General features: G+C 40.5%; 9 protein-coding genes and 1 long non-coding RNA gene across 30 annotated transcripts in view; 4 read left to right on the top strand and 6 right to left on the bottom strand.

Moving 5' to 3' along the window:
- brsk2a (BR serine/threonine kinase 2a) overlaps nucleotides 1-120,290 on the bottom strand; it is a 175,184-nt gene extending 54,894 nt beyond the window's left edge. For 3 of the 11 annotated variants that reach the window (XM_026176445.1, XM_026176443.1, XM_026176444.1), the window contains exons 1-3: nucleotides 119,854-120,289; nucleotides 20,790-20,884; nucleotides 4,830-4,915 (exon numbers count right to left, since the gene is read on the bottom strand). In XM_026176445.1, coding sequence (XP_026032230.1) covers nucleotides 4,830-4,915; nucleotides 20,790-20,884; nucleotides 119,854-119,947 — 275 coding nt within the window. In that variant the 5' untranslated portion in view covers nucleotides 119,948-120,289. Of the gene's footprint in view, nucleotides 1-4,829; nucleotides 4,916-20,789; nucleotides 20,885-119,853 lie in introns of all 11 variants that reach the window. The other 8 variants (XM_026176448.1, XM_026176449.1, XM_026176451.1 and 5 more) reach the window with 6 other exon arrangements.
- A 20,566-nt stretch (nucleotides 120,291-140,856) lies between these two features.
- ldha (lactate dehydrogenase A4) lies at nucleotides 140,857-147,312 on the top strand. 2 transcript variants are annotated; one of them, XM_026176438.1, is made up of 8 exons: nucleotides 140,857-140,984; nucleotides 143,158-143,283; nucleotides 143,516-143,633; nucleotides 143,742-143,915; nucleotides 144,013-144,186; nucleotides 144,275-144,392; nucleotides 145,853-145,976; nucleotides 146,092-147,312. In XM_026176438.1, the coding sequence occupies exons 2-8, from the start codon at nucleotides 143,158-143,160 to the stop codon at nucleotides 146,254-146,256; spliced, it is 999 nt and encodes a 332-aa protein (XP_026032223.1). In that variant the 5' UTR covers nucleotides 140,857-140,984; the 3' UTR covers nucleotides 146,257-147,312. The 2 variants fall into 2 exon arrangements, with proteins under 2 accessions (XP_026032223.1, XP_026032222.1); XM_026176437.1 differs by lacking the exon at nucleotides 140,857-140,984 and adding an exon at nucleotides 141,042-141,163 and having other exon boundaries at nucleotides 146,092-147,310.
- Nucleotides 147,313-147,916: 604 nt separating this feature from the next.
- tsg101a (tumor susceptibility 101a) lies at nucleotides 147,917-154,642 on the bottom strand. The gene is made up of 10 exons (XM_026176436.1): nucleotides 154,227-154,642; nucleotides 152,942-153,029; nucleotides 152,789-152,854; nucleotides 152,150-152,313; nucleotides 151,777-151,903; nucleotides 151,447-151,504; nucleotides 151,124-151,218; nucleotides 149,472-149,674; nucleotides 149,101-149,340; nucleotides 147,917-149,003 (listed from the first exon to the last, which is right to left on the bottom strand). Exons 1-10 carry the CDS (start codon nucleotides 154,266-154,268, stop codon nucleotides 148,914-148,916), a joined length of 1,173 nt encoding a protein of 390 aa, XP_026032221.1. The 5' UTR covers nucleotides 154,269-154,642; the 3' UTR covers nucleotides 147,917-148,913.
- Nucleotides 154,643-157,217: 2,575 nt separating this feature from the next.
- Nucleotides 157,218-158,626, bottom strand: LOC113027041 (tumor susceptibility gene 101 protein). The gene is made up of 6 exons (XM_026176439.1): nucleotides 158,508-158,626; nucleotides 158,304-158,388; nucleotides 158,141-158,206; nucleotides 157,860-158,023; nucleotides 157,616-157,718; nucleotides 157,218-157,436 (listed from the first exon to the last, which is right to left on the bottom strand). The coding sequence occupies exons 1-6, from the start codon at nucleotides 158,547-158,549 to the stop codon at nucleotides 157,318-157,320; spliced, it is 579 nt and encodes a 192-aa protein (XP_026032224.1). The 5' UTR covers nucleotides 158,550-158,626; the 3' UTR covers nucleotides 157,218-157,317.
- Nucleotides 158,627-163,448: 4,822 nt separating this feature from the next.
- Nucleotides 163,449-178,844, bottom strand: LOC113027038 (GTPase HRas). 3 transcript variants are annotated; one of them, XM_026176433.1, is made up of 6 exons: nucleotides 178,512-178,844; nucleotides 168,388-168,544; nucleotides 167,429-167,607; nucleotides 165,899-166,058; nucleotides 165,089-165,213; nucleotides 163,449-164,111 (listed from the first exon to the last, which is right to left on the bottom strand). In XM_026176433.1, exons 2-5 carry the CDS (start codon nucleotides 168,496-168,498, stop codon nucleotides 165,094-165,096), a joined length of 570 nt encoding a protein of 189 aa, XP_026032218.1. In that variant the 5' UTR covers nucleotides 168,499-168,544; nucleotides 178,512-178,844; the 3' UTR covers nucleotides 163,449-164,111; nucleotides 165,089-165,093. The 3 variants fall into 3 exon arrangements, with proteins under 3 accessions (XP_026032218.1, XP_026032219.1, XP_026032220.1); XM_026176434.1 differs by having other exon boundaries at nucleotides 168,388-168,541; XM_026176435.1 differs by lacking the exon at nucleotides 178,512-178,844 and adding an exon at nucleotides 168,670-168,950.
- A 1,840-nt stretch (nucleotides 178,845-180,684) lies between these two features.
- On the top strand, nucleotides 180,685-190,293 carry lrrc56 (leucine rich repeat containing 56). 3 transcript variants are annotated; one of them, XM_026176431.1, is made up of 13 exons: nucleotides 180,685-180,810; nucleotides 181,005-181,177; nucleotides 181,615-181,702; nucleotides 183,462-183,522; nucleotides 185,516-185,546; nucleotides 186,058-186,255; nucleotides 187,451-187,625; nucleotides 187,713-187,943; nucleotides 188,144-188,211; nucleotides 188,801-188,943; nucleotides 189,213-189,418; nucleotides 189,571-189,886; nucleotides 190,053-190,293. In XM_026176431.1, exons 2-13 carry the CDS (start codon nucleotides 181,013-181,015, stop codon nucleotides 190,213-190,215), a joined length of 1,845 nt encoding a protein of 614 aa, XP_026032216.1. In that variant the 5' UTR covers nucleotides 180,685-180,810; nucleotides 181,005-181,012; the 3' UTR covers nucleotides 190,216-190,293. The 3 variants fall into 3 exon arrangements, with proteins under 3 accessions (XP_026032216.1, XP_026032214.1, XP_026032215.1); XM_026176429.1 differs by having other exon boundaries at nucleotides 185,516-185,612; XM_026176430.1 differs by having other exon boundaries at nucleotides 180,696-180,753; nucleotides 185,516-185,612.
- Nucleotides 190,294-203,763: 13,470 nt separating this feature from the next.
- Nucleotides 203,764-242,757, top strand: rassf7a (Ras association domain family member 7a). 4 transcript variants are annotated; one of them, XM_026176427.1, is made up of 7 exons: nucleotides 206,796-206,911; nucleotides 209,406-209,532; nucleotides 237,170-237,367; nucleotides 238,068-238,996; nucleotides 240,588-240,747; nucleotides 240,818-240,946; nucleotides 242,594-242,757. In XM_026176427.1, the coding sequence occupies exons 3-7, from the start codon at nucleotides 237,265-237,267 to the stop codon at nucleotides 242,623-242,625; spliced, it is 1,353 nt and encodes a 450-aa protein (XP_026032212.1). In that variant the 5' UTR covers nucleotides 206,796-206,911; nucleotides 209,406-209,532; nucleotides 237,170-237,264; the 3' UTR covers nucleotides 242,626-242,757. The 4 variants fall into 4 exon arrangements, with proteins under 4 accessions (XP_026032210.1, XP_026032213.1, XP_026032212.1 ...); XM_026176425.1 differs by lacking the exons at nucleotides 206,796-206,911; nucleotides 209,406-209,532 and adding an exon at nucleotides 203,764-203,895; XM_026176428.1 differs by lacking the exons at nucleotides 206,796-206,911; nucleotides 209,406-209,532 and adding an exon at nucleotides 203,765-203,895 and having other exon boundaries at nucleotides 240,839-240,946.
- Nucleotides 242,758-244,583: 1,826 nt separating this feature from the next.
- Nucleotides 244,584-245,881, bottom strand: LOC113027035 (uncharacterized). The gene is made up of 2 exons (XR_003272981.1): nucleotides 245,684-245,881; nucleotides 244,584-245,290 (listed from the first exon to the last, which is right to left on the bottom strand). It is a non-coding gene; the product is annotated as an uncharacterized LOC113027035 (long non-coding RNA).
- A 7,024-nt stretch (nucleotides 245,882-252,905) lies between these two features.
- Nucleotides 252,906-276,151, top strand: phrf1 (PHD and ring finger domains 1). Of its 2 annotated transcripts, none has more exons than XM_026176423.1 (19): nucleotides 252,906-253,010; nucleotides 253,745-253,867; nucleotides 253,987-254,112; nucleotides 256,649-256,851; nucleotides 258,356-258,439; nucleotides 258,537-258,670; nucleotides 260,701-260,792; nucleotides 261,077-261,240; nucleotides 261,755-261,887; nucleotides 262,013-262,128; nucleotides 262,257-262,450; nucleotides 263,317-263,439; nucleotides 267,558-267,712; nucleotides 269,303-271,217; nucleotides 271,323-272,506; nucleotides 272,880-272,956; nucleotides 273,440-273,589; nucleotides 274,367-274,495; nucleotides 274,626-276,151. In XM_026176423.1, the coding sequence occupies exons 2-19, from the start codon at nucleotides 253,780-253,782 to the stop codon at nucleotides 274,791-274,793; spliced, it is 5,235 nt and encodes a 1,744-aa protein (XP_026032208.1). In that variant the 5' UTR covers nucleotides 252,906-253,010; nucleotides 253,745-253,779; the 3' UTR covers nucleotides 274,794-276,151. The 2 variants fall into 2 exon arrangements, with proteins under 2 accessions (XP_026032208.1, XP_026032207.1); XM_026176422.1 differs by having other exon boundaries at nucleotides 261,077-261,255.
- Nucleotides 276,152-277,908: 1,757 nt separating this feature from the next.
- Nucleotides 277,909-282,787, bottom strand: irf7 (interferon regulatory factor 7). Of its 2 annotated transcripts, none has more exons than XM_026176420.1 (10): nucleotides 282,493-282,787; nucleotides 282,129-282,282; nucleotides 281,389-281,560; nucleotides 281,195-281,295; nucleotides 281,032-281,083; nucleotides 280,831-280,947; nucleotides 280,646-280,719; nucleotides 280,094-280,295; nucleotides 279,370-279,485; nucleotides 277,909-278,486 (listed from the first exon to the last, which is right to left on the bottom strand). In XM_026176420.1, exons 1-10 carry the CDS (start codon nucleotides 282,555-282,557, stop codon nucleotides 278,298-278,300), a joined length of 1,242 nt encoding a protein of 413 aa, XP_026032205.1. In that variant the 5' UTR covers nucleotides 282,558-282,787; the 3' UTR covers nucleotides 277,909-278,297. The 2 variants fall into 2 exon arrangements, with proteins under 2 accessions (XP_026032205.1, XP_026032204.1); XM_026176419.1 differs by having other exon boundaries at nucleotides 280,529-280,719; nucleotides 282,493-282,785.
- Between the last annotated feature and the right edge of the window lie 5,571 nt (nucleotides 282,788-288,358).

The following is a 288,358-nucleotide window of genomic DNA, read 5'->3' as shown; positions in this document are numbered from 1 at the left end:
CTATATCATGCTGATTAATCTTTTTTATAATTCTTTGGCGATCTATTGTCCATCTACTTAGTTTCATAGCGCGCACACACACACACACACACACACACACACACACACACACACACACACACACACACTCCTTGCCATCACTTCATCATTTCATGCGGCCCTTCGTCAGGTGGCCTTTGAGTCTGTGTGGCCAAGCATTCTGTCATCCTGACTGTGTGGCCATGCTCTGCAGCTCAAAGGGGAGAGGGAGGAGATGAATCTTCACTGACCCATGCCTGCAGCTGCGTCTGTGGATTGAAAGCAAGGAGTGCCCCGGCCCTGCTCCGATCTCAACTGCTCATATATCCTGTACTCAAACTCACTCCATCTTCACTAGGACAAAGTGAAATCCAGACTGATAGTAAAATATTCTGTCTCTGCCCTTCTGGATATTAGGGTGCACATGGGTCTCTTTCATTTTATTAACATATGGCGTCTCAAACTGTAACTAGTGACAGCGCATGTGCTCATTGAACAGCCCTCAGTCCAAAGGCAAAACCTTTGTTGGAAAAGCCTCGGCAGCTTTGGCAAAAATAACAACCAGTCCAAACACAAGTGAGTGATCACAAATTACAAAAACACATACATTTTGCATGCAGAATAAGGATGGCTACAAATTTAATTTCTCTGTGAGGTAAGTTTTCTGGTCTGTGACTTAAAATACTGGCGTTCAGGCAGGATGCTCCACTGAGTTTACCCTAAAAAAAGATACATTTTTGTTACTGCTGTAATTCCTCCGATTATTCTGTTTTAAATTTGTATTTGTCTCTGAAAAAATAGCTTTATTATGATGCAAGAATCAGGATTTCCCTTTCAGATTTAATATTATATCTAAGCTAAAGTATTCAAGGTTTAGGAAAATTCTACTACTACTATTAACTCTTATAGACATACAGTTGTGGTCAGAAGCTTTCAGCGAAGACCAAAAGAACTGTAGACTTACACAAGTTGGGAAGGTCTCTTGGAGCTATTTGGAAACAACTGTAGATTCCAAGATCAACAGTTCAAACAATTGTATGCAAGTACAAGTTATTCAGAAGTGTCACAACTGAATAACTTGTACTTGTCTGGAAGCCCTAAACTGACAACCTCAGATGAGAGGAAACTGGTTAGGATGTTCAGAAACAACCGAGGAACCCCCAAGGCTCAAGCCTGCCAAGAACCGGAAACAACAGTGTCACACGGTGAACAGAGTTTTACATAGCCATAGACTGTGAGGGTGCTAACCAAGATAAAAGCCCCTGTCCCAAAATCCACACCCCTGGGCTCGACCAATATTAGCAGCTGCCCACATGTATAAGCAAAATGTCTTCAAGAAAAAAGATTTATTGTCAGATATGGCTGTGTAGGTTCTCAGTCATCTAGGTCACGTTAGTCTAAGGAGCTTGGAAAGAAAGCGACTGAACTTTTTCTTGAAGTTTCTTGAAGATGTTTTAGCTCTTATCCAAGAAGCTTCTCCAATTCTAAAGTTCTAAATTTCTAGAACTATATAAAAGTTCTAAATCTAAATTTTACTGTCAAACAAAACAAAAAACGAGCTGTTTGACCACAATGACAAGCAGTATGTTTAGAGGAGTAAAGGTGGGGCCTTCAAACCTAACCAAACTATATCAGCTGTCAAGCATGGTAGTGGAATCATCATGTTATGGAGCTGTTTTGCTATGAGTGATACTTGTAGATTGCTCAAAATTGATAGAAAAATTAGGATTTTTTTTCAGCTTCATATCAAGAAAATACCTGGTCCTTGTCCTCTTTAATCTCAGTGATGCCATTGCTTACAACATCCCCTACAATGCCTGCACTTCTGTGCTGGCACTACACTGGTTCAAAAATAGACCATTCTGTGTCAGCTTTGGAAACAATTCTTCTTCCACAGCTACACTTTATTGTGGGGTACCTCAGGGTTCCGTCTTAGGTCCCAACCTGTTCTTACAACTTCTTCTTTGGTCAGAAATCTTGGTGTGATATTTGAATCTGGCTTTAAGATAAGCAAATTAACTCAGTGGTTAAAAATAGCTTTTTCCTTCTCTGATTCAGCTCAGCCCAAAATACTGCTGCTAGGCTGCTCAAAGGCACCTCAAAAAGAAATCATATTAATCTGTTTAAGCTATTCTCCACTTATTGCCAGTGAAGTTTAGAAGTGATTTCAAGATCCTCTGATCTTGCTCTGTAAAGTTGTCTGTAAAGCTCTTCTTGACCTGCCTCCTGCAGCATCCTACGGGACTGCACACACCCAGGACACGGGGTGTTTAAGCTGCTGCCGTCTGGCAGGAGGTTCAGGCTGCTGAGGTCCCGAACAAATAGACTCAAGGACAGCTTTTACAACAGGGCAATAGCCCTGATCAATGTAAATAGCTGACCTGACTGGATACCTCCCTGGACTTTTTAGGGGGAGGTAACAATGTTTAAAACGATAACAATAATATTTATATTTATAACAAGGTGCAATAATAATTAATGTGCAATAATAACAGTGTGCAATACACATACACTTATTCTTCTTTTTTATACTAAGTTAATATACTGTGTTGTGTTGTTTGTTACGTTGTGATGTGTCATATCGTGTCGTGTTGTGTTATATGTAGTGCCGACGTAGGACAGTTTTTCCAATTTCATTGTACTACTGTACTATGTATGACTGTGCAATGACAATAAAGAGTTATCTTATCTTATCTTTTTACATGTCCAACCTCTTACACAGCTACTTGACTTCTTGTTTTCTCCAGTCAGCTGATCACATGCTTCTGACTGTCTGCTACTCTGGATTTTAAATCATAGGAGTGTTAGCAATGTAGAACAGCATTTCCCTCACAGTGAAGTCTGCTCCTTCCACTGAGTATTTTAAAACTAAACCTAAACTTATTAGGAATTTGAGTTTGTCTGATTTACTCATTGTGTCGCCTATGCTTTTTTTCAGCCATGACTGTATATGTTTAGCACCTGCTAGCATACGTTTACTTATTTCTGTTCTCTTTGCCTATTTACTTCTATCAAATATGTGGTACAGCACTTTGGTCAATATAAGTTGGGTTTTTTGGTTTTTACCTTATAAATAAATTAGAGTTTGAGAGCTAGATGGTGGAAACTCAAAGATACATCAAAACTGGTTTTGGAATGAATAAAGCAAGCTAGCGTTAAGCTTCTGGAATAGCTTTCTCAAAGCCCAGACTTCAACTTCATTGAAAATTTATGAACTGTTCTTAAAAGGCAGGTCTGTGCCAGGAAACCAAGCACTTTAAATGAACTCTACCAATTCTATCTACAAGAGTGGTCAAATATCCAGCCAGAATTATGCTACAAGCTTGTTGATGACTACCAAAAACATCTGATTAAGGTGCGATTTGCTAAGGGCCTTTTAACCAAACCTTAGTGGGGGTGTATGCAAATATTTGACCTGTATTTATAATTTTGTCCCCGTGTGGAGGGAATAAATATTTTCTAACTTGTGGACCAAATTCTTGTTTTTTAAAGTCATTAAAAATCTATGCTGTGCAATTATTCCACAACAGCTCAAAGAAATCACTGAAAATGATATTACCATGACATTCATGCCCATGATAAGTGTATGTAAATTTCTTACAACAACAGTAGATCTTGCACTCCTTGATTGATTGCTTAAGGATTCACAACAACAAACTTAATAAGATCAATACATCTTAGGCTAAAAAAAAAATTTAAAAAAAAATCATACACTATCTGATTTGTAAGAAATTTTGCATTTCCTAGTTGAGGCTACTTGAAGAATTTCTCTGATATAGTTTGTTTCTTTTACCAAAATTCCTCTCAGGCTCCTTTAAATTCTCCATCACCTCTTGTACACACCCGCAACACCAGTTTAAACAGCTTGTGCCAGCAGAATAATAAGTATTTCAAGCTCTGGGTCTGCAAGCTGCAAACATGCTGTATATCTATCAATTACTGGCTTTCAGGTGGAGATATCGCACTAAGAATCAGAAACATTAAGAGAAAAATTACATCACTTGTGCAAAGCTCAGAGTGTATTCAAGTCACTTGTGGTGCAAAATGTCTTTTGTGACGCTACTAGTGACAGTCTGTCAGAAGTCATGAAGCAATGTGCACAAAATGTGATTATATAATATATATATAATCCAATTATAGGATGAATCATAATATTTTGCAGTTCCTATCATCTTAAAAGATGACATGTACAGCACTGCATGTCCAATCCTATTTGCTTTGTAAGCTAAAAATGAAAACTAATTGAATTTATTTGGCAAACAGTCCACTATAGATCAAGAGGTCTACTATGAACAACTGATGGGGCTGTCACTCACCACTGCTAAAGCAAGCTGATAAATGTATGAGTGTCTGCATGAGTGTGCGTGCAGTGTTTGTGTGTGTATGTGCAGCTGCTGCAGCAGGCTCTTCGTGGCTAATGTTTCTTAATGCCATGGTGTTGCCTCTGATAAGCACGTCATGGTGTTTACATTACGAAGGCTTCCTCGCCCTATTAGCAGTCCCCTAGCGTGCACAACTAAATTAAATGCTTCATGCCAATACTAATGGAGCATCTATCCCTCTAAGGCTGTAGTTGTTGGCCTGCAATCATAATACACCAATCACAACTGCTCTGCAGACCACCACAATGATTTGTGGCATTTTAACAACTGTTCTGGTGTCCAAAACAGCAGCTGACTGTAAGAATATCTCATAGTCACAAAAGTTGCTACACAAATTTCCTTCTTCTTTTATTGTGTTTGCATTACAATTATGATTTTGTATATTTCACACACATCAAATGTGGACCAAAATCAGCTGGTGATACTTACAAGTATTTTTTATTTTCGTAGACATCGTGTAGCTTTAAAACATGTGGGTGTTCTATGAGCTTCAGAATAGCTATTTCTCGCTCCACCTGTAAGAAAGAAAAAGAAGGAAGAAGAAATTAGTAAAAAGAGTTTTGATTACTGCGTCATCAATGTTGCTACATTCCTAAAAAGACTCCACACGAAGAATATAATGGGGCCTATTAAAAAATAAATATTCCCTTCTTTCTCTTTTTTAAACCTTAGTACCAAAGTAGTGTAGTACTTTGTTTTAGGTGCAAAGCACTCAATAACCCTAAAAACATCCCCTGATGAGGCACTGCTGAAAGGGTTTCCACCAGTCTGTAACAGTCGTACAAACCAACTGCAGGCAAAACAATTCAGCACCTGGAGTCTTCTACTATGAAGTCAAGCTGCTGTAATAGATGCAAATACATCTTTTGGCATAGTCTTTTCAGCATGTGAGCACTAATGGTGCTTTTCCAGATGTCTCAGCCGACAATTCCATAGGCAACCGAATTGTCAGAGTCAATTTTTTTCCAAAAATAGTTTTGAAATATTGCTTGTTGACACAGAACTTCTTTCCAGTTTGCTTCAGTCTGTTTTAAGCTTTGTCTCAAAGTGTTCCAGAGCCAATTTAGTGATTTCCATGACAGAATCACATCTGCTTTTAATGCAGTGTCATCTGAGTGCCCAAAGATCACAAGCATCCAAAAGTGATTTTCAGTATTGGTTCTTTCTGCTGGTTCTTGAAACATCTGATATGTTTTTTATATTGTGAATAAAAATGGGTTTATGCGATTTGTAAATCATTACATTCTTTTCTATTTTACACACACAACTTTTTGGAATAAGTAAACTAAGGAAAGGACCTGACTGTTACTTTCTAGTGAGAGAACGGACAAAGATAAGCTTTGATCAGACTCTGAGCTGGTTAGCTTCCCAGCCAGTAATAACTGCTATCTCATGTTTGCTTCAAAAACAGATGGAAAACAGGTTGCATATGCCTTATCTTACACATTCTCTTCCAAAACAAGCCTTGAAAACACTGTAACATTTCATAATCCATTGGTTTTCCTGACGTGAACACAAGTCTGTTTGTTTCGATAAGAAATGTGAGGAATTCCACATTTGAACACTGTCCACGGACTGGCTCTTACCCACAGTCAACAACACAAAGCATAGGTCAATATGGGTCAAAATGTGCACTCAGGTACATGAACATTGCCCACAAGAGGCTTCTTTACACTCGAGTTATTGACTGTACTGTAAATATAAACACTACTGTGTCCAGAAGAAACAGACAGCTGAGACAACTAAAGTCCCTTTTGTTTAATTTTGTGTACAGAGCTACTAGGTGACATGTACACTGTACAAAGCAAAATTTCACCAAAATCCAGCTGATCACTCTGGATTTGTATCACCATCTCCAGAGGTCTTTGTCAGCATGTACAGCTGCCACTGAAAATCAGCATGCAACCCGCTTCGAGAGAATCCACCACTGCTCTTCAGCACCCTGTCCTCCTGGTCTCCTCTCGGCCATCAGCTCACCCTTCCACAGTTCTTGCCCATCTTCCCTTCCACCTTCAGCATCTAACTTTGACTGACAAGGATGAAGATGAAAGAACAGCGCGAGTTAAAGGCTCCTCTCTCAATCTCATCAAAATCAATTTCACTATGTCATTTGACTGTGACAGCCTTCACATTGCTTTAATGTCATACTCAGCGTGGCTTGGCTTTATGAACACTCGTGTGGAATGAAGTCAAAACTGTGATCTGCCAGCTAACTATGTTCTCATTAAATTCTCCAAAGCTCTTTGTTCAATAAGTAATATGCACAGATCTCCAAGTCTTATTGACTTATATACTCACAATGCTTTAATTTCAAAACAGGTTTTGTTGGTGGTCTCTGCTCAGTCTGTGATTGTGGTATACCTTTACACACAATTCATATTTTCAGGCAAATAACTTTGTATCTGGCAAAAACACAATTAAAAAAACTGCTTAAATACATTCAGTCTCTCCAAAGAAAATGCGGTGCAGCGTTTTATTATTCAAGCTGGGCCTAACAAAAAAAACAAAAAAAAAACCCACAAGAGAATAAAAAGCTATATAAAATATATTAGAAAAACTAGGCACATGTCTGAGTCTGAAAAGGGTATAAAGGGATAATTACCACTGGTATGAAGAAGCAGCATGAGAAAAAGCTAGGCTAATCAGGGTTAATCCAGACACTAATGAGTGCTATCAGCAGCACGACACTATGCCACTTTCTCACCTGAGGCTAAGGTGCGTTGTTAAGAATGAGCCCATGGTGGCTAGCTCGCTAGCTGGCAGTAGGCTCCCTGCAAGGAGACTAATGCTAACCAGGACTTGAGATGAGCTGTCGAAATCCTACAGGGCCGACATCCTAAGCTTCTTTTAACACCTCCTTTTAGTTAATTGAAAAAAAGAGAAATGAGGCTTAATGTGAAGACTTAACTGAACAACAGTCTGCTTATTGCAAGATTTGGTGTTGATTAACATACTATTATAAATCTGTGAAGCAACCTTTGCTCTTTCTAGTAATGCCTTTTTTCTTTAAGTATCCTACAGTTATCAAAAGGTGACTGGAAAAATACGGTTATTCCTCATTTGCTTTCTTCTGGAAAAGGGGTCACACAGTATGTGTTCTGTTCATGCAGTGGATTCATGCATACCTAATGCATGAAACACATACAAAGGAGGAACACCAACGGTTTCTGCATTTATCCACACAGCCACTAACTGCCCACTCACTCAAATACACACACTCTGTAACTTCATGCTAGTAATAAACAATACCAGGTGGCCATTCCCCATCTTGGCCCGGCTCCTGTGCATGCCACAGTCTCTCATTAAATTTCACATCTGTGAGTGTGGACAATTCTCTCCAGTTGCCATTTCTCCATGGGACTTCATTAGGCCTTTATTAGCAGGCACTTGGACATTGTTCACCAAGATGCACACATGCACCTAAACAGAGGTTAGATGAAGACACTCTTTTTATCTTGTCTTGTGTTCTTTTTTTGTTTGGCAGTTCAAATTACAGCAATTTCTGGTCAATTTCTCGATAACAAAACGGGTCTGCAAGGCAGGAAAAAAGACGCCTCACCAGAAAAAAGGGGTCGAATGTAAAGCAGTGTGGTTATTGTTGTGAAGTGGACATCATTAGCAGAAGACATCAGAACAGGAGCTTGTTAGTGAAAGAGCTGATTGGCACACTTCGACCCACAGGCTTTCCCATCAGTGTCACATCCTGCCACAATAGATGAATCAATAGGAAGGAACAGCAACAGTGATTTTTTTTTTTTAAAGATGTTAACTAAGACAACTGCAACTACAGTTAAGCTGTAATAAAAAAGCAAGCTGTATGCTGAAAGAAAAAGGCTCATGGTCCTAATGGTCTTGATGCTGTTCGGTCTAAAAAGTACAGCTTATATGATTTATTACCTTTACTACAATTTGCAAGCAAAATGTAGATGCTGCAATAGAATAATACGCATATGTGAGGGAGAAAGGCTGAGAAGGCTGTAGCTACTTGGAAAAATAAGACAAAAGGAGTAAGTGGTGTCACTCCAAATTCAGAGGATGGCAGCCAGTTTAGCATAGTTCCATCAGCTTGCTATTGATTTGTTAAATTACAGCCCTGGATCTAAATGACCGAATGGATGAGCAAACAAATGAGTGGCAACATCAATAGTTTTATCACCATGGCCAGTGATAGAGGCCAGGGGATTACAGGCATGCAGACAACAACAAAGACGCAAAGAAATTAGATTCATGTCACATGTGACAGAATGACCAAACACAGAAGCCAGCCCAAAATCTCAAAGGGTGAAATACTGGATCACAGGCTCTGTCATCTCTCACTCTCCACTTATTGCACCTCACACCATTTTTCCAGCCGGCCTCTCTCACCCCACAGAAGGAAAACACAGACATTTCTGTCACCTCCCCAGGCAAGTGAGTGAATGGCCCCTTGATACTGAGATCTAAGGATCAAAGTCAGCAGGGCAGCCATGTGTGTCAGATAAAAAAAAAAGGGTGGCTATGCTAACAGTGAGGCCGTAGTGCGTGCAAAAGCTGCTGGGTGGATTAAAAAAACAAAACAAAGGAGAGACAGGGGAGGGTGTGTGGATGTGGAAGGGATAAAGGAAAAGCCATGTAATTCTCTCCAACGGAGAACAGCAAAAGAAAAGTGTTATGAAATGGGGGGAGGAGCAGTGGTGCCAGCTTGAGCCATCTTCCCTGCACGTCACCACCCCATCTCCTGGGTCTTTTATTGTTAATTAACACAACATGGGGAAAGGACAACCTGTTTAACATTGCCATGCACCAAGCAGAGTGTGAATGATAACACAAGGCAGCAACGTAACGAGTTACAAGCATCAAAAGACGCGAGAGACCTCTCCACTTTAATAGCTTTACTTTGCAAAACAAACCAAATATCGACATTAACTGACAACAATGATTTTTTTTTATGTTTCCATATTTCTCAGCGTTTTGAAAGATGTGTAAAATATAGGATTATGATGGCATGAGTCATGGTTTAACATTAATCTATTATATTGTTTTCTAACAGCTTTGTGCCAGAGATCGTTATCTTTAAAGCACAACGTCTTTTTCCCCCCGAATATGTATTTTCATACAGCTCAGCTTTATAATTCAAAGATTACCTTTTTTTAAACAAAGCAGTTTTTACTCTTAATCTACCAGTCTTCAACATTATACAAGTAGATATCATGTTTCACTCTACATTATGACATTTATATATATAGTTACTATTTTAGGGTAATGATAGAATGAACAGTTAACATATGGGGAAAATAGGCGTAAGATCTGGATGGGGTAACGGCTGTAGAGAAGGAGACCTGGTCTAACTGTTAGGGAGCAGAAGGGGAGGAGACAACACAGCTTGGCTACTGGCTCACAGACAAAACCAGTCAGCTTGTCAGCATTCATACTTGTGACATGTGGATACATTACTCTATGCTGCACACACACTGTACACATACACTCCACTGATCATGGCAAGCCAAGAGCCACCTCCATCCATCCATATGTCGGTCAGTGAGCCAGTAGGGCAGAATAAGGGACAGGAGGTAGCCAAGCTGGTGTGCATGCAAGCATGTGTGTGTGTGTGTGTGTGTGTGTGTGTGTGTCTGTGTTCTTGCACATGCATGTTAGTTGGAAGGAGTTGATTCGCTGAAGACTGCTGCATGTCAGTCTTGGTAACCAGCATATAAGGACATCTGTTTCAAGGACAAACACAAACTATCTACAAGCTACAACATCGCAGAGGGCATCAGTCTGTAATGTGTCCCAAATCTACTTCTTGTGCAGGGAATAATCACTAACTTTGAGATGATATTAATGTGTGCTTCTGGGGGAACCTGCTTATCCAAAATTGGTTTGGAAATTTACAAAGACAGGCTCGGGGCAGTGGATTTAACAGTGTTTGTTGAGGTGAGGCGTGTGCGCATTAGGTAGCTGCGTTATCTCTCACAGCTGAGCTGGTCGCACTGGGAGCAAAACAAACACAAAATAAAATCATTTATTTGTATGATCCCATTTCAGTGAAAGTTTTTGAACTGAAAAAAGTAATCTCTCTCTACTTTCATCTTTTTCTGTTTATCACTTCTCCGTCCTTGTGGACCACACAAATACACAAATGTAAAATACACTGATACATACGCAGTCAGTCAGTGCAGCAGGTTTTTCTCTGATAATCACTTTATCAGTCATCCTTTGTGAAGCGGAGGTAAATTCCCTACACGGGGGAGTTTGATCAATGCCAGAGACATGTAAATCGATCTGGACATAGTCTCTGCTAGCTGGCTAGTCCTTATCCTTTATCCATCTTCCAACCTTTGAAATTGTGCTCATTACCCCTTCCCACCCAAGACCAATTCTGGTATCACTCCTCCTCTTCATCTTCTTCTGCTGGCCCTCATTTATTCTCAGTTTCTCTCATTCTATCTCTCTAATCATGTCTGTGATGTGTTCCTGTGCTGTTGACAGATTCATCAGGCTGGCACTTAGACCAGTGGCAGGCCATATCATTTCACCCTAACAGACATGTCCCTGGATAACCTTGGTCCTAATAATGTCTAATAGCAGAGGTGCTTTAGACCCTGCGGACACTGGGTCTAATCATGAAAACCTCTTCAAATCCACTGCATGAGCTTATGGATGCGCTTGAAGGACACATGCTAAAGAGTCGCAGAGACGACGTGTGATTGCTTATGTGAATGACTATGCATGTTTTTTCATGCAGAACGAGCAATTTAACAGTGACAGGCAGGCAGTGGATCGCTTTGGCAGCAAAGTTTTTTTGTTTTGGTTTCTTTTTGGTTATTGTCAATTCATTCGTTTATGTCACTCACTAATTTCACAAGACGGGACTGGTACGGTAACCTTGGATTGTGGAGAGATGTGAAATGTGGATTAATGAAGTGGCTTTCATAGACACTGAGGGTAGAGCTCAGAACAGAATGTAATGATGAGATCTGAAGGTCGCCTGTACAGTATCACTTACACTAGGGTAAAGCTAATAACTTACTGTTGTCTATATTTGAGGCTAATAAAATAGTTGCTGCTGCTGTTCAGGAAAGTGGATTATCTAACTATTCTGACAAATTTGCATTAAATGCCTTATTTACATTAAATTCTTGTAATTCTTTTTAGAAGAAAAAGCTGCACACACAAACGTTAATGTTTAGTTTTGCCACTAGTAAGCTAGTGGTCATTCTGGTTTGCACTGGTTTGTAAAGTGATGTGCAAAAACAACAACTTACAGAAAGTAGGTAATGAAAAATTGACAGGGATAATTTGGTGCGGTAATTCAGGCAGACATAGGTGATGAGCTGATGTGATTTACTTACCAACTAATTAACTTCACATATGAATACGTGACTTATTTACTGACACAAACTGCAGACAGACAGAGAAGTCAATAAGTAAGAGTGGTCAGCTGAAACAACTTAAATTAGCTCAAAACTTTGGAAATAAGTTCAGAATGAATCTCACATTGTAATGAGGGAGTTGTTTTAGCATTCACACTTGTTAATTAGGCGATACAGTGAGTATTAGACATATTTAAAGAAACACAACGGGCGCAAGTTCTCTGTTAGTACTGCGCATTATTACCACTTCATTATATAAATGGCATATGCAATAATATAGTGTCCAAACTAATTTACAGTACACGCCTGCACTTATGCCTTGTAGTCATGTATAGTATGTGACTGAGAAAAGGATGGAGGAAAGAACGTCCTTGAGAGAGTGTTCGCACAACGGGGTCATTAGCTAACAATCCCCCTCAGAAATGTAGATGCAGGAGCTGATGAAGTTAAAACTGTTCTGCTTTTGATGTTCGACACACTGACCAGTCATTAACATATTTGGAGAAAATGTACGTGTTTATTTGCAACAGCTAAACGTGAATAAAAGCGAGTAAATATATGCAAATTAGCCTGGAAGATACTTTACCAATTGATGTCCTCACTTCAGTGGTCAAAAAACAAAACTGGCACGCACGCACGCACGCGCGCGCACACACACACACACACGCACGCACACACACGCGCACACGCACACGCACGCTGAATTATATAAACAACACTAAATGGGAATCGTGCTAATGTTTGCTCTTTTCTAAATTTCCACCATGCTGTACAAATAGTAGTGAATTTATTCACAATAATGAAGACAACTGCATCGTGCTGGAGGTTGATATCTTGCAGTAAGCCCAATCACAGGCCATTGGGCTATGCGCCAAAAGCATATTTATATAGGGAACACGTTGAGAATTCTATGCAGCACATTGGACGTAAAATATGAAAGTAAAGATAGAGGTTGGAGTATTTTCCTCTAACAGGAACACGATGTACCTACTTAAACAGGTGGATAAAGGATTCTACCAACATTCAGTGGTTGAAAAGGAAGACAAATTCACGCTCGACAGGGAGAAAAGCATAAATAAATAGCCATGAAAAGCTATCTGAACTGTGGAGGGGAACTCAGCTGATCTCTTCAATGAAATCATCTCCCTACTTAAGGGGGAAAGAATATGCCCTTTGCTCACAAAGTAAAAGAAAAAAGAAAAAGAAAAAAAAACTAAAGCAACAACAAATAAAAACGCAAATAAAGCTTTCTCATCTATCTGACAACACAGCAGCTGTTGCCTTTGAAGAGGGGAAACAAATGCCATCGATTCAGACGTCTGTCTGTCTCCTGTCGAGCTCAATGGGGGATCCTGCTGTATCTTCTGTTCTGCTATCCTGCATTTCATTATTTCGAGTCTGCACTCCATCTCTGTTTTATCAGGATAAGGCATATGAAAGGTAAAATCACTCAAACAACACTGCATGTGTTTGATGAGCTTTGTCGCCACAGTGAGCAGCAGCAAAGCAGCAGTCAAGAGCCGCACAGTTTTACGTGCCGGATGCTTAATATTCCAAGTACCAGTCAGAAGTGTGTAAACCTCAGTGTCTGGTGTCTTCAGTCAGTGATATTGACCCATGAGTTATACAGTCGCACAAGTAAGGCTAAAACTTTCTTTCAACTTCAAAACCAGTCTTCGGGCACTGGAGGCAAAATCTATTCTCCATTTCATCAGAGCCTCTTTGCCACTCAGTACAGACTGTGAAAAAACTGATTTGGATGATTAGAAAGCAATTGGAGTGTCCTTCATCGTGACTGATAGCGGGCAAAGAACAAGGCCGAATATGGGGAAAAAATAATCTTCTTTAGGTCCCTACAGGATGCTGTGAGGAAACTGGGAGACCAAAAAAAAAAAGAAAAGAAAAAAAAAAAAAAAAAAGAAACGGGGCACTTTTCTCATATTTTTGATAAGAACTTTAGAATCAAGCTGTTCTCACAACAGCTCAGCCAGGTTGAGATCTGGTGACTGCTTCATTAAAAAGCCAGCTGACCACTTCTTCTCTTATATTTCTTGCACAGTTTGGAGCTTCGGGTCACTGCCCTGTTGATAGAGAAAAATGTCTCCAGTCAAGCTGTGCCCATAGCGTATGGCATGTAGCAAAATGGAGCAATCTTTTATCCTGTAAAATCCTCCAATTTATCAGTACCATCATATTTCTTCCACATGCTTGACAGATGTCATGCACTCCTATAAAATCGTTTATTTGCTTTATGTCTCAAAAATATTTAATGCAAAGATCTCAAACCTGTGTCTGTGAGAGTTTCTGTCCAAAGTCTTTGTTGTTTTTAACTTTGGACAGCCCTAGATCCAGCTTTTCTTTGAAACTCTGCTTGGTGGCTTCTTCAATACTGCAAGCTGAGGACCTGTGAGGCATCTATTTTTCAAACACAGACACTGATGCTCGTATAATCCATGCTCGATAGGGCCACAGGATCCCCCACTTTTCTTTCTATTTTGGACAGAGCCACTTTGTGTTGCTCTGTGATGGTAAAAGTACTCCCAGTTGTACGAAATCTTCACTGTTGCAGTCCAATTCAGAAGAATTTTTCTTTCCAACATTTACAACGTGTCCAGTAGCATGCATATGCATGTCATGCAAGCACCCAACCTAAGCATACTCTATATCAACAGCAGAATTGAGCGGAAGCACAGCTGAGAAACAAAGTTGGTAATTCTATGGTCTTTCTGTGCAGTCAACCTGTTAAAATCAAACCAAGTTAAGTCCTAGTTTCTGGCTCAGCACCAGACAAAGCCGATGGATCAACACGGCAAGGCACAATATATGAAACCCATTTATTTTAAAGGGTGTCTGTGCACACTCAGAGGCACGGACATGCACACGAACAGATAAACACACATTAAGTTAAAGAGGATGTGTGTATGTTGGAGGCATTTCTATATCCAACTCACTTGCGGCAATACAGAGATGGGAGAGAAGGGACAATCTATAATCATTAGGAGGGAAAAGAAGAGATGGCAGAGAAAGAAAGCTACAGTGCTGTCACAGAGGTGTCGGGATAACAAGATTAGAAGTTGTGTGATTCATCTGTGGCCATGGCATTCTGCTCCTCACCCGCCCACCACAATCTCTGTCGGTTGGTGTGCTGAACCTTGATTCCTTGTCTTTCTGTGACTGTTTTATTTGAAATTATTATTTTACAATCTGCGCATTTAAAACTCAGATACTATAGTGTCATATAGACAGTCTAAAAGGAGTTTTTCTTTCATTTCAGGGCATCTGTATTATGTACTAAGACATGTAGACTTCACAAATTATACTAGATATGTTCATTTGTGAAAATCCACATAATCAAACAGCCCTGATCTTGTTAATTAACTCTAAATATTTCTGCCTTTATTCGCACCAAAGCTGTGGCATTGTCGTGCTGTTCTCGGCTTATAGTCCTCAGTGCAGTGTTTCAAATATTTGCTTAAGGGGGCAATTATACTGCACACTGCTGCATCTCCAAACTACTTTTCAATTTCTTGGGTGCACATTTCACATTTAAACTGAGCTGACTTACATCAAGGACAGAGTTAGAAAACCACCTTACTGACCTTATGGTCTTTAAAAGCTATCAAAATGAGCATGGCTATGTAGCAATGTCTACCTCATAAGACATCCATGTAAAATGTTCCAACTTCATATTCACCACCCTCTCTAACCCTCCCCCGACCCACTCACACTCTTCCCTCCCTATCTTCCTTCATCCTGCACTTCATCCCTCCTCTCCCTCTCTTCCTTTTGCTCTCTGAGCTTGGGGACAGTAGAGTGACTTTGAAGTTGTGCTGCTTCAGGAGGAGAGAGGGAGTCACTCTGGCTAATTAGTTGTCCTTATCCCAACAGCAGCAGCAGCAGCCACCAGCTCGCTGGCTCAGAGGAAGAAAACAGAGCAGGCATCAACAGCAACTACCAACTGCTGCATGTTAAAGATACCCTGATCCCTCTGCTAACGGCTAGTAACAATAATACTCACCCTAAGACTGAACTGCAGATTTATCGGAGTTGCTTTTTTTTTTAATGACAGGCAGTATGGTAGAAATATGTTACAGCGAATCCTCTTTTTTTCAGGGAAAACTTCAAAATCATTATGTGATTACATGAAATCACATAATGTCTCTAATGTTATGGTAGTTTCATTTTAATCTAGAGAGACAGAATATCAACTAAAATCCAGAAAAAAAGACACTTTATGCAAAAGCTATAAATTAATTTACGTGTCATTGAAATACAGTATTTGATCCCCAAGCAAAACACAACCAAGACTAATTGGTCACCAGATTTTCACACATCTCAGGAAGGATGTTGGCCCACTCCTCTTTACAGAAACTCTCTAAATACTTTAGGTTTGTTGGCGGCCCCTTGGCAACTTGAAGCTTTAGCTCCCTGCACAGATTTCCTGTAGAGTTGAGGTCTGGAGACTAGCTAGGCCATTCAATGACCTTAATGTGCTTCTTCTTTAACCACTTCTTTGTTGCCTAGACAGTTTTTTTCTGGCTCTTTTTTTTATGCCTGACACTTCTGTCCTCCATTTGTCTGGAAAACACTGTCTGCACTGATGAATCTGCTGCAAGACTTAGATCTATGCTTTTGTGCTGTTTGCAACAAATTTCAACCCAACCACCCAACAGCATAAGAAAAACACCATGATACAAGGAAAGATCCAGCTTTCCTTGTATCAACAGCTCAGGATGCTGCTGGAGGTACAATGCTGTAATTCTTACCACATTTAGGCCAATTTGAACCAATTTGAACACCACAGCTTATCTCAGTATTGTTACTGACCATGTCAATCCCTTCATGACAACAGTGCACCTATTTACTTCCAGAAGGATTACCCACCATGTCACAAAGCTCATCTCAAAATGATTTCTTGAACATGACAATAGGTTCACTGTTCTGAAATGACCTCAACAGTCAAACCAGTGCAGCATCTTGTGGTGGAAGGGGTAATTCCCATCATGGATATGCACCCAACACGTCATGTCAATATGGATCATGTTGAATCTATGCCATGTAGAATTAAGGCAGGGTGTGTGTGCGGTAGGGATATGGTTGAAATGGAAGCTGGATTTGTACTCTTACGCTGGAAGTGAACACAAAGGGCCATGCCATATGTGGGAATGTCACAGTTAATAGATCAAGAAGAAAACAGGAACTTCTGACAAGAAATGCACAGAGATGTGGTGTCCTGACAAAGACATCTGTGTTATATTTTCCCAGCAGGGTTTCTCCCAACATGTCCATCTCTCTTCTTACTACAGTTCCCTTTTGCTTTCTCTCAACCTCATGGCCTGATCTCATAGAGACATGTCCAAAGTAGAGGGAGGTAGAGAGAGAACTGACTGAGATTCAGAAACATCAACTATTCCCTTGAGATACCCACAAGCACTCAGATTCATGCACAAAATGTTGGTTCTCTCTTAGTATCGGTTTGCCTTACTTCATTCAGTTTGGCCTCAGTGCGAAAGACTGCTGACATACTGTCATATGTGCACGTACTGTGTATTCTCTCTCTGTCTTTTTCTCTCTCATTCCAAACATGACAGGCAACCACTTCCCGCTGACGGAGACTCTTATTATTATTCAAGTAACTCCATTGTTAGCTTTTCTGCTTAGAAGTGAAAAAACATTGGGCCGCACTTGCTCTTTGAAGTAGTCAAGGCTCATTCCCTGGTTACAAACTGACATAAAGTTCATAGACGCATGCATTAACCAAGACAATTCAATGTCTTTCTGGTCCTTAGTGTCACAGTCTGTAGGGTTATGGAATAAAGAGTTCAGCATTAGTTATATAAAGTTCAACACACTGAGAGTGTAGAAAAGACCTCTCTGCCAGATACTCCGAGACAATTAATTCAACCCATCTCCTCATCTCCACAGACCCCTGACTCCCAAGGCCAGTCATAAGAAGGACAGACGGAGAGGGATGACATAGGTCGTGGAGGATGTGCACATGCTCATACTAAAGAACATGCAGATGTTGCTATGGCACATGTGCACACATTCCTCTGCACATTTGTGTGTGGCCTATATTTGTCTATGAGTGTATGCATGCATACAAAGTATATCTGTCATCAGGAGTGTTGCAAATACATATGCACACACACACAGACGCACACACAAACACACACCTGTCTGGGCGAGTCAGACTCTCCCCTAATGGCACCACGGGGACCCAAGACATTAGCATATTAAAAGGTGACATTTCACAGCCTGAGCTATGCAGGAAGCTACAGCCCGATCATTCTGACAGTCTGACAGCCAAATATGCAGTCCGAAGAGCAGACACATGAGAGTATGGGTTGCGACACAATGGGAATATGGGAAAACCTCGACTAGATTTGAGCTGGAAAACACCTGTCCAGTCATAGTAGGAAGCCCCAAAACATGAGAATGAATTTGTAATCTAATTTGTGAGATCAGTGTTAGGTGTAATTTGTGGTCCCGCAAATGTGTCCATCTGTGTATTCATTACTATTTGGACAGCAAACAGAGAGAGGTTTTCACCCACAGCGAGCGTGCTGCTGTGTAGTCACCCAATATCCCACCTATGGGGTTACTTATGTGCTGATCAAATGCTGATTGGATGATGATGATAGCTCACGCACTGGTTGTACCACGTTTTTTTTGACACCGCCGCCATCAGACAACAAGATAAGATAACTCTTTATTGTCATTGCACAGTCATACATAGTACAATAGTACAATGAAATTGGAAAACTGTCCTACGTCGGCACTACATGTAACACAACACGACACGATACGACACATCACAACGCAACACAAACAACACAACACAACACAGTATAATAACTTAGTAATAAAAAAGAAGAATAAGTGTATTTGTCTTGCACACTGTTATTATTGCACATTAATTATTATTGCACCTTGTTATAAATATAAATACTATTATTATTACTGTTTTTACTGTTGTTAACCCCCCCCCCAAAAAAGTCCAGGGAGGTATCCAGTCAGGTCAGCTATTTGCATTGATCAGGGCTATTGCCCTGTTGTAAAAGCTGTCCTTGAGTCTATTTGTTCGGGACCTCAGCAGCCTGAACCTCCTGCCAAACAAACACTCTCTCCAGGTCGACGAGGAGTCCATAACTGCTACCAGACTGCCTTCAACTATACCTCCTCAAGCATTAAAATAAGCATAATGTGTTCCAAAACTAGCAGGAAATTTGTAACTTGTAACATGTAAGTTTGGTAATGAGTCATGCCATTAGATTTCCAGACTGTGAGAACGGCTGAGTTGTACTTGAGTTACATCCCATATGGAAAAGATATATATAAATCTTATAAAGTTTGTATCTGTCTTGTGTGAAACTTGTATGAAAAGCAGATAAGAGTGAAAACTGATATAAGATCCCTTGAAAAATTATATAAATAAAACTTGTATATTTTGGATACTTACTAAAACAATATATGAAAGTAATGAGAAAGTGGCCACTTTCATGAGTAAATCATATAAGTTTTTACTATTGCTTTTTCATATGGGATGGCTCTGACAAAGCAACAGCACACAATCTCACACACCATTTCCATGTAAACAGTGTTACAGGTTAGCAACAACAGGCACAGGTAGACACAAACACACTGACATTTTAGCATGTGATCCAAAAATACTGACTTGCAGCATGAGTGGAAAAAACCTAGAATCTCTTTTTATACATGTAGAATAATGCTGATAAATTTGAATTTTTGTAGATACATATTCTCCCCGACGTAATTCAGTTCTCACTGGCACATACACTACACCTGCTGTTACACACACACACACACACACACACACACACACACACACACACACACACACACACAACAGTCTACACTGCTGAGACAAGACTGACAATGGCTGAGGTCAGTAATTGGCTCTGAATTGCAGCTTCAGCAAAAGACTCGGTCCTGTTGGAAACCTGTCAGTATTTGGCATCTGTTACCCTCATTTTCCTTTGCAGGACAGCAAGATGTCACCTAGCTCACCGACATGTGTTACAATAGTTCCTCTACTTCTGCTACAATACGTCTGTCAGAGCTGAAGCTCTCACAGAAATTACCTGCCTGTCTTTCATGAGAACATTAAGACTGCATGTTGAATGGGATAAGAGGCAGAACAGAGAGAGACTTCAAGAGCAAATCAGCAGCAAGCAAAGAGCAAAACAGACTCTGACACAGCAAGAAGCTAATAAATACAGACCGTTTATCAAATAACAATATCCAAGGACAGAGAATTTTTCATCTGTAGTTGAATAATGATGCCACGTGAAGCGATCCAAAACTGAGGGATTTTCCTTTTTCAGATAACCTTTACTGTGAGCAGACCCATTCTCCTCCTGCTTTCCAGCTCATAAGCCAACAATTACAGCAAGCACTTGTCTCTGCGTGTATCCTATAACTACCATTTTCAGGTTGTAGTGTCTCTGAGTTGCCCTCGCTCTTCTTCTTCTCTTTAGTTTCTTTACAACTATTCCATCAAAACAAGGGACAATGTTGCACTGAATGGAACTTCCCAGCAGGAGTCCTATGATGCAATGACAAAAAAAAGAAAAAAAAAATTCTATCCTACTGTATGCCTTAAAAAGAAACAATGCAGACTTACTAGTAAAAGCATACTAATTATAGTCACAGAAAGCCGCTTTGCTGTTGTGCATTAGAAGCTCTGACTCTTACTTGATGGGGGAGCTAAGCAGCTGACTCTTTGAGTCTGAAATGCGTCACTACCTCAGCATGTGATTCCACTCTGTGATATAAACTGCTAATATTTAAGAATTTTTGCAAGATCAGCTGTTGATTTTTTTTGAAACCTTGGTTCTGCTGAGGAAGTCCACTAGCTTAGTATACTATCCATCCATCAACTGTGGGAACATGACAAATAATAAAGTTTACGGTAAGATAGTAAGGCAAAAACAATACAGAAAACGAAATTATTTTTTCATTTGCACTAACCATCCTCATCAGAAAGTCCGAAGACTAAGAGCCGCAAACATACCTTCATTAGTACTGACTCGCTGAGTTTCTCACGGTTCACAATCTTAATGGCGACTTTCTGGCATGTTACACAGTGGACTCCAAGTTTGACCAACCCTGGAAAAAAAGGAAATACACATTTCATTAGGTCAGACACTCTGCTGAATATGAATTTCCACTGAAAACATTAGGAAAAGTCCTAAAATGGGCTGTGATTCTTAAAAAACACACTTAAAAAAAATTCTCTTGTCAAGTGCATTGACAAGAATAATATAAAGCAGCTAAGGACCAAATGTTGCTAATGCTTGTAATGACTTGTGAAGTGTACACAGAGCCTTAAATTAACTGCCCTCTGGGGTTTATTTGAGTCATAAAGGCAGTAAGTGAGCAGGCCATTTGCTCTATTGATTCCGATAATGTATTAAACCACTGTAATGCAGTAATGTTAATTCATCTAAAATGGTACAAACAATAGGATTATAAAAAAAAGAATTACAGGATAAAAAACTAATTATCAACCAGCATCCAAAATGACATGAATGAAGAAAAACTGCACAGAGCTGTAGTGAGAAACTGAAAGTAGAGTGGCATATTTCAAAAACACAGCAGAAAACATTACCATTTTCTTCACAAGACAAACACACTGATTCATGGGTAGAAATCTGGGTGTGCCAGTCAGTTGTATAGGGACTCCCACACGAAGACTCTGTCAAAACTCATATAATTCCTGTGATTTCTCACAACCCAAAAAGCATCTTCTGCTTTGCCTTACTAAATGTCCCCAGGTGTCCTCACTTAAGTGTAGAAAACCGACAGGGATACAACAACAATGAGTGTAGTTACAGTGGAACAAAGTGATGAGTGCATTTGATACAGGGAAGCCATGACAACAGCACCAATACATTTTCATTTGAGCTGCATTTTTATTAGAAAGATGTTTGAAAAGAAAACAAGAAAAACAAAACACCCCAAAAAACAAATTTTGGTTCTCTTTCATGGAAATTTCTCATGATTTGGCAGATATAAACTGCAAACTATATCTAGAAACTATATCTAGAAAAAAAAAAAAGACTTCAGCAATTTAACAGCTGAAAAGCAAAATTGAACCTGATTTAATTTAGCCTCTTTAAACTTTGAGGACCTCTTTCGGTGCCTCCACATACATTTAGATTTTCCCTAGAAATACCTTCCTGATGAAAACTCAGTTTCACCAGAGAACTTCGGACTTGCACAGACAGCAAACATCAACGTCTGTGTCAAACTGACTCAACATTCACATTAATGATCATTACTGAAGACAGCAGTTCGGTGGAAGCCCAAATGTGGCTCACATCACATCAGGTGAGAAGCACAGTAAGGAGCATGCTTGTCTTTTTTCCCCAACATTGTGCACTATAAATTAATTCCCCAGGATCACAGTCAGCATGGGAGTTCTACAGTGACAGATTCCTTGCCCTACTTGCAAGTGTCAGCTTCCTGTGACTGCATCTTCTTCTTCAAACTGAAATTCAAGTGAAAGGATTGCTGATTTGACACAGAGCAGAAGATTAAACCTGCTGCTGCAGCTGCACGAAAGCAAGTGGTGTGAATGGAACTTCCAGGGAGCAATCTAAAAATAGCAAGAATAACGTCAGTGGTCCGGAGGTGTACAGTAAAACATCCTTGAAGTTAATAATGGCCAAAATACAATCAAGTACAGTTTTCTTGTTTTTTTTAAATGGATGGAGTCATAATTTTCAGTCAATGAAAGATTAAAGAATAGAGTAATATCCTACAGAAAGGGTTTGCTGGTGTGAAGCAGACCAATGTGGGCTTTTAGGATCCTCAGCTATGTCTTTCTCATAGATTTATTTCTGTATAACCCAATAGAAGAGGAGAGTCAATGAGCTTTGAAGAGGTGTTGAAAAACAGAGAAGCAGAAGTATTCCGATGCCACAGAAATGCCTTGAACGCTACAGAGATGACGGTAGGGGGAGGGCCAATTGTGGGATATAGTGAAGGAGGAGTGAAAAAGTGAATAAAGATCAAGTGAAAGATGAAACCAAAAAATTTAAATAGATTGAAAGTAAAGGACACAACATTATTCAAATGACAGGCCACAGATAATTAAGCAATAATGGGGAGTGTGTGAGCCTCTATCTTGGGAAGTTGAGAGGCCGCAGGGGCCGAAAGTGGAAACACATGGAAAGGAGGTGTGAAAGATAGAGAATGACAGAGAGATAGGAAGCAAATGTTAAAAAGAGGAAGATAAAAGATTTAGAAAGAAAACATTTTGGAAAGGGGATGAGGCAGTTGAGCAGAAGGGGGAACAACAGACAAACCCATTAGACTTGTGATGGTAATCATATGTTAATGACTGCTATAGAGAAGCTCATAAGTCATGATAAACACATTAAAGAGAAAATATCTGCCTGCAAACACATGAAAAGCTAACTGGATTATTCGCCTCACTATCCATCTTCCTCCAATGCCTTTGTTTTCTTGAGCAGGGGGCACATTAGCAAGAGAAAATGTGCAATGAGAAGACAACACATTATGATTTTACAACCACTTTGCTTATGGATTGAAATGAACTGTTACAAGGAAGTTCAGTACATAAGACACAAGACATTAGTCCCTCTTATGCAAAATATCTCAAAATTATGACTCACAACAAGAAGCGAATAAAACTAATGCTCAAATTACTAGCTAAAGCCAACAACAGACAAAAGTCAGATTGTCCTTTCTGAACAATGCCTAATGTGTCAATTAAATACTCAGCTGAACATGAATTGTTGTACTAAACTTTACAGCAATCCATCCAGTCGTTGTCAGGATATTTCTAAAGGCCAGAAATGTCAACTTGTCCAGGTCTGCACAAAAGGTTGTTGAAATGTGTCAGAATCAAAATGATGTAAATCACTGCTATCCCTGAAGCTAGGCTGGTAGCACGGCTTGTATTTTATATGAAAATGAGGCACAGAGAGCTTAAAACAAGCTAAAGCATGTCATTATGTGTGGGTCTTACTTTCAGACATTCCAAAAAAAAAAAAAAAAAAAAACATTTGCCAAGTAAACAACATTTGGACATAATGTCAAAGTGTGCCCTATAAACTCAAAGTCATATTTGCCAAACTACAACACAGAGCAAAGTAAGAAACCCTGAAGAAGTTGTCAATCCTACCACAACACACCAGACAACAAATGCAATAAGTAAAGCATTTCTGTTCTTTTCTTTTGGATTTCTGTCAGTGAATTGGCTTTTGTTCACAGGACAAGCTGTAGACTGGTGGCCAGTGGTTGAGATCTCTCTGCAATTTTGTACCTTCAAAATAAATTCCCTGGCTCTTACATCTATGACAAAGCTGATGATATTATGGTACGTCCCATACATGACCCCAACATCCTTCTCCCAACATCAAACACATTTAAGAAAAAATCCTCAAAATAACTGCACTATGATTCTCTTATTTCAAGTATGCTGCGATAGCTAACTTCAATTTCTCCATGACCCAAAATAAACTCCCCTCCTCTGCTCTCGAGTGTGCTGTAATTTAAGAGCTCACCTACTGCCAGTGCCCCTTTCACCTGTCTATAACAGCACCCTTGGACAAACAGAAAAAAAATGAAAGCTGGAGTGGCAAGCGAGGGAAGAGGAAGACACCAGGATTTTGTCTGGCTCGTGGTGTGCTGAGTAGGTAGGCTGTCTTTGAACATAGGTTCAAATGTAAGGCTTCAGCTGAAAGCACAAGGGTTTGGTCCACATGAGGGGTCCATTTGCCAGCGCATGGCTCTGTGTGCGCATGTGAAGCAAGTATCTGTGCAAGTTTGAAGCTGATGTGTAGCATTCTTTAGATTCTCGCTACAGAAGAACTGTATTGTGATTTAGTATCACATATGAGTGGTTTATGAACCAAACAAGACACGCGCGTGTTTTTCACTGACACCTGCAATATACGGACAAAAGCAGACTGTGCAGTGAAGGTTGCGATGCCACTGCATCAGCAAGTATATTGATGTCTCCTCTCCTTTGCCCTCCTCCCAAATCAATAGCATCAAAACTCTTGCCTTCACAACAGTAGAAGAATAATGGCACTGACCAGGGACTCGTGGGCAGAAGAGACCACTTGACTGACCCCCTCCCCACCCCACTCTAGCCTGTACCCCAGCTACACAATCTTTATTTTTCATGCACCCTTGTGATTAATGGCCTAATGTGGAGGGAAAAGAAAGTGTGTACATTAGAAAGTGTGTACATTATTGTACTTTATTGAGCCCCGTGGGGAAATTGCTCTCTGCATTTAACCCATTCACTCAGTGAAGCAGTGGGCAGCCATTGGGCGCCCGGGGAGCAGTGTGTAGGGACGGTACCTTGCTCAGGGGTACCTCAGGGTAGCTGTTAAGGGGAATCGAATCGAACCCCCGACCTTCCGATCATGGGGCAACCACTCTACCTACTGAGCTATCCCTGCCCTCTGCGCCCTGCTGGAGGAAGACGCAGAGTGATAACTTTGGCCAATTGCTCGGTGAGCATCATGTGTTGAGCATTGTTTAAGTGCACTGTGCTGGAAGCTTGCTTGATGTCACAAATCTCGGCTGAGAAATATTAGTTTTAAAATAAAAGCTGAGCAAACTGTGCTGAGTGAGCTAGACAAAAGGTGTAAACAAGGGTTGAAAGAAAAGGTTTAAATGAAAAAGCACGAAGCAAGCAATAGGTCGCAAAAAGCAAAGAACATGCACATAGAGCATCCGCTGTACAGCACCTCTTTATCGCCAATGGGACAACTTAATTAACCGCAGAATGTGCACAGTTGTGAAAATCCCTCTAATCAGCTACTTTTCAAAAACTTAAAAAAAAAAAAAAAAATCTGGCAGTGCATCTGCTTCTCTATATCACTGAGCCATGTGTCAGCTCTGATTTGGTAATGAACCTCTGGTCTAACTTCACAAGTCACTGTTTCAAGCTGCTGAACTTGCTGTCCTAAGAAATCTCTCTAATGGGTCCTAGAGTGTATTCATTATGACGGCATGTAGTTGGAACATTTTGAATTAAGCAACTTTTCTGGAAAAGATCTAATTGACATGAGACTGCTGGCCTGAAGAAACAATGTTTTTACCAATTTGACACATACATTCAGCCCACGCAACAATTTATGTGTGCAACACATTTCCCTGACAAACTTTAGCTCGTCTCTATTTGATACTGTTAGATATTGTTAATGATTTCAGAACAGTTCAATTCTGATTTTTATAAAGCACCAAATCACAACGTCAGTTGTCTATAGACACTTTACACTGGAAGCTAAAGACCCCATAGGATACTGGAGAAAACTCCAACAATCAAACTGCCCCCTATGAGCAAGCAGTTTGCAACAGTGGGAAGGAAAAACCCCTGTTAACAGGAAGAAACCTCCAGCAGAACCAGGCTCAGGGAGGTGCCCTGAGCATAGCATAGCAAGACCAGACAAAATACAAACTAAAGGAAAGGAAAAAACAAAAAATGTTAATGACATGCTGTAGTGGTATATAAACAACATGGGGAGTCAAAACTTGGCTTAGGGTCCAGCCTTAACTGAATACGTACCAGAATCAAGCTGAAAGACTGGAACTGACAGAGTCAGTTTATCTGACCCCACCCCCATTATTATTATTTTTTTTTACCCTCAGGTTTTCCCAATAGGTCCTTGTTGGCATGTTTGCCTTTTTCTCCCTTCGCTTCAAGTTGTTTAACCTGGCAAAGATGGGAAACCCCCAACACATGAGGAGAGAAACTCGCTTCTTCGGTGTTAACTTGTGAGAGCGCTCCAACTTTCAAAGTAGTCTGATCAGTGGCTGATTCATAAGTGGATATCTGGGGAAGAGCAGATAGGAGAGGAGTGGGACCCTGACTGTGAAGCTGATTTCCAATGCTATCAATCAACGACAAAAGTAGGAAACAAAGGAGGGAGAGAGCGTACATGAACACCCTGTACTCTCCTGAGCCTAGAAGAAGAAGAGCTTTATGATCTCCACCTGCTAACTGCACACAGGTAACAAGAGCCACACACAGAGTCAGTGTTTTCTGCTTTATCCTCCTCACAGCCCTGGCAACCAAGCAGTTAAAGATCATTACTGGATTAATTTCCATCTGGAAGCAACTGCAAGGCAAGGAGAGCAAAAGATGAAAAAGAGATGTTCCCACTAGCACACCTCTCTCACTTTCAAATCTTGATGTTTCAGAAGTGCTAAACCAATGCAGGCAGATGGTAGTAGCTTATGCTGGCTTAGCTTTCTCTCCCTGAGGCGCTGGCTGTGAGAAGCTCATTGCCCTTAGGCACAGATCTGTGAGCCTCTTTCCACTTCTGCTCTCTAACCCTGACTGCTCTACATCAGGGCCACAGCCCTGCCCTAGGATCAGTGTTTGAAAGGAAACACAATGTGGTACTAGGGCTTCCTAGAGCCTTTTCTGACCATGTGGAAAGCCCTTGCAGCAGGGCGTGGGAATTCCCTCCACGAGGGCAAAGGGTAGAAGACACTTTCACGCCCACATCTTCCCACCTTTGTACCTTTTTTGACTTTCCAGCACAAAGATAGACTAAATTATGCCGTCTTCAGTCTTCTTTGCTGAATAAATATCACTACACTGAACGTCTGCAATGTCAAACATCAGTCGGTGGTGGCTTCAACAAGCACACATTTTCATTGTATATTCTTGGGTGTGACAAAGTGACAGATACAGAAATATTATCATTATTATTGAGAACTGAGAACCTTCACAGACATATCATTATTATTATTATTAAAATAATGTCACCACATTGTTTGCTTGCATTTATAGAAAGGAAAGGCAGTGAATCCCTCCCACAGAATATTACTATGTGCCAACTATGTATCTATACTCATCATGCTATGCAATGCTATTTGTGAGAAGTCATATTTGCAGAGAAGAAAACACCCGACCTGGTTTAAAGATTTACCTTTTGGCCTGGCCCAGCTTTCTATTCCAATAAGTTTCTGCTTTTTCTCTCTGCTTATACAGTTACTCCACATCCTTTTCTTTGCTTTTTCCCTGCCATTTTCCCCTCATTCTTCTTCACCCCTCATTGTTTTCTGACTTATTTATCTCCACATTTCTATTCATCATCTTACCTATGTACAAAAAGAAAGAAAAGGAAAAAGTATACACCAGCACAAAGCTGTTGAGTCATATTGTGCGGGAGGAGGAATGTTGACGATCAAACAATTTTCACTTCGCTACTCAATGAATTCAGTTTCTCTCCCTCTCTCTGCTTCTCACACACATCATTTCTCGCCTCTCCCCATTCACTAAATCTGTATCTTCTCCATTCCTCCGCCTCTTCTTTCACTCCTTTTGCATTTTCAGTCAGCCGTGACGTTAGTCTACCCAGCCTGAATTCCCCTGCAACCCTCTAAGCCCTACCAACCAAAGCAACAGCAACAACATCAGTAACACCAGCGGCCCAGACCAACAGAACAGCTTCAAAAGCAGGAAGAGCAGTTTAGCCCTGGAGTGATGGAGCGAGAAGGGAGGCACACTGACGCATGAATACAGAAACTGTTTATTTGGCCTGTGTAAAATAAGACATTTCCTCAGCAGCGCCAATATAAGTTAACTCCCAACTTAGTATTTTATTAATACTCCATACTAATAGCCTCCAGACAAAGTGGTCTCAGTTTACCTTTGATACTTTGAAACATTTTCATACAACTAAAATTACATTATTAAACACAAATTACATGCACACACACAAAAAGTCACACTTTGTATTCTTCATAATATTTGTTTTCTCTATGTGTTCACAGGTGTAGGTCGAGTATTTCAGAAAGCAAGCATGTTTGTTTGTAGAGCGAGGGAGGTACCAAAGCTGTGAAAACCCAATTTCATGTATACAACTGTGATTTGCATAACATTGCCCCAACAATCACAAAATGAAATGTAGCGAGGTGATGGAAGTTGTAGATGGCTTCAAGGTGGTAATCTATTTTACACATTCTGATACAAGTAAGAGAACAATTGTGAGCGTCGCCCAAGGGCAGTAAGAACAATCCATTTAGTTGGTTAGTCTTTCTGATTGGCATATCTTGCAAAATCCCCACTCTTTACACATTAGCCTTATCAGAATGTAAATATAGGAATGGAAAAGCTCATCACTTGCTTGGTGGAAGATGCAAACTTCACACCGTTGCTTCTGCCTACAAGGCAAATAAGCTTCATTGTCATTGAGGTAGGTGCATTCTGCCTTATGAATATTTGACTCCAGAAAAGGGGTTCCTGGTTTATGGCTTAGACATGTTGTGCACTTTACACATTTCCCCACATTTCCACAAACTAAGGTGGGTAAAGAATTTTCCCAAAGAGCCACAAAAGAAACTGGGAATGTTGTGCAGGACCACATAATGAGATTTAAGCAGAAATGAGTTCAGCTTGTTGTTTCGGCCCTCCACAACAGTCCCAGTTTCTCATGTGACTCCTTTAGAAAACTAATTGCTCAGCCCTTTGCTATGGTATTTGTAAAGGGTTCATGTTACACTTCCATATGAAACACTGAATTCTGCTACAGCTGTTTTTGTTAGATCAAATAGATACAATAAAAAGTCAGGCCAAACTTTTTGGCAGTGATTTTGTCCATTGTTCAGGAGGCTGTCTCCCCATTAAGCTGATCACAGGCAGTGATATCTTTTCTCTTTTGAATCTCGCTGTGGACATGTCATTGGGGATTCAAAATATTTGAGTCAGAATTCTGGACTGATGTGACTGGAGGTCAGGCTACAGAGCCAAGCGAGAGTGACACTGTCAGAGGAATGTTCTGCCTGAATCCTGAACGGGGACATCAGCGCAAGCATGAATGAAGACACTGCAGAGGAGATGAGAGGATAAATAGAAAGAACAAATACAAAAAAAGGCTGTGACAATGAGGACAGTGACAGGGAGACTGAGAAATACTGATAAGGATAGCTAAATCGAGAGATGCGTGCAGAGACAGTCAAAACACAGAGAAAGTGGGGCCTAGGAGGGCGGTGCAGAGAGACTCAGATCTATTTTTAATGTCTGACTGGGGATCAGCAAAAGGAATGTATAATTACAGCCTCATGAATAATGCAAGAAGGATTCTTTTAATTAGCCACACCAGACCTAAATGCAGCAACTGCAGCAGACAGGACAAACATGTGCACATGCACATGTACATACACATGTACACCCACACACACTCGTCTACAGTGTTACAGTGTTTGGATCCAGACCTTTGGTTACGTCCACCCCATGCGTCGACTGATTCATCATGAAACAGCACTTTCTCGAATGAAAAACCAGTCGAAACAAGGGAAACTACAGGAGGATCAACTACTAGCCAATCAGTGTTATGGGGGGACTCTCCCTGATGTCAAGCTGTTGTCAAGCTGGTCGTCAGTGCTGGGGAACTTAATGAAGTGTTTTCAATTCACTCTATTCTTAAAACCCTGTCTTAAAAGTCAAGAGCAAAGTCAAGATGTAGGCCTGGGTATGCACCAGTGATGACATCAGTGAATGATGTCATCACCCCAGAACCTAGTTAGAATGAAAGCAATGGATGGATGGCAGCCAACCAATCAAAGCAATGGCAGATTGAAGATGGAGACTAGGTCTAACGAGTGTCTGACATCAGGCTAGTAAATACATAACTGCATACAATAATGAGGTGCCCAATCAAAAAAAAAAAAATCTCACCAGTTTACACATGTGCCATGTTTGGAACATTTGTATGTTAGCTCATCCTTTAACCCCTGGAGAGTGTCAGTTGATGCCTTGATTATGACTTTCTGATAGGCTTCACAGCCTCTAGACACTACTCAAAGAGCTGCACACTGTGTGACTGTCGTTTGTTAGATAACCCCAATATGAAAGCATGAATTATTAAATATCTGACTGGATAATATTACGAAACCTCACTGTAACCATAGAAAACATCCTGGCAGCACAAGTGTGGTTTTCTGTATTTTTCCACTCACATGCACACTGAATGCAAAGAAACATGGGAAAAAACATTGCTGGCAAACAAGCCATGCAGCCAGGCCAATTGTGTGGGCTTGAAAGAGAAAAAAGAGAAGCAGCAATAAATCAAACCTTCCGCCACCACAATTCAGCTTGAGTTATTTCATTAATTAAAAGTGTTTGGGTTTTCCCTGCAACATCTTCATTATTAAACATGGGTCAAACCGGAATAGACTTCACCGAGAATGAGTTCTCGTCAGCCCGTCATATTAACTACCTTTCTTCTCAATTAAAACTGAAATGGATGGTCGAAGCTCAAACAGGAAAAACACAACTAGATTGTCTCCACACACAAAGAGAAAGGAGGAAGTTGGATCCAAGTTGGAACGACGCATCAAGAAAACGGCAGGATGTTATTCAGTTGTTATCTGGCAACTCGAATTCTCCCATCTTCAGAGTCTTAATTTGTAAGCTAATTTGTGGCTGGCAAAGACAGGCTTGAGTATGGAAGAGGATATTGGATGTAATTTGATGTCTCAGTACATCTTCGCTTGGTGATTGGAGTTTAATTGGCAATGAGGGTACTGCGTTCTCACTTTGGGGCTCGCAGGGGGGTGACGGCACCCACACAAACTGCAAACTCTGTTCCACACAACTGAAGTAAAACTGGTCATACAAAGATGGCTAGCAGACAAATGTTTACCTTGTTTGTGAAATAAAAAAAATTAAAAAAAAAGTATGACTAACTTTTCTGACATGCAGTCTTTTCATAAACAAGCAGCGGAATAAGAAAGTAACAGCAGGATAGCCTGTTCAAGGTGAGTATACACCCCACTATTATGGTCAACATGTTGTTATTACACATTACATACCAGTGTGTGGACAGAACGATCTATAGAGCTTCAGTGTGTGCACTTGAGGTAGCGGGCTACCCCCTGGTGTGTGACTTTGATACACACAGACACTTTTCCTGATAAAAAGTCAGCAGGTGCAAAAAAAACAAAACAAACAAAAAAAAAAAAACAATACTGGGAAGAGGAATCCTCTCAGCTTTTTCTTAATGCTTCTGACATCTTTGTAGTGCCTTCTTTTTTCAACTAGTGCTGCCCAAGAGAAAAGGTCAAAGTGTCAAAGCCACCATTAGTGCAAGACCCAATCAGAAACACCTCAAGGCATGGAAACAAGGGCAGGACGAGATTTGTGTGTGTGTGTGTGTGTGTGTGTGTGTGTGTGTGTGTGTGTGTGTGTGTGTGTGTGTGTGTGTGTGTGTGTAAGAACTGTCTCACAAACACATGCAAAAAGCAACTATATTACTGTAATGACAACAATATACAGAATCCTGAAAATATCCATGCTGGGAGTAAAAACTATAAGTAGAGTGACACAGGCTATCACACACAGACACACATATAGAGTACGAGCGGCTTCTCAGCTCCGTTACATTTTTGCTCATATTTTTAAAAAAAGAAAAAAAAGAAAAAAATAGGCTTTAATTAAGCTTTTAATCATTTGAATCATTTCATTTATTCACTATGAATCATGTGATTTTCAATCATCTTAATTCTTTACATGCTTTGGAGGTTGAAAATGGTTGAACCTGTACTTTAATTTGACATTTTAAATATACCTACTCTACAGTGATACGCAGGTAAAACAGTTATGACATCATATCTCAAGTTAATATGAGTTGTGACATACAATAGGTAACAAAATGTCTCACATAACTACACGTTTACAAACACGTATTTTTACCACCAGCGCAAGCACTGGGATGAGTAAACATGACTCATCTGATCTGGAACATTTCCCTGTTTTCTCTATTTTTGCATCTATGAATAATCCATCCATCCAGAACACAATCACACACAGTCATACGGGGTCATTTGCATATTACTGTATCTTAAAGGAACTTTTTTTGCCGTTTTACAGCTTCTCCTTTTGCCATTTCTCACCCAATTATACTTTCATTTTCCTCTCACTTTACTTCTCCTTTTTCATTTCAGCTGCTGTTCCATGATCCACAGTTGTATATCATTGCTTTCACTAAAACCTCATTAAGCCGTATGCTTTCACAGCAATCCTTTCTTACATAATGCCTAATATGGCTGCACAATTAATCGAATCTTAATCTTGATCACAATTTGGGCTCTCCAAAAATAAATGAACATGATTATGCAATGATGAAAATGCGTGCCCCACCAACAGAATGCAAATCAAGGGGTCACTAAATGACCATCTCATCACCTGCCTGAATGTGCCAATCACAGCTGTTCTCTAACCTGTCTGGCTTGAGGTTTCCTGGACTAGTGTAGGTAGATCATGCTACATTAAAAGTCAGATATCCAATAATATTGAAATATTTGGGCCAGTGATGTTAATCAAGAAGAAATCATTTGCAAACAGTGTTGTGGAGTTTTCTACACCACAAAGCAACAGAACTAACTTATTCAACCACCTCAAAACACACCACAACAGTACAATGAATGCCAAGAAAATCAGAGCAACAGTTGTTGATAAGAATCGTCCAGCATCAGCTCAGACATCTTTAAAAGCATCAGAGTATCCATCCAGCTCACAGAGACACTTAAATATCTCACCAATCCCATTCTATTTGTCCAGTAAAGTCAGTATGTAAAGAAGCCTTCAGGAAATGGTCAACTTAATGGGAAAAAGTTACATTATCCTCTTACATCTTTTCCAAGATGGCAATATCTGTGTCATACACAAAACATTACAGGGGAAGTAGAGCAGGATCTCACAGCTGCCTGCCAACTTCAGTCACATCCATCGTGTAGGTATTGTATTATGTATACAATAGAGTGAAAGTATTCATATTTTGCTTTAGAAGGTGCATTTAGGTGAGGTACTGTTAATTATAACATTGCTCAGCAATGTAGCACAATGTAAAGGTGAAAGCAGTTAACTGTCAGTTTAATTTTCTGTTATGTTTTCACACAATGATTTTACTTATATTTGATCTCAATGCAAAGATTTATAAAGATCTAAGAGCAGTGTTCTGTTTGCATAAAAGTGTAATAAAAATATTTTTCCTTATTTAAATCAATGAATAGCCATGGGAAATAATTGTGATCTCAACACTGATCAAATTAATTGTGATTATCATTTTGGTCTAAATCATGTACTCTAACATTTTTCCACATCCAAGGGATGCTGAAGATACTGAAGATGAAGACAGAGTTGGAGATGGTGCACCGTGTAGAAGAACAGAATACATAATGAGTTATGGAAGATTTCATGGTGGGAGGAAGTGCTGGTAGCCAGGAGCCATTGGTGAAGCTGTTGACATCTCTGTCAAGAAGCGGGATAAATTAAGCAACTCTTCTCACTAAATCAATGCATCAGCAGCCGCAAACTCATTGCCCGAGCAACCTTTGTATCTCAACAGAGCAACAAGGGAATTTCTAACAACCATCGAGCAGAAACTCTTTGTCTCTGTGTTGGTCTTTGACCCCTGTAGATTGAGTGTCTCATTGTCACTGCTTCGCATATTCCCTTTACCCCGTCTATCAGTCCCCTCTTCCTCACCTTACTCTCCTTTTTTTGATCAGTAGATATTGTCTCATCTCTCATTTTCCTAAGAGACACATTGTAAAGAGGGATAGCTCTGCTGCATCATGTGTTCCGGTGGTTTCTGTGCATGCGTGTCTGTGTATATGAGCAAACAGGAAAAAACAAAGCAAAAAAATATCCAACTCCAAAAGACAATACACAAAAAGATAAAATATTACTAAGACAAAGAAAGCTGGGCACTGACCCTGCTTGAACACTCGCCGGCTTCTCTGTAATTATCACTGTGTGTTTGTTTGTGTGCGTGTGTGTTTGTGTGTGTGCACAAGAGCACACATGTTCTCCTGTGAATGAAAATGAAAGCGATTCTGGAGACAATCCAACTCCCAGATTGCCTGCTTGCTCAGAGTCTGCGCTCACGTCACAGAACTTGGAACGCTGCCTTGTACAAAAAGTATAGATACACTCAGGCCAGAAACACACACACTCACACAAATTAAAGTACACAAAGTGGAACACCAGGGGCACTTCACCAAGACTCCATTTCACCTGGCCTTTTTATTGAACAAAGGGAGTGAGATGTTTAACAGAGCTGTAAGAAACCTCTGCCTGAATATCAAAAAGAGATCATTTTAAAAAAAAAAAAAAAAAAAAAAAAAAAAAAGGAGAAAGTTTGAAAAGTATGTCCAGTTTGAGCAGCAAACTTTACCAGAAGTTTATCGGAAGAGACAGAAGGACAGACATATGAAGAGAGAGAGTCAGAGAGAGAGAGAAGTTAGCATGCCAGGTACCAGCATCAGGGAAACAGAGAGCAGAGAGAGACATCTGTTCAACACAACTTCAGGGGGCTTTTACTCTGATGTCAGCCTGTCACCACATACAGGACCACAGGAGTAGATGCATGCTGAGAGCCTGAAGAACATGAGCCCCCCACACACACACACACACACACACACACACACACACACGATCTATAGCAAGCATTGTCTCACTTCATTTCCATCTCCCTCTCTCTCACACAGCTATGGATGAAATCACAGCTAAAACCAGTGAAACCAAATCCTAAAGAAAGTAAAGCATCACGCTGCTTTATCCTCAAAACCTCTCACAAATTTTATGCAAGTTTTTGAAAACTTCCTAAAAATAGTGAGCGAGCGATAAGTGCTTTTAATAAGGGTTTTTGTTTTTTGCAGAGCGTGGGTGGATGGGGTTATCACTTTGTATACTAATTTCCCAGAGTGCATTTGAAACAGAAAACTAATCAGCAGTGTTTCTGACAAATAATTAAATGTTATGTAATTGATAAAGCAAACATGATAAGACGTAGCCAGCTTCAGATAATATACATGTGAGCTTTTCTTTCCTTTTTATAACAATACAAACATGTGTTTTTGGACGGTTCTTACATTTTCTGTAATCTTAAAATCAACATGTTTAATCAATAATGTTAATCCTGCTTAGCTGCAGCAGCGAACCAGACAGTGTGGCTACAAATCTGGACTTCACCCACAGGTAGCTCATTAATTACCACAGTAGAAATATGTAATGCATAGTTTAAAAAAGATTATATTTAAGAAGCACTTGGACAGGAAAGAATTCACAAACAAGATAAAAATCAGCCTTTTATTAAACTAACATTAATCGATGATCTTTGTATTATTTTCATTAGTTGCGTTCTGTTTTCAAAATGTCACCACCTCCTACGTGACACTTGACTGGAGCCTCTGGCTCATTTCGCTCACTATGGCAGCAGTGAACTTTTAGAGATCTCTGATAACAGTTTTGTTCGCCTAGAAAGCCATCAGTAGGGAAAATACTGCAGTCATTAAAACTATAATGGTACAGTCAGAGAGACTGATGATGTATTGATTAGACCTCCCCTATCTGTGGTGCTTTACACTGATAACAGACCCATATAATGAGGATGGTTACTGCATGGCTGTTTGCCCGCCTATACAAATTTAAAAGGCACTTTCTTGGGTATAACTGTTTAAGTGCTCATTAATTGCACACAAATATTTAATCAGCCAATCGCTTGACAGCAACATGGTCAATATGACCTAAAAAAGTTAAGCATCAAAACGGGAAAGAAAAGCAGTTTAACTGAATGTGGCATGATTGTTGGTATGGTTTTCCCACATAACTATCTCCTAATGCTCGAGGTCAATAATGGCAATATAAATAACCTTTTTTATAACTCAGGTATGCAGAAGAACATCTCTGTGAATGGAAAACATGTCAAACGTTGAAGCAGATGGGCCACAACAGCAGAAGACCACACAGTGCCATCCTGTCAGCTAAGAACAGGAAACTAAGGCTAGAAATTTAAATAGGGTGACCAAAATTGAACATCAAAAGTTTAGAAAAACATTGCCTCGTCTGCTGAGCATCAACTTCTGTTCTGATATTCAGATGGTTGGGGTCAGAATTTGGCATAATTAATATGAAAGCACAGGTCCATCCTGCATTGAGAAATTTTTTTTTGGCGTGTATGTACATTTCACCTCTATCAGAGGGCTATCAAAGTTACAGTGGGCTATCAAAGATCTGAATCAACTGTGTGGCAATATGAACCAGAACCTCTGAGGAAGGTTTCCAGCACCTTAATTCTTCTTGTCATAAATGAAACAAAGAATTAAGGTTGTTCTGAAGGCAAAAGGGGTTCCAACCTTGTCCTGTATTTGTATATAATCAATTTTTACATGTGGTTAATACAAGAACTTACTGTTAATTTGTACAATGAAATGATCAAATCACTGTATGGATGGTTTCAAAATACGAGTCATGTTTGCTGTGCAAAAAACTGTTACTGAAAGTGTGTGTCCTGCAATAGATGAACCTTTCACCAAAGCATGATGGATATTTATAGGCCAGTCTGGGCATACAACATCATTTGATGGTCAAAGACAAAAATGTGACCATTCAAACCCCTACCCAGTCATTCTTTATCTGAAAAGGATTCCTTTCACCAGCGTCACACTCATGACTCAACAGATTGAAGCCCCCTGTTGTGCATATTTTTCATCCTCTCTGGGATGCTAATGCTAATTTATTAATAGATGACAGGGTTGTTCTCTGGGTGTCTTTGAATGTTGCCTGCCTTTCGTTGTGTTGTCTCTCAAGATGACCCTACAATGTTTCAGTGATGCTGAGGTCTGGACTCTGGGCATTGGCAGTGTGTTTGGGATCATTGTCATACTGAAAAATTGAGCTGTTGCCACCAAGGTTTCCAGGTGGTATTGCATGATGGATCGAAATCAGACAGTACTTTTCTGCATTTGTAATTCCATCAATTTTAACAAGATCCCCAACAGCACTTGCTGAAATATCTCTCCAAACCATGACAGAGCCTCCACCATGTTTTACAGGTGGCTGCAGACACATTTTGACACTTTCAAACATGGATTATTACTCCATAAGACGAGTCATTGCTGATTTTCAGTCCAGTTCTTGTGCAAGTTGACAAATACCTAAGCCTTTTCTTACTGTTTCCCTTCCTCAAAAATGGCTTCTTGACAGCCACTCTTCCACTGACACCATTTATGATGCTTCAGTGAGCAGTAGATTGATCAACTAAAGAACCAGATGCATCTCTCAGATTCTCTGTCAGGTTTTTGCTGGATTTTTTGTTCCTATTTTTAAGGGCATGACTTTCAGATACCGTTCATCTGCTGTAGATAATTTTCAGGCCTGTCAAGTCTTTTGTTCTCGACTTGTCTGGTTTCCTGCGATTTTTGAAGGATGCACTGTACACTGTGTTGAGATAATAACTCTTTGGGAATCATCTTGTTGACCCAAAAATACACTTTAATGCCTGGCAACTTGTATTTTTGACATTTTGTCTATTATGTATAGACACAACACTGGTCTATCCCTCGAGAAAGTAACTTAAAAAAGACATAAAACATTTCCTTGGAAAATGGTCTGTACAAGGACTGAACTGAAAAGGTGTTTAAAAGCAGCCAATGTCCAAAGAAAAACTTAGGAGGCCCTTTAGAAAGTCAGAAGAACTTTGCTCAAGACCATTTTAAAAATTACAAGTAAATCTGGCCCCTTGGAAGCGAAACATAAAGGAATGAGGGATGGGTCATGACATTTTTACTTTACTTTTTTATGTATATTTCTTTCTTTGCATTTCTAACTTTGCCAACAAGCTGTCTGTCCTAACAGTGGTCCATATAGAGTCCATATAGAAATGTTTTTCTATTCTTAACTTTACTACGCCACCATAGCAAAGTCAAAAAAACCCAAAACATTTTAGTTAACTGACAAATCAAACAACATAAAAAAGCAAAAACAACCAAAAACTGTTGTGCGCTACAAAAAAAATGAACAGGCAATGTTGTAGTCATATGTTTAACTCAAATTCATTTTAAGTGCTGTGTTCATGTTGTAATATCTACTCGGGACTTTATAAATTTCCCCCTTGACAAATAATTGCCAATAATAAAAATATAAATATACTAAAAATAATAATGAAGCTAATAAAAATTAAACTGAATTTCAATATTTTCACACAAGAAAAAAATCAACTGAAATGAGTAAACATAGCCTGGAAACTAAAGTCAACTGAGAACAATGTGAATTTATTAATTATAAAGAAAAAATTAAAAATAAAAACAAATAAAAAATACTGAATTCTTATTATTCTGCCCTGCAGTGATTTCAACCGCAGAATAATGTTTTAAAATGCAGAGCTGCACGAGGGCCCCGTTGCTTTTTTTGGACTCTATTAATCTTTTAGTGATATTATGTATCATAGATGATGAAATTCTTTGCAAATTTAAATTGAGAAACAGTGAATGAGAGCCTACATGGGCATATGGCATCCTTCTAAAAGACTCAGTCTTCTCTGGGATGCTCTTTTTACACCTAATTAAGTTGATGATTTGTTACCAATTTATCTAATTAGTTGTGAAAAGTTACACCAGGTGATTTTTTTTGCATCAAGTTTATTGTCTGTTGTTACACTGTGGCATCTATTTTCAAATTGGGTGGAAAAAGCATTTATTAAAATAAAGAACACTATTTCACTTTACATGTAGTGCAGCAACTGCCAATCAAGGCGTCAGAACAACCGATCAAGAATCCTCTCAGGCACTCATGACAGATGGAGAGGTTTGAGAGAGGTGAGTTCATGTCAAGGGCTTTGCTTGTATCTAGCTGGGTCAGTGGGGGGTTGCTACAGCGCTTTTATAGAGACAAGACGAAGGCAGAGGTGGTTATTGAGGATACTGATGTGAGGCGCAGACCTGAAAATAAATTACAGAATTTGCATACATGCAAACATTACACAGTACTCAGTCACTTCTATCTCCCTTGTTTGTGCATCTCTGGACTCAGCAGGGCATGTCGCCAGAGCCCAAACGCTGTATGTGGAGAGATCAGGTCAAAGACACACACACACGCACACACACACACACACACGAGACACGCTCTGCCTGAAGCTGATGACGCAAATAGCCTTATAGCTCTGTCTTGGTGCAGCGCTCAAGTGTAAATAGGGAGGGACAGGAGGAAAAGAAGGGTGTAGAATGAAAGAGAGGAGAGGCAGGAACAGAGGAGTTTTAGTTGCTTCTATAAGTGGAATGCAAACTTTCATTTAAGCATAACCAACACACGCACACACACATACATACACACACACACACACACACACACACACACAGTGGCCACGGTCATCAGGGAAAGTGATTACTGCTAATCTGTATGAGCATATCATCTGTAACCCAATAAAGTGATTAGTTTCTTAGTGTCACACGGATGGGTTGGACTAAGCGAGTGAAGAGGAAAGAGAGGAAGACGCTAGTAAAGGAGTGTGTGGGGTGACATGGGGTGTGAGGCATCAGTACTAGCTCCAGCCAGATGGGGGCTCCCTTTTGCATGCACTTTTTCCTCACATGTATCTTGCACTCCTGTTTTTCTTGCCAGTTTTTAAATCACACTCTCTTCCCATTTCTGCCACAGGGTTCTTTGCAACTTTCTTTGTATTTGATGCCTTTCAACTTCTTGTATTTTCATGATCTTCTGGAAGTTTTCTACCTGCCCTTGTTTCCCCAATTACTTTCAATCTCACCCCCATTCTGTCTTTCTACCTTTTCCAAAAAGTTGATTCTGTTAATCTGGACGTAGCGTTTTCAGTGGGAGTAAAGTTTTGTGACTCATCCAAGTAACTTCTTCCATCTCAGCTGACTGAAGGTTTTCCCAACCTTGTAAACAGTACATCTGCATAAAGACTGAAACCAGCACCACTGACTAACAATGGACTGTGAGGTCAGTTTCTGGATCATTAATATGCAAATTATCATGACCATTTATCAATGGCCATGAGTACCATTCACAAATAGTTGGGGAATGACAGCATTGTAAGAGGGTGAAAGATATACCCTTAGGCCCCCTCCTCAATTTAGACATGGTCTTTTCCTTTTCACATAAGCGGGCTCTTTGACTCCGCGCTCAAACCAGCGTTCCTCCCTGTCCAGGATGTGTACATCCTTATCATTGAAAGAGGACCCACTGACCTGTAGGTGCAAACAGACTGCGGAGTCCAGGCCTGAGAAGTTAGCTCTTCCTTATTGTGCCATCCGCTTAGCCAGAGATTGTTTGGTTTCCTCAATGTATAAACCACAGCAGAAACAGTGAAACACACAGTGTAACCAACCAGTTCACAGAGTCACAGGGACCCCATGAGAAGACAGCAGTGATACGACCAAGAGTGGTGTGAGGTGTGAAGAGCAGAAGTAGAGGGAGACAAATTGACTGAAGTGAAAAGCAAATGGTTACACAGCTCAACAGAGAGATAGAGGAAAATGTTACTGAGAAAGGATGTAATATATAGTTGGTGCCCCCTGTCTACTAAAGGACAGCAGTGTAGTGGGAATGCCACGACTTACACTACTCCACTTATGCATATCACCGTACTTCAGAGCTCCACTCCGCTGTATCACAGACACCTATGTACGCACACACTGAACACCTACACTGAGGTTTTGCAGACACGTAGCCACTAACCAGAAGACATTCATTTTTATGACATTTTGGACATGTGACAATCATGATAAGAACCTTGCATCACATCACTAAGGCCTACAGAAAGGTCTGCAATCATCTGACAACCAGAAGTCAAGAGGGAAAAACTAATATTCCCCAACAGTTACAAGTAGTTGCTGGGAAAAAGAATTCAAACCCACAGTGAGAGAGAGAAATTTACAAGTTAATGACATCCAAAGGAGAAATACAGCAAAAGTAAAATACATATCCTATAACAATGTAGTAGTGACAAGCCTACGAGCCCATATTGATGTTTTCCCCATTTGAGCTCTGTCTCTATTTATAGATCCTCTTAGTCCTCCAGGAAGCCTGTATCACTTGATGAACAGCACCTCATCATTACAGAAGCCTTGCTAATGCATGAAAGACCTCTTAAACAATCAGTTCAAGATATTTTATTGCACCCAATTCCCCTTTCGGAGTCTTTTAATAAAGTGGTAAGTGAAAAATCGCCTGTATTGAAAGTTAGCAGAACTCGTTATTAATTCATTGTGTCACTATTTCACACCAGTCTTTTAAGCTAGAATAGACTGTCTCTCACCTGGCAAGTCGTGTTACAGAGGTGGCTTTTCAAAACATCCATTAAATCACTCATTAGATTTTATATTTCTTGTTTCCTTGTTTCTCTACAGTTATCAGTAGAAGAAGCAAAAATAATATTATCTAAACACAGGATGTAGTGTCAGCCTTAACCTTTTTTTTGCAAAAAACATGTCTTCTTTTATAGAAAAAGGTGTTATAATTGTACCCTCTCTTTCTCAAATACTGCAGGAATTAGCTTTTGTGACCAGAACTGGACAGAAGTTCTAGGCATAGGTCACATTTCTTTTAGCTTCTGTCTTTTGAAAAAACACTTCAACGCTAAACTAGGGCTGGGCGATATGGCCTAAAATCCATATTGCGATATAATTTGAAGCATGTGTGGTAACGATATATATCGCGATATATTCTTTTCTTCTGTATAACCTATTTTCCACACTATAAGGCACACTTAAAATCCTTTAATTTTCTCAAAAATCGAGTGTGCCTTATGTATTAATTCTGGTTGTGCTTACTGACCTCGAACCGATTTTGGCGTGCAGAAATCTGTTAAAAAATGTTTTGATGGATTGTCGGAGCATTACGGCTGCCGTAGTGAGGAGCTTCGCGGAGTAATCTGGGTCCAAAACTCTGTCTGTTTCAGGTCCCAAAGTCAAACGAACACAGAGTTAAAAACGGTCTAAATTCTTTCATCTTTAATAAGCAGCGTTGCTGCTTTACCAGGTGTAACAATTAAGTTTAACATCCAGGCATCCATGAAAACAGAAGTTATTAAATTTAACAGAGTTAGAATTAACAGGAAGTTAGCTCGCTAGTTTCCACCTAAACATGACATACCATGTCCTGACTGAGAGATTTTTGAAACTAATTCAAACGTACAGCTCTGCTACCACTTCCAACATAAATGAAGACAGAAAACTAAACAGCAGTGACGTTTGTAGGGTTACTGAAGTTGGACTACCTGGTATATAATGTTGTGCTACGTGATTGCTAGCAACACAGCTATGTTAGCATAACATTAGCACAGTGAAGCTGGAGGATGAACGCCAACTTTTTTCCACTCGATAAAAGTTAACGTGAGGGATTCTGGTGGTTAGGGACAAATGCAATCGCATATAGGGTTGCCAACTCCCTGAAAAATAAATAAGGGACACCTCGTGGCCAGGGCCGGGCGACCCAGTTGTCTTCACCCTTCCCAGTGTGGTGAATTTTCTAGCTCTTTTTTCGTGTGTGAAATTATTTTTTTAACCATTTGACTTGAAGTTGATTTAAGTAGATGCATATTCTATTCTTTGTGATATGAACACATGTGAAACAAATGATCATTTAGCCATTTATTTTTAGCTCAAAATGACAACATTAACACAATAAAACAGGTCTCTTTCTTAAACAGAAGCCTGTCATGCTTAACTTTTGAGAATATAAGTAAATCTTTCTTTAAAAGAACTCTGTCCTGCTTAACTTAAAATAATAGAAAACAATAGAAAGAAAAATATTCTTGTAACAGTGCACATTTAGTGCATTTAGTACAATTGGCTTCAGTTGAGGTATTATTTCAGCTTTTCTAATGCTAATCAGCTGCTCCTGTTTGTAAACCCGCTTGTTCCCATGATTACGCATCATAACTCATCATCATTATTCATCTATGTATTACTTTTATGTATTAGTCATCAATTTGTTGTAATCATCTATCCTTGCAGTTGTTTATTACACAAAATAAGTTATATTATCACACTTCTGGCCACATAGCGCTGATATTCATTGCACATGCCCATATTAACTTTTTCCAGCCAGGTGTTTTCCTTTTCCCATTCTTCCCTTTCTCTGAGGGGAACAAACATTGCTGCTCTAACGCTGGGCTCACACTGTGTGGTTTTAGGCCCATTTTGAGCCGATTTTTGAGTGATCGGACCGATTTTGGCCTTCATCGTGCATCGTGTAGTATACGTGGGGTGACGAGAAGCGATTAACACCTCACGACCAGCTCCCGATTATCAATCGCTCGTGAGGGTGTCACCACAGCCGCTCACACTGCTCACGCGCAAACACGTAAACGTCGGTGAAAAAGACGGAGAAGCACGGCTGTGCAGCGTGTGATCTGGACACAAGCGATGGAGGCACAACTTGTAGAACTTTGGAGAGCTCATCCGAGCCTTTTCGATGTGGCATCACAAAATTATCATGACCACAACAACCGTGAAAATAGTTGGATTTACACTGCTGCTCAATCACAGCTGCCTGATCAATGTTTTTCATTAGCAATTTAGCAAAGTTGATGGTGGTGGTGGCGTGTCTGTGTGAGTGAAAGACAGAGAGAGACAAATTTTCTGTTATAACCTTCATTTTATGGAGACACAGTGTGAGCACTCAGGTCGCATCAGAGCATCGGGCCGTATAGTGTGAGACCCTGCACGTGACCTACCAACTTCTAACCCCTGTGAGTCAATCGTGCAGTTTGAGCAGGAGCTGAATATCGCGACTGAAAAAAATCGCACAGTGTCTGCCCAGCATTAGGTGTACTGTCGTCCGAGACTTGCACCGCAGTGTCGGGGTTTGTTTCCCTGTTGGCCATGCTTGTTGTTGTGGTCATCTGTTGTCTTCCGGTATTTTCTCTGTAAGCGACCTTTCCTCGACCAATGAGATGAGCGGTAATCTGAATTGTTATACTCGAATTGTCATAAGTGTGCTGTCAGCTCATTGGTCACAAAGCAGGAGAGGGGCTGGGAATTATGTTTTCAAACAAAGTGTTAATTCCATTAAAAGTTATAGACTACTTTTGATTCTCACTGTATTACGGGACAAAGTGCGTCCCTTATTAGCTCAATACGGGACGTGTACTTTTGTTTCTAAATATGGGACGATTCCGTATTTTAAGGGACGGTTGGCAACCCTAATCGCATAGCAGGATGCTATACACGGGCCAAACTTCAGTCAGGAGAACAACTGAGATTATTCATCCACAATACAAGGTTAGTTATTTATATACTGCAACAACATGGGAATAGAACAGCTGCGAGAGAATTCAACATTAATGAATCAATGTTACGGAAGTGGAGGAAGCGCAGTTTTTGGCTTTCCCCATATTTCAAAAGTGCTTCATCTCTTTGCTATGACTGTCGCCCGTCATAATTTGCAGATGATAATGGTTTTAGCCGCTGCGACGCTTTCGACCAAAACAGGCGCAGCTTGATGACATCATCAACATGCGCTATCGCGTTGGAGCGGTATAGTCAAAATCTCTATCGTTGGCCAAATTTATATCGTTTCTGTCGTATATCGTTTATATCGCCCACCCCTACGCTAAACCATGAAAATGGAGATGCTGTCTATTAGAGATGGACCGATCCGATATTACGTATTGGTCCGATACTGACCTAAATTACTGGATCGGATATCGGAGAAAAATAAAAAATGTAATCCGATCCATTAAATATCACGAAAGCACCTCACAAAACTTGCAACGCGCCGTAACTCACCTCAGAATGTTAGCACGTCGGAGCAGTATGCATCACGTGATAGAGCGGCTGTGGCATGCGGGACCTGTCGGTGGTCTGGATAGCATTTGGAGCTTTGCTAGCAACCCGGCATTTCATCTCCGACAAAGTTATCCCCGAGAGAAGTAAAGCAAGTGTGTAAGTTCATCTCTGAATGTTTGTAAAGCATTCCTGCGTTAAGCTTAACAACCGATATATGGAGCGACTGCCTCTTCTTGCTGCTACTTCAATCATGAAACTGCTTAATGATCATCTGATCGGCTTTTCTGTCGCGAGTCCGTCTCTCTTGTTTGCTTTTGGCCCACTTTGCACCAGAAAGAGGAAACCAGCGGCTGAACAACAGCAGCATGTTTAAGCTTGATCAGCTGTTGTTAGAATGTATTTAATATTACTTCCTACTCGAGGATCTTTTTCTACGTAGCTGACGCTGGTAACTGAGCAGGGGCGGATCTAGCAAAGTTTAGCCAGGGGGGCCGATAGGGCATTAACAGGGAAAAGGGGGCACAAAGACATACTTTTCTTTCTTAGTCTCATTTAAAATGTCTATCTTTTAATAAATAATTATCTGACACCCAAAGTTTTAATTTGATGTAAAATGAATAGAAGTCAATTACTGTATATAGTAACTATTAAGTCTAATATACCCTAGTAAGCTATAGTACTTTTTCCTTTGGGAAGGTACCATCTGTGCAGTCTGCAATTTTGTTGAAGAAAGATGTTGAATCTATTTAATATTTCTTGAAAAATAATTGATTTCTGTGCATTTTTTTTTCACACTGCATCAAATTAAGGTTGATTACGTCGATTAAGCATCATGAGGTGGCGCGTGAGGGGTGGTTCCCTATTTTTTATTTTTTTATTTTTGTTGTTGCTGGGAGTTGGAACCCTATTAGTTAGGTTGCTTAATATTTATGCTAAGTACTCTTTAAAATACCAGAATAGGGAGAATGGTGTAGGTTTAAGTTTATTAGATTGATCAGTATTGCTGAACTATGAAATTTTTTTTTTTTTTGCATACAGGTATAACAGAATAGCTTTAGTGTAGTTGTTGTTTTAAACTTGAGTATGAACTTATACAAAATGCAGCAAGATATTTAAAAAACAGTTTTGTTGATTAAAAAACACTATATCGGATTCATATCGGTATCGGCAGATATCCAAATTTATGATATCGGTATCGGACATAAAAAAGTGGTATCGTGCCATCTCTACTGTCTATTGCTACTGAACTGTACTCGTGGCAACAGTGTGGGGTTTCAAAAAGATACATTTTGAACAAAAGAAAAGAAAAAGAAGAGTTTTCAGTGCACTCCACTGGTAAAGGTGGTAAAGGCTTCTCCAGATCTCATGTTTGGCTCAGAAATAAGTAGCAACTTTCTTAACAGTTGGCTTGGCCTTACCTGGAAGGTGAGTGAAAGCACATCGTGGTAAATTGTTGTAGTTCCAAACACCCCGGAGAGGCAAGAAGAGGGGGGGGGGGGGGGAAGAGAGAGAGAGAGAGAGAGAGAGAGAGAGAGAGAGAGAGAGAGAGAGAGAGAGAGAGAGAGAGAAAGAAACAAGGTTAGTAACAGGATACAGACAAAAGCAGAAAAATTTATACATTTCTACATCCTGAAATTTACAACTAAGCAGATCCAATGGAATCACCATTGACAACAAAGTGATTACATGTATATGTCAATTACTGTACTCATCTCTCAAAAAAAGTCCTCATCCTCTTTTAATGTGTTCTCCTCTCTCACGGACACTATCTCTGACAGTTTCTCATCTCCTGCAAAGCACTCCTCTTCTAACCACAAACAAACATACAAGCACACACACTCTAACTCACTTCCAAAATAAAACCCGGCTGTTTACCAAGCCTGAGAATCCCGAATGGAATCCCATTTTGCCTTTCAAAGGGTGTTTGAAGTTCCCGCACAGATGTTGCTGTCTTCCTTTTTCTTTATTTTTATTTCATGCAAGAGAGCTTTCCCTTGCTTTTTTCACCACCTTGCTCAGCACAGTGTGACACTCTTTCAGTTTCCGTCAACCTTCCCCATCCCTCCATCTTTTCCTCCATGATCACAGGGTGAAAGTTTTATCCAGAAGAGAAGCATGTTTTAAAAAGTTGCTGGGTTAGTCTCAGCAGAGGGGAGAGAAAAGGGATCAGAGGTTAAATCCGAAAGGCAGATGTTTAGTGAGAATGCTAACCTTGAATGTGTGTGAGAAGACATAGAGCCTGAGTAGATTTATATTTGGTATACATTTAAACTAAGTCCACTGCTGTATTATGGCAGGTAAAAAAATACATCCTTCAGAGACAATTATCACTTTCATAATATCAATCTGTGGAGTCAACGAGCAGAATCACATGAAGATAGCATTATTCAAGCTCATACCACTTGCAGAGTTCCTGAAAGTGCTTTAAAAATAAAAGCGCTTCCATGCTATTAGCTTGCTGCAAAAAACAAGTTGAATCTACAAAAAAAAAAAAAGCAAAGGTAACACCACTGTTTATTAAGCATAAAATAGTATTTTCACACCAACAAGGTGAGTCACAAAGAGCCATTAGCTATTTGAGCTATTAACTTTCAATCTCACCAATACTTCAATATATAAATAACAGAATGTAGAGAGAAACTGGAAAAAAAAAAAGCTTTGAAATCCAGAAAGCAGTTTGGAAAGCTACATAGAATGCCAATAGGTGATTTTTTTCATGAAAGACAAACACTCTCAAAAAACACTCCCTGGATGATTCGATGAAGATAGATTCTGCCACCATTGTGGTTTAAAAACAAACAAACAAGCGAACACGTCTGGTATGGACTAGTGGTACATTAGATAAACAACAAAAGAGAATTATTTTGCTAAAAACCAATTTAACACATTTAGCTACAATGACTAAGGAGTGATCAGGTGTGAAGAAGTCTTAAAATTAAAGATAAATCTGGACTTATGGAATTACAAAGAAGCAATCTTCTACGGATACTCTTCATCTCCGCTTAAGCCTTAGCAGCTGAAGACTTCATTAGCTTCTACTTGCAATTCACAATCAAGCTTTCACCTGAACTATTGGTGGTTTTACCAAAGATGGAGACAGCATGGAATTTAAAAAAAAAAAAAAAAAGAAAGAAAAAAGCTTTGTGATTCAGTTGTGATTTTAATCATGACACACGCACACCTTCATACATCAGGTTACTTTTTGCACAATACTCAGTCTTTGCACAACCCACTGTCATTGTTGCACTTTTCTAATGCATTATTGTGTCTGCATTGTCTTGTGACTGTATTGTTCTGTTCTGTCTGGTGTTGCACCATCCTTGTTTTGTTTTTTTTGCAATTTTTGCACACTTGCACTTTATGTAGTACTGTGTTGATTGTCTGTTATATGCTATATGTAGCACCGTGGTCTTGTTTCGTTCCACTGTGTACTGGACATGGTTGGCATGACAATGAAGCCACTTGACTTAATTTTTGGTCCATAGCAAATTTGACAATACTATTTACAGTAATTAATGTATTTCTTTCAACTGCACTTATAAAAATATCCTTAATTTAATGAAAACAAAACAGCCTATCTAAGATAGCAAAAGGAAATTTCTATTTGTGGAGCTGAACTAAAAGTGAACTGTATGCATGCTAAAGAGTATAAGGTAGAGGTAGGTTGCCTGTCTCCACCTCAAACAACTTTATATTATATGTACTTCTCTCTTATAAAATTCATTCCACTCGTGAAGCTTTGCCTTTGAAAGCCAGACTGCAGGGTAGTAAGAGAGACTGGGTCAGGAAGTTTACGACCTAAACAACCATCAGCCTCTCGAGCTGTCGTGCTTTAGAATGTAGTGTGGAAGTTGAGCCACACATAGGTTAACAGTGCTGTGTCACACCATTAAATTCTATTGCTTTTTATGACCTTCTCAATCTGTCCCCAAGGACAGACTGAAAGAATGCTGCGAGAGATCTGACAAGAAACAAAAAAGATGAGTAAGAGATGCAGCAAGTGGAGGAAGGTGAGATGAAAAATGTGAGGAAGAAGCAGAGGGAAAAAAGACAAAGAGAATAAAAAGAAACCTTTCCAGCCAAGAAAGAAAAAGTCCTACACCGCCCCCCCACCCAACCCGACAAGAGCTCTGTGTGCTGTGATTCTGACAGAGTAAAATGAGGCCAGCTTTGATTATGCCTCTCTACACTATTAAAATGGAGCTCTGCATCAGACACACAACATTTTATGGAGTAATGCACAAATGTGGGCCATGGTACAGCACAAGAACAAAGGCTGTGGTTGAAATGTTCCTACAGGAGCTAATTGCAGTATTAGTGGTCCAGACCAGAGGAGGAAGAGGAGAACAACACCACTACTAATTAAAAGAAGTAAAGCTTTTCCCAACTGAACAGAAGGAAAACACAAAATTTAAGCAAAGAAAATAGAAAAGGCAGGAAAAGGGTGGAAGGAATGACTGAACTGTGAGTCAGTGAGTTCATGTTAACTATGTCTATGTACTGTATGTGAGGGTATATGGGGAGTATGTACGTGTCCATGAGTGCTTTAAATGACTCTAGTATCTTTATAGATAATCCAACCCCATCTACAACAAGTTTTTGACTGCAAAAATTAAACTGATAACTTTTTTATTGATAATAATGAAATTCCTGGACAATAAGCCTTAATCAGTTCTATGGTAATGGTTAACACATTCACCTGACACATGAAAGGTCCCTGGTTCAAATATTTGAGAACACAAATCCTGGGAGGGTTGCATCTGTATGTGCTGCAAAAACCTGTGCTAATTCAAATATTTGGATCTGACTACTGTGGTGATCCTTTGCAAACGAAAGAAGCTATGGAATCAAAGTCAATCATAATATTTAATGGTTTGGTGTGTATATGAAACGTTTAAAAAAAAAACCTGTTAATAAATGGCACGCAAATTTTATTACTTGTATTACAGAAAGATGCTAGCTTTAGGTGGCATTAAGTGTAACGTGCAGTAATAAGTGGTTTAGAATTTAATATTGTGATTACTGAAATGCAAATGACACTGTAAGGAAATTTATGCATGAAATTTAACTGGAAACTGACTTAATATTCAAAGACATTAGTAAAAAAAATGTTTTGCTTTCACAGCTCTTTAAACAAACAGTAAAACATCTCTCTGCACACACCTGTCAGTGGTAACACAGGTGTCATTACCAAACCAGCAATCCACCGCACTCATGGTTTATCAATTTTCACAATTCTACAAAATATAACTGAAGGTTGGTAAAACACCGGAAAGCTTTTAAAATGAAAAAAACAACAACAACAAAAAAAACAACACATTACTAATATAAAGTAACATAAAACAAGTCATTACGACAACCCGTAGATTACATTTTAGCAAACTATGCCACGTTAATCCTAGAACTTCTGACACACCCACATACTGTAACAGTTTTTGTGGGCAGAAAAACGGTTTATTTTTGCCGTATATTCTCAGCTCAGTGTTGTGAGGAAACGCATATGGGAAAAATGTGCATAAATGCAAAGCTTCTGCAACTTTACTGAATAGATTATTCAGTTAATTTAGTGACTGAAGACTTCAGTTTTCATCATATTTGATAAGCATATGAGAGCATGAGGGTGGGAATGGATGTTTGTGTCTGTGTGTGCCTGTATGTCTGTGTCTATATGTCAGGTTGGGTATCAGACGCCACCTCTCTGGGGACACCTCAGGCCCTCCAAGGTTTGGAGGCCTATCTCCACCCACCACCACTTCCCCTGCCGGTGGCGGACTCCCTCAGGTGTCGGTGTGTTGGTGGTTCTTTGTGTCTGGGGGTGGGCGTCCGGGTACACACCGGCTCACTCCTTGGCGGCCGCTTGTCGGGGCCTGGGGCTCGCTCGGGCCCCTTTGGAGGTGGGGTGCCCCCGGCCTCTCGGCCTAGGGCTCGGTCACTCAGGCGCAGCTGGGGGCCGGCGGAGCTCACGGGCGCGTCACTGCAACTCCCCCTGACTTCTGCTCCGCGGCTGCTGGGCGAGCCCTCATCTGGGACTCTCCTCAGCTCTTTCTGGGACAGTGGCGCGGCTGCCCCTCTGTTGGTCTTCCATGGTCTCTTGTGTTCTGGGGGCCTCTGGATGTCTGGAGTTTTGATCTCCTCCATACCCGCTTCACACCCTGGAGGACGGGGCTGTGGCCCCCCCACACTCCCTAGCAGATCATTACATGGAGAAACCTTTGGAATGCAAGCATGCTGATCCACACAGGTATGCACACATGGGTATTCACAGACGCGGACTAAAGCTTTCTTGGCTGCTGCCTCAAAGCACACTGTGCGCTGTCTATCTTGCGTGCTGCACAATATCGTTTATTACTTAGTAAATACTGATATCTATGACTAGCTAGTTTATTGTGATGGTGCTTTGTTTTCTCTATTATTATGTTGCTCTTTGTTGTTTGCTGTCTCCTCTGTTTGTTTTTGTTTGTTTGGGTTTTTTTTTTTTTCTCTCTCTTCCCCCCCCTTCTCACCGTCTCTTCTCCCCTTTGGTTTTCTTTCTTTCTCTCCCCCTCTCTCTCTCATTCATTCCCCCTGTCCTATTTATTAAAAAAAAATAAAATAAAATAAAAAAATATTTGATAATATAACAACTTTTAAATACATGTACATACATGTACTTTTTTTTTTTTAAAACAAGTGTAAAGCTAGTTACATAAAGGTAGAAATGCAAACTTTTTATTAATAATATCCCAATTTTACTTTGTTAATAAATTGAAGTGTACGTGTGCAAAGCAGTGAAAGTCTCCTTTCAGCTATGGTTACTGGCTGATTATGTGGAACCGTAACAGAAATTGATGAAATCACAAAGGGGGAAAGCAGCTCTAATTCTCCATTTCCTCTCTACATTTTTTTATCTTTATCTTTCTCTCTCGGTGAAATCATGTCCGACCACCCATGAGAAAATAATGAGGCTTCTTCATGCAAAGAAATCCAAACTGTTGGGTGCTTTGACTCTGAAGGGCTCACTGTATCTTTCTCAATCAGGCTAGTTTTTCCACCCTTCAGGTCCTCCTTTCCTGTATCCACTTTCTCCTACCTGGCTCTTCCTCTTCCTCTTGTCCTCTCTCCTCCAATTAACTTCAATCACCTAACCCCCTTCCTTCCCTCGACCATCTGATCGCCCTGTTGCCTCTGAACCATGTTGCATGCTGTGGTCTGTTGTCATGACGGGAGGTCAGCGGCTGGCACATGTCCAGTACATACAATCAGACATGCTGTTTGCACTGACCCGAACAGACGTTCTTACATGTACACAACACATGGTGTAGAATTACAAGAGTATATAATACCACAGAAACACTGCAGAGGAAACAACAGCTGTCTGAACCACTCTAGAGCTCTGAAATGTCCTTCAGTCGGCCATATTAACAGATACATTCACTGTCATGTTAAAAAATGCAGCATAAAAATTAGATACCCCATTTTAATTGTGCATGGCGACATCATAAAATCACTGTCTTTGAAACTGCTTCTTTGTAGTACACTTTCTATATAATAAGAGTGGTCCGAAGCCTCTTTTTCACTGAAAATCTGTGGCATACATTTTTATTTTCATTGCATCCTAGCTTGTGTTATTATTATGTCAGTGCGCACAAAGACAATGTCAACATTGGCATTTTTTTTAACCAAATTAGAAATTGCATTTTAAGAACGACATTGTGCGCGTCCGGCGCTAAAACAAATAACCGGTGCTTGAGTGTGTGTATGTTTCTGATTGCATGTGTGTGTCCAGGTCTACCGCTGTGACACCTGACGAAGCCCCTGATCCGAATCACAAGCGCCCGATTGGTTTGAGAGTGGGGCTCAGGTGCATCGCATTGAACTGAGGAGAATACTGCAGGGATCCGGGATTCCCTGCTCTGCCAGACACACATACAGAGGCATACACGCACATCCGCACAGAGAAAGGAACACACACACAGTCATACACAAAAGTGACTTAAATTCTAAAGGCAAACCATTTGGGGGCTATGTATAAATCAATCCCAGGCAAACTATACACCTGCAAAAACTGCACCCAGCTTGTGTACCTTCTCCAGCTGTACCCCTTGGAAGCGTGCAAATCCAGACGGGGAGCCGAGAACAAAGCTACATTTCCATTTCTCCATCTATTTAGTGAAAAACAGCTCAAGTGCTGAAATGATAAGTTGATTAATATATTAAGAGATTGACTGAAAATCAGCAGCAAATTAAATACTTCCATCATTAAAGTAATTTCTCAAGCAAAGCTTGATTGGAAATGGAATTGAATTGGGTTTTGGACTGCTGAAGGGACAAAGCAAGCGACTAGGAACTCTGATTGGCTAGATATTAACGACAATGATCATCAGTTGCAGCTCCTAATAGCTCATACTTAGACCTCATACTGGACAACCTGCAAAAGCTACCACAATTAAATGCCAGTTAGGGTAACAAAAAGAAATCACCCGAGGAGAACAGAAACACATTTCTTTCAGCTGTTCAACTTAAATTTCGCCTTTCTCACCATTTTCTGCTCACAGTTGTTAAGCTATTATCAACTGATTCTTGCCTACAAAATAGTCAAGGTCATATGGAGACAATTCACAGCCCTGAGTCCAGACTGCACCAAAACACACACATTAGAATCCGTAACGATTCTGTGTAATAATATTTCTATTATCTTATGCACCAGTTCCACCGTGTGAGACAATAGACTTTTTCACTCTTCGCCCCTTTCTTCTCTGATTTGATTCATTTCCTTGAGCTCCAGTGTATTGACCTTTTCCAGCTTATCTTTTCTGCTCCTTTCCTGTATCTCTTCATCCTTACTTTTCCTCCTATTTCTGCTATCTCTGCCTACCTCTCATTTAAGTTTTCTTTCATGGCATACTGAACCAAGGTGGTGTGCACAATCGTTTTTCACAGATAACGTGATACCCAAATTTGTAAACACGCCACACTCGTCAAATTCAGACACCATATCATGCTCCCTGCCAGGATTCATGGTCATTGTTTGATGGCCCTAATAGTGAGCTGAGTTGTTCCACCAACATTATCTTCACTTATTATTCTGCGACTTTACGCTACGTGCTTTCTTCTCATAGATGTGTTTCTTTTGTTTTCTGTGAGGCGAGACGAGTTTTTCCCTCAAATATGATTAGAAGAACCAACACAGAGGCAGACAAACCTTTGAAAATAAATCTTGCTTTTGACACAAGCAGAAAATGCCACTCTCTATTTAACTTCAACTATAGCTCTGGCATTCCAGTGATTCAGTATGAAGTGGCTTGATCAGACACACTCGCATCACTAAGCAAGTGAAGATTTTTTTGACTTTGCAGAAACACACAACACATCAGTGCTTATATATAAAAGTGAAAATTTTCTCAGTTTGTTCTGTTTTCAGAGTAATGCTGGAACATATATGTTTGCATCTAAGCATTTATTGTGAAGATTTTATCAGATAAATGACTTTAAACATGCTCAAATAAAAATAAAAGGCACCACAGACAGGTTTTGCTTGAGTTTTCGCCAGCCACTTCATCCACTACCAAAAACATGCGTGCTCTAATCTGGATTTTAATCACAGCGGCACAGTGCCTGTGCTTGAGTCACAGCTTTTCAGCTCTCAAACTAAAAATAGGGTGCTATTTTTCTAATCATACAGTAATGGCCCGTGAATTCGACTCTATATGCGTACAGGTGTGTTTGTCTCTCTCTTTCTGTCTCTCTCGCACACAGAGTGATAGTTCATTCACAGTTCATTGGGACCTGGGCTAATTGGCAGTAATGGGTTCTTGTGCTGGGGGAGGGGAATGGTGTGGGGATCTATGGGACTCGTGTTTGGCAGTTTCTCCAAATACCACTCCACTTAAAACAGACTGGTTAACATTAGTTTTCACTCTCTCACTGTCCTATAGAAACAAGGGTGTGTGTAAGTGTATGTGAGCATGATCGTGAGCAGTTGCTTCACTTTTTTTCCCCCCAACAACAAAATTTTGATTTTCTTTTATTAATGATGGGAATCTATTATATCTTGGCTGTTGTGCTATACAAAGCTAGCTGGTTCTATGCAGTGAGGCAAGGGAGTAAATGTAAGAGATGACGATACCGTATATTTAATGCATTATTTTCAAATGAACTGGTTTTGTATTTAATGTAATACACATCTGGGAAGCTAAGCGTTACTTCCAGGCTTGTGTGTGGCAAAGCGTCACCGAAGCAGTGACTTGCACTAATGTAAATTACACCTACCAGCTCTGTGCCACAGTTTCATTCCATCCATGCACATGCTGGATAACTCATGCTTTGTCAAGCTGGAAATTTCCCATTAATTCCACCCAAACACACTATGCACAAAGGCTTTTCCCCCAGTAAGCATGATGTTCATTATGCTTAGTGTGGGAATGCCCCCCACCCCACCCCTGGTAATAGATTGAACTGTGGATACGACGAACGGTGCTCACTAATTTGACTTGAGTAAGTGGGTGACAAATAGTCCAGCCAGAAATCAATGAGGGAAATTATGTATACACAGAGGAAGGAGAGACAGGAGAAGAGAGTCCAGTGCAAATGACTGTATACACTGACAAAGAACGAAAACATACACACTCTAAGTCATGCAAACACAATGCAAACCAAATCAGTATCCCAACAAATCCTCTATTAAATAGTGTGTACTTTGCATCAGTACAATCTAATAACATAGAGAATACAATAATATTCCTACATAAATTATTAATGTAGTGCATAATCTTGTTATCTTGTCACCCCCTTCATAACATGTAGGGGAGCAGCAGCAAAAGTGAAACATAAATAAGCATTATAATTGCATTTTTACTAGTTTAAGTGAATAACTAGAAAACCAAATATTGTGTCATTTTCTTTCTCTCAGCAGAATGCTTTAAGGCTTGTGGATACAGGTGAGAGTGTGTTGCAAATATGATTCCCACCCTGACCAGGACGGACAAGATCAGAAATGAGTAGATCAGCGGAATAGCTCAGGTTGAGTAGTTTGGAGACAAGTTTAAAGAGGCAAGGCTGAGATGGTCTGAACATGCGTGGTGGGGTGGAGGGACAGTGAATATGTTGGATAAAGGAAGACCACAGAGCAGATTCATGTACCCAGTGGAGGAGAACATGCAGAGAGTTGGTGTGACAGATGCTACAGGATGACCTACACGACGTGCTGTAGCTTCCAAAAGGAAGCAGGTGAAAGAAGTTTTAGATACTAATATGATTTTCAAAACTTTAGTCACTTCTATGGTACCAAGTCATAACCTGTATACTGCATCTTGCATGCCACATAGCTGCTCAAAGATGTGAAATAAACTAGTCCAGCTAATTAAATAACACACAGTAACAAAATATAACATATAGACATAGTTTAATATTCAAGCTGTGGGACAGAAAGTGTAAATTAGTAAGAAACAACACTATTCAACCAGCCCGATTCCAGTGTTTTTTTTTTCTCTCTCTCTCTCTCTCCCCCCCCCCAAACTGTGAGGAGTTCAGGCTAAATTGAGCTGTCTCATTGTCTCCCTCCATATCTTTAAGGAAGTGGTCAGCCAGCATATTAATTTGGCTCTGGGCAGCTCTCAGTCGAAAGGGCTGTTGGTGATGTTGTGGCTGCTTTCCAGTGAAGAAGATTGTAGTAAAGTGGGAATCATTGGGATGTAATCCAACACTGCTCTACACAGAGCAAAACCAACCTGCAGGAATTCATTAAGAGTGGGCCACTTGTGAGGCTGTCAAACATACGTGCTTACACACAAGCTCACACAAACCACAAATCCTTTGTAGATTGCCACCAGCAACATTAATGCCCCACAAACATATCGGCATTTGCAAGGACACAAACACACAACATAACTGGTGTCTCCAAAGGGAGTCCTGCCCCTTGCTAAAGAGTTGTAGACCTCTCTTTGCGGGCATTACCACACAGCTTGGTGGACTGCTCTTAGAGTAAACACTCACAGACATATTGCCCACACAAACACAATGAGGAGATATCATGTCCACATAGAGCATTAAAAGAAGAAATCTGAGGAATGTGATGAAAAACACTATGGCTGACATTAACAAAATAAAAAGTTGTGTAGCGACTTTGACTTTGACTAGTCAAAGTCAGCTTTACTGTCAAAAACAATATGCACAGATCATGCACAGGAATTTGAAATTGCAGTGCTCCAACACCCCTCAGAGTTACACTAGAACAACATAAAGTTACAAAGACAATACAATACAATCGTATAAAAACAACAGTGCACAACACAATCTGAGTGTTTGTGGGCAAGAGTTCATGTGCGAGTTGGGTGGGGGAAATCAGTGAAAGTGGAGGTTCAGAGTTTTGTATGTTTGAGGGGATGGGTGGGGGTAGGTGAATTACAATTGTTCCATATGAAATATTAACTAATAATCAGATTGCCTGGTGTTTTATAGCCAATAGTGGATCATGAAATGTGCAGATCATCATTTTTAATATGTTTTTATGCTGTACCGTTTATCTTTCACGATTTTCATTTAATGATTTGTGAAGTTAAGAAACCTGAGCCACTGAAGTTGTTGGCTAACAATAAAAAAACCAAAAAAACCCAAAAAAAAAAAAAACGATTCTTTCCAGTCCATAATAAAACAGCAATTGTAGCCCCACCAGCAGTGTAATGAAATAAATGAAATAATAACACTTAAAGAGTCAAAGAATGCATTACGGAAAAGTCTCAAAAGGTTAAAAAACTGCTGTTGTGCAGCAGAGAGGCAATACTTGGGTGCTTTTGCACAAATTTATTATACCACCACCCAGTGTAAGGTTTACACTGCAGCTGCCCTGAAATTCACAGTACTGCTACCAAAATCATTTTTATATTTCTATAAAGTTTAATATGTCCAAGCTCTTGAAATTAAAATGATATTTTGAATGTTAAAATATAATTACTGCTGTCATCTGCAAACTTTCAAATTTACTGTTTTACATAGAAAAAGAAAAAGATAGTAATGCACAGTATCATTTTTTTGATTAAGATGCAGAGTTACAGTTATTTACTTGAAATACGAAACATTAGTTTTAGTGGTTGAATGTTATGCTTGATTAATTTCTAACTTCCCAGAGAAGTACAACGTGTCAGCTCAAATTTGGGTTTAAAAACGTTAAATCAGTTTGTTATTTTCCTAATAAATGACATAATTGATGGTTTTAAACATATTTTTGACAGATTCTGAAAATATTTATGTTTTCATGACAGGTGGCCTAATAAATATGTTGCCCTGTACAAACAAAACCGTATCTATGCAGTAATGTATTAGACTGTACGACAGCACTACACTGATAGAACTCACTGCATCCTTATTTTTGCAAAAACATCAGGCAGATGTGATCCATATAGTGTCTGTTAATGTTAACCAAAGAACATGACAATTCCCTTACTACAATACTTTACCTTGGTGACAAATTAAGATTAATTACTCCTCTTGTGTTTTGCAACCAAATTATTAATTAAAACAGCGCAAACTGGTGACACTGATGATCTGTGGTGTGTGCGCACCTGTGTGTGGCTGTTTCGGTGTCTCTTCTAAGGCAGAGCACTGCAGAATCTCTCCTCTTGAAAAACTTGCAGTGAAGTCATCTTTGCTTACTATTCCCATGTTTTTCCTCACCCCCTCTATTCTCTTTCAGCGGCCATCATTCAATGAACCATGCTCACTGTACCCGATTTAAAGTCGCTACGTCTGAGCTTTACACTCCTAGGAGGGCAGAGGCAGAGGAGTGTTCCCTGCTTCCAAGGCAGCAACACAAAGAGCCAGTCAGAACAAGACAGCTAGCTGGTTCACAGCTTGCAGAGAGCCACCAGTACTGGTCTAAAGGGCTCAGTAATGAGCACCATTCAGCTCCCGCAGTCAGGGGATGTGAGCAGAAAGGCTGGAAGGGTGAGAATATTATAGAAGGAGAGAGATAGAAACTACAGCGAGGAAAGAGGGAACATAATGAGAATAAGAGAGTATGAAAGAGAGCTGTTGGGTCCATAGCCCAATTCACTTTTGAAAATGATGGTTTATTTCCCTGTTCAGCTGTTGAACACACTTCAAAAAGCCTTCTGGGGGCTCTGACTAGAGACTGGACCTCTACTAGTCCTCTTGCCCAGGCTCGAAACATTCTGGCCAGTTGTGGCCTGCATCTCATGGAGGAGAAGGAGGCTCTCTATTCTGACCCGAATGGAAAGGCAACGGGTAAAGAAAGTGTGCTGGGAAACAGAACTGTCACACTAACACATAAATAGATGAAAGAGAAGACATGCATGACTATACAGACACACACATAGACACACACACAGACCGGATCCTGTAAAGTTAGGTCAAGCAAGAGACCAGAGCTATGCAACAAACTCTCAGCTCCATAAATGCAACAACACTGTGAAAGCAAAAGCCAGGTCAGCCAGTAAGAGGACCGGCTCTCCAAGTAGGATGCAGACAGTGGAAGCTGAGGTCAATGGGTTTACCTAGCAGGAGGTTAGAGAGGAAAAGTGAGTATCTGAGAATTTCAAATGACAAGAAGAGGAGAGGAGTCAGAAAAGAGAAGATATTTATGCCATAAGCAAACAGCATGCCACTGCACCAAAAACAACATATCCTTCAAAGAGAATGGGAAAATGTGGAAGCTGAAAGAGATTTAGAGGTCGGTTTAACTTGATGTACAGTACATATGCCACGTGTGGATGGATGTACTTATGCTATGGGCCTAAGAGGCGTAAGAGAAGAGGAAGCAAAAAACTTAGCTAATGGGGTATCAAGAGACCCAGAGAGAGAGAGCAAGAAAGCAGAGAAAGAACATTTAAAGGATGGGGAACATTTTTTTCCATCAATTATTAAATGCTTGAAGGAATGATAAGTAATGCAGATAAAAATCATAGACCACAGTGGACTTCATTAATTACATATATCTTGTTTTTTCCTGTTCTTTAGTTAGTGTAATGTTGATGTTATAATATGATATAATGCCCCAAAGACAAAACATAAACAACAAGCAAACTGATTCACAAGTGTCTTTAGTCAATCTGTGACAATAAACATTAAATCCAGGACGCTGTCACCCAACTAAAGGTCACACTTTTATTTTCTTTTTGTGCTTCATGCTTTTCTACAAATCAGAAGAAGGAAGCACAACCACATCCAAGCATACTACTGGGATGCGGAAATTGATCCTTCTCTGTCTCTCTTCCACAGCATGTCTTTTATCCTGTCTTCCTTCTCTCACCCCAACCGGTCGCAGCAGATGGCCCCGCCCCTCCCTGAGCCTGGTTCTGCCGGAGGTTTCTTCCTGTTAAAAGTTAGTTTTTCCTTCCCACTGTCGCCAAAGTGCTTGCTCATAGCGGGTCATATGATTGTTGGTTTTTTTCTCTGTATCTATGAAGCACCTTGAGGCAACTTTTGTTGTGATTTGGCGCTATATAAATAAAATTGAATTGAATTGTTAACATTCCCAAGCAGCTGCAACACCTTGCTTGCCACTGCAGAGGCAAGAAGGATGGAGGGGATGGAAAAAAGATTGGGAGCAAACATTAGTTTTTAAAAATGTAATAAAAATCACACTCTACAATGACTCCACAAGAAAAGGAGGTTATTGACAACCTTTAAAGACTGAACCCTCTGCTAAAATTATAACACACTTCTGTACAGGGAGACAAATAACTAACCTAATTCACTCCATGGGGTCCAACTCGTAAAATGGAAGAGGGGGAGGAGATTGCAGTCGATCATCTACCTTCACAATACCTCTGTAACATTTCAGGCTGGCTAGATAGGAAACAAATCCATTCAGAGAGCACCACAAAGGACAAAGAGGAGTAAACACTGCAATGGTGTGGCAACAATTTCACGATTCAGTTTGCAATCAAGCCGAACCTGCGCAATGCCCTGATTTTGTTTCCATATTTGTTGATACATTATTACAAATGCAAGGAGAGCTTCTGTTAAAATTAAAGGTTGGAGGCTTGAACCGTACATTAAAAGTTATAAACGTTAGCGCTGTGTCATATCAAACCATCCACCAGTAATACAGGAATACCTTTTTACATGACCAAAAATGTCATCTTGCAATGACATATCGGCACCATGTGTTAAGGTTTCCTAGAGCGCACAACAATGACACAAACCCAAACATGTCTGGGAGTGACGTGCCAGCCTCCGATGTTGATTTAGTACTGAAAAAGGGAGCTACTTCAGCAACCTCCAGCAAACCACAGTACTTTGCAAAATATGCAAGAAATCTGTTCCTGCTGAAGGTGGAAATAACAAACTTGTGTCACCACTTGAGGCAAAAATACACCACTGAGTACAACCAGGCTAGGAAGGCAAGCTAGGAGGAGATACTAGCAGATGTGATGTGCGACCCAAATGTAAATAAATGAGTCAACCGAGCATCACTGGAACACTGGCTCGTTAGAATATAACAGGAAACGCAATCGGTGGATGGAAATTACTAATGTGGTTATATAGTGGAAAAAGGAGGGCTTTAAGCGAAATACAAAATCCAAGGTAGAAAATATTTTTCAGTTTGATTACGTGACAATAACGTACTGTTGTCAAGTTAAAGGGTTAGGTTACTTTAGTTGTTGTTGTGTTAAGCAATTATTTTAGGCTTTTACTTAATATTTCAATGGTGAATACTATGAAGGTTAATTTTGTGCTCACATAAGGATGTAACATACCCCCCATTTTATAGCAAATTTTCTTGAGATACTGAAATAATCTGAAAACTTGATGTAATCTTGAGGATAATTACCCACTCTTAGTATATGTTGGCCTCTTCAATTTATTTGTGAAGTTGTGTTGCTGTTTTGAATTCAGAAGTAGCCATATTTGGACAAGGAAGTATAGTTATCAGGTACCTCACTGTGTTACCAAGCTGCATACCTACAGGCTTACCTACTAATTAGTGCCAAGAATATAGAAATTCACTCACCCAAATATAAGCACAATCACCTTGGTTTGGCTGTTAGTACACTCGTTGCACAGCAATCAAAATAATTTGCCCAATAATTCCATTAGAGACGCTTGAAAAAGCAGCAACACCACAAGTGATTCAGTGAGTCAGATTAGGTGAGATGAGGCATAGCAGATCGCTATTGGCTACAGAAGCCTCCTTGGCTTGTACTTGTCAATCAAAATAGCCACAACCCCAATAATAACCTTAAGGCATAAGAATTAAAATAGTTGAGCTATAAAACAACTTACCACTACACAGTTATAAAGAATGGGGAATTTAGCTAAAAATCTTGTCAGTGCCAGGCTGTGAACATCTTTATTTTTGCTGTATATTTGCATTTTATCATGGAGTCTATGGAGACTGACTCATTCTTAGAGCCTGTCTAAAGTGGCCATTCAAAGACCTGCTCTTTTTTGCCACTTCCCACACTGGCTTTTTTTTTTTTTCAGTCCTTTTCAGCCTCTTGGTTGGAGCCTTAGATAAATTTAGCTTGACTGTTTGAATATTAGCATTTTTCATTGCACAAAACCTCCATTTGAATGACGACACCTTTACACATTCTTGTGTGCAGCATTGAGTCCAGGGTGCTTTTCTACACAAGCGTGTAAAAACACATTCACAAACTCTCATCTATACTCTATGTGTGTAAGGAAGAGCACAAAGCAACAGAGGGTAGATGACAATGTCCCTCGTCAGACCCTTTGCAACATACATGGGCTGCTTAATGCAGTCACTGGCAGCTGTTGTGGATGAGCACTCCATCTCACCTCTTCCCTCTCTCTACCCCTCCATCCCTCGCTCCAGCCATCATTATCGCTGCCACCAGATAGCAATGATGCAGGGAAAATTGTGGAGCGGTCCCAACATCCCACACCCGCTACCAGAGAGAGAGCAAGACGGGTGGGTGAGGGAGGATGCTCAGAGAAAATCAACATACAGAGAAGAGAGGGATTGTGAGTGCTGAGAGTAAGGGGGCAACAAGAACTAGTGAACAGAAGGAGATGTAGTGAAGAGGGAAGGGAGAAGGATAGACAGACTGACAGACAGGGAGAGAGAGAGGAAGAGAGATTATAGTTGTTATGGGACTGATGTGTAATAAACTGCATGAAGGAGCCTTCAGGGAAACATTTTCTACCTCAACACACAACATCCCCAGGAAGAAAACACACACACACACACACACACACACACACACACAAGTTTGAACTCTGTGTGACTCATAACCTTATTCATATTTATGAGTATCCAAACACCAGCAGAGTGCACAGATAACGAAAAGTTTGGTGGAGTTTTACATTGTGTCAGTCTGGTTGATTCATGATTTTTGGGTTTCAAAAGGTTGCAAAATGAGGCACTGCCAGTTAACATGCAGAAATGAATTGTGAATTTGCTTCTTTAAGCACAGTGTTGCTGAGATTTGGCAAAAATGCATACCACTCACAGCGGTTGTGAAAACAAACCCAAAATAACTGATTTTATCTTGTTAGCTTAAACCACACAAACCACACCAGCATTTTATTGATACAAAAAGAATAAAAACCTTTGTTACATAATCAAGTTTCAGAACTCCAACTAAAATACAAATTCATATTTCTATGCATGAATCTCGGAAGTTTTGCTCTGTACTTTTATTTTGAAAATACAGCGTTCGTTTTAGTCTCAGAAACACAATTATGCAGACTGTGTCTATGTGCATTTGTTTAACAAACACATAATCACTTCTACTGTGTTGGTTATGACTGCACAGTCAGTCTTTACATTTGGCTCTTGTGTGGCTACACAGCTGTTTGCTTTTTTGCTACAGATTTGCAAGCTGGCATTAACTACATGAACACCATCTACCCTATCAACTGACATCCACAGGAAGAAGAGCCCTCTAAAATACCAACCATACAGTAAGTAATAATTTAAAGGACAAGATGAATAAACACAAATAAATCATATAGGGTACACTAACGTGATTTGGGGTCAGCTCAGAAGTGCAAGCATTGTCCTAGGACCAAAATAATTACAAGGGAAGGTGCAGATGAAGGAGCACAGTGGCCACCGTCACCAAACTACAACAATCTTGATTAATTTAAGGATGTACGAGCAGCAACAATCAATTTAGTCACACAGGGACATGAAATTCTATCTAGGTGTGTTGTGAACTCTGTCTTTCTTTCTCGTCTGCCTTTTTCCCCTCTACTTGATCTTTCTCACTGCCTCCATCTCTAATTCTTTCTCCCGATGGACCATCCATTAAATATCAGCAGGGTTTTTGAGCAGTAGGAAAATCAATGGCTCAGTCTCCGTTAAACACCAGCGATTTTTAGATTCATTTTAAACATGTGGTTTTTGTGAAGATTTCATTGATGACACTTTATTCACATCTTGTGAATAAAAGTGAGCAAAGGCCAGAGATGGGATGAGAGAATGGGAATCCTGTGGCAAACTGGGAAAACTGTTAATTTCTCAGATAAAGAAAGAAAAGGGAAATAACAGCAAAAAATGATACTGTGATTACAAGAAAATCATAGGAGAGGAGGTTCAATTTTTTAAGAAGGCTCTTCTCTTCTTCCAGTTTCCTCACTTTTCTCCCAACCTATTTTTTGGAGATTACAGCACATTGTATCTGCCAGTGGAGACAGTAGCAACACGTTGCCATGACCCAAATACAGCAGTGTGGTGCGATGATTGGCTAAGAGAAGGAGCAGGGGTGGGGGTGTAGTGTTCACCACATCAGCAGTAGCACCTTTGAAATTCAAACATTTATACAAGCAAGAAATGGACCAAATTCTTTTATCTATCTGTCCCCCCCACCACCCCATTTCCTGTCCCCATCATTCCTGTCACTCACCTGTTACTCTGCCACCCAACTTTCTCCTTCTCCTCATCTTTCCCTCTCGATATTTCTATATTTTCAGTCTCAGCTCCCATCTTTCTTCCTCTCACATATCTACACTGAGTTTACTCAAAAACAAGAAGGATGAGCGATAGAGTGACAGAGAGAGATAGAAAAGAACAAAGCAGAGTCATCCATTGTTAATCAAAGCAGTAGCATAAAATAGTGTGGTACTGCAAGTCAAGCCAGCATAAGCCAACACACTTGCACCCTCTGATGTTAACTGCAGCTTGGAATTCTTACGGTCTCTTAATATACTCAGCATGCCCGCTTCCATCAGCATCTCATTAGACAATGAGGTGATTAGAAATCTACACTTGGCTGCAGCACTCTTTAAGCTGTGGACATGTCCATAAATGTAAAGGAAAGAAATGCATCCTGACTCTTTAGTATTTCTGCATGGGTATAAAATATAAGCACATGTTTAGTGTTTATATTTTAGTGTGTTTAAGTATTTCCATGACATTAATGCACTCATACCTAATGCAGCCAGACTAACTCTCTCCCATCAACTTAAATAGCGTCATTTCATAAATGTAGTGGGGTGGGTTATAGTCGAATGTACTACATTTCATCTTTATTTGCTCAAGAAACTATATAACCAATAAACGCAACACAAGTGCAAGCTGCACAATATGGGGATATTAAATAGATTTAGTGAATATTAAATGTAACTTAAGGCAATTGGCTTGTTCTGCTTCAACAGGGTTGATCCTTAACTTACGTGCCTTTAGGGAATTCTCTCAGAAACGGATTCTTCATTCTTATACTGTTCAATTTATTTGATATAGTTTAGTGTTGTCATTTTAGATACTGGTCTGGAATGTGACTGTCAGATATCCCTAAATACCGAGAAAACACAGCATCACTCACTGTAACTAGAATCCCAGGATGTTGGTGAACATTAAAAAAAAAAAAAAAAAAAAGGTACAGGCTTGGTTATTCTGACAGCTGCAGACACAACAGATGAGCAGTTCTTCTTATACTATTTTATAGTCCATTTTGAGTCTACATGGAGAAAACATGGAGAGTTTGTGACTTATAATGCAGTGTTACAACAACACACTGGACAAAACGCAGACGTCTGCATTCACCTTTGTTTAGGTAGACTTTTGTCTGGCGAGGCAGGCCCTTGCATATTCACGTATGTGGAAAATATAACACTGTGTTGTTACCGAGCACTGGTGGAGATCCAAAAATGCTGAATCCTACATTTCCCTGTAATGAAAGTCAACCGTAGCCTTCATTCCCCTGCCTGGTTAATAGTTAACACTCTCTGACTTCATGTACCAGATTGTGGGATGGGGCGGTTGGGGGGTTATTTTGTGCTAAATTTCAGGCTTTCAAGCAGATATTGAGATTACTCCTGTTGATTTTATCTGGCTTATTCTCTTAGACAGTAAACATAAGAAATGTTGTCATTGCTGGAGTAGCCTCAGCACACCCTTTACAATCCACGGACACAAGTCATACACGTTACACTTATTGCAACAAGAACACGGGGTATTGTGTTAACATGAGCAGTCACAGCTACAAAACCAAAAGGCAGAACGAGTTCTGAGCAGTGTTAAGTAATTAAAGGATTAACATGAAAGGTGCATACGTGTAAATATAAACTCTAACACGGTGTCCTTATTTCATATTCAAGAAATATTTCTTATATTCAATTCAAGTTTCTTCTTTGGCTTGTTCCCCATTTGTGTGAATGGGTCCACAGCTTCAAGTAGCTAAGAAACTTCCATGACAGCTAAGCTGCTGGTGTCTGCAGGGACACAGTGACAGGGCTACACTTCTCCCCCATGTAGCCAAGTAGGGGGGAGTAAACAACACCAATGGAGAGGGTGACAAGTCATACCTCCTAAAGGGATAAGAATACATTTCAAATAATACACAGTTCTGTATTTGTTTGCACATCCCAAAAGAATGCAAGCTCTTACTTTTTAAAATTGACACATAACCAAGGTAAAAATAACAAATAGCACAAACACCAGCCATGTGGACTACCACCTTATGTATAAGCTGCACCCTGGGCTGATGTCACAGGTTAAATCCCTTTTGAATAATCTGAGGTTCAAACTCAATATTGCTGCAATGAGGCTGCAGGGATAACACACGCAAACACAAACACTATTTATAGAGCTCTAGTTCTCCAGCTTCTTCCCTTTTTCTTAATTTGCTCCTCATATGCTCTAAAAGCCTTTCCACCGCTGAGCAATCAAATGACAAACACTTAAAGAAAAACTGCAATGTGATCGCAAGGACACCTTGTTTTCTACATCGCTCCCTCGCTCTCTCCTCGTTCCCTCCCTCAGCTCCCTCTCCACACTTGTTCTTTCCCAGGGGATGTAAATGAGGCCAAATTTTCTCTTTTCTCTTATGCAACTTAATCAGGGTGATGACGCTGGTGGCTGCCGATATAGGAGGAGGAAATTCTTAACAAAGAATACCGTCTTGCACAACATATTGTGGTTCATATTTATTCATTTATTCACTCACAAACAATTTATTGATGACACGTTGCAGTGAAAGCGAGTTCAATTCTAAGAGGGGCACACTTCATAATCATCCAGTCCCTGGAGTAAAGAGAAAGACCACATAACAGACGACACCAAGATATGTAAAAACCTGTCTCAGTATCTCTTCAGATCAGATCCATTAATTTGAAAGAAGGCTGTTTATTTGATCACTGTGGTTTTGTGGTTAGTCCCACAGCAGCAAGTGATTTATTTATAAAGTTGGTATGGCTTTCTTTTTGTGTTCAAGCCTGTGTATGCACATCAATTTATTGATCAGTTTATCCATTCGATTTCAACCTGACCATGCATCCACCCCTTCTGTATCCAAACGTTTAGTATGGGTGATTGCACACTGTCTCGGTAACATGAAACAGCAGCCACTTGTCTTAAACCTCTATCAGTAGCTTGAAGGACTGCCCAAGGCGCACAACACACCACAACACAGCCCTGCAACATGTGTAGTGTATGTGCCTGTGTTTCCATTCTGTGCAGATGTGTGTTTCACTCAAGTTTAGGTCACAAAGGCAGCTACAGATGCAGGAGTAGCATGCAGTATGTGGGTGTGTTAGGTCAGTGTTGGGCACTACCTGGTGTCTAACATACAAAACGCGCAGTAAATAGACAGCTGAAGCTGAGTGAGAGAGAGACATGAATTGAGAAAGAAAATTCATAAACAAAAGGAAGACTGACAAGAAAGACAGGCGGAACAAAGAAGGACAAAACAGCAAAAGGGGAAGAAAAAGAAAACAGACAGAAATTGAATGTGAAAAGCCCTCTATAACATGGCCAATGTTTTCCTCTTTGGTTTGTATTTTGGAGAAAATAAAGCTCACTTTTTCCCTGAGCACAGCAAGACTAAATCAATAGCGTACTCTGTGTACACCCATTACTTTTCAAAGGCTCCTGCAAGGACGGGAAAAGGGGGGGAAAGAAGGATGGAGGAGGGTGCGAATGTATGCATGCATCTTCTGCAGCACAGGGAAAGACACAACAGATTAGCAAAATTTTGGTTTTACAGATAAGAAGCAGCTATCAGACAAAAGCTTGCTCCACACAGCAGATCAAACAACCTAAAATCTGAACAGTAAAATGTATGTATGTATGTATATCTATATAGCTATATATCTAGATAGATGGATATAAACAGTCAAAAGTTTGGACACACCTTCTCATTTAATGGGTTTTCTTTATTTTTACTACTTTTTACATTGTAGATACATACTGAAGAAATCAAATATACGAAGCAAGATATCTGGAATTAAGAAGAAAGAAAGAAAGAAAGTGTACTTTATTGATCCCCGTGGGGAAATTCCTCTCTGCATTTAACCCATTCACTCAGTGAAGCAGTGGGCAGCCATTGGGCGCCTGCAGAGCAGTGTGTAGGGATGGTACCTTGCTCAGGGGAATTAAACCCCCGACCTTCCGATCATGGGGCCACCACTCTACCTGCTGAGCCATCCCTGCCCCATTATGTAGCAAAGAAAAAAAATGTATAAAATACTAAATGTGTCTTTAATTTTAGATTCCTAAAAGAAGCCAACCTTTGCTTTGTTGACTGCTTTGTGCCTTGTCAGGGTTGTCAGGGTTCATACCAAATTTCCCCTTGTGGGACAATTAAAGGATTATTCTATTCTATTCTATTTGTGGGATTTCTTGCCTTCTTAATGGGGTTGGGACCATCAGTTGGTCAAATAGCTGCTAAGAAACCACTGCTAAGGAAAAGAAACAAGCAGAAGAGATTTGTTTGGGCCAAGAAACACTAAGAATGGACATTAGACCAGTGGAAATCTGTGCTTTGGTCTTATGAGTCCAAATTTGAGATCTTTGGTTCTATCCTCCTCTAAAGGTGAACGGATAGTCTTTATATGCATGGTTCCCACCACGAAGCATGGAGGAGGTGGTGTGATGGTGTGGGGGTGCTTTGCTTGTGACACTGTTGGTACACTGAACCAAGATGACTACCACAGCATCCTACAGCGACATGCCATCCCATCTGGTTTGTGTTTAGTTGGACCATAATTTATTTTTCAACCGTACAAGGATCCAAAACACACCTCCAGGCTGTGTAAGGGCTATTTGACCAAGAAGGAGAGTGCTGGAGTGCTGCGCCAGATGGCCTGGTCTCCACAGTCCCCTGACCTAAACCCAATCGAGATGGTTTGGGATGAGATGGGCCGCAGAGTGAAGGCAAAAGGACCAACAAGTGCTCAGCATCTCTGGGAACTTCTTCAAGACTGTTGAAAAAAAAAATTTCAGGTGACTACCTTGCAAAGCTCATTGAGAGAATGCCAGGAGTGTACAAAGCAAAAAGGTGGCTGTTATTTTAGAATCTAAAATATAAAACATGTTTTGAGTTATTTCACACTTTTAGTTTAATGTGGAATCATCAGTTTTGATGTCTTCAGTGAGAATCTACAATGTAAATAGACATAAAAAAAAAAAACTATTAAATGAGAAGGTCTTTTTACTGCTTTTCTGTACCCTCTCTATGTGAGCAAAACCAGAGACAGATCACAATCTGACAGATGGGGCATCCTCTACATCCTGGCAACAAAAAACCTATGAATCAGCAGTGTCACAGTGCATGCAACAGCAACTGTTCCCTCCATAGGTAGACGAGGGAAGCTCCTGCAAACTAAAGTACCTTAACAACTATTGTGGTCCAAGAATGTTTTCACCACCCCCCTTCTGAACTTTATCTCTATCTAGTCCACTATATAAAATACATATTTATCCAACATTAGGAATAAAGGGCAATAAAAGGAAGTAGAAGCTTATGCATTCACTAAGCCAATCCCTTTGACATATCTGAGCTCCATTTAAAAAAAAAGATCTGCTTAGAGCAGTGAGTGAATTTAGATGTATTTTTTTCCCCTGCTGCTTCTTTATCTATTGCCCTTTTCAAGCAACATGCCGATGTGCTAGAGGAGATGTAAGCAAATAAGAGTGGTGAACTCAGTGAAAAGTTTTCTGCTTCTGCTTAACTGCTATTTATCTTACGATCTGCACTGAGATGAGAGGGGAGCAGTTATGTAATACCAGCCAAAGATGAGCTCCGCCAATGAACATACTGATACGAGACTTTTGCTTAGTAACATAATGGTACTCACAGAGGGGAGCGATGGAGGGGAAGACGGAGAAAAAAGGTGAGAGAGACAAACAATGTCATACTGTTTAAAAAAAAAAAAAAAAAAAAAAAAAAAAAAAAAGACTTCATGATAAAGATTAATGTAGAGATTAGCCAAGAAAGACGTATGGTCTTTAGAACAAATCCTTTGTTTGATGTCAGCATGTGATCTGCAGACCTTGAACTCCAGTGGGAGGCAGGAAGGCATCGACACCCACCTGCAGCTACATGCCACTGGTCTCCTGGGCAACAGGATGGGAATAACAGCAATGAGAAGTCAGGGTGATACCCAGCATTGCTGATTCTTCGTGTGAGCATGTGCTTCCATGCAGGGTAAAGCAGTATTTTCAAGCTCCTTGTTTAAAGTGAAATTCAATATTCAACACCTCTATTGTAAATACAGCCAGCGGAGAATGTCCTCTTCTAATAATAGGAGTTGAATATACATACGCATTCTGTGTGAAGGGAAACTGACACAGTAACACATTTAAGGAGCTCAAAGCTCACCAAATATAGACTCTTTGTAATGCTGGGACAGTCTGTGGCCACTATTAAATTAAAGTGCTTTGAAAAACAAAGCCAGTAAAGCAGTATACTGCTCTGCAATACATTTCACGTTTAGCTCTTTTCAGAAAGGTAAAGTTTCAGTTAACAAAGAGACATATTGGCCTCTGGACACAAAGGATTAAACCACTTAGGAAAGAAATCCTCACCCGGACAATGGAATAAAGGAAAAGCAGAATCGTTTTGGGAACAACTATTCCCATTCTTTGATTAATACTCTTCCTATGAATGCACAGGGAACAAGCAGACAGTTAGCCCAACTCTATACAAAGCGATCACCTAAAAATGATACAAAATCCTAAAGTATAGTGAAAACATTTGTTTTACGATGTGTTTTGTGCCGGACTATTTTTTGACCGAAAGCTGCAAACTCCAAAATGCCTGTTATCAGCATGGAAACCAAAGGGGACTTCAGGAATTGTGTGTCTCTTCTGCAATCTGCAAATTACCTTATTTACAGTGTTAAAGTGCAGTGTGTCCCTAGAAGAACTAATCACATTGTCCTTTGTATGAGAAGTGATAATTAAGGGCAAATGTTGTTATAGACTGTGTGTTACAAAAACAGCACAAATTTAATTTTAAAGCCCAATAAACTCAACAGACAAATGGCAAAATAACAGAAATAAGCTGTTAAAAGCTACTTGATTTATCCATCAAGGTTATAAAGAGGTTTTTGCATCAACAAAATAAACAGGATACACTTGAGTAAACTTGATAGGTTTTTGGCTGACTATGTGTTAAAGACAAGCAACATGCTGGGTGGAAATGCCATTACTGAAACAGTAAAAGAAAAGAATCCACTGCACGGTATTCATTTAGAGTATCATTTAAAGCTGGGTGTAATATTTCTATAAGAACCTTACAAGGACTTAGAAAGTATTTGTCAGGGTTTAGTGATTTTACATTGACTTGATTATATTTAAACCTCTTTTGTCTAAATTCTACTCCCACTAACATTTTTAATTCAGAAGTTGTTTCTACTCATACACTTACCTAACGCTACTGCAGTAACAGAATTGGATGCATGGAAAGGTGGAATCCCAAATGTCCAATGCTTCAGGTAAGTGTAAATAAACCCAAACCCACTTGTTCAAGGTTCAAGGTTCTTTATTTGTCACATGCATAGTTATACAAGTATAACACACAGTGAAATGTAGCCTGACACGCTCCTCGACATGTGCAAAAATGGGGGGGGGGTTAGAGGAAGAACATTATATGTACACCTTGGTAGTGCCAGGTTGGACCCCCTTTCAGTTTCAGAACTGCTATTGATTTAGTGAGACAAATTATTATTCTCACTTTGTCACATGGAAGCATATGTGACAAAGAATATTTTCTCATTTTCGGATCAGCCTCTGTAAACCCCAGAAATGCTTGTGTGAAAGAATTTCAGCAGATCAGCATTTTCTGAAATACTCGGGCCAGCCATGTCACATTCAAAGTAACGTAAATCACCATTCTTCCTCATTCTGGTGCTTGGTTTGAACATCATCTCCTATGTAGAGGCCTAAATGCACTGAGTTGCTTCCATATGATTGGCTGATTAGATATTTGCATTAACGGGCAGTGAAACTGGTATACCTAACAAAGTGACTTGTATACTGTATATACCCTGCATGCGCTAATGTTGTACTAAATGAGGCACTTAAATTGTGCTTTCACATTGCAGTTACATATAAGTTGCTCTAAAATGTAGAGCTACAGAAAGAGAACATCTGAACCATTTGAGTTCCTGCTGAACTTTCTTGTTCTGCATAATATACTGCAGTGACTCTGACATTTTTCTCCTGTACTGATCTCTTCACCTGCTGCTCCGTTTGAGAACAAGTAGTAAAATGCCTTGTGTTGCCCTTTCCTCACCCCTCCATTTTCATTCCCTCGTCTCTCTGTCCTCTGTCTTTTTTCTTCTTATCACCACGCATTTCATCTATGACAGGACACAGGAGAACTGCTTCCAGGTCCTGATCTGTATCTCCTGAACACTCTCCCTCGCCTTGCTCCCTCTTTTCCTACCCTCCTTCCCTGCCCTCATAATTCTCCCTCCCTCCTTAAGTCCTTCCTTCCTATCTGTGCTCTGGTCTGTGCTCTGCGGCTCTTCGTCCATGTCAGAGGAGAAACACACCCTGATACCCATCTCTGCTCTCTGAAGAATACACAACATGAGATGCCCAGAAAAGGATATTCAATATCTCTCTTTATCCTTTTTTCCCCTTCTCTCTACGCCTCTTCATGTGATGTAAGTCGACGTGTGTATACGTCTACCATGTGATCGCAGCTCACATCACTGGTACAGAAGAGGCTTTCTGAGAGACAGGAACAGATAAGACATTATAATAAACACACAAACATTAAAGGCACATGTGTTAATGTGTCTCTGTGCTTACACAGCACGGGTCAATTCATATGCTGGAAAATGTTACATTCAATATGATATGAGCTCATATGTAAAAAGATATGTATGCTGATATGAAGGTTTGGATTACTCCAAGTGGGGGGGGGGAAGTCAATCCCTGCCAAAGATATTTTTGAAAGGTCAAGAAAAGATGTAGTTTCTACTGAGGCTATGGTTATATGTGATTGTATCCTTTCTCCACCTTCACTATGTTTTGCGTTCATGTTAGTCTTCTTGTGACTCTCACACAAACACAAGTCACACACACAAACAGGTGCCTTGGATGTTGCGGTCCTGCACTTTGCATCACTGGCTAGTTGCCACGGTGACACCAGCAACTCAGGATTGGGAAACAAACAGCCCATAATATAATTGGAAACTGTACAACATGACAACATGGCATGACCTGTCCTGTTACCCAGGAGACCTCCTTCTATCTCACCATACTCAGATCTACCCGCCTCCCCTCTGAAACAAAGACTGTTTTGATTGGAGGCTGCGGTGCTATAGGATATAAGTAACGATGAAATGAATCGTAACAGTAGCAATTCTGGCTTTAACTGAAAGAAAAAAAAGTGCATGCATAACACAAAAAAATAATTTTCTAAAGGCAACCTCTGCTGATTAAAAACTAATTATTTTTAAAAACTGAATTAAAGAGAAACAACTCCTTTCTGCCACATTTATCACAAGGAGCGTGAATTAGAAAAATTCTTTTTTTTAAAAAGGTTTAGACAGAGAAACATCTCCTGGTGACTGTGTCCCAGATTAACGCCAAAGCATGACAGCAAGAGTGTTGAGTGACTGAGAAAGTGTGCGTGCGTGTGTGTGTGTGGGAGCTGAGGTCTATGTAAGAGTGGCACAGTGAAAACTTCAAGGCGCTGCAGCCCGAGCTAGTTCACACTTGCTTAGAGTTTAATCTCCAGGCCTAATAAGGATCAATGTAAATGCAGAATGATACTGTTCTTTCCAATGACAGGACCTGCCACAGAGCTGAGAGGATCACCCGACTCTCCTCCCACTCAAACCCACATCCAGGCTTCTCCACACTACAACAGCTGTGCATGTATGCACTGTAAATGTGCGTGCCCATGAGAAGTCAGCCAATACAGATGAAATCTGAGATTACTTATGCAACAGCAAACACATTAAGATTCTCGACATCCTTCATATCAGATTCTCTTTATCAGTGTCATGTTTTTATACACCTACACAAGAAGCACAAGGGAAGCAGACAGTGCATGCTAATGCAGGCCAGAAAACAATACTAATATCAGATTAGATCCCTCCGGTGAAAGGTAGGCAGATATCTGCAGCAATATTAAGACCACACAATATAAGCAGTAGACAGATTTTAATCACACTGTAAGTATGGCAGATATTTATTATAGCCTCGTGTACAAGAAAGGTTTAGAATGCACTCCCAGAAATAAGTACTTCATATGATGCTGAAGTAGGAGTTTGAGTGGTTAGAGTTAAGTGCCGATTGCCAAACATGGATCCTTTTCAGTGCAGTCCAAGAAATATTTAATTCAATGTCAGGGGCAGGGATTGTTCACTCTTGCAGAAGCACCCAATGCACACATTTGCACCACTTACAGTATCTGGTTGGAGTTTGCATGAAGGAAGTCTATACAGCTAGTGCTCTTGCGATATAGTGACCAGCCAGACGTTTGCATACCTTTCAAAAATAAATAAATAAATAAATAAATGCCAAATGGCAAAATTGACATCACTCTGACCCATGCACATTCTCATCACAACTACCAAAGGTATAAGCCTGACATAAGTAATAATGTTGACGTACCTTGAAAACAGAATTTACTTAAAGTTACCTCGCGTCATCGTTTAATCCCTCCACAGTTTTAGTAAGTGAACAGTACCAAACCCTAAACGGCCAGCTTGTTTCATCATGTCTTTGAACTCTACCACTGCAAAGTAATTTAAAAGTTTTTAAATTCTCCTCATCTGCAGCCAAGTGTAAACAGGTGTTAACTTTACATCAGCTACTTTGTAAATGCACTTTCAGCCTGACTGTGTCCCAATCCATTAAGCCGAGCATCACTTCAGTTTACTGCCCTCAGAAGGACCTGGCCTCAATAATGTATGCAGCCATACAAGCCTCTATTACTCAAAATTAATAATAAATGGATAGCCCGGCAGGCTATCCCCTTCTCACTATTCTTCTCTTCTTCCCATCTCTGCCTGTTAACAGTGATGGTCTATACCATCTGGCACTGAAGAGAGGCTGGAGGCTGGAGCTGAATAAGGAGGCAGGAGGGGTGATGGTGAAGTGTTTTGTTAGCCCCCAAAGTAATCTGCGCAACTTTGTTAGAAATGGGACAAAATATCTGAAAACTATTTTGAGACCAGATGCTACTGTGACCTTTCCATTCTATCAGAAGTAGACAATGTTCATTTCCCTCTCAGGAATGAGTGCACAAGAGAAATTAAATTTAGGCATGTAGCTATTTGGGGACTGTGGGCGTATTAACTGCCTGTGGATGAATGTGTGTCTAAAATGCACTAACTATTGAGAAGGTCAGCCATCGCATTTTATCAGCTTTACTTGTGCTGCTGCCCATTGCTGTGAGAGAATCGCTGTGCTACAGTGATCCTATGAAACATTATATTTTTGCTCGTGCTCACTGTTACAGAGTCTCCTTTAACATATGTGATAACTGTAGCTGTTCGTCTTTGTTCCAGTGCCACATGTTGTTTGGGCAGATGCTCTATGAGTCTGTCAAGTCAACAAGTAGTAGTTCCTTAAGAAGCAGCAGCACAGTATCTTTTTACATTTAGAAGAGAAACTCTTTAAGTTCTCGAATCAAGAAAGAGTACATGAAGAAGTATATGAAGAAGACAGAGAGCAGAGTAAAGGCCTGAACACTGGGCTTCTGTCAGAGATGAGTGTGATTAACAGCAGCTGAAAAAAGGCTGTCCGCTCAGGGCCCTGACATCACTCACTCTACTTCTAACACACACAGACACAAGCACACAAGCACACACACACACAACCACTGAAGCAGTCACTCAAGCAGCACTCTGGGAAATGAAGCAGCCAGTTCTCAGAACAGGGTGACCTTATCCTGCCATGCACTGCTCTCCAGAGTGAGAATCCATGCTAGTAGTGGCTTTGATGACAACGATGTCAGCTGTTGATGATGTGAGTATGCCTGGTATTTTGACTCCTTAAAAGCAACTGTATATGTGCTCACTTTGGTAATTAATCCGGTAACGTGTATCATGTGTGTAACATTTGTGTTAAAGACAGAAATCAAAGAGATGTCCAGCAGTTCAAAAGCGGATTATCTCCATTAAACAGATATCTTATCTGGAATACAAAATCATCCCCTACCATACGTGTGTGCTTATGTGAAAAAAGAAAGAGAGAGAAAAGGGAAAAAAATAAAAAGCATGTGAGGTCGAGGCTAACTGGACAGCCAGAAATGTCAGTAACCTCTATAGCCATGACCCTGACAGCTGCAAAGAAGATACAAGCAGACATCTAATAATGCAAATGCCAAGGGTTCACTGGCCTTTGCAGCCTTAGGATATGCTGTCTGTTACCACTCGCGTTTACACAGGGGATTACACAGAGGGTTGTTTTTTTTTTTTTTTTAAAGTTATGCTGAAGATAGTAAATATCCTTCACACAGATATCCCACTGATATTTTCTTTATGTGCCACATTTTCCATGCTGCAAGAAACTATATCTCTTTACAACTTCCTCACTGTTGTTTGCCATTTTCCAGTCTCTCCCCACTGCTCCATCCAACTGCTCTAATGGATAACGGAAGACAAATTACAGCCCAGAGGCCAAAGTGTGTGTGTTCATCTGTATTTGTACAGCTGGAGTATTGTCAATGTATTCATGCTTGTGTGAGCGTGAAGAAAAATGTATGATGTGTAAGTGTTAGAATCGGGCGTTAGTGTGTGAGTGACTTTACCAGTTAGAACATGTGTAAGTCGAGGTGACGATTTGACAAAAGCCCTTCTGGGCTTTGTGAGGGTGTGCAAGTGTGTATAACTGTGTGAAACCACAGACAGCTGTGGTTCATGTGAGGAAAGGTGGCGAATGATGCTGCTCTCCTATAACATGCTGTGCTGCATCCCGCTTACTCCTCCGCTTTCCCACTTTAATTTACGTACACAGGAGTTTGTTGAAGTGACCAGAATGGACATAATTACAAACGAGTATATCAGAGGGATAGCTCAATAGTGGTATGGAGACAAATATAGAGAGCCAAGGCTCAGATGGTTTGGCTATGTACACAAAGGGATCGTGCATATACGACGGAAGTTGAATATTGGCGTTGTTTGGAATGAAGAAAAGAGGAAGACCGCTTGAAGATTCATGGATGCAGTGAAGGAGGACATCCAGGTTTTTGTGGCAGAAGAGGATGCAGGGGATAGTGTGAGAGGGAGGCAGATGATTCACTGTTGATCCCTAAAGCGAACAAGAAGAAGGAGAAGCAGTGGAAAGAGGAAAAAGAAGAAGCGAAAGACATAGGAGCCAAGAGGGATCGTGGATATACTGGACAAAGGATGCTGAGTATGGAGCCATTTGGCAAGAAGAAAAGCGGAAGACCGCTTGAAGATTCATGGATGCAGTGAAAGAGGACATGCAGGTTTTTACGGCAGAAGAGGATGCAGGGGATAGTGTGAGAGGGAAGGAGATGATTCACCGATTCACCCCTAAAACGAACAAGAAGAAAAAGAAGCAGTGGAAAGAGGGAAAAGAAGAAGAAAAAGACATAGGAGCCATTATTTGCAGCTCTTCTTTTCTTAAGATTGTTATTTTGATGCATATGCGTTAAGACTTAGCAGACACTTTCTGTTTGTCAGTTTAACTGATGTGAGTTTGAATTGCTATAAGACCCCAAAGTTTTTCATCAGCTAAGTACACAGGCTTGAGGAGAAAATGGGAAAACAAAGACAAAGACAAAAAAAAACAAAAAACACTGTGTGTATTATGCACGTGTGTGTGCGCACGTCTTTGTGTCTGCGTGCGCTTTAGGTTTGTGAAGGGGTGTCCTGTGGAGAACTCCAGACACAACAAGCTTTTCCCTGCAGGACTCTGTCTTAGTGTCACAGTCTGATTAACATCACACTCACAGTCTCACACAGATGCACATACACATCATACATCCATGAGCCACATCTCGAGGGAACAGGTGCATCACACACACACACACACACACACACACACACACACACACACACACACACACACACACACACAAAAGCTTATCTCCCACCTGTTTTAGCAGTTTTAGATATGTGCCCATGTGTGCATGCAACAGCATATCAGCATCAAGCAACACAAAGGAAAGCATCAACTCTCAAGCATATGCTTTCAAAGGGGTTCAAAGTACTGTCGATGCATGCTAAGCAATAATTATGTGAATATTTTTCGGACCTTGATAATAGTAAAAACGTAAAAATCATTCCCTTTGCCTCCATCCCATATATACCAGCATCAAAGCCTTGCTGGCATTTAAGCAAATCTCTCACATTAAGCCCCAGAAAAGCAGGTCATGGCATGTCTCCCCTCCCCCTCCTCCATCGGACAGCCCCTTCTCCTTCTATGCAGCTCCCAGAGTTGCGACAGATATAGAGCTTGACATTTTGCTCCAAATGATGAAGAAGGCAAAAGCAGGAGAAAAAAAATTGCAAGGATTAAGCCGAAATGGGCAGAGAGAGTTAGAGATCTGAAAAGAGGAAAAAACATGGATCAATACACGAGGTCTAATAAAGGGAGGATTTATTGGCACCTTGCAATAATGTCAGGCGATGTCAATACAGCTCAGCAGTTGTCTTAAAAAAAAAAAAAGGGCTGCGAGTGGAAGCAAATGGAGCGCACGGTGCCTTCAGTACCAAGGAGAGCTCCTAGTGTCAGCACACACAAACAGCACTGGGACAGCTTTTTCAAGCCCAAGAGTGCTTTCAGCCGCTTTCAAGGCAACGCTATTCTATTATTCCATGCAGCTGTCAACCTCTCGCCTAAAGACCTGTTAAATTCACATTGCTATGATTTTCAACCAGCACCGCAGTCAGTCGTTTTTTAATAAAATGCAGGAAAGTTGTAATTGCAGAGAAGGAACAACTAATTTAGCCCCAGGCCAGGATTGCTTGGAACAGGCAGCTGAGTGGAAACAGTCACACAAACAGACACATTCATTAAGAAAACAGGAAAAACAAAGCGTCCCAAGTTAGTTGTTGTGTTTGGTTTTAATTCACTTACTTCACATCGAGCATTTCTCTATAACATTCTCTCCGGTGTAAAATTAGTATATGAAGTTCAATTAATATTACAAATCGAATTATCTACAATAAAGTAACTCTAGATATCCTCTGAAACACAAGTAAACATATTCACAAAAAGGAAAACACACACACACACACACACACACACACACAGTCAGTAAAATAAGCTGCTTTCAGCAAAAGTCCTGAAGCTACTGTCAGCATAAGATGAATCAGTAGTGTTCATCTCAGAGTCTCTATGGACACACAAACACACACACACAGACACAGACGGGCACTCACACATACACAGGAGAATACCAAACGTTTAAATCATTCAATACCTCCTTAAAAACACGGGCTTTCTACACTCAGAAATTCAGGATCTCACCTGCATGAGCTCACTTATTTGGGCTTCGTCACTTCGGGGGACATTACACTGACACGTTCATTATCTGGAGAAATATCTTAAAACCTGCCCCTACTTTCCTAAGCTTAGCCTTTACCCAAACCCAGTATTAGCACTAAAATTTTCACATTTATGATATTTAGAGTTGCTATTTTGTCTCCATACTGTGGAGTAATACAAGTACATATACACACAAGGGCACAAAGAGAAAAGATTTCTACCTCTGTCTTCTTCATCACTTCTCCTTCTCATCACATATCAGGCCTGAAAGAATTGGCAAGATACCCCCAAGTTCCACAATCATTTACCCTCCTCCTCCATTCTTGGCCTTCCTCGCTCTTCCTCTTCACTCCCTTGTTCTCTGAGGCCGAGCTCTCATAGCTCCTCCGATCCCCCCATCTCTCTCTGTCAGCTCATTAAGCTTGACTTATCTCACAGTGCAAAGCGGAAATTAAATCCTGAGCCCCGAACCCCCTCTGTTGCCTCTGCCCCTTTTCTGTTCCTTACCCCCCTCTTCCCTATCCATGTAACCAAGTCAGTGACGGTAAATTATGCTTATGTTGTGTGTGTGTGTGGCATTGTTGCTGTGTTTGTTACTAATTAGAAATCATAATGCATAGCTGCTTTCTGATGGTTCTGTAGTTTGAAATAAACAGCTAATCAGAAGTGCTTATCATTGTGGAAATGCAGCTGACTCAGGGTTTTTCCCTGATGTCACATACTCACGGGAACGCACACCTGGAGTGCAAAAAGGGCTCTTTTCAGCTGTTTTTGACAGGTTTATTTGCTGCTCATTTTGTTCACAGCTGCTAGTCAAGTGTAGGGTAGGTTATGTCTATTAATGTGCACACATCTTTCTCTTTCTGCACTCCAACCACACTATCAGTGATGAGATATTGCAAACTGACATTTTGTATTAGTTTTGATTACATTTATATCATATAATATTGCACGGACTTAAACCAAATCTAAACATTTATTGGTTAGAACACCCTCTTCACAACAATCCTGACAAAACTAAAAACCCAGGTAGCTAGCTAATGTTAGCTAATCAAAAGCCACCCTGGTCTGATTGAAGCATTTCTTGTCCTTCCCCCACAAAACAGCAGCACTATGATCGGCAAATAACTATAAATGTAATTTTTGCATGCTTTTATTAGGGCAATAGTGTAATGGGAGGGATACAGGATGAGATCTACATGGATGTTGCCAGAGTGATATTGACGTAGGGCCTGTTTTGGTGATGGGAATGTGTTCACATTTTATATAGCTTTGTTTTTTCAAATTGAAATTGGCCTGTGCTTCAGCTTTATAGTGTTTCTTGCTGGCTTGTTGAAACTCGTTTTGCTCTCCAGGTTTCTACACCACTCACATGACTGAAAAAGTATGAACAACCTGTAATGTCAAGGTCATTTTGACAAAAGCAGTCTTTGTGTTTTCCTTCTATTCCTTTTGTTTTCTAATACACCTTTATCATCTTTTTTGTCATACAGCATCTCCAGTAACTTATCTTCCCTTTGGGTCTTCCAGCTCTCCAAAACCTTTCGCCACTTCTGCTTTTAACTCAGGGAGAAGTAAAAGTTAATGTATGCGATAGAAGAGTAATCAGGGTATTCTTAAGCAGTAAGGCCGTGCTGCACAGGGAATTGTGGCAGATTAAGGAACTGTATTTGGCAGCATTAACATGAAATCGTTCCATAAGCTCTGCTAATTCAACTTCACTAGAAGAGACGGGAGGTTCACCCCCTCAAACAACACCCACGCAGTCTCCGATAACTTAATGTAGACATACATACTCTTCTGCAAAGAAAACCATGCATGCAAACTAACAAAAAGCCAGACATTAAGGCCCAGCTCTATTCTACATTCTCCAGCTCATTCATATATGACAAGCTTAAGGTGTAGTTAAGTATTTGGTCTCGCCTTGTTCTGGCACTCTGCTCAGCAGTGACGCATACTGCAGAATGTTGATAATTCGTCAGTAGCCAATAGGATTAACCATGGAGACTGTTGCATTGTGGGTATCCTCGAGCAGAAAACTATGGCTCACTCACTAAGGTTTTACTCTGCAACAATGAATAGATAACCAACAAGAACGAAGCAGAAAATGACAGAAATGTGAGTGTGACCTGAATCTCTCATCCATTCATTGGTAGTCATAGATCACACCACAATAAATGGAAAACATTTGCAATAGGAGAGATGCATGGCGTCAGTGCCCACACCATGTGTCTAATCTTTTGTGCGACTCCAGGCTGAATCTAATTTAGCATCCAAAGCGAAAGACATGCAGCCAAAAAATGTGCACAGAGGCTTAAATAACAGGAAACATGAAAACAGAGAATATGCACCACCAGCAAGCACATATTCATATTCATTATACTGTGGGAAGTTAACCTGACAAAAGACAGATGAGAAGATCAATTCCTCTGTCCCCTGTTGCCATCTTGAGTTTCTGGAGCCACAGGTGGCACATGAGAGTGGATCTGCTTGAAAACCAGCAAAGCAGTTAGTTCTCAGTATTAGTAGTATTAATACTACTATTGTCTGCTTTCCTCTAAATTTTTATGCTATATTGATGAGGAGTAGAATTTAATAACTGAGACCATAAACTTTTAAATTTAGTCATACGTGTCATGTGTAACAACTGTTTTCATGGACAGACTTTGATTCACATAATCTTCTGTTAGCAAGTGATCACATCACTGTCAGGAGGTGATGTCTGCAGCTAAAACCGCACATTTATGTTATTACTTTGCAAAGAAATTATGCGATATATATAAAGCTGTATCAATTGAACATATTAAACTGACCTTTCCATTTATTGGGCAGGCAAAAAAAACAAAACAAAACACCACCACCCATCAGAATAAACATGCTCACAGCTTGTCCTGAGATCAAACAGTCTGCCGAGCACTAGGAGGCAAAGAAGGAGAGAAGAGAAACACCTGGCCTGCACTGCACAAGGAACACCCACTGTGGACCACACAGCGCCCAGCAGACACACAGCGACACACACCCACGTGTACAAATTGTTACATTCAAAGATACATAGAGATACAATATTTACTCTTCATCTGACAAAATAGATGCACTGTACTGCAGATGAATGTGCACACAAGCAAAGCACACAGACACATTATCATGACATCTTTACTGGCTACACAGTGAACAAACAAAGACAAACAAACAGCAGATTCACATAATGGCTGCCACAAAAATACCAGACCATACAGTAGCGCTCTCTCTCTCTCTCTTTTGCTCGCTTTCTCTCTCTCTAGGGAAAGTCGAAATAGACGGAGTGAGGGATTTAGAGAGATGGAGTGAAAGAGAGTGTGTGGGTGAGTACCAACACTCAACAGAAAGCAGAAAAAGAAAAAAAAACAACATCAGAACATGTCTGAGTGGATTATAACTATACCACGTCACAGGGGAATGGTGTGGGAGGACGGAGGGGAGGAAAGGAGGAAGGAAGGAAGGAAGGAAGAAGCAGGAGGGTAAAGACGGAAAGTAGGAAGAAATGGATGGATTGGAGAGGCTGTCAGACCTTTCAAACATATAACACTTGGAATAAGTACCTGCACATGAAACAAGAAGTGCACAAACATACACTGATAAAGACTCATTCTGTCAATCTGTCTGACAACAGCCCCTCCCTACACACAAACACACACACATAGACACACAATACTGAGGAGCAATACTAATCTTCCTCTCTGAGATATATCCTATCCCCTCTCCACCCCAGCTCCCCTCTCTATTTCACCAATGGCCCCCATTTTAAAAATCTGCCTCTTTGGAGGGTGCCTTCAAAGCCCAGTAATCTGTCTGGGGAGGCAGCAATGACTGAGAAGAGGGAGAATAGCTGTGGATTAGATCCCCTCTCTTTTCTCCCAAAATAACACTCCCTTCCTTTCTCGTTTTCTCTCTTTGCCTCGCTTCGGTCCTACATTTTCCACAGGACAGAATGCGACTCATTTTGCTGGGAGTAATTTCCCGAACCCGAATCAAAAGTGGTTAGCTTAAACATGCGCCGTATTTCCATAGGAGTTACATGTATGCTTGCACTTTTAGTAGCTAAGAACAAAAAGATGGCAAAAATCTAATAATTCCACAGTTAACACATTCAGTCTATGAATAATATTTTATTTTATTTTATGATCTAATGTGCAGTACTGGTGGCAATTACATGAAATGGATTCCAGAATATAACAGGTTCAGCACTGACCTTTAAGGTTTTGAGGACCAACAGAATCAAAAACATTTCCAGCCATCTGTTTCCCATTTTCGTCCTTCTTAGGTGAAGCAGAAAGAGGATATTAGTCCACTTGTCCACAGCAAAGCTGCCCAGTGCATTCTTTCTTTAAGAATCTACCGAATTATGGATTTGTCCATTTTTGCAATCTCTCTGATACATTTATTTAGATGTTTTACTCTAATAACAACCTGCTTCACTTGCAGCAACATCTCTTTGGGCTCCAGTTCTAATGAAAAGCTAAAAAAATGTAAGTTTATTGTTTGAAATCAAGTCCAGATCTTTTCTCTGCTTAAACTGTTGTGAAATAATAAGGGGACAAGCCTCACCTGGCCACAAAACAGACTGTCTGTCCCTGGTCCAATTATATTTAGGCTTCTGACAATGGGCAACTATGAATAACAATTGCTGTAGCTCCTAAAGACTTAATGCATGCAGTGCTTTTATTAAACCCCTGGAAATAAAGCTGAAAGTCTGCTCTTCACTCACATCTTGGTTGAGCTAAACTCCTCTGTGTTGGTGTGCAAAAGAAAAACTACAAAATTGTGTCATTGTCCAAACACTTCTGGACCTAACTGTATATATTAATCATGCTACTCTACCCTGCTAAGATCTCGCTGAATGAAAGACAGCTTAGCCCCTCTAAATAAGATCAGAGTGATCAAGAAAAGTCTAAGTCTCAGAAACAAGCATCTTAAATAGCCCTTTACAGGCAGTCACAGGAGAGGTATTATGGATGAGAGGTGTAGCTTAAAAGATTACACTTGGAAGCTTTTTAAATTAGTTTCCTTATTGTGATCATGGGACTAAAGGCGGTCCACAAACACAGAATTAGTGTTCAAAAAAAAAAAAAAAAAAAAAAAGTTGGACCCCACGGGGAATTGCGAAAGTACTGCAAATACTCTGAACCAGTCACTGCCAACTCTGGAGTTGCTGTGAAAAAAGGAGCACAAATGAGATTAAAGCGTGATGTGTGGTCAGGAGAGATATTTTCCTTAAGAACTCAACAGGCAGAAAAGAGGCTGGATGAAGTGGGGAGAGGGCAGCAGGAGGTGAAAGCAGGATTGAGAGGAGAAATTCCAGCATCACTCTGGAGTCATTTTCTGAACAACTGTGCAACACAATTTTACATCCACTGGCACGCACAGATTTGGTTCTGATCATTTAAAAGTACTAAATAACCAGTGGATCTAAATGTTAAAAATATCATTGACACTAATCTCAGATTTACTGAACCAAACAAAATTTTGCCAGTGTGGCAAAACTGCAGGACCAAGTTTAAAATGATCCAAAAGGTGCCAGCAGCATAAACACACTTGTGGTGTGGGCAAGCAGATAGCTACTGGCTACCTCCACCTCAGCACCTTTAAATCTCAATAAAGTGTAAAGGAGTTAGTTGTCTAAACAAATAAATAGAACATCCATCATAATGTAGTCATGGAGGGGTAAATAAGCTATAGAGGCCAAAACCATTTTTGATTCAGTCTGTGTGGCTTAATTTTTAAACCCTGGAGGACGCTGCTTATCTTTACCCTAATAATTAGAGATGCATCAATTCACTGCTGATACCGAGACTGCATTAGTTACCTGTGACAATGACCATTACTCCAAGGAGTTACATTTATTTGCTTACATGAGTTTAGTATAATTTGATTTAACACCAAACTAACTGTGATTGCCGGTGGGACTTTTCCCTGTTCATTCATTACATTTTTCATTCCTTTGTTTCTGTTAAAAAATAACTAATTTGAAAGGTTGTAGTAACGTAATAAGTTGTCATCAAATAGAGTAATATTAGTTTCACTACACCTTCCTCTGAAGGGCTAGACACCTGCACACAGTGTAAGAAACAAGAAGAGTGTGAAAGCAAACGGCAGAGAGACTCTCTAATGTTGTTATGTATAAAAAAAATAACACTTGGTACATTTTTTAATGTGAATTTCTTGCAATTTCCTTTAAAAGGTAGAGAAATCTATGTTTAAGTCAAGCCTGGTATAGCCTTGAACGCAAGAGAAATTATCACAGGAATACAGGTTATAATTTAAAACTGGTTTCAGATTAGTATTCAGTATCAGGAAAGCAGAGGTTTCCACATTGGTAGTGGCACTGGAAAAAAATTAAGTGTTGCATCCCTGTTAATAATCACTCATTTTCTGTGCCATAAATATCTCCTTTAAACCCTTCACATTTACAGTTTACAGAAACTTCCTCCTCTGGAGCAGCAGTACTGCAATAATGCCACAAGCGTGTATTAATAGAGTATTTGATGACAACATTTACACACAGCATGTAATCCATTTTCACTTTCAAAGTCATTCTCTCTGCGCTCTTTCTCCTTGTTTTCCTTTTCCTTGTACTCTTTGCCTTTATTCTTGTCCTTTTTGACCGCAATCTCTCTCGTTTTCTCTCCTCCTCCTGTATACCCACTATGGATTAAGGTGTTCTAACATACTGTGCTGGAGGCGTCATTTTAAACACATCCTTGGATAAATCCTACTGCATTGTAGGGACCATGACGGGAGCTGAGTAGCTTAAATCACTAGGGACACAAACCCGAATGATCAACAAGCCTAGGCGTACCCCTACCTGTACTGATACACATGAGGAGGCAAGAAATGAAATGAGTGTGTAGCATCAGGGGAGAAACTAACAGCTTGGGGAGAGATAAGTGGAAAGGTTGTTAAAAAATGTCTGTGATCAAAACTTCTTCCAAGTCACTTTATGTCCATAACTGCAGCTGTTATTATGGAAAATGGGATAAACACATAGATGTCTTTCAGGTACTAGCAACCAGACAGGGGAAAGGAAAGGAGAGGAAAGGCCTGTTAGAGCAAAATGTCTACACAATAACATTAATTTATCTTAGGTGAGGTTTGCATTTGGATGTAACTCTCAAGTGAAACCATTTGCTGAGTGTTTTGCATATACAATGAGGAGCTCCTCTGCACATGTCAATTTATCTTGCCTAATTGAATAGGATAAGAAATGCTGCCTCCTACCATCCATCTCCTATCTCTTCCAACCTCCCAAATAACACACATATACACACGCAAACCTCCATGTGTACACATATCTGTGTACACCGACTGTATACCTTGTCTACGCGCACACGCACACACTGCCCTCCAGACCTGTCATTCTAAGGTAATTACCTGGCCTCACTAACTGACAAGGTTACAGCAGCTAGACCTCGGGCATTGGGAGTCGTTAACCCTATATTACCCTCCAACACACCCCTTCCCCCCAGCACACACCCAGAGCAAGAGCATTTCAATCCAGAAAGGCACAATAAAACAATGTGTCAGGCTCTGCCCCGACCAATTTTTTAATTTCTTTCTTCACTGTGAGTGTCCTAATAAAAATGTGCACGGTTAATAAGAAAGGGGAGAACACAGAGAAGGAAGAGGTAAAAAAACAGGTATACTAGTCGCTACTGTTGACATCTATGTTTTGAAGGCTTTAAATCAAAGCACGGATGTCTAACCGGAAGGTATTTTAACACAGTGGAGTATTACAGCACAAGGTACTGTGGTACTGATGTCATTACGTTTATGCAGAGTCTGACTGATTATAATTGACAAACAACTATTACATAGAAGCAAAGCTTTGAACACAAAAGCCTGCATGTGTCAATGTAGTTGTCATGCATCTACAAAAGCCTGTATAGGGAGCAAGTACGGGGGTGGAAAATGCATGTCCTAAACCAGTCAGCAATTCCCATTATACATGGGATAAATGGGGACAAACACAGAGGAGGATGGGAGGACCGTGACCTTGAGAACGGCTGTAACAGCAATGTGTGCATGTGTAGCACAGTGTGGTCCTACATCTACGGTATAGGATCATGGCCTACTTTCTGTTGGTGAATAATAACTGAATGATTTACAAGGTCTAAGGTCAAGACAGCATGATGCATTATAATGCACACAGGTCTCCACATATGGAAGATCTCTAACTGTTATTTTCAATGTTAAAAATTTTATTATTTTTTTTTTAAATTGGATTTTCCTGTTAAAATCCATTCATCCTTTTCTTAAAGATTTTTCTAACTTGCCAAATTTTCATTGTTTCATCATGTGGCGAGAGATGGGGTACACGATGGCTGCCAGCCTGTCACAGAGGCAGACAAACTCACTCATATTTACACCCATTAGAATCACCAGTTTAACTAACATGCTTTCTTTGGATTGTGGAAGGAAGCCAGAGTACCTGGAGAGAACCCACAGAGGCACAACGAGAGCATGCAACTGCGCTCAGTTCAAATCACAGCTGGTGCATTTGAACCCAGGACCTTATTGCTGTGGGGAAACATTGCTAACCATTGCACCAGTGTGCAGACTTTCAATTTGTCTGCTGCACCAGCAGAAAGCGTGACCGTCTTTAATATTATGTATTATAATAATATCAGCGTGACACACAAACACACAGAAAACAACTGACAGCAGAAAGGCCTGTAAAAAAATCGTGATGGGAATAAAGTCTGAATAGACAGATTTCCAACCAGCAATTGTCAGCATAGCTGAATAAGTCATAGTCAGTGCACACCTGGGCTCTTTAACTTTGATAAATTTTGCCAGAAAATGTGGTGGTAGGCTCCCCCATCTACCCATCATCTGTCATCATCAACTTCTACATTTTCCTCAAGAAGGCAAATTTAAATACTTAATTGGCTATTTTTCATCCTAAAACCTCTTTGTCAGTGAAAGCCTTCCAAGCTGGTGTCACATGAAAAAGCTAGAGAAAACATTTGGTTATTAGGAAGAACAGCACCGGGGCACTGTGTTCTACTCACCTCCCTTTGCTCATTTCCCTCTCTCCCTGTTGCAGTGTAAATTAGCAGGGTTAATGGCCAACTTATCTACAAGCTGACGCAGACAGAGGCAGTCAGAGAGGGTGAGAGAGAAAGATGGGCGGCGGATGGGGGAGTAATGGGCTCAAAAGAATGAGAGTCGTTCAAGGTTTGTGAACAGGGAACACTCTGCTGTGGATGAAACGGGAAACACATCAGGACTAATTAACATCAATGCCAACGCAATACAACTTTTACAGGCACACGCAGATTCATGCATGATCACAGATGCACTGTGCAGCTTTTAACAGCATAATAACCACGTACACGTAGCATTCAGTAAACAGCACTCTTTAGTTCTGCAAGTCCAGCCCATAGTATATTGCTGATGCCACTCATATCTGTCAGCACAGCTTAGAAAAATACAGGGAAAAGGTTAAAAATGTGTTAGCAGTTCATTTTGTTGGATAGAGCCAATATTTGTAGTAGAATGGTTAGATCACAACAATTTATCTCAAAGCTGCATGCATCAAAGCTGCTATTTTGCCTCATTATGATTATCAAAACAAAAAATCTTTCTCTGCATGGTGCGTTATTCATGGCTACTATAAACACATTACACACACAAAATTATTATTAAGGAGGGACTAGTGGAGAAATTGGAGAGCACTTATCAGATCTGAGACTCACATTAAGCCGTGAAGCGATCTGGGTGAGGTGCACAAACATCTACACTCTAATTTATAGAGAATTAAAAAGTCAAGTCTCAGTCGCATCTGCGTGTGTGTGTTTTTGAATGTCACACATCTGCTGAATTTGAGTAAACAAATTGTTTGTGTCCCTGAAGGCAGACAGAGAGAAGAATTACATATCTTCCCACGTGTAATGCGCAAAAAATGACATCTTTTATTCAATTTGAAGTTTTGAAGGCATTTAGTCCACTTTGCTTTCAGTCGTGGTGGAAAGCAGAAAGTTACCTACGATCACAAAAATCAACTCTCTTGGAATGATAAGCTGCTGTTTTCTGTGTTGAGGCAGGTTTTGTCTTGCAGCCTGGAACATGGTAATTGGATCATTCATGTTACCTGCACAAAATAGTATGAGGTCCATCTGCCCACACAAAAATAAGGCCGGCTTCTATGCCACCTGTGCACCACGCTACTATGCATACCTGCAATGATATGTTCATCTCAAGCTCAATTTATATTCACAATAAAAATGCAACAGAAATGGAAAAAAAAAATTGACTCTTAAGAATATTCTTATCTGCTGGACAGATGGAGGTTAGTCATGATGTATTTTCCATGTCTCCCTCCTCTCATGTTCTTTATGCATCCCCAGACTTCAGTTATGATTGACTCACACCAACCCTGCTGTCGTATTCAAATAAAGAAACTTGTCTTCTCGTTTCTTTGAAGACGATGTTCCAGAACATTCTACGCTCTGCCACAGCCTGACAGGCTTAATGCCAGTAATGCATATGGCTCCATTCAGAGGTTTCTCTACGCCTGTCACTGGTGTCAGATCCTCATTGCTTTCAAATGACATCACACTGACCCTGTCAGAAACAAGCGTTTTCTAAAGGGTTAAGAGCCATGAAAAATGCTTTTCAAGATGAAGGGTTTTTGTGGGATTTGTTGTCCATGGAATCAATGGAATCTCACTGGCTTCTCGCCATGTTGACTAAACAGCACCACACTGAGTGCAAACAGCCAAACACGCGGAGGCATCTCTCATTACAGACAATGCAGACAGCAACTGGTGGTTTTTCTTCAGTGCAGATATGTGACTTGATGCATTGTGGGAAAAAGGTCCAAAATATTTACTATTTTTCCACAAGTACCAACTCAGCTCAACTCTATCAAATGCTCTCACTTTCAACTACAAAGAGAGAAAGCCGAACCTGACAGTTTGGGTCAACCTCTCCAGCAGCCCAACAACTTTCTACCCTTCCCTGGTATTTCCCACTCCACCCTCCTCTTGTTTCAATAACTTCAAAGGGAGCATGCTTTTCTTCTGCTGCCTCCCTGTCTGTGCTCTAGCCTCCGGTCCCAGGTAAGATGGGAAGAAATTAAAACAGAGAGAAGGTCTTTTTGCCTCTTAAGTAATGATCAAAGAAGTGCTTCATCCTCACAAGGACCTGCTGTGCTGTTTCTGGGACCTCTATTGAAACAAGTCATTTCCCACTCGAAGGCCTGTTTAGTCAAACACTAGGCAGGAAACTGTGTCGGTAATGTGAATCTTTCCAGGAGTATGACAATAATCCAGGTTGATTTTTTCATTTATGACAATTCTCTTTGAGAATAATCTGCGATAGTGACAAGCATTTCATTTCGGAAGCAGACAGAGACCAAGACAGACTGTGAGAGTGAGAGAAAGAATGGCATCCTGTATTGCCAAAGCCACTAGGTTATTGAATATCTAGTATTTCTCTGTGACAAATTGTCCTTCTCCATCCCTACTTATGAACTGTCAAAGACTACACGCTTCAGAACTGATGCATCATGGTCCAGATACAAGGTGTGTGTGACTCTGACAGCTGCCTTACCAGCATCTAACAGAGAGCATCACACCTTCAATTTCTGAGTGCCACTGACGTGTTTATGACCACACAAATACAAATACAGTGAAGACACACACACACACACACACACACACACACAATATTTAAAACAAGAATTCTTCATAAAAACACATACCTGTGCACGCATACACTCGTTCTCTAAAAACACACATACACAGCACATGCACACATGCTTTATAACACTCCGCAAACAGAAGCCCAGCTGGGAGAAGCAGATAAGACTGCATTTGGGTACAGAGGTTTAGCAGCTACTCGGGGACACACTGCAGCTTTTTCTGTAAGATTTTTATTGATTTTTTTAGGCCTGGACAAAGCAGAAATAGCAATGTCTTACTCTTACTTAAAAATGTTTCACTTGCTGCTATACGACAGTCTAGAGCTGGGCGATATAAGATTTTTTCATATCACGATATGTTTTTTTCATTTCAGGCGATAACGATATCTATCACGATATAAGCCAAATAACTATATTTGTAAGATTTAAATGTGCCGTTGCTCACAAGTAAAATGTGAAATAATCAGCAGCTTGTTTTTATTTAAATATTTATTTCCCATAATAAGTTCAACAGGGTAGATGTACTTAAGGAACATGAGACTTTTTCAGATAAATAAAGGCAAATATTGCAAACTACACAAAAGGCAGCCGCTAAAGCGTTTAAGTTTCAAAATAAGACAAACGAAACAGACTAAATTGTCAATTCCACTTAGAAACAAAATATTAATTCTAAAAATAAATCTTAGTTTGTTTTACAGAAGAACAGACAAAACTGACTAACTTTTGTCAATATCAAATAAACTGAGAACTAAAAGGAAATTCTCAATCTCTCCTTGTTGTATAGCTGAGCTTTTCAAACAGTTTTAACAGTTACTTTAGTCTGACAAAAGCCGAATGACGAATTAGCGCTTCCAGTCAGAGACTGAGGCTACGTCCACACGTACACGGGTATTTTTGAAAACGGAGATTTTCCGTTTTCGTTTTAAAAAATAATCCCGTCCACACATAAAGGCAGAAATGAAGGAAAACGCTGCTATGAACATGCCAAAGCAGCAGGTGGCGCTAGATTCCTAACCGTGCCTAAATGTTGGCCAATCAGAAGTCTAGAAGCCTCGGTGGGAAAAAGTAAACAAAGCTGGGGCATAGAAGCAGAACCGAGTCGTATGTGTGGAGGGACAGTAACTGTGTGTATATGTAAGCATTTAAACACTGCAGAGAGTAGAATTAACAGTAACAGTATTGTAGAAATTCATTTCACTGAAACAATAACGTGGCGCACAGTGTGACGCATGCACCAGTTTATTGTATTTCCAGACTTGCTTTCGGCACAATTTACAGTGCACGCTACTCTATTTTTGTCAGACTTGAAATAGCCGAAATACCTTCACACTACGGAACTTCTATGGCTCTTCCGTTTGACAATCTCTCCGGCATTGGAACCATCATCTGTTTTCTCTTCGGTCACGCTCGGTTGATTTTTCTAGTCGGTACACTCATTTCCTCCATTACGCGCTGGCTCCATTACCCGCTGGCTGCTTCCCAAACAAACACACGTGTGGCTTGGCACTTGTGCTGTACGTAACAAGTCACGCGACGTGACGCTGCGGCCGTGACGCTGCGGCTGTGCGCTACTTAATTTGGATTGGCTGACCTTTTTTTTTTTTTTTTTTGAGGACAAGAGCGGCGAGGTCTATCGCGATAGCTTAATTTCTCTATCGAGTAAAAGTTATATCGCGATACATATCGTTATCGTTCTATCGCCCAGCTCTACGACAGTCCTTTCACAAAGTAAAAGAATGGTAAGAGACTGTAAAACCCATCAAGCTAAAAGACTCAAGGTAAGCTACCGTGCTATCAAAGCCAAAGTTAAACCAGGGCTCTACGAAGAATTCCTGCTAATACTGTCAGCCCATCCAAGCCATTGCCACGCCAGACCAAGGACAGTGCCTCTGGGGAAACTGCTGAGAGTAGATATAAAATTATTAGAAGCCCTTATGTGCTTACCAGAGCTTGAATTCTTTTCCTTTCCTTATATCACTTGGTTTGTGCCACCGTGAGGTGTGAATTTAAAGGGGGAAAAAAAAGGAAGGGAGATATTTTCCTCTCTGTCACCAGCTAATGAAGTGAGGGAATTGTTAAGGTATGCAGAGTGGAAATCATGAGCACAAAAGTAAAGCAAAGGCATCAGGGAGCGAGGAAGAGAGCAAGACAGGAAGGAGAGGTGCTAGAGAGAGACTGGAATAGAGACTGACATCAAACAGATTGGACAATAATCCACAAATGGGTGTAGTGGAAGAGGTTTCAATATCGTTACTCAAGCAGAAAACAACTTGTACTGACACCCATGAAATGATCTGTTTGCAAAATGGAATCATGGGAACATACTGCGCTTGCAGAAAAAAGAAAAGAAAAAACCTCAGCATGCAACAAATATTTGAACACAGTGAAATCACACCATTGGACACGGAGTCTGAAGGTACAAGCGCAGATCTGTGGGGCAAGGGAGTCGGTGTAAACGCTCATGTTAAAAATATGTTTTTGAGACCAATCACATTTAGAGAAGCGTTCATGACAGCTTCAAATACAGAAAGTGGTGGGGGTGGTGGGGCGCCCTGGGATGACTACACCAAGGCTAAAAAAGTTGCCCCATTTACTAAAACTTGCTTAAGCTCTTAGGTCACACTCATTTGCATTATAAATCTGTGCTCTAATGGTAAAAGAGGATGAAGCAGAGAAATTATTTCAGAGCATTTCATAAGGATTGACCTGCAGCTAAAATGCAAAGGGGCCTGAAGGAAGTATGTGTGAGTGTGTGTGTTTGTGTGCACGTACGTGATCGAGAGGAAGAGTTCCTGCAGCCTCGGGCTTCTTTCCCTGTGCGTATGAGGACATCCAATAAAGTCTGAACTCTGTATGTATTGATTAACACTAGTTTTGTGCTTTTGTGCCTTCAGTTTTGTTTTTCGAGAAATATCCGTTTGTAACAGCTGACATTTAAAAAAGAAAATGCAACTAAGAGTTAAATATAACACTGGTTTGTGTTCTGCTAAAATAAACTAAAGCACTTGATTTGGTTTTGGGCCTATTGCAAAATCGTGTTGGCTTAAATAGGCAGGATCAGTTCCCCCTATGAGATTCGGGTAGTCTCTTCAAAGCTTAATCGCTCTCGCTATCTGCCTCTTTATCCCTTCAGTGCGAAAGAGAAAATCATTGACCAAAAACTTCTGCTGTGCTTCTCTGATTTATGTTGCCCTGTAAAAATGCCAGCCACTTTAATGACCCTCTGTTACCATCTCCTCCATCTCACAACTTTCACATCTTCAGTCAAGCTGGGACAAATGGGGAGAAAAAGAGGGAGAACAGCTCTGGTAGGTGGTAGGCATGCAGTGTTGGTTTGTAAGTGTGTGTGTGTGTGTGTGTGTGTGTGTGTGTGTGTGTGTGTGTGTGTGTGTGTGTGTGTGTGTGTGTGTGTGTGTGTGTGTGTGTGAGAGAGAGAGAGAGAGAGAGAAAGTGAGAGAGAGAGAGAGAAAGTGAGAGAGAGAGAGTAAGCGAGTGTGTTCCAGCTGCAGCAATAAGCCTGTTCAAGGACACCATGTCTTTTACACACATACACACTTTTCACACACAGCATTCACCATCTCAGATCTACCTCGTAGGGAAATTAATCACAGCTGGAAATAATATAAGTTAAATACATTTCTAAATGCCACAAGGACTAAATGAGAATATTAGGGAATGGGGAGTTTATGACTGATCAAACAGAAAAGCCCAGAGTTTCTGATCTATCACATTTATGTTTGTAATAAAATAAATAACTAGAGAAGAAAACAAGAAACTACAATTTGATACAGCCCACACGAAGCATGCACAATTAATAGAATCAAAGCTACTTGGAGACAATGAGTATTTCAATGTGATAACAGTCAGATGTATGCACTGAGAAGCACTTAACTTGCAACTCAAATAGTCCAGGGTGATACATCACAGGCGACCAGTTCATGTATTTATCAGGGTGATTTCAGCTGGCTGGGAGTTGAAATGATGGCTTCATTCATTGTCAGTGATGCCTTTTGTTTAAGGATCACAGATTACATTCAGCTATGTTCCAAGCAACATGCGTTAAGTCTGCATGATGTGGGGAGCCGGTGTGGGGGTGTGTGTTGTGTGGCATATTCAGCATGAACAATCGGTCAGGGTAACCTGGATGCATCATTTGGACACACAAGGCACAGCCGGAGAGCAGGCCAGATTAAGCAGGACAATAGAGAGAAGTGACAGGAAAAGGGGGGAAAAAAAGGAGAGGGGGAGAAACAAAGAGTAGGACACAGAAGGATGAATACAGTGATAATAAAAGGAAGTGGATGAATTAGAGGTTAAAGAAACACACACACAGAAATGGCTGTCCTTTAGCCAGAAGCACGTGGAAAGCCAAACTCGGGAAAAGCCGGATGAAAGAGGAGATAAAGTGACAATAGGAAAAGAAATGGAAAAAGTGAGAGGACAAATGAGAGAAGGGATGAGAGGGAGAGGGTACTTGTACCAGAGAAATTGGCAGATTGCTAGAAAGACTGTAAAAAAACACTTTGACCTTGGACTTTAAGATTCTGCACTTCCACAAACAGACATAGATCTTGACAGCAGCAGAAACACACACAAGGACACCGTCAAACACACTATTTCCAAATGCTTACTAATATGTTTGGATAGATGTTTCGTTAATGTTATCGTGGCCGTCGGGCTGCCAGCTGTTTGACTGTGTGCTTTGTCTGCTCCAATAAAAGCCAAGTGAGTCTGAGTGTGAGTGCCTCTCGTGGTACCTTCTTAAGCCCTCACACAGTCAAAACAGGAAAACACATTTCACCCAATAAACACATCCACAATAATAGCTCCACCACCTCCTGATTCAGTGCATTTCAAATGTATAAAGGACAAAGCAGGTCACCGTAGAAACCCTCACAAATAACAAGCTGCGCTTTCATTAGCTGCCCCCACCCCACGCCAACACAGTCACCATACCGAACACTCGCAAATGCAGCATTTCTCAGGGTCAGTAGATTCATTATGATTTAAATCTTGCAGTGGCAGCACTTTTTTTTTTTTTTAATTCCCATTAACACAGAGTCACATATACAAAAAAAACCAAACAATTAATTTAAAAAACAATTGCTCAGGCTCTTAACTTTTTCACACACGTATACATGAACACGTAGAAAGTCTCCTTTGTTGCAGTGGATGACTGACGCTCCCAAGGTTTCGGCTCCCTCAAGGCCAATTCACAGAGTCAGTCCCCCCCCTGTTCACCACCCCCCGCATCACAGCTGCCCCTCTGAAGTGAGAACTCCAACCACCCCCGCCCACCTCCTGCTTTAAAGCGACTTTAATGCCGCAGGGGCACAAAAGGCTCACACATACATACGATGCCTTTAAATCTCTAAGCCACACCAGCCCAGTCAGAGAGGTCGGGCTAACCTTCAAGACACACTCTTTGGCTGCCCTAGTCATTCCTTCTCTCTGGTTTCAGGTCATGTCTGGTTTGTTGTGGACAGAAGCATCACCTCAACTAGAGATGGTGGCACTACATCTACCTATATAGCATGTAAAACGGAGCCACAGGTGGTGGCTCCAAGTATTTCCCAGCAAAATAAGGATTTTAATCTACCAAGGTGTTCTGTGGTGTCAGGCACAGAATTCTTAGCTGCAGATCTTTTCAGTCTGCAGACGTGTGGCTTCTATCAACCACTTTTTCCCAGAAAATCCCACAGCTGCTCGATCATCTGAGATGATAGGAAATTGGAGATCAATAACTTGAGCTCTTGTTCTCATAATCTTCAACAATTTATGAAGAAATAGGCAGTGTGGCAGTGTGCCTAACCATCTGAAAATGGCCAAAGACATCAGACATCATAAAGCTGTTTTGGTACGAGGTCCAAACAAATGTCAGAGCATCCACACACTAGGGGCTTTCTTTCCTACCATCTCAGCAGCAGTCTCTCTTTTCAGCAATTAACTGAAATAAGACCAAATAGTAGACCAGCAAGTCTTTCCAAGTGGTGCCTAACTGATGTTACAGTCACAGTGTTTGTCAAAGCACCTGCTACAGCAGTCAACTACTTTTTTCTGTGTCCTTCCTGCAGCCTAATAGATGCCATCATTTTTCCGGTGTCTTTGTAATAAGGTGATCGTTCCCCGGCATTGATTTTAATTCTGTTTTACTACCAACAGATGGTTAAAGTGCACCATCAATGTGAAAACAGCAACATGAATCGCTTACAAATGGGAGGTTGGAATGTAACTGGGTTTGCTTGGATTGACTCCTTGGAAAACTTTGTAAGTTTCAAGTGTCTGCAAAGCACTTCAATCCTAAATGAGAGTTGTTGAGAGTTATTATGAAGGGAAGTGCTATGGCAGAATTTGGCTATCAATGAGTGCTTTTAGTTTAAAGACTGACAGACTTTTCTTGGTTCATTAAAAAAATAAAATAAAAAATAGTGCTGCTCCTTGTCACTAATATCTGTTTGCCAGGGTCATAGATATACTTCTTGTTAATATAAACTGAGCTTACCAAGGTTATGCTAGTAAAAAAGTAAAGTTACCCAACTATTAAAGCATCTTTGAAGGCTTAACATTACCCGTGGTTCTAATAAACAAAATTACATTATAAAGCATTGTAAAAGTTTGAAGGTTGACTATCAGTCAGCATGCCTATGCACTTTTAAGGGCATATAAACAAGGGTTTGTATGTATACCACACACACAGAGTACTTCCCCTTTCGGTATCTGCTATGAGATTTTCCCAAGCCTGAGGTATTCAATGACCCACTTTCTCATACATGGTCATTCACACTCCATGCTCCTAAAATCACCCTCTGTATTTTAATCAAACCCATCTTTTCTCTTGCTTTTCATATTTAATGCCAAAAGCTAGCCTCCTGAACCTTCTCGACCTCTCTAAACTGCCAGCATCCCTCAGTGCTGCCAGTTCTACACAAACACACCTCTCAGTGACTGACACTTCCACTCAGCCCATACCAGCGGGAAATCCTGGAGCAGCGTTTAAACGCTTGGTCAAGCTCTATCTGAGTGTGGTGCTATGGGCTTGACAGGAATCAACTACAGGGCTCTACAGTTCAGCAACACACATACGCAGCTGCCACTACCAACTCCCACCACCTCCCCACAGCGCTGACAGAAAACAATCTGCAACCAGATGATTCACCTCCATTAGCCTGCAGTATAATCGTGAAAATAGCGATCCTTCAAGTGCATTGATAGGGTGGCTTGTCAATCAATGGCGATGAGGAACAACAATAACAAAAAAAAAAGAACATTTTAAAATCAGCCTGGTGTTAGAAGAATTCTAAAAATCTTATATATTGGCGAATGTGCAGGATTCTCATGGTTGCTTAGCTCATCTGATACTGAAATGATACTCTGCAGTACTTAGTTGTATTCACCCTGTCTTCACCCTTATCTTAGCCTTCCTAAGCACCTCACTGATCCATACTGCCTGCGGCTATACTGTGCATGACTGTCTGTTAGTTTGTGCGTGTGTGTCTCTACCTTACGGATATATGGGTACGCATGTGTGTGGCGTGGGCATTCATATGCCAGTCCCTAGGTGTGCTTGTCTAACTGCTTGAGTGTGTGTCTGTGCATGATTGTTATGTCAGTTTGAGGAGCACCAAGGGACCACTCAGGAAGAAGCGCCCGGGGCGCACACACAAAAACACATACACTCTCCAGTCTAAAGTGCAGCACAGCTTGGTTTGCAGGACTACAGGGTCCCCATGCTAAGCAGCATCCATTTTTGGAAAAAAAAGGGACAGGTTAACACACACAGAGGTGTCCGGAACATAGCATAATCAGCATGCTGATCAAAGCATTTAACTCTAGCTGAACCTGGCTCAGTCAGAGTGATGTTTTAAACATAAATCTGTCTTCCTTTGGGGGGGGGGGGGGGGGGGGTGATGGTGCTAGAAGAGCTCGATCCGTCTCCCTCTTTGTATGTTTTAACCTTTATTATCTCTTCTTGTATTCTTACAGTTACAAAAGCAAAAACAGGTTTAGCATAATTAATAACATGCCCTTCCTCATAGTGAACAATTTACTTTAAGTTATACTGATGATAAAACAATTGATAAACAGGTGCCACTCAAAAATTTAGTTTTTACAGGTTTAATCTTATTAAATCATTAATTGAATTCATTTTTTCCATCAGTCTACTTCAGCATGCCATACACATTTTTTATTTATCCTAAATAAATAAACAAATCAACTGTGTTAGTGCTCACGTTACATTTTGCTAACCTTTCTTTGTTGTCTGACATGTACACTGCAATGAACCTGTTCATATGATAGGGCATGGTTGGCCTTTACCTCTTTCCATTTCATTGTGTTTAACCTGATCACATAGTTCACTGGCTATCTTGCACCAATAGGCCAACTGTAGCACATACACACAGATCTGTGACATTAATGAGTTATCACAGTTGATAGAAAGTGAGGGGGAAGACAGAGTCAAGAAGAAGCTAGGGAGAAAGACACCCAGTGTGGCAGGAAGGAAGGGTAAGTCAGTGTTGCCTCTTTTTAAAGGCAAATGTGCCCCAGTCCCTATTGTTTCCTGGCTGACAGGCAGCTATGGAGGGGGGCAAACAAGGGGGGTGGGTGGGTTGTCATCCTGGGGATTCACCACCTCTGAGGGGGGTGGGAGAAAAACAGAAATACAGAAGCAGAGGTTGAAAGGGTATAGGCAACATTCAAAGTGAGTGAGAGTGTCTTTGTGTGTGCACATCTTCTGACAGTAAGTGATTCAGAGAGGAACAGTGATGACAGTAATGACTGTTCTAACCCAAAAAAATTAATGGATGCCAGACTATTATTATTGCTGTGCCTGCAACAGAGTTTTAATGTGCATGCACATATGAGCAACGCATGTGACCGTGAGACTGACACCCATTTTTCAGAATGACCTCAGTCAGACTCAGACCAATGTATAAATCCAGCCTCTCTCTTCGTAGTAAGTAATGGCAGGCTCAGAAACAGCCTGAATATGCATTTGTAGATATGTAGGCATAAATAAAAGATGATGTAAAACCAGAGACTAAAGAGCGAGAAGCAGAGTGAGCGAAACGGTGGTAGAGAAAAGTAGCTGAATACTTGTTTCCCAAGAGAATCACTGAAACACAGAGACATGCTCGTGATTTTGACCTGACCTTTCAGTAAACTCTGGCATTAACAGAGTAAGGCCAGCCAGCTCTCAGTTCTATAAAACACTGGGTTTAGTCCATATACTTAAACACTTCAGCTGTTAAAGAATAATGCCGGGCAACAAACTACGTAACATTATGACATGTAAAAGTTCTACTCAGTGTGTTCAAATAAACACTCCACATAAATAGTCTATTCCCCAAAGAGCTATTAAAGGCCTTCTAGTGGTTAGTTAAAAATCAATAGAAAGCTAACTTCTGGGTTTTATTCTAACACTACTTCATGGTTTATTCTGACAGTAATGCTATTTAAACCTTCTTTATCGCCACATATCTTCCCCCCCCCCAGAAACCATTCACTGTGTCCCAGCATGATTGAAATTTCCCATCATACCTCACAGCAGATTAAAATACTGCACTTAGAAATATGTGTCCCAATGTGAAATTGGTACTCGAGTACAACAAATGAAGAAAAAAAAAAAAAGAGTAAAGGACATACTGTATTTTATCATTTCTTCTTATCTTTCAAATGTGGCATAATAGTAGGCTGTGTTGCTATGACAGACCACAGGCTTTGAGAAATGAGCAGCAAGTGACTATTTTGTGTGAAATGACTGGAAATAGGCAATGATCATCTTAGTCACAGATATTTTAGTTCCTTTGTGTTACGTGCGTTGGTGAGAATATATAAAAAGCGAGGCATCACAGACACAGAGAGCTTGGTCAGATCGCCCGCCGTCTGTGTTTCTATAATCTGTAATTGAAACCAGTGAATCACTGTAGGGAGTTAGTGTCCTGTGTTCATCTAAAGACTCATCACTGAGGGAACAGAAAGAGAAGAAAGAGGCGAGTTTATGAGCGTCTTACCAATGAGGTAGCTGTTATTAATGAGTCGACAGCAGGGTAACAGCAAGAACCAAAAAAACAATATATATTTACACACTTAAACAGCACTGTCCGCTTTATTAGGTACACACGTTCAACTGCCTGCTAACACAAGTCTCTAATGAGCTAATCATAGGTATGTAGATATAGTCAACAGAAATGGATGAAGTTCAAACCGAGCAACCGAATGGGAAAGAAGGGTGATTTAAGTGACTTTATATGTGGCATTATTGTGGGTGCTAGACTGGCTGGGGCTGGTCTGAGTATTTCAGAAACTGCTGATCTACTGGGATTTTCCCCACAAACCTACCTCTAGGGTTTAGAGAGAATGGTCTGAAAATATCCAGTAAGTGACAGTTCTCTAGGTAAAAATGCCTTGTTGATGCCAGAGGCCAGAGGAAAATGGCCAGACTGCTTCGCAATGACAGTATGGCAAGTAAACCAAATAACCACTCATTACAACCAAGGCATGCAGAAGAGCATCTCTGAATGCAAAGCACTTCGAATAGTGAAGTAGATGGGCTACAGCAGCAGAACACCACACTTGCAGCCACTCCTGTCAGCTTAGTGCCCGAGGCTAAAATTCACACCGAAGATTGGAAAATTGTTGCCGGGTCTGATCGGTCTCAATTTCTGCTGCGACATCATTTAAACACCGCAGCCTGCCTGAGTACTGTTGCTGACCATGCCCGTCACCTTATGACCACAGTGTACCCATCATCTGATGGCTGTTTCTAGCATGATAACACATCAAATGGCCTACCACGTCACCCTATCATGTCAACATGGAAAGCAATGCAAAGCCTCTGAGCGGTGCTTCTAGCACCTTGTTTAACCTGTGCCACAAAATATTAAGGCACTGTGAAGGCAAAAAGGGGTAAAAAAAACAAAAACAAAAAAAAACAAAACCGATAATAGCAAAGAATACCTAATAAAGTGGCCAGTGAATGTATATACTGTAACTGTGTTCAGAGCTAGCTGAACACACTTACACAGTTAATCGGTTTCTTGCCCTACAACCATTCCATATTGTACCACACAGACTTTCTCAATGTCAGCTTGTCAGTGAATACTCTGAGGGCCTGACTCCATCTGACTCCTGACACACACAGGGCCTGCCACCACAAGGCGCGCACACACACACACACACACACACACACCTCTGCACTCAGTTCCCCCCTTTCCTTCAGACATAGGCTGCCATGGTGACATCAGTCAGCCTGTTGGCATGGTGACCCTTCCATCACCAAGTCAGGTCACCTTAGCTCACCCGAGCACCCTACCGGGAGGGTTTTGCAAGTGTTTAATGCGTATATCTGTGTGTGTGCAAGGATGCTTATCTGGCACTTTTCCAAACCTTGTGGCGCTGTGCCACAACTACCCTCGCTCTACCTGGGCCGCCTGTCTTCTTCTTCCTCTATTTCTTCTGTTACTCGGTTCATCTTTTCACAGCTTTTAATAGATGTCTGATTAGTGAGAGAAGATTACAAACTGTTTTCACAAAGTATGCATAAAATAATATAATGTAATTATACTTATTTGTTTTTATGGGTGCTATGCGTCAGGAAAATGAATTGTGGAGTGCTTCTCAGTAAGGTTGCATAACAATACAAAGGGCAGCCATCTGCTTCACCCTGGCCCCTGGGTTAGCAACGGGACCTAATCCACTACATTGTTTGTGTATTTACGTGCATGCATAAGGGTGCGTGTGTGGGTGTGCCTGCATGTGTATGTGTGTACGCCTAATCTGCCGGTGTTTTCATAGCACTCGAGTGGATAGCTGGTAATCTCACAGGGCTGGGCCTGAGTGAGATTTAATCCTTGCAGCTAGCCACCATCTCCTTTTCTCTCAGGCCTTATCCATCTATTTTCTTTCTTGTAAAGATGGTTTTCTTCTTTTTCCTCCAAATAGTTTACCTTTTACTTTTCCTAAGTGTTATATCCATGATGATATTCTGTTCTTATTCTGCACTGATCTGAATTCCCATTAATGGTCTGTTTTCTTCATATATTAGAGTGGTTTTCTCTGAATATTTGTATTGTCAACATGTCAAATGTAAGAAATAGCTTCTTTTCTCTGGTTTAGATCTAGTTTATTTGGGGATTTTTGTGGAAGGACAAAAATCTAAGGTTGTCTAAGGAAGTAATGTGAAGACAGACCCTTGGACTAAGACATTTAAGTGTTGCATTTTTGGCAGGTTTTTGGGTGTTGGGGGCTACATGCCAAACTATTTATAACTTAATCAAATCAGTTACTGATATGTTTATTGAGAATTTAAAATATTAATTTATTGTCATTGCATAAAGAACAACTAGCATAAGAGAGTTTATGAGTGCCTTACCAATGAGGTAGTTGTTAATAATGATGCGACAGCAGGGTGACAGCAAAATTTTAAAAACATATCAGCAATAAACTGCGATCGCTGACAATTTCTGTGACATCTCAGAGATCACATGGGCCTTTGATGACATAACCGTCCTATCAATTATAGCTAACCCCCAAGTGTAATGTGGCCTGGAGTTTCAAAGCCCCAGTAACAGTTATAAGAATGAATGAATGAATGAATGAATGAGGTGCATCATCAAAGCCAGCAAAACGCACGCACGCACGCACACACTATGCTAGTTACCATGGTGACCATATGACTATAATGATGTCCAGCAATGAGGGTAACCAGGTATAGAAGAAAACAGTATGCACACATGCGCGCACACTAACACGCAAACAGGCGCATGCACAGTATAAAAATAACCGGCACTCCCACTCACTCACCCGCGTGTACTTCTGAATAAAGCAACTCAACAAAAAAAAAAAAAAAGCAGAATCTTTTTGCACTCAAGTGTGGTGTAAAGATATATCAGTGTTCATGCGTGGGGGAATGTATGCATGGATGGGTAGGTGGGGTAAGAGGGTGACTGAATACAAGCCAGGTGGGGGTGGGGCTGGTGGGGACGTCAGCATCGCTGTCTTGATTGGAACCTCTTGCTGTGAGATGCTGACATGCTGTCTGAACTCACCAGGTGTGCCGGCACACGCTCCCTGCTCGGTTTGCTGCTTTGTGTGTGTCTGTGTGTGTGTGGATGCATGTGCGTGCGTGATTATATTCAGGGACTCTGTGACAGATAATCCTTTGCATTTATCCACATATGCATTTTCCTCATTGACTAACCCATGAGCCAAGCTACAGGCAGTATATTTGTGCATTAGTCTGACAGGCCAGCCAGACTCTCCCTCTCTCTCTAACACACGAATGCACGCACACGGTGACAGCATTATACGTACACAGCCCACCAACAATGCCATCTGTGTGGGCAACCCTTATGTGACATTTCTGACAGTTAGGGAGGCTTGAGATGACAGCACTCGTGCATGCACAAGACATATACACCAACACATGCAGAATTCCTCCTCCTCTCTGCTTTACAACTTATACAAAAAGACTCAGGGTCACTGATCGAAGCGCAACATTGGCAGTTAGAGGAAAGAAAGCTTTAAGAGGAGGCCAAGGGAGTAGGCAGGTGGTGTTTGTACCTATTGAGCACACAACATTATGTGCAACCAGGCCTTTCTATTTCAGTATTAGGCAGAGCTACAGAATACAGACATTTAAAAAGGATTTGGGGAGATAATAATACTGATGGAAGGGAAGAAATTCATTTACAGCCTCATCGATTGTGTGCAAAGACTAGGATTAGGAATTAAAGATAGGAGAGAGGCGAGTAAGGAAAAAAAACTGAGGGTTGCTCACTTTGGACTTTAGATTTAAAGTCAGAGGAAAGAAATAATAAGGTTATAAGAATAAAGATACTTAGAGAAGGAGGCTGCTATGAGGGGATGAAGATACTATAGGTGAGAAAGTGGAGAGGGAGTGATGGAGGGAAGGGGTCATTCTTGAACTCCATTTCATTAACTTCACAGCGATAAGCGAGGATATAGTAGAGACCTAGGCTAGAGAGGGAGACATGTTAACCGATGATCCCATTAGGCTGAAAAGGGGTAATACAGAGAGATGGAGGAGGAGAGGAACAGCAGGGTGACGCTGAGAGCTGCAGAGAAAATGGTGAGGGAGTTTGAGGACAGGAAGGAGGAATTGGAAAGGCAGGGTAAAAAAAAAAAGGAGAAGCGGATGGAAATGAGGGAGGGGGTGGAGAGAGCGAGAAAGAAGTTGATGGAAAAAACCAAAGCAAGTGGTGCAGGAAAAAGCACCTTTGAAAATGGTTGATAAAACCCATTAAAAAGACTTCAGCTCTTAGTTCAGTCTCACCAGTGTGCTGGGCTGAGAATGTGGATCCAACTCAGATATTACCGCAAGCTTGGGGAATATGGGAAACCCCTATTAAGGCAAAGCGGCCAATGGTTTTAATATGATGGGGATCATTTGCAATGTTTGGTTGGAAACATGTGAGCACTGAGGCATTCTGAAGCTATTACATGTCCAAATAAAATAATCATAGACTAATGTGGCGTGGCTTAATTAACTTGTTTTGCTAACTGGCTGAACCAATATAAATGTAGGCCATTATTTGTATTATTATAATTGGGCTAATCACTCATCCAGATTATTAACATTCAAAGAACTTTTGAAGTTAAATATTGTCTTGTCATCAGCTTCTGCTTTGCCATTGTGGATGTTGGGTTGTGCCACAATGGATAATGTGGGTTACAAGATTTAATATGCCAAATGGACTGCAATGTGATAAAGGCTTATATATTATATGATAAATTGACGAAATCAAACAGGGTTGTTTCAGATTACAGGGTGAACAGCTAATAGAGGCTTTAAACTTTCCCTGCAATACACTCCACAGCTAAATGAGGTAATATATCACTGAATAATTTGCCAAATATTTAACTGCTTGAATAACTAGATGTTAGAAAGAATAAGGGCTAGCCTTGGTAGAGTGCTTTACAATGCTACCAATTCTACTTCTGCTGAATGTAATTTCTAAAGAGAAAAGTTTAAGGTTATGATGTGGCATTGTGTAAAAAATAATAAAGTGAAAGAAGAAGAAAAAAACATCAATTTACTCATCACGCTGACTATGAAGAGTAAAACTGGGTCTCCTCAGCAGTAATAAGGTTAGCCATGTCCCATGGGGACAGCATATTGAGGAGAAGAATCTGATGAAGGTTAAGCCCCAACGACCCCCACTTTAATCACTGTCATTAGCACCACAGGCAACTCCACTCTGACCCCATCACCTCAGGGCCTCAGAGATTAATCACATACAAGCTATCACTGTTATATCTATGCATATGCTTGCTCACAGAGTAACAATGCGGTGTATGCGTATTCATACATGATGAACACTCCCTGCATGCGATTTGGTGTTGCAGAAATGAAATTTTACACATGCGTCCACATAAACAGAAATGGGTAAAATCCACTTAAAACTAAATAGCAGCTGTGTTTGACATGAGGTTCTAGCCATTAAACCAAGACGACACCCACAGGGAGACCACTAATCACTCTGTGCTTATATAACACCAACTAGATGGAGGACCCTCATCCCCAATCTCCACCAACCATGCTTAGCCTCTCCATAAGACTTCAGAGACTGCCTTGTGTGTGAGGGGCATGTAAAGGCAAGATCAACATCAGGCTGAGAGCCTGTGTGAACCCGAATAGGCCTGATGCGAGTGCTGGGAATCGGTTAATGAATCGCTCCGTAGTCTGGACACATAACTTCGGGCCCCGGGAGAGGGCCTCGGTGAGCTCTCTGTACTCATCTCTCACCTCCATGCCCTCATACATGGGACTTCTCATACGTGACATAAAAACTGCTGCAGTATAATTCACAGGGAACAAGAGCACTTCATTAAAGCGATCTTCAAATGGGGCAAGGGCAGCAGAGAGGGTCTACTCCTAAAGTCAAACAAGACAAAGGGGGGTAAATTAACTACTTCTTTTAGACGAGTGAGAAAATTAAGTACATGACGAATGAAGAGGTTTTTCTTAAAGATCAACATTCTTCTCATGACGCTGGTCTGACGTACAGTCTACAGTCTACTGTACATGTTTTAGAGAGGGAGCAGCGAGGTGTCCATGTGCAGCTCAGCCTGTTTATAGCGCGCTTAGAGCACAGAAAATGTGACTTTTAATTAAAAGGCCAGGCTGATTTAGTGTTGTACTCCGTTAGAGACAGCGATAGAAAGAGAGGGAGAATGTGATCGGGGATGAAGTGTAAGAAGAGAGGAGACGCAGACTAAAGCAAACACACACCCAGCCAACAGGCACATCTCTCGCTCAGGTTTAATGAGCCTGATCTAGCCTGGACCCCTTCATCGGCTGCTACGATAAACTCTGGAATAACAAATCATTACACAGGCTCGAATTATGTCCGCATGCAGGTGCGTGGAAATGTATTCACGAGTCTGTCAGTCTCTCGTTTCGCTGTATCCGTCAGTGCCGATACACAGAAACACACATACAATGAGCACCTCCAGGTAAAGGTTAGAATATTTCATAAAGTCTCATTACGGAGTGAATATAAGAGGCTGAGGTATAATGACACTGGTGAAGACAGAGTAATAAATTCAGGTCCCTTGCAAGGCTAATCAGCTCAAGTTGTACAGACACAGTCACAAGCTTAAGGGCATCAGAAACGTGAGTGAACAACATCAAGTAATAATGCAGTGCAGTTCTCACTTCTGTTTTATGCTGACAAACATATGAAATGCCACGCATTACAAAATCTCAGATACATTAAAAAAAACTTTAATGAGAGACAATAAAATGTGAGAAGAGGCCACATTAAAATTACACGCACACACTTTAGTCTTATATCATTGTCCAATTACTATTAGTGTCTTCCCTTGTGGTTTGTTACATGAAGTATGAGGATACATTCAGCTCAGATCAGTCTTTACAAGCAATTACCAGCACTGGCCCATAAAGCCAACACAGGGTATGCGTCTTTCATTAGATGCACTGTGATAGCCTCGGTTCACATCAAATTAACCCATTTACGCACACACATGAATGGCTGTGTGTGTGTGATTTACTATTTTTAATGTTACAAATGGGGTCTTTGGTGTGTTACAGTGAGAAAGATGTGGAAACTGAGCTGGAAAAGAAGGGGAGGTGGTAATCTTATAAGAGTTAATGCATTATGCAAGGTTAATCATATATACATAGATCAAATTTCATTGTATATTAAGCCACGGCCACTATAGTGTGCAAAAATGAAAGCCTGATGTAATGTATGAGAATTTTTACATTCATGCTTGCTTGTGTGGGTTAAAATTTATGTGCATATTATGTGCAGATTGGCAGGTATATACTGCAAGGGGAGTATATGTAAAGATTTAATTGAATTCCTTCTGCTACTATGCAGGCCCACAGCACTCTGGCTTATCCAGCCCTGAATTGCAGCCAGTGAGATCTAATCATGCTGCATGAAATGAGCCCTACCTGAGCAGAATGGCAGTGCGAGGTCTGAAGGCTGCAGGGGAATACCTCCATTAGGCACAAAGCGAGGAAACGAGGGAGCAGGAAGAGGAAGGGTCAGAAAGGGAGACTGTTGCAAGACATGTACGGACAGAGTGTAATGGACACAGAAATACAAGAGAACAGGAATGAATTCTGAGGTTACAGGTGAAATGAATTTGGAGATTACAAGTGTAAGAAGGATAAGTTCAGCTTTATTATTTATCCGTTGAAATCCTCGGTAGTAATTTAAAATATTTTAAATGAAAGCTTCACCAAAGCCTTTCCTTCAGTGGTTTGGTCCAAGTACTGTCATTTAAATGTTTCCCAAAAGCGATATTATATAAACTCAAGGTAAACTTGTACTGTCTGCACCACAGCAGACGGGTTGAAAGAGTATCATATACGGACAGTAACTGTCATAATGATTATAATAATGTACCCATGAGTCATGCGGTGCCACACACCAACCTGCATATGCCGTCAGCTTTTCTACAACACGCAGCAGAGTCTACAGAGCCAAATGGACACGAACACACTGTTGACTCACAATCGTGCTCTCATTCCACACCCTGTAATGCATCAAAACAGCACCGAGGATAGAAAACACAGCTGACCAATCAAAATAACAACTTATTTGGGCTTGGCCACAATCGTACCCCTGGCATGTGAAATTACACATGAAGAGTGTGTGTCTGTGTTGCTATGGCTACTGACTCATCACATCATAGCAGTGAGAAGATACATGTGCAATTTACAAATATACCGACTGTATGAAACACTTTCCAACGCGTCTTCACTGACAGTTAAGTTCTTGTGAGGTGAAACGGAGGACGGGAGTGAAGAGTAGAGGAACAAGCCTCCTAAATATCCTACGGGCATGAAGAAGTGTGTGTACATGTTTGTGTGTCTTCAGGCTCTGTACCAAGAGCAATCCTTCCTGCTGTGGATGCATTTCCACCACTGATGCCGTAGAAGCTCTGCTGCAGCCACTCCTGTATAACTAAAAGAAAAAAAAATCCACCACAGTACTGCTACACAGCACATTCCAGTCTCTGTGTGTGTGCTCGTGTTTGTGCACCATGTGCAACTGTGCATCAACGTGGTTGGTGTGCATGCTGGATTTGAATGATAATAGAGGCACTGACCCTGAGAGACGCTTTACTGCTGTGACTCTTTTTCTCACTCAGAAACTCTCTCCTTTGGCAAGGCTGTACCCCCCTTCCTCTCTGCCTCTCTCATGTTCACCCCTGTCCCATGAGTTACAGCCCTCAGATGCTGTTATGTATCGACAGAGAGCTTGTGAAATGGGAACACGCAGTGCACACTAAAGCTCCAGCAGTCAGACCAGTCTACACACTCTCACATACACACACAGTGGCATAACACACAGCAACAGCCACCGCAGAAGTAAGCTGCTCTTAGCAATGAATAAACAAAGCCAACTAGCTGGGATCGAAAGATGAAACAACCAATGACTTCATCGCTTTTTTATTTTAACAATTACCCCACAAACTGTCTAATTTGTAAAAAGAGTGTGAAAAGGGAAGTGAGACGTAAGGTAAGAAAGCAAAATTGCAAAACTTTAAAAAAAAAGATAAAGATCTGACGCCAACAAAAGTCGGGCTCCTTTGAGGATATTTTTTCATCAGTATTGAATAGATTCTATAGGGCTTCTATTTACTTCGTCTGACTCAGACTTTAAGCCTGTTGAAAGAAAAATAGAGCTATTCATTTTCAACTGCAACATAAATGTGAGTTTTAGAGTTAATAATCTAATTATATGAGAATTAATTTAATATTTCCAGTCAGTTCATATGAGAACATTAACAAAGGAACAAGCAGTGCAGTGGTAATGATGCATAATAAATAGCACCTAATCTTTAGTCTAATGCTGTCCCCTATTAATTGGTGTTAAATAATAATAATAATAATACAGGGAGAAAGCTAAATTCTGGTTGGTGCAATGTCCAAATAGGAAAGCTTTCTGGTGGTATTAAAAGATTTATGCTGAAATACTTTTACAAACTAGCACAGTACTGCAAGGCCACAGATTTTGAGGAAAGTAGCACTGGATGAACCAACAATTTAGGCCAAAAGAGGGAAAAAACACATTCAAAACACACATTAACTACAGTAGTAAAGTACTGACATTTAGCTGTCACTGAACTGTTATTTCACAGCATAGCTACTGTAATCTACATTTCCAGCTGAACACCAGAAGCCACAACAAACAACAATCAAAGCCTACACACAAAATAACTGAAATAAACACCCCTATACTTCTAAAGTAGTAATTTAACCAAATCTTTGAGCAAACCAAAGCAAAGATTGTGCAAAAATATGAAGCAGATTGTTTTTTTTGTTTTTTTTACCTAAAATGTATGAGAATAATACAGTTTCTGAATTTTCCCAATAATTAGTTACACTGTACTAGACTCACTGTCATCTCAGATCAGTTTTCATCCTAATTTGTAGTCATGACAGAGGATGTGACCTGGCAGCAGGCTCAAAGCGCTGACCCCGTCTCTGATCGAGTGGCAACACAAAAGAAACTGTTTGTTTTGGCCGAACAACTGTGGTACACCTGTGATCCAGGCCCATTATCAAACCAAACCTGTCCTCTTCCCTCTCTCGATAAATAACAGTCACCTTCATCTTTCACGCTGGGATAAAATGAGTTGAGCTCGCAAACATTGTGATAAGTCTCTTAAGTCCGGCCAAGTGTTAGAAGTCAGTGTCAAAGAGACAAGAAGGCAGTGCAGGTTCCCGGTTTGTGACCAGTCATGCTCATCTAACCTAATCTTATTGAGGCCTGTCTGCTTCACTTCACATGCTGAGCCACGTCTCAGGTGTTTCGTGGATGACATTGTGCTCCATATCCTAAAGAGCTGACAACAGAGCGCGTGGCAGTGGAAACTCTGAATGCATCACAATTACCCTGCCCCTGCCATCTGGGATGCGCTTCACTCAGTAAATGAGCGCACATTTTCATTCATGTATTTTTTTTTCTTGGAATGCAGTCCAAAGGGAATTGCCAGCAGGTCTGCAAAAGCAAAGGCACCAGTTCGTGCAATTTAATAGTCATTCATTCAGTGTATTCATACTGGAAATTCAATTATACTTCAATAAGCAAAACTTTCCAGGCTAGCTGACTTTCTTAATGGCAAAGCACCCCAGGTGAATTAGCCAGCTTGGCTAAAAAGAATCCTAAAATGACAAACACGACTCTTTCATTTATCTTCACACTTGATTTCCAATGTATTCATTTAGTACACAAAAGCTTTTAGTATGCATCTGCTGATATTTGTTAGTTAGTTAAAAAGAAACAGGAAGATTCACAAAATTAAATATACCACTTAAAGCTTGCCGCAGTATAAGCATTTTAAATAATGCTACTTAACATTTGGAATCTTATAAAATTTCATTTTAAAAAAATATCTTTAAATTCACATCCTGAATTAACGTGATGTGTGTGTTTTTTAAAATGCTGCAAAAGTCAAGGTCAGTGGCCCACTCCCCTACTTTTTAATGGATAAGGTACAGCGCGACAGACAGCATTGGAGGGGGGATGAGCGCAGAGATTCCCCCCTGATCTGAGGACAGCGTGCCAAGGCTAACTGAGCTGACAGCAACTAAAGCCGAGGCTCCCCACATGTGCTAATCTCCCAGATTTAAATGGGAACACAGCACACAGCGCAGAGCACAGAGCAGGGCAAGCCGGTCTGATCCATGACCGTATGTCTGAGCACACGCGCGAGCACACGGCCAACACACACATGCAGCATTTCTTCAAAACAGTCGTTCACAGACTCTTTTCCAGAGGCATGTAGCAGCGAGGCAGGGAAACAGAAACAAAGACAAGCTTGCGAAAAGCAGCGGAGGACTTTGCAGCATGACTGTTACGATGCTAACTTCAGATTGCAGCCACTTACAGAGCTAGAAAGCGAGAGGAATGAGAGCAATAGAGACAGCATGAGAGACAGTAAGAGGAGAGAATTAGAGAGAGAGTATTCCCTTTATTTCTTCATGAGGGAAGACTGGGAACCAGCAAGAAGCAGGGAAACCATGACAACCAGACAGCCAACCTTGGCAACCAACCCGGTGTTCTCACAGTCAGAGCCAGACAGGCAGCTCAGCAAGGGTTAATCTGAACTGGGAGAGGAGAGAGAGAGAGAGAGCGCGAAAGAAAGAGAGGCTGGCTGATTAAGACAACTGCTGTGCGCACAGACGTTTAATACATTATAGTGTCTCCTAAATGCTCCAAGTTAACACAGAACAAAAGATGTGGCAGCTGACTTGACTGACTGAAAAGCTGACTGGCAGCATCAAACATTCACAGAGACTGCGGCTGGTAGAAGGATGTTTAAAAGCCGAACAAGAGGCATGTTTTACTGAACAGTGACTTTGTTTGAACAGTGCAAACAAAATCAAGTATAAATGTAACAGTTTTTGCACCGTGAAAAGAAAAATGGTACGTTTCTGCTCGCATTCTCAGTGCTGCGTTGCAAAACTAGCAGTGTGAAATTTTAAATAGTGCGAGACGATAACACATTACACGAAACACAGAAGCTGAGCAGAAGTGGGGACCTCAGTGATGGAGAGAAAGATATGGACAGAGTGAACAGATATTGTTTGCGTGGGTGTGTATGTGGCCCGCTGTAACTCAGGGAAAACAGACCGTAGCATCACGTCGCCCTAACCTGATTCTCCATGCTATGTAATGTAACAGAGATGTAGTGACAGCACATGCACTGAGTTAGGTTGAAAACCAAATAGGATGTGATGGGGCCTGTCCAAAAAATACACACAATAAATAAACACCCTCATTCATGATCAGCCACAGAGACTATTCCAGCACTCCCGCTCTTTATTCACTGTCCTCCCATTTAAAGACTGAACCCTTTCCTGGCCTGGAGGTCAGCAATAGAGAGATGAAAATCAGGGAGGAGGGGAGAATAATGAAGAGAATGATCGATACTTTGCCTTAATTAATAACCTCCACTTCAGTCAGAACATTCACCACAGCTTCATGCTCTCTCGGTTCAAGGTTCCTCCTTCCCTTTGCCCCCCCTGCACCAGTTCTCCACCTCTTTCCTCGTCATTAATCTCTGAAAATCGTTGGCTACATACATTCCTCCCAATCGATGCAATTCCACTGAGGTCTTGTCTGATTTACCACATGGCTGAATCCCTGTATGAATCTTGACTGGCCATGGGGAAGAGGGACAGAGAGGGAACGAGATGGAGCGAGGGAGATGAGAAGAGAGGGACATTAAATGACAGAGACCATCATCATTATATAACGTCAGCCAACGATGCAGACTGTGAAAAGACTACATTCTTGGTTTGAGTTACTTAAAGAACCCATAAAAATGACCAGAACATTGAAGCAACAGCCTAAATACACATTAAATATATATTTTTATCCAAAATATAACAACCTTGGCGAGACACGCACACATCTCCCATTATTTCAGATACATTTCAATACAGAGAGAGCAGGGCTTCAGCTTTAGCTAGACAGCCAAACGGCTGAGACCGAGGAAGCTTGCCTTCCTGCTCTACAGCTCTGATCCAGCATCCTAACATGAGGTGCTATCCAGCTGGGAGCAACAGAGTACAGCTTTTGGGTCAGGGCTTCTCTGACCTGAATCTTTGAACAGGCCCCTTGAAACATGGGCCTATCATCGCAGCCTTTCATTTATTTCCCCTCACTCACCAATTTTAGGTCAAACCTGGCAACTTTTTCTGGGTAATCTTGTGAACACGGGGGAGTAAGAGAGTTGTGTTTGAGCTTTTTGTGTTTCTTTTTTTTTTTTTTTTTAAATGGCAAGGAGGCTATAGATCACCTGTAGTACGATCACCTGTTCGATTCACAAGACGCACACGTGTAAGCACCCAAATGCATTTCACTTTTGTGGATTTGCCAAGTGGCTTTTCATTGGCAGCATTGAACGAACATGTCCTAGTCACTTGTCATCATCAGGAATATCATGTGTTGTGAAACAGTATGGATCTATTTCAACTGACAGGAAATCTTTGGGAGTGGCCGATGAACTAAATCACCGGCTTACTAGCTATCAATCAATGCAGAATTAACGGTTGTGCATCACCATTGCACCAGGCTCCAAGAACAATCTGGGTAATGTATACATGGATGGATTTTCCTCCATCGTTCATACACAAAGATGCACAAACACAACCCAATACTGCAAATAGTGAAATCGGCAGTTGGAGTTAGAAACCAGCCGGCCCTTTGCCGACTCTAAAACAGCGAGACCAGCTAGATGCTGGCTCCAATGCCTGGTAGGCACAGGAAACCCAAAACAAGAACTCTCCAGCATATAGATAAAAGCAGAGAGACCTAAAGAGAGAAAGAGAACGCAAGACACAACATCACGCAGAGCTTTTTATCAGCTGAGCAGTCAATATGAAAGTCACTGAAGCACAAATGATTTCACTCTCTAAACGTCAACCAAAGGAATCAAGGAGCCTACACATCAACCTCCATCGCTTAGCCTGTCAATATCCAAGTCTAGCATGAAAAAACAAAAAACAAAAAACAAAACTGGGATTTATGCTGGATTAGCATGCAGTGTTTTCCAGACAATAGGCCTCTATTTCACTAATCAACAGCCTTCAGGAACAAAGTAAAGGCAAAGCAAGGCAGTGTTTTCCAAAGCATTAAGGAACAGAGCGGTGATTCAGCCTGTGTTAAGTCAGTGCACTGGCAAAAACACAAATTAAACATATTCAGCTTTGTCAAACAAAGCTACACGATTTTGAAATGCAAGAAGGCTGTGACTGCAAATCCCAGCGTGATGGAGACATTCAAGTTCTACATTTTAATAAGGGTTTTAATAAGTGCTACCTCAGTCTCTAGGCCATCGTGACACAGATTAGAGCCTCGTGAAGCTAATATAGGATATAATACAGCCTAACAGTGCATGGAGTTCAACTTAGTGTTTGACAGAAAGTAAAGCTGAATGGGAATTCTGAGAGAGTAAATGCACACATATACCAAATACAAATCCAGAATCCACAATGCAAATGTTCCACCTTCTGCATCTATTGTATGTTTCTTGCCCTCATCCTGTCATCCCATGGCTACCAGAGCTGTTCATAGGATGTTTTAGGGAAGAAATCTAGTGAAAGTTGTGAAACACAGCTTCTCAGATCCTCCATAGATGCTAAAATGAGACCAGTTCGGCCCTGTAGCTAATTGCAAAGACACCACCGTGTTAGCCAAAACTTTTAGCCATTAAGAGCACGTTTTGTGTTGGGGTAAACAACACACATGTAAATAAAGGCTGAGAAAGTCCAACTGAGAAGTAGCTTCAGTCAAGTTTATATCATGCATAATGATACAATCATTAGCCATGTGTCCATGTTGTTCATGCTAATTAGCCACGTGGAGGTGTTAAGGATGTTAATCCGGTGAGCACTGTGGTGTTTAAATATTCTTCAAGTAAAGCGTGAACTAGAGTTGCATCAGGATAACAGGGTTTGTCTGTCTGTCATGATCAAATCATGGTGAAATCAAAACAAATGAGTTTTTCCTTAGTCTTCCCACCACCTTCCAGAATGAACTAAATCTTGGATTTTAGGCTCATTGACTACATAGAACCGTAGACAGTGCACTGGGCAGGTTGGGCCAAAACCTGGATTCCATACTTTTGATGCTTCAGCCCCGATAAGAACACTCAATATTTCAAGACTGCTTCAGGCCCCATCTTACACCTGACAAAGAAATCGTCATATGGTCTACAAGTACTGAGTAAACACGCTTGCTCTTCTGTGACAAGGGAATATATAGAATATGCATCCCACTATTTGTACTGCATCACTGCAAAAGAGTATATGTGACTTGTTGTATGCAAGCTGCACAGTAACATGAAGGTGGAGTTTGAAAGCCAGAGTAGGACAGGAGTTAGAATGCTACCTTTGGGCCACGTGAACGTGTGAGTAAGAGCTGACGGGGCTTTGGCTGTGTAGAGGATTAGATCAGAAAGCCAACCAGAATTACTGAGGTGGCCATGTGTGTGTGTTTATGTGTATATGTCAGGACAGGGCCTAATCACTTAATGAACATGGAAAAGCACAACTCCTCTGAGCAGGATCGCCAGATCTACCAGAGGGCTTCCGCTTTCTCCCCTCCAATAATACCAGCAAACCATAGCCTGGGAAAGCTCACAGAGGACTTTGCTCATTGGACAGTCTCAGCTGTCACTTGCGGTTAAGACCAGCCCATTGGGTGCACTCAGTTGCCAGGCCAACCCTTTCCGTGGGGCCTGGGAAAAAGATCTGACAGATTAACAAATGGTAAATGGGAGAATGGGATATTAGGCAGTGTCATTAATCTGAATAGGTTTGGCGTGGACTAGCACCACAGATGCCAATAACCAAATGAATTTTCTAACAGAGAACATGGACAAACACATAACGCTGGGCCTGGTTATTTCAGTGCATATGAGCCCCGAGATGTAATTGAAAAACCAGAGCAAAAGCATTCAAACTAAATGACTGTTATTCAATTAGAAAAACCTGTCTGACTGAAAAATGTTTTAAAAAGTAAAAACTTTTTGATAAATTCAGCCCAAGTAAGTTTGATAAAAGTTATACCTTGCAAGCTGACCTGTAACTTGCATACTCCATACTAGACTTCAGAGGAGAGTACGAAACGTTCATCGAAATCTGCCCCAGCATTCACATGAATACACACTGTGCCATAGATTACAGAGACAACATATGATTAAATATCCAGCCATGGAACCAGCTCTGCACCATCATAAACACACATTAGGGACTCCTGAGAGCTATTTAAAAGTGAGTGAGGGGTTCCTGTAAACACAAATGATAAAATAGATAGGTGTCAGGAGGATGTGAATACTGCGTGTATTATTAGGTTGTTTTAAAAATCAACTGCTGCATAAACTTTAACTACGACTAATAGATCATATGGAAATCATTATGCATCGCACTGTGCTGGTTAACTAACTTTTATTGAATCCACCTGTGGGCGTCATGGTGCGAAACATGACTCGTTCAAATATCTTCTACAGTTAAAGAGGGATTATGAAGACGTGCTCCCTCCCCCCTCAGACCCACTAATGAACAGTGAGCGCTGGTCAGGTGACTAAGTGGTCATTTTAAGAAAGCATACTGTCTGAGAGCGCGCACAAACATTTGCACATACACACAGGGTTGCTCAGCATGACCAGCTGGACGGGCTAGGGGAACTAACGCCTATTGTAGCCATTTTAGACAACAGATGGGAAGAAAAATCTACAGAGAGATAGTGAAAGAGCAGAAGAAAAAGTCCCACTGCCTCTCTCATTCTAAGTGCTGCTGAGCTTACAGAGCATGCTGCATCACTCCTGCTATTTCTGCCTACACAGGGCTGTGCCTGCTTCTCCTTTCACATGGCTCCACTGGCTGCATGTACTTGATGGCAGAGGATTCTCACCGTTCAACAGGGGGACGTACTGGACAGTGATGTGCTACTGGCTTGTGGGCTACTCATCACCTAGCGTGAAATATTATGGAATCGAGACCTGCTGATTGGAGAGAGCATGTGCCATGCAACTTTAGAAACTGCAGTGTCATTGCTGTCTAGGCTCAGATAAAGCATGTGACTCTTATAGGAAGCCCAGTCGCATCTCCTGGCTGGGGGTGTATGAATATACATCAGCGTGGCTCTTATTTCCCAGCTCTGTGAACAGCTCATCTGTCAAGGTGGGACATGTTACTCCGTAACGGAGGAAACCCACGTATTGCAGCCAGAGCCTATAGGAGAAACGCCTGCCTCCCCCATGCGTGCCTGCGGACTAAGAATAGATCAATGTATCAGGCAAATCGGGATTAACGGGCGTTGTGCTCCAATCACAGAGCACACACACACACACACACACACGCACACACATACAAACAGGGGAGCCAAAACACAAAAAGTTCATTTTCATTGCCCATCACACTGTCATCATTTCTGCTGCTGAACGGCTTCCACGCTGCTGCTCCTTAATTCACACACACACAGTCCAACGCCAACGCACAGCCAATAAAACAATGTAAAGCAACATCCTGTGTGAACAATGATTATGTCAGACCGCTGGCGAAACAACCCTCCAAATTCCCCACAAGGCTGGGCAGGTGTTTGTAACTAAGCGGTTAGTTATTTATCACCTGCAGACACCCAGCCGGCCAAATTTCAACTCGCTGCGGAGCGCTCCGAAAATAAATTGTGCAATTAGAGAGGATGCCGCGAGCAAGCTGTCCCAACTAACCTGTCTGTCCTTTTCCGAGCGTCTTCTCCAAACGGTAAGGTCCCACGTAATTGGCGTGTTGGGCACCGCTGTTGTCTTTACCGGATGATGACATGTCGAATCTGTGTGAAAATTAGACACTTTATAATAAAGCGCAGACAATTAAAGAGTCCTGGCAGGAGGTCCAAGCCGCCGTTGTCTTTCTTTTAACTCCACAGCCTCTCGTCTTCCTCTCGCTCTCTGACTCTTTTCCCTACCTCACTCGCTGTTAGAGGAGGTGAGGCTCTCTTTTCTGTCCTCTTTTCTCCTATCGCTGCAGACGAGCCGCAAGTGCCTTGAATATCATTGTGGGTGAAAGCTGCGCTGCCGCTGTGCGTCTGTGGGAGGTGCTGCCGAGTACTCGTGGATGATTGACAGTCGATACAACCAACCAGAGCACCGGATCCCCTCCTCTGCCGCCCCGTTTCTTGTTGCTGGAGGATTTTTGCTTTTTCTAGAAGAGCTGCAGGTTGTGATCTTAAAGAGTTTAATCCCGAATGAACAGTTCATTAAAAGCAAGGTAAGTGCCTAATAGCATGTAAAGCATAAGCCGCAAAATTTAAATGCCCCCGTGAATGTGCCCATCAACTGAAGTCTTTTTAAAAAATAAGAAATATAATGTAAATCTTCAACTTAAGCCCAAGATTTACATCTACTGTTAAGGAGCTTCTCTGATCAAGTTCATTTGAAATTCTTCAAATATTTGTATGTTTACTCTCTGTCGTGCAATAAAAACCCTTTATCCATGATTATTCAAATATGTCTCACTTTCATTCAAATACTCCACTCAAGTATGCAAATATGCTGAAAAGAAAAGCTTAAAAAACTGATTTCAAGTTTTCTCCTTACAGGTCACAAAAGGTCACTTGCACCCGCACATCTTAAATTCAGATTTATGGTAAGCACCGAGAAGCTTTTCACCTTAGGCAGATGAATGAGATCATTTTTGCTATCTACAAAAGGAAGCTGAAATATCCAAGTGAAATAAAAATTAGCGAAAGAATTGTACCCTGTTGTGTTTTATGGTTTCTCACAGGCAAACCCGTGCAAGCAGTACACCGGTGTTATATTAAAGCTAGACATAAATTCATTTGGGGTCATTCAAACACAAATTTATTTATGAATTTGCACCATGTGAGCATAATGTGGGGGGAAAAAATCCATAAAACAAGATTTTAGGGCTGACTTATGAGGTTCAAATTCCCTAATGACACTGAAATTAATCAAAATAACAAAAGCAGTTGTGACTCTGGTTCTTGCAGGGTCTGAAGTCCTGAGACTGTTACACATTTGCCTTTCCCAGTCTTGTCGACAATAAAGACTGAACGAAAATGAAATGCCAAAGCTACACCGCAGTTAGTCCAAACGGCATCTCTCATGAGAAAGCGTTACAGCGCTGATAAATATTTATACTGACTTTATTAACTGAGGACCTATTAATGCAGCTAAAACCACAATGTAGGAGTTTCTTGTCTCTACCTCCCCTTCTTCCCTTTCTTTCAGTGTCCTTTCTCTCCTTTTATGCTCCTCTGTCTCTCGCAAGCGCGCATACACGCCACGCAACACACACCCACACAGCGAGTCGAGTGTGTGCAGCAGTGGGAGAGTGTGTTGGCCCTGTGATTCATTTCACACCCCACTGGTCTGAGACCTGTGACTGTGGCTCTGGCCTCTGTCTGTTCCTCACACCCTGAGAGAGTACAGGTGTCAGGGGACACATGCAGGAGAAACACACGCACATATATTCATGCACATGCACACGCACAAACACAACCGTGACCTCTAGTTACTTTTTTTCCTTTTCCTTTTTTTTTTTTTTTTGAACAAAACAAGGTTGAGGAGGCTGCTGAAATATTTAAGCAGCAAGAATTGCATCAACACCACACTGGAGGTTACTTCAAAGATGAGGATATTCCAGAAAGATTCACAGGCTTTCCTCTGAATATGCTCAATAATGCAGACTCTACTGAATCATGGTCACTGCATTTCAATTATTGACTCAATAAGAAATTAAACTGTTACGCTGCTGCATCTTTGTGCATGTTTGCATGAATTTGACCATAAAACAGACCTTTTATGCTGTATTTTTATATCCTCTTACAAGATGGATGCTTGTATTAAACATAGGCAAAATTTCAAACAGTGAGGTCAGCAGATTTGCAAGTAACTCTCTGAGTAAAAAGCTCAGGCCTCGGACTGCTGCAACCACTCAGTTTCAGTTAGTTTTTTCTTAGTTTTGCATTATGTCAGTTGTAGGTTACATCCTTAACATGGTCACGTTAGGTACACAGCTCAGGCACACAGCTCAGGAACCCCTCCGCTGCTGTTCAGACTCTCTGGAAGGACCAGCCGGTCAGAGAAAAGTTGACTTAAATGGAGGGGGAAGGTTGCAACCGCACCGAAACCCAGTGCAAGACAAACAAGCATTATTTTAAACTGTAAATCATGCAAAGCTACTTTAGTAGAGTGATAGTCAAAACATGGAATGGGAAATGAGCAGAACAGTCCTCTTTAATCTTTTCTCAGATTACTTAAAAAAAAAACAACTTTAGAAGCAGGTACAAGCCAAATAAGGAAATAATATTTTTCATGTTATCAATTCCACATATAGGAGAAAAAAAAGTTTTGCAACTGGCAAATTATTCCTCCTCACTTTCAATTCATGAGGCCAAGTTTACAGTCTGCACATGCCCCAGTTTAGTGCCTTTGAGGTCTATGTTGAGAATGTGTGCTGTATCCCCTGATGCCCTTCAACGCACTGGGAGCTAGGTTTGTGTGAGGAGGTGTGACCCAGAGTGTCACCCACGTGACCGCGCGGCACCAGGTGGACAGGGTATGTGATGTCAGCGCCAGGTGGGCTCCGTTTCAATAATGCATCATGCCCAGCACTGGCAGGCGCAACACTTTGAAGTGTTCCAGAAACATCTGTAGCCTGAGTTTTTAATCACCTTGCCTGTACCTCCCTGCTTCCTATCAATCCATCTCCACTCCTTCACAGCCCACACCCCCACGCCCACCCCCTTTCTCTGCACACAAATTAACGAGGAGCCTTCTTAGTTTGTGTGCGAATGTGTTTATGTGCATTATTTACATGCGTTAACACACACAGAGCCACCAAGCTGCAAAATCCAATCAGAAGGATAAACAAAATTCAGAAAGAGCTTCTTGTCTTCTGGATGTTTGCTGAATATTCAGTGGAGCAAGAATTATCAAAGAGTTGTGTTAGATAACACAAATTTACCAACGGCCAAAAAGCAATCGGCTGCAATTGGAGCCTCCAACACTCCACAGCATGAGCATACTAATAGTGTGTTGCCAAACAAAGAAACAATTCTGAAATTAAGATATAAAAATGCCTAAGAAAGGTGTAAGATCTCTTTAACAGAAATTATCAGGTTTGATGTTTGATACATCTCTCTCTCTCTCTCTGTCTGCTTTGCAGAAATGTGATGAAAGACGAGGTGTGCCAGAGAGTAAAACACAGAGGGAGGGAGAGAGATGGATATAGAGAGAGAGAGGTTTACTAAAAAGTGCAACATATTTGATGTGCGGCAAGAGTCCAATAACCTCTGGACGTGACAGGAAGCCCAGACTGCATAATTACTTCACCATACTACCATGTAATGAATAGCTTTATAGGAGAGTCTGACCAAATCAAGAGGGGGCCATAAACACATTAACTCATACCGAATGTGTGCACATAGGAAATCCCTCGCCAACACACAAATTCACTCTCTTGTTGTAGTGTAGCGTTTCCAGCCAGAAACAACTGCCACACAAGCACAAACACATATGTGTGAACTTGCAGCCCTTCAGGGTTGTACAAACTGGTTATTGCCAGCTAGCTGCATGTCAGAAGCTGTTGGTTGCTACTGGACTGGCCAGCATAGAGTGCTTGATTAATTAGAGTGTCATCCACATACAGAGACTATTAGCGATCATCTGCAAACATTACAAAACTGGGGAGAAGAGAGATTAATGAAAGGGCAGTGAAGGTGAACCAAAAACCAAGCACCCAAGGGGAAATAATACAGAATACTCTCTCCACGTCTCAAGCAGATCTCCACCCAAGGACTTCTATAGTGAGGTTTTCATTTCCACACCTTACGTGCAGGTTTGTGGGCATATACGTGCTTTTGTCTGCTCAGGTTCACACAAAAAAAGGTGAATAAAAGGACAAAAGTTAACAGAAGCAGGGTAACTATATACTCAAGAAAGGCTGATAGCTTTGAGAATAACACAAAAAGGCTGGTTACATGTTCACAGCAGGATCACATTGCACGGTCACATGTACATATCTGGGGATAAAATATCATAATATATATATATATATATATATATATATATATATATATATGCAAATGACTGGTATCACACACATTGATTGAAAAACACACCCATACACAATCACACACAGACATATGCTCCTCCATCCAGCATGTTCATGTACCATGATCAGTGGTCAGCTGGTGTTCATTTCAAATGTCACCACAGTATGTTAGTTGTACACTGACATGCCCGGGAGTGGAGCCGTGGAGGGAATATTCTCCACAGGGAATAAGCCTCTCTGTTTCACTGTCACACCTCTGCAGTTCCACTGCCCCCTGCTGGTTAAAAAAAATAATAATAATTTACATTCTACCACTAGCAGCACCTCTTTAACATCCATCTTCACAATGTTCTAATAATAGGATAAGGAAATGCTGATCGCCCCGTTTTAGTTATGACAATAGACACATTTATACAATTTTTTAAACATTTCCAGACAAAATCTTGGCAGAATAAGTGACGCTCTGTCTCAGATTTTCTCGGCTCTCACACAGTCTCACACATCTCATCTTTCTTCACTGACATCATGAAATCACAACCACACTCATCTGACCCAGTTTGCTTCTGTTTCTCCTCTGTGGTGCTGCAGCCTTTAAGCCCTCAACACTTCAGTTAACAGAGAAATATGCTAGAATTAAGGTGTGCTGCTCTTTCCTATTGTGACTCATGAGAGAGATGATTACATTTTCAATATCAAACAGAAAAGAAACCTTCAATCAAGCCCTATTTTTTTCTTCAATTTTAGAATTAAATACAAAATTTAAGCGGGGGCTGCGACCAATGGTGTTATCTATGAAGGCATGGAGAAATACCTCAGTTTTAAGCACACAACTGCATGCAGCTAGCTACTTGTGCCTTTACAAACATGCTCAGACACAAAGCAGGCATTTCCTCTTTAATCATAGCTTTTTGCCATTACGAAGAATGTAATTGCAGTATTAGAAGCAAACTGTTAGTAATCATGTAGAGGGTTTGGCTGTGCCGTTGGATAATTAGGTTGGCTGTGTGCGCCTCGCTAATCACAGGGACATTTAATGGAAGCGTGGGGTGAAGGACTAAAACAACTACATCTAACCGTAATAAACTTACTGATCATTGATTTAGCGTGCACAAACCCTCTTCCACACTGTCAGTTTGAGTTTAAAGTACAAACACATATAAGTACAGGAATGTTTTCTTCAGCAATTAAGATATTGGAAGCAATGGTTACAAGTTGACACTGTTTCTCCACAGTTTTCAGTGCCTGTGTTGGAGATGTTAGAGTGTCCGTATGAAGTGCAGATAGTTACTTAAAAGCATTTTTCTTTACTCTTTTTCTGCTTAACCCTTTAGAAAGTCCTCTTACATGCTGTTTCACCTTTTTATAAAGTTCTTATCAGAAAAAGGAAAACAGACACTTTTAAATTCTTGAACATGTGCCAATATTATTTAGTCTGGACTTAAAGCAGCTGCATGTGGAGCTGGCAACACGGGTGACCTTTCTCTGTTAGCTGAGTAACCTTGAAAATGACTCACACACACATACTGAAGCAAGCTTCACTCTCTAGCCAATTTGAAATCTGCTTCTGGCAATGTCATTCTCGCTAGCCTTGTGAACCTGGCTACGTGTGCCAGTTACATGATCTAATGGTCTTACTTAAAATAAAAACAAACTTTAACCTCATGTATCATGTACATTGAATACAGCCTCATTATTCATCACTCCCTAAGCCTGACTACTGATCTTTTCACAGTCAACTTGATTGCTCTCAATACGACACAATTTTGTGTCCTATTCTTGTGGTACATCGAAGAGAGTGGAGCATTAAACGTGACGTGTCTCCTCCAAACAAATTTTAGGAGGAGACATTTAAGGAATCGTCTTATGTTAACATGTTACCTGTCGTAGAATTATTGAAAGAATAATATAGGCAAAAACTTACAGAGAGATGAGGCTTTTTTGTACCTCTTTTTCCAACAGTGGCAGATCGCTGCGCTGGCAGTGGTGATACAATGTAATCCCTACGAACATCACATATTCATGTATTTGGACCAAGGCAAATACAGTAAGACCAAAAGTTTATGTAATTTTGTTTCTGTGCACCACCACAGTGGATTTTAAACATGTGATTGGAGTGAAGCCTTTTAGCTTTAACTCAAGAGGTTTGGAAAATATACTGTATTAACTGTTTAAGAATTAGAGGCATTTTCATACATATTCCCTTATTTTCCGAGGCTCAAAACACTGAACACTTTGGCCAAGCAAGGCTGGTCCCCTTATTATTCAATGACATGTTAAGAATACAAAAGACCTGGAGTTGATTGAACTTGAATTTAGTAGATTTTCACTTGCACTCTCCATATTCCAAAAGACAATGTTGCAAGTGGAGAAGGCATCATTAGACTTAAATAATAAAATAAAGCAAATTTAAATATATCTTTGGGTATGAAAAATCAACAACAGTGCATTCTCAAAAAGGGGAAAGCTCTAGCCAGTTCAACACAAAAATGTCTGAAAGATCATGGTGGACAACTGAAGTGGAAGGCTGGTCCTTGTTTATACTCAAGAACATGAACACCAGATTAGATTTTGCCAGAAAACATCTAAAAGACTGTGCACAGCTCTGAAAAACAACCAAGATTAACTCTTACCAGAATAATGGAAATAGAAAAATATGGAGAAGGAGAGAAACAATTCATAATCCAAAGCATAGCACATCATCTGTCAAACATTGTTGAGGCAATGTTACGGCAGGGCCAGTGGAACTGGGTCACTAGTGTTTATTGATGATGTGACTGCTGCTGGAGGAAGTAGGGGGAATTCTGAAGTGTACAGAGCTATATTCTCTGCTCAGATTCAGCCTAATGTAGCAAAACTGATCACATGGCATTTCACAGGGCAAATGGCTAATGACCCAACACATACTGCAAAAACAACCCAAGACTTTATCGAGGCAAAGAAATTGGATAATCTTCAAGGGCCAAGTCAGTCACCTGATCTCACCCAATAGAGCATGTTTTTCCATTACTGAAGACAAAAACGAAGGCAGAGACCCACAAACAAGCAGCCAATAAAGGAAACTAAGATACAGGTCTAGCAGAGCAGGCAGGGAGGAAATGCAGGTGATGGTGGTCCATGCCTTCTACAGTAATACTTACAGTATATTTAACATTATATTAGTTTGTCTAATTACTTTGGAACCTCAGAAAATCTGGATTAATGAAATACTTTAGTGAAATCCCTTGAATTTAAGATGAAAAACGTGCACTTTAAGCACATCTTGAATGGTTGACTCTAAAAATAATAGTCAGCTTATCCAAAACTAGCAAGCTCTCTATAAACATGTCCAATACTAAGTAGTATTACAAAGAAAGTAATAGGAATTGTCACGTGTATAACCACTTCTACCACCATCTTCTGCCGCTATGATAAAAAGGGCAGAGAAGTTAATCTGAAAATGACAGCTAGAACGTGCAGTACATGTTCATGTGAAGAAGTGTTCAGAGGAACATGAACAGGGCCATGCTTCAAAGAATGTACAGTAGGCGCGTGTGTCTCAGTGGAGGTGTGACAGTATAATGTCCTGTTGAACAACACCTTCCTGGGCAAGGTCACATGACCTCTTTGTGGCAGCACCAGTAAAAGTGATTAGAAGAGCTAAGCTTCTCCTGCACCCCAATAAATCTTTCTCAAGCTTTCACTGCTTTTAATTGCCTGCAGGTCAAGCTGCAGAGTTCAAGTGGCCCACGCTTCTACAGAGAGCAGTAAAACCCTACTAATCATCCAATAAACAGAGGTGCCATTATATCAAATACTCAATGGCTTCTTGGTGTCTGCTATTGTGCTACTTAGCAGAACCCAGTGAGAATTTGTAGATGTGCCATTTAAATGTTTGTGCTTCAGTAAACACTCTTTTTTTTCTATTATTTTTTGTTACTGTAGGTACTCCATCACAACATCACAAACATTGAGGTACCCCATTTGCAGTTAGCATAACTAGTTTAAATTACCAGAGGGTAAATCAGTGCATTAATCACCAGTCAAAGCTAAGCTGCTTAGCCTCAATGCTTTGTTCTACACTTATGCCATTACCAAGTAATTGTTTCTTAGTTTTCACTGGATTTATATGTCAATAACATAAAATTGCCTGCATAATATCTGAAAGACTATCATTGTTTTACTAATACAAAAACACAAAAACATACTGTTGCTACTTCAGGAAGACTGCTAAACATGCAGCACCTTTGATAGTAACTGTGCATACAGTAACATTTAGTACGCCTTCAAATACATGGCTTTGGATCATAGATTATACGTATGACACAAGCAACTATAGCTTCAAAGTCACACTACTGTAAGTTGCCGCTTCCTTTGTCTTTGTGGGAGGCTGTGGCTGAGAGGCTGAGAGGCTGTGGAATGGAGGTGGGCTGCAGAGATGGATGGAGAGCGGGAAGGAGGCGACAGACGTGGGCGATGCAGGGGTGGCTCGGGCTGTCGGGAGCGGGCAACGGTGGCAGATGTATTACCAGCGACATCTCCATCCCTGCTGACGCTGGACTCTCGCTGTCTCGCACACACACAAACACATGTGTCTAAGTTGATTGAGGCCAGCAGTTTGGCTCCACACCAGGCACAGAGGGTAATGACTGTCACCCTTTTTCTCCATCAGCCCCCTACCTTTATCATCACACACGCATAGTCACACATGTGCATACAGATACGCAGAGTATAGCTACTGCTCTCTCCTACTTTCGCCTTTACTCTCCTGCTCTCTGAAATGTCATGCTGGCAGGGGGTTGTGTGGGGCTCCTCTGGAGAGCAATAAAAGCTGATTGGAGTTAAAACAGTTGGTCAGGCCTTCCCGCCCCAGCATCTGTTGGATTACAGTCAGCCAACCTGTCATCTGTGAAATGAAGGCTAGTATGGGAGGAGAGGGGAAAGGCCACATGGGGGGGACAGACAGACAGAGCAAGAGATATAGAAGGATGCGTGAGACAGGATGAGGGTGCTTTAACAGATGCTCTGGTGTGAATGACTATGTGAAAAAGACTCACTTGGACCCGGTTTACTCAAGATAAGTAAGGAGAAACACAAGGAGCTCTGAGGCAAGAAACAGTGATGGGTGGAGGGGTCAGATGGAGGGACGGACAGACAAACTTGACCTTTAGATGAATCACATCATCTCTCCGTCCTCATGTATCACTGCCTCTTAGCACTGGAGGGGACGAGCAATCCCTTTGACCCCCCCCCCCCCCTTCTCTTTATTCCTCCATCTCACCCCTCTCTCCGTCACCGGCTGCTGCACCCACCCATTGCCTCCACCTGCTACGTCCCCCCTGAGGGAATCATTTTCACTCTAACAACTTCAATTAACCTTAACCATTCATGCACGCAAGTGCACACACTTACACACACACCACCTAGACCATGCCTGCACACATAAATCTCCCTTCCAATATCAATCACAGGTGTTAAGGTCACCGGACTGGGAGGCAGAAGCTTCACATAGCATCTCCAGTGACATATAAAAGAATGTGAGGCTACCTGCTGCAGTCTACCATGCATGTGCGCACGCTGTCTTTAAACAGTGGCACAGTTGTAAGTCCTACGAAATAATTAGAGATTGGAGAGCAACGGGAAATGTATTCAGTTTCAGGCTTGAAATCTAAATTGAATGTCTTTTATTTTGTGTTCTCGAAATAACTTTCTGAGGTCACAACTGGAGCTGCCTCACAGTTACAGAAGACCAACATGGCAAACATTCAGACATAAAACACCATAGTTAATCAATATCTGCTGCCCTGTGACTGAATAAAACAGCAAATTAAAAAAAATAAAAATAATCAGAGGTCCGCTGGATCACTGTTTCTGAAGGAGGACTAATCTGCTGTATCCACACACAGTTCGCCAAGTTCACTTAAAGCAAATCTGGAACTGAAAGATTGGTGGGCTTTCCAGCAGCACAGCAGTAAACAGATTCCAAGGTCTCTGGTTTGGCATTAAAAGGAAGACTGTGTTCGCAAACGCATGAGTTTGTGCACATGCAGGTGTGTACATGCATGCACGTGAAAGCGTCTTTTTGCACATGCACAGAAAAACAGACTGGAAGGGGGGCAGGTTAAATTCATGCAGCTGTTGTTGAAGTCAGACTTGGCTGGTGTGTGAATGCCTGCAGGGGGAAAACTCATATCTATGCTTCCACTCGTTTTCATCATCATTTAGGTGCTCTATAACAATGCCAGCCTGCTGTTTAAGCTGTGATGTCCAAAAACGAACAAGTGCCAACATTGCAAATGAAGTGTTTTAATGTGTAATGATGGGAGAAAGGATGTCTTCAATCATAATGGTATACTTGGAGAATAAATGATATACCATATTGATTCTAAGCCCCTGTTTACCCAGCTGGTTTGCTGCACTCATGCTTTCATTAATAACTTTGCAACTGCACAGATGAGAATACAGCTTGCCTAGTCATGGCTTCAATTAGCACCTGAGAAGAACCTTGAGACTAGGACTGATTTCACATCTGATCATAATAATATGCCCTATGAAGGGATTAAAACCGCAGGCAAAAAACAAAGCGTGCTCAATTAAATATACTTGTAAAACACGTGTAAATGTATGCACAGACACACAACCTTTAATCCTGCACTAAAACACATGCAATCACTCTACAAATGCCACATCCTTTCCCACACCCAGCAGAGATCTCCCTGGGCTTATCAGTGCGTAATTGCTGTTGATTGGTGTATTATTGCTCTGGTTAATCTGCCTGTGGGTGGCTAATAAAGGAACTCCATCAGGGATGTTATCAGTCTTAGGCAGAAGGTGTGTGTGAAGCAAATTTGGAAGCAAGGAAAAGAAAGGAGAGGGAGCGCTGGGAGCTGGGAAGGAAGGAGAGATGTAAGAATGAGAACGATGCAACTTGATTGTGAGAAGAAAGGGAAAGAGGAGCGAGAGTGTTCGAGTCGTGCCGAAAGAAACCGAAGGACAAATGAGCAAAGGAAAACTATAAATTAGACTGTGTGCATCAGAGGTAAAATGAGGTAACACCAGTAAGCTGGATGTTGTTCTGCCAGAGTTCTGAGCATCAAGTGGCTCCCTGGAGAATCCTTTTATGATTGATGTGGCCTTATTTTCTCTGCCACAGTTCTATTTCTAAACACAGGCTGGAGGAGGAAGAGGAGGCTGTAGTGAGGTGATTAGATTCCTCTCCATTACTGGAGCAGCCTGAGACAGATATCACCCACAACAGACACCCCCCGGTCCCAACGCCCTGTGCAATAACTGTATGTTGGCAAATGATGCTGTGGTGAGAAAGGGGAAGCTAACATGACAAACTGGTGTCTTTTTATTCCACTGTGGGGCCCAGCAGTGACTCAATTTACACACTCTCTGGAGCACATTGAAAGTGACGGCGCATGATGGAGGCAAAGACAAGAAATTCAATAGCAAGGACAAGAAGAAGCTGCTTGGAGTCTGGGAAAGTTTGGAGTATATATATCGCTGCAGGCAAACTGAGAACATTAAACGCCAGGAGATGAAGCATGATTTCTCACACATCCAAATGAAACTTAATCTGTTTTCAGCAGTGTCATATACTGTCTTTGCCATACACTGGATCACCTCAACACAATGTAGTGAAGTGTTTATTATTTTTAAAGTCACAGGCAGTGAGACTGAGCTTGTTGAATGTCAACAGCTGGTGCTACAGTTTAAGGAGAAACAGCCTGGGGTTCCTGGGATAATTTGTTACATCTGATTTGATACAGCAGGGTATATTGTTGCGCAGGAGTAGTTGATCTAAAATGTTTACCTAAAAACTGTGAAATACATCTCAGTCAACAAATTTTCTTCAGCTGTGCTGCACTAAGATAAAGTAGAAGACCCCTGTGGGTCTAAAACCACTACTCGTTGTGGACTCCTACTGAGCCACTAGACTAGAACTCAATGTGATGAATAATTCATAGCATAACGAGAGATTACCGCATAATTGCGAATGATTTAATTTCAGCGAGTTTGGCGCAGGATTTTGCTGGATGAAATAACTGTTTAGATGCTGCTTGCATTATAATCAAACCCGAATGGAAATGATTTCAATTTAAAGAGGAGGCTGAGTTAGTTTTGCTGCTTTTATAACAGCACCTCCTGCTGGTGAGCAGCTTGCATTGCATTAGCATTGATAAATGGACATGTAAAAGGTTATCAATGAAGAACATCAGTGAATGTGATAACTGTGGTAAAACCTGGGAGTAATAAACAAAGCAGCTTCCATCCACTCAGCCATTTTATTCCACTTATCCAATTCAGGGGCACGAGGGGGTGCTGGAGCATTTACCAGCTGTCAACGGGTAAGAGACAGGGCACACTCGTGACAGGATGCCAGTCTGTCGCAGGGCTAATACACAGAGACAAACAACCATTCATGCTCACACTCCCACCTACTGTCAATTTAGAGTCACTAATTATTCTAACGCCATGCATGTCTTTGGACTGTAGATGGGAAGCCCGGCACTCAAAGATGGCATATGCAGAGACAGGAAAAACATGCAAACTCAACACAGAAAGGTCCCAGACTCTATTCAAATCAAGGACCTTCTTTCTGTAAACGGTGATAACCACCACACCACTGTTTACAATTATATGCATTAAAATCTAAGTGTAATTGCATTTTTTACTTGATTTAATTTCATTCATTTAGGCTTTTAACAATATCCTCATTTATTAGACATCAATTTAATTGAAAAAAAAAAACAACCCACACAAAACATTATCACACAGTTCTCCCAGCCACATGCAATGGATTGTTTCATGAATGCACAATATACACAAAGCAGACACAACAGGAAGCAGATAACAATTCTATTAACTTTCTGACTATACTGTTTCATCGCTATTAAGCTCCAACTAGCTAACAGAAAAAAGAATAAGACTGTGGTAAAGGTGAGGTTTAGGAAATGTTATGTGAACAGCAGCAGTGGCAGCATGTGGCAGCGGCAGCTGCAACGGAGGTTTTCAGGGGTCAGCAGCCATGACTGCACAACAGTGAACTGTCTGCACTGTCTTAGACAGGCAATGTTCTAACAGATGCAGTGGATTTGTCAGTTGCACATCCATAATGTGAATCTTCTACTCCACCACATCCCAAAGGTGCTTTATTTGATCACTGACAACCTGGCCAGAATTCTGGCTCCCACAGACTGGCGGTCTGCTCATGGGGCAAACAGCTTACAGCCAATTAAACAATCAGTCAGTCAATCAATATCAGATACTCATGATCTCAGTTTGTTATGTGAATAAAGCGCACCCATCCACAGAATCAATTTCTTCCATTCCAACCTCTTCACCACCGTAGGCAAGACCAAAGGGCTGTCAAAGGAAGTCAGGGACAAGATTGTGGACCTGCACAAGGCTAGAATGGGCTACCGAACACCAGCAAGAAGCTTAGTGAGAAGTGTCAATATGATTATTCTAAAATAGAAGAAATATAAAATGACTATCAATTGTCCTTGGTCTGGAGTTCTATGCAAGATTGTTCCTCATGGTGGGAGGATGATTATGAGAAAGATGGTGGATCAGCACAAAACCACACAAGTAGAGCTTGTTACTGATCTGAAGGCAGTTGGGAGCACAAACACCACTGGTAACACACTACACCGCAACAGATGGAAAACTTGCAGCACCCACAACGTCTCCCTGCTCAAGAACCCACATGTACAGACCCATCATTAGTAGGGGTGCAACAATACACAAAATTCACGGTTCGGTTCGGTTCGATACTTTGGTGTCACGGTTCGATATTTTTTCGATACAACAAAAATGTTCATGCCTTAATTTGTCATTTATTAAATTTTCACGGCACATTCCGCACCACATCTCTGTGCGTTCATCATTTGTTTGAAGCCAGCTCACCTCCTGCAACTACTTTTCCGAGAATACGTGCTTCTTTTGTGGTTCGGACTCCTTCTGACATTTCTTTGGAGGTGGAGGAACATCACAGTAATTGCTTAAAGGAGCTTCTTCGACATCTTTAAGAGTTCTAAACAAATGTCTGTCCTCCTCCTGAAAATCTTATGTATGCAAACACGCGTTGCAACTTCTTATCTTGTGCCCGTTTTTTATTTTGACAGCAAATGCGCACCTTCGGACCTTATGAGCAGCCCTGGTTATTTCGCTTGTCATATTGCAGCCACAGAAATTCTTTTGTCCATGAAACCATAAAGCTGCACTTTCTTTTTGCCTTATGGTCTGATTTGTCATAACTTTTCCATTTTGTGGTAAGCTTTTCTTTGGCTGTCACTTCTTCACCCTGACCTGTCTTATTTGGCTCAGCAGAACTAAAATATTGTGGCGAGCTCAGACGAGGAGACGGAGGTATCGTTTGGTCTTGCTTCCCGTGAGCTAGCCAGGGAGCACAGCCGTTTATTAACATCTGCAGAAGAACACTGCCGCTAGCTAACTGCTCAGCGCGGCAACAGCACAACAACAACAACACCACACGGGGCGCCCTCTGACCCCGGAAGGACACACCGTGGCAGCGAGAGGGCGTCACCCGTCACTATGGCAACATAAACAAAACATAACTGTACAAACAGAACCCCGAACAGCCCTGACCCGCTACATAGCCCCCACCTAAGGGGTCAGTCGTCCCCGACGACCCCATTACCCCACACAAAGTCCTGCAAATGTCCAGGTGCCTTCTTTTGCCGCACCGGCCGGTCACGACCGGCGGGGGAAAAGTCACTCGGGTCAGAACATGGGGTGCCACCATCATCCCACTTCTGACACCAATGTGGCGAGCTCAGACAAGGAGGAGACGGAGGTATCGTTTGGTCTTGCTTGCCGTGAGCTAGCCAGGGAGCACAGCCGTTTATTGACATCTGCAGAAGAACACTGCCGCTAGCTAACTGCTCAGCGCAGCAACAGCACAACAACAACAACAACAACACCACACGGGGCGCCCTCTGACCCCGGAAGGACACACCGTGGCAGCGAGAGGGCGTCACCCGTCACTATGGCAACATAAACAAAACATAACTGTACAAACAGAACCCCGAACAGCCCTGACCCGCTACATAGCCCCCACCTAAGGGGTCAGTCGTCCCCGACGACCCCATTACCCCACACAAAGTCCTGCAAATGTCCAGGTGCCTTCTTTTGCCGCACCGGCCGGTCACGACCGGCGGGGGAAAAGTCACTCGGGTCAGAACATGGGGTGCCACCATCATCCCACTTCTGACACCAATGTGGCGAGCTCAGACAAGGAGGAGACGGATGTGTCGTTTGGTCTTGCTTCCCGTGAGCTAGCCAGGGAGCACAGCCGTTTATTAACATCTGCAGAAGAACACTGCCGCTAGCTAACTGATCAGCGCGATAACAGCACAGCAACAACAACACACAGGGCGCCCTCTGACCCAGGAAGGACACACCGTCGCAGAGAGAGGGCGTCACCCGTCACTATGGCAACATAAACAAAACATAACTGTACAAACAGAACCCCGAACAGCCCTGACCCGCTACAATATATATCCTGCTGCTTTTACACACGCACTCACATAATGCTCAGCGATTCTCTGCACGCTCAACCTCTCACATGTTTAAGCTTGCTGCGGGAGATTTCACTTGTCATGTTTGCATAGTAAGCTAACGATTGATAAGACGATGTCAGAGGAATTGGTGCGCAAATTATCATCACTCACCAATCAGTGCTGTCGCTCTCTATACACAGTTCACACGATTGCAAAGTGACAGCAAAAAACAAGCGCAAATTCAAATGCGATTTCAATATCGTTAGCTTCATAGCATAATTGCCTAAGTCATTTGACTTAGTCAAATGACTTAGGCAATTATGCTATGAAGCTAACGATATGTCACATATTGACAGTGGCTCACCGATGCCAATGACATAATTACCCAGCTACATTTCCGAAAGAATGCAAAAGCATTGACGTATATCTTTCCTTCCTATGATAGCCCGACGGGCAGGGCAGAGATAGATTTTGGTAGCCCGACTGGAAAAATCGCTAGCCCCGGGACGTTGGGCAGGCGATTTTGCGAGCCCTGTATCTGATTGAGGAATCACTCATCTTTGGAAAAGAGAGTTTATTACAGAGAAATGGCTCTTTCCAAAATAAAAGCTATACTATACGCTTCTTCTGGGCTATATTCTCAGCAGCATATTAAACATATCAGGTCCCCATAAGGAGAATCATGTGCTAACGGCTGTCTAAATGACTTGGGTAAAGTTTGTAGCATGCATGTTTGTTGTTTTTGTCTGCTTCCACTTGTCTTTGCACTAGGATGATGTCGGTGTAAATGTGCAGTCATATTTGTTGTGTTCCCACTAGTGCTGTCAGCGTAAATCTCGTTGAAATGAGGTTAAGGCCACAACACGGCAAATCTCCGTTAATGAGCTACCGCAGATCGCCTGTGCATGGGGCTGGACAGCCAACATGTTAACGAGCTAACTGCGCTAACACACTAGCTCCCACCCATGTAATTGAGCATTGCGTGGCACATCCAACATACTGTTTTACTTTAGTCCATGACGTGCTTACCTTCAGGGTCATATGTCACATGAAAACCAAAATAGTTCCAAACGCCAGATCTGAATGAGGGTGGGGAAGGTTCAATTTGCCATGTTGCAAGGAGAGCTTAAACTTCTGTCTCGCTAGCTTGCCCTGCGCTCAGTGAATCTGCGTTCGACTACTCCGCCTAGGCTGCTGCACTGTCGAGCGCAGATCCACTGAGCGCTCAACACAGACAGCATAGTCAGAAGGAAAGTTGATAAAATAAATTAAAAATGTATTTTGTATTGTTCGATACATATGCGTACCGAACCGAAAGCACTATATCAAACGGTTCAATATCGATACGAGTATCGTTGCACCCCTAATATATGTATATATTGTACTATTCTTAGTTAGCGTATTGTCTGTCTTGTTAATGTTTGTTTATAATGGAGCACTGTAACATAAAATAATTTCCCCTAGGGATCAATAAAGTATTCTGATTCTGATTCTGATGCTTTGAGGTGGTTTCACATGGCGACTTTGCTGCACTAGTGTAAAATCCTGGATTGAAACCTGCTTCTCCCAGCCAGAACACTGAAGAGAGGTTGTGAATGGGTCTTCCAGTATGACAGTGACCGAAAATGTAATTCCAAGGCAACAAAAGAGTGGTTAAAGAAGAAGCACGTAAAGGTTGTGGAGTGGCCTAGCTGGTCTCCAGACCTCAGTTCTGTAGGAAATCAGTAGAGGGAGCTGAAGCTTCAAGTTGCCGAGCAGGCACTCTTCTCCAAGTACGTCTCCAAGTAAGTCGTGTTTTGCTTGGGGATGAAATACTTCCTTTACTCAATGACAAGCAAATCAATCTATAACTGTTATGTAATGTGCTTTTTCCTGGATTTTGGTGTTCATGTCTTTGTAAATGAGCAAACTTCCAAATAAGGAATTAATAGTAATTGGTAGGGGAGACCGGGGATAGTTGTAACATTTTTGACATTTCTGTCTGTAAATTGAAGCTCTTTTAAGGTAGTGGATTCAAAATGTAATGCAAAGTATTTACATGTCTCTGCTATTAAATAGTGCAGCTATTTTCTCTGCAGCACAATTACCCATTGCATGGTATGGTCTCAAACACGAAGAGTGAAATGTTACAATTAACCCCATAGTCTGGGTTAGTTGTAACATATCCTGGGGTGAAATGTAACACAATGAAAAAAGGGTACTAACAAAACATTAACATGTAATCTTTGTTTATTCAACACATGAATGCACTTACATCCATTTATGTAGCTATGTGTGTGTGTGACAGAATGCAGAAATCTAGCTTTTGAACATATTCCAACCCCCCCCCCAAAAAAGACAAGTTATGGAATTTTCTGCAACTGAATATTTCATTAATTTTGGTTGGTCTTCCTTGAGTTTGGCCTCATTGGATCAGTGGGCATTATAACCTACAACTCTTGCACCAATTTTGAATATAACAATGAAGCTGAAAAAATGTAGTTGTTCACCAGCATCGCAATTCCATTACTTTTTATCATGGCTTACCTTGGTGTGGTTTGCAAAGTGCTTCAGAAAGATGAGGAAATCTGTTTCTTGCACCCATCCTGATTTATTTCCACTACCAGTACTTCCTACTGGTCCATCTCTGACACAGTGGTCTGCATAATGTATGTGTGGGAACACAAACAGAATTGTGTTGCCAATGGCATTAACTGCATATACAAATGCGACCAGTGAACCTCTCTCTGCTGATGTCGTTGCCCCAACTTGTTTAATATAAGTTAAAGTAATAGTGTGGCAACTTGTAACATTTGCATTGTTACAACTAACCCAGACTGTTGCTGTTACAACTGACCCAGACTCCTATAGCCACGAACTAGCTAACATTACAGCCAACGGCTAAAACATTAGCACTAAAGACCTACGCAGAATATATCCCCATAGACATACAAATAACACAATTTAAGTTTGATGAGTTTAACTGCAAAGCAGATAATGTTATTAGAAATTGAAATAAAGTAGAAAAACGTACTTTTTGGCATACAAATTACTTTTTTTCATGTTAAATTGTCTGTGTTTGACAAAATGTGCTGATTTTTCACATGTGATAGCAGAACTGAGTTGAGCATGCACAGGATGAGTCACATCATTTGAAACTTAGCCCTGATTGGAGAAATTGGAAGTGTTACAACTGACCCACGTTACAACTATCCCCGGTCTCCCCTACTAAGGAAGCCAAAGTATGCAAAGAAAATAGATCCCACCACCACCAGACTGAACTGGTGATACAAGGCAGGATGACTTCATCCTATAATTTTCTTTTTTGCCAGATTCTGAACCTACCATCAGAATGTCAGAATCAGATGATGCAATGTTTTATTGTCCAATTTTAGTGAACTAATGCCAACTGTGGCCTCAGTTTCCTGTTCTTACACAGGAGTGGCAACTTGTGTGATTTGCTGCTCCTATACTTCAAAGTTCAATGTGTTGTGCAACCTGAGATGTTCTTCTACATACCCTGGTTATAACTAATGGTTATTTGAATTACTGTTGCCTTCCTATCAGACTGAAGCAGTCTGGTCACTCTTGTCTGAACTTTGGCATGATAAGGCATGTTCTCCCAGAGAACTGCATTTCACTGGATAGGTCCTTTTTTTCAGGCCATCCTCTGTAAACAGTATAGAAAAACCCCAGTACACTGGACGTTTCTGAAATACTCACACCAGCCTGTTTAGCATCAAAACCCATGTCACATTTTGTGTTACTTAAATCACCTTCCTTTTCTATTCTGATGCTCAGTTTGAACTTCAGCAGGCTGCCTTGGCTATGTCTACATGAGTAAATGGAGTGAGTTCCTGCCATGTGAATCACAGCTGAACAGCTGTACCTAACAAAGTGGCCAGGGCCTGTGTGAGTGCGTATTTTAGGTGTCATGACTGAAGAATACCTAAGTTATCTTTATGATCCTTTCAAGGGCAAGTTAACATATTCCACTATTCACACGTGCTCTGACAGAAAATCCTCTGGGATACTTGAATTCTCTTTTCCATATCCTCCAAGAACTGTGTCAAATAAATAGGTGACAATTTCAGTTTCCAACTTCATCAAACACATTGCTTCCAGAAGGATATATATTAAACGGGCATGCTTAGAAAATTACACATTGCAGCATAATTTGTACATTCATTTGAGTGAACTTTTCAATTAGCAATGACTGATAACCTTATTAAAATGAGAAAAGGGTGCATAATCACTCCACTATTAAATCTTTGGTTTTAAACTGCCCAGAAAAGCGATTTAACTAAAGTCGACCCGATTTGACCTTTTATCGTCCATTTATTTTCATGTGTTTTTTTTTTCTCACATGCTCAAAAATGCATTGAAAGCTGTGAGCCAAGAGGACATCACGTTGGTGAAATAGTCCTAACTGAAAGCTTTTGTTTTGCAACAAAAAAATTCAAGTCGGGAGAGGTGTAAAGAGCAGCCAACAGCAATCGACAGTCTGAGAGCACACTTTTTTGTGCCAGTGTAGGCCACTTGATGATTCAGAACACTTAATTTTAATAAGGCGGGGTGGGGGGTGGGATGCTGGTTTCCGTGCCTTTTGCCAGCCGAATCATATCTGTGTAAGAAAACTTCCCCTGACGTGTAGGACAAATGAGTTGTTTTATTGCACACGGGTGAGTAACTCGACTAGTTTTGAAATAACTCAGAGTGGACAGGAGGTGGCGCGAAATGCTGCTCGTCTGACTGTATGACGACACAGTCACTGTTTCCTTCCAGTCACGGCCACATGGGCGGCGTATGAAAGGCTATCCTCAAATCAAAACCGTAACGTTTCCTGTTAAATTAACAGCCACGTGATATTTATCTCGGTGACTTACACACTTTTAACACAAATTCCCTTATTATTGTCACGAAATATCCACTCACGTCCGGCAACCAAGCCGCGGTTATAATGCTATGTTGAGAATGTTGCTACCCTCATTTAAAATCATTATCTGTTACTGTGTCCGTGTGGATGACAGAACTGCATTAGAAACCAGCACGGAGGCTTTTTGAAGTAATTTAGGTGGGAACTATTTCTTCTATGTGCGGACTGTGACAGACTGCGCAGTGCGTCCCTGTACTTTCACCTTACACTGTAACCTGTGCGTTAATCTATCACAGGCGAGAACGGAGTGCGTGTTTTCCATCGTTTTAAATGCAAGTTGCCTGAAAATATTAAAGGACACAGAGCAGATTATACCAGACCTCAGTACCGCATCCTGCCGTGGACGTGACATTCAACACGGGTTAGTGCCCACACAACCATCCGACCTCATTAATATGTAGGTACGTAACGTCCACGCCGGAGGCTGTCTTTAAATACGGGGAGACACCCTCACACCGGCAGCACTTCAGTCAAAGAGCGTTAGTGTGGAGCTGACACATTCCAACTCCTGTTTTCACCCGTTTCTTTGAAACCTTCAAGGTAAGATGGGTCGCGGTACTCTGACTCTACACACCACATCTGCACCCAGGACTCTCTAAAGACTGTTTTTTATTTAAAGATTTTAAAAGCTGAATGTCTCAAACCGCGTGCTAGAGGACAGACCGGGGCGTGACGATGTGTAATCAGTATTAATTGGGTTCAGCTGCAGATTAAATCAGTTAAGATTTCTGTCAGTATTATTTCCCTTATAGCATAAGTAAACAAGTCAAGCAGAGGTAACAGGTTGTCTTGGGCATTCTGCAGATGCATAGTTACTTGTGGGCTATTATGGAGTATTTTATTCGCCCGTTGTATAAAATGTAATAAAAACAGGAAATATTCCGACTCGTTGGTGTTTAAAAACCTTTTTATGTTCTTTCTGTTTGAATCCATCCCCGTGATCGAGGCGCTTGGGTTTTGGTGACGTAAAATGCGCATTGGCTACGCATGCCTACAGCCGCGGTGGCGACCATCTTCCAACAGCTATAAATGACCCTGGCCCTTGCAATTTACTGTGCTTGGGCGTGCTTGCCTATCGCAGGGACGCAGTGTCTTTAATTGTCTTGTTGGTGTTTTATGGCTTTGCCAGAAATGCCGTCCCCGCGTTGTCGGCTTTGTCTGATTCATCGGACCTTTCTTGGCACAGAGTTGTGGATAAATATTTGACAGATGCAGACTGTGGGGAAACTATTAATGTCTGGTTCTATGACGACTGCAGGGCGGTAAAGCTTTTCTAGGACTTAAATTCAACAACAGTCTTTTCTTGAATTCAGATGTGGACAAGAGATGTGCAGCAGCATTGTAACTGAGATGCTGAACGGCAGCCGTTACCTGACACCCTGTATAGCCTTTAGTGGCCTGCTGGCAAAAGAATTAACCAAATGAGCACAATAATGTTGGGAAACATGATAACACTAGGACTGTGTGTAATGTCCCATTATACTCTTCCAGCTACTAAAAGTCGTCCTCTTATTCAGGCAACTAAGGAAGCAGTTTGCCTGGTTTGTGGAGCACAGCAGTGAAGCACTGTCCCATATAGAACACTGGCAATAATCCTAGATTATAATGGGTCCAAATGCTGGTACATGTAGTATGGATTACACTACTACATTTTTATCCTACAGTTTTGAGCAAACTGTATATACAAGCTGTAGATGGTCACCTTGATGTCAGACTGACATTCTGGCTCCAGCCATCTTGTTTGTTTCAAGTAAACTGATAGATGCCTGGCAGCTCAAGGACACTGGTCACTTGTACACTAGTGGATGCTCATTCAAAAGTAAGCCGCACCCTAATGCAGAGGCTGCTTTATCCTCTTCTCTTAACGGCGCCGCATTTAAGACTAGAAGGGATCAATTGGCACCATAAACCCGTTTGGGAAAGCTTTACCGAGGACATAAATCATGGAAGATGTAAAGTCACATTCATACACTTTAGAGGTTTCAAGTGAGCTCTAGTAGATGTCTCAGTGCATTAATCTGGGCCTGTACTTGGCCATACGTGCTCATCTACACGTCTCAGTGGAAACTGTGCCTTGTCACACCGGTGGTGGAGCCAGGAAACGCAGTGTGTGTGCATGTGAGGTCATCTGGGGATGTTCCCTGTTGCACAGAGGCAAGCTGCAGTGCTTTCAAAAGCAGTGGTTGCCATGGATGCAAGGAGAGGCTCTTTAAAGCTCAATCTCTCAACCTTAATGAAAGTGTTCAAATGAAAATGACATTTCAGTTCTGTAATGATGAAATACAATAAAATCCAGGCTTGATTCATTGTGGGATGTGAAATTAGTCATGGAAACTTTTTTGTGAGCCAACTAGTAACCACACATTCAAATTGCTTCATAGATTATGCGTCTCGCTTTCTTCATGCTCTCTCACTCCCCTCTGTTTACCCCCCCCAACCTTTTCCCTTCATTCTCTTCCCCTTTATACTTCTGCATGGCGTCCTTACGTCTTGTGTCTCATATCCTTCATTTCCTTTATCTTTACTTTTAATAGATGTCCACCATGGAGAAGCTCATTGGCCATGTGATGAAGGAGGAGCCTGTTGGCAGCAGGTGCAAAGTGACTGTAGTGGGTGTTGGCATGGTGGGCATGGCCACTGCTGTCAGTATCCTGCTCAAGGTAAGACGGGTAGGAGGGGAATAAACTTGTTGAAATTAAGAAGATTGCTACTATCCTTATTTGGGGATTGAAAAAGGTTTACTCAATAGGATTTCACTGGGACAGATGTAAAGGTTGTGATGGCTAGAGCAATAGACTTACCAGATCCAACGACATTTACCAGAAATGATGTGTTTGCTGTGTTATGTAAAGTTTGTTTGGTTGTTAAATTGACCTATAATATAATAATTAGGACTTGTGTGATGAGCTGGCACTGGTTGATGTGATGGAGGACAAGTTGAAGGGTGAGGCGATGGACCTGCAGCACGGATCCCTCTTCCTTAAGACGCACAAGATTGTAGCTGATAAAGGTGAGAATTGACAAACTGTCATTTAGTTTACTTGCTGACTAACCTGGAGTGGAATACAACTTTTTTTTTTTTTTTTTTTTTTTTTTTTCCCTCCCTCCATCTCTTCAGACTACAGTGTGACAGCCAACTCTAAGGTGGTGGTAGTGACTGCAGGTGCCCGCCAGCAGGAGGGCGAGAGCCGTCTCAATCTGGTGCAGCGTAACGTTAACATCTTCAAGTTTATCATCCCCAACATCGTCAAGTACAGCCCCAACTGCATCCTGATGGTGGTCTCCAACCCAGGTTAGACAAGGAGTCTACATCATGTGGGGTTTACATGGTCCAATTCCTGTTCGAAGCAGATTAATGGCTGATAATTTCTCATTTGGCACCTTCCCAGTGGACATCCTGACCTATGTTGCCTGGAAACTGAGTGGCTTCCCCCGTCACCGTGTGATTGGCTCTGGCACTAACCTCGACTCTGCTCGTTTCCGCCACATCATGGGAGAGAAGCTCCACCTGCATCCTTCTAGCTGCCATGGTTGGATCATCGGAGAGCATGGAGACTCTAGTGGTACGCTAGCGACATTATTTGCGAAATTTATACTGTCACGTACAGTTCAGAATTTCCTGTTTCAGTGGGGTGTATTTCTTTCTCGTAGTGCCTGTGTGGAGTGGTGTGAACGTTGCTGGAGTTTCTCTTCAAGGCCTCAACCCAAAGATGGGGGCTGAGGGTGACCCAGAGGACTGGAAGGCAGTGCACAAGATGGTGGTTGATGGGTGAGTGTTGCAATTTATTTGCTGGAGTCTGTCATCCTCTTCAAACATACTGATTTTTGTTTTTAACAACATGTATGGAGTGCCTATACTATTCCCCATGAAATGCTGTGTTAGACTAAGGCTACGTTCACACTGCAGGCGAAAGCGCATCAAATCCGATTTTTTTTTTTGACCCTATGCGACCCATATCCGATCATGCTATGACAGTGTGAACGGCGCAAATCCGATATTTTCAAATCCGATCTGGGTCACTTTCGTATGTGGTACTGAATCCGATACATATCCGATGTATTAGAAAGCGACTGCTGTTTGAACGGTCAAGTCGCATTAAATCCGCCTTTTACGTCACCAACACAAGACTGAAGCCAATTATCAGCGCCAGAGAAGCGCCCGAGAAGACATCGCGAACGCTTCCTGGCCATCCAGTGTAGATGTAAGTGAAACTGTTGGGAAGACAACGTAAACATTTTATTTGTACTGTATAATCTGCAGATTCTGACAGAAATCTGCAGCTATCCTTTGAAGCACCGCTCCTCTCTTAAACAGCAATAAGGATCATTATTAGGTTATTTACATTATTATGTAAATAACAAAATAACTTAAAGCAAAAATTGGGAAACGTGAAGTCCGAAGTCTTTATATTAAGGGCCATCAGTCAAACAATACTGTTGCTCTGGGTCTAAACAGAGCGCGTTGTGTGTGTGACATCTTCTTTTGCGCATGCGGGCCGCTTTGAGCGTTCACACTAGAGCGCGTTTGCTGTCGCATTTTATTTGTAGTGTGAACGAGCAGACAAAAAAATCGGATTTGATCAAAAAATCGGAATTGAGTATTAAGACCTGCAGTGTGAACGTAGCCTAAAGCTCACTTGTTCTCTTTGACTCGTGTCTAACTGAAGTGCCTGACAATGATTAACACTGAATCCATAAATGGCAGTAATGACGCCGTATGACCCATTATCTGTATTGGTATGTCTGAAAGTTGTATGCAACTCTCTGCAGAAAGGTTAATATTGCACCATCATTTATTGTCTGCCAATCAGTAGACTTGTATTGTAATAGCTGGGTCTTTAGAGTTCAGCCATGTGCAATACAATGTTCTTTGTGTCCCAGTTGAGTCTTATCATTTCACTTATCTTTACAAAGATGAGAGAAATCCACATGTGTTGTTTCAACAGAAGAAATGGTATCTGTAAATGTGCACCTCTGTATGGCTAGTAGAACTCATTTGTCTTATCTTTTAAAGGCAGTTAAATATTTTAATTAAAAATCAATTTTGTATCCCTGTTTTCAAAACTCTTATGGGCAACTCGTCAAATTTAAGTTTCTCATGCAAATACCAGTGGCTGCAATCAATGTCTACTATAAACTTGTTAAAAAAAGAAATCGCACAACATGACACATTTCTCCTTTCAGTCTGTTATATGCCATGCTCATTTTTATTTCTTGTCCATGCTGCAGAGCCTATGAGGTTATCAAGCTGAAGGGCTATACTTCCTGGGCCATTGGTATGTCTGTTGCTGACCTAGTGGAAAGTATCATGAAGAATCTGCACAAAGTGCACCCTGTGTCTACACTTGTCCAGGTAGATGAGGATTTCAGTCTTTATTTTTACTTGCTGAAAAGAAAATGCTATACTTTCCACAGATGTGACAAGGTCAGCTTGTAACTATCACATTTCCTTGCCTTTTACTGTATAGGGCATGCATGGGGTGAAGGAGGAAGTCTTCCTGAGCATCCCTTGTATCCTGGGCAACAGTGGCTTGACAGATGTCATTCACATGACGCTGAAGCCTGAGGAGGAGAAGCAGCTGGTGAAGAGTGCTGAGACCCTGTGGGGTGTACAGAAGGAGCTCACTCTGTGAAAAGCACGTCTCTGAATTCTCCAGTTGTCCCTAAAATGACACCATGTGACTCCCTCCTAGTTTCCCTCTTGTGTCTCTCATTGTAATTGGTTGATGTCACCTGTGAATTTCTTAAAAGGCCAAGTGCTTGTAACTAAACCACTCAAAGCTGGGTTTTACGTTTGAGAGATTCACATACAGGTGTCATTTTCCTTTGCTTCCTTCAACCTGGCCTTGATCTTCCATGAAATTTTTGGAAACTCATGCTCGTATCCGTAAAGTCAGCCTGTGTTGGAGAGTAAGTATTTGTCATCCATTTGTCCTCTCTGAAATCATGCAGTCTTTGTGCATATATATTCTGTGTACTGTATGTTACGAGTACTGTTATTGCTTTTTCTGTACACTCCTAGGTCAGTCTGTATGCATTCTGTGGCCGTTGAAGTTATGTTTCTCCACTTGGTAATCTCTGTTTATATCTTGGAGTATAATGGAGACATTCCATTCTGTATGAGGAGGGCTTCCTATTCACCCACAGTAACACTGCTGCATATGTCACTGGTCCAAAATCTTATGATACCAAAGTACCTTATATTATAGTAAAGCAGACTTCCATAAACTTTCTTGGTACTGAAGCCTTCTTAAAGCCTAACCACAAGTGCACTGACAAAATACTTTTGAAAGCAAATTTCATGGCACACAAAAAAAACTGGCAAAGTTTACATCTATTAAGGATAAAATGTGACTGCCATAATATAACTCAGATAACAGAGCCAGTGGGAAAGGGTTGGGTTATGAATCATAAGACTGCTACAGTCATTTAAAACAAAAGTTGCTTGTGTACCCTAAATGTTCTAACAGGTGGTTTTTGTTTTTTTTTTTTTTTTTTGTTTTTTTATTACACCACCTGACTCTGGAAAAGAACATTAAAAACAAATTCTATTTATAAATGTTAGATCTATTTATGTATTAATGTTACAATATTAAAGAGGATTTATCAATAAGTTACTGGGAAACATGTCATGGCAGCTGGATATTAAGCTGTTTGCTGTAACATCAAATAAATCTGCCAGGATTATTCAAGTTTGTCCTGTGTTCTGTCCTGCATTTACCATCAAACCTGGGGTTGGGGGTCCGTTTGTTTGCGGAGCTGCTGGGTCAGCTGTTGCCCAATATGAGGCTGATCTGAGCTTTTCATGCAAGACTTCAAAATATTTAACTTGCCTTTAAATTACTCGTATTCATACTATTCTACCTGCTCACAACCACTAGCATTTTAATATGTAACTATCACTGGTTTCATAAGTGGTCTGTGTTAAGAGCAGTTTTCTTACAGAAAGCAGTTCTACAAACCAGTGGAGGAAATTATAGTTCATTATTTTGGCCTTTGGTGTACAGACTAGAGCACCAATCTTCAAGTTGGTACACTCTGAACCACCGCTACCTTTTGGTTGTGCAACACAGAAAATCGTTGAATAATATCAATTATGCAAGCCACATGAATGACATGACTAAAAGGAGATGACCTATTAAATCAATTTATTTGTACTGATTTACATCTTTACATAAAAGAGCAAGTTGCCTATGGTTAAACTGAGGAAAAAAAACAAAACAAAATCTATAATACAATTCAAAGTGCATTTAGTAAAAGGCTAAATTCAAGAAAAAAAAAACTTTACACAAGTTAAAGTTTTGATTAGTACATTTGTTTACTTTTGTACCTCTTAACACCCAGTTTTATTCACAAATTTTTAACTTATGTTTACTTTAACCTTCTCAGCAGGACTGAGAATGGACAGCATGGGAAAAAAGAAAATAAATCAGATACAATGGAGAAATTCCTTTACGATCCAGTAATGTATGCCAAGCCTGCCACCTACCTTAGACACTCTACAGAGTGAAACAAAAAAATGTACATGATTGACTGGTTAAAGCAGTCAACGGGTATAACAAGCAGCCGCCACACACTGAAAGAACCTCTCTCTCTCACACACACACACCCTCCATAAGGAGACATACAAATGGAAAATAATGTAGTAATAGTAGTGTGTGCAAGTGGGATAAGAGCTCAAATTAAAGCTGAATGTCTGACCCAAACAAATCGGTTCAGGTTAATGGATATAACTTCATGGCTACTGAAACATGAACAGAAATCCTGAGGATGAACCCTTCCCTTCCTGAAAAGTACTCCTGTGTATTTACAGACATATCTTTTCATTACAAAAGGGAGTGATCATATGGGCTCTCTACAAAGCTCTTCACTTTTAGCCCCTACCATCTGTACTTAAGCCCCTACCATCTGTACCTACTAGCCAAATCATGTGTTATGGCAAAGAAATTGCCAACAGAACCTGTAAGCTTTAGGCCAAATTTAATGTCATGACAGTGTTTTTTGCTTTTAATATTTGGTCATAAAAATAACCCTCTCATGTTTAGGTCATGTCCTTACACAATGACCTCAAAGGAGTGTTTGGTTAGTTTAAAATCTAAACTGTCTAGCTACAACTATGGCTGCAATTTACCATTCAAATATGTATTTTGTCTTTGTTGGTGCTGTTCAAATTTCTATCAGAATAAATTCAATATAAGACTATAAAATAGAGCAGCTGGTTGATATACAAGATGATAGAAGAGAGTAAGAGAGCATGAAGATATGAATGTTTCTAGGTAGTAAGCGTGGGTCAGTAGAGGTCACTAAGCCCAGCAGTCTTGCGGGCTTTTTGCATAAGAGCACGAAGCTGGAACTGCTTCCTGGACAGAAGACGTACATGCTATAACAGAAAAAAAAAAAAAAAGAGGCAGATAGGTTAAAGTGTCTGTATACTTGTTTCTGCTTATATGTGCTAGCAGCTATCTAGATCTGGTTACCTTGAGAAAAACTTCCAGGTCTATGACACCCCTGCGGAGGGCTTCGCCCAGGTAGAAGATTGTGTCTTCAATTGCATTCTCTTCAGCGTACAGGTTCAGGATCTGTTTGTACAATGGCGCTGTGGGCACAATGACGTCATCAATGTCATTATTCTCCGACTGGTTTTCCATTTTCTCCAAGGCCTCGCTCAGCTCCTCGTCTTTTCTCTTCAGCAGATCGATGTTCCTGTCAACTTCAGTCTAGTGGAAACATCGTGATGATTGCACATATTTAGCAAATCTCAAAAATGACTGCTGTAACAGTTATCTGTGGTGAATAGAGAACAAAACAAACAGAAAGATTTAACACTGAAAGTATGATCATCTCTCACCACTTCCTGGTCCAGTCTTGAGATCATCTCTTCCAGTTTCTGATGTCCTTTCTTCAGGTCCTCTTCTGTTCGCTTCAGGGCATCCAACTCTGCCTGAGCTCTGTCCATCTCCTCCTTCATTCTCCAGCGAAGCTTGTCACTCACTGCAGAAATTAGAGATGCCCGGATGGTGTCCTCGCCAATGGTGCCATCTCTGTTTGGGCCTTAAGAGGAAGAGATTATAATAAGTCATCTGAGACAGTGAACAGGAGAGCCAGATGGAAAAAAAGATACTACTACAACTTAAACCATAATCTCACCCAAATATAATTATATTTGATTTTGTTAAGTCTCTTTTACACATACCATGTCCTATGTAAAAGGGCCTTTACTGTAAATTGACAAAAGCTAATCATCTTCAGATAACTGTAAAAATGATAATTTAAATCATAATTCTGTGGAGGCTTTTCTTCCACAGAGAAACTGTGCCACCCTAAGGTGAGGATGTTTGACTAAACCATAACAGACATTTTTTTCAGGTTCTTGGTGGAGGCAAGAGGAAAATGCACAGATTTCTGTCAAATATGGTAACATGGACTTGTGGCCTTTACTATATACACAGACCAACTCTACCAGCGCACATAGTCACTCCCTAAAGCTCACTATGAGCCAAGAAAAACTCTCCACTATTCATCCTTGCATTGCAGTTATTCAGTTCAAACAATTCACACTACATTTAAAATATTTTCAACAGTATTTATAGGCACAGCAAGGCATCACCACAGAGAAATCTGACAACAAGGTTTATATACAAACAAAAGGGTCCAAAAGGGTGTTTTCCAGAATGATGGAAAATGAATGAAGTATTCACATGATTTTCCCAGTTAAGCCATTTATTGGCCTCCAGTTTTAGTTTCAGTTTAACACCCATTGGCCAATCTATGATTTATGTTCTGGTTGTAGCACTATCCACAGTGACAACAATATTGTAGGATGGTGGTGAAAAAAGCAACAGAAGGAAAATTACATCTTAACAAATTCATACTTTTATTGAAAAACAAATTCCATGTAGGCAACCTTACTAAGCATTACAGCTGGTATTTTGGACTGTATTGTAAAACAATTTACATGTTTATTTATTAGTGTTTTATACTAGCTACACAAGACAGTTCAAGGACTGGCAAATTCCAGATTATATAGCAGTAAATATACTGGCAAATGTCTGCAGAGTCAAGACCACCTTGTGTACAGTCTGGAGTCAGCGCCACAAATGTCAGAGTTAATTCACCCACTAGGTGACCCCATTTCTTCTCCTTTACCGTTCCAAACCTAAATATAGACCTGTGTGCTTCTGAAGTTTATTCTGTGGGGGGCAAAAAGAAGCTTTCCCTTTCCGTTCAGGGCCATCCCACCCTTTGGCCTTTAATAGACCCCACTCTAGTTACACTAACGACCTTTCACTGGTGACTTGGTACGCTACTGAAGTTATTCAGAGGGTGAGAGAGTCGAAGTCAAAAGGTCAAGTGTCTCAGTATGGATTAACTAAAGATCATAAAGTTTTATCAAGGGTGAATAACGTTTTTTGCTGAGAATTAAAACTGTTCTACATTAATATTTCAAAGATACCTGGAAGTAGAAAACATATGCACCCAGATGCTGGATGTAATACTTACCCACTGTGGAAACTGGAGTCTGGGTGGGGTAGTGTGCCGGTCCAGCAGTGGCTGGGTAAGAGTTCCCCCCTGGGTACTGATAACTTGGGTAGCCTCTGAAAATAGTTAGATGATTGTCAAGCTAATGCTTTACATTTTCTATTCTGAAACATTTCAAGACCGTATTTGCAAAATTCAGCTGTACATGTAACAGAGCCAGTGCTGCAGTGTCTTGATAATAAAAGTCAGTGAATACTCCACCATCAAACATATTGAATTTGTTGTGTCACACATATAAGTGTTAGCTGTAGGCAGCAAATAAAAGGGCTTGGGAGAAATCTTACCCAGAGTTAGGATTTGGACCATATGGTGACACTGCAGGCATGCCAGGCATGTAGGAAGCTGCAGCAGAGAGAGAGAGAGACAAAAAACGAGATCTCAGGACACAAAGGTCAAAGGTTTCATTGATTTTTTTTGGGACTGCTCACAGGCACACAGAAGAGACAGAGATAAAGTATCAGTTTCAGTATTGTGTTGCCATAGTATGTGAGCTCCATCTGTTGCCCAAGGAAGTAAATGCACCATTAAAAAAACAAACAAAAAAAACCTAATTTCTAACACTTTGGGGAAAAAAATTCACAGACTACTGTGTACAAGAAATGTATGTCACTCACAATTTGGGGGTCCGGCTGCTTGAAAGGCTTGGTAAGGAGCTTGTGTGGTCGGACGAGAAAACACAGGGGGCTCCTCCCCGAACACCACAATCATCACCTGAATCAGACCATACAGGTCTGATTGAGGCTATAAAACAGTGAGACACATTTTATTAACCAAATTGCCAGGCAAGTTAAGAATGCAAATGATATCTCGAGCCACAAAGGCACTTTTTTTGTCCTATAATCCAGCATACCAAAATGTTGCCTTTTTCTCCATCTAGTAAATTCTTTGAGCTACATTTTTGTGTGCAGAAACTCTAGTTTTCACACTACATGCTTTTAATACCTTAAAACATGTTTTTAAACATGGATTAAAAGAATTACTACTTACATGTTTCCATTCATGTAGATACGGCAGGTAAATCTTTCCATTAGCATCTATGTGCTTGCCAGTTTTGATCATCATAGCGCTGGTAGGTTTGACAAAACATATAGGTGGGTTGTAGGGATATGTGTCCAGGAGCCACAAACACACTGGGATGTTGTACACATTACCTACAGAAATCAAATACACAGTGTTATAATATAGCTATTGTCCAAAACCTTAATGTCCTCACTCCTCCCTTAATATTTAACAAACTCCATATTCTATTATCAAGAACATATTAAGTGAAACACATTTTATGTATCTTTGTACATCAAATACACATTTAAAAAAAATCACAAAGTCTGATATTCAAGCAAGATTAAAAAAAAACTGCTTTCTGTCCACATCCACAAGGTGAGAAAGTTTAGGTTTGGCATTTGTCCTGAGATAATGGTGTAAAAAGGAAAAAAAAAGGTGCAGTTAATCCAGTAAGTCAGAGTGACCACATCGGATAGAAAAAAAGTAGTCTAGTAGACATTATAAATAGTAGTGTAAAAAAAAAAAAAAACTTCACTTAATTATGCTTGAAATTTTCAAAAATATATATAAAGTTATTAATTTATTGGAAAACCTCTTTTTAGAGAGCAAAGAAACATCCATTACCTCTGTAGCTCACAGGAACAGTTCCTGTCAAGCTCATCAGATCTCTTGTGGAGCCATCATTAAATACTGAAATACAAGCAGATGCATGCCATTACACAACATACAAGTGAAACCAAGCAGTTAAAAACAGGAGATAAATATTACTTAATTTACCATAAGCATCCATGACTGGCTTCAAATCCTTGTACTGGGAGATCACATTGGTTATTTCACGAACAGTCAGGTCTCTGTATTTGTATTGCTGGGCAACAAGTAGAGGAGACAAAATTAATATTTTTACTTTTTTTTTTTTTTTTAATATTTTGTTTACCAAGCTGCTATTCAAAATTCAGTGCCATACAAACTGAGAGTGATCATTTGTATTGACTGATTGATTTTATTTCACTCCAAAACATATCACAGACTAAAAACATATATCACTTAATTACCAGAATAATGACTAAAAAAATACAACTAAAAATAAAAGTCAACTTATTTGATAGGTATTTTGCACTGTCAGTTGAGCTAATGTTAACTGAATTATATTTCACTGACAGGCCACGTTTGTTTGTTTTTTTTTACTATCAGAAATAATACTTTCACTCTTCAACAAATGAAGTGCAAGCTTACTGTTCTTCTAACCGCGGGATAACAGATTCTTATTACTGAGCTAAGCTCAATATCCTTAGGATTTTTACACAAACTACAAGAGCTGGATAAGAATCACGTACATAAAGAAAATGTTCAAAAGACAAATCTGAAACAGTAATAGACCTGTAACAGATCCTTGTGGTACACCACAGATAAAATTTCCAAGGGGTGACCTTGAAGAACCATTATTTAATTCTACATACTGTAAACAGGACTTGAAACACCTTACAGATTAAATTTACTGCCTCTTTACATTTGCTTATAAATTAGAATAATCCAATTAAAAAGCCTTGTGAACGTAAATTAGTACAATACCAGTATGGATACAATTATACATATTAAACTCATTTTTATCAGAGAAGTGTTTAAGACCAGTGTCAATAGAGTCCCTTGGTCTGGCAACCGATTGAGAGTCATTAGCTTTTTCCCACCGATGCATCACAAACCTGGTAATAAACAATTCTCTAAAGTATTCTGAACACGACTGGCAATATAAATACAGGTCTACGGTAACCTCCAAAACCGTGGTCTCATTTTTTTAACCAAAGTAACTTCAATTAATAATATGTGCAACTGTGTGTTCTATGGTTACACAGTTATGCCTCAATCTAATTTAGTACAATATATTTTACCAAAACAATATTTAAGATACTTTATTATCTTAAATTTGGCGAAAATTGACAGTCTATTAAACAAAACCGTACCAGGAAATGTTAAACTGGCTTCTAACGTTAGCCAGTGTCAAACAGGACGCTATGAGCTAATTTGCTATCGTTTTTCAACAGTCAACACTCAAGCTCAAACTTACCTTTAGCATTTTCTTCAGGTTACTTTCGTTGACTACTGCCATGTTCCTCAGGTGTTTATTTTCACTTTTCTTATTAATAAGTTAAGCGTCTTAACAGCTGACTTTTATGACAGCTAAAGTGACAGCGAATGCAAGCTAAAGCTGGCTAGCGGAGCTCCGGTAAATGCAAGGCTAACGTTAGCCCTAGCTCGGGCGGACTCAAACAAGGGCGTGATTCAGCTACTACGAGAAATCTTCCAGTCTTGTAAACGGGAACTGTATCTGTGTTCCACGCGAATACTCAAAAAACAACTCATAAATCGACAAAATAGCTAACGAGTAATTGTAAAAAGGAGCTTGAAAACAAAAATCCGATGGTCAACAAAAGGAATTTCCGGCAGTTCTCTTTAGTGCTTCCGGTCCCTGTGTGATTAACACGTCAATGTAAGATCCCCAAATTCTACGATAGCCCATGATATAAATCTGTAAATGTACACATCAAATGAATTAATAATTACATCTTATTTAATGTTTACTGTTTTTACTTCCGTGAGATGCACACAAACAGAATACTTGAATTCTGATGATACTATATTTCTTCCATACACTTGACTACCGTGGGAAGGAAGAACTCCCTTTTTACAAAAAGTGACCTAAAGCATGACATGTTCAGGGAGGGGCACTCATCTGCCACAACAGGACTCGGGGTGAGGCAATAGAGAAGAAACAAAAGGGGAGCATAGCAGACAAGGACAAAACAAACATTATGGAAGAGAATATACAAAAATTATTCACATGTTGCAGTGGCATCCAAATGCATTAGGAGTGAAGGAAGCCTGCTCTACCCCTAATTATAAGCGTTATCAAGTTTTAAATCTAATTTTAAAACTAGAGAGTATCTGTCTCCTGAATCCAAAGGAGCTGTTTCCACAAGCGAGAGAGCTGCAGGCTCTTCCTGCCATTCAACTATTGGATACTCTAGAAACCATGAGTAAGTCTTCATTCCAAGAGTTTAGTGCTCTACTGGGATAATATTGGGATAATATGATATGAGATTTTTAAGAGCTCATATTAAATATTAAATATCTCATATTAAAGTAAAATTGAGACAGGCATGGTGTTGGCAGGATCACACTTTAGGGCTGTTTTGCTGCCAGTGGTATTTACAAATTCTTCTACTTTTACCTCAAATTATGATGATGATTGAAACTTAAACACAATTCCATATTCCAACAGGGCAATGATCCAAACCATACATCAAAACTGGCTTTGAAATGAGTAAAGCACACTAAATGGCCTGTATTTGTATAGCGTTTTTACTAGTCCCCACTAGGGACCCCAAAGCGCTTTACACACCCAGTCACACACTGGTAGAGGCAAGCTACAGTTGTAGCCTGGGGCAGACTGACAGAAGCAAGGCTGCCATATCGCACCATCGGCCCTTCTGGTAGGTGAAGTGTCTTGCCCAAGGACACAACAACCAAGACTGTCCGAGCCGGGGCTCGAACCAGCAACCTTCCAATTACAAGGCAAACTCCCAACTCTTGAGCCATGATCGCCACTAACATCAAGCTTCTGGAAAGGCCTTCCCAAAGTCACAATTATGGATTATGTTTAAAAGTCTGGGCCATGCCAGCAAGCCAACCAGTTTAAATGAATTGGTCAAATATTCAGCCACAGGTATGCCAGAAGCTTACTGATGCTAAAGAGTCTATTCAAGGTACAACTTCAGGACAGCATGGCGCAATCACTGTCCACTTAACATCGATGGATCCTCTGTGGAGGTCGTCAAGATCACCAAATTCAAGAAGGCCCAACAGCGTCTCTACTTCCTGCAGAAGCTGAGAAAAGCCTATCTCCCTCCATCCATTCTCACCATGTTCTACAGAGAGCCTATCAAGAGCATCCTGAGTAGCTGCATCACTGTCTGGTATGCAAACTGCACCGTACCGGATTGCAATACCCTACAACAGATCGTGACAGCACCTGAGAAGATCACTGAAGCCTCTTTTCCCTCCCGACACTTATAGCACCTGCTCTGTCCACAGAGCCAACAGCATTGTGGAGGACCCCACACACCCCTCACACACACTCTTCACCCTGCTGCCTTCTGGCAAGAGGTACCAGATCATTCGGGCTCTCACTACCACTACCACTCTGTACTGTACCACTGTACATGGTTGGAAATGACAATAAAAGCCACTTGACTTAACTTAGGACATTTAAACAAATATCAGTGGAAATATATGCGTATATGTGAGCCTGTATGTATACTTTTGCTCCAGTATGGATTAGAGAAAATTCAAAATAAATTCAAATGTGTTCATGTGTGTTTAAGCTTAAAAAAAATGCAAAGCCTCTAATTCCCATGATTCCCATGATGAGTGTATAGAAACTTCTGACCACAACTTTATGTGGTATCCCAAAATCATACTTATAGTCATCAATCACACATTTAGCCATCATTTATATTCTTTAGCAGGACAAGGAAGACATAGGCTATATATATTCAGCCATTTATAGTTGCTATATTAAATATTATGGGCAAAAATCAAATGTTTTGTTAGTGAACTACAATTCCATGAGAGTTATTTCAACAATAACAAGCAATGCAGGTTTAACATAGCTATTTATTTTCAATAACAGAATAAATCAGTCAGTTTTTACAAAAGATTATATTTCAGTCAGAGTCTTCCGGGTATGTGTTTACACTGATGAAAAAAGCTTATACCTATATTCTATTGACAGAGGTAGTTTTTTTCTATTTTATATCAGTTTATAAAATAAGACAGGCTTTTATAAAATGACAGAGGACCACACCCATCTAAAGTCCAAACAGCCCAGAAAATATTGATGCAGTTGAGCAACATCTTTATGAGGCACTTGTAAAGCAATGAAGGTGGTTAAAATGTTTATTGCTACCACACAAAATCAAATGAAAGGGTGCTAATTTGTGATGAAAATCATTTGAAATATAAAAATACAGCATGCTTTTTCATATCTGAAGACTTCACTATTTAACACACAGTCAATAGATACCATATCCACAATATGGGGGGAAAACCTGACAAAAACATTTCTCTCACAAACTGTTGCCAAATTGCACAAAATACTAACAATTAGTTTCATTTTCTTGCTGAAAAGGTTGCCCGTCTTCTCTTGTTAAAGACAGATATAAACTTCCATCTGTATCTGTAAATACTTCTGGTTGTCTGTGGAACTGCAGCCAACCTGAACAAATAGAATAAATATCGTTAATCAAATAATGATCATGTCTGACATTCTGACAAGTGAAAGGTATTTTCAAACTCAATCAGGCGGCTCCTCGATTATTGGCTCCATCTTATCAGGACACAGATGTTGTTTTTGACAGCATAGAGGCTTCTTTCGTGCTTGTGTGTGCTACTTACAAGAGGCTTGCTCAGGCTCTGCAGAAGGCTTCATACACACAGGAGGAAATTCTCCAAACACGGCAACCATCACCTGAACAAGGCTCATTAGGTCACACTCCCCCTAATAATAGAAGGAAAGGGTCACTTTCATGCGCTCTGGCTGTAGAGTTATGCAGCCACATTGTGTCAGTGCCAGCAAAATCAACCCCTAATCAACCCCACATGCAGCTTTGTCGAAAACAAATATTGCTTCAATTCTCACATTCTTCCACTCTCGCAGGTAAGGCAGCATGACTTCACCATTGCTGGAGATATACTTTCCGCTGAGGATCATCATCTGTTGTGTGGGTCTGATATAGCAGATGGGAGCAGTTTGGGGGTAGGTTTCCTCAATCCACAGGCAAATAGGAATGTTATATGTTATATCTTGTATAATGGCAAAGAGAAAGATATCAAAATCAGAGAGATTCTTAACCTTTCATATTTTTTGTTTGAAGTTATTCTGTTATGAAAGAGAACAAAATGGAATGCGAATGTTATTACTATTAATCGTGGCAGGAATGGTTCCGGTTAAGCTCATCAAGTTCTTTGTAGTTCCATCATTGTAAACTGTACAAAACACAGCAAAGGCAGTTACTGTTACAATGCAACGTTCCTTTTTCCACCGAGTTTACAAAGTTCGGCAGCATTGGACTGTGAACCTTACCATATTTATCCATTACGGGCACAAGGTTTCTGAAGTAAGTTAATGCCACGTTTATTTCATGAGCCACACACTTCCGAAGATATATCTTCAAAACATAAAATAACAAAAATTAAAAGGAGAATAGACAAAAAACAAACAAACACTGGAGAAATCTGTACATGAAACTACAGCCGCTGATCCAGCGATAAATGAAACATTCCTTACCTTAGGAAGCATTTTCTTAATCGTATCTTCGCTGTATGGCATGATTAAAGTTTCTCTGAGAAGAAAATGCCACCTTTTTTTTTCAATCAGTAACACTCTGTATGACTGTGTCAGACCTGTGAATGTCTGCCTGTCATGGCTTTTCGAGAACCTCTTATCTTTTATGACCCTTGAAAGCCAGGAAGAGAGAGTATGCAAATCTTCCGTGCTGAAAACCAATAAGTACTCTACATGGCTTAAAGAAGAGGCATAAAAACATGAAGTGACTTGCATCATGGGTCACTGTTAGATCAATCTGCTAGCATGTGTCTTGCTTTCTGCTTCCTGATTTAGTGATGACACTAACTTATCACTGTCAAATAAATCATTTCATTCATACCATATGGGTGACTCTGTGGCACTAATATAAATAACAGTCAACTCCAGTAGTGACAGAATAGAAATAAGTTCCAAATGCTCTGCTTTATAGGGAGTGCAGAATTATTAGGCAAGTTGTATTTTTGAGGAATAATTTTATTATTGAACAACAACCATGTTCTCAATGAACCCAAAAAACTCATTAATATCAAAGCTGAATGTTTTTGGAAGTAGTTTTTAGTTTGTTTTTAGTTTTAGCTATTTTAGGGGGGTATCTGTGTGTGCAGGTGACTATTACTGTGCATAATTATTAGGCAACTTAACAAAAAACAAATATATACCCATTTCAATTATTTATTTTTACCAGTGAAACCAATATAACATCTCCACATTCACAAATATACATTTCTGACATTCAAAAACAAAACAAAAACAAATCAGCGACCAATATAGCCACCTTTCTTTGCAAGGACACTCAAAAGCCTGCCATCCATGGATTCTGTCAGTGTTTTGATCTGTTCACCATCAACATTGCGTGCAGCAGCAACCACAGCCTCCCAGACACTGTTCAGAGAGGTGTACTGTTTTCCCTCCTTGTAAATCTCACATTTGATGATGGACCACAGGTTCTCAATGGGGTTCAGATCAGGTGAACAAGGAGGCCATGTCATTAGTTTTTCTTCTTTTATACCCTTTCTTGCCAGCCACGCTGTGGAGTACTTGGACGCGTGTGATGGAGCATTGTCCTGCATGAAAATCATGTTTTTCTTGAAGGATGCAGACTTCTTCCTGTACCACTGCTTGAAGAAGGTGTCTTCCAGAAACTGGCAGTAGGACTGGGAGTTGAGCTTGACTCCATCCTCAACCCGAAAAGGCCCCACAAGCTCATTTTTGATGATACCAGCCCAAACCAGTACTCCACCTCCACCTTGCTGGTGTCTGAGTCGGACTGGAGCTCTCTGCCCTTTACCAGTCCAGCCACGGGCCCATCCATCTGGCCCATCAAGACTCACTCTCATCTCATCAGTCCATAAAACCTTAGAAAAATCAGTCTTTCTTGGCCCAGTCTTCACGTTTCAGCTTGTGTGTCTTGTTCAGTGGTGGTCGTCTTTCAGCCTTTCTTACCTTGGCCATGTCTCTGAGTATTGCACACCTTGTGCTTTTGGGCACTCCAGTGATGTTGCAGCTCTGAAATATGGCCAAACTGGTGGCAAGTGGCATCTTGGCAGCTGCACGCTTGACTTTTCTCAGTTCATGGGCAGTTATTTGGCGCCTTGGTTTTTCCACACGCTTCTTGCGACCCTGTTGACTATTTTGAATGAAACGCTTGATTGTTCGATGATCACGCTTCAGAAGCTTTGCAATTTTGAGACTGCTGCATCCCTCTGCAAGATATCTCACTATTCTTGACTTTTCTGTGCCTGTCAAGTCCTTCTTTTGACCCATTTTGGCAAAGGAAAGGACGTTGCCTAATAATTATGCACACCTGATATAGGGTGTTGATGTCATTAGACCACACCCCTTCTCATTACAGAGATGCACATCACCTAATATGCTTAATTGGTAGTAGGCTTTCGAGCCTATACAGCTTGGAGTAAGACAACATGCATGAAGAGGATGATGTGGACAAAATACTCATTTGCCTAATAATTCTGCACTCCCTGTAGTTGAGCTAATTTAATATCATAGATACCATTTACTCATGTAAAACTGGGAAATACGTAATACACTTCAGTGATTTTCTTATACTATACAATGTTCCTTGTTTAGTCCTTCCTTCTTTTTCAGATGCTGGAGGTGACTGAAATACACAAGCCTGACCCACTATTGCTGACTTTTATTGAATTCAGTTGCAAAGTAAGCCAAATAACTAACAAGTGTGAATCCCACATCAATCAAACTTTTTTTTTTTAAACCAAGGCTTCTTTTGAAAGCCTGCTCCCTTATTCACTACATGGTCACCGCCCAGTTTTCATTAATGAATGTAGGGCCCTATCGCTTGTTATCACTATAACTTAAATGTAATATTTTAATTTCTTCTAACATCTAACCATCCTGAAGGGTTTTAAAAACTACACATTACACATTAAAGTTCAGTTGTGCAATATTAAATTTGTTGTCACTGCAGTGTTTTATGGTAGAATCATGTGTAAACAGGGTTTATGATTGCCCTTTGAACCCCTTATCAGAGCTGTATTTTCTCACATTATATAGGCCTCATGCTGTTGTACACTGGGACTCTTCCTTATAAGCAGTTAAATATAAAACATTTATCAAGAATATCTATATATGTCATCAGCTTTTATTATAAGACAAAAGCAATATTAAACCAAAGCTGTCCCAGTCCTTCAACTTCACGGCAGAATACACATAGTAGCCTGCAGGGGGAAGCAAATCACAAACTTAAGAACAAAAGTTTGGTGGCGAGTGGACCAAAGCAGTTTGATCTTGACATCTTTATTCCTGTCCTGCAATACATTTGCCACATTTTCAAAGAGTAAATACATCTTAAATAGCTAAACAGTTGACATTTTTTTCACAAAATCCATCCACGCGCCCATTCCACAGTCTGCAAGGGGACAAACAAGCCCTTGAGCCCACCGAATCCTTGTGCAAAACCCCCAATGGTCCTGAAAGTCTTTGTCATGCTCGCCAGGTTTTCAGACATGTATACTGGTGGTTCACTGGCTGAGTATTGCGACAACATGATGCTTTTTCTAATGCAATGGTAATCTGAATGCATAGATTTGTGAAATTCTATGGTATTATTATATCATGGATGTACTGTTTAAAGATTAACAAGGATACCACAAGGACTGTAATTACATACTACAAACTCCACGCTCCTTTTCCATTGAAATGTCTGAGTACAGTGGATGAAAAATAAAAGCTGGGTACAACACAGCCAAAAGTAGGGCCCCTACGATTATCCCTCAAATAATGTAAGCAATATAAATTGTAAAATCGAGGCTTCTTTCAAACAGTATCAAGAGAGTCAAACACATTCACAGTTCATATCCTTCCTCCAAGCAGAGAAAAGAACACAAAACCTGACCACCATCATCCAGACAGTAATTAGACTGGTCATATTTCTGTAAGCAATGGTGAGAGTGAAAGAGAGTTCATTTGCATGTACAATATCAATTAGGTCAAAAAATAAAAACACTGTTTCCTTTAAAAGAAGGACAATGGCCAGATAAAGTTTGTCATCTGTTACATCAGAGCTTTGGATTTGAAGCAACAGGCTTGTAGTGTTTAGGACTCGGCACATTTCGACACATGCCCAATTCAGTGAACTACTATAATCTAGATATAATCTGTGCTAAATGCAACAATTTAGTCAAATCACTATCACATGTTCCAATGTGATAGAACTGAAATGTCATGAATATTTGATTATGACAAATTGGCTCATGCTGGGTTCTCTCTAAAGTTCATTACTACAGAAAAGCCCGTCTGTGTAGTGTTTTTAGGGACCTGTCTTTCAAATTCTGTACAGCGCATGTCGAAAGTCAACACACTCGTGTCTTTTTTTTTTTTTTGCACACATAGTTAAAACAAACAAACAATTCAGCAAACTGAACAGATGACCATCTCGCTGCACACATGAGGTACGACCTAGCTAACAGATAAGGCAAAGTAAACACACATCAGTCTTTTTATTCAGGCAGCAAATTAATCCGGTTACGGAGCGCACAAGCCTGTCTGTAATAAGAAACACAAAACAATGCACTCCCATATCCTGCTCCTTACACCTGTTACACACAATAGTCCCACATATACAGTAAATATGGTTCTGACATGACTAGCACCTGACTTGATATTGTTCCTTTGAAAAGCTGAAAGTGGCAGATAAAGCAGAGCAGTGTGAGGATAGTCTGGTGTGTGGAAAAACTGAAGTTTTACTCTGAGGCAGGACTTGTGCATTACACTTTGCAAAAACTAACTTATGACATCTATTAACCCTGGTTTCCTGGACTGATAGATATCCTCCGGGACACCAATTCCTGAGCCTTTTCGTCCACAAGGAGTGATTCTTGCAATCTAAAAATAGCTGTTGTACACCATACAGCTACTAAAATGAAATGCAGAGACTTTTTGCATTGCTGTTTTGTTTTTTTTTAATCGACTCGCTGCCAACTTTAAGGTATTTATCCCATTCTACAGGCAACCTATCGTGCTTTTGCAACTGCAAAGATAACAACAACTACATTTTCATGCACGGTACCTCTCCTTCTTAAACAAAAAGTAAAGCAGAAAAATAAGTAGTCATGACAGAGGGTATATTCCCAATACTTTGTAATTTGGAAAGTAAATTATTCTATTGCACCAGAATCTACGTACACTAACCATTACTATTATTATTCCACAAGACGACTCGCAATGAAACATCTGTAAAGAGAGAAGGCAGCGGTAAGCCATCTATCTAGAAATTCTCCATTCAAGAGATCTAGTCCAAAAGGATCTTCAACTACCTCAGGCAGGTCAAAAAAATGTCAAACCAGGTGCCAGCTGAAATAAGCACTTTCAAAACTGCCAATCAAAAATAAATGTTTCATATCAAATACAAAAATCAAAGTTGTTTTTTTTTTGTTATTTTACAGGTAGGCTAATTGATAAACAACAAAAAATACAGTCTTTCCCATGTCAGCATCCACCCCCTGTATCCAGTTAGAGCGCAGGGATTTCATTGCCATTCAAAAGAAACCAAAGGCAGGTAGGGTGAAGCGGGAATGGGATGGGTTAGCATGAGAGGTGTTGGGTTAACTAAAAGTCAATTCCAGTTCTTTCCACTGAAGTCACTCATTCCTTCCAGCAGCTAGGTGGGGGATGGGGAGTGGAATCAGGCTTTTAAGGAGGGCGGAGGTGAGATACCCGCCCCCCCAATTACCAGTGTTGAGACTGAAAACAATAAGTTAGCAGGAAAGTTGTGGAGCTACCCAGCGATGCCACATTGCAGCTGACAAAGAGTCATTAGTGGTGTTGCTCACAGGTCGATGTGGACCAACAAAAAAGATGGGGCTGGACCAGTCTAGTTCCGCTAGCCACTTAGGCAACAGTCCAATATTCCCCTTTCCATACAAGTCTATAGTTCAGTCAGCCCTGATGGTTTCTGTCAGGGCTTTTGTTTCAATCATCCTTTTGTTGGAAAAGTTTTTGTTTTCATCGTTGGGTTGTTTCATCTTCCAGTCCTTAAGTCCATGCTGCCACTTTGTGCCGTAGCGTTTCTCAACATGTAGCAGTGAGCTGGGCAAAGAAAGTGACACAAGATATAATTAAAGTTTTAAAACTCAGATTGTTTCAAAAGTGCTTTTTTTTTTTTTTACAATGAGCATCATCTACACAGAGTTACAGGTGGTCAACAAATGAATGGTGAAACCAACAGAACAGAGATATCAAGCTCATTTTCCATGTTTGACCTTAAGTGGGCCAGACCAGTGAAGCACCCCTTTCTGCCATTGCAAGTACTATGTCTCAGTTTCTCTGCATGATAAAGAAATAATTCTATAGTAAATGGAAGAAATCTGTCAGCATGACTCTTTGGGACTAAATTATAAGTAATAAATGTATCAAATTACAGAAAAAGTAGCTCATTGCCTTTTTTATTGTAAAAGGACTATCTACAATGGAATTTTATATTGTAGATGGTGAAAAATCATAGACATTTTCTTATTTAAATGCTCACCTATTTGTTAATTACTTTAGTGTAATATGAAGTTTTTTATCGGAAGGAAAAATGGTAAAACTTCAAAATATATGGCCTTTCCAAAGCTGTCCTGTGGGCCAGATCGGAGTCTTTGGTGGGTGAGTTCTGGCCCCTGGGCTGTATTTTTGATACCCCTGCAATAGAGCTTTGGGCTACCATGTGCTTTGATCGCTCAGGCTCTGGAGCTCTGAGAAAATATTTCCAAAATTTATGTGTGACTCTGGTGCTACCTAACATATCAGTCCAAAATCTCCCTTACATGTTCAGTTACAATAGCATATAACATCATTTTCATACTCATCAATCAGTGGCTGCTTGTACTCTATGGTTGGGGGCTTGGAAGAGGCCAGCTCCCACCCTAACAGGATAAAGGTGAACAACTTTGTATTAACTTGTAATGATATGTCCCTTTAAAGGTAAACCTTCCCCAAAGCCAGTGAATTCCATCATTCCATGCATTCACAACTTAGCTTTGCAAACTGATTTGGTGACCATTACTGTGTATATAATTTCTCACCTGCATCACGACACCACACAGCGACAGCTCATACAGTCTTGACCACTCTCATCGGGTGGGTTCAACTTCCTCAACTTATGCTGCCTGATCTCTCTAACCAGTGTGTAGAAGGCGTCCTCTACTCCCTGTAAACACACGCAAACACACAGACATACAGAAAAATCCAGGCACTTAAAACACTCCCTTTCAAGGCTCCCATATTAAATGCACGTCTTCTGATTGACAGCAAAGCTTTTAGGTGTGCTCACCAATTGGCAACATTACCATGACAACCTTAATCATTGCGTGCACTGAGAATTATTAAATACGTTGTCAAGAAATCATGATGACTAAAAAGACTGCATTTCTTTACTTCTTGCATTTCCTTTTGAGTGACAGATATTCTGCAGGTGTAGCGATGAATGCGAGTATGTATGTACCTACATAATGTGTCACAGTGAGTCACAGACAGTGGGAGCTGTGAGGCAACTGGTCCTTATGAGCCCTTTCAAATACTGTAGCTCTGTTCTCAAGCCAAGGTAACCTGGCTATGAGTCACTGCCTGCAGCATAATAAAATGTTCCCAGCAACACAAATCACATCATAGCGCATGGTCTGCTGTAAGATGCGCATGAATATTTTTGCAAAATGTGAAATTACACAGCCTAAATAAGAACACTGACATAACCTGCAGATAACATAATGATGCAGCAAAATTAGCATATGAGGAATTTTAAAGATTCAAACGCCAATAAAAGAGGCAGGACACGAGAAAAGTATTCCTCTGCGGAAAAACTTTATGTTGCTCCTTACTTTATGTAAACTGCTTACCTGCCGTGTTTTGGCAGAGGTCTCAATGTAGGGGATGCCATAGGAGCGAGCGAGCTCATGGGCTTGCCTCGTGTCCACCGTGCGCGCAGGGAGGTCACATTTGTTTCCCACAAGGACCATGGGAACATCATCGGAATCCTTAACACGCTTAATCTGTTCTCTGCGTTGCAAAACAAGAAAATTGAAAATTTAGTTTATTTCATTTCCTTATTATTATTTTTGTTCCTTGATACATCCAAGCACTTTATTTAGCCACAGTTACATGTCTGTTGGCTGAGATCCTCCCAGCATCATCAACAGCTCCACCCCTGGAGAACCAACCACCCGGGGAACTTTAGGACCCAGAGGAAGAGCTAGTGCCTACCGGTGCTGGGCTGTGCTGTGCTGTGCTGCACTGCTGAAGGAGGGAGGGTGGGTGGGTGGGTGGGTGGACAACAGGCAGGCGGCAAACAGCATTACCTCATCACTACAGCAGCAAGTGCCAAATGCCATGCAGCCAGGGGGGACTGAGTGAGAGGAGAGGGTCAGATCACTCCATCAGCCCAGCCTTTCTTCTCAATCAGCCCCAGTATAGCCTGCAGTACAGTCAGCCAAACCCATCTGCAGTCAATACTCCCAATGGTAATTATGACAACACTTGCTCTGAGTTTTGATGTCAAAGCAAACAAGTTACCCTATCAAACCACAGATACTTGTATACCTGGTATTAAGGCGAGTGCTTAAAGTTTAGCTTTAAAGAGTTGTGGATTGGTCTTTATTTGGTGTTTTTGTACATGGATGAACACTGCTCTGCCATGTAGTGCTAGTCAGCACTGATAGTGGGGGGGGAAAGTTTTTGTGGGTTTTATTTCTTGTCACAAACAATTGTTGCCTGTAAATACAGGCAGCAGATGTCTAGATAACTCAAAACATTTAACTGGGCACTGAGCCAAAGTGCACTGCATACCTGTATGGTTTAAGAGCAGTTATGCTAAAGCAGGGTCCAAAACAACTGAGTTGCAATGGCAACAGGCCAAACAAATGTACATTTACACACTCTGGAAACCTGTGACTTAAAGTGTAGCCTCATGCAAGACCAGCAAGTGGATGCCTAATGTGATGAGAAAGACAAAATGTGGCAAAGAGAGAAAACACTGTCACTTCCAGCTGAAACTCTCACCCCCACCCTCCCTTTCTCCTTCCCTGTCCTTGGGAGCGCTACCTCTCCCTGCTTCTCTAATTGAGTCAGGATCGATTTCATTGGCATCGTGCTGTAAGCCTCCAGTTGGGAGCTAAGCTTTCTTTAGCCGTGTTAAACGCTACAGCATGACATCATCAAGTACTGCAGAGAGCTGGCACACACGTATATAAAGCCCTTTTCCTGCAGACCCCACGGGAGTCCCTCTAACACACACTGCATATGCACATCCAGAGAAGCTAACAGACATGATTTAGCACCGGAGCTCCACCCCAACAGGCCTACGGTCTGGCCAAGAAATACAGAGGTGCACATTTTCCAGTTCTCTTTCTTTGCATTACTCTTAGACACACCTATACTGGTGAATGTCCTCAAAAGACTTGGTATTGTTGATGGCGAAGACACACAGGAAGCCCTCCCCCGTCCTCATGTACTGATCCCTCATGGCGCTGTACTCCTCTTGACCTGCAGTGTCCAGGATGTCCAACAGGCAGGTCTCCCCGTCGATCACAACCTGCTTCCTGTATGAGTCCTGCAGAAAAAGACAAACTTGCACTTTTAGAGAAGTGCTAAAGACATCACACAAAACTGATAGTTCACCTTAATGTAACCGGTGGTCCATTGCAGATTCTTACCCTGGGTCACTCAGGGCAAAGAAGTATACTATAGGGACACTATGTCAGTGACTGAATGTTGCTTGACTGTAATCAACTTAGGTTACTTTGTTAAATTCCCTCCTCACTTTCAGGTCAAATGAAAATCAAGAGATCAGAGGAGCAGGGTATCAGAGCCAATGTTTAGCCTTCCAACATGCAGTCACAAAAACATGGGAGTGCTGTCCCTTTGTTTGTTAGAGCATAGGGGCCAGGAATGCAAATACACAAAAAGGACATTGTCTGGCCAGAGGCAGGCGTGGTGAGAAAGAGAGGGATAGAGAGGGAGAAAAAGGGGAGAAAAGACAGGAGAAGACATTCTCACTGGCCTTCCTCTTTGCTCTGCAATATATTCCAGTGTCTTTTTCCTCAGGAAAATATTGAGTAAAAGGTGGAGAAAATGCTTTTCTCTTTTCTGAAATTATGGATTTCTTTCAAGCCTTGTCATTTGGAGGATTGCCACAGAAGTTAATTAATTAAAGTAACTTGGTTTAGACTGTGTGGTCGGACATTTATATAAAACATCTAATTACGCAAAGACTGCACATGAACCATTTTAAAGAATGTCGCAGAAGCACACAACAGTTCAAGGGGAAATACTTCATCTAAAGATAACTGCTGCAGGAATAATGTACAGAACACGTAGAAGCACGTCATACCTCTATTGTGGGGTCATATTCATCCACAAAGTGGTTCTGGATCAGCTGTATGGTAAGTGCACTCTTGCCCACGCCTCCAGCTCCCACCACCACCAGCTTATACTCCGTCATGTTCGCAGCTGCAGCTCAACCACACACTCACACACAACCACCGCTGCTGGAGAGAGGAAAAGGTGCAGGTTAGTATAATGACCAAAATAAACATGACACACAGTTTTGACAAGCACGTGTCAAGATTGACATGTCCTCAATTGGTGGTACAGACAAAACATATGACAATACCATTAATGCCCACTGGTGAGAAACACGAGTGGTTGTGTATGCTGAAGTGTGTGCATGCAGTGGGGGCTGTAGTTGAGACCCTCAAAGGGGAATGTGAAAAATGTGCTGAAGGTACTCAATGTTCCAGTCCTCTCCCGCTCAGTGTTAGCAGCAAAAAGTGTGCATGAGAGGGAGTAAGAGAGAAAAAGGAGGGGCATCACACTGGCAGATAGATCCATATCACTCAGGGTTTAGATTACTGAGGTCTACCCTCGACCATACAGGGACAGTGATCCAAAAATAAACAAATACATATTAATAAAGATCAAATTGAGTCAATACTAGAACATTTTTAATAAAATAATTCTAAAAATATATTTAAAACTCTTCCACTGTTTCATTTTAACGATGAGGTAAATCACTATCTACGAGACTGTTGTTATGAAGGATTTCTTGTTGATTCACTCTACAGCGATCCATCCAGGAGGGTTACAATTTTATGACCCCCAGGTGTGCCTGCAGTTGCCCCCTACGCTCCACCACACCCACTTAATATGTCCAGTCGATGTAACGTGGTCAAGTTAACCATAAATCAAGCCATGTTATTAAAGAAATACGCAAGTCTCGCGAGGAAACATGCGCGATATCAATTTTACAAAATGTACAAAATGGTACAAAATGGCGCCGGTGAGGTCGGCTGCCGTGCTGGATGCTCTGCCCTAACTTCTCCACTTTTTGCAGTTTTTCGTCACTTTTTGCTATATCTGCGATAATCTTGCATGGGCATCATGCAAAACACACAAATCCGCTACAGTAGAGACACTTTGGTTTCTATTGGTCTGCAGTACACGAACATTTCACCATGTTTAACTCCGGACCCAACCTGGCCAAAGGAGATCCTGAGAGAGAACAAAGGACGCGACCCTAAGCGACGGCCTCGAGGTAAAAGAGCCGGCATCAGGAACAGGCTACGGGCTCGCGCACACCGCGCACCCATGCCCAGTATCCTGCTAGCCAATGTTCAATCCATCGAGAACAAGCTTGATGACCTCAGAGCCAGAATCAAGTTCCAGAGAGACATCCGGGACTGCAACCTCCTCTGCTTCACCGAGACTTGGCTGAACCCAGCGATACCAGACCACGCCGTGCAGCCGACGGGGTTCTTTTCGGTTTACCGCATGGACAGGACAATGGAGTCGGGGAAGAAAAGAGGTGGTGGAGTGTGTTTGATGGTGAACAACAGATGGTGCGACAGCACAAACATCTCCCCACTCACACGCTCTTGCTCGCCCAATCTGGAGCTTTTGATCGTTAAGTGTCGCCCTTTCTATCTCCCTCGGGAATTCACTGCGGTCATTGCCTGCACTGTTTACATTCCGCCTCACGCGGACTTGGACACTGCCTTATGTGAGCTACATGAGGCTCTCACACATCAACAAACACTTCACCGAGATGCCGCACTCATTGTTATGGGAGATTTTAACAGAGTGAATCTCAAACGGACATTTCACAACCTTCACCAGCACATCAACTGCCCCACCCGGGGCACGAGGACATTAGACCACTGCTACACCCCGTTCAAGAACTGTTACAAGGCTCAGCCCCTGCCGGCATTTGGAAAATCGGACCATTCCGCCATCTTACTCATACCTGCTTACAAACAAAGGCTAAAGCAGCAACCACCAATCAGGAGGGAGGTCGCTCGCTGGACGGACCAATCGGTGGCCGCGCTGCAGGACGCACTGGATGACGCAGACTGGGACATGTTTCGGCGCAGCTCTGATGACATCAACAGGTTTACGGAAGCGGTTGTGGGATTTATCGGGAAACTAGCGGACGACACAGCAGAAAGAACTATCATCCGAACGTTTCCCAACCAGAAGCCGTGGGTGGATAAAAACATCCGCGACGCTCTGAGATCACGCACCGCTGCCTACAATGAAGGGCTTGTCTCCGGTAATATGGACCTATACAAGGCTGCGTCCTACAACGTGCGCAGCGCGGTCCGAAAGGCAAAGCGGAGCTACGGGGAAAAACTAGAGTCACAGCTACGACAGTGCGACTCTAGGAGCCTGTGGAAAGGACTGCGGACTATAACGGACTATAAACGACCAGCTTCTTCAATGATGAATGCAGATGCTTCACTGGCTGATGAGCTGAACACGTTTTATGCTCGCTTCGACGCCGCAGCAATTAAAACAACAAACAGCTGTGCGCGCTCGGAGTGCACCAGTGAAGAAAATGCATTCGTCATCACAGAGCATGCCGTGAGGAACACCTTCAGGAGGGTGAACACCAGGAAGGCAGCAGGACCAGATGCAATCCCTGGCCGGGTCCTTAGAGCCTGCGCTGATCAACTAGCACCGGTGTTCACGGAGATCTTCAACCTCTCCCTGGCCCAAGCTGTGGTTCCCACGTGCTTCAAACGGTCCATTATTGTCCCTGTTCCAAAGAAACAACAGCCCGCTTGCCACAATGACAACCGTCCAGTAGCACTGACTTCAATTGTGATGAAGTGTTTTGAAAGACTGATGAGAGATCACATCACTTCTTCACTTCCTCCCACCATCGACTCACTTCAGCTTGCTTACCGGACTAATCGTTCCACAGACGATGCCATATCTCACCTGCTCCACACATCCCTGAGTCACCTGGACACTGGCAGAGGGAATTATGTTAGGATGCTGTTCGTGGACTACAGTTCAGCATTCAACACAATAATTCCCTCTAAGCTTTTCACCAAGTTGACGGATCTAGGACTCAGCTCATCACTGTGTCAGTGGATCCTCAACTTCCTCACAGACAGACCCCAATCAGTGAGGGTAGGAAAACAAGTCTCCCCCTCCATCTCACTCAGCACTGGAGTGCCTCAGGGCTGTGTTTTAAGCCCCCTGCTGTACTCACTGTACACTTATGACTGTGTAGCCACATCCGACACCACCTCCATTGTCAAGTTTGCTGACGACACTGCTGTTGTGGGCCTGATCTCCGACAACATCGAGACGGCCTACCTGGAGGAGATTAGGAACCTGGAGACCTGGTGCCAGGAGAATAACCTCCTCCTAAACATCAGCAAGACTAAGGAGCTGATCGTGGACTTCACTACAAAGCAGGCGAGGAATTACAAACCCCTCATCATCAGTGGCACGCCAGTGGAGAGAGTGGACAGTTTCCGATACCTGGGTGTCCACATCACTCAGGACCTGTCATGGTCCTGTCACATCAACACCTCTTCTTCCTCAGAAGACTTAGAGACTTCCATCTGCCACTGAAGGTGCTCAAGAACTTCTACTCCTGCACCATCGAGAGCGTCCTGACGTCAAACATCTGCACCTGGTTTGGGAACAGCACCAAGCAGGACAGACGAGATCTGCAAAGGGTGGTGCGCTCGGCAGAACGCATCATTCAATCAGAGCTCCCTGACCTGCTGTCCATCTACACCAAGCGGTGCAAGTCCAAAGCTAGGAAGATTATGATGGACCTCTCCCATCCCAACAATGGACTCTTCTCACTGTTGAGGTCTGGGAAGCGCTTCCACTCCCTTAAGGCCAAAACAGAGAGAATGAAGAGGAGCTTCTTCCCCCAGGCTATTCGGGGCCTGAACCAGGTGTAATACTGGACTCTCCCAACACGTCACTATAAGACTGGACTCTCACACACGTTACCACACGCACCACCACACATTTCCTATAATCCTATAATTCCTATAATTTATAATCCTTATCTTTATAATCTCTTCTGCTATTTGCACATTCTTTACTGTAAATTCCTAAGTTAATTTGTAAATTTTTGTAGTAAATTGTAAATATTGTAAAACTTTTCTTCTGTCATTTAATGGTCGGGCATTGTACAGCTACAAGCATTTCACCCCCATGTCATACTGTGTATGGTTGTGTGTGTGTGACAAATAAAATTTGAATTTGAATTTTATGTTACCTGAAATGGGCACACTCAAACCTACATAAATTTAGGAGAAATGATTAAAACTGGGAGAAAAACCAAGTTATTCAAATATTAATGAGATGTTTTTCCAGTGTAATAGATTTTTGCATGCTTAAAAATGTGGGAAAACTTGCGTATATTACAATTTTGCTCATTTCACCACCAAACTAGGTGAAGCTGCAAATGGTCAGCTGTCCATACAATGAGTCTCACTTTGCCACAGAACATAACAGAAAAACCATATGACTACTTTCTCTTTAACACTGGAATTTTACTGGCCAGCAACGCTGTGGTGGGGGAAGATGACCTGTGGGTACGTGTCTTTGCACTGGTTTGTGTCTGTACATGAATACCAAATAGCTTCTGAGTAGAAGACATGATGAGTTAGATTTATTACTGACTGATATGAACTTGTTGTGCTGGTTTTATAACATTAAATCGGCTACAAATCTATGACTAACAACAAGTGTGCTGGAGGCCCATTGTAACTACAGGACTCTACTATGGTTACAGTTTGACATTGTAGTAATAATGAGTGGAATAATAATGATGTCATATCTGGTTAAAGACCTAAGAGGAAAGTAACTGAGAACAGTTATAAATGATAGAAAGCCATGTGTCTTAACAGAAGCATAGTTTCACTTTCTGTTTGACAATTTAGACCAACAACCTCTAGACGCCACCTCTACGTCAAATATCTGTCTTTCAAACAGCAAAGCCTCGGTTGTCATAATTGTACTATACAATGAATCTAAAGTGTATATACAGTCTATATATAATATGGGCTGGTTCAAAAAAAAGGGAGGGTGACCTTAAAGGGAGAGCAGCTAAAACAGCTTGTTTCAGACAGTGAGCCCCCCAGCATGAGACAAATAAGACTCATTTTGAACCGTGACTAATGCAAAATGACTCTGATAAATATTCAAGGTGAAAACTCGTATATTATAAGTCCTCCTAAACAAAACAGTTCACTATTAACACTAACTTTACTTAACACCCAGTGTAACCCTAAATCTCTCTTCCTCAAAAGTTTAAACTATGTCTCATTTAGCATAAAAGACGGGCACATGTGGGTTAAACATCTCCACATGCTCATTAATAGTGTCTCACTTTGCTGAATGGTCCTGAAGAGGAAAATCATTAACCTGCACCACCTGCTGCAGTGTATAATCAATCTGTCAGGATTTCATGAGCAGCACAGTTCACATATGCTCTTTTACCTTCCGCAGGGAGCCGTGTGTCATCCCTCATATAAAATGCACTCTTTGTTATAGCTGCTACACAAACTACTTGCGCGCTTAAGAGTGTAAACATCAGGGCTTCAGTTGACCTGAGCAGTAAACACTCACGCCCTGTCTCTTGTGCTTTGACTCCCAAAGGAATGAAAGTACAAGCAATAGCTGGGGTGAATCTTGAACTCTAACAGTATAAAGAGAGAAGTAACAGGTGGCCTGTCATAAACACAGCCTGTGGTCAGTTCAATAACCGGACAAGACACAGAATTTCAAAAGAAAATGAAACATATAAGGTCAATTTAGCTGTGGAGAGGAAAAAAATAACAGACGTTCTATATTTGTCTCTGGGTGTGGTGTTGTATTAATAGAATCTGCATTCTCAGAAAGAAAAAAAAGTCCTGTTTGGGTTATTTGTGTCTGAGGCTGTATGTGCCTGTGCTGTTAGGACAAACTAAGATTAACCAAGACTGCAATAATGTTAATGATTGAGAGACAACCAGACTTGCTAAGTTGAGGACACAGTCATTTAACTGCTCTCATTCAATCACCATGATACGCAAGCACACAAACGCACACACTCCTGCATCCCGTAAGCCACTGCTTCACCTTAATGGAACAGGTAGCTCTGAGCACCATCACCATTACCAACAACGACCTCCTTGTCAAAACACCCTTGCTGCTATAACTCTGAAACACAACAGGAAGGGAATTATACTGACCCCTCAAACTTGTGGTTAAACATTTAGCTTCCTTTTCCCTCAGTGTAAATAAATCAGCCTGGCTGGACTGCAGACTCTGGTGGAGTAGCAGAGCCAGTCTAGCTCCTTAGAGCCCCCTCTAACTAAATAAACAGCAGCTGTGTGGCGAACAGAGACTTGTGTGGGGCAGGCAGACGCTGGAACACCTTTGGCTGCTGAAACTCCAGACAGGGCAAGGATCAACAATAATAGACTCATCGGCAGTTATTTCACGTTTAGTGTGGACACAAGATAAAATGTTCAACTATAGACAAGTCATTTAGATCAAAGATTTGATATGACTTATTCCAGTTCACTAAAAGACAGGATGACCAATATGCCATCATACAGGATGAAACACTTGATGACTAAAACTGAATACTCAACCATACTGTTGGTCAGCTGTTCCACGTATTCGCTCTGTTTTGTCATATCTAAACATTATTGTTAATCAGAGATTGATCAGATGCCACAAGCCTCACTGGTGAGCACTTGTGCATCTTAATTTCACTTGCTGCCTCACAATTAACAATAAAAGCACTGTTTTTCACAGAATTGGATTCTATTTGTGGCAGTAGCGGCCTGGACAGTTGGCCAGTAGGGAAACTCAAGCCTGAAAGAGCTAGATGGGGTCACAGCACTAAAACTAAAGAAGCTAAATCATTCTGGGTTGAGATTTTTTCGAAAAAATGAAATGTTGCCAAAGCCTATGAGAGATTCACACAGAAATATGCATGAAATGCCTCCTTTTTACCCAATATTCATCAATATGGCAGTGATAACTCGTGCGCTGAACTGATTAGTATGACGAATTTAGGCCAAACAAAAACAAAAAAAGATAGCTACATAATCGAATACAGCATCATACACAGTTCTTCAACATTTAACACACGTGGTTACAGCATTTTTTTCTACATAACCAGATCTCTAGTGTACACCTGCCAAGCCAGTGATATTTACAGCCTAAAAAATGCAAATTCAACACATCCATGCATCGCTACTGGGAGTTCAGAGGAGGGAAAGCAGACAGCCGTCTTCTCTCAAACTAGGCCATGTCAGCTGCTGATTAATAATCCTCATATACATATGGAGATGAATAGCAAAATCAGTCACTGACACAGACAGTGCTGCGTTTCTACAGCCACTTGTTGTCAGGAGGGGCTCATACTGAGCGGGTCTTTGTGTAGATAGAGAGGAAAGACGAGGACACAGCCTCTGGAGGTCAAAATCATTAGTACTTGCATCAATTTCATCCACACTCAGGGACTAAGCAAAAGAGTGTTTTGTCTGAGCTCTCCTCTACACACAGATGGGTATGTTGGGTATAGCTGTATCAAACACAATATATCCCCATCTTCTCCTCTGCAATCCCGAGTGGAGTTGCTCTCAGCGTATGGTTAAACTCTGCTACCTTTATTTGCACACATGTGAAAACTTGCATTCATGATGTGGCAATTGTCTGTGTCCTTTTTACACATGGTGTACATGTGACCAAAGTAATTATCCTACAGCAGGGTGACTTTTGTTAGTCATTCAACAAAAAACAGTAATGAATCTGCCACAGCTGTCACACAGGCCGCACCTATCTCATTCCAAAGTTCCCAAAACCTTTGTAGAGCAGCTCTCTAATATGATCAAGGGCCACTATTTAGCATGTTTGAGTTTAGGGTTATTTATAGTGCACCACCGCCGGTCTGAAATTAACAGTCCATTTTGAAACCCTAGAGCCTCGCCTGGACCAAAAGGATAATCTTACATGACAGCTTACGGAGGGTGCAAGCAAAGAGCAGCAATTCAGATGGTAGCAGGAGAGTTCATTGGCAAGGGAGAAGACTGCTCTCTATATATACACCAAGGGCATAACAAACACAGAAGAGAAGAGTCTAGCAAGAAAGTGAAAAATATTAAACATAATGAAAATCCTCCAAGCCAAACTTCATTGCATCTTTTTCATCTTCTCAACACACGTGACACAAGGAGCTAGGTACATGGATGACCGTCTTCCTCAACATGCACTCTGGTCTCCATTTAAGTGCTTAATTGGTTAAAGGCTCCATACTGGCAGAGCCACAAGCCCACTGCAGAGATAATAGATTTTTAATGGAGCTATGATGGTAAGGAGACCCTCTCAAGGGAGGTGTCACGGTCAAATACGGAGACTCCGAGACCCATCCTAAAGTCTCGATAACCACCCCACCCTCCCTCTGCTTTCCAGTGACATCATTCTTCTAAACAGCATCCAAAACACTAAGTGTTTTCCACCAGCTTAGGAATGAAGCGCTATTCTTCTCTCAGGCCAGTGAAACACAATTACGTGAAGACATTGGTTCAGATTTTATGAAGTTGGTAGGAGGGTCAAACTGACTACAACATAGTTAAAAAAATTTACTCTTTTCTCTAGAATTTAACACAAAGCTGAATTTGGTTCTTTTAATAAACCATTTCTTTCCAAATTTCTAAATGTTTCACTATCTAAAGAGGCCTTTTAGCTGTTCTGAAAGCCACTAGCCTCTAGTGACCTTTTCCCTACTGGGTCATCCTTTTAGTTTGTAGGACAGGGTGACACAGTGGAGGCAGCAGCAGAGATAAAAAGAGCAGCTGACCTCCACACAAAAGCCTGCCGGTTGGAGGAGCTGCAAGGGTTATCATTAGACACCTAACACCCCCAAAACTCTAAATGTGGGCTCTGGGTAAATCTCAATGAGTTGTTTTAGTTCATGAAACAATGTGAAAGCAAAGAAAGCATCTTCTGGGTCACATAAAAACACCTAATGTCCATTCAACCCCCCCCCCCCACACACACACACATCAATACTAAAACCCAGCAGGGAATGGTGTTATTCGTAAAATTTTGGTTTTTAGAGTCACACTTACTGCTTGGCTGCATAAAAACCTTCAAAGGAAAAAACGAAGACACATTGACCTCACACCTCAATCACTGGACCACCTCCAACTGTTTTCCAGCTGACTTGCCAAAACGCTACAGACACCAACACCAATATTTACTCACACAGAATCGCTGCAAAGCCTCCTTCTCGTAGTCATATAGACTGATGCACATTCACTTGCATGATTATGACTTTCACAGAAGATGCTGTGGTCAGCGAACGTGACGATGTGGCGGATTAAAAAAAGAAACCGTGTACCGGAAAGCCCCAAGAAAAACACACGAGTGAAACACTTTCTGTTGTATTGCCTAAGAGGGCACTCATTCAAATGTTTGATACTACTTTGAATGCTGAGTGCATTTAATTGTTTACTGTCCAGGAGCTTCTATGGCCATTCGCTGAGTGTTTGGTGCTGTCTTTGTAAATCCCTTTCACCTTACTAGCCATTTTTTTTATCAGATACGAGACTTGAAATGATCATCTTTGTGAATGCCTTGTAATGGAATCTCACTTCCGCAGTGATAGCTTTTATTCACTGTGACGGGGCGTCACCCTAGTTGTCTCTGACGCCACTATCGAGACCAGCAACCTCACAGCCTGCTCCAGTCTTTTCCTTATACAATACAAAAGACAGAGGTACATTAGCATCTATTGCAATGGCACTTGCAAATGTCTTCGGTTTCTCTTTCAAAGTGAGGTAAAGCGGGGGGAAATCCTGGATGGTCATGTTATCCCTTTATAACCAAGTTTTAACACCCAAACTCAAGGAAGACCGCTTACCAAAAAATATATAATTGGCTTAAAACAGTCAGGGGCTGGGAGGAAAAATCATTCTATGTAGGCAGGGTAGAAAGAAGGCTGAGTTCTAAGCAGGATAATGTTCAAGCTCGCCGGGCGTGAATTAAAAAATGTTATGATAGCTAGCTAACCTGTTTTTCTGTAAGGACCGCAATCTCCAGCGGTGCCCAAATAACTGAAAGCACTTAAGAGAGGACATATTTCTCGGTGAGGGGAAAAAAACCGACATTTTTCGTAAGCAAGGATGTGTACAGTATACTTACAACAGGCAGAGGTCTATTGGCGACAGGAGCGGCGTTTCTACCGGAGAGGAAGAAGAAAATCTTTCAATTGTTTTGCTTCTCCGCTGAAATCGGAAAAAAGCCACAAAATATTCCGAGTCTCTTTCCCCGTTTCTTCAGGTATTTGCGTCCTATTCACTGTAAGAAACGGTGTAATTTTAAGTAGCTAAACTGCACCAAGGCATTCATTGGTCCTGGGTCCTATAATGTGCCCGCGTTGAACAATGTGCTTCCCAGAGAGAGTGGAGGGGATGAGGAGAGTAGTGCCCACGCCCAGCTCTATCAAACATAGATCCGCCCCGGTTACCAAGCATGTTACCGTGGCGTTCTTGTGCTGTCGGATTTTTGGCAACTCCACTGTGAAGGCCACTGGATCTACACATTTAAGCGCTAAATCCGAGTATTTAAAGAGGCACGTAAATCTGAATTCATGCAAAAACCTGAAAGTCATGAATGCCAAGTTAATTCGTTTGACAAACAGGAACGCTGTCTTTAAAAAAAAAAAAATTACTATTATCCATCTCTACCCAGCATAACCCTTCGCCACTCTGAAAAGTAAGTGCCACCCAAACAGATGACTAGCAGTGTTTTGGTTGAGAATATCCAAAGTTTAAAAACGAATAAACTAAATCACCAAAACTTCCCAGACATTATGATTGTTTTTCTATGTGATGACTCAAGGTTGGGAACCGGTGATAGTTATAAAGGTAATGTCGAAATTATGTGGTAGGGGAGAGCAGGCGTGATTGTAACACTTTTTGTTTCAGTAGTTACAACTCAGTAGGATGTAATTTTGAAACAAAATACCGTTATTGGTCCACTCCAAGTAGTAATGTTTCTAACCTTTTCATATTCAATTTCACAGATTACTTATTCAGGATTGTTGATTTTTTTTTTAACTGTATGTTTTTTTTCTTCATATTTTTCTGTTCCAGGTGCTGGGATTTTTTTTTATTCCATGCAAGTGCAACAGTTGGCCACTCATTGTGGTTTTATGCTTGTGCTCTGATCCTTTCTGTAATTTTTCCCCCCTCCTGATCCAGACTTTCTTAATGTTTTTAGTTCTCTAGTCTTTCTGACGGTTTCAACAATTTTCTTTGGACACTGACTGATTTTTTTGTACTCATTTTGTAGCTCAGTCCATGTGCTTGACCAAGGCTGAGGACTTGTTGTAGACATAACCCAAATGCTTTTGAGGAATATTTTTTTTGTTCAACCACTCACTAACACTGACTGTATGAATCATTCAAGTATAAGAAATGTACCTCACTCGAGGCATGAATCAGCGTTGTGTCTAAACATAATTTAAATTGGTATTTTTAGTCTCTTTGTTACTAGCATCATTTTCTTTAGTTGTATGTATGACAAATGTCAAAGATAACACATGTTTAACGCAGTGTTTGATGTTTCCCAAAGAACTGTTTGCTGAAAACTTGGAAAATCGTTAATACTGTGCAGTGTGCCCCTAAAAAAATCTGGGCAATCTGGGGCAGTGGAGGACAATAAAAAATGTGACAGGCATAAAACGATTTACAGCTAATCAACAGAAAGAAAGACCAGGACCTAAGAGATGTATCTTGTCCTTCAGTTGATCAATCTACTGTTTGCTGAATCTTCATCAGAAATGTTCTCAGTGGCTGTCATGAAGGGAAACAGGGGGGGGGAAAGGTTGGAGTATGCCAAATTACACAAGAACTGGGCTGAAAATCAATGGAAACAGATCTTATGTTGAGATGAAACGACTTATTATTATTATTATTATTATTATTATTATTATTATTATTATTATTATTATTATTATTATTATTATTAATGTAGAAAGGTTCTGTTAGATTTTGATCCACTAAATCGTCTGATTGGGAACAGCTTCATTTTTCAGCATTCTGATGATCCCAAACAGACTGCTAGTGCACACAAAAAAATATTTAAATAAAAAAGAAAGGCACAAGAAAACGTTATCAGTCCTGGATTGATCTCATCAATATCGACTGAATATTATCCAGTAACTACTGGATAATAGATTAGATGAGTGCCAACCATAAGAAATACCGGAGTGTACTACATATCCCAGGGAGCCACGGGTCTAACTGGGTCTAACTGCACAAACTGACCCCAGAGCCGCTGAATGGAATTCATGCAGCGGCTTTGGGGTCAGTTTGTGCCGTATCCAGGAAGTCGTCTGTGGTTGCCAAGGAAACTTTTGCTTGCGAGCCCTCAGTTGCAGGTTTGAATGTAAATGTATAGACTATCTAGTGACACAGACGGGAAAATTCTGCAAAAGGTGATATATATTCTTATTATAGATATAATATTATATTTCCGTATACACCAGCATGTAGCTAGGGTACATGCTGCTTTATTTAGCGCTACTTAGAATATCTGGCTGTAGAGAAGGTACTGCTCACTGCTTCCCTTTTGTTTCACAAGCCGTTTTGGTGTTTTCAATATAACTTTATGATTGTTTATTTTATACAGCGTGAGGCATGAGTTACTGTCATGGGTCTGTGCCCCACGGGGTCAGGTCTGGTACAGCACGGGTCCTGGTGACTGAGCTGAGTGGTTCAGGCTCCATCAACCCAACTCCTGCAAGTAAACCCTGTGAGGACTCTGAAACACCAGTGGAATTTTATCTCTCCCCGGAGAAGTTGGTAGGTACCTTTAAATACAGTTAGTATTTATCACCGTTATAAACCTCTTATCATGTTGTTTATACGAATATAATATACTATATATATATATAATATACTAGTGAAAGCATTTAGTTAGTTTAGCATAATTCTAAATTGACAATAGTAAATGTTAGCATCTGGATAACATCTACCATATACATCTTGCCTGTATTATAATGCCTATTTTACTGAAATAATTTCGTTAGTGTTGTCTCTTATACTAATTAAAATCCTCTTTGATTTTTGCTTAAAAAGATTATGTTTGAAACTGAAATTGGGCAAAAAAAAATTCTTCAAAGATTTTACATCAAATCAAAGTCATGTTTGTTAATCGTAGCTACAGAATGATACAGACTACATAAAGTAAAGAGACAGTGCCCTTCTGCCCAGGTCAGCTTCTTATTCTCCTCCTACAGAAATTGCTGTGTGGCACACAAGACCTCTCTAATGTGACCTCACTGGAGATCTGTGTAGACACTCAAGAAAACACACTTGGTAACTTTGGTAAGACATATAACATGTCACTGATTAAATACAGTACTGTGCACTGTGCAAGTCTTGAGGCACCCTTCATTCGGTTATATTTTGCAAGAAATATGGGAAATAGGTGCAGTGATTCATTGAAGTATGTGCAAATATACACAAATATACACCATAATCAGCATTTGTAATAATCTAACAAGATTTGGTCTACCAAAGTAAGTATTTAGCATGACCACTTTTATTCTTCAACACAGTCTCAACTCTCTTACGCAAGCTTTCTTGTCATTTCTTTAAGTAGTCTTCAGGGTTCTAGAAGGACATTTCAAAGCTCTTCTTGGGAGTTTGGCTGCGTTTTGTTCTGTTCTTAGTCAACACGATCCCACACTGCTTAGGTAATGTTGAAGTCCGTGTTCTGGAGAGGCCATGGCATGTTTTTCTATCCAGGTATGCTTTTACAGCAGTGGCAGCGTGTTTGGGATCATTAGCATGCTTAAACATGAAGTTGTTGCAAATACAACACTTTTTAGATTGTGATCAAAATTGGCCCATATTGGTCTTTCACTGGCTTAAATGCAGCTCCAAACCGTGACACTGTGTTTTACAGATGTCTGTAGACATTCACTGTTCTACCTCTCTCTTGACCTTCTCCATATATATTGATGATGACTTGAACCAAAAATGTCCAATTTGTATTTATCACTCCACAAGATCTGTTGCCACTAATTTTTTAGTCCATTTTTTTGTGTAATTTTGCTGGACTGTTTTTTTCTAATTTCTTAAATACATGACTTGTTGATACTGTTCCTCTGCTGTAGTTATTTTGCGGCTGTCAAACTGTGTTATCTTTTGTAGACTCGACTAAACAAATGAATTGTTACTGTGACAGGCAGCTTGTAAAAAAGTCCCTAAATATAGAAATTAAAATTGGTTCTTTTCTAAATTGTCTGTTGTGTAAGTTGTGTGCAGACACAAAACTAGTTCACCTCTTGAGTTAGGTACCTTTTTTAGTTGTTGAATGATTCATAGGTCAGTGTTAAGTAGTTTAACTAAGAAAATGATCAAGTACAAAGACTGTACTGAAAATAAGTAAAAAAAGCAGCCAGTGTCCCATGAAAAACTTCAGAAAGCTTAGAGACCTGTTGTTCAAGAATAATTAAATACAACAAAGTCTGGTTCCTTGAAGACAAAATACAAACAAATGAGGAATGGCTCAAGACTTTTGCACAGTACTGCAGCTGAATATGTAAAACAGTAAAACAATAGGTGTCTGTTTGTATGTGTACTTATTAGAACTAACTGTTAGTCAGCATCAGTGGTGTTATTGTTTTCTTTGTGTAGCCAAGGCTACAAAAATACAGTAACTTTTATCTCATTTAAGTTCAGTTAAACTAACGAGCAATGAGAAACTGTTAACACAATTTACAGTAATGATTCATAACAGATACTTGTAATAATCACAACACAGACAGTCATAAATTTCCACACCTGATTACCTCACAGGTGTGCCAGCCATCATTAGATAATGGTAGGGGGATATATTTACTATGACTGAGCTTTGTCCTCAGAAAAAATCCTAGATTGTGTAAGGCATGACAAACACTGTCTGTACATGTATGAGTCATGTTTTACCTGCCACTTCAGGGACGCTTTCTTTTACTTAAATGATGCTGAACATCTGATTAGCAAATAAATCAGGTGATAAGAACGAAACCATGTTAAAATGACACCAGTGTTACATGAAAATGAGAAAAATAGTTTTGTTTAACTAATTTTCTTGCAGGTGTCTACTTGCCTGGATTAGTGCAGCTAAAAATGAACAACAGCAGGATCCTGTCAGTAAGGTAAGTAAGACAAAAATAGTATCTTTTTCTTTACTTCAAAGTTTGTATTCCTGAGAAACAAATTTACAAAGTATAATAATTTTTAGATTTCCAAGATGATACTGATGCATGCTTCTGGTCATTTTTATCTTATTTTATACATGTTTCCAAAATAGGAAAACCCACATATTTCCTTGAAGAGAAATAAATATAAGTTAACCCAGAACAGAAAAAAAAACCCCATAGTTTAGTGAATGCTGTCGTGGTTTACTCTGTCATTACAGGAAGTCAAAAGTTATGAGCTTACCCAAAGAAGTATAGTATGGCTATAGTGACAAGGTTTTGAAATAGGGACTTCCAATATTTATGTGTGGAAGATGCTTGTTGCAACTTGTAAACCAGACACCATAGAGGTGAGACCTGTGTACAGGTTTAGAGATACACAGAGAACAGGTTAAACCACCTTTCTCACAATAGGATACAGAGGGGTTCAGGTACTATCAGATTTCAAAATCATGCATTTGATCCTCAGAAAGAGACAGGGAATATCTAAAGTTTTTCCTAGCTTGTCCAGTGATCATAGCTACAGCTGTTTCATCAAAAGTATATTGAAGCAAAGCTACAAATAGTTGTCACAGTAAGTGAGATGGAGAGAATATTTTTTACCATTACTGTGCAAAAGTCTTGACCCATCTCTCATTACTTTATATTTTGCTTCTCATGAGACAGATTTTCTTGAATGTGGTCTATTTAAATAAATTATAAACAATAGATTATGAAGTCTTGAAAAGGTTTAATTTAGACATCGGCAGTTTTTCACTCATTTTCAGTCCATCGCTTACACCTAACCATTTTCAGAGGAATTTTTTTTTGTTTGTTAAACAAGTTAACATAGAAATATGAAATATGTATTATTCGAGCATAAAAAATGCACCCAACTGAAGGAATGAACGTGAATGTTGTGCACATAACAGAAAGTTTAGCGAAGGAAGAATTTTTGTATCTGTAGGCACTCTGTTAGTAGCAGTCTGTCAGAAAAAACATAATCCGTTCCCAGTTCTGTAGTTGTATCTATGAGCAGATAATAAAAGATACCAAAAGATAACACAAGCAATAAAGTAATATATTTGAACCACCAATGTGATTCCCAAAGAGCTGTTAGCTGAAAACATGGCATATCTAAACATGGTGGGCAGTGTGTCTTTAATTAAAATAAGGAAATTGGACAATGACACAAGTGTTACATGAAAATGAGAAAAATTGTTTCGTTTATCTAATTATCTAATAATCAATATTTATGGAGGAGGACAGGAGAGATGTACAAGAGTTAGTGTCTATAGCCATCTGTAGAACACTGTGGAGGGCTCTGTCATGGTTTGGAGCTGCGTTTCAGCCAGTGGTGTTGGAAATCTCCCCAACACTGAAAGTGTTACGATCACAGAAAAGTACCTTGCAATGCCATCTGAAAATTGCTGGATTGACAACAGCTTCATGTTTCAACACGCCAGCGATCCCCAACACATTGCCAATGCAATAACTGCAACACTGTCAGTCATGGATTGGCCTCCCCAGGTATAACAGACTGTATTTATGTTCATTTCAATAAATCCCTACACCTACTTTTAATTTTTCCTAGCAGAATATAATAAAATGAAGAGTACTCTGAGACTTTTGCACAGAACTGTACACAGAGATAGATAGTGAACTGTCTGCTCCACCCCGAGAGCACCAGAGCAGAGCAGAGTCAGCCGGACATGCACTGGCTCTGATAGCATTTCCTGCTTTGGGTTGTGGGAATTGTAGTGGAGTTGGTGTTGTAGTGTAAGGTACACTGAAACTATTGTGGAAAGGTTCAGGCAGGGAGGAAAGCGGGAGACAGTGAACAGGACATAATTTTCACGAAGAGAAAGGAGCTGCAAGCTTCAGTAGCCAAGAAAGTATCCTTTTTTTAGCCATGATTATGTAACTCTCTTTCCTGCCTCTAAATCAAGTTTGTGTTATTTTGTCTCCCTAGAGACTTGGGAACCACCATCTCCCAACTGCAGGTGCTATGGATGTCTCGGTGCTGCCTACGAGATCTAGATGGGATTACTACTTTCTGTGCTGTTACGGTAGACTTTATAGGTTACAGGTGGCTTTGTAGGAACTATTCAGGAGCTTGGTAGCTTCTTTCTTTTCTCTTTTTGCAAATGTTAAAAAATGTGTGTACGGAACAAAACATAAATTGTGTCAAGGATTTTTGGATACATTTCAAATAGGCCTTCATACCTCAAACATTAATTTCCATTTGTCATAGTACCTGAGTGACCCATTTTTTCCCAAATCATTTCCTCGTTTTTGCGGCAAATACTGAACGTGCCTAGGTAGTAACATATGATTCAAGTAATTGAACTTTCGCTGTTTAAAACGTCCAACTGTCTGTGGCATGGGACGATACCACAGTGTGACTTGGGTCCAACATGTTTTTTTTCTTTAGTGCATTTTCCTTCTGCTGGTTCAGTTCATTAATCACACATTTTCTACCACTTAACACTTATTTCCTGTCCTTCTTCTCAGGAGCTGTACTTGTCCTATAACAACGTGTCAGACCTGAGTCAGGTTGGCATGCTGGAGAACCTGCAGCTGTTAGATCTGGAAGGGAATGACGTGGATGATTTAGTCCAGGTTCAGTATCTCAGTTTATGTAGCAAACTGGAGAGACTTACCCTGGAGGGAAACCCTGTCTGTTTACGCCCAAACCCTACATCAACTCAGGTATGAGTATTATGCGATGTGTTTGTCCTTTGTTGTTCAGACTTTAAGCGGATGCTCCTATTGCGATTAACATACCCAGTACATCTTGAAGCAACCGCCACAGAGTGGTGCAATGCTCAGAGTGGCAGTCTGGCAAAAGATAAAACGAAACCAAGAATGGTTGCAGCTGAATAGAGCTTGAGCAAGGAGCTGGGCAGAGTTCCTGAAAAGGAAGTGTTGTATTCATTTGATGTTGTAAATGCCAACTTGCAAATGCAACTTGTGGTTCTAATCGTTCAACAGTCTCGCCTGTGCTGGCTGTCAGCCCTGAAGACAGATAATCTCTAACATGTAATCAGTTTGTGCTGAGACATGAGAGCATGTGTGCGATCGCAACTCTCTGTATGTGGGTCCTTAACTCAACAGAAACACTCTGCTAGAGCAGGAGACATCAAAATACTCAAAAATAATTAGACATAACATACTGTTGAAATAGTATATATGTAAACATCAATGCTTTATTTTTATGTTAAGGTGCATTTTTTGGTTTCTGTGACAAAGCCTTAAACAGCTTATCATGGGCCAAGTCAGTGAAACTGATTGTAGCTGGGTACACGGCTGAAGCTGCAGTGAGCTGAGTTTTTTGGGCCACTGTGAATGTGTTTATTTACACCCACCAGCAGAGCATTAATTAAGAAACTAGGGCAATGAGGAGAGATGCTGAGCTGAATATGCATTAGGCCCGTGCTTTGTAACGACTGAGGGGGTTCTTGGGTTTACTCCCTTGCCAAGTGATCACTCTTCATGCGCTCTGTCTTTCTCTCACTTCCTCTTATTTAAAACTCATTCTCCTCCTCTTTTCTCTCATTTTCTTGCTTTTGTTTACAGGCCTCTCACACTCTCCTTTTCATTTTCTGCATCTGTGTGGTTTGGTGAAACCAAAGCGAGGCCAGCGATTCACTGGCCTCTCTCTCGCTCTCTGCTCTCTTCCAAATGATAAAAGTCTAGAATTTATAGCAAATAAGTAATTTATTTATTTGCAAGACTTTACAGACGCTAGCTGTTATGAGCTGGGATCAGCTTATGCTGTCTGGCACCCCCTATTTAAAAATACCACGTATTATTAAAAATGTCACTGTTGCAAAAAAATGTGATCTTGAATCTTGTCGTACACCTTAGCTCTGTCATTTTCTCTTGTTTCGTTCCTCCTGCCCAGATGGCAGACTACAGTTACCGGGCAGCGGTGAGGGAGCTGGTCCCTCAGCTGCGTTACCTTGATGATGTAAAGGTGGAGGAGGACAGGCTTAGCTGCTGTACCACCATGGGAGAAGACTGGGACATTCTCAGAAACTCCATTAGAGATTCTAACTCCTCTTATCCTGCTGGTGATGGTGTGTGTGTGTACTGTTTTAAATCCATCAACATGGTCCAGATATTCAGATGACGATTTAACAAACACCTCACTTTTGTCTTTGTAGAGGAGACAACCGACAGTGTACGTCCTTACAGCCGACCCAGTTCAGCCACATGCCCTTCTCCCAGCTTCTCCGGTGTCTGGGCCATGTCATCGTCAGGCACCAGACCACACTCAGGCTCAAGACTCATGTCAGCGATCAGGCCTGGAGTTCTCTCCCCTTCTGGATCCAGACCTGGTTCTGCAGACTCAGATCTGGCAGTAGTGGAAGCTGAAACCAGCAATCTGACTCACAGTTAGGCACTCCTGTGGTTGATCTCATTAGTCTTAGTGCCATTTCCATTTTATTTTGATTAGCATTACTCTGTGCAGGTGAACTGTTGGAGCAGTAAAAACAATCTTTTCTCAACAGTGCCACCAAGAGGACTTAATTGTGCCATGAAATAATGACAGTTTCAATCACTGATGCCTGTTTTACTCTGTCAATTTTTGAAGGAGCGGGTAACATCATCTTCTGTGGGAACCCAGTCCAGGCTATTCGAGCAAAGCGGCAAAAGTTAAGGGTAAGTAGCAACAAAGTCCTGCAATGCAGTGGAGAAAATTATTTGATCTCACTTAATAAATTATGAGATGTATCCATACACCACACGCTGTGATCCATATACATGAGTTATTTCTGTCTTGCTGTTCCCCATAAAACAGAGTCTTCATTGTCCACTAAGAGGAACAGCAAGCTTTATGAGCTTTGACAGGCCATTATGAATGCCTGGCACCAGCAGCTCGTCTCTTTAATGTCATGTCAGTATAAAAAGAATCAGCTAATTATTATCAGGCAGACAAACAACCTGAGAGGACAAGCATAGTGAGGGGTGATGGAGATGTGAGAAGGGTTGTGTCAGAAGAAGTTGACAGACGGGGCTATCACTGTCACCACCCTCTGATCTGTTATAACTGGCATAAATACACCCCACCACTGTCACTCTGCATCTTATTTATACCTTTCTGTCTCATTCAATCTGCCCTTGCTGTGTTTGTTGTTCCTCACTGTTTTTGCTATCCATAATTAATATGCTCTTAGGCCTCTATTACTTTAAGTTTCCTACCATCATCTATTACCACTCATGCTTGTTGTGCCTCTCTACTGTCTGATAGACAGCACCCACCAGGTCTACTTTCACCCCCCGAGACACTCCCATTCACGTACCAGAACACACATATGACCTCGAGGAGCCTGATCTGACAGAACGTGCTGATGTCTTTGCAGAGCTCAGAGCTTGGAAGGAACAGCATAGCAGGTATTACATGCTGAATTACTTTTTTAAAAACACATACATGTGAAAAATAATAAAAGCTACATTTTAATCTATATCTTGCCATTGCTGACCATGCAATAGATTAATTGCATATTAAAACAGTTGTCCATTGAATACCATCAGAGGGCTGTGGAGGATTTCACAAATACAAAGCCTCTTCACAGCCAGTTAAAATCGCAGAAGCTGTCGATGTGGCTATGTCTGAAGACTTGTATGCACATAAAACTAAATATCATCATTCTTTGTTTCAGACGTCTTGAGGCCATAGCAAAAGACAGACTGCCACAAATCTTGTCCATTCAGCACTCTGATGATGAAGAAGCCCGTTGTGATGAGGAAGAAGATGGCTGTGGTGCTATGAGGAGTGACAGCAGTAATGAAGAACATGAAGAGGAGAAAAAGCGTGACAACCAAGATGCAGCCTCACTAGATTTCTCTTTCCAGTCTCTTTCCCCAGGTGAGAACTTTGTGAAGTTATTTATAACTTCATAAATTATAAATAAGGCTGTACAGAATAAAAGCAGTAATTGTAATGTCTGATCTTTTTGTAATGTAAGGAGAAAAATAACTGAATTATTTCAATTATTCTTATTGTTTGTTTATTTTTAGATCTGCTTCCCAGAAAAAACTTACCCTCAGATATGGCTCGACTGTCGCTGGTCCCCAAAACCGCAGTGTCCCCTTCTCCTCCTCTCAAAGGCAGTGCAACTGCTGTTGATTTGAAACCGCAAGGGATCCGTGCACGGAGGCTTCACCTTAGCCAGGCCAGACCACAATATTTACCTGAATTCAGCAGCGCCTTTGAAATATGTAGGACTTCAGGAGATACAGACAAGCAAATGAGTGTGCCTCCAATGACTCTGCCTGCACCCATACCGCACCCACCTCCAACAGCTGCCCCAAGTGAAAGGCTGAAGCATTCACGGTATGTCATTATTAAAAAGTATCTTTATATTCAAATAGTCAGATTTGAAACAACACATTTTGTTGTAAAATGTTTAGCTGAGTTTTGTAAATCAGTGACATCACCATATTGTGATCTCAACTTGGTCAGTGGAATGTGGACATTAAAAAAGATCTCTATCTTTTAGTGTGAAGATGGACTCTGGTGAGCAGCCAGGCCAGAAGTGTGAGATATCCAAAATCCTCAAGAGACCAGCAATAACTCGCCCTCACACAGCCAGGGCAGCTTTACAGAAACATCACCAGCACCACATACTCCAGTCCTGCAGAGGGAGCTCACAGCCAGATTGACTGTTGACTGTCTCCTGTCAGTATGACTGCTCTTAACTGCTCAATTAAATGGGGTCTTTCCCCTTTTTCAACTCATCACTCAGCCGTATATTGATTTGTCATAGTTTACCACCATCGTTTCTTTTTCTCTGTTTTTTAAGAACTGAAGATACTGTTGTTGTTCACCAGTTCAACAGCATCCAGTGCTCACGAAGCTCACAGCACAAACAGTACACTGTAAAAAGAATAACCCTATTAAAAAAAAAAAAAAAAAAGATGTCCAATTGTCACATCCAAAATATTTGACTTCATAGAATCCAAATTGAGTCACTTGATATGACCTGATACTTTTATGTTGATATAAACAATATTACTAGACTTGACTGAAACTTTAAATTTTGCATTGATCCAAATTGATTTTTTTTTACATAGAACCATATTTTAATTATTGAACCAAGCTAATATATTGAAATTTAACCAACCCAATGTATTCACATCGAACCAAATTAACATGAAGTAATATGTTTGTGTTGAAGCCAGGTAATTGATTTACATATATTCAAACTATATTTTTTACATTTCATTTTATTTCAGTTCAAAAATGCTCTGCATTTCCTATAAAAAACAAGACAGTTGGCCAACCAATTATTTCAAAATTATTTATTGTTCCAAACCATTTTAACTATAATCAATAGAGAGGATTAGTAATATACAGATTTAGTGCTACGGCAGAAATGATTAGAGAAATGTTTGTTTTATAAAACCTGCAATCTTTTGAAAACCAGTATAAAACCTGCAATCTTTTGAAAACCAGTATAAAACCTGCAATCTTTTGAAAACCGTTGGATATTTTCCTTTACTGAGACAAAACCTCTCACACCACAGAACTGCTCTTAAATAGACTCTTAAAATATCGAAGAGACCGTAAGTGCACATCTCAGGATGCTCTATAGAATTTTTACAAATACAGCCCTGTGCTGTTTAGCTGGAAAGATGTAAAATATGAACTTCCACGAAGACTACCTGCAGTGATGGTAAAGTTCCTGATGTTCAATGTGTAATAGTCTCATATTGTCACTTGAGGGCACTGTGTGTAAATATTAAATCAGAAAATGAATCCATTGCTTCAACCACACTGAGCAAGCAATCCTTCAAACCTACCACCTTGACATGTGACATTCATTATTTTTTTTGTCTGTTTGACTACACTTACGGCTGGGGTTACCTCCATGCTACAGTAGTGCATGCTACAGTATTTGCCATTTAAATGTACAACATACAAGCATATTTCATATTTTACTGATACAGCAATGCCGCAATAGAATGAAAAAAAAAATCAAGTCCATGTAGAGTTTATATGTTTTAACTATGATATAATCTTTGTTTTCCAAGTGCTATGGAGAATTACCCATCGCCTGCACTGTGACGGTCAATCTCAGACTCATTTGTTCTGAGAAACAACTGGAACTAACAACACTGCATTTGTGGAAATGAGGGCCAGAGTGGCAGCCTAATTCCTTAGTGGTTCTTAAGAGCAAATTATGCCGGGACAAGTTTGTTTTGAAGCCGTCACAATAATTATAACATGGAACTTCATTTCAAGGAAACCCCGACAACCAGCACAGTGATGTCTCCAAACTTGCCCCGTGTTTTGTACGAACACCTGACATAAGCACACACATACAGCAGGACACACAGGTAAGAACGCACGTCCCATATTTGTGTCTGTCGTGCGTCACTTATGTCCACAGAAACAGGATGTAAATAAATGACTCAAAGTACAAAAAAAGAACCACAGGATAGTATTGCGAATATTTCTGACCACTGTGCTGGTTTAAGAGATGTACATGCTCTTAAAGTAGGAATTTATGTATGTTTGAACATGTAATTGCCTACAGCCATCCAGCTGTTATGTAACACGTTAGTTCTTTTCTTATTTTCTAGCAGCACTTTCCATCAGGCAGCCACCCCATCTTTTCACATAACTGCTTTGTCTATAGGATTGTTTAATTTTCTCACTCCCTGTCAGGCTTTTGTAGCCACACTCCCATCCCTCTGGTCTCTCTGTATTACATCTCAGGATGCAGGTAGAGGAGAATGGAATTAAATGCAATGCCTTTTATGGTGGGAAAGTGGGATGGTGTCCACCTACTCTGTCTGAACAGTCTTGTAATTTATTCAAAAGGATCATTCTCCTAGCTTGTCAAGACTAGAAACGGAACCTGGCCTCTTCTTCACTCACTCAGTTATTACCAAATGTTGTCAGAAACCATAAAGGTGTGTTTCTATCTAATGTTTAGGGGTGGTAAACACTGTGGAAAAAAACCCAACAAGAAAATAATTAAATAATTTTGAAGTTAATTTTTTATGTAAAAGTAAAAAAAAATAATCCAAAACCTATTTTATTCACAACAGAACATTGATAAATATCTGATGTTTAAACTGAAACAACAAAGTTGGAACAGGCCTTGCTGACTGCTGTATAGCAGCCTTCCTTTTTTAAAACAACAATCTGCAAATGTCTGTAGACTGAGGAGACCCGTTACTAGATTTTTAGATGAGGAAAGTTTTTTTTCCATATATAGAATTCTTGCTGCTCAATACTTTTGGATATTTCTGTTGGTTAAAGGTCTGGACTACAGGCGGGCCAGGTTCAGCACCCGGACTCTTCTACTACAAAGCCATGCTGTTGTAACAGTATGTAGCAAGACAGTTAGAAGCATTCCACAGACACCCATGCACTCCCGTAACATCAAAGATACAGGCTTTTGAACTGAGCAAATTGGGTTGTAAATGTACTAAAAACAACAGATTTATTTGCCCTTAACGTCAAAAGACATGGTGCTTTTCTAAATTTAAAACCCCCCTCTATCTTTAGAGTTGCATCATATATAGTACCAATGTACAAAGAAAACTGAATCATAAACTTGTTAATTATAAAAATGTATAAGATTATTCAGAAAGTTCTAAAAGAGAATCAAGTCGACTTCAAGAAAAAATGTTCCTGTCTGCCGCTAATACACCCACACAATAGACTTTACACATACAGTATTTGTCAACAGTGAAGTGGAGCAGCACATACTGTATGTCAGCACATGCCATGAATACTTATAATAATAAGTTCCAGATGTGGTGAATAGGACCCAGGTACTTTAGGTTGTAGTTACATTCTTCAGAATACTGTCAAAGCCGCACCTTCTTGCTGTAATTGCTGTAAAAAAAAAAGTCCAAATAAATTAACGGAAAATTGATAGTGAAAATGAGGTATTATGATAATATCATCGTGTTTTGACTTGAGACGAGTCACTTTTTCTATCAGGCGTTGGAACTGGAAATACCTACATGAGTTCAGACAGGTCTGGGAGACGCCATTTGTACAGTACCACACGATTCTGCCGCGAGGAACATTCCTTTGTAAGATATTTAGGTTTCATAACTCATTTTCCACTGACACCTTTACAACCAAATGCAGACATGCTGTCCATAATGGCAAACAAAAGGCATGAACACAATAATTATTCCTTTACATTTGCAGGTGTTTAATTTGAATTTAATTTGATCTGTATGGTAAAAATATATTCTATTCAATTCAGGTTTACAACAACAGTAACCTCAAAGTACTTTATACTGTAATTTAATTAAATTCAGTTTTATTTCTACAGTGCCAAATCACAACAACAGTCACTTCAAGGTGCTTTATATTGTAAGGTAGACCCTACAATAATACATACAGAGAAAAACCCCAAAATCAAATGACCCCCGATGAGCAAGCAATTTGGCGACAGTGGGAGAGAAAAACTTCCTTTTAACAGGAAGAAACCTCCGGCAGAACCAGGCTCAGGGAGGGGCGGGGCCATCTGTTGCGACCGGTTGGGGTGAGAGAAGGAAGACAGGGGCCCGTTCTTCGTACGTCGCTTACTACATCCAAGATCAAATGACACATCCAAGATCAAATCATCGCGCTAACCGTGAGCTCGCTAATCCGGTTCCCCGAACACACCTGCTGTTGACGATTACTACAGCTGGACGCAGGAATGTGACATCACTGGGTGTCGTAAAAGGGGCTACGCATCGATAGTAGAAACATTGATCGGCAACCCGCTGATTGGTCGGCGAAAATGTCGAAGGGGCGTGCTCGGTATTTTCCGGCAGCAGAGCAAGAACTCATGAGTGAGGGATTTCAGGAGTTTCAGAGTTTAATTAAAACGCAAGAGAACACTGCAAAGGCTGCAAAAGCAAGGAGAGAGGGCTGGCAGAAAGTTGCTGACAAATCAAACTCGTAGGTAATTTAATAATAATAATAATAATAATGGATTGGATTTATATAGCGCTTTCCAAGGCACCCAAAGCGCTTTACGATACCACTATTCATTCACTCCCACATTCACACACTGGTGGAGGCAGCTACGGTTGTAGCCAGGCTGCCATATCGCGCCATCGGCCCCTCTGGCCAACACCAGTAGGCGGTAGGGTAGATCTATCATATGACACTATATTGTCCAATATCATATGGCATTATATTATATTATAATATGTTATATTATATCCCCTTTCACATTAGAGCCACAACAGGACCCACAAGAACATGGGAACAAGTAAAAGTGGAATACAGGAGTATTCTACAGAATGGTAATATTTATCTCTTAGATTGCTTTGCGTCTCTTGGCAAGGTAATACTGGCCTGTAATACTCTGTTAGTTTGTTCATAACAGCAACCAAGAAAAGGGCAGAGGAAAAAAAGACAGGTGGTGGTCCTGCACCCCCTCGTCAACAAGTTGGTTAAGTAAATAATACCCTCACGGGAATATCGATATCTCTCTATGAGCACACTGTCGCGCTGAGCTAAAGGATCCTGTCTATCCCGCAATATACGCTGAATTCTGAGGACTCTCCTTATCAATCTTGCACCTTCCGCAATGGGTTGGTCGCGTATACGGACAGGACATGGCTGCGACAGGCTTCCCAAATCCACCTTCGCTTTTATAGCCGTGGTCTCTCATCTTGATTACACGAAGTAATTTACAATTACTACTCTGAAATATGAATTACATCTGTAATAATCACATACATGTAATAGAATGTTAATAGTTCATTTCCCTTTTTTAGGAAATGACCTGTATGTATCTGTGTGACATCAATAAAAGGATCAAGTGCTGCATTATCTTTAATTACATTGATAATATTTATTTATGGTGAAACAGTGGAAAAATATCGCTGTTGCTTTCGTATAAATGAAGCGGACATACCTGCGTGGCCGCGATCTAATCCTGTTTACATAAAGTAAACCTGCTCCCGAGCAGGTTTACGCTTACGGCTCTGTTGCTATGACAGCAAGTCCCGGATGAGCTTCGGGGAACCGACTGATCCAGGATCACGCGAAATCGTCAACAATCTAATCCGGCTAACCTACTTAGCGAGGTACGAAGAACGGGCCCCAGGATAGAAGACATACTGTGGAAGAGAGACAGAGGTTAATAACAAGTATGATTCAATGCAGAGGGGTCTATTAACATATAGTGAGTGAAAAAGATGACTGAAAAGGAAAAACTCAATGCATCATGGGAGTCCCCCAACAGCCTATGCCTATCCGGTTGTTTAGTCTCATGTCACTAGCCGTGTCTGGGTCTAAACTCCGCTGCAGCTCCATATATCAAACGATCACTATGGCATTACTGAGAGTTGAAAAACTGTCTAAAGTCTTTCATCTTTAATAAAATGATCAGCGTTCTGCTCTACCAGGTGTAACAATTGAGTTTAACATCCAGGCATCCATGAAAACGGAATTTATGACATTTAACGGAGTTAGAAGTTAGCAGGGAGTTAGCTCGCTAGCTTCTATCTAAATACAATATAGCATGTCCTGACTGCGAGGTTTTGGAAACAAATTCAAACGTACAGCTCTGTTATCACTTCCAGCATAAATGAAGACAGAAAACTAAACAGCAGTGACGTTTTTGGAGTTACTGAAGTTGGGCTAGCTGGTATATAATGATGTGCTACGTGACCGCTAGCGACACAGCTATGTTAGCATAATATAAACAAGCTAACTTTTTTTCCACTCGATAAAAGTTAACGTGAGTGTTCTCAGTGGTCAGAAACAAATGTAATCGCATGGCAGGATGCTGTAAAAGGACCAAACTTCAGCCAGGAGAACAACTGAGATAATCCATCCACAATACGAGGTTAGTCATTCATATACTGCTGCATGGGCTGGGCTGTAGTTACATCCTAAGGTTTTAAAAACTGAGCTTAAATAAATGATTAGTGGTAATAAAAGCCGAGGGAGGTCAACCGGGATCACTGACTGTTTTAGGAGCTTTTTGAGATCAAATAGAAGAAAATACATAACATTAAACATGTTAACAACACAAAAGCCAAACGCAGACTACTTTAGGCCCGGAAGTAGGATTCGTCGCGTCATCACTGAACAACCGGATAGCAGCATAACTAAGGGAGAATTCAGGGTCACCTGGTCCAGCTCTAACTATATGCTTTAGCAAAAAGAAAAGTTTTAAGCCTAATCTTAAAAGTAGAGATAGTGTCTGTCTCCCGAATCCAAACTGGGAGCTGGTTCCACAGAAGAGGGGCCTGAAAACTGAAGTCTATGCCTCCCATTGTACTTTTAAATACTCTAGGAACAACAAGTCAGCCTGCAGTGCGAGAGCAAAGTGCTCTAATGGGGTGATATGGTACTATAAGGTCGTTAAGATAAGATGGGGCCTGATTATTTAAGACCTTGTATGTGAGGAGCAGGATTTTGAATTCAATTCTGGATTTAACAGGGAGCCAATGAAGGGAAGCCAATACAGGAGAAATCTGCTCTCTCTTTCTAGTCCCTGTCAGGACTCTTGCTGCAGCATTTTGGATTAACTGAAGGCTTTTCAGGGAATTTTTAAGACACCCTGATAATAATGAATGACAGTCGTCCAGCCTGGAAGTAATAAATGCATGAACTAGTTTTTCAGCGTCACTCTGAGACAGGATATTTCTAACTTTAGAGATGTTGCACAAATGGAAGAAAGCAATCCTACATATTTGTTTAATATGTGCATTGAAGGACATATCCTGGTCAAAAATGACTCCAAGGTTCCTCACAGTGTTACTGGAGGCCAAAGTAATGCCATCCAGAGTAAGAATCTGGTTAGATACCATAGTTCTAAAGTATTGGAAAAACCCCTAACATTCAAGTGCCCCCCGATGAGCAAGCACTTTGTGACAATGGGAAGGGAAACTCCCGTTTAACAGGAAGAAACCTCTGGCAGAACCAGGCTCAGGGAGGGGCAGCCATCTGACAGGACCGGTTGGGGGTGAAAGGAAAGAGAAAAGAAGAAAGAGAAGACAAAAGAAAACAAAGCATAGGAAGACGGACCAAACACACTAAGGGAGAGAGAAGATAAAATTATAATGACATGTTGCAGAGGTATATAAACACATGGAGAAGAAGTGCTCTGTGCATCACATGAAGTCCCGCAGCAATCTGAGCCAATATCAGCATATCTAAGGGATGGTTCAAGGGCACCTGATCCTGTCCTGACTAAGCTTTATGAAAAAGGAAAGTTTTCGGTTTATTTTAAAAGTAAAGACACCTGTCTCCCAAATCCAAATAGGGAGCTGACTCCACAGGAGAGGGTCCTGGTAGCTAAAGGCTTTGCCTCCCAATTTAGAATCTCTAGAAACTACAAGCAAGCCTGCATTTTGATAGTGCACTGTGGGCATAATATGATAGTATGAGGGCCTGAAGCATTTGTATGTGTCGAGAAATTCTGGATTTACCGGGGAACCACTGAAGAGTGGTTAGGAGAAAGTCACGTTATGTATGAGAGAAAGTCACATTACGCAAAGCTGCTGAAACGTGATTTCTTTGTCATTGCCTTTTTGCAATATAAAACGTAGGATAATATAGACTAAAAACTGCAGCTTCACACTGCACGGAGAGAGTATATCAGGAATGATGACCTAAGGCACTGCTTTGAGTCACTGTTTTGCAATCTTAAATTGGCATACTGGAGCTATATAGCACTTACCACTCATTGTGTTTCAATGCCGTGTGTTCAGAAACTTTGAGCAGAGGCAACAAGGATTACCTGATGTGCAAGAGAGAGTCTTAAACAGACCGATATTCATTAGTGGGTTTTTTTTTGTTTTTTTTGCTCAAACTGATGTGAATGAAACACTCAGGCTAACATTCACAGACCTAGATTTTGTCTTTATTTTGAAACAGTAATTATTAATAACTGTAACAGCAGTTATAATGTTAACTGTTACAATTAATTTGGCAAAAAATCTATATACTCAGTAATACTCAGTAATATTGTTGTTCTACATGTTCTTGAACCAACAAATACATTCTTTTAATTAAATGAATAACAATCTTATGTAAGATCAGTCATGGGTAACAGTCAATATTCATGCATTACATAGATACTGAAGACATTGTGATGTAACACAATCAGTTTAGTCAGAAAAATATCTATTAATAGTGCCAACTTCCTCCTGTCAGATCAAATCAGATTTGTTTGAGGAGGAGAGAGGTGATTTTCAACTTCAAAATCATTAAAACTGCTGTTACTTACAATCCATTAAATGATCTAACAGTCTGAAGGACAAATGCTTTTCTGCTACATCCATCACGCTGTTTGTTGTGACTACCTAAAGCTACGTGTTGACACAGGTTAACTAGCTTTTTATAAGTAAGTAAGTAAAAGTAAAATTTATTTATATAGCACATTTCACAGATAAAAATCACAAAGTGCTTTACAGTAAGATCAGACATACAAGTTAAAATTAATTAAATTAGTTAAAAGCCCGTTTGTATAAAAATGTCTTCAGCTGCTTTTTAAAGGAGTCAGTAGAGTCTAGACAGCGTAAAGACAACGGCAGAGAGTTCCACAGCCTAGGTGCCAGTGCCTGAAAAGCCCGATCCCCACGTGTTTTAAATCTAGTACGTGGGACCACCAGTAGCCTCTGACCTGAAGACCTAAGTGCTCGGGATGAAGCATGAGGTTTCAACAGGTCAGAGATATACTGGGGAGCTTCACCATGCAGAGCTCTAAAAGTTACAACTAAAATTTTAAAATGAACCCTAAAATTTACAGGCAACCAATGAAGAGAAGCCAAAACTGGAGTAATGTGTGACCTCTTGTTTGTACCAGTTAAAAGTCTTGCCGCTGCATTCTGAACAGACTGAAGGCGATCCAGAGCTGATTTGTTAAGACACGTAAAAAGACCGTTACAATAATCCAAACGAGAAGAGATAAAAGCATGAATAATCATCTCAAGTTCTGCCTTTGACACCAGTAGCCTGAGTTTAGAAATGTTTCTTAGATGATAAAAACAGTTCCGGACAAGTTGTTTAGAGTGTTTCTCAAGAGACATCGAACTGTCAAATATAACACCTAAGTTTCTGAGACTCGACTGAAATGAAGGGTCTAAAAAACTGATATGCTGCCTAATTTCTGAGAGCATGTGATCAGGTGCAATAATCAAAGTTTCTGTTTTATCTGCATTTAACTGAAGGAAATTGTCATTTAACCATTGTTTGATTTCTGACAGACAATTATTTAAACAAGACAATTTATACAACTCAGAAGCTTTGAAAGAACAGTACAACTGAATGTCATCAGCATAGAGATGATAAGAAATATTATTGTAACGTCTGATAATGTGGCCTAGAGGGAGGATATACAGCAAAAAGAGAATAGGACCTAAAACAGATCCTTGAGGTACCCCAGAAGACAGAACTGATGTTTCCGACAGCACATGATTTATACAGACAGTAAAGGATCTCTCAGATAGATACGACATAAACCATTTTAAAACAACGCCAGTAATCCCAAACAAGTCCTTCAGCCTATTTATCATGATGCTGTGATCAACAGTATCAAAAGCAGAGCTGAGATCCAACATAACCAGAACAGTGTACTCTCCAGAGTCTGCTGCCATCAGAATGTCACTAGACACTTTAAGCAAAGCGGTTTCAGTGGAGTGCAATTTGCGGAAACCAGACTGGAAAATGTCCAGAACATTGTTCTTTTCCAAAAAGTTTATAAGTTGTTCTGCAGCTATTTTTTCCAAAATCTTTGACACCAATGGAAGTTTTGATATTGGCCTGTAACTGCTTGGAAGAGATGGGTCCAAATTTGGTTTCTTTAATATTGGTTCAACAATAGCTTGTTTAAAATAGCTGGGAACTGAGCCAGTATAAAGAGAAGTATTAATTATTTCCAGAATACAGGGGCCAATAGAATCAAACACACTAATGAAAAATGATGGAGGAAGTACATCAAGGTGGCTTGAAGTCAGTTTCATTCGACCAAGCAGAGCACTGATGTCCTGTAAGGTAACAGGAGTAAAAGAGGACCAGGTATCAGAGGTAAGCAACGTGTCAATGTGATACTGAGAGGATGATGGAGAAATATTAGACCTGATAGCAGCGACCTTATTAACAAAATAGTTTAAAAAGTCATTACAGTCAGATTTAGTATAAACTGGTACATGAGGAATATCAGGAGAGACAATGTTTTTAATTGTATCAAACAATACTCTGGGATTTTTCTTTTTTGAAGCTATTAAATTAGCAAAATATTCCGTTCTGGCATTTTTTATCATGTTGTTAAGTGAGAAAATTGATTCCTTGAGATGTACCCTATGGACCTCAAGCTTGGAAGCCTTCCATAAACGTTCTAATTTGCGACAATATCTCCTAAAATTTCGAATACTTTCATTTATCCAAGGACAGAAATTTGAAGAATGGACAACATTTAGTTTCAGAGGTGCCACCGTATCTAAAATAGATTTACATTGATTGTTAAAAGACAAAATAAGTGAATCCATATCATTTTGAGCCATACGAGGGACAAACATGGCAGAAAACCTTCTAGCAGCATCTTGGTTTATAATCCGCCTTTGGATCATCAATTTAGGAGGTGAAGGATCCACGTAAAATGACAAATTAAAGAATATACAACTATGGTCACTCACATGGACATCTTCCACACATACATCATATATATTTAAACCCAGGGAGAAAACAAGATCAAGAGTGTGGCCCTTCGTATGTGTGGGGCCAGAAACATGCTGCTTAAAGTTAAAAGACTCAGTGATAGTGATGAGCTCGGCAGCAGTGTTACAGGAAGCGTCATCAATATGAAGGTTTAAGTCTCCCAATATTACAACCTTCTCCAGTTTAATGATCGATGTCAGAAGGTCGTTAAATTCAGTTAGAAAGACCCCAGCAGGTCCAGGAGGTCGATAGATTAAAATACAATAAAAGGTTTTCAGAGAACCGACCTTCATCATCTGTGACTCAAATGAAGAGAAGAAGTCCGAAGTCACCAGTTTGCATATGAGTCTGTCCTGGTAAACAGCAGCAAGTCCTCCACCACGTCCTAAAAGACGCGGAGTTCCAATGACAGAACAGCCAGACGGGCAGATTTCATTCAGGTGGACATAATCCTTATTTTGCTGCCACGTCTCAGTCAGACACATAAAACCTAGAGACTCTTTGATAAAAAGATCATTTAAAATAAATGATTTGTTCGTTATAGAGCGAACGTTAAGCAGGGCGAACCGAATTGATGACGGTTTATCTGCGGAATCTACAGCTGACTGCAGCGGTACTTGAATTAAACACCTGTGCAAACCTGTGGACCTGCCGGACAGGGCAGCGACTCCAGAGTTGGAAAAAACCTTGATCGATGAGCAGACGTAGCTGTCACCAACAAAACGGGAAATGGATGACGGACACAGAGTGAGCAAACTGCTTTCGAGCCATGGGGCTCGGGTCCCAGGCGGCAGCGTAACATCCCCAGCAAACGACAGGAGAGGAACTGGTCGCAGACACCGAGAGTCACCCCACAGCAAAGCAGCTAGCCTCCGGTACCTTCTCCGTTTCACCTGGACGCCGGCCCTCGTTCCCCTTTTTCGTCTCTTGAGGGTGGAAATGCCGCGGGTTGTGCACAGTAGCACGCAGTCAGGTGCGGAACACTCCAGAGGAGGAGAAAAAGTTTTTCTGTAGCTGTCCCAGCTGTCACAGTAGATCTCCATTGAGTCTTTGATGTTTAACAGTGTATCCCGATCATAAATTAAAGCAGCAGAAGAAACGTCAGAATACAAAAGAGCAAAAAGTATATTGCAAACGACAAGTGACGGCAGTGAAAAACTACACTGTCGTCTCCAACGAGCTGTAGCAGCAGCGGCAAAGCCAAACACAGGCGCCATCTTGCTGCACCAACTGGAAAAGATCATAATAAACAATGAGCCAATCCTAAAAGGCTTATTAGTGTTTGCTGCTGCCATGGAGACACAGCTCCAGGTTGTTCCTCCAAAAGTGGCGGTTAATCATTTGCCATTAGTCATTTCTATAAAAATGTGTATAAGTATGCATGGACGCACAGGGCATAGCCTGGGGTGGCACTGGCCCCACTTGTTGATGCCTTATCATATCAGTGCAACCATGGGTATCAATTAAAAAGAATGATAGGAAAGTGATAGCTCCCGCTTTCCTCTGGAAAACATTTTTATCCCCTTTCACTTGCCTTACTTTGAACTGGTATTTTACACTGGTATTTTTAAATTATTTGATACTTTACACTGGTATTTTTAAATTATACCTTATCACTGTTGTTCCCAGATTTTGTTTTTCACATATAAACATGTGTACTGTTGCTTTGTGATACAGGCTATCAATGCTTCATTTCACAAACACAAAGAGCTGTTCAAGGACGGCGTGGTGCATATACCTGTTTTTTTAGAAAAGGTGTCGCATTGCAATTTTGCATTAATGTGAGTGGATTAAAGGAGTCAGTTTATATACAAGCATGTATATAAACAAATACAGATACATATAGGGGAAGAAGAAAAAAAAGAAAAGAGCGACGGTAACATTAAACAAAGACATTACAAGCATTACAAATTTTAATGTTTTTATCATTTATGTATGTGTTTGGCAAGGAGTAAAGTCAAGTAGATGAGGTAAAAAGCTTTTGAGTCAGTACACCATGTAAGATTTTTTTTTTTTGTAGAAAAGTACAAAGATTTTGTTAGAAATAAAATAAACAATGTTTTTCCATGAAAGCTGTGCGTAAGTACAAGACCAAAATAAATGGCAGCAAGTCTCTAGAAAGGGCTCACAACGAGTGTTTTTCACAGGCTAAAACCTATGAATTAATTTGAAAGAGACCGCCTTCATTTTGTTTGTCATAAACAAACAAAAAAAGTGTGAGAAAGACCAAATTCTTCCCAAATTCCCTAACAAAATGACTCCAGTAAGAGATGACAGGAGGAACAGACGTCAGATCACACCTTTGTGTGCGGTGAAGCAATTGTTAGGTGAGGTGTAAGGTGAATTGTTACTTCCTTACCTCGGAGCCATATTGCTTTGAGGCACAGGAGATCTTTGCTCATTAATATTATTATAACTCACTTATTTTTAATGCAGATGTTCACGAGTTTTTGTTTATTTCCAATATAATTTTCGCTTCTGGGGAGGTACAACTCCCCAGAAGCATTGCATTTCACGTTATTTCATTTTATTTTTTCACAAGCTTGTCGTTAAGACCTTTAATTTTAAAGGGCGAACCGGAAGTCGTGTAGTTTGCCTTTACCGGACTGGAGTGTGGATTTTTGCCCACAGTGAGCAGCTGGAAGATGAGATGAAGCACTCGACTGTCCGCTGAATTGAAAACGCCTGCTAACTCACTTGTAAGTTGTTTTCATTTCATTTTTTAAAATCTTTTTTAAAATCTTTGTTTATATCAAGATAAAGTTGAACGGAAATGTTTTTTAAGACTGGTGGTAATGCAACAAGTGCTGGCAACTGAGCTCAGAGCACCTGCAGTATGGTGACAGGCTAACGATAAACTGGGATACAAAATTTACCTACCCACTTTGTGGTGTTAATGGTCCACTTATGTTGATGGGAGCAGCTTCTGTGTAGGTTTAGTTGGATTGTTGCTATGTTAATATATTTTTATGTAAATAGATCAACTGAAGCTTTACAAATAATCGCTTAAATGATGTTTATACAGTACACTGAAGTTACTGGCAATGAGAAGAAATGTTATCATTGAACATTATCATTTCACAAAGCTCCACGATGCTCATTGACTGCATATAGAAGATGGACGTAGCTCTCAGGTCTCAAAAATGAAGCCAATGCTAATGTGAAGTAAACATTAATTCCTTTGATTGGCCAGTAGGGGGCACTTCTCTGGTTGCCAGAAGACAGTTGAAGCGTTATAGAAGTCCATAGGAAAATGACCCTCTGCTTCCTTGCACAGTCACCTTAATGAACACTTTCCTAACAACACTATGCACTCAGTAACTAGTTTCAAATCATGCTGAATATGCAATTATGTCATAGAACGATTTGGGAATTAGTCATAACCTCTAATCTATTGATTTATTTTCCTGAACAACAAATTTTTCCAACATTATTTTTGTCTACCAGAACATGATTTTTCATCTTTCCAGGTCTCAAAATACTGATTCATGTTTGTTAGCATCAACGTTATGTAACAATATTTCAAGGAAATTTGTAATGTGTATATATACATTTTTTTTGTCAGCATAGAAAATTAATGCTGAAAAACTTTTTATTGAGTGCAGCCCAAAGGAAGCGGCATTTAGTAGTGCAAACAAAATGAAGGGCATTTTTATGTCCTTCTTTTTCAGTGAGTTACTGCCAGAGCACCAACCACTCCACCCACCAAACGGGTAACAGAATTCAAGCTGTCAATTTATTCAAGGCCGCCCAACAATATAGGGCAATAGCAGTGACACCGCAGAAGTCAAGTGTAAGCACAAAAGTAGCCTATGTAGTGATTTCCTGTGAAATTTTAAATAAAAGTATAAATAACTGATTAACACTTTAACAACAGCAATAAGTGAAGTAACTTAAGCCTGTAACTTTTAAGGAGATGCTCAGTATTCACACATACTCAAATGGAACTTGAAAAATATTTTCAGCCTGCGATGTTGTAATCTTAGTTGAGCTTTTTCACCAGTTCTTTAAAGCTGTGCTTTTCCACTGCGTAACCATGTCAGCAATTTCCATGTTTGCTCTTCCTGTCAAAAGGAGTGCAACTAGCAAGTGCTTCAGCAATGCTCAGTTGAGTCATTTGTTTACTTTTGGGCCACACATTACCAGCTGCTCTCCTTGTAGCCTGGTTGCACATGACGGTGTGTTTTCGCCTCAGTTGGTGAAACAAGTATGTTTATTTTGTTTCCACCTTCAGCAGGAACAGATTTCTTGCATATTTCCATAGCGCTGTGTTTTGTTGGTGGTTGGTGAAGTAGTTCTCGTTTTGCTATAACGTCACTGGAGGTTGACATGCAGCTCTTGCTATCATACATGTCAGATGACAATGACTGGAATCATTAGGGACGGTATGGTATGGCATGACCATAGTGTCTATGTAGACTAAACATTTTTGATGGAGGTGCTGGCCATTGGTACACCTGACACGTTGACATATTTTCACACATCATTTGTATTATTTTTAAAATCTAAATATGTTACGTCAACACCGATCTGTAGTTGTCAGCCATTTTTTTTATTGGCCTACTGATGTATCTGCATTTTGTGCTGATTTACAATCTGCTTATTGTTTGGCTTGATAGATAATAATGAAAAGTACACATCACTTTTCCGCGTTATCTATTTCTTCAAATGTCTTTATCGACAGTCAAAACTCTAAAGGTCAATAAATGGAAAAGCAACAAAAATATTCATAAATTGCTGATGCAAATAATTGATTTTATAAATATATCACATATATTTCTACCAAGTATTCAAAGTATACCTGTATACAAAGACGTTTATCAGTTTATTTACTTTTTATCTGTTATTTATGTTTGCCTAGCTATTCTGATGTGAGGCGTTTTAAGATTGATTATTTGTATTTGGTATTTGATTCTTCCTCGTATTGATTTCATGTATCTCCTCCACTTCTCATATGTTGTTTGTACTTCTCTGTCACATCCCTCACACACCATGTTGTATTATATTGGCTTCTTCCTTCTTTTGAAAAAATAAAAACTTTCCCACTTCACTTTTTAAAACAATTGTTCAGCTCTGTAAACTGTTTTTGTTTCCTCTTCATGTTTTACTTGGAATCACTGAGTGAAACCGAGTACTGAGTGGTCTCCTTTAGTCCATTCAGATTAATGCAAAAGTGCAATGCAATGCCCTTTAACAAACTTTTTTTTTTTTTTAAACTTAACACCGTGCTTTGAAAAAGTTGGAACAGGTACATGCAGCACACTGTACTTTAACAGCTCTTTATGTTTGTGAAATGAAGGATAGACAGCCAGAAACGGTACGCTACACTGCAGATGTTAAACAGTGCATCAGATACTTTCTCCTGACAGATACAACAATCACCACAATACCAGTGCTCACTGATAAGTATTCTTCTATAAACAATCACCAGTATATGTCGGCCAGTAATTTACCCCCAGTTTAGTCAATTTTAAATTGAGGAATTTTATTTTTTAAATTTAATTGAGTCTGCTACCATATTTGACACAAAGCTTTGCATCATCTTGCAATTTCTGACTATTTGATAAGTAAATGTCAATTATCTTTTTCTCCTTCTTCATCTTTCGGCTGCTCCCTTTAGGGGCCACCACAGTGGATCATCTCCCTCACATCAGCCTATCCCTACCATCCTCCTGTGTCACACCAACTCTCTGTATAGCCTTGTTCATTACATCTGTGAGTCCTTACATTTAAATTCCTCACTTTCGCCTCCAGACTCCTGCTTTTCCTTCTCTCTTTCAATCCAATAAGGCAGGAGAAAATAATCTCAAACTCACTCACATCATAGACTCTCGGGAGCAAATCCGCACGTGGATACTTTGTAATTACGACTTTTAATTAATTTAATTGAGAAAATGCATTCCTATTTCTTCTGAATATTCATAGAAGAAAGTTATTAAGACTGTCGGTCACACACTTTTAGAAAGACTGACAAATAACTCAATGTGTCATTGTATGAATGGGTCAATCTTCAGGTATCTCCAAGCATATCCCAAGAATCTGTGATAAGCCTAGAGCTACAATGTGTGTGCTATCTATTGATAAGCTGGTACAGGATTGTTAAGCCTCTGGCAGACCTCCCCATAACCTTTCTTTCTTTTTTTTTTTTCATGACTGTCCATGCAGTTGATACCGGCGGCTCTGTCGTCTTCATTTGCTGAGGCTTATTGCTGTTATTGTGTCGCCATTCATGTTGTAGGGAGGTAATTGAGCCCCTTATTTCTTGCTAGATGCCTTTGGAGAATGAGACCTACCAGCCACAACTGAAGCAGGGTAATTTAGTGTCAATGAAGCAATGTATTAAAAGGCAGATGATTGTGTTCAAGTGTTCACTATATTGCAGAGAGAGTGATGGATGTGTGATATCATCAGGGTAATAAACCATCTGCCTATCACTTGTAGACCATATTTGTCTCACTGCTTTGTAGGGGATTTACAATTAGCTGGAAAGCCTCACTACAATTTACTTGACTATTCAGGGAGTGCATAGTGAAAAAAAAAAAAACCACAAACTAATTTTGAAGTTTAGGTTTATTAAAATGGTCTAAAGTGGAAACATAAATAAGTCATGACAACAATAAAATAAACAAATGTAAAAGTAGCTTTGAAAAGATTTTAGCTTAAAACAGCTGAATCCGTTTAGACTGAAGAATCGTTGGCCATTCATGCTCCGAGATAACACTAACCTGTGGGGGAGTGATCGTATCCAGCCCAAGGGGCAGGATAGGATCAGTAATAAGTTCTCCTGTGCACATGGATTTCAGATCACGCTTCAGTCATCTGTTGATATTGGATCAAATAAATCAACCTGAAAACGGATTTCTGCATCGCCACTTCCTACAGATGATGCAGCTTTGCTGGCTTCATTTGGCTCAGACATCTGCTGTGCTCTGGGGCTGTTTGTAAGTCAGGCGTATTGAAGTGTTTGAGATGATGCAGTTACCGATTTCCAAGTCTTCAAGCCTTTCGGTAAACACTGGATCGACTCCTTTGGGTTTTAAGAGAAGTACCTCCATGAGTGCTGTTAAGATGGAATCTTGTTTCTCCCAAGTTCCTAGTATTAATACTCAATATTTTTTCAATGCAGTTACAAATTGTGTGTGTGTGTGTGTGTGTTTTTTTTTTTTTTTTTTTTTTTTTAATGGTCTATTAGTGTTTTCTTCTGATAATTGATTCATTTTTTTGCTATCACACAGTTACAAGCTATACACACTGTTAATGGCAATATTGTGTGTGTGGTGTTAAGTGGGGGTTCCTCAGATTGTTTCAAGTAATTCTAAATGCACTACTGAGCTGTTGGTAATGAAACCGGCACGAGTCCCTGCTGCTAGCACCACAACCACTGTTCAGTCATATTCTCAGCTTTTTTTTTTTTTTTTTTTTAATCCTTTTCTTCTGCAAGAGAGCAGCTGAAGCCAGTATCTTATTACATTGGGGGGGGGGGGGCATAGTAAACTGAGATGACTGAGAAAGCCCAAATTTTCCCTTTTCATGATTATAGTGGTCTAATGATGGCCCAACAGAATATAAAATGTTAATCTAACATTTACACATACAGCTGTTTTGTTTTTATTAAAGCTGGTATATGTGTGACGGGTGGTTTTGGTTAATGTTTCATGATGACAACAAGTGTCATTTGGTCATGATGGTGTCCTGTCAGAAAGTGTATGCTAATGCACTACATGTAATAAAACATTACTAAAGTGGAAAGGAAGTTATAGAGTGTGTCAACTGTTCTTTTAATATCCTATTGTTAACAGGAAAAAAAAATAGTTTCCAATTTATTTCATGTTGAGTTTAGACTGTGGAAAAAGTTTTTTCACTCAAGCGTCAGGTCAGCTATACTTTGAGTTTCTTTCCCTTTCTATCCTTGTCTCTTTATCTTAGGTCCTCTATCACCCCTCCACCCAAAAACGCCATCCTTCTTTTTTATTCTCTTCTCCTCTCTCTCAGTGTATAGGGAGTGGTGTTTGGGCAGTCATGTGACTTTTTGTCTGAACACAATTGCCGGTGTTTGCCATTGGCCATTTTTCTTTGAAAGAGCGTTGGTTTCCCGGGTAACGGGGAATGGCGGCACCACTTCGCTTTTCTCTCCAGCTGCCCCCTCCCGTCTGCGTTGTTCTGACCTGGTCTCTCTCTCTCTTTCTCTCTGTCGCCGTCTCTTCGTCAGGCTGTGGATCAGGTAGCCTGTGAGCACGACACACACATACAGTGAGAGGGTTGTCTCGCTCTTCCTCCTCTCCTTCTTCTCCTTTTTCATCAGGCTGGCAGTTGCAGAGTCCATTAGACTGCAGGAGGTGAGTGAAACAAATGACCTTATTTGTTTAGATTTACTTACTTCTTTTTTTTTTGTTGCGTTGCACTGTTTCTTTTCTAGCTGAGCACATGGTTGAACTTGTTTAAAATACTAAGTACTAAACTATCCACCTACTAAGTAAATAGAGCATCCAGTACAAATTAGTCAGTGATTAAACAATCATTACTAATTGGAACAGTAATCTTAAAGTTAAAAAATAAATTGGCCTTATTTTAGAGATACTCTAACTCTAATGTCCATGTTAGCAATAGAGTGGGAGCACTATTTGATGCTTGTTAAAAAATATTTTTTTAACTCTAACCGTTTGATCTACTGGGATTCCTGCTAACTTGTATGTGTCTAGCACAAAGTTTTATCCATGTTTTATTTTGAAATTTAAAGATATGGCATCACGCACTCATTTTACACATTCCAAAAAGGAAGGAAATCAAAGTCCATCAAGAGGCAAGTTCACTTCTTAAGCATCTTGCTGATGTCTCTGGGTAGTAGAGCTGGGCGATATAAGATTTTTTCATATCACGATATGTTTTTTTTCATTTCAGGCGATAACGATATCTATCACGATATAAGCCAAATAACTATATTTGTAAGATTTAAATGTGCCGTTGCTCACAAGTAAAATGTGAAATAATCAGCAGCTTGTTTTTATTTAAATATTTATTTCCCATAATAAGTTCAACAGGGTAGATGTACTTAAGGAACATGAGACTTTTTCAGATAAATAAAGGCAAATATTGCAAACTACACAAAAGGCAGCCGCTGAAGCGTTTAAGTTTCAAAATAGAACAAACAAAACAGACTAAATTGTCAATTCCACTTAGAAACAAAATATTAATTCTAAAAATAAATCTTAGTTTGTTTTACAGAAGAACAGACAAAACTAACTTTTGTCAATATCAAATAAACTGAGAACTAAAAGGAAATTCTCAATCTCTCCTTGTTGTATAGCTTAGCTTTTCAAACAGTTTTAACAGTTACTTTAGTCTGACAAAAGCCGAATGATGAATTAGCGCTTCCAGTCAGAGACTGAGGCTACGTCCACACGTACACGGGTATTTTTGAAAACGGAGATTTTCCGTTTTCGTTTTAAAAAATAATCCCGTCCACACATAAAGGGAGAAATGAAGGAAAACGCTGCTATGAACATGCCAAAGCAGCAGGTGGCGCTAGATTCCTAACCGTGCAGAAATGTTGGCCAATCAGAAGTCTAGAGTCCTCGGTGGGAAAAAGTAAACAAAGCTGGGGCATAGAAGCAGAACCGAGTCGTATGTGTGGAGGGACAGTAACTGTGTGTATATGTAAGCATTTAAACACTGCAGAGAGTAGAATTAACAGTAACAGTATTGTAGAAATTCATTTCACCGAAACAATAACGTGGCGCACAGTGTGACGTCAAAAATTGCGCACACCTTTGACGCTGCGTTTTCTCCGTTTTTCTAGTCCACACGTAAATGCAAAATCGGAGTTTTTACAAATCTCCGTTTTCAGTGACCAAAAACGGCGTTTACGTGTGGACGAAAGGTGCAAACGCATAGAAAATCTGTGTTTTCAAAAATACCCGGGTACGTGTGGACATAGCGCATGCACCAGTTTATTGTATTTCCAGACTTGCTTTCGGCACAATTTACAGTGCACGCTACTCTGTTTTTTGTCAGACTTGAAATAGCCGAAATACCTTCACACTACGGAACTTCTATGGCTCTTCCATCCGGCATTGGAACCATCATCTGTTTTCCCTTCGGTCACGCTCGGTTGATTTTTCTAGTCGGCACACTCATTTCCTCCATTACCTGGGTGGTACGTGGCTGGCTGCTTCCCAAACAAACACACGTGCAGCTTGGCACTTGTGCTGTAAGTAACAAGTCACGTGACGTGACGCTGCGGCTGTGATTGGTTCGGCTCTGCGCTACGTAATTTGGATTGGCTTTCTTTTTTTTGTTTTTTTGTTTTAAGAGGACAAGAGCGGCGAGGTCTATCGCGATAGTTTAATTTTTCTATCGAGAAAAAGTTATATCGCGATACATATCGTTATCGTTCTATCGCCCAGCTCTACTGGGTAGTTATGTGAGGAGTAACTTTTTAAATCCCCGTCCAGCTGAATGAAAGAAGTGATGCTTGTTTTCGGAACAGAATGATAATTCATTAATGGTCTAATTCAGAGCGCTGATACGATTACATTTCTGCCCATCCAGTGAGAGTACTGAAGAAATACTCTATTGATTCATGTTATTCATGGAAGTCAAACACACAAAAATAGAGAAGTGTGCTTGCTACAGTGAAGTTGAAACTGTTCTTCCTCTCTGCTACTTGCATCCATCACTGCAAAAACATGACTGGCTAACATAGTTCCTGTTTGGACTGTTGATTTGATCTTTCGAGATATGGATGGGGAAAAACACGGTCTTTGACAGAGGTCTATAACTTTGTGTTTAGGATTTTGTAATCAAGCCGGCTGTCTATTAAGTTGTCTCTGAGGGAAAACTGGCTGGTTCACATATGGGCTGATAGTAACTAGTGCAAACAGGTAATTTAATTAAGTATCAGTATTAACCATAAGAGCCCAAAGCTATTTTGTGGGTAATTTCTAATAAATACCTTTTAAATAAATCTCTTGGGGAAAAGCTAGCTAGTCATACATGCTGTACTTTAATTATTTTTTGGAGCCTTCTGACTTTAGTAGATGGTGCAGTAGTGGAGAGTAGAAAAGGCCTTGCAGCGTATGGTTGCCTGCTCACCCTGTGAGCTAAACTGGCGCCCATGTTTTCATAAATCTTTAAGGTGTCTGGGTTATTCATTATATTGTTTTTATTTTTCATACAACGTGTCTGCTTCATGTTTGGGACATCGCAGAGGTTTTCTATATATTTGGAATTTGATTACTAAAAACTATTTTGCACAGAGAAAAAAAAAATTGTATAATCTGCTCTTAGAAATAAATACACGGGTAAAGCTGTTATTTGGAAAAACGTTTAATCTTTAATCTTCAAAATATGATTTCTGTGCCAGGTTAGATGAACATCATCATAGAGAGCAGCTCTGTCTTGTTATATATATTTCCCCACTCATCCGTGCTGGCAGTCTTTATCCTTCAAGCTTGGGTCCTCTACAAGAGGTCTGGGAGCTAGAGGTTCCAACGACTGCACTCTGCTGGAGTAGGATCTCGGATGTCGTTCCTGGGATCTGCTGGAGCCGCTCACACAGTTTGGGGTTACTGCCTTGAATTCTTCATGTAACCCCTTCCGCTGGAATTACCTGTATAGTAGCGTCCCAACAGCTCCTTTGTCTACTTCTGCCTTCTTGTTCTCCAGCCTTACACAGCTGTAGGTTTTTGTGTGTGTGTGTGTGTGTGTGTGTGTGTGTGTTTGTGTATTTTGTATGTATTTAACTTGTATTTTACTACTTTGCATTTTCACTGTAAACCTGCATAGGTTTTTATCTTTTCATCTTCTGTCTTATGCACATTTAAGGCTACGTCCGCACGTACATGGGTATTTTTGAAAATGGAGATTTTCCGTTTTTGTTTAAAAAAAAAAAATCCCGTCCTCACGTAAGCGCAAAAATAAAGGAAAATGCTGCTAGGAATATGCCAAAGCAACAGGTGGCGATATATTCCTAACCGTGTAGAAATGTTGGCCAATCAGAAGTCTAGAAGCCTCGGTGGGAAATAGTAAACAAAGATAGGACATAGAAGCAGAACCGAGTCCTACGTGTGGAGGGACAGTAACTGTGTGTGTATGTGTAAGCATTTAAACACTGCAGAGAGTACAATTAACAGTATTGTAGAAATTCATTTCACCGAAACAATAACGTGGCGCACAGTGTGACGTCAAAAATGGCACACACCTTTGACGCTGCGTTTTCTCAGTTTTCCTCGTCCACATGTACATGCAAAAACTGAGTTTTCAAAAATATCCACCCTGGCAGGCGTTTTTAAAAATCTCCGTTTTCAGTGACGCCGTTTATGTGTGGATGAAAGGTGCAAATGCATAGAAAAAGCTCAGTTTTCAAAAATACCCGGGTACGTGTGGACGTAGCCTAAGTACAATGAATTTTGCTATATAAGTAAGTACAACTGCCATAGTGCTTTCAGGCTCAAAGCATGGTAGTAGGTCCTTGGTTATGATGAAGCAGAGAACTAAAACAGTCATGGCTGGCATGGGTTTTTAAATGTCTCACAGGATATACTGTGCCCTAAACTGTGTGGAGATTATATGAACATTATTGGCCTAACTTATTTCTATGTTGTAATGAGAGCTGAACAATAACCTCGGTTATTCTTGAATTTCCATGAAAGATTCAACAGCTGTCTGTGATCTGTGCTCCACTCATCGTGGCACGGACACAATAAGGCCTGTGTTTGGGAATGAGGCCAATTTGAGAGGATTTTAAACATTGGTTGCTGTCCTGAAGTGGTTCCCCTTGAGCTTCATTTCTTAGGCTCTACCAACCAGGTGGTTGCTTCTGTGTTTGGTTACTGTGGTAACACTGCAAAGTGGCTCCCTGCCCCTGCCTCAGGTGTACTTTATCTTATGACCCGAAGGACACTTTGCACATACAAATACACATACACTTGCACTCCCATATACAAACACACACTAGGACCTTGATTGCTGACACGGGGAAATATGAAAGACGACTTTGTCCATTCTAGAAGTGACGGTGTAGTGGGAACAATGTTGTTATATATGTTGGTTTCTTAGGTTTATCAGTGTTAATTCTAAGAAAAGGAGCCTTTGCAGATATATTTTCTTCACTCCTGACTTTAAAATCTCTTAAAACTAATGAAGATTTGAGTCTCATCTGCGTTCATGTTTTGTATAAAGCCATTTATCTGTGCTTTTTTTTTTTCTTTTTTTCTTTCTTTTTTTGCCAGCTTACATTGGGGCCAAATTTAGGGCTTAAAGCATTTCAAGCCTGTTGTTACTGACTGAGGTTTAACTCTGCACAGTCAGTTCATGAAGATTTTAATTTAATGTTTTTTTTTTTTTTTTTTTAAGTATATCCGTTTCTTGTCTGCATTAATCGTTTGTAGACTCAGTAAGCGGGAAACAGGGCTGGAGTGGGTGTCATTGATCCGCAGTCTGGTATTGCATTGCTGATGCAACCAAGAGGAAACTGGTGCCGAGGCCTTGTTGTTGCCTCTGACTGGCTGCCATGATGTCACCACTGCTGACCCGACAATCCTGACATTCCTGCTGATAGAGGTTTTATGCAGACGTGGAGGGCAATATGTGAGAGAGATGCACAGACTTGCACACATACGGCCTTTGTCTAAGCACTGATTAGTAATCTGGCATATACACCAACACACACGTCATTAATTCAGTCTCACGCATATGCCCACTCCAGCACACTCAAATGCTCTACAAGCCGAATAAAGACGGTGATGGCGAGTCTCATCAGCTTCGTTAAAATTCAACAGATCTTTAAGTGTCTCTGCTTGAATTTTCGGTGAATCAGTTTTGCATTCATTCTGTCCTTCAAACTAAAATGTCTATCGTTAAAATGGTATGATTAGAGATTCATTTTGCATTAGTGTTATCACTTCTTTGTCTCTCTATGCGCCTCAGTTTTTTGGGGGTGTTTGAGTATTTGCTTATAATGCTTATTTTTATTTTACTACAAAAGACTTTCTATAGTACAGCTACAGCTTTCCTTTGATTCAGCCAAGCCACAGAAGGAAAGAGATGACAGGCCTGCTGCGGTGAAAGCTTTTAAACGCTGCTGTTCCCGCAGGTGCTTGGATAGTCCTTTCACAGCAAAGGCCAGTATTGTAAACAATGTTAAGAATAAGTGGTTAGAAAATGGAGTGTGACATCTGAGACCATATGGAGGACAAATGGAAAAGGATTTGGACTCAACAAACAGTTGTAAGAAATAATGTAAATCAACAAACTGAAGACTGGAGACAAAGGTGTAGACGAACAGGCTGGGTGTCTGTGAGTGTTCAGTGTGGCTTCTGCCTCACACTGTGTGAGGTTTACAAAGCTTTTGTTCACATTTGACCCGACCCCTAACCTGCACCCATCTGATAACTCCCCTCTCTGTAACCTGGATTTCCTGTCCATCCACTTCTTCACTTTGTTGGGCTTGCTCGACACACTTGGCGTGATAAAGCTACCTCTGGCTCTACCTCTTTGTTATTGAGTGAAACATACTAACAAAGGACATAATTTGCATGCATGATAAATCACAACATATGTTAATGCTTTACTCAGCATATTGAAAAATGTTGAAAAAAAAATCACAGTAACTTTGTATTATGAGTGAGGTTTTGTGATAATTTTGTATCACAATCTAGTGATTACTACCTGTAGAAGACAACACCTTAATCTTGCACTAATTTCTCTTTCTTTGTATTCTCGCTCTGTAATCGCACATTAGCTAGGATTGTAATTCATGGGTTTGGTCCTCCCTTTTTCTAAAGAAGTCTTTGGGTTAGTCAGGCCCTGAGGCTGAGACAAACAGGCCCTCACAGGATTGTCTTGATCATTACAAGTATTTTTCAACCTCCTAGGACCTGGCGTCCACATATGTGGACATCACATTTTGGGTTATTTAGACTAAAATACTCAATTTTGCTCTACAAGGGCCTGATATCCACTTACGAGGACATTATACTGCTACTGTTCTATCAAAATTTTAAACGAATATCCTCATATGTGGCTCTTATTTTTCTTAAAAACAAAAATAAGGTTAAAAAAAAAAAATCTGGTAATTCTTTGTTTTTACATTCATTGGGCCCCAATATGCCCAAATATCAAAGAGAAATTAAAAATGCATGTCTTGGAAGAGTTTGGGTCTTAGGAGGTTAATAATGCCTTTATTGAACTTTTAAAGGGCGTAACAAATAAACAGCAAAAAGAACAATAAAATGTTTCTATATTATTCATATCCTTGCAGCTAAATAAAAAGAAATAATAATTCACTGTCACAAAACCAAGTAGCTCGGAATGTTAAAATATGACACAAAAATGAGCTCCCTTAAACCGAAAAAAGAAAAATGTGAAACAATAGTAACAAATAGCAACAAGAATATGTCTGGTGTGTTTTTATTATAGTGATTTAATGTGGCAAGAGTCACATGTTCTCATGAGGCAACTAAAGTGTGTTAATCTGAGGTGTTTATTCACAATTCCCTTTCAGCACAAGCTGATATCAAGTCACCTGCTGAGGTTGCAGTTTCCATATCTTCACCCCATGCTTTTGCATATAATATGATGCATTCGTATTCATAAACGGACTATAAAATTCAGATGAAGCCCTTTATAATCACTTTATAATGACTTGTTGATTTTTGTCTTTTTTCCCCCTCCTATCACTTCCTTTTCTTGTATGGGAGAGAGAAAGGAAAAATTGGAAACAGCTGCTACATCTGGTACAAACAGTCTATCCAACTTTGTGTGTCACTCACAGCTCTCTCTCCCTGTAGCATTGAGGCTGGTTGTAGTATCCATTTACTGATAGGAACAGCATGGGGCAACACAGTGTGACACTAATGGCACAGCTTTTTCTCCAGAGACAGTGTCTTACCAGAAAGCGTGATTTTTAAGCAGTCGAGATATTTTGAAGTACTAGTTTGCTGCTTCCAACACGAAGACACTGAAGATAAACACACTGCAGCGTGTGATCGCTGTCCAAAAATGTATTTCATCTCTCAAAATAGCTTTTCATTCAGCTGCTCAAAATGCAACGTGATGCAATGTGTGACGCAGCAATGTTTTTGAATGGTGGTAACTTTGTCCTGAGCCAGTCTAGACTGGTTCTGAATAAAGAAGCAGAAAAAGAGATGATGGAGAAAGTGCCAGAGTGTAGCCAAAGTCCTGACAACTTGGAAGCTGTGAAAGCCAACTGAGAATCTCTTTTGCTTCATTGAAGCGGTCTTAAAAAGAGTGATCAGAGAGCGAGGTGGCTTTCTGTATATTTTTCTGTCTTTTCTATCCTGTTTAGAAGAATTCAAAGTTTGTTTACCTGGAGTGTATCAGCTGATCCAGTTGACCGTGTCTTGCTGTCATTTTCCTTTTGTGCTCACTTGTCATCCCTTTGTGTTCAGATTCACCTTGGCGGCAGATTGTCGAATCACCCGTTGTTATTTGTCAGGCGATAATGCGGTGACATGTATTTGCTTTCAAACCACAAATCATCTTGTGATCCAAGTTTCTGGGAAGAAAACAAAAGTCTTTGTCTGTTCTTGATGTGGGATGTGCTATATTTACATCTCAACAGGGCAATTACCTTCACTGGCAAAACCATGTTGTCTGTCATAATGATACACAAGACATAGCTGCAATATGGGAGCACCAACATTGGCCTGACCATAATGAGACAGCAACCCTATACTTAGCCATGTTTGGGGAAAAACAGAGCATTACTACCTTGTGTTGCTTGAGAATGAAAACTGATGTCAACAAAAGTTCAGGATTTATTTTTATTTTTTTTAAAGCTTGTTTGGCGTTCTGAAAATAGAAGTGTATCATTCCATTCGTTGTCCAGGTTTTAGTCTTAGCCAACCTGTTGACTACTTGTTGGAGAGTGCTTTTAGTGAAGGGTTGAATTAACTGAGGGAAGAAAATGGTGGTGGTTTCAACAGGGGAGATGGAAATGGATGAGCCTTAGGAGCAACTTCATGCTATTCATTGTTGTTGAATAATAGCCAACAAAGACAGTGTCAGCATGCATTCCCCTCTCTTTGCTCCCAAGTTGAACTGCTGCCAGACACAGCCAGTCTATTTTTCACTCTCAGAGCCATCTTCTTGCCTCTCCTGAGTCGAGTTATGGATGGGTCATCTTTAGACAGACTTACAACCACTTGGTCGTTGAAGTATTGCCTTAGTTTATAGCTGGTGTTTCGAAACCGCTGTGTGACATTTTTACTTTTTTTTTTTTTTTTTTGAATGCAGATAAATGATAAAGAACTACTTGAAAGACTTGCCTCGAAAAGTGCAGGTTTTAAAGCTGTTTTGGCCTCATCTTTGTTTTCTTTAGCGTCTTTGCTGAATGCAGAGGCGGAGCTGGAAATTGAGAAGGGGAGGGGGTTGCAGGAATGTTTGAGTCACAGGAAAAAAGGGATGATATGTAGAGCTTGACAAGGGGGTGTGGGGTGGGGCACAGCAGTGGGAGGTACCCTGAGGAATGCCTGGAAGGTGTCAGCAAAGTCTGGGAGGCTTTGGACTGATTATCCTTTACATCACAATGCCCTCTGTCTTAAATTAAGTGGATGTGGGTCTGTGGACGGACGAGCAGATGATCCATTTACAAGTAATAGCCCATCAGGACCCAACAAGTGTGGTTACTTTTTTAACTGTGGCCTTTTGGACCTAAGCACCACCTCAGGAGGTTGTTCCCCTATTTTATTCAAGAGGGGTTTAAATTTTGTCAGACATCATAGCTCTTAGATGTGTCAAAAGCTTTGCTGTATAGACAGAACAGTGAAACACTTTACACTGATGGGAACTGACCCTCCGTGAGCCTCTGAGTCAGCCTGGCTAAAAGCTACAGAATTCTTCGCAGGGATCTTTTGTTTTTTGCATGATTTAATTCATCAAATTAATGCAATTAATCCCCAACATCTATTTTTGGAACATCTGCTTTATACAATGTGCACGCTGGTTATTAGGCACTGTGACTGCGTGTCCTCATTAGTTTGGTTGGAATACAGTTTGTTGTCAGATGGAGGCAAAGTAAAGAAAAGGATGACAAAGGTTTTGTTGATCGTCTGCTGCTGCATCTTTGCATCAGAGTTCCAAAACTACAAAGGATTAAAGTAGAGGGGAAGTAAAAAAATTGCTCTGATATTTTGTGACACTAAAGGAAAATTGTGAAATTGGCCTTTTTATTCCCTTGGACTTGGTTAGTTTTTACTTAATTAATGCCACAAAACACATTGATTATAAATTAACTAAAAAGAGGTGTAACTAAATAAGAACTGATGTATTAATTGAGAATGCTAAATGTCACTTATATGTCAGTATTGGTGTATATATATTTGCACCACTTTATAGTTTAAAGAACTTCTGGTAACAGCAGGTGTTCCTGTAAGATATGCTGCTGAGTATTTGGTCTCAGTCTTATTAATACAAGCAAATTTTTGGGATTCTCATCAGAAATATTTGCGTATGTTTTCTGTTCATGTAAAAGAGTGTATCAACTGCTACATTTAAAAAAAAAAAAAAATTATCTGGTTAACATGCAAATCTGTAATCTTGAGATTACATGTTGCCTCTAGGTGAAAAGTTGGAGGAAAATATATGACATGCCACCTGGAGCTGTAAAATATCCATGGGTACAAATTGGTGGTGCGATCGATTGGTATCAGAAAAGCCTCAGGGCGATATGTAGATTCATTGAAATTCTTCTTTTTATGCATTTTGAAAATGTATTATTATGAAAAGTCAAAGGAAAAGATATAACATGTGCTTTTGAGCTGAACCTGTGTCTCAAATTTATAATGAGGTTGTCAGTAGTTCACATAAGAAAACTACCACTGTGGTTAAATGGTATGCAGGTGTATGTGTTAGACATGAACTTATTACTTCCGCGGCTGCACTTTGTTTTTCATGTGCGAGGCACAGTGGAGGGGTGCCAGACAGAGAGCGGGGATTGCTTCATACTGAAAAGAGCCATAAAAGTTTTATTTTATTTTTTTCAAAACCCATGAACGTGTTCATTTTAAGCCGTGACAGTCTGAAGGGTGTTGTTTTATGTTGCTATAAAAACTGGTAACAATCAGTTTTTAATGTGTGCTTTATTTAGCATCATATAGGCTGTTATAGTCTCGGTGCTAATATATTAGCTCTTTTGCTTCATTATCTGGGCCTCAGTTAGTCCTCCTTTTAAACTCGAGATGTTTGCTTGCTTTTACATAACGTCTAAGTGGCCATTTTCTAGTTTCTTCTGTAGGGAAGATAGTGAGGGAGAAATAAGACACTAAAAAAATAGTTTACGGTTAAGATTGAGGGAGACGTACGGATAAAGATGAGGATAATGTCAAGAGAGTGGGGTATGGCTCATGCTGGGGGCTCCCACACATTCTGCCTAGCCCATTGGTCATGCATGTCTCAGCTCTGTGTGTGTTTGTGAGAGAAGGTTATGGAGGTAGGAGCACAACTCAAGATTGTTACATTATTTTAAAATGTTAAATAGTTTCTATCCTACTTTTGTAAAGTAATGAGTTTCTCTTATAATATGACTGTGTTGCTTTCTGGACAGTAGTCATTAGATTTAAGTTGCTTCTTTCTCTCATTTTCCCACAGGGCGTTGCCTGACTCAAACACATGCACGCACACACACAAACACACACACACACGTTGTCCAGTTCCACCTGGTCTGTCGGACTATGACCTCATTCCAGGAAAAGGAAGAGAAAATCACCTGACAGACTCATTTGTGTAATCAGCTGTAACCAGAGGCCACTGCGTGTATGTCTAATGCCTCGAGCTACTGATTGTGCTAACAGCAGGGAGTTTATACTGCTCTTAATTTTTAAATTCTCCTCTAAGTAGTCCTTTGTGTCATTCAGAAATACAGATTGCGAACAGAAGAACTGCAAAAATTGATGCTGATAGAGTACGGCAACACACAAAACACTCTTTCAACTACCTGAAAAAGGGGGGAGGTGATCTGATCTGTCAGCACAGCAAGAAAGGGTGGGGAGAAAAAGAGTGAGAGAGAGAATGGACTGGCGGGGAGGGTGTGTTTCTGTGTGGGTGAGAGAGACGGCGAGGAGGAGGAGTGTAGAATGACAGAGGGAGAGAGAACTCTGGCACCTCTCAGATCTCGGCTGTGGCGAGGGCTCCTGGTTGAAGCACATTCCTCAAGCAGCCAGCGACGAAAAGGCAGCGGGACAGTGCGGAGGAGAAGTCGCGACATCCTTTAAATCTCTTCGTGACCACATAGGACTGCCTCTCACCTCCTCTCGGCTCACGCACTGCTCACACAGACACTTGCTAAGCTGCGTAACGCACCAGCCGCTCAACCAGCTCTGCTGCCCTGTCAGAAGTAAAGGATTTCCCCGATTGAGGCACAGGGACAGAAAGAATAAAAAAAACTGATTGAGGAAAAGAAATTTAAATCACTGAAGAGGCGGAAAGGCTTCTCTTTTACTCGGTAAGTGTACGGGCTTCTTTTGGTGATTGTTTGAACGTGTCCTTGACTGCTTGAATCACGGTGTCAGGAAGTTTCTCTGAATACAGCCGGCTTTGCCGTATGTTCCAGCATGCACGTAAAAACCTGTTATTATTACTACTATAAATACTGTTAGTTTTTATTATAAATGGCGAGTTTCTGTTTGTATTGTTGTTTGAATGGCATAATAATGAAGAGACTCTTGTGTTATGTCTGTAGAGTGATGAACTGTGTCTTTACATGTACCTGTTGACACTAGACCCGTCACCCAAGTATTCTTGCCTGAGACAAAAGGACCCAAACCTGTTTGGAGGAAACCTCATTGACTGTGCACTTGTGCAATTATGCCCCTTCCCCCCCTTTTTTCTTTAAAAAAAAAACAAAAATAACTTTTTGTGTCAGTCACAAAGCCAGCCTGCCTGTGCAAATAGAGGCTGTCCACAAGTGTAATGTATCACAGGCTGCTCTTTTTACTACCCCAGGATTAAAGATTAATTTATGAAAGTCACGGGCAGAGTTCAGCTCACTTACTGCACGTTCCGTGCTATACATCTCAAACACTGTGCAAATCTAATGCACCAAATCCAGTGGAAGTGAGCCTATATAAACGTTGACTCATCATTATGCATGGCTAGCATCTTAGTTACAGATTCTCAGCATGGTTTGTGTTAGACAGTGAAGCTCATTAGCAGGCTGTATTTGTTGTCCAATCAGGGCTGCTGGTTTTAAATCCCTCTCTCCAGGAGGGAATTTTTTTTTTTCCAGGTTGTGGGAGTCAAACAGTTACACCTCGTGTGTTATCTCTGTTAGTATGTTTCACAAAGTTGACTTGTTTCCAGAAAGATAGTGTCAGAATAATAGATGGTTAAGGGAAGGGAGCCATATGGACTTTGACCCAAGCGCTTGGTTCTAATTATTTAGTTTTAGTTTAGTTTTAGGTTATGTAATCGTTAGCAGTTGTTATACTACAGTGTGTAACCCTTATTCAAATGATCAGTCCCACCTGATGTTTGCTCAGAGTTATCAAGGACAGTAAATTTATTATCCTAAGTAAATGTAGTGGACCATGTTTGCTTGAGATCTTTGAAGGGAACAGAAGTATGACGATTTAATGTACTAGAAAACAGAGTGGCTATTATAGTCATAAGAAAAAGCCACATGTGAAACGTGAAAGGCACTTTTAATTAAACATATTGTGGTTAAAATAAGATCCCTTTATGTTGCTCAAGTGTTTCCAGCTGTCAGTAGAAAGTGACTAAAGCCTGCTTGAATAATGCCATGTGCCACTTAGCATATCCATGATGTAATCGCATCATATTTGCCTCGGCCTAGTGTTTGCCCTTTCACAGCTGCTATAAAAACATTTTCTTTTTTTCCACCTAAATTTCCAGGAAAAGTTCGTCTCACATACATGATTTTATTTTATTTTCCTGTTAAGTAATAGTGACTGAAATGCAGCCCATTAAGACTGCGTTATTATGTTATTATATTAAATCAGATTAGATTACTGCAGTCACTTCAAAGCCATTTCCAAGCAGCTGCTCTTCATGGCTAAAATTGTGCTTCTATATATGCGATATCACTTAAAAATAACGCATACAAATAGTTTGAAAGTAGAGCTGCATTATGACTTTGGTTGTGTGTACAGGAAAATGTAAGATGTCCCATTAAAAAAGAGGAAGTTGGTGGACATGCACAGCTCATTTGTCTGGTGCAAAAAAATCAAGCGATTATAAAGGAAACGATCAATGTTGGTTCAAAACATCATTCGAATTGTTGCCAGGTGCATTTATTTATGTCATTTTTTAATGTCACTACAGGAGGTACAAAGTTGCTAAGTTCCCAACAATAAAAAGAAGTTGTGAGCAAGTGGAGCAGGGCTTTGGTTGCAGATACAAAAGAAAGTTTTGGCACCAAACTGTGGCTTCTGTTTACGTAAAACTATGAATAAATAACTCTATTGTACTATGAACATATGTGAAGGCATATCTGCTGAAGGTTTGAAACCATATTAAGTCGTAGCACTTGCCTCGATGTTTTCAACTTCAACGGCTATATTTTTGCAGCAATTTTTTATTAATATGCAACAATAGCCAAAGGGAAGAGTATCCAGTTTATCATCACCAAGGTAAAGCCGGCTGAGCGGCAGGTTTAAGAAAATATTAATGCTAATGTTTAAAACTTTCACTGCTGCATGGCCCGGTGGTAGGAACTCTGTTATGAACTATATAAATGGTGTTATCTCATCCTTTGAAATATTTTCAAATGAGATAATGTGATTTAAAAGGCGGTATACTCCCTATTCCTAGGAATGCATCATAAAACGTTCAACTTTTATTCTCAGCCTTATTTTCTCTCTGCTACCCTTCAAGTCTCCATCAAGTGCTTAGATATTTCTTATTTTCTGTCACATGAATGAGCCTTTTTAGCATTGAGACAGTAGAGTGTCCTGTGAGAGTGGTTGTGCCTTGTTCTCTGCAGTGTTATTTTTAATGCTCTTTTCCTGCTTGAATACACAGATGGACTCCTCTTCTAGAATAGTCCGTCTGTCTCTCTCCGTCTCTGTCAGTGTGTCTGTCTGTCACTCAGCTCACATGGCAAGGAAGGCAAGCCTGCCCATGCACAGCAAGATATCTCTTGGGATTCTTGATGGGAACTTTCGAAGTCATCCTTCATGCTGTGAAGCGTCTGAATTTCTCACAGTCCTTATCAGTAGCATTTCCGTACTCCTGCCGATGCACTCAGGTGCAGATGTAATTGGAAACTCTACGGCCACATGTTGGTGAAATAATATTTTTGCATGTATGAGGCTGTGATTATTTTCAGGCGGGTGGTTTGAGCCACTTTTTCGTCTTTTCCGATAAAACTGTCTTTCTTTCTCGTGTGTTGCTGTGCTTACCTCACTTGCTCTCTCCTGTACTTTTCCGTGCGTCCTTCCCCCTGCCTGTGCAATGTGACGGAAGGTAATGCTGTGCCTTGCTCATGTCGGATCCATTAGGGATGAAAGCACACTGCAGTGATAAAAGATTGATCCAGTACTTCTTGCATCACATCCCTCACATCTTGCTCCCTTATCCTCCCTCACACCCCTCTTTCCAATCCAAAGTCAACCCAGTTTTCAATTTATCAAATCATTTGTACTCCTCTAAATAAATCATCCTCACCGAGTTTACTATGGCAGACGTTTTCCCACAGGATTTCATAAAGGAGAACACAGTCTTGTAGGATGCTGTAGAGTCTTACAAGTTCTCACTTATGAAATTTTCTCGATGGTGTGTTTATTTAAAAAAAGAAAAAATTGGGACGGCTCTGTTTCAGTGTCTCCTTTCTTTAGTGTTCTTGCTGTATCGGGTAGGATAGTATGTACTTTGCTAGAAGAACCAGTGAGAGACTGGCATCCAGCCCAACACACACACACACACACACACACACACACACACACACACACACAGGCCTTTTCTTCGCCTGTTTTATCTGAAGAGGCAAAGACAAACACAGCAGACCTGTAGTTTCAGCAGAGAGGTTATAATTACTGAGAGGAAGGGAGGATTTAAAAAAGGAATTTCACTGTGGCTCTGTTTTGAGATTTTTTAGAAACCTCTCTTTTCAAGAGCACCTGGCTTTTTACTTTTTATGTGTGAGTTGTAAAGCTGTACAGAAATTTGTGGACTGATTATAAACAAGTGTTGAAGTCTTTTGATCCTTGAAGTTGGAGAGGCATTTCCCTGAGGCAGTGAGGCTTTTTTGTTTTTTATGCCAACTTTTCTGAATTGTGCTTACTTTTGTCCTCAGTTATCCCTTTCAGGGGAAGCTGTTGAAATAATTCGAGGTCACCGAGTGACACAAATAGCCACAATCTCCCTTCATTCATCTAACATGTTCAGGTCAGAGGTTACCTAAAGCCATCTACTCTCAGAACCATGCAGACTTGGTCCACCTTAGGATATGTTCCCAAGTAAGCCCAGCTGGCTATAAAGTTCATCTGAGTCAATGTTTTCATGTCTTATCAGGATAAACTTCTTGTGACATTGTCAAACCAATAGCGTCTTATTTCCTGTCGCTATTTGACACCAGTGGCAGGTTACTGTTGCTGAGGTAATGAACAATCTGTGTCTGTTTGTAGGCTTGAGACGCATGGACAGACACTCAATGTGTAGTCATTATACTGCGGTAAACATCTTATTCCCGCTAGGATGGTCATGTGACCGTTTGTGTTTGTGTGAATCTGTGAATATGTGTGAGAGTGAGCGAGCAAGCAGCAAGTTGCTCCCTTGCTGAACCAGCCATGCTATACCGATTCTCTGCACACAGAGCTCTCTGGGCAGTAAATAACACGGTGCCTCAGCCGGGGGACCTGGAAAGGTCCACGAGGGGGGTCAAGACTCCAACAAGAAAGCGAAAAAAATATCTGCCTCTGGGAGCAGAGATAGTAAATCATCATATAGGACAGGAGAGAGGCAGGTGGATCTGACAGATTTGCCCGTCATGCTGAGAGGCTTGACGGTAGACCTGTCATTGAATGTTGATATGGTAGATCAAGCATAAAACATGCAAAACAAACCACCATTGCTCATGGGTAGATGTAGGTAAAACAAAAATTCTCTGGAAACTTTTGGTCTGAGAGATTCGCTTATACATCCTCTTATAAATACACCAAACATGACAACATTACAGCCTATACATAATATTGCTACTTCATTTTGATTGAAGTACAAAAACAGGTTCTAAGTAAACAAAGTTACAAGAGTCTAATGATCCTGTAAGCCAGAGGTAGGCAACTCTAGGCCTCGAGGGCCGGTGTCCTGCAGGTTTTAGATATCTCCCTGTGTCAACACACCTGAATCAAGTGGTTAGTTCATTCCCAGGCCTCTGGAGAACTTCAAGAAATGTTGGGGAGGTAATTTAGCCATTTTAATCAGCTGTGTTGGATCAAGAACACATCTAAAACCTGCAGGACACCAACACTTGAGCCCTGGAGTTGCCTACTCTTGCTGTAAGCAGTATCAGTACGTTTCATGCAACCCTATGGAGTTGAGTCTTCATCACCTGTACAGTTTACTTTACTGCACTTCCTTTAACCCTGTGACAGAGACACCAAAACTGGTCCTTTATTTCATCCAGAGCGATAAGCAGATATAGGAAAGATACAGACATATTTTCAGCATCAGATTACCGTCATACCTGGGCCCTGCTCCAAGACTTAACTTTACTGAGTTTCCTGGATATCTTATCTGGGTAAAACCCTCAAAAGTGGAGCATGTCATAAGTGTTATTTATAAGATATATATTTTTTGTAAGTTTTATTTTGATATATCTCACATTTGGTATTTCCATCTTTATGCTTGCTACTTTTAATATTCCTTCATTAAGAAACACCTCGTCATTGTTCCATCTTGTCCTTGTTGTCCTTGTTATTCCAAAAGGGTAGCTAACATATCTCTCACAAGTATACTCAGCCACAGGATCCTTGTCAGTTTGTGTATATACTTGTGTATCCATACCAAAGATCACCGTGGTGATCATGTGGAAGATCTTAGTCCCAAAGGTGCTCCAAGGATGCTGGAAATCGGCACCCTGCTCTCCTACTTTTTTCTGATGCACACATCCGTCTGCTGCACTGCTCGGGCATCGTCGTTACTCCTCTCAAAGTAATGATGGGGAGAGAAAGTCATGCGTGACACCACCTTCCCATCAAACTATAAATCATCTGAACCTTATGATCTGCTTGCAACACAGGTATTTCATCGTTCACTTTCTGTGCAGTTGAGTATAAAACTCAAAATTATACTATTAAGAGCACTGCGTATAAGAAACAGGTCTGAAAGCTCGTATCAATTTCAATTGTATTGTTTGATCTTCTCTGTACTTACTCAGAGTTTGACTTATCCTGTAAAAATAAGCATATATTTTTAAAGTAAGGTATCTAAAAATGTATGTAAAAATGTGTTTTTTATTTATTTATTTTATTTAAATAGTTAAATATATATATCTTGAATGTACTCCCTAAGTTACTCTGGATCTTTTTTTATCTTTTAATGTTTATTTGCTCCACTCTCTGACTGATGTTTTGTTTGACTCATGTAACATTTAGACCACACACATGTGACATCGCAGTTCTGTGACGCATTGTAAATACCAAAGTGTTTACCTGTTTAACCCCTTAGGAGCCTTTATCTTAGCGTACACAAATAGCGTCTTTGTGGAATGAATCTCCTTTCCTGCAGATCTTATCTTTGTAGCAAGACTTAACAAGGTCCTGCTGCAATATTCTACCTTTAGTTTTACTTACACACAGCCACACACACGCACACTCTTGGTTGCTCTCACTCTATGGCTGTGCTGTATTCCTAGCTAAAGGCCAGGCATGTTGAAACTCCCTAGGTAAATACTGTAAAGGTGTGAGGATGAATGTTTTGCATAGCTGAAGGTCCTTAGCGATGGAATAACATGTTAATTTGTACAGCTGGTGGCTGCTTCTCAAACTTTCTGGCTGTCTTTCAATGATTGTCACGGTCGGGACCCAGCTTTCAGTTTCAAAGTCGAGTCTAATCAAAACCAGCAGTGAATGGACTGCATTAGCTATAGTAGTCACATGGGAACTGCCCATGTAATGTTCACGGCCTGTAAAAAGAGACAAGTGGAATTCCTCACTTTGATCTGTGAAAACATGCTTTACACAGAGAGATGTATGTGCTGGAGTTGTGTGTTTTTTGTTGTAATAGTTCATCCCTGTGCAAGAATGAGCACCTGCTGTATCCTTAAGTAATAACTGCCTCACCTAACAGGCAAACAGACCTGTGATGGACGGGTGTGTTGATAATGATGATCTGATGCTTTGAGATTTCTTTTGTGCTATTTTTGTTGCTGCAACACAGATATAGATATATAGATATAGATATATAGAGATATAGATATATAGATAGTAGAGGTGGGAATCACCATACATCCCACGATACGATATTATTACAATACTTAACGCACGATATGATATTATTGCGGTTTTTTTTTTTTTGGTTTTTTTTGTTTTTTTAAATATCTGCGATATTCAGATTCTGTAAATAAAGGTAAACTTTATCAATATTCATTTTATCTAATATTAAAGTCTCGCACTCAGTCTTTCTCTCATTTCAGTCAGTTTTATTGTTGACAAACGGAACGGTTTGTATTACATACTAGTCCAACTTAACTGAATGCAACCATCTGGTACAATTATAGCTATTCTGAACTATGCAATTTATGAAAACTATGCAGCCCCTTCAGCAACTGAAGAATTTGAAAGTAAATTAAAACAAAATATAATTTTACATTAAATAAAAAAGTTTTAAACTTAATTAAAATAAAACATGTCTTAAATTAAAATAAGTAAACTGTCATGTTTATTGCTGCCAAAAAAAGTTAAACACATTTGGACAGTGAAGGAATGTCAAGATTCTTGCTCAGAAAAAGGAGCTGATCAACATGCTCTGAAGTCAGAGCACAAAAACTTTTTTTGTAACAAAATATCGTTTTCTGCTGTCCCTGTATCGATACATTATTAGCAAACAAAATATCACGATACTACACGGTATCGATTTTTCCCCCACCCCTAATAGATAGATATATAATTTTTTTTTTTTCTTCAAACTTGAGCAACTAATGGTAACTCCCTTCAGCTTATATAAGGACTGACGAGTGTATGTTGCATCATGGATTGCATGGACTTAGTAGAGTGTGATGAACAAAACACCACCTCTCTCAGTTCGGAGGCTCTAAAGTCAAAGGAGTTACTAATTCCATGTACTTTAAATACAGTTAATCATATCAAATGATAAAAAGTAATTAGACAGGGCTCAATACTTAATTATAAAGATTGCATGTTGTCAACCCTAATCATTGTTTTGCTCTTTTGCATTCGAGGCCTTATTCTGATTTTGCTTTAAGATCTAGGAAAAAAAAAAAACGAGAAAACAAAAAAACAAGAGTAAATAATTGATATGAGCAGACATGGAAGCGACCTTTAAATTACTAATGAGTTTAGCGTCAAACTTGTGACACTGGAGGATAGCTTTCCTCCTCAATGGCACATGCATGGGCACATGGGCACATAAATAACGTGCTGGAAAATTCAAGACTACAAATTTTCCACTTATGTACTGTGTAAATTGCATTTGTTAAATTAGTGGGTTCAAGCATAATCATTTTTGAGTCAGGCTCCCTGGTGTCTATACTTATTCTCATGTAACGTATTATTTAGTCTATCTGCTAACTGAATATCTTCTTCTGCGTGTCTGTTCGTAGGCTATATATGACCATGTACTTATTGCGCATCCTATATAAGTGGGTCTGCCACTACTATGTGTTTTATATGAGTTTGGCTGGGAACAGAGTGATATCCTCCTTCCCTGGCAAGCACTGCTGAGTCAGGTTGGGAGTATATAATTACATATGGGTACCCATCAGCAGTCAGAAAGTCTTCTTCTATGGCTCACCCAACAATATAAACTCCTGTGCTTGCAGGGCTCAGCTTGCAGGCAACCAAACCAGTCATCCTGAGCTGAGCTCTCAGTGGAGGCCAGCTTTGCTTGACCTCTCATTGGCTATGTGAAAAGGACTTTATTATCATTCTCACCATTAGCTGCTGGCTCTATGGGCAGATCCATGAGTCAGCGCAAACAAATATGTCCCCTGTAATGTATTCACCTCCGCTCGGCTTCCAGGCTTGAAGCAAATAAGTGAATGGCGACTGCCAAATCAGGTATGAGTAAGTATTCATCACAGTGCGGTGAATAATGCAGTATTGTTGTATTGCGGCCAGGCCTGTGTAAACTATTGTGGCCACGTGCTTATAGGTGTCTAGTTTATTGGCTTACAGTGAAATCCAAAATTGTGCCACGAGTTCTTTAAATTTCCAGAGTAGAATAATAAAAGCAAAACCTACTTTCTTGGGCCATCGGTCCATTTTGTTTTCATCGCTTTTCAAATTCATAATCGCGTTAGGATTGGAGCCTCTCCAGGCTGGTGTTGGGCGAGAATTTGTAATTTCAAGAACTGAATTTGAACAAATGTTCTTTGTATGACATCTACATATGCTCTTCCTCCCTTGTGGTTAAGGGCAGGTTACGATTTGTCACTGTGAGTGCTGCTGGTGATTCACGGTGAGTGGGATTTTACACTAAGTGCTGTTTTTACACAGTGTGACTGCAGGGGTATTGACTGCCAAGGGTGATGGCAAGACTCTGAACGGCCATTTCAAGGTGTCCTTCAAGTGGAAGTAATTGAGTTTAAGCTGTAAACTCTCACTGATCATCAGTTGCATGCTTAACGCAAGGACAGCTTGTATTTTATTTTAGATATATGTATGATGCAGTGAGTTGCACCATCTGATTTAGAGTTAACATTTAAAAAAGAGCAAAGCAAATGACATAACTAATCTATATCAAGATCAACTTTTTAAATGTGTATAATCACCCTCATGAAGCTCATTTTTAGCAGCTTTTTATAACTACTCTGATTCTATTAATACTATATTGTTTCCTATATTTGCCCTTGCAAAGGTTCTGCCTGTGTTAATGAACCACTGATCCACTTTCACTGAGATTTCACACTTGGATTAGGTAATCATTATAATGGAGAAGGCTAAAAGGCTGGAGTGACAGATCCCTGTATGGAAGTATGACAACCAAAGCTTATTAATGCTGTTTCTGATTCTTTTGCGCTCAGTCATTAGCATGTCAATGGAGTAGAAACACAGGCAGACAGGGGGCATTTTCAAAAGGGCTTGTCAGTAACAAGCACTTGGACTTTTTTCTGAGAAATATTTACCAAAATAATGTACTGTGAAAAACTGCATTATTCATCACGTGTGTTGAAGCTTCACTGAAGCTTTGCTAGTAGAAACCCAGGCAATTGTTCAGTCTCTAATCAGCAAACATCGTGTCTGGAGCCTGGCCCTGGACTGTGAGGAAGAAGTGTCACCATCAGTGTCACACATAATTTTACACATAAGGCTACCCTAATGCTCGCATTAAATTAAATGTGACTTTGCAAGAGGAAACCAATGTTTATTCTCAAAAGTAGAAGAAATGTTTCCATGTGTCACTTACTGACCCTTTTTAGAGTTGCTTTCCTAGCACCTAAACAAACTTATTGACCACTAGTGAGGTGTGTATACATGGAAACTTTAGTGTTAATTTGTGCAGTAGAAGCCCTCACCCCTTGTAAATCTACAGCACTTTCCTCACAATACTCAGTGTGCCTCTGTCTGCTGCTGGCACTTGGTCCCTGCTGATAATAACTTATGCAAAGGAGTTGCTGGTGTCCGTTGGAGAATTTAGAAAGCGTTTCTTACATGTTTTCATCATGTAAGGTTTGGAAGGAGCTCTGTTAAAGATACAATCGCTGCTGATAAATACATGAGGCTAGGCTAGGCTTGTTAGCGTTATTAATTTAAAGCAACTCCCTGAATACCTTCTAATTGTGCCTGAAGGCTGAGTTGATCTGGGATTGCACAGATGTTTTATCCAGTACAGTACAGTTCAATCCCAGAGGCAACTTTTAGTTAAAAATGTGCAGGTGGAAGAAGAGAGATTTAAATGTATGGGTACTGGGACTACTAATGATTTTTTTTTCTCTTTAAATTCAGTTGCTTTTTCCGTCATAGTTCTCCTGTTCAGATATGACCTATCATTGGCCTTATCAGTGAATACATGAACAGTTTAATGTGTAAATTAAGAACATTTCCATTTTTTAGTTTGTGTCCGTTGCAACTCTTTTGCAGCCAGTGTGCAAGACAATTGAGATTTCAACATGTAAAACCAGTTCTATTTGCTGAGGCTAAAGAACACTTTTCTGCCACTGTGAACAATTTTTAGTGCTGTTCTCAACTGATTGTGTCATAGAACTTTTTGTTCTCATCTTTCTGTGGAACATAACCTGTGCTGACGTAGTAGATACTGAAAAATGAAATAGGAGGAGGTGTGACAAAGAATGCGAAACAAGGAAGCCAGGCAGAATGAAATAAAATATCTGTATTCCATTTTATTGGTGGTAACAGTGCTTATCTGTGGTAACACTCCAGAATGGCAGTAAAAGCTGGTGTGTCAGACGACTCAGCGATGCCAGAGGCCACAAAAGAGACAGCATTGTCTGCTGAGTGTAGAACCAGAGCAACAATAGTCTCTCTGCAGTTTAGATGAGACCAGGCTGTTCTGTGCCAGCGTGTTGCTGTCTCTTTGAGTGTTTGTCTTTGCCAACCTGGAACAGAGTGGCACTGAGGGCCTAGCTTCTCCCAGTACTCTTAATTGTCCTTTAACAACAATATTTATCCTATTATATACATGTAAAAAAGCGTGGGACAGGGTCTTATTTCCCCTGCGTATACTGATAGGGATAAATGTTTGCATGCATTTGTTGCTACGATCCATTGACAAATGCGATGTAAACTCTGCCCTTTACTCCTGCCATTGTTCCTCAGACTCGTGTTGCTGCCCTTACTCAGAGCTGGAGCAGATTCTTATAAAGATAAGCCTACACGGTCTGTCTTCTTTTTGTGAACTCCCAAACATATGCAGGCATGCATTCCCAACCTTTGACCACTGCATGTGCATGACACAGGGTTGTGTACTGCCCCTGCACACACACTCACATTCATATTACACACCCACACGTAGCCTTGAGCATTTAGGAGCTCTAGTACATTATTAACCCTGCTTGGAATTTTTCTGCAAAGCTTTTGTTTCCGCAGGTTTCCTAATATTGTGTATGACTAACAGAAATGACTTGTTCAGACCTTTAGAAAGCAAATTGAAGGTTAAGGTGTGTCTGCCCAGCTGCATCAAACCAAGTGCATTGTGCTTGAGTGTCAGCTTTTATGTCTTTACATGTCTTGTGTGTTTATATGTATGTAGGAAAAAAGGGGATTTGGAGATTGGGTGTCTTTCAAAACACTTGATTCCTGTCTGAGCAGCCTCAAATGTTTGAACTTTAGGGGGGGGGGGTTTGGGTCCTTGTGACGTAAATGTCGTCATCGGACCACGACCAAGGTGGTCGATTGACAGCGTGGACTCGTTTGTGGAGAATTTACATTACAATGCACCAACTACGCATGCGTCCAGGCAGCAAATTTCAAGCGGACTTCAAAGAAGTATAACAGGAGTGGCTAACTCGGTCTTCTGGTCTCCCGCTGTCCGTATATGCAACCAAGTATAATCTAGGCTTTAAGTTCCCATCAGTTCACAGCTTGAGACAGATCAAGCCTTGTGTATTTGCAGTGCTGTGATAAAAGCCACTTTTTCTTTTAGTCAAATTTACAAAGCAGATGGGAGACCTGTATTGAAGAGACACAAACAGAGGCATAGACAGGGTGATGAAAGACACAAAGCAGGTTTGCTAGATGGATGAGTGATAATAAGGGTGGCACATTTTCTCTACCACTCTCTTTTTTTTTTAAACTGTCAGCATTTTTTCTTACATATTCGTTGGCTTTCTCATTTATGCACTGTCACTGTCTTTTTTTTATCTTTCATTATATAAAAATGACTTATGTGTATTCCTTGTGAAATTCACCAGATGAGCTCCTCAAGTGGCTCTTTTGTGAGTGTGTTCTTATCTGAGCTTGGAGTCAGAGATTATTGATTACTGTTTATTTCTCTTCAGGGGATTTGTGACTGGTCAGAGTTTCAGTGAAAATTGCAACCTGTTTTTTGTCATGGGTAAAGTTGGGTATGTGGTGGTGTATTATTATTTTTTTTTCCATTAGAATTGGGTAGGGTGGGTCAATGTGAGTTTAAGGTGTACGGTTGGAATTTAATTCCCATGTGGGGACAAAACTGATTCGTAACACTAAAAACATTTACTTTTCTGTTGCTGCAGCAACTACACAACAGGAGAGTCACTTCCTACATTTAGAATGAGTCACTCACGCGGATTCATTAACCTTGATAGTTTGCCAAGTGAAGCGTTGGAGAATGTTGAGTACATTTAAGCTTAATTATTTATGTTTTCGTTGTCTTTTATTCCTGCTGATTTACAAGCTTTTGTTGTCCTTTCTGCCTTATTAGGTGTAATAGTGAAGTAATAAAGCTCACAAAGTAAAATAAATGAAGGATGACTCTGAGTGATTGCCTTCACACCACCATCTGCTCAGCTGTGAATGCTACTCTGCTGCATGTGCTGCCAGACAGTCCTGAGATTATTGGAAAAAGTGGATTTGCTGCCTGAATAACTATTGCCAACTGGACTCTGTTCTACAAGACACACATAAGATGTGTGTCAGGCAATATATAAGGCAGCTGATATCTGTAATAGGCTAAAATCAGGCTCTAGCATGTTTAGAGGCTCATAACATGTGCACAGCAAACTGCAGCTGGTGTTTGTCCATAGCATTTGCATATTTATGTGTTATATTGTCAGTGTATTCCCACTCTTTATCTTTGGTGATTTTAGTCCATGTTTTTAATGGTACCTTTGGTTCTCCTCCTCCTGTTTTTCCACGAGAACTGACACAGGACTCCAGAGCTGTTCTGAGAAAATGAGCTGGGTCAGGCGGATGTCTGGTTGTCAGTGTTGCTCTGCCTTTGACAAAAAGAATAGACAGCAACCTGAGACTAACAGGCCCGTTTGTTTCCTGTTAGTTTATCACATTTCACTAGCCAGGAGGTACAAGAGCTAAATATCATGGGAGAGTGACATTCTGTGCTGGGAGATGTTTCTGTGTTTGTATTCTCATTTAATCTGATTGTTATGGTGCATAAAAATCTTGGATGTCTAATGTAGGAAGTTTTAGATGAGGTGCTGCGAAGAAGTTGCAGAATAAGCCTTAATGTCAAGAGCTCAACCTCTCCTTTAGCTCCGTTTCTGTTTCTCTCAGGGTTGTTTCCGATCCATGATGGTGCCTTCCTATAAATTAAAGTTTGGTTTCCAGCCTTTAGTTTTCATTCCCATGCTTGAAAATGAATGTTTCTTCAAGTTCATATGTATGTGTTCATAAAAAGCCTCAGAGCTAAAATAAACGATTGTCTACACATTCTGTCAACCTGTTAAGCTTGATTGTGCATTACAACATAGCACACCGTGTGCCCACTCAAAGAAGAGCGTTGACATCTTTGCTTGCGTTGACATTTCTGGCGTTGGAGTTTGATAAGCACTCCCTTTTTCATATCAGGTTTCATTCCAGATGAAATCATCATACACGTTTCATCCAAATAATTTTTACCTCGTGTGATCATCCATCACTATCTCCCGCTTTATTTCCTATGATCTCATTGTATGTGATCAATCTCTAAGCTATGTGTTTTGGTGCCACATTCTGGGATGCTGTTGCCACATCCATCGGGTCTGTGATGCTGTTTAGATGCCAAACAAATGGTAAATGGCCTGTATTTGTATTTGCCGGGGAGCAGAGTTCTTGTTTGGCATCTAAACAGCGCAGAAGTAATGGTAGTGTGGACCAGGCAGGTCAGAGGAAGGGTGGGGCGAGGCCTTTGTTACGAAAAACAGGAATTCTTCCGGCTGGAAGATGAAGTCAGTGCATTCCTCCAGAGCAGCTCCCAATAGTCAGTGGAGCATTGAAGGAAGGCCATGGTGAATGCTGGGGCTCAGTTTTAAACACCTCCCATTGAAAACCAGAGAGACAGACAGAAAGAGAACACCATCTGTCACACTGTTTGGTAAAGAGTTGCCTTTTACCCACCTAGGCTACACTTGCTGTGCCAAGTCCTTACAGATAACTCTGCCTGAGGCCTTTTTATGTGTACGACAGTGTTTTATTACCTTGTTTTGAAGTGTAGCTGTAAAAGTACAGACTGACAGCAGGACTGCACATAATGAAATTTCTTTAGGTTAAACCTGCTGCCTGGACGTGTTTTAGACTACCCGCTGATCAACTGTGGAAGTCTGATGAAACCTACTTGTGGTCCTGCTGAGGCCCGTCAAACTGAACACACGTACACACATTTGTTCCATCTCTCCTGCTATGTTTCGTACACTCCCAAACACCCTCTTCAAAACATAGACACACTTGAGTTGCTCCACTTTCCCTGTCTGTTCCCCTTGGCACTAAGCTATCATAACGGCTTTGAAGGAGGGCAGCAGAGCGTTTAATTGGGTTACAGATTGGCATTTATGCTCCCAGGTCCACACGATACTGCCGGGCTTTTAACTAACCACTGGGAACTTAATAAAACGCCACAACGCTATACCCATCAGCTGCCAGTCTTTTCTAATTCCATGATCCATGTCTCAGCACAGCAGATTTTGGATGTCAGTGCTGTTTGTTGTATAAACTGGTATTTCTACAAAACGTACAGTAAGTGAGGGCAATATGTACTGTACATCAACGCTTTCAATGCATCATGTTTAGGTTATCAACAAGTTGTGTCCCATGTGTTGGTGTTGGATTACATAAGCACATTGAGCTCACGTTTTTGTTTGCTGGGTATTCTTGTTACTTTGGGGAAACTTTGTTACAGTAGCACACCTCTTACTTTCTTCTCTGCTGTTTAATTTTTTTTTCACAGAGTTAGTGCCATGCAGTGGTAAGCTGAGGAAAGCCAAGCTGAACTGATCTGCTCTGAAGACTTTCTTACCCTTCACCGTACCCTATCAGTCCCAGATGGAGCTCAAAGTGTGGGTGGATGGAGTAGTGCGGGTTGTCTGCGGTCTGTCCGAGGAGACTTCCTGTCAGGATGTGGTCATTGCTCTAGCACAGGCCATTGGTAAGTACCTCAAACGTTGTCATCATTTCATGACACCAGCTTATCTTTAAGCCTGCTTAGATAAAAGCTTGGCATTTAGATTTTTATGCATACACAAACAAGTGTACTGAAGCATCGCAGAATTGCCCTCATCCTGTTCTTTATTAACCTTTTTGCTCTCCGCTGACCCAAATCAAGTACGCTGCTGGATTGTCAGCAGGTCAGTTTGAATTTGAGCCGGCACTCTGTCCCTATATCCTCCGGCTTTATTTGAGCTATACGCTGCGGTAGGATTGAACAGAACTCCAGTTTTAGCGCTCTCCTCCTTCTATGAGCAAGCTGCTTGCCAAGTCATTAGGGAGGGTTTGTCCTAATTTCAAGGTCCTTGTGGAAACTTCAGTTTATTTGAACATTTTTCACATGTTGTGTGGCTCTTACGCAGCTGCCTTTTATTCCAGTCCACAGAGGCAGAGATTTAGACGTATCAGCATCGTCATAATGCATCTGATGTCATTTGTTCATTATTTAGAATTGGTACGAGGACATAACCCCACAGTTTTATTAAAAATAAAAGAGAGAAGCAACTAAGAATACAAAAAATTTGACTGATGTATATCATTTTTTAGGAATAAAAATATTGGTGTGCTACTTCTTTGTATGGAAATATTTAGGGTAGGAGGTTTTTTATAGTCACTCTTTATTTTTTCTGTCTTTGTCACAGGTCAGACAGGCCGTTATGTTCTTATTCAGCGTCTAAGGGACACAGAAAGGCAGCTGCTGGCCACAGAGAGGCCTCTGGAGTCTCTCGCAAAGTTGGGCCAACATGGCAATGAAGTTCAGTTCTTTCTACGTCGCACTGGCCCCAGCAGCAGTGATGGACCCGGCTCAAAACAAGAGAGACCTAATCCCCTTCCATTGCCTAAGCATCCTGAACCAGAGCCTTTGAAACGTAGCCAGCCTAAAAAAGCCCTGACCTTTAACTTGGGGCCTTCCACCTCTCCTAAGACCAAGGCCAAACAACTTAAGAGGTCTCCACGGGACTCTCCAGAACAAAGAGCCTCCCCCTCTCCTTCATCCAGCCCTCTGTCCCCTCATATGTCATCCCCTTCTCCCTCACTACCTATAGGCCCTTCAAAAGATGAAGTATTCAGGAAAGTTCTTCAGCAACAGGAGAGACTAAGAGCCATTGAGGCCCAGTTAGAAGCCCTAGAGAGGGAGTCACACACCTGGGAGCGTCCCTACCCATCTCCATGTCCCTCACCTCTTTCTGATGCTCGTTTGCAAGACGAGATGGACGCTTTGGAGCAAGCAATGCGAAGGAACCAGGCAGAGCTTGCACATGAGCAGTACTGGGAGGAGGAGCTAAAAGCCGAGGTAGAAAGCGAGCGAGGAATGCGAAGGAAGCTTGGAGAGCTCCATACAAAGCTAGATGACTGTGGACGGCGGCTCCATGAATTCTCAGTTCGCTCTGCTCAGCTGGAGGAAGAGATCCAGCGGGAAACCCAGACACAAGGGAAAGCCACAGGACCTGAGGAGTCGTTTGACGCTGTAAGGGAAGAGTTACAAAGTCGAGAGAGACATGGGACAGAGCTAGAGGAACAGCTATCTGAGACTGACAAGGCTCTGGAGAAAGCAGAGTCTCTGTTGCAGGTAAGGAGAGAGGTCTGTGCTTTAGAAAAAGGGCTGTAACTCCACACAAGCCCTTCTGTTGTCATTTCAGGGGTGCAGTCCATACCCTTTTTTGTATTACTCAAAACAGTATTCATGTTATACACTCCAATAAACAGTACGTCACGAAGCCTCGTGCATATTGATGAAACTGCAGTAATATGATTGCTGAATGCTCATATTCTACCATGTCTGAAAGTGCTTCATTGTCATGAGCTATTTACAACCTAGCTTAACTGGTTTAGCAGGTATCATCTTTTATGTATCGCACTTTCTAAATACGTGGTTACTGACTGTGTTTATATTATGTCGGCTTATATATGCATATTGTATTGTTTATAGATTTAAAAAAAATATTAAAAAGATTTGATTTGTAGAACAAAAGCCTCTTTTATTGGATCTATTTCTCAGCCTCAGCGTGTTGTAGTTTAGAAAGTCAGTTTGCTTTTGGTTGTCTTAGATGTGGCTTCATCAGTTTGAAGTGAAACGTGTGTTTCCTCTATGATAGTGATAGTTCAGTTTTTCAAATCCTCATGCACTGAAAGCCCAGAGTGTCCCATTCTTTGTCCTGTAGGCCACAATAAATATCAAAATATATCGTCACTCATGCTAATGGGGATGCATTTGTCATGAAACATTTTGCTGCGGAACAGAGATTTTTTTTTTTGGGGGGGGGGGATTGTACATGCCTGTATAAAAACACCAGGTCATAACAGGTAACCAACAGCACTGTGAGTGCTTATAATCCAAAAGTAGCGCCAAAGGCATTTTGCCACCCAGACAGTAATTGTATGGAGGGAATGAGAAACCAGTATTTCCTGTAAATGAAATATTAACCTGACAGGGTATAATAAACCTCCGTTCGTAGTAATGGAAAGGGTCTATGTCAGCTGATCGGTTGAGGCAGCCAGCCGAGTCTTTAAAGTGTTGGTGGTGATGAGCACAGTGTTCCTGCCATCAGACTAATGGAGGAAGACCTGCAGGTATGAACTGCCTCACCAGAATGTTGTGGTCCAACATCAATTACTCAGAGACACACACTTATTGGCTTGTTTGTGTGCACCTGAGTTCAGTCTGCGAGCCTAAAGGTGATGCCACTGCTTCACAATGTTCTTGAACACCAGCTTTTCAGTAATCTGAAGGCATCTGAAGACAGATTTAAAGGGAAAAAGCAAATGAGCTTTGGCCAGTATCTATTTATAAGTTTGCATCAGGCTGCTTAAATCTGACTGAATCAGAAAAAGTCTCATGGCACTTGTGGTGATTTGATTATTCATTGCAACTGAAACTGTCTAGTGACGTGATGGGCAGTAATCTTAATCAGTGACTGGAAGGGAGACTTTTAGAGTCTAGTGCCCCCTTGTGGTGAAAGCAAAAAACGTTCATTTATAAATGCAGTGATAAATTGTCCCTGCAATTGTGCAGATGGGACATATACCCACTACTAAACATCCTTAAATATGCATCCATACTTGAAAATGTGTAATAGTTTTATATGCTGCACCCACTTTCCTTTACAGGTAAAATACTTGTCTTAGATTTCTCTCACTGATCCACATTCTTCCCATTTCAGGACAAACAGGATGAGCTGGAGGAACTGAATAAGGAGCTGAGGCAGTGTAACCTGCAGCAGTTTATTCAACAGGCGGGTGTCCTGCCTGTTCAAACCAACTCACGCACAGAGCTTCAGGAGCAACTGGAGCAATTTCTACAGGATGGATACAGGGATGGAAGTAAGGAAACAAAACAATCCCTCAAATATTAATATTATGTTATGGTATACTTGATTTGTGTCATCTAAAGATATTTCTTCTTTTAACTCAGATCAGGGTGTAATTCAATTTGAATCTCCACCTCGTCCTACTGCAAAGCAGTTCCTGGGACATCCACGCAACCTTCAAAACCCTCTAGTGTCCAGCCTCAACCCTGAGGGTGTGTATGTGTGAGACCCCGCTGCTTCTCAAGTCCACAACCCTGCTCCTCTCCTGCCCTGCTCTGTCCATCCCTTGGTCCCAGAGCCCCTCACCCCTGCCATATTTTCTACCCCAGCTTGATTGGGTTTCGGGCTACAGCTGTCGTTTATGGTGTTGGGTAGTCGAAGCATCCCTATGGTGGCTGTCCCTGCTGCTTCCCAGCAGCTTTCCTCTGCTCTACATTTAAAGACATAAAGACCTCTATGGCTAATTTTCAGTCTTCTGCAGATTCTTGTCCTCAGCTTTTTACAGTATTCTTAGAAGTCCATCCAATTTGTCACATATTCCTGTATGCTTTAACTTTTGTGGGTCTGTTTACTCTGTCAATTTCCCTTACTCCTTGTTCTCCGCATCTTACTATATGCTTCTGTACTAACAGTAGCTGCTTTTGTTATCCTTTAATGCATTTAGGGATTTGCTGCTAACCCTTTTCCCCTCCTCTGTAATAACAGAGTGGCCTTTCCACCCTCGAGTCAATAATCGACTATCAACAGCTGCTTTTCAAAGTATTTCCATGTAACACAGCAATCGCACTGGGAATTACTGTGGCAGGCATTCTGATTGTGTTTGTTGTTTTTGTTTTTTGTTTTTTTACTCTTGACATGAAAATACATGCCACCAATGTAATTTCAGTTTGCCTTTTATGTATGGATACTATTTATAAGAGGGATGTATCTATACAATGCCTTGTACTTTGGTGATGCTTGACCAAAGAGCAAGAGCCTTTTACGAGGGCTCTGCAAAATATATTGCACTGTCCCATTCTCTTCCCATGTGAAGCCTTGGTCCCTGTGTGCCTGCAAAGAAATGGTATCTTCCTGCTCTCTTTCTGGAGACAGTGAATCGTATTTGGTGAGCTTGTATCTCTCGCAAGTCCATTTTTGCCAAACTTCATGCTAAAAGAAGAGATTCATTTCAAAAGTAGTGCCACAGGACCAGGGTTTGTTAAGATGCTTTTCTTTTCCTCCACTGGAATGAATCCGCCTGGTTCCTTTGCTTTCGTCACACTTAACATTTGACCTGTCACAATTCGCACTGTACCTCAGTGTGCTGTAGATTTAGGATCGGCTTAGTTCACATACGTAGATTCCAATAACAATCATCAATCAAACAAACAATGGGAGCTATCATCCATAAGTGATCCTGCAAACCACCTTAAATCAATATTTATTGTGTCTTAGCACGTAATATCTCATTATATTATCTTTGTATGTGTCTGTTTGCTGACAGGTCAAAGTGACGTGTGTTGAAGTGTGCACTCTCTTTACCTTCTGCTGTGTGATGCGGTTTTCTTTTTGGGGTTATATCAATTCTCTCTCCTTTGGAAACAGACTGCATTCCAGTGCTTGTTATAGACACAGCTTGAAACTGCGTGTGTTCAATAATACTCATCTGACTGCAAAACTACAGTCATGGTGCTCAAGCCTTGTGGGAGCAGGAATGAACCCAGTGACTGGGTTTGGGTCTATCTGTGTTTCTCATAGGGTTATGTGAATATCTTGATTGTCCCAAATCTCTCGTGTTGTGTCTTAGCTGAAAAGTGTTATTTTTTTCTTTCCCTCAATACAAAGGGATCATCATCCCCATATATTTTTGTGTCTTGCAGTCCTGACATCCCGAGACTCGTCATGGAGATAAAACATGGACCGCAGGGCCAAGGAAAAGTTGTTCACTGTTCTGTCACCATCACCTCTTATTTAACCCTTTCCTTTGTAACGCTCATTTATTTTTTCAATATACCATGATATATATATATATATATATGTATATAAATAAGACAAATATATTTACAGAGTTTTCCTACTGTAAACACTGCAGAGTATCTGTATGAAATGTAAAATAATTAGGAACCTTTGACCTAGAGAAATTATTGCAATAACTATGTATTTAAATATAATAAAATGTCCACAGTGTTTTAGATAAACTTTTATTGTCTGACTGGTTTTTGCTACACTCTTGTTCAAATTTTATTACAGACATATTTCTTTAAATGGTGCAGTCCATTAGAATCCACTTTCTAAAAAGGACAGTGGCACACAGCATGCAAAATGCATTATGAATATATTATATGTACTGAAATATGCATGTTTTCCTCATAGCGGGTGGTACAGTACATGATGTGAGAGTGCACAATAATTTCCAAAGTTCACAAAGCGCATCCTTGCTTGTCTATGCATCACAGCTGTTCCTGTTATGGATGCAGTCACACAGTGCATCTATATGAAACTAAAAACAGGAACAGGAGCATTGCTCTATGATCTGTTTAGCTGTAAATAATGTTGGCGTTCCTTTGACACTGATGATGTCAGTTTAATCAGTGGCTTTTCTTTTCTTTCCACTAGAGGAGATGCCATTGCTTCACTACAACAAGGTCAGGTGCATCGAGTGTCTTGTGTCGTTAAATTGCAGACGTGCTAAATTATTATGCAATTTGTAGTTTGATTGTTATGTAATTTGTAATAAGAATCACCCTGTACAAAAAGGCACGACACATTTGTGCTCCACCCCTTTCCTGTTTTGTTTACTCTGGAGGGTAAATATTCTGGCTGTCACACACTGAGTGACGCGAGCCTTCCTCTCTCTCCGGCTAACCCCCACCTGAAACCCTGTGGACGTCTATAAATACTCTCATGTACTGATACTCAGCAGGTATAATTACAGGGAGAGTAAATATTTTTCTTCTGTCTGTCCATTTAGGTGTGTCTATTAGAAACTGTGTCCATCCATCAAAAACATTGATTTATTTTTTTTTCATCTGCCTTTTCTGCTTTGTGCCAATTTTAATGACTTGTGAATTATGGAAAATTAGATGAGACTGCCAGTTTTGATATTATGATCAATTATGTGGAACTGGATTATCCTGAGAAGATTTAGAGCTGTCTGGCTTTGTAAGGGTTAGATAAGCTTCAAATCCTTGTTTAGGTCCCGGTGTCTGGACAAGCACAAGCCTCATGTGACACTGATGCCAACCTGTGGACATAGGAGGAATTACAAAATGTGCCCTTTTCCTAAAGGAACCTTTATAGTTTCCTTTCACTATATTAACAGTAATATTCTGATCTCTTCAAATTATGTAAAAAAGAAAAGTTGTTACTTGAGGACCCTTCACTTTTTTCTTTCTTTTAAAAAAAAGATTATCACAGGATAATGTTACGCATGTTCCCACACCCCAGACATCCCACGTGCAAAATGAGGCATCCACCCATTTCATATCTAAACCCTGAGGGCTCCAATCTCATAAGGGCACATTAACAGATTACGACTATGTTTTAGGACGACGTGCTGACAAAATCTTTTCTCATCAAACAAATGCGCATAAAAGGTGCTGCAAAGCTTAAAATTTGATTGCTTTCAGATATAAAAACTCACCAGCTCACCATGTGCATCGGGCACTGGTTGCCTGGGAAAGAACCTCCTTGGAATGGGAGTGAGCATCTGCACGTCCACACGTTATGATGATGAATGAGGCCATGAGTTAATGAGTCTGACATACTGCACTTATCTATTCCTTTGTGTCACTGTGAGTCATTATGCACTGATGGGGATAAAACATCCTCACACCAAGAAATGCACTACAGGGCACAACACACAGACAGTTGATTTGAGCAGAAACTTTACTTTGGTTACTTACAAGCATACATTGTACATACTGTATTGCTGCAATCCGTATGTATTTTCTTACACGGTAAGGTTGTGTCACTATATAGAATATAGTTAGTCTATATATGGTTATAGTCTGATTACTATGCATAATATTATCATAATATTGCATAATATTAGTCATTCTGTCCTGAAACCGAGTTTCTTTATAGCACTGTTCATCTTTTCCTTATGGGCCCAAAGGAACCTCTTGGAAGAACCCTCTGGAGGCCCCCTGACCTCAAATTGGTAACCAGTGAACGTGAACATGATCCAAACCCAACAGATGAAACAGAAACGAAACACTCACCAGGAGTCTCAAATGATGGCATTAAAGAGGAGGGAGTGCAAACGCCACACGGTCCTAAATAAGGTACTGTGTGAACATAGTAGGAAGTAGGTTACGGTACACATGGAGACCACTGGGAGAGCATTTATGTCCAGGCGGTGCTCACGGGGCCACGATCAAGGGCTGCTTGTAAACAGGTGTCTGTCTAATCCGGCTCTGGCTGGGTCTCAGACGAGTCAAAAATATGAGAGGTGTTCCCAAAACCAGGTTAGCCGCTGTCACACGCACAGTGGAACTGGAAACTGGCACAATGTGCGTTAGTCAGTGGCTTACCTGCTTTTAGACTGCAGATTTTGGCCTCAAGGCGCGCACAATCTGTGGAGTAATACAGACAAACGCTGTGTCATAAACAGCTGAATTATTTAAAGTTATTACACACACAAAACGACACGATAATGAAATTATCATCATGGAATCTTCTATGGTTTCCTGGAAACTAGTCTCTTCCAGAATAAGACATTACACTTAGCTTCCTGCCCACGATTTATGGATTACGGAAATATATAATAATGCTTTCATTTTCAATTGGCATTAAAAAAAGTTCCTAATTAACATATAATCACACGTGAACACTTGGCGACCCTAAACACAATATTACGCTGTTGTAACCAAATAGAACATCTAATGACATGCAGGATATATGTGGCCTGTTCCCCACACCATATAGAGAGAATAAAGAATAGTGGCAGATAAAGCAGAGCTACTTACCAGTCCCAAGTTTTCTTTTTGGAATATGTTTTTAGGAAAAATCTTGAAGTTTTCCGCCTACGTCCCAGTCTGCTCATAATCCGAACATCCAGCTAGTTTTTTCCTCTATTATAAATCTCAGAGCATGATTAAAGTTGGGTGCATTTAAGAATATAGTGTAGCCTACACCGACGCAGAAGTTCAATTCACTTGCACTACCCCTACCCTGCCCACTCCTCTGCATCTGCAACCCGACCTGGTTATTCAAATTAGGAAGAAGTTGACATCACGCTCAGCCAACGGGCTCCCGCGCTGGGGTTGAATGGCCCACCTTTTACGGATAATTGACCAATCACAGCCTGGGAGAGGCGGGGTTTTAGAAGAGCACCGTTCGGATGAGTTCTCCTGTTATAGTTGGGGTGCGGCGCGTTCAGTTTTGCACGTCGTACATTAGGAATGAACCATTATGTTGTTAACAGTTTCCTGCCCTGCTCGATTATTTATTGCGAGCATCAACGCCGAACAGGTTTCTTTGCCCTTAAATAGACATCATGTGATGCGACAGCTGCCATTGGAGGTGGCATATCTGTACTTTAGACTAGTTTGATAAAAGACGCCCCTACCCCTACGATGTGAAGTGGTTGAACTCGACTCGCTTGTGTACAGTGTTGCCATTAGCCGAGTGTGGCTGAGCACGTACCAAGGATGCTGCATGACAGCCTGATCTGACGGTGACGAGGAGGTGGAGGAGGAGGACGACGACGACGGGGATAAACTCTCAATTATTTACGACGGGAGAGTTGAGGACTCCCTAACAAATGACATAATATCATAGCGAGTTAAAGCAATGTGATTGTGAACGACCCCTGATTAGATGACATTACCCCCCCCCCCGCCCACCCATATTTATTCATCGATTAATTAGTTGTAGTTATCTGTTAAAGTGAAACAATGTTACTTTGATGAATTAACCCATTTTTAAACTGTAACATGTTCTCTCTTTCCAAGATGTTATCAGACTTTTCGGTTTTGGAGTTTTCTTGTAATCAGTCTTAGACTGTCAGAGCGTTGTGGGATTATTCACAGCCAGGATACACATAACCCGTGACATGGAGTAGAAAATCAGGATTACGCACATTGCATTATGTAACAGTTGATTTTGTGTAAATTGGAGTTATCACTAGGGGGCGACAGAGTTTGGCGTTTCAATACAATCCGGCACAGACCCTCTTGGTGTTATTGCAGGTGTACCCCTCTATACTGTTATGAATTTGTGCAAGTGAACTTAAAATATCACCTTTACTGTGGAGCGCATAGGCACGAACCAATAAAAATAAAGAAATCGGTTTTAAAAAGGGACGCAAAGCACTTGACCTCTCGTTGACCTCATGCCACTTAAGATGATGTGAACTCTAAACTACTGAAATTAAGTACTGTTAAATCTAAAACAGCGTTTTTCTTGAAATGTCTTGTGGTTTATTACTGCCAGACTACACTGTGTCCATCTAAAATGTCATTCTGTATTTTTCTAATCATAATTTTCTGATTAAAAATGAAGACCTCAAATAGACTACCACTCTAAAGCTGTTACTATAAAAACAGCTGCCTTGGTTTATTTGTTTATTTAGTATCTGGACCTCTGAACTACAAATTACATTTGAACTACAAATTGTGCCAAATAATAGAGGTATCACCTCATTGCCCCTTCTATCATTCCCCTGCTACAGATCTCTCCTCCCTGGATGCTCGTATCCTCTCTCTATAACTTAATTTCTCTCCCTTGCATATTGTAGTGGAATTCAAATTCGGGTTAGGGTTATATTGAAAGAGAGCTGCTTTATGGTATACAGTTCTACCACCTAAAATCAGACCTCATGCAATCCCCACAGATTTTTTTTAACACACTGTTTTCAGAAGAAATCTGTTTAAAATCTACACTGTAAGCATTATGCTTTCCTTCATGCTCCTCTGTGCTAGTTTCTGAGCTCCTACTCTGCACTGCTGTTGAGATGTTATTTAAAAAAACGCAACATTTTAAAACTAAATATTCCTATTTTGTATGTTTCTGTTGTGTATTTCATAAAAAACATAATTCATTCTTAAATCTTTACTCAAATACAGTATTCATGTAATAACTCAGACTATTACATGAACTGGGGGATTGCTGGAGGATTCCCATGATGCAATGAGTATTTCCTTTTCAGTATGTGTTAATAGGCCTCTCTGCCGAATCACACTTGTTATTAATCTCTGGCTCCACAGCATGGCTTTCATCCTGTCTTCATTCTCTCACCCCAACCGGCTGCTCCTCCCTGAGCCTGGTTCTGCCGGAGGTTTCTTCCTGTTAAAAGGGAGTTTTTCCTTCCCACTGTCGCCAAAGTGCTTGCTCATAGGGGGTCATGCCACCCAAGAAAGGCCCAACACCAGAGGAGGTTGAGGACATTAAAACCTCCCTCGGAGCGCTGTGCGGAGACGTGGCCGCAGTCAGGGCACAGCAGGAGCTGCTTCTGGGGCTTCTGGAGGAGGTAAAACAGCTACGCCTCCAAAATGCCGAGAAGGACAGACGGATCATGGATCTCGAGCGGCGGGTGGATGAGCTGGAGCAGTACACCCGTACGAACGACGTGGTCATCAGCGGTATTAAAACTGAAAGGCACGGACGTTTTCATTAATGAGCATCTGACACGAAAAAACGCAGACATCGCGAGGAAGGCAAGGCAACTGAAGAAGAATGGTAAAATACAACATACATGGGTAACAAACTGTAAGATTTTCATTAAGCTAAACGGGACACCAGAAGAGGCAAAAGTACTGATAGTGAGGAACATGGAGGATCTGGACAAGTATAACTAACACCAATGTATCAATTACACCAGGAAATGACATGGACACGTTGAAATTAATTCTTCAACAGAAAGTAATTGATCTAGATTGTGAATATAAGGAGCATAATATAATAGATCCAGAAATAGATTCTGAAAGTAACTTTCTCTCTTCTTTTGTTAAAAATTGTAATTATTTCACTCAGGAACAATATGAAAAAGAAATTAACCTAGACGGGAAGCTCTCATTAATTCACTTTAACAGCAGAAGTATGTACTCTAATTTTGATTTCATTAAGGACTATTTGCAACAATTTTCTCGCCCCTTTAGTATTATAGCCATCACTGAAACTTGGTTCAATGTTGATAAAGGAATAGATTTTTGTTTGAATGGATATGATTTAAAATACATGAATAGATTAAATAAGGCGGGCGGCGGGGTTGCTATATATGTTCATAACTCTATAAAATATAATGTTGTAACAACTATGTCTATGGCTATTGATGGAATTTTGGAATGTTTGACTATTGAGATTATGAATGAAAAAAAGAGAAATGTTATAATAAGTTGCATATATCGGACACCCAGTTCAAGTATTGACACTTTTAATGAATGGATAGAAAAAACGTTTGCTTCGGTGAACCAAAAATTACTATTTATCTGTGGTGATTTTAACATTGATTTGCTAAATCCAACAAGGTTAAAAGCCATTGATGACTTTACTGACACAATGTACAGCTTATCACTATATCCAACAATAACAAAGCCAAGCAGAATAACATCACATAGCGCCACTATTATTGACAATATTTTTACTAATGTCATGGATTTCCAAATTAATAGTGGTCTGCTTGTCTGTGATATAACTGACCACTTACCAGTTTTTACTTTGTGTGACTGTGATTTAAAAAAAATAGATACCAAGATCATGATAGCAAAGCGAACAATAAATGAAGAAGCAATTCATGCCTTCAATTTCGATTTAGCACAACAAGATTGGAGTTCGGTGTATGAAGAGTCAGATGTGGACAAGGCTTATGATAATTTTCTAGATATTTTTACTATGTGGTACAATAAACATTGTCCTGTAAACGAACACATGACAAAGAAAAAAAAGATAAAAAGTCCTTGGCTCACAAAAGGAATTATTAATGCTTGCAAAAAGAAAAACAATCTGTATAAACAGTTTATCAAAGTAAAAACAAAAGAAGTGGAACAAAGATATAAAGCATATAGAAATAAATTGACTGATATTATAAGAACGAGCAAACAACTTTATTATAGAAGAAGATTATATGAAAATAAAAACAATATAAAAGGAACTTGGGATGTGTTAAACAACTTAATTAAACAAGGATCTTCTGGAACATCATATCCTGAATATTTTACTGATGCAAATGGTGAAAATCACAACATGAGTAATATTGTCGATGGGTTCAATAAATTCTTCATAAATGTTGGCCCTGAACTAGCAGCGGACATCCCGTGTCATAAAAATGAAAATATCAGTAATATAAAATCAAATCCCTTTTCACTGTTCCTCTCAGCTACAAATGAGCAAGAAGTAATAAATATCACATTAAAATGTAAAAGTAAGTCTTCAATGGATTATCATGACATAAATATGTCTGTAGTTAAACAGGTTATTCTGAATATTGCTAGTCCCTTAACATATATCTGTAATTTATCATTTCAGTCCGGTTGTTTTCCAAAAAAAATGAAAATTGCGAAAGTAATACCACTATATAAAAGTAATGACAAACACAGTTTTACCAATTATAGGCCTATTTCTCTACTGCCTCAATTCTCAAAAGTTCTAGAAAAACTTTTTAATTCAAGATTAGAAAAATTCCTTGAAAAACATCAAATAATAAATGTTGGTCAGTATGGTTTCAGAACGCAAAGAACCACTTCAATGGCAATAATTGAGGCAGTAGAAGAAATTACTGATACACTGGATAAAAATAAATATGCAGTTGGTATTTTTGTTGATCTCAAAAAGGCCTTCGACACAATCAATCACTCAATTTTACTGGATAAATTGGAAAGATATGGTATTCGAGGGAAAGCTGGTAACTGGTTAAAAAGTTACCTAACGGGTCGGGAACAATAGCATAGGGCATTACCATTCAGAGAAACTTGGTATTACATGTGGTGTTCCCCAAGGGTCAGTGTTGGGACCAAAACTTTTCAATGTATACATAAATGATATTTTTGATGTTTCTCAAGTACTTAAACTCATACTGTTCGCAGATGACACCAACATATTTTTCAGTAGCGATGATTATACTGATCTTGTAATGACTGTAAACAGGGAGCTACAATTAATAAAAAAATGGATGGACATAAATAAATTATCATTAAATATAAATAAAACTAAAGCAATGTTTTTTGGTAATTTAAAATATAATATAGAATTACCAATTATCATTGAAGGTGTACCAATTGATAATGTGAGTGAAAACAAATTTTTGGGAGTTATAATTGATAACAAAATTTCATGGAAACCCCACGTCAGACACATAAAAACCAAAATTTCCAGAAGCCTCGCAGTTTTGAACAAAGTGAAACAATTCCTTGATAAAGATGCACTTCGTACTCTGTACTGTACCCTGGTTCTTCCATATCTTACATATTGTGTGGAAGTGTGGGGAAATACATATAAAAATACAACTAATCCATTAGTCACAGTACAGAAACGAGCACTGTGTATTATTCACAAGGCTGGTTATCTAGATCATACTCACAAATTCTTTCTTCAGGCAAAGTTACTTAAATTCCAGGATCTGGTTAATTACAATACATCCATAATTTTGTATAAAGCTTTTACTAAACTTTTACCGGCAAATTTACAAACTAGATTTGAAATTCGAGAAAAGGTTTATAATGTGAGAGGCTTTGGAGAATTCAAATTACCCAGAACTCGAACAACCCGTAAAGGCTTTTGTGTGTCTGTATGTGGTGTGAAAATCTGGAACAGTCTGAGTTTACAATTGAAACAATGCAAAAATATTCATAGATTTAAATTTCTCTACAAACAGTTGGTCTGGTCACAGTATACTCAATGATGGGTTTTAGTGTGCTCTGTAATGTCTGTCCTCTTACCATTGCTGGTATGGATTCCAAAATAAAAAAAAAATAAATAAAGTGTGCGTATGTATGTACATATATGTACTTGTGTGTGTAGATATATATGTATGTATATGTATGTGTGTTTGTTACTTGTAGTTATTACTGCCTGTTACCTGTGGTAATGCAATTTATAATTTATATATTCTGTATTCAGTTATGAAGGCTCTAATTGTTGGTTGCGAGCTGCCGCTTAGATGCTTGTGCCCGGAGCTGTTGATGGGTCTGTATGCAATGATGGGCGTAGCTGCGGGAAGTTTATTGTTTTTTTTGTTGATGAGTGAGTATAGGGGTGGGATTTAATAAGTTTTCTTCGTCCCACTCCTTTTTCAGGCAATTTTTGTTTTTTGTTTTGTGTATTTTATGTTCAATATAGGTATTTGTTGTGCCTGAAAATGAATAAATAAATGAATGAATGAATGAATGAATGAATGAATGAATGAATGAATGAATGAATGAATGAATGAAATGTGGTTGTTGTTGTTGTTTTCCCCTGTATTATTGTATGGTCTACCTTACAATATGAAGCGCCTTCAGGCGACTGTTGTTGTGATTTGGCGCTATATAAATAAAATTGAAGTGAATTGAACTATTACAAAGGTAATAGAGTAAACACTTGTGAGCTAGAAAAATCTATGATTATTCTATTTAAAAATTATATGGTAAAACAAGATTACACCCAGTCTAATCAGAAAAGACTGAATGAAATATAAAATATGTCAAAGAAGACTGACCTTTGTCCCACCCATGGTGTTGGCCCATGACTGGATCATGCCAATTCCTCTTTGTCGTGCCACTCAATGTTGTGGGTCAAAACTGGCAGTGTTCTTTAAAACAAAATCAAAAAAGAAAAAGTGCATTAAAAATCACGTGTGGAACAGAAAATGTTGTGCAGTCGTAGAATGGCCCATGAATTATCGCACTGTCAGTAGATTACCAAAATAACTTTTTATGGTCACATCTTTGGGAATGCATCATTACGTCAATTTGCCCCAATTTAGTTTTCAGTCACAAAACTGACACTGCGCCTCTTTGGTAAACCCCGATAACAGCTTTATCGATTGCCATTAGGGTTTTGTGCTGGCGCAGACATGACTAAATCTGGTCTTGGATATCAAGCTGACAACTTTGACTACTCGTTTTGTCCTAATTAATCTTGCGTGAAATAGCCTACTGTTCAAACGTGTCTTTAAGAAAAACAACAACAACAACAACAAAAATGAACCTAGTGATCACTAAATATAAGCTGATTTCAAATAAGAGGACACTATCTCTTTAAGAGCCAATTCTTCTGACTGCACGCGGCCATTTCCGTCTCCAACCAGCCGGTGGTGTCAGTCAACAACCCTGGAGACTTCAAACCACTCTGAACATATACCCTACACCTCTGAATAGGGTAGGTCTTATATTACTGTTAATTGCTTTAATAGAATGCCACAGTTACATGGGTTAAACGGAGAGTTTGAATAAATTACGGACACACTGAGTGCTTTCAGTAAAGACTTCAAGCCAGCTTGTACTTGACGTTTTCTAATTTTAGCGTCCCAATGCTAGCTAACATGCTACACTGGTGCTAACGTTACTAGCTAGCGGCATTTAAGTACGGTTATACAGAAAATGCTATGTTCTTGTCGCAGCGGATAGCTTTAAAGTGGATGTTTTTATATGTGCTGCTTGCTTATTTTATCTGTGAGAAAAGGAAAAACGCAATGTTTGGTCCTTAGTTTCTTCTTTGTTTACAAATGTAGCTCCTGCAGAGTCCATAGGTTGTCCTTTAGCTACCGGGTGTTAGGAAAGCCTTTTGTATTTGTGTGCAAGCAATTAAAAACCATCAAAAGAGTGAAAATATCGTCTCAGAAATGACTGCATATACAGTGATATGACACTTGTGTCGCTTAAGAAAAGTGATTTGTCACTTCATTCTAGTAATACATCTCTGAGACCATTTTCGATTCCTGATTGGGGCAGAGAGGGGCGGGTGTAAATAACAAAATTCCTTAAGTGCGTAGATTCGCGTATATGTTAACAGCAATACATGATTATCACGATCTATTTCATTAGGGGAAAACAGTTATTACCTTCTTTATTTCTGCATTTGTGTTAAATCTTTGAATTGTTATATTGTATTAGAAAAGTTGCTGCTGATGCTGTTCTGATGGTCAACCATGGATGAAGACGACAGCCAAGATGAGCTGATCAATTGCAGCACATCTCACAGCAGAGGAAAAAGAGCTGCACTGTGGGCCATATCAGGTAGTAGTTTCCCTTGATCGGGAGCCCCACATACTTTAAAGTTTTACTGCATTTTCTGTTTGTTTTATTTTATTTTATTTTATTTTTTGTTTTTTTTCCACGTTAACCTTTCCCTTTAGATGACTCTGATGACTCAGACGTGGAGTCTGAGGAGGGAGAATCTGAAAGTGGGGATGAAGAAAAGGATGGCCAAGTAAATGGAGATGAGGAGGAGGAAGAAGAAGAAGGGAATGAAGAAGAGGATGGTAGGAGTGACTCAATATGTATTTTTTGTTGGCTGAACATCTTTGTGATCTGAATCTTACCTTAAGTATCATAAGCATATTTGAGAAGCGAAGTTTGCATACTTAGGACATCTTCTTCTTACCTATATTTGCTTACTTTAAAATCAGCAGTCAGGCTAGTTGATTCATGAAGGTGGTTTTCAATTTGCGAAGTTAACGCAGGGTTTCCTACTCTATCACTGTGTTCACATGGTAAATGGACTGGAGCACTCAAAGCACTTTACACAACTAGTACTAGGGCTGAACGATATATCGCATTTGCGATAATATCGCGACATGATCAAGTGCAATTTTCTAACCGCAAAGGCTGCGATTATACTCTGGACATGTCCAAATTCATGGGCTGCATCCTCCTGAGGCCGCATTTGTAGACCGATTACGTCACAGCGACGCGCCGAAGGCTGTCCAAATTACTACCATATCCCAGAATTCATAGCGCGGCCCAGCCAAACTCCAGTTTCCAGCAATGGCGGCCGCTACTAAGTTTTAAAATTACTCATACTAATCTTTCTGGGTCACAAAATAAACTTTTAACATATTTTCAGGCGAGAAAGTAGTTGTGTAAACATCAAATATCTGCTCGGTTTATCAAGATATCCCATATTTGCAAAAGTGCTTCGGCGTTTTCAGAGGCGTCTGCTACCCACCAGCTCGACAGCTAGCCGGGAGCTCGAGGGTTACTGATGCGGCCGAGAACGGCACAACTCCCGGCACATCATTTTCAGATCACCGCGGAGTTTCGCTGCTCGGGTTAAACGTAATATATAAGTCACTTAGACAACCTAAAAATGTTATTGTTGGGCTTTTTTCAGTGTTTTGTTTGTTCGTGAGTAAATCGGTTTGGCTGAGATTAAAGTTATTAGATTAGATAAAATAAAACTTTATTAATCCCCCGGGTGGGTTCCTCCTTGGTTTTCACACAGCTGACTAAACGTCAAACAGAAAACTTATTAAACAGAAGTATGAGACAGTCAAGAATTTACACCAGTGTCTGGTTATATTTTAGATAGCAAGAAGCAGACGGCCGAGTTTATTAATATTATTTTTTAATTGAATGACTGTCTAGTAGTTCACAGATGTTGAAAAACTGAGTGTGGTAAAGCCACTGATTTTTTTATGTATATTTCTGCAATCTGCACATTGTACTGACTTTCATTTTAATGTTTACACCAGGGTTCCTTGTCAGCACTTTATGCTCAGATGTTTGTAAGCTAAAAATAAACTATTGTGTATGTTCAAATATACTGTTGTGATTGAAGAAGTTAAATAAAAATGTCAGTCATCAATTCATGCATCACCTCATGTCATCATAACAGAGGTCTGTCTTCCAGGAAAGAACAGTTTAAAATTAATGTAATATAGTATTGGCCATACTATATGATGTATTGCTTGTCTTTGTTTAATAATACAGAAGACAAAGACCTTAAAAAATAATCGCATATCGCATTGCAATCGCAATATTGGGGCAAAAAATCGCAATTAGATTATTTTCCATAATCGTTCAGCCCTAACTAGTACTTTCACCCATTCATATGAGCACTTTTTTTCTACTGTTTCTAAGTGATTCCTAACTACCATCCACACACATTCATACTCCGATGGATGCATCGGAGAGCAACATGAGATTAATATCCTGCCAAGGACACTTGGCATGCAGACTGGGATCAAACCATCAACCTTCACATGAAAGAAGCGGTTTAGTATCACATGATCAGTTACAAACATGGACAGCATAATGGCATATTTTACAAAGAGAGACTGTAAAATATGAAAGTATGAGTTTAAATACGTAGTATCACTGCAGTGTGTATATGATAGGAGAAATGGCATATCTTACGTTAAAGAAAAGATGTTTGAATAAGTATTTGCCTTTACCGTATAAGTGCTTTATTGAAAAAGTCTGCTTAGAGCCAGGAAGGAAAGCTGGCCAAAATGCAGACTGTATAATTTAATAGACTGAATGCTATTATTAAGGCATGAAAATTCCAAATTAAAGCCTATTGTTCTCTACTTGAAAATGGTTGACAGATCCCTCTAGGTTTGGGGGAGAGTTGTTTGCCTGGAGCATACAGGTTTAAATATCTTGGGCTCTTGTTTGTAAGTGATGGAAAGTTGGAGAGTGTGGTTGATGGGAAACAGTAATATGAGCACTGTACTGGACCACTGTGGTGAAGAGAGAGCTGAACCAGAAAGTAAAGTTTTTGGTATACTAATTGATCTATGTTCCAACACTCACCTATGTTTATGAGCTTGGGGAAGTGACTGAAAGAACAAGATCCTGGTTACAAGCAGCTGACATGAGTTTCCTGTGTATGTTGGTTGGGCTAAGCCCCCATGACCCAGCTTTGCATAAGTGAAAAGCGTAAAATTTGCTGATAATCAGTAGGAAAAAAGTAAAGAGTTATTTTTTTTCCTAAGGATCTGTGCTACTCTGTGCACAACTTTTGTTTTGTTTATGCCAGTTTATGTAGAATATATTTCTGGTAATTTTTATTAGATCTAGAAGACGAAGAAGAAGAAGATGCTCAGCCGGAAGATGGAGCTTTTGGAGGAACCTCTGCAGACCTTGCAATGATGAGCTCTGATGAGGACGCAGAAAAGTGTCCCATCTGCCTTAACTCTCTCAACAGTCAGCCTGTGGCAACACCAGAGAACTGTGAGCACTACTTCTGTTTCGACTGCATCCTGGAATGGGCCAAGGTGGGTCTGAATTTATGATGTATGAACAAAAGAAAACGTTTACTTATGAAGTGTCTTACATTTTCTAATAATCGCTATTTTCTCTGCAGTTTTATGCTTTTGTGGTAGAATCATAAAGATTTTATTTATCCCCAAGGCGCAATTAGGATACAACAGGGCAGCATGACGTTAAAGATAAGGGCAGGGCATAAACAGGCAATAAGAATGACATAATAAATACACAGAATATACAGTATGTGTGTAAAAATGAGCACAGATGTAAATGGGAGATCAGAGAATGTGTTGTCTTTAACTTGCACTAAAACACAAAAACAACAAAAATAGAGACTTTACACAGCACACAGAGTTTACACTATACACAGTTTTAAAATTGCACAGTTTTAAAATTAAAGTGACTACGTGAATAAATAACCGTAAGTGACTAAAAGTGAATAAAGTGTCAGCAATATAAAAGAGTGTAGAGTAGTTTATGTTTCTGGTGTGGGAAATGGTCTTATCGGCTGGAGTTAAAAAGCAGAGTGGCTTTGGGGACAAAGGTGGCTCTCCTCCTCTTAGTCCTGCAGGAAATGCAGCGGAGGCGCCGCCCAGAGGGGAGCTATTGAAATGTGGGGTGAAGAATGTGAGAGGGGTCATTGATGATTTTGGCTGCCTGTCTAAGTGCCTGTTGGCTGAAAACCTGTGCAAGAGTTCTGACAGGCAGTCCAATGATTTTAGAGCACACTGATGCAGTGTGCTGCAGTCTGTTCCTGTTCTGAAGGCTGAGGGAGTGGAACCAGCAGGTAATGGAGAAGCTCATGATGCTTTCCAGGAAGGCATAGTAAAAAGTCATCATGATGGGTGTGCTGACTTCAAAGGAGTTGAGTTTCCTTAGGAGGTATAGCCGTTGGTGGCACCTCCTCAGAATCTCCTCTGTCTTAGCAGTGAATTTCAGGAGGTTGTCAAAGATGGTTCCCAGGTATTTGTGCTCCTCAACTACCTCCACTGGCTTCCCATGGATGGTGGTGGTGACTGAAGCAGCCAGATCCCTCTGCCTACTGGAGAAGGTCACCACCATCTCTTTGGTTTTGCTCATGTTCAATTCAAGTTTGGAGCTGTCACACCACTCTACAAACTCCTGAAGAGCGGGCCCGTGGTGTTGTCAGGGGCCTGACAGCAGTGACAGGAGAACTGTGCTGTCAGCATATTTCACCAGGTGACAGTTGGGCTGTGTGGATCTGCAGTCATCGCTGTAGATGAAGAGCAGGGGGGAGAGCACACAGCCCTGGGGGGAGCCAGTGGAGGTGGAACGGAGACCGGAAAGAGAGTTGTTGATCCAAGCTTTCTGAGTCCTGTTGGTCAAAAAGTCCAATATCCACAGGATTAGCTGATCATCCAGGTGAAATTGGGAGGAAAGTTTAGTGGCCAGGATACAAGGCTGCAGAGTGTTAAACGCTGATGAGAAATCAGAGGAAGAGAAAGGTCAGCGGCTCAGTTAGTGTTTGTTTTTTGTTTGTTTCTCCTCCAGAATGCAAACTCGTGTCCTGTCGACCGTATGGCCTTTAACAGTATATACCTCAGGAAATGTTATGGAGGCAAAGTGAAAAAAATGGTGAGTTTGAAACAATTATTAACTCATTTTACTCAAAGTACATTGTGTTATGTTTTCTATTTTCCTACATGTCTTTATGATTATTGCTTCTTTTTAGATAACTGTGCAAAAGCCTGTGAAGGAAGGGCAAGAGGAAACCGTTAATTTGGACTTGGAGCAGACCAACTGTGAAGTTTGTGGGGGCAGTGACCGAGAGGACCGCCTGCTGCTATGTGACGGCTGTGATGCAGGGTGAAGTTTACATTATCATTTAGGGTTGGGCGTTATGTAGAAATTTTCCAACCGGCAACCGTCAGTCCAACAATCGCCGATGGGTGATATATTCATGCATGCGCAGACGTTTTGATGGGCGGGGCTATGTAAACATCCACGGACTGATTCGCACGTTTACAACACAGAAGTCCAAACATGGACGAACTAGTTTCCAAAAAAACGAAACGCTGTCAGCGTTAAAGCAGCCTAAACGCAGTCATCACGATTAAAATTTTAACATTCTCAACCCATCTGGAGTGCAGAATGAACAAAATTTGGACAAACTGCCGAAATGCGTTGACACAGACATTTCAGGTATTTTGACTCAGTCCGCGCTCCAGATGGGTTAATTGTTAATCGCGTGAGTCATGATGACGGCGCGTTAACGCTGACAGCACTAAAAAAAATATATAATGTCGCCAATTTGGAATTTCTTTGGCTTTAAACCAGATGAAAGAGGTAAATCTAAGGATGTAATTATTATATGTTTATATATAAATATATACAGTGGCCCCTAGAGACAAAGCACGTACAAACTCCAAAACACATTTCTAGCGTTAACTGACCTTCGAAAACAGAGCTACCTAGATCACTTAAATTACACAACTGAAAGCATATGTGTGTTGTTTGTGTATTTATACACAAGCCCTCATATATATATTAAAATAATTAAAAAAAAAAGTTCATTTACCTGTTACTACCACACACCAAATCCGGTCGTTGGTACTTCCTGGCTTGTGTAGCCAGTAGGTAACAAAAGCTCAACACTGCGCCTAGCATCCTGGAGCACTTCTGTTGTCTTTTGTACTTGTTTTGGAGTTTTTACGTGCTTTGTCTCTAGGGGCCACTGTAAATATACTTTTATTTATTCACTCCACATAAAATGTAATAAATAAATCATTTAGCTCATGTGGCAGAGCAGGTCAACCACTAATCAGAAGGTCAGTGTTTTGATCCCAGGCTGCCTCCTGGCTGCATGCCAAATATCCTTGGGCAAGATACTAACCCCATGTTGCCTACTGGTGGTGGTCGGAGGGCCCGGTGGCGCCAGTGTCCGGCAGCCTCGCCTCTGTCAGTGCGCCCCAGGGCAGCTGTGGCTACAATGTAGCTTGCCATCGCCAGTGTGTGAATGTGTGTGTGAATGGGTGAATGGCTGAATGTAGTGTGAAGCGCTTTGGGGTCCTTGGGGACTAGAAAAGCGCTATACAAATGCAGGCCATTTACCATTTAATACAAAAACAACTATTCACAGTTCAACTTGTAACTATTTAAATTTTCAGCTTTTTCCTTTTAAACAAATTTAAAGTGAAACAACACAAAACACTACAAACCACAACACAATTAAATATAAATTAAAATATGAAAACAAAAAGAACATGCATATTCTCTGTCATATGGGCCTGCATGAATAAACTTTCTGAATCCTTTATCATCCGCAACTGAAAATAGTTGTGGATGATTACTATACCTTTCTAATGTGACGTTGTTGTCCCTGGCTCTCTTTCTGTCTTTCCCTCCTGCTCTGTTTCTGTGCTACTGTGAGTGTAACTACCGCCCCTTCCCCCCTCTTCCCAGCGCAAAGCACAAGGCTTGCATGCGGAGTGAAGCGGACAAAACGTGCGAGAAAGAGGGTGAGAGAAAGGGGGGGGGGGAAGGAGCCGGCTCGCGTCGTTCACGTCAAAGATCCGGTTCTAAGAGCCGTTTTGTTCGCGACCGACACATCACTAGAGGAGGGTGCATTTCGCTCACAGATGAAAGAGGGTGGTGTTACAACAGCGCTATTATTATTATTTTTTTCTGTTGACTGCTTCTGTTAGCTCCATAACTATTAGCAAACGTACTTACGGGTAAATAAATAAATAAATAAATCGCCCTTGTAAAAACTGTCGTCGATAGTTGATATATTCGTCCAATCGCTCAACCTACTTATCATTGCTAAATAGCCTTCATATTGTGACTCATGCATATGAATGCTTGCATATTTAACAGTAAGGTGTTTTATTCTATAGATATCACATGGAGTGCCTCACGCCGCCCCTTGACTCTGTTCCTGTAGAGGAATGGTTCTGTCCTGAGTGTGAAGCCAACAACCGTAACTCAAGTAAGCCTTCAAGTTAATGAAGTTCTTTGTGCAGCACATGATCATTCACTGATAGTAATTAAAAACAAAACCTAAATGTTAATTAAATAAATATACAGTTTTGTACATATACTGAAAAGTATCCCTGTTGGCTTAAATTTTGTTTTATCTTGCTTTTAAAAGTTTATTCTTTGTGTAATTGATGTTTATACATTTAATTTTCTAAAAAAAAAAAAAGATTTCGGGAAAAAATGCACCCTAATACAGCCTTTCACAAATCAAACTTTAAAATCTCCTTTTATCAGGAGGTTCAGCTGAGGAACTCAGTGATGCTGACAGCCTGCCTTCTACTGCACGTCCTGCCACCAGTCGATCACAAGCCCGTGCTTCAGGCCCCACCAGAGCCATTGCCCGTACCCAGCAGAGTGAGAGGGTCCGAGCCAATGTCAACCGACATCGCATCACACAGGCACGCACGTCGCAGGTTTGGCATGAAGCGTGATGCTTATGTCTTGGCTTATTTTCTAACTCATTACTGTTGCATTCATGCGTTGTTGGATTTTGCAGCTTATTGTGTCAAAGCTTAACAAAGTTATTTGTTCCGCGTAATACATTTATTAATACCATTAAACACTTATTACCTCTACCACGGGGATTATGTGATTGGAGCAGCTTGATTGTTTTTTAGCTGTTAGCAGGATCTATCAAAAAGTCATGGACAGATTTGCTTGAAAATTTTCTGCAAATTTTCAGCCCTGGTGGAGGTATGCAGTCTGGGAATGCTGTTGGTATTGTCATGTATCTGGATAATATACTTTAGTGCTATTGACTGCAAAAAAAAAAAAGGCATGCATTTTTGACTTTTAAGTGTCTTAAATGCCAACTAATATGTTTTTGCTAAGTAGCATTTAATGTTTGAGAGTCAAGTTTGCAGAACGTTGTGAAAGCAAAGCAGTGGAGTAACGCAAACCTTTTCCCATTAGCTGGCCCCGACATATCTGATACAGTCCACTTGGCTGGATGAAACGATTAATGCTGTGATTGCTGGGCTCAACACAGCTGTATACATACGGGACTTAACACCTCGTTTAGCATCTAGCCGTAAACGCAAAACTGGTAAGTAAGGACATATATGAAGGAATTATTTTAGATAAAAGTACTTGCATGAACAGATGATGAGTGAATAAACTGATGATAAAATGCTTTTTTTCCCTCTCCCCTCTATTTCGTCACCTGTCCAGGAAAGCACAAAAAGGTGAAAAGTAGGAAGACATCTGCTAAAAATGGTAAAGTGTCTAGCACGGGAGTCAAGAGGAGGAAACGAAAAGTAAGGAGGAATAAATCTAGGAGAAGGATGGTAAGTCTATTATCAACATCAAACATTTATATATGTGATTTTAAACATTCTTCATTTTCATTTCAACAATGGAAATTTCTATTGTAGTCCTATGAAAGATTTCAAGAACAACTCTCTTTTCCTGTTAGATGATGAAGAAGGTTGCCACTCCACGAAGCCGTATTGCTAATAGTCTTGGAATTGTAAAGGACAAGAAGAGCTCATCGCTTCCAACAGTTTATAGGCCATCAGAGCACACACTAAGCAATATGCGTGCTGACATAGGAGCTGCATCCCTCTCTATCTATGGAGACCCATTTGATTTGGATCCATTTGTGGATCGGTAAGAGACTCAGCTCTATATACAAAGATTAGAATATCATTAAGTTCATATTTATGTAGTTTCATTTAAAAGTAATCAGCCTTCATATAATTCTATATTTGTTACGTGCAAAGTGAAATATTTCAAGCCTTTCTTTTTATTTATTTTTTCTAAGATCAATCAAAGACAGATTTCTAAGAAAATTATTGTGTCAGTGCAGTGTAGCATGAAAGCTATCAGCTTTTTGTGCTGCTGTGGTGGTTGCTTTAGTAGTAGCCTTTAGCTCATCTGTATTTTTAAAATTGGGTGTTTTCTCATTTTCATAATGGCAGCAAACCATAGATTGTCTCTGGGTTTCAGGAAAGACTGGGTGTCTGGCCCATGACAGCAATGACAGTCAGCAAACCCATTGGTATTTTACCTGTTTGAACAGCAGTTTATTCAAGCTTGAAATTAAATCTTCTAATATTTATCAAACTGTCAATTATAAAAATGAAAAATGAAATGTTTTTGTTTTTTACATATCACAAGTGCAGAATATGTTGAATGTTTAATTTCTTAAATAACTGATGAAAAATACTGATTTTCAAGATTTGAGTAGCACCTGTATGTCTCACTGTTTCACTAAACTTATTCGGTTAGAACTATTAACCCAGATGTATTGATAGCAGTGTTGAATATTCTTACACACAAAAAAAAAAAATACGTAAAATAATTACACCGTAAAGATGTTTTGTTTTTCTGTTATCTAAAAGAGGGTAGTGGTTTATTTTATTGTAACCTGTAATTTTTTGCAGGTCTTGTAAAACAAAGGGGAGTTTGGGAACCACTGTATTAAGCTAACTTTTTTCCTTTTCTTTTTGAACCTATGGTGCCCATTTGACCAGTGAGGAGGATGAACAGCAGGCTCATGTTTCATCGCTACTGGAGGCCAAGAGACGAGGGATCTCCTGCTCAGCGCTTCGCTCTCATCAGCCCGTGGCTCGACCAATCACTGCAAGTCTTTCCAGGTATCATTTCCTGTTTGCCCTGGGACATGGATTAGGTTAAAAACAACTGAAAAGTTGAATAAAGCTTGCAGTATTTGTTTGCTTTGCTCATGCTCAGACATTCATAGTTAATTCATCTGTATAATTATTGTATTAAACAAACTAATTAAATACAGGTAGCTTTAGTTGGATCTGTGCTATTGTGCTAACTGTTGTTTATTAAAATGTAAGCAACATGATTGATGCATCATACGTCGTTTTACTACTACTGCTACTACTGATAAAGTGAGTAATTTTATCAACAACCCCAATTTTATATGGTAAGGCTCATATTGACCCTGTGCACGAGAAAATGCTAACTTCCTGGTTTGAGACCGGATGTGGGGTTGTACATTTCCGGTAGCTTTACTTTGCAGTCAATCGCTACTTCGACGATATACTCCAAAATCATGTCCAAAACTCGAAAACGGAAAGATCGCGTTAAGTTACAAAAAGCAGAAGGTGGGAACACTCACCACTGTTGTGTCATAAAAAATCTAATGATCAACTTTGACGTTTAAAGAGTTTAGATCGATCAGTTGTTTACATCACTCAACACAAGCAGAACTGCATTACTGCATGCAGAAGACACATCGTCCACATTCAGAAGTACAGTGGGGCAAAAAAGTATTTAGTCAGCCACCGATTGTGCAAGTTCCCCCACTTAAAATGATGACAGAGGTCAGTAATTTGCACCAGAGGTACACTTCAACTGTGAGAGACAGAATGTGAAAAAAAAATCCATGAATTCACATGGTAGGATTTGTAAAGAATTTATTCGTAAATTAGGGTGGAAAATAAGTATTTGGTCACCTCAAACAAGGAAAATCTCTGGCTCTCACAGACCTGTAACGTCTTCTGTAAGAAGCTTTTCTGTCCCCCACTCGTTACCTGTATGAATGGCACCTGTTTGAACTCATCATCTGTATAAAAGACACCTGTCCACAGCCTCAAACAGTCAGACTCCAAACTCCGCCATGGCCAAGACCAAAGAGCTTTCGAAGGACACCAGGAAAAGTATTGTAGACCTGCACCAGACTGGGAAGAGTGAATCTACAATAGGCAAGCAGCTTGGTGTGAAAAAATCAACTGTGGGAGCAATCATCAGCAAATGGAAGACATACAAGACCACTGATAATCTCCCTCGATCTGGGGCTCAACGCAAGATCTCATCCCGTGGGGTCAAAATGATCATGAGAACGGCGAGCAAAGATCCCAGAACCACACGGGGGGACCTGGTGAATGACCTGCAGAGAGCTGGGACCAAAGTAACAAAGGTCACCATCAGTAACACACTACAACGGCAGGGAATCAAATCCCGCAGTGCCAGACGTGTTCCGCTGCTGAAGCCAGCGCATGTCCAGGCCCGTCTGAAGTTTGCCAGAGAGCACATGGATGATACAGCAGAGGATTGGGAGAATGTCATGTGGTCAGATGAAACCAAAGTAGAACTTTTTGGTATAAACTCAACTCGTCGTGTTTGGAGGAAGAAGAATACTGAGTTGCATCCCAAGAACACCATACCTACTGTGAAGCATGGGGGTGGAAACATCATGCTATGGGGCTGTTTTTCTGCCAAGGGGACAGGACGACTGATCCGTGTTAAGGACAGAATGAATGGGGCCATGTATCGTGAGATTTTGAGCCAAAACCTCCTTCCATCAGTGAGAACTTTGAAGATGAAACGAGGCTGGGTCTTCCAACATGACAATGATCCAAAACACACCGCCCGGGCAACAAAGGAGTGGCTCCGTAAGAAGCATTTGAAAGTCCTGGAGTGGCCTAGCCAGTCTCCAGACCTCAACCCCATAGAAAATCTGTGGCGGGAGTTGAAAGTCTGTGTTGCTCGGCGACAGCCCCAAAACATCACTGCTCTCGAGAAGATCTGCATGGAGGAATGGGCCAAAATACCAGCTACTGTGTGTGCAAACCTGGTAAAGACCTATAGTAAACGTTTGACCTCTGTTATTGCCAACAAAGGTTATGTTACAAAGTATTGAGTTGTATTTTTGTTATTGACCAAATACTTATTTTCCACCCTGATTTACGAATAAATTCTTTACAAATCCTACCATGTGAATTCATGGATTTTTTTTTTCACATTCTGTCTCTCACAGTTGAAGTGTACCTCTGGTGCAAATTACTGACCTCTGTCATCATTTTAGGTGGGGGAACTTGCACAATCGGTGGCTGACTAAATACTTTTTTGCCCCACTGTATCTCTGTATAGTGACTGGTCTTATGATTTAAACAGGCAAATGTTCAGCATTCAAACTACAGGTGAAGAATAGTCAAACCAGATGTTTCCCCCATTATGTCGAGATCAGCTAGTCAAGTACACACCTACACAGCATGTTAACAAACCGTGAAAAAAGCCACACAAAAAATGAATGATTGCTGGTAAGGGTTTCTATACATTAGTATTTGCGAAGGGTATGTTGTGACTTACCTTAAAAATTACAGCGGTCCCTCGCTAATAACGCGGTTAACCTTTCACCTCGCTGTTTCGCAGATTTTTTAGTGCAAGTTTGCATGCTTATTTTTTTTTTATGTCACATTGTGTCCTGCGTCCTGATCGCTGCAGACGATCTCCTCCGTGACGTCTCTCCTGTCGCTGCATCGATCGCTAGCAGTGTGACTCTGAAGTGCAGTACTGTATGTCCACGAAACGTTTTGCACCATCAAAAAATAAAATTGGCTACTTGATTTCACCTATCGCTGGTTATTTTTAGAACATAACACCTGCTATAAACGAGGGACAGCTGAGAAATATAACATTTGAATCCATTTTCTCTTTTGTCCTGAGGTGCAGGGAAAAAATATCAACAAGTCGATGAACATCATTTACAGATATATTGGGTAACTGCCCTAGACATCTATAGAAATGTAAATCGCCGCTTGATTCATTCATTTGCTTAACTTGTTTTGGACCATAAACCAGGCGCAAATAGGACACCGGAAACAAAGCTCCCCACAGGAGTTTCCGCACCGGAAGTAGCATATGCTAATGTGCACACAGTCAATTATCAGCTGTTTACGTATGTTGGTATGCATATCTTTTTTTTTTCTGTTAATTGTAGAAGTTAATCTACCTAAAAACCATGAGCATAAATACCTTAATTACTATTAAATTACTCCTAAATATGATTTTGAGCCGTGTTTAAAACTACACATTCAGTTGGTCACTATGAGAGGAAAAAACATGACTTTCAACATTTTGGTACAGTTCAGGCAGTTAATATCAATGATAGGGGCTTGTAATTGTAAACCTTAGAAATTAAGATGGAAATGGCTGAAAAGGTAAGGAAAAACTTAACCTCAAAAGAATGAATGGCCACACCTGACAGCTACTTTTATGTTGATTGTGGTTTTTGAACATAACATGCAAATGTCTAGAACGATTCACCTCTCTGTCGCATCTGTTGTGACCATTTTTCACCCTTGATTGTAGTTATAGAATATTAAATCTGCTCCAGATAGGAGATGAAAACTTGCCATTTTTTTAAAGCTTGAAATTTCTGGTGAACATTAAAACATATCTATTACCGCGGAAGCACTAGCTGGTAGTCGGGCCGTACGCGTGTCTTAGTGCAGTTGAACATAATCCACAAAGTCCGCTTGTAGTCGAAAAACAAACAGGCAAACATGTATTTCCACAGTTTTGAAATACAGTGATCCATTTGAATGTTCCTGTACACTGCAAACACGGTAAGAAACTGTTTTTCTCCACAGCTAGTTAAAGCCCCTGTAGCTCCATACTGCCCGTCGCGAATGCTCCCCCCGTGCACAGTTACCGTGTGTTAAAGGAACAGTACATAAAAATTAAATAAGGCAAGAAAAAATAAAATTTAACTGTAATCTTACGCTGAACAAATTATAAAGTAAAAACTGAAATTCCCCATTATCTTACACTTATCCTTATCCAAAATGATTCAAATTATTAACAAATATACACTCTGTGCAATCTGAGTAAACTAAGAGATGATTAGAACTTTATCCTATACATTCTGTAATGCACATATGAATCTACAAACGTTACGTTTGATTTATATCCGTAAATACTTCACAAATCTTATTGAAGGTTTGCTATGCTATACCAGGAGGGGTATGGATGTCCACCCATCAGGAGGTGTTGTGGAGGCAGCTCCTGTGCCTGATCTGCTGGGCAGCATCCTATCAGGACAGAGCATGCTCTTGATGGACAGTTCTGATGTTGTCATTAATCGAGATGGTTCGCTTAAAGCTACCAAACCAAGTAGGTGTATGTAATACATTTTTGTGTCACATATCCAGACTATGAAATGCATTTATATTGTGTGTACTTGTATTTTCTAGCTGTGTGCAGTATATCCCACACATTTACATTCGGGGTGCACGCATTTGTTCTTAAATACTACTGTTTATATTTTACTGCAACATTAAGTTATAATTATTTTTTGCCAAGTGAACAGGCAGTTTAGTATCTGCTTCTGCTGTGAGATAGTATACTTTGTTGTTCTTTGCAGCCATGGTGAGCTAGCGGCACATGAACTAGATCTGCCTTAGCTTAATTGCAGTTCTAGTTAGAATAGCCTGATACTAGGGCTGCTCGATTATGGCAAAAATGATAATCACGATTATTTTCACTGAAATTGAGATCACGATTATTTGACGATATTTATTTAACCCTTTAAGACCTACTATAGAACCAAGTCCACCAGAGCTTATATTATTTTATTTTTTTTTACATGCTGTAGTGCCATTTGTGGGAGCATTTCAAGTTGCTATACATCAATACAACTGTTATAGCCCATATTTTAATAATATGTCTGCATTAAGTCCATAGTAACTACATAAATTGCAAAAAAGTGCAATAAACTACAAAAAAAATTGAAAATCGCTTTTGTTTTGTTTACATATATTTCTACTTGGAGAAATTTAAGAGGTTTATCCCTCAAAACTTTAAATACAATAAAGTTGCAAAAAATAGTTTCCCACCACAGGAAATTTATTTTGAGTGTCTTCATAGTTTTATTTTGGAGATACAGCAATTTTTATATACTGCAGGAAAAACAAAAAACAATCCTATGATGCAAATTTGCAAAGAAAACAGCATGTGCATCATTTCACTGTGGGAAGTGTTACGAACAGCTGACAGGAACGGCAAAGCGTGTTTCTGGAATATTATGTTTTTGTTCCTGCAAGCGCTTTTTATGCAATTTTTGCAAAGCTATATGTGGAACGAAACCGTGACCGAGGACAAGCTGATGGCATAAGATGTAAGTACAACTCCTCTGGTTTCATATGCAAAACAAATTATTGCGCTAGCTTACACGGTTCCGGTTCTACAGGGATTTAAAAATAGTTACGCAAAACGGAGCGTGCTGCTCTGACCGGCTTTAAAGGGTTAACAATGACTTTAAAAAATAATATAAAATAGTGTGCAACACCACTGAAGTTTTTTTTTTTTTAAACTCCCTTTTCAACCAACGGCAGTCACTCTCCAAATAACTTCTGCTTAGCTTTCCGAGCTTCCCTCGGGTCCTCTTAATCAGCGGTCTCCAACCTTTTTTGCGCCACGGACCGGTTTATGCCCGACAATATTTTTCACGGACCGGCCTTTAAGGTGTCGCGGATAAATGAGGGAGGGGCTAATAATCGGCTCAGTCATTTTTAATGATCGTTGAATGCCCAGATCGTAATCGTGATTAAAATTCGATTAATTGAGCAGCCCTACCTGATACCTCATAGCAGAGGTCCATATTTTAAAAAAGTACCATGATAAACCTTAAGATGCTTAAATTTAATTTTAGCAAGAAAACTAAAGTTTGTTTGTTTTTGTTTTTTTTCCTTTCTTCTGTTACAGTGATGCCATCTCCATTAATACCTGGCAGTAGAAAAAGCAGTAGCTCTGGAGATGCAAACAGCCCAGGGATGTCAGCAGGTCTAGGAGACACTTCTGTGTCTGTGAACTACAACAGAGATCAACCAGGGCCCTCCTGCTCCTCTGTGAGCACACCATTGTCCCAGAGCTCAACTCGGTTACCTCCTTTAGCAGCTTCTTCAACTAGCCACACACAAACACCTCTCCATTCTGATCTCAGAGGGCATCCAGGTTTGCATCCACCTCGTCCAAACAGACCCACACCCTCTAATCACCGTGTAAGCAATGGATTTGGAGTCCCTAGGGAAGGCTTGTCATCTGTCTGTCCAACTGCAGAGTCAAGCTCCAAAAGCAAGGGAATGATCCCATCACAAAGCCAATCTAAAAAGGCACCTACAAAACCCATGTGGGTAGATGTGTCAGAACTTCCTAGAATACCAAAAATAAAAAGGGAAAGTAGTGGCATGACAAATGATGGCACTAGTCAAGATGGCAGTCATGAAGTTAGTAGCAGCAGGGGTCAGGGTAGGAGATCCACCCCTAATAATAATGGTTATGGCATGCCTGAAACGGGCATGAATAATCTTTCTGGGGACAAAGGAAGGCAGCAAAGTGTAGACCGGCAAAGGGGCCAGGCTGATGGTCAGGCCCCAAGGCACAGGCCTGATGGAGGTAGCTCATCTTCAGCTTTCTCTAATTCATTCTCTTCATCCTCGTCCGCTGGGTGTCCTGCCGGCCAGCCACGATATGCCTCCTCCTCATCGTCATCATCGTCATCATCGTCGTCATCATCAGTGAGCTTCCGCATCAACTCTAGTGGGAACCCATGGCAATCAAGGCGGCTAGGCATTGCATCATCCTCTTCTAGTGTAGGCACCTTCCAGGAACACTGGAGGAAAAAGGATGATGAAGCTAAAAAGAGACAATTGGACAGGGATAAACAAATGCTTTTGGCATCACGTAGTCTGGGTAGTAAGGAGCAAGATAATATATATGATCCCTTTAATCCTACTCTGTCAGATTCAAGCAGCTCAGGTGACGAAACGGAGGGCACAAGCCCAGATGGCACTTCTCAGTATGTAACACTTGACAGGAAGCCTCCTAGTCTAAGTAACAATGAGACTATAATGCAAAATGAGCAGGACCTGGTACAGGTGAAGACTGAAACATCAGAGATTGAGGTCACACAGGAAGGACCAGGGATAGCTCAGGAAACCACATCTGGGGCCAGACTCTTGGAGGACATTGTAAAGGTTGAAAATGAATCAAGACTATCAGGCATAAAGACTGAAGAACAAACTGTATCACTTGACAAAGTCAAGAAAGAACCTTGTGAAAATGCAGGTGAATCTGAAATCAGTGGTGACAGATTTTTTAATTCAGAGACCACAGACACCACACCACCTGCTGATCAAACTCTGGATCTTGTAAAGACTGAGAGAGAGACTCAAGAGGCAAAGAGTGGACAACGTGCTGGAACTCCCAGCAGATCTCTCTCAAAGGATAAGGAAGATTCATCAGTGGATAACTCTACAACTGTCAAGAGGAAACAAAAGGAAGAAACTAAATCACATGTTATGTCATGCTCAAAGTCCCCTTCAAGAGATTTGGACTATACGAAGAAAAGCTCCAAAGCTTTGAAGGAGCAGTCCTCCAGTGGATCTGAGACAGACAGAGGCAGGAGAGGAGATCAGCATGGTTCAGGCCATGTCACAAAGCAAAAAGAAGTAGACCGTGAGGAGAAAGAAAGGAGTTCCAGGCAATCACGGTCTAGAGAGAGGAATAGGGCACACTCAAGCTCAGACAGTTCTCAACCCAATTCCCCTGATAGGACTCACAGAAAGAGACGGCGGTCCAGGTCACGATCAAAAGATGAAAGGAGAAGGTGGCGATCCAGGTAAATATATAACAGTTTTTCAAATATACTTTATACTAATTAGGCAGTGATGCTGTGTTTTATTTTGACCTTCACTGGAATGATTTATAATTGTGGACATTTTAGGTCTGCTTCCAGCTCCAGCAGTAGAGACCATTCAACAAGGAAGAAGCATAAACGAAGGAGCAAGGAGAGAAGTGATGACAAAGAGAGGGACCACGAAAGACGACGAGTTTCAAAAGACAAAAGACGTGGTCGGTCTCGGTCAAAGTCCCAGTCCAATTCACGTTCCAGGTCCAGAACCCGATCTAGATCAAAGGACCGTAAGCACGGTCGGTCAAAATCCCGGTCCAGATCCAGGGAGAGGAGGAGAGAACACAGCAAACATTTGTCTCTCTCTTCAAGAGACAAGGTGGAGTCACGATCTAAAGAGAAGAGGAGAAACAGGTCTAGATCCAGTTCAAGAGAGAAAAGGAAAGAAGAAAGATCATCCAAAAGCTCACACCAAACTTCTCTTTCATCCTCTAAAGATGCAAAGAGGTTGCAAGACAAGAAAAAAGAGAAAGATGTTTCTCAAAGCTACAGTAAAGATGAAAAAGTTGAAGCCAATCTGAATAAAAAGGAGGGTCCATCCTGTTCTTTCACCTCTAAAGTAAAAAAGCCGGACAAAGTCCTCAGTGCAGAGAGCCAGTTCAAAACTACAGAAAGTACAAAAGAAGCAAAGGATAGAAAAGAAATTAAGAAAGAAAAACAGGCATCGGTTGGCATGTTTGAAGATAATCCTATTAGTATATCGATTAAGAAAGAGGAAACAGACACTTGTTCTTTGGCAGTAAGCAAAGAGGATATCGAAGTCCCCATTAAGACCGAGACTTGCGAAATTCCAATTGTTAAATCAGAGCAAGTCTGTGTATCCAGCTTACCCCCCGATACTTCCTTTTCTACGTTGACCCCGCCTGTTGCAGACGAAAGCCACCAGGACACAGTCTCTGAGACTCAGCCGTTGGCCGTGGCCAAACATCAAAACACTGAATTGACTGTCCCTGTAAAACTGGAAGTTCAGCAGCCTTCAGACTCTGATGATGACTTTAATATTGATGTGATGCTAGACACCTTGGATTACGTGAAATCTGAGCACACAGAGAGTAGTGGTGCAGCTGTCGTACAAGAGAAAGAAGTGGTGGCCGGGAAGAATGAGGTACAGCAGATATCAACAAAAGCAGGAGCAAAAACATCCAAAACACAAGTGAAGCGTGTTACCTGGAATATACAGGAGCCTGAGGGTCCGCAACCAGAGAAGTCTGCGAGCAGTAAGTGGTATATTGTTACTTTACTATATCATGCTAACTAATGTGTTTTTATTTAAGTCACTTCATTATTTTTAAATGCCTTTAGAAGTGATTGCTGTTCAATATAGCCTGGATACAACTGTTCCCTATAAACTGAAAACTCAAGCTTCAAACTGCTCTGAACACTGTTTCTAGCAGCTTTTTCTAGTCTTTAAGCAAAGACTTTTAATATGTAAATAAATAATATTATTTTTTTAATTTTTTTTACCATAAGACATGCAGAACTAATGTTTTACAGTACAAGTATAAAGATGTGCCGAGATCCGAGGTGTGTTGTGTATCTTATGTTGCTAATTGTGTGTTTTTGTGCTTTCCTTTTCGCCCCCTTGCACAGAACTTGCTCTATATAAACTGAAGCTAAAGCAGGAAGGGGCTCGCAGACCTTCTTTGACAGTCCAGGCATCCAGTCAGGTAGGTCTGAGCTACTTGCCACTGCAGTATTTACCAGATATTTTTTGCATGTGCTATTTCTTATGTAATGGCAATATTCGTAGGAAGGTGGCAGTGTTTATCCAGAAGAAGCAAGTTTGGTGTTTTTATAGAGACATGTGATAGAAAGTGAAACTGATACCAAAGCAGTTTCAGAGTAACTGAAAGTAGAACTGTGCATGTAAGCAGTACTTATAAACTGTGTCCCCATACAAGTATCTGTAAGAGACACAACAGTATTGTTTTAGACCCATCAGTATTAGTAATTATTTGTATAGACACACAATAAAACACAGGTTGTTAAGTATAGGACAAATGTGTACAAATTGAATTTTAAATAATTGTGCATTTGGAGTGTGACTTGATTTTAAATTCATGACCACAATTTTCTGTGTGTTTATATGATGGAATATTTTGAATTTTTGTAGGTGGTGGTCACTGTATAATCTCCCTTGACTTTTACAGGATATTACTGCAGCTGTTAGTGACCCCTCCAAGAAGTGTGCTGATGGTCTTCTCAGTACTTCCTCTAAATCTGATGGTCTTCATTCTGGGGAGTTATCGGCCACTGCACAAGGAGAGGCAGAAGAAGGAGATTTATCAAGGAAAGACAAGGTGAATAGAAATGCATTTTCAGCTTAAATAAATATTTGATTATAACTTTTACCTTCATGTTATGCCCCTGCAGACTGAATTTGTTGGTTGTTTTTTTTTGGGGGGGGGGGCTGGTCTGGGCCATTCCCATTAACTTTATCCCAGGAAGGCTGTATGGGAATTTTTTCAGATAACTGAGATACATGGATGAACTATCCATCCATCCATTCGCGTCCGCTTATCCTTTTCAGGGTCGCGGGGGGCACTGGAGCCTATCCCAGCTGTCATAGGGCGAGAGGCAGGGTACACCCTGGACAGGTCGCCAGTCTGTCGCAGGGCCAACACACAAAGACAGACAACCATTCGCACTCACATTCACTCGCACATTCACAACTGTAATTATTAAAAAAGTGCCCAACAAAATGAAAGGAAGACATGGTAGCCTTTTATTTGCAGGAAATGTCAACGTTCAGCTTCACCTTATGTTGTGCAAAATCACTTCTCTGGCCAGCCCCCCAAATTCGAAAGAGAGAGAAAGATTGTGACACCATGCTTCATGTTTGGGCTTGCTTGGATAACACTTTGGAAAATGTGTGAAAATTAATTGCACAAATGTTCCATGCTGCAGGGAACATTTGTGCAATTAATTTTCACACATTTTCCTATACTGAAGAACGAATTTGTCAAAGAATTTGAAGTTCGAATGAAAGCAAAAGCATGCACAAATGTTAGTTTCAAAATGAACGTGTGGAAAAAATTATGTCACTGCATGAATTATGATTCTATTTCTCCTAACAGTATTTGAAAAAACTGCACATGCAAGAGAGAGCGATAGAAGAAGTTAAGCTAGCTATCAAACCTTTCTACCAAAGGAGAGATATCAACAAGGATGAATACAAGGAGATTCTTCGCAAAGCTGTCCAGAAGGTGGGTTAGAAAAATATGATGATGATGAAATTCTTTTTAATTCTTTATTTGCTTAAACAGTTTTTTTTAAGGTGTGACTCAGGAGTTTCTCAGTGTCTCTTTTAACAATTTGAAATGATCTTTTTCTCAGGTGTGCCACAGCAAGAGTGGAGAAATCAACCCAGTGAAAGTTGGAAATCTGGTTAAGGCATATGTGGACAAATATAAACATGCTAGGAAACATAAAAAGGGAGACGATTTAGGAAAAGCCCCAGACACCCAGGCTGAAGCAGCCAAAACCTCTGACAGTCCACGATGAGGCAGGAACTATAGGCAGGGACAACTACACCCACAATATTCACTTCATATTCATATATTATGCTATATTATTCTATGTCCTAGAATTGGGCGTGATCACACTCTAAACATACCAAGTGCAAAAGGTCAACCAACCTTTGCTCACAGTTTCAAAATGGAACATTTTCTATAATGTTGAGATTTCTATCCTTATGGTATTTTGAACACAACCTTTATTCATTGATGACTTGAACAGTACCTATTGGTGTCTCTTGCCAAGAACTATTCTCCGTTTGTAACACAGCTGAGAAACTTAATGGGAGACTTTGAGAGTGTGCCTTAAAGAGGCAAAACTCAAAGACCATCCCATAGAGGTAAAAACCGGGTAGCTTTCTCCACCGGCATATCACTGGTAGGATACAATGTGGCGTGGCGTTTGAATTTTCTATGTATTTCTTTTGTTTGTTTGTTTGTTTGAGAGGGAAGGGGTATTTATCATAGGCAAAACTCAATTTGTCAGACGAGAAGCGGGAAAATATGAAGAATATGCATATTTAAGAAAATTACATGTTAAGAGAGCACATGGTTATGCAATTTTTGTAGAAAATTTATCAGTAGACTTAAAAATAATTTTAGGTTTGGTTGTAAATATAATATATAGATTTGATACATTCACCTGTATGTTCCTTTCATCCGTGTTGCCTGTTGCGAATGATTGACATAAATTTGTTTTAGTTCAAGTTGACTGTGTTTAATGTTTTAAATTTAGCGCTTCTTTTCATATTCATATTTCTAATATCCATGTCTAATGAACTCAGTTCAGCATAATGCAGGTGAATTTGGAGTGAATAGTCATATTCACTGTTCTCCTTTGCTGTAGCTTCAGCTCCTTTTAAACCCATAATTTTTTTAAAAGAACCAGAGAATATTAGTTTTTTGTGCCAAAGGAGTAAAATGAATACAAGATCCATAGGTGAGATTTCATTTGTTTCAGTATTATGTTTTTAGACAAGGGATACAATTCCATAGTAAATAATATAGCTTTTACTCAGGAGTGAGGGCAACACATTTCTCAGTGGCAAAGGTGGAAAACCCCAGTTATTTTTGCAAAGAATGTGGTGCAAATTGCCACTCTGTTATCTCTACTAGTTTGTCGACTGTAAACACTGATTAATTAGGTTGCTGGACCTGCCTTGTACAACTTCCTTGTCATTATCTTTAATTGTGCTGTATAAAGCCAGGAACTTGGAATGGAAGAATTTAACAAATAGGTGCTCATGTTATCTGAATGTATGTGGGTTTTTTTTCCTCTATTTACTTGATCAGTCCAGGTGTTTCTACAGGGAAACATCAAATAATAAATCACTGATGACAAAGAGATGTTTGTCTTAGTTTATTTCAAGTACTCACTTACAGTCTGTCCTGTTTTTTACAGTTGTGTTTTAGGGATTTTTCAACATTAGCAGTTTTATTTTATTTTAAAATTTTATTAACACAGTCTTAGCTTTACACGAAACTATACCAAGTTTAAAATAATCTATTTTAGATTTTACATAACCCTTTGTGCATAACTCATATACAGCAAAGGGTATGGAAATGGCAGTTTATTCAGTATAAAAAGTGCAAGATGAAAAGAAGAATAGCTGGTCAGTTTCTCATATATAGCCAGTGGCAGTATGACACAAAAATATCACTATACACATAGTTACACCCCGGCCTAGGCAACCGGGGTGCAACGCAGGAAAATAAAAATAAGGAAAATAAAAATAAAGTAAAAACACACGAGAAAAAACTAATACGGGTTTCCACAAAAATCATCCCAAAACGAAAGTATCAACAACTATTTTCTTTAAAGCAAAATATGATATTTATTTACATCACAACACATGGCGCCAAACTATTTACAACGGGGGGAAGAAGATCGCGACCATGACATACAGAAACACAGGGCTTAAATACATGGAGGGAGCAATCAGGGAATGGACAACAGGAGGGAAACACAGCTGGGACAAATCAGAACTGACGAGACAGGGAAACGTAAACTGAACACACTAAGATAACATAGACTTTCAAAATAAAGTAGGAAACACATAACAGTCACACAAAAACAATACAATACCAACGCCAAATCGTAACATACCCCGGAGGAGCACCTAGACACTCAAATCCACACACAATTACGGTCACAGTCGTAACACCCCCTTACCCAAAAATCAAACATTTAACCCCAAGTGAAATGTTTTGATCAAAAGCGGATGAAGGCTGGTGGAGGCTGGAGCGGTCCCACGGACCCCCCAGCAGACGACGAAGGCTGGAGCGGTGCCTCGGACCCTCCAGCGAAGACAAACGAAGACTGAAGCGGTGCCCCGGACCCTCCAGCGAAGGCAGACGAAGGCTGGAGCGGTGCCTCGGACCCTCCAGCGAAGGCGGACGAAGGCTGGAGCGGTGCCTCGGACCCTCCAGCGAAGGCGGACGAAGGCTGGAGCGGTGCCTCGGATCCTCCAGCGAAGGCAGACGAAGGCTGGAGCGGTGCCTCGGACCCTCCAGCGAAGGCAGACGAAGGCTGGAGCGGTGCCTCGGACCCTCCAGCGAAGGCGGACGAAGGCTGAAGCGGTCCCTCGGATCCTCCAGCGAAGGCAGACGAAGGCTGGAGCGGTCCCTCGGACCCTCCAGCGAAGGCAGACGAAGGCTGGAGCGGTGCCTCGGACCCTCCAGCGAAGGCGGACGAAGGCTGAAGCGGTCCCTCGGATCCTCCAGCGAAGGCAGACGAAGGCTGGAGCGGTCCCACGGACCCTCCAGCGAAGGCGGATGAAGGCTGGAGCGGCCCCACGGACCCTCCAGCAGACGACGAAGGCTGAGGCGGTCCCTCGGACCGGCCCTCGGACCCTCCAGCGACGGCGGACGGCCGAAGCGGTCCTCGGACCCCTCAGCGATTGGACGAGCCCCCACATGTTACACCCCGGCCTAGGCAACCGGGGTGCAACGCAGGAAAATAAAAATAAGGAAAATAAAAATAAAGTAAAAACACACGAGAAAAAACTAATACGGGTTTCCACAAAAATCATCCCAAAACGAAAGTATCGACCACTATTTTCTTTAAAGCAAAATATGATATTTATTTACATCACAACCCATTATCTTCAAACATACACACAGTAGTTCTATAAATATGTAATCAGTAATATAAACTTAGCTTGTCAGAATGGATTTACCATTATAATAAGCATTCATTTCATTTAATATAGAATGATATCAGTTTAACAATACATTAGATGAAAGACAATTGGACAGTTCTAAAGCGATTTTTAAACTGAGGTTAGTAATGTAACAGTACAGCAGTAGATGGGGCGTTTCCCCTCATGTAGTGAAAAGCAGGCACATGGCAGTATTGGCAGCTATAACACAATCACATTCAGCTGCTGAGCGGCCAACTTTTTAGCTGATTCAGAACCTAGTGTAGAATGTGTCCCATTACCCCATAGGAAATTAAAGTGGTTTCAAATAAAAGTCAGTGAAAGATCAAATTTCAAATCTGGTTCGGGAAAAGTGCAGCATCCCGCATCGGGTCTTCAGCTGTTAGCAAGGGAAAGCAGGAGCTGATGAGATCATAGAGGCTGTTATGTGAGATCTGTAGGCTGACGTTGGAGCTGTAAAGAGACGACGCTCCCTCCATCTGGGCTATCTCATGAAGATGTCGACAGATTAAAGGTACCACCTGCAGAAATGGAGAGAAAGATTTACGGTAAAGTTGCATAACTGCTGATGACAAAGTAACCATTGAAAGTGACGGCTGATGATAAGCAACAATAGTTATAGGAAAAACATGTCCTACTTGGCAAGTCGACATTCAACATTCTTTGTCCAGTATATCCACTATCCCTCCTCGGCACGTCTAAACTATTGCCTCTAACGTTCTGTCACCAAACCTCTTCTAACTATAACTATACTATGCACCCTTCTGCTTTTATGCAATTAAGCTTACATTTGATTTAAACTTGTATATACACTTTATTTCTATATATAATTTTTTTTCATATCAATGATTGGTTCTTTTGCTACTGAAAGTGCTGGATACATTTTTCTATGCAGATGAAACCCACTGAAACAACTGGGGTAGTTAAACTACAAGCATACCATGAAGCGAGAAAGGTCTGGATGACCAGGATAACTTATGCTAATAAACAACCTAATTACTATAAGGTCTGACTGGTCATATTCCATTATGCACAGAGCACCTTTAGTCTAGTCTTCTTCACTGTTACCTGTCATTCGGCCCCTGCATGGTCTTATCTGCAATTACTGGATTCCCCAACACGCCAGTTGTTTTATTATTATATTGTGTGTAGTCTGTTTTAAATCCTCTTCCCTCTAACTTTAACTGGTTGAGGCAGTTGGCAGCCCACACCAGGTGGCAGCCAAAAGCCAAGTGTTGCCAGGTGTTTCCTCAAAGGGAATTTTGGGGTTATTTTTGTTCAGTCTCTGTCTTACAGTGCAAGTACCCAGCTGTGCTTTTTTCATGAATTATTGCTAAGAAAATAAAACAAAATTGAATTAAATCGAATAACTGAGGTGAAGCAGGGCTCGGGGGATGGTGTTACCTTCACTACAATAAGCTTCTTCTCCAGCGGTTTTCCATCTGGAAACTTCTCTCCAAAGCACATGGTGATGGTGTATTCAGGAGATCTACCATTGTTCTCCTTAAACTGTTTCAATTCTGAAACAAATTCAGGGGGAGTCATTTATTTCAGGATGAAATCCATTTTTACTTCAGTAGTCTAAGGAGCTTGAAAAGAAAAGTGTCTTCTTTAAGTTGCTTTAAGACGTTTCACCTGTCATCCGAGAAGCTTCTTCAGTTCTAAGGTCAAATGGTGGAGAGTCCCAGATTTAAGCCCTACGGGAGTGTCCCCCCAGGAGGAACAATGGACCCCCTAATGATCCTCTACCTAATCACATGAGCCAAGGCGTGAAAATGGGTGTAGGTCACAATCAGCCAAGTTTTCGGTTGAACTCATTATGAAACCAAGCGCCACCCTATCATGTGATTTCCAGAAGTCAGAAGGCCCAGGATGTGAGTGGGCATTAAGGCGCCTGGGAAGGGATCTCAAAACTGGATTATGGATGGCAGTTGGTGCCGTGAGCCACCACCTCTGTTTGAAAAGAGGTGTTGGCTTACGAGGTGAAACGTCTTCAAGCAACTCAAAGAAGCCCAGACGCTTTTCTTTCCAAGCTCCTTAGACTATGATGACCTAGATGACTAAGAACCTTCACAGACAGTATATGGTGTATATACAAATATATAAATGAGCAAAGATCTACACCTACCATTCACAAACTTTTCAAAATTAAGGAGCTCCACCATGGTGTTTTGGGGAAGCTTTGCTGGCTCTGCATTAGCCAAACTAGGGTCACTGGTGCTGGCAAACACATGGCATCTATCCTGCCTCCAGGCATAAATACCAGTTTCTCGCACTTCCAAGAATAGACCTCTCTGGATGCTATTAAGTATGCGGTTGGTGTATTCAATCTGGTAATAAGAAGGTTGTGGTGAGTAAAACATGAAAATGCTTCATCACACAGCAGTATACTGTACCTAAAATTAGGGGTAAAATCCATCTGTCCTATTCTAAAGTCAAATTTTATTTATCACATCAGAATCTGTCAGCTTCATGCCTGAAGTAACATAAAAAATAATTTCTAGTGTCTGCTTGGATGGTACAACTGTGTAAAACATGCATCTAGCTAATGCAATGATTATACCTGTTTGTGGTCCAGCAGACCATCAGTGGAGGGGAAGCAGAGTTTGAATGTGTCATACTCAAGGGCCTCTGAGTTGTAGTGAAGCTGCAGTTTGGGAGTGTTCAAAGTCATCTTTACCATTTCTTTTTTCCTGTAGTGGATGGATACCTCTAGGTCAAATAGCCCCAGCTGAGGTACTGGTGCAGGAGTTACTGTACAAAACAAAACAGTTAATAGACAACAGATCCCTCCTTCTTGGGTAACTATGTACACATATTTTTAGTAAACCTTTCATCTAGGAAGATAAATTTGTATAAACATACCTCCATAACAGGTTTGCTGAACTGGTAAAAGCTGTTGGTTGTTTCCGGCTGCTACAGGATAGCTTTCAGTTGCGGGTGGATTTTGCTGGCCATAGTTCTCTGTCCACAGTTGCTCCTCTGTTTTGACAGTAAAATCATTTTAAACTACAATTAACCTCCATTATAAACCACAGAAAACCAAATGCAATCGACAAACTTTACCTGTTGGCTGGCTGCCAAGACCCAAGGCCATCAAATCGTTAACCAGATCATGCTGTTTATTGGGGAGAGGCAGTGAAACTGTTAATTTTTAGACAGAAGCACAAAGACAAGTGAGATTACACCAACAAAGAGAAGTGAAAGTGTGCTTTATGTGATGCTGAACCTCATTTGCTGAAAGGAGGTACTCTGTGGAAGAGCTGTATATATCTGGTATAATGTCATTGCCCTCCCAAGGGTCGCGTGTTGCCAGACCGTCTTGGTTTTCTTCAGGGAAAGATGAAAGATCAGCGTTATTTATACATTCAAACTCGGAACGGTTTTACCCCAGAATCTTGGCCTAAGTGACAATTAGCTTACGTGCAGTGTTGATAATCTCATAGACTTTATGTGGGTCATCAGAATTCTTGGAGTTATCTTTTACCATCTTGAAGCGCACAGAGAGGTTGTTCAGAGCACAGCGGAAGTTGGTTTTCCACCTGGCTTTGTCATTAGGGAACTCATTAATTTTCCCACTTGCTACTGCCCAGGCCTATGGAGGAACGCCGAGAGGAGTAAACATAATGACAGCCGGGTAGAAAATTCAGACTTACTATACATTTTATGAGATAATTACACACATTAGACTTCACATGCACCTCCTAATTGTTTTACACACTATTTGCATTTCACATCTAAGAAGAAGTGGCTGTTTATGAAAGATTTAGACACTTGGCTGAAATCTGTAGAATTCCTTTAATAATACTGGCACCAGCGAATAATTGTGCTCTAAGTATGAAAACAAGCTGTGGTTTTGCACATCAAATGTATCAAAAACATTAGTACAGGATTTCTTTGACTCAAGATCAAGTGTCACTACTAGAGATGGTATGCCATAACTGCCTCTGGGAACAGCTGCAACAAGCCAAACAACTCCAGCCTGATAGTAACAATAACACGACAAAACTATTTTTGGAACTATTTAAAGCACACGCTTAGTTTGTAAGTCGCTTACTCATGAATGTAGTAGCTTATTATTTCAGTAAAAATGTCAACATAGTCATTTTAAGCCTTTTATCTGATCGCACGGATAACAAAGGTTAATCTGGCAATAAACTCACCCGGAAGATTTTACTGTCCTCGTCACTGCAGTCTTTTCTGGAGTTGTGCTTCCAGGGGACTCTGAACTTGTTTGTTGCAACATAGCACAGGCCAGCATACTGGCCCGTTTCCACCTGCTCTAATAGCCAGTTGGAGAACTGAGGTTTTGGGAAGCTGAAGGGAAACGGGACAGGTCAGTGCTGTTCTACAGCGACAACAACCGTGAATAAAGAGACGGCTTATGAGCGCACAAGGGGAAATCTAAAGACATTCAAAAGGAAACTCCTAAATCTGGAAGCTGCAGATTTATTCTACAGCAATAAACCGCAGTAATATTAACTATTAAATGTGCAAGGGAGAAAAACAAGACGGGTTTCTTCTTACCTTTGCATTTCACCGATTCTCTGTAAAGCCGTCGGTCTGATTTTTCCGAACACGTCTTCTAACATTTATACTCCGATTATAAGTCCCTCCTTCAGAGGGTGGAAGCATCACCGGCGTGGGATTTTCGAGGCACGGGTGGCTGAGAGTGTTTGCTTCTTACAGAGAAATTGCAAGACAGCCTCGGCGACCGGATGTAATGGGCGTGTTAGTGGGTTTGTATAATGGAATTTCTCGCTGGAGATTACTGGGAGAGATCTGAAAGTCGCTGGCTGCGTGCCAAGCGAAATTTGTTTCTCTTGCGTCGGGAGCGCGCACTTTGCAGTGAGAAGGGGTGGGGGTTTTTTTGTTTTGTTTTTTAATAGAAGAGAATATAACATAAACAGGTTTCGTGTCTACTGTGAAAATAGGCTACACAAACATAGAGCTCCAAATGCTTCATCGCCCTGCCGTATGGAGGCTTAAAGTTGTCTTTTGACTGGAAGTAATCTAAACATTTTGGAGCGGCCCAGCCAGACCGTCATATTCAATCTGATACAGAATCTGTGCAGTGAGCTGGAGATTATGGTGATGGCAAGGAGGCCTTGCAGCCTGGATGAATGAAAAATGTCAAAATACAGACTTCTTTTTTTAAGAAACCCCAAAACACTTTAAATGTATATCCATTCGACCAGTATTCAGTCACGTGGTCTATCTGGGGGAAGGGGGATTTCTGTGTTTTAGCTACAGAAATCTGTTTTATAAAAATAAATAGACAGTTGACAATTGTTTTCAGTCATGTGCTCAGCAGACATAACCTTTGGCGATGTGCAAAAATCCGAGCAAATAGTATTTTTATAGGACGTCTGAAAACGACTAGAGCCGTTTACTTGTTGAGAAATTGGTATATTGAGCGTTAAAGATTCTCCTCCTATTCTCTTATCTCTTAATAATCCGTAATGATATATCAGTGTCTGTTGTAACCAAAAACTGAACGGTAATGTAAAGAAACCCATCTTTCACTTTTAAACAAAAGTCACACGTCACTACTTCCGCGTCTGGTTGTTTGGAATATGAGCCAGGCTCAACCGGATACGCTCTCCCTGCTCAGTGCGCGCTCCCGACGCGGGGAAACACGGGACGGGAGTAACTATTTCGTCACTCCGTCAGAATCATTACATCATCCCATAGGCTTACTGTCCCATAGTTAAATGCTTACTCGAAGAGTTTTTTGCCCGCTGAAACTTTGGGTCACGCTCAGTTATAGTGATCAGCTGGGAGTTTCACCAGTGTCACGAAAATTCACGAGCATCTGATTAAAAATATGCATAATTTAGCGTATTATTAACGGCCTGCATCCAAGGCTCAGATATGTTAACCGGTGGATCATTCCTAACGTGACCTATTTTGCGATCATGTGGTCTACAAACCTAGGCTCTACAATATATATATCAGTGACATTTTGGAGAATTTTGAAGACTCTGTCCACATCACCACAAATTCTAGCTGAAATTTCACATTCATCTAATGAAAAAAATATGAATTAGACAGTAACAGCCATATAACCAGTGCTGGCATATCCTCCATACATTACACCACCAACAGCATCACCGCTAGCCTGAACTCTTGATACAAGGCAGGATGGAGCCATACTTTCATGTAGTTTAAGTCTAAAATTTTGGCATTCATCTGAATTTCACTGCAGAAACTGAGACCCAACAGCAACATTTCCCCATCTTCTATCGTTCAATTTTGGTGAGCCCGTGCATATTGTAGCCTTGGTTTCCTGTTCTCAGCTGATAGCAGAAGACCTGTATCTGCTTCAAGGTATGAAGTGCTCTGCATAGAAGCTCTTCTGCACACCTTGGTTGTAACAAGTGAGTTAATATTGCCTTCATGTCAGCTTAAAGCAGTTTGGCCATTCTCCTCTTACCTCTGACAAGGGTGAAACAAGCCAGTTTCATCCAGAGAACTGCCACTCACTAACTTTCTTATATTCTGGGCATATTCTGTAAGCCCTAGAGATGATTGTGCATGAAAATTACAATAGAACAGCATTTTTGAAATACTTAGATCAGGCTGTTTTGCAGCGATACACATGACATGTTCAAAGTCACTGTAATCACCTTCTCCATTCTGATGCATGGTTTGGACTTCATCAGGCTGTCTTGATGTTTGCTGTTTGGACTGGATACTTGTGTTAGCAAATAGTTTAACAGTGGCTGGTAATGTACATAGTATCAACAGTAGTAGAGTCATATTTGAAAACCTTATCAATAAGATTTAGCAACTACTAAACATCACTTAAGCAGTTTCGACTCAGATACCTGACATGTTTCTGATTTTCTGAATAGTCTACATTATTGAATGGTTTCACCTTGTCTGTACTTTTTTAAACTCTTGCTAAATGAGTCCCCCTTGAAACCACCAAGTTCCAGTGAGTTCAGAAAAATAAATCCACCAGTGAATACCCCACAGTGTGTATTAAAAGCTGTGTGTCTCTGTGTTTGAGACTTTCTGAGGCAAAGTTCTGCAGGTGTTGTACAGACTTGTGTCATGCGGTAGAATCAGAAAGAATATTAATAACCTGACAGTGATACTGCTTTGGGGGCGTCTCAGCTGCATGCATTATAGTTTGCGTTATTGAAGAATAAACCTTTGTTGAGCTACTTGATCCAACACAGGCATCATTTCCTCTTTCCGCTGTTGTGTTTTCAGAATTTCTCTGTGCACAAAAGACTAACTGAAAGGTAATTTCTTCACCTTATCCTCCTAGGAACCCTTTCTACCTTTCACCCACAATCCCAGCACAAAATGTCAGTTTCTTTGTGTGCTTTAGATACTTTACATATTCAGATTGCACAACCATGTTCTGACCACAGATTGGGTTGCTGACATTCTCACTTTTTAGGGAATATAGCTCTCAGGGCCGAGCATCTGTGTCAGGAATAAGGAAGTGATTCATGCTGTAGATGGAGCACTTCTCTTTTCTTGCTCACTGAAAACTGTGTGTTTGTAGTCTTTGTAGTTGGACCTTGTAGAACCCCCCCCCCCCCCCCCCAGGCTCAAAGAAGCTAATCAGGAAGGATCTGGCTTTAATATTGACACAGAACACAGATTGTCGCATCCTATTTTGCCAGTTTATGCATAATTCAAGGGTAATATTTTGACTTGTCTGCAGAACACAACAGAAGATCATTCCAGCGTTTGAGAGATAACATACAGACAACATAAGAAGCACTCAGCTAGTCCTTGAAAGACAAACTTGTGTTAAGCAGGTGCATTTCAAGTCAGACTTGTTATGCTTTTAAAGGGGATTTCTACTGGGAATTTTAAATATAGATTCTGCCCCCCCCTCCCTCCACACACACACACACACACACACACACACACACACACACACACACACACACACACACACACACACACACACACACACACATTCATCTCTCTGTTTTGCATTCTTTCTCTCTGTGTGCTATATCATGCCACATACACGCACATACTTTAACAGGGAGCAGTGCTGGCTTAACGTATTGTAAGTAAGAAAAATAAACAGACTTGCGGGGGTGTTGATACACTGGAGTAAAGAGGTTTGATTGGAAAAAAGAGAACCACCGCTTTTTCGTAAATAGACACGCCCTTACAGGTGAATGAGATTTCACCTGAAGCTGTATGAACATGGGTTGATATTCCAAGAAGATAGCGTTTGTTGATTCAAGATTTATTGATTTACTGGCAACGATGTTTGCCTTTATTGAGTTGCATTGTATTATACACACACAGAGTTCTGGCAATTGTTGTCCATCCTTTTGTATATTGCTTGTTTTAGGATCATTTATAGGATACCTCTTTTCCAGCCCTGTGTCATTGTTGGTTAATTGATAATACTCTAATAATATCCTGTGATCAGGTGCGTCTTTTGGGCAGTTGTCCAGCCCAGTGACTGTCTTTTGAAACAGATTTCATATTCTACAATTTTGCTCTAAGATGGTTTCTAATATAATTTTTAATAATGTTTGATATGCCTAATCAGCACTATGTCAGGAAGTCAGACATCTGCTGAGCCAAGACTAACTTGCACTGTAGGTTCCAATGAAGAGTCTCAAAACAAAAGCAGTTTGTTCAAAACAGAAACTAAAATCCTGGAGGTATGATGCAGTATGGTTTTTTTTTTTTAACGATGTCTCAAAGCGAGAAAGCAGCATAAAGTGTGGATTATATGACTTCCCCTAAGATGAGGTTATCAAGGTCCACAGATCAGTCGTGTCAGTGACCGTGCTGAATGAACTTGTTCTTACAGAGCGTTCACTCGGCGCCCCCTGCTGTTTTTACGGAGAGAAGCGAAACCTTGGCACCACACCGGGGTTTGCCATAGGCTACAAGACGCTATCCTTCAAGCTGGAAAAGGCAGGTTATTATGTTTATCACCGTGTAATTATATTATATTACATGGAAAATACGCATATAAAATTAACAACATCAAAACACAGCTGATTATTATATGGCACTCAAGCATATGAATGCAGGAGTGTATGGATTCTTAAGGCAGGTTTAGAAAGTCCCCAAAGTGAACCCACTTAAGCTTTTATTTATATTTAGTGGTGTAAAATAAACTTTACCCCATCGTGATTTCCTGTTTTTTCTATGTGTGTCATCCTTAAATATTTCAGATAATCAAATAAATTCAAATATTAGAAAATAATAACGCAAGTAAACACAAAATGCAAAAAACCCCAAACATACACATACACAATGACATAAAATGTCATTAAAAAATGACAATAAAATGATTGTGAATTCTCTCATGGAAGTTCCAGCTGAATGTGAGCCAATAAACAGGCTTAGGGTAACCGGGTGTGACTCTACCCTCCGGTATTGGATGACGCAATGCTGATAGTGGAGCGATAATAACAGCCGGCCCCGAGTACGAATTTCAGATTCTGTCCCAGAATTCTCGAACAAGAAGTCACTTTGCCTTAACTAACATGTAATGTAAGTGTAAACTAAACGTAGCCACATAGTACAGTAGAAAAGCGCAATCTAGGCACAGAGGGGCAAAAACTATCAGGGAATTTCGTTTTCTTCAAAAGTGTAAAGTGGCTTTGGATGATGTAATTGCTGTTTTTCACCGCCAGATGCTGCAAATGTCCTTTAGAAAAACACGATGCAAAACTCTCCGTTTCCACGCTGACCTGTTGGTGTTTTTGCTGTTAAGGAAAGTTTTACACATACAAAATATATTTCTAAGATTCGAGTCGATGCTGAATGAAACTAAATTCAAATAAAACAAACAAACAAAAAAGGCTTCAGTTTAGAAGAAAATGGTTGCATGAAGCTGTCCAGTCACGCTGTGGTGCTGAAATGTTGCATCCGTGCACCAGCACATTTGGGTTTGGGTTCATCTAGCCTGTATCATCCTACAGACGTAAATGGGATTATTATAACATAAGGGAATCTTTTTTAAAACACAGATGGGAAATGAAGAGATGCCGTGCATCTGAAAAAGATTTTTCCGGGATAACCTGTCGATTACGCGCAAACAAAGTGGACCTGCAGGGCACAGACTCGAGAGGTAGCCGTAATATTATATTTCCTTTCACAATCATCTCATGAATCGCGTCTCTGCGAGTTTTATAACTGTGTTCAGAGACACGCTTGCAGTTTGCAAAGCTGTAGCCTGGATACAGCAGAGAGCGTCCTTGGCATTTGCGATTGTAAAGAGCTGGAGGGGGGGGAGGGGGGGGGGGGGTAAGACTGATAATTTGAAGACTTGCCAGAGGTACATTGTCAAATTCAAAAGGCATTTCAAAGAACCACACCATTCACTTTTTCATTCTATCTTCTTTTTTCTTCTTTCTCTGTCTTTTTTTCCTCCCTTTCTTTCTTT

The sequence above is a fragment of the Astatotilapia calliptera genome, chromosome 7 (genome assembly GCF_900246225.1).
Source record: "Astatotilapia calliptera chromosome 7, fAstCal1.2, whole genome shotgun sequence".
NCBI lineage: Eukaryota > Metazoa > Chordata > Actinopteri > Cichliformes > Cichlidae > Astatotilapia > Astatotilapia calliptera.
Note: the sequence above shows the minus strand (reverse complement) of the source record. Positions and strands in the feature narration are given on the sequence as shown.

Bases quoted from the DNA above. Each gene is read 5' to 3' on its own strand.
- tsg101a (XM_026176436.1), bottom strand. From the start codon at position 154,268: ATGGCAGTAGTCAACGAAAGTAACCTGAAGAAAATGCTAAAG. The intron at 151,219-151,446 runs GTAAGATTTCTC...AACTATTTTCAG, and splicing joins GGTCCAAATCCTAACTCTGG to AGGCTACCCAAGTTATCAGT. The intron at 149,675-151,123 runs GTAAGTATTACA...CTTCCTCTTAAG, and splicing joins GACTCCAGTTTCCACAGTGG to GCCCAAACAGAGATGGCACC.
- irf7 (XM_026176419.1), bottom strand. From the start codon at position 282,557: ATGTTAGAAGACGTGTTCGGAAAAATCAGACCGACGGCTTTACAGAGA. The intron at 280,948-281,031 runs GTAAAGTTTGTC...CTGTCAAAACAG, and splicing joins TCTTGGCAGCCAGCCAACAG to AGGAGCAACTGTGGACAGAG. The intron at 278,487-279,369 runs GTAACACCATCC...CCATTTCTGCAG, and splicing joins AGAAGCTTATTGTAGTGAAG to GTGGTACCTTTAATCTGTCG.
- LOC113027038 (XM_026176433.1), bottom strand. From the start codon at position 168,498: ATGACGGAGTATAAGCTGGTGGTGGTGGGAGCTGGAGGCGTGGGCAAG. The intron at 167,608-168,387 runs GTATGACGTGCT...CTTTTTCTGCAG, and splicing joins AATATGACCCCACAATAGAG to GACTCATACAGGAAGCAGGT. The intron at 166,059-167,428 runs GTGTGTCTAAGA...TTTGCAACGCAG, and splicing joins GAGGACATTCACCAGTATAG to AGAACAGATTAAGCGTGTTA.
- LOC113027041 (XM_026176439.1), bottom strand. From the start codon at position 158,549: ATGCCATACAGCGAAGATACGATTAAGAAAATGCTTCCTAAG. The intron at 158,389-158,507 runs GTAAGGAATGTT...TATGTTTTGAAG, and splicing joins TTAAGAAAATGCTTCCTAAG to ATATATCTTCGGAAGTGTGT. The intron at 157,437-157,615 runs GTAAGTAGCACA...CTATTTGTTCAG, and splicing joins AGAGCCTGAGCAAGCCTCTT to GTTGGCTGCAGTTCCACAGA.
- rassf7a (XM_026176425.1), top strand. From the start codon at position 237,265: ATGGAGCTCAAAGTGTGGGTGGATGGAGTAGTGCGGGTTGTCTGCGGT. The intron at 238,997-240,587 runs GTAAGGAGAGAG...TTCCCATTTCAG, and splicing joins AAGCAGAGTCTCTGTTGCAG to GACAAACAGGATGAGCTGGA. The intron at 240,748-240,817 runs GTAAGGAAACAA...TGTCATCTAAAG, and splicing joins GGATGGATACAGGGATGGAA to ATATTTCTTCTTTTAACTCA.
- phrf1 (XM_026176422.1), top strand. From the start codon at position 253,780: ATGGATGAAGACGACAGCCAAGATGAGCTGATCAATTGCAGCACATCT. The intron at 272,957-273,439 runs GTAGGTCTGAGC...TGACTTTTACAG, and splicing joins CAGTCCAGGCATCCAGTCAG to GATATTACTGCAGCTGTTAG. The intron at 274,496-274,625 runs GTGGGTTAGAAA...TCTTTTTCTCAG, and splicing joins TTCGCAAAGCTGTCCAGAAG to GTGTGCCACAGCAAGAGTGG.
- lrrc56 (XM_026176429.1), top strand. From the start codon at position 181,013: ATGAGTTACTGTCATGGGTCTGTGCCCCACGGGGTCAGGTCTGGTACA. The intron at 187,626-187,712 runs GTGTGTGTGTGT...TTGTCTTTGTAG, and splicing joins CTCTTATCCTGCTGGTGATG to AGGAGACAACCGACAGTGTA. The intron at 187,944-188,143 runs GTTAGGCACTCC...CAATTTTTGAAG, and splicing joins AACCAGCAATCTGACTCACA to GAGCGGGTAACATCATCTTC.
- ldha (XM_026176438.1), top strand. From the start codon at position 143,158: ATGTCCACCATGGAGAAGCTCATTGGCCATGTGATGAAGGAGGAGCCT. The intron at 143,284-143,515 runs GTAAGACGGGTA...TATAATAATTAG, and splicing joins CTGTCAGTATCCTGCTCAAG to GACTTGTGTGATGAGCTGGC. The intron at 144,187-144,274 runs GTACGCTAGCGA...TCTTTCTCGTAG, and splicing joins AGAGCATGGAGACTCTAGTG to TGCCTGTGTGGAGTGGTGTG.